Raw genomic sequence first — 288,358 nt, 5'->3', positions numbered from 1 at the left:
ACAAAATTTAGATTTGATCAGTGTAAGCCATAATACAACTGTTACTTGTTTGTAGAAACCATTGAAAAGCTACCGGACAGAAAAAGGCCATTCAGCCTATCGTGTCTGCACTGGCTGAAAAAACTAGCTGCCCATTCTAATCCCATTTTCCAACACCTGGTCTGTAGTCTTGCAGGTTACAGCACTTCAGGTGCAGATCCAGGTACCTTTTAAGTGATTTCAGGGCAGCGAATTCCAAACACCTACCAGCTGTGGGTGAAAAATATCCCCTCTAATCTTCTACCAATCATCTTAAATCTGTGCCCCCTGGTAATTGATCTCTCCGCTAGTGGAAAAATGTCTTTCCTGTCTACTCTGTCTAGGCTCCTCATAATTTTGTACACCTCAATCAAGCCATCCCTCAACCTCCCTCCTCTGTTCTAAGGAAAACAACTTCAGCCTACCCAATCTTTCCTCATAGCTGCAATTTTCAAGCTCTGGCAACATTTTTGTAAATCTCCTCTGTACCCTCTCCAGAACAATTATATCATTCCTGTAACGTGATGACCAGAACTGTATGCAAAATTCCAGCTGTGGCCTAACCAGCATTTTATACAGTTCCAGTATTACATCCCTGCTTTTGTATTCTATACCACGTGCTATAAAAAGAAAGCATTCCATTTGCCTTCTTTACCACCTTATCCACCTGTCCTGCCTGGGACTTATGGACATAAACTCCAAGGTCTCTCATTTCCTCTACACCTCCCAATATCCTCCCATTTATTGTGTATTCTTCTGCTTTGTTTGCCCTCCCCAAATGCATTACAGGCTGAATTCCATTTGCCACTTTTCCACCCATTCCATTGATATCATTCTGGAGCTCTCCTCTTCACTATCAACTACACAGCCAATTTTTGTGTCATGTGCAAATTTCCCAGTCACGCCTCTCACATTTAAGTCCAAATCATTAATTTATTCATTATTCTGCACCATATGACAATACTTCATGATGCTACTGTCGACTTATCCAATGGCAACATTGACAGATGGACAATGCAGATGGATAACTGAGGGGGCATTCAACAACAAGATCAGGTGGCCACAAGGGAACTTCCTAATGCCATCAGCTATAATCATTTCATGCAAAAGGGATTGAGCAACACCACTGCACACTTATCACCTTGTAAAATCAAGACTGGTCACAGGGCAGAGGAAACAAATTCACATTTAACACGGAAACGGCATTGAAAAATGGCAACAACCATCAAAATCAAGGAAAAATTCAGATCTTTTTAAAGAAATGAAAATAATTTGCAATTATAAAATGTTCTGCTTGCACAGGTTCAAGGGGCTGAATGGTCTACTCCCGTTTCTATTTCTCACACTGCCCCATTTCGACTGGCAGTCCAGCCAAAGGGGAGACAAAAAGGATAATTTCTGATTATTTTTGTGGGCCCATGAGGAACAGAAGTGCTCCGCTGTGCTCCACAAAAATATGAGCCCCTGCCACACCCATTTTCCCCACTTTGGCAAACATATCTTCACCCCCACCCACCTGCTTTTATGCTTGCCCCTGGCTGCTCAACATTGCACAAGCCTGGAGCTGGCCAGGAGCAGTGAGGTGCTGATTTGTCGCCTGCAGCTTGCTGACTGTGGGTGGAATTTTCACAAGTGTGGTAGCGAGCGAAACAATGTTCTACTCGTCAGCCGCGATGGTGGGTTTTCATGCCGTATTGTCCTGACCCCGCCGCATTATTTACACACTCCCAGGAAACATGCCGTTTCCATGGCTCTCGTTCGCCCGCCCGCCATCACCACGCCGCTGCATCACACCGGGCGCCATGTTTAAAGTCCAGCCACAAGCACACATCTCAGTGCTTCCAGCTCACCCCTGCTGCATGGAAGACATGGCCCTGAAACTGAAGAAGACTGCAGTTCCCAGGTTTAATGACAAGTCTATCAAGTGACTTTTGAATGCCGTGGAGGCCCGCTGGGATGCCCTATGCTCCTGCTCTGGCCGCAGGATGGCAGCAACATGACCGATCTGGCTTGGGAGACAGTGGCAACAGTGGTCAGCACCAACACCCTTCAGAAGAAGACAGCCACCCAGTGCCACAAGAGGATGAATGATCTCCTTCATTCTGCCAGGAGTAAGTCACTCTTTTCACCACTCTCAACTCACACACTCACAAACCCAGCAAATATGCACAGGGACCTCACTCACCGACAGTTCAAAGGACATCACCATTCAATCTCTCACACGCACCTTCATTGTCCTCATCCCATCCATAGGACCACTCACTACACAGACATGCCAGGCATACTTATCATCTGGCCTGGCAGGCGTCCTGCTTACACTCTCTCCATCTCTATCCATGCAGGACAAGCTGGCACACAACAAGAGAGAAAGGTCACAGACCTGTGGCGGAATGCCCAAAATCAAGGTCCTCACGGACTTTGAAAACAGCCATCCACTTGGCCGGCGAGGATCTGGACTGTTCCTGTGCTGACGGTGAGGTCAGCGGTGCTCTACCAAGTGAGGATCCAGCAGTGCAACATACATCAGACAATCATGCTGTGAGTGATGTGTCCTGTTTCACAGGCCACTGCCATGCACTAATTATCTCCCCTTGCTTTCGCAGGCACATCTGCCAAACAGCCAACAGGGCCTGACCCAGGGCCTCCAATCAAGCCCCGAAGAAACCTCTGAAGAGGAATCTAGAGGCACCCTCCCTGAAGTCCCGTCAGGGTGCTCACCCACACCCTCCACCAGTGCGGAGACACACACCTCAGTGAGACCTAGTTTTAGAGTTGTCTCAGGATCACAATCTGGTGAGCACATTGCATTGTCTGATCCACTGCAGGTGGCGGCAGGGACTTCCCAGGTATCCGGCATTCAGAGGGCTACTGGAGGCCAGAAAGTTGCTGAGTCCGAGTCAGATGACGAGCCTCTGGACTCATGTCTCAGTTGCTGGAATTGCAAAGGCAAGCTCAGGAACATCTGGAAGGGATGTCCACTGCAATTCTCTCTGAGAATGATGGAGGAGTCCGTCTGCCTTCTCTCTGAGGTGATAGCGCCAGCATGTCAACACACCGAGGTCAATACTGGTAGGATGCTGTGGAGACCTTGGTCCAGGACATCAGTCCTGCATTGCTGTGCTGGCTCAACTCCATCGTTAATGCCATATTTGGCCTCCAGCAATTTGTACACGAGAGGGGTGCCGGGCAGCTCAATCTCACTCTAGCTACCCCTGCTCCTCAAGGAGTCAGCCTGAGGCCCCCGGGCACCCATACAGAGAAGGATCACACTCCAGGCCCATCCATCCAGGTGATTCCGAGACTGCCCGGCCCATCCTGTGACCTCTGCAGCGCCAGCTCCACAGGCTGAGGAGGGTGCCACTGCCACACAGTAAGACCCTGAAAGCAGGCCGGGGCCCTCCAAGTCTCTGTCCTCTAGAGGGTGCCCACCAAAGTCATCACAGACAGGGCGTAGCAGTCAGGAGGCTGCCTCCACCTCCACTTTGGATGTCCAGGGAGCACCAAGACGTAGCAGCAGGGTTAAGATGGACAAGGAGAATTAGTTGCACAGTCTGGGCACGGGTGTTAATCATTTGTACATACTGTTCACTATTGTCAATAAACTCACAAGAATGTCTCCCTGCTTATGGCTCCTTGTTCTGTTGAGCAGTGTTTGTGTAACTCAGATGTAAAACCTTTCTACACAAGATAAAGGCAGGCGTATCAGTCCAGGGCCTCTTTCCTGTGCTTTCTGCTGTCTTCAGACCAAAGTAATGGTCCGGCCTCCGGCCCTGGAAACATTGCTGATGCCTGCACCTCGGCGGTGCTTGTCTTTGCTGCCAGAATATAGTGGCCACAGGCACCACAGAGTTCTCTCATTCTCTCGATGTGCTTTCAGCACCTTTACGGAGGGGCTGGCCCCCATAATACCAACATCTGCGACCACTGATGCTGTGCTCCAGCTTCTAAAGGGCTGACGTGCTGAAGGCGGACAAAACATCAGATACTTCTAAAGTTTCATGGCTGCGTCTCTATGATATGACCCAGATCACGGAGCGCAAGCAAGCTGCCCTTGGCCAGACAGGAGTCAGACATTCTCAGAGGCTGTGTGAAGATTTACAGCATTTCCTCAATGCCTGTTGTCATCATCCTCCTGCAATCGAGCGACTATTAGGGCCTCCACCGCCTTTCCATGTCAGAAGCATCCTACAGAGGGTATTCGCGCTGCCATAAGCCAGACTGAAGTCAAATACTCACAAATGTGATGTGAGGATCTATGGGGTCACCTCACTGCCTGTCGTCATCATCGTCCATAAATCTAGCAGCTATGAGGGCCTCCCAAGCATGCCTGCCTCATTTAGCCAGTGTGAGATCCTCATCCCCATCATCGTCGCCTCCAAGGACCTGCTCAACCTCAACCTGTTGGCGTCTTCCTCACTGGAGGAAACATGCAGCTCCTCCATCTCCTCCTCAGCCAGCTCGTCTCCCCATTGGAGCGCCAGATTATAAAGGGTGCAGCGGATGACGATGATGCGTGACACCCTCTGCGGACTATATTGCAGGGGTCCACCCGACTGGTCCAGGCACTGGAACCTCATCTTCAGCATCCCGATGGTCTGCTTCACCAAGTTGCGAGCTGCAGCATGAGCCTCATTATACTGTCATTCTGCTGCAGTCTGAGGTCACCGCACAGGGTAGCCCTTGTCCCCGAGAAACCATCCCTGCAGCTTCTGTGGGCCCTGGAAGACTTCAGGAATCTGTGACTGACTGAGGATGTAGGCGTCGTGCACACTCTCTGGAAACCGTGCGCAGACCTGCAGGATGCGTTTCTGGTGGTTACATATCAGCTGCACATTCAGTGAGTGGAAATCCTTGTGGTTGATGTAGTCCACCATGTGTTGCGACGGAGACCTGAGCGCCACACGAGTGCAGTCAATTGCACCCTGCACCTGTGGGAATCCCGAGATCTGGGAGAATCCAATCGCTCTTGCATCCTGGCTGTCCGAGTCCCGGGTGAAATGCACAAAGTTGTTGCCCTTGTGAAGATGGCATCTGTGACGTCATGGATGCATTTGTGAGTGGAGGCTTGTGAGATCCCACAGAGGTCACCTGTGGAGCCCCGAAAGAAGCCACGGGCATAGAAATGGAGCGCCACAGTCACATTCACAGCCACTGGCAGTGGATGTCCTCCATGTCTCCGTGGTGCCAAATCCTGCAGTAAACAGCAGATGTGAGCGACTAGTTCCCTAGACATGCGCAGTCTTCGGCGACACTGGTTCTCGGTCATCTGCAGGAATGAAAGGTAGTGTCTAAAGACCCTGGATGTCACTAGGCACCGAACAGTGGCGGCTCTTGGGTGGAGTGTGCGGGAGCCCCAGCTGCCCCTTCTTCTTCCTGAGGTTGTTGCTCCTGCCTCTGCACAGCCAGGAGCCTCAGTCACTCTCTCCTCCATCTTCTTCGTGCTCTGTAGGCCATCAGGCTTACAGCAAGTTCACCAGGCTCCAGGATCCTGCTGTACTCCTCCTGCAGGACGAAAGAGAGAGATATGTTGTTAGCATGGGTGTATTAAGAACCTGTCCTGGTTAAGTGTGACGGCCCCTTAACGCTTCCCAGAGAGTACTGGCCACCACTTGGATGGCCAGATATTAGTGTGCTGTATGGCTGCCCTGTTAGCTTGAACCATGGGGGAGACTGGTCCAAACCAGGATGCTGACATTGCAAGAGGCTGTGAGTGCTTCCAGCAGTGACTGTTACATGGCCAGCTTTAGCGAGGAGATTGTACAACATGCGCAGTCCAACTGCTCTGCAGTCCACTAAAGTGCTCATGAATTTGCAGTCAAATTCCTGGCAGGGGGGAGCTCTGCAGAACTTGGGACTGTCTCAGTTGCAGAGGAGCCTACCCCCTCCCACCCCGAATGCTTGTGCGCTATATTCAACAGCAGGACTGCCCTTGCCCACCACCCCCCACCTCGGCACCACCAGTCACCTCAGAGGCAGGGCTGCACTCACCCCCCCCATCACAAGTCACCTCAACAGCAAGGCTGCACTTGTCCACCAACATGCCCCCTCCACCCCTGCTCCCCCTCAGCCTCAAAAGTCACCTCAGAGGAAGGGCTGCACTTGCCCCCTGATCTCCCCACCCACCACCACCAGTCGGGTAGGGCAGCACAACCCCACCCCCCCCCCCCCCAACCAACCAACCCTCACCCCCCGGCACCCCTGAAGCCTGCAAAGCAACTGGCGACCCTAGCAAACTCTGCAGAATGTTGCTGTGTCCTCATCTCCAGTTCACCCAAAGTGCAGGGCGCCAAGTGCACGTTGCCTCTGCGCTGTTGTGAAACACGTCAGCGTGCTTTCCTGCCGATGTGGATGGACGATCCAGCGGGGGTGTAAGAGCCTGGCGGGATGGCCTGATAATGATATGCTGATGTATATTCCTGATAATCGATGGCAGGAAACGCAGCCCACCGTCGGCGGGCTGAGTGGACAATCGTGACCTGCCTTCCCGCCGTCGTGAAAATGATCGCGCCGTATTGTCCGCCCACGCCACCTATCACACCCGCTGCAGCGAAGCCTAGACCTCAAAATAGACCAGGGACCAGGTGGGCACAATCAGGGCACTGGGTGGTGCCCTGTGGAACTGTGAAGAAAGAAAACACTTACTGATAAGGCTGAGATTCAAGTACTTCACACACTTAGTTTCAAAAACAGCACATCAATTTCATTCTGGATTCCATTACAGAGAAAGAGCAGCATCACTAATTTTCATGTTGTCTGATCCCTCTAAGTGAAGCAATACCTTTTGCAATTTTAAGAGATAGGAAAACAATATTTCGGACATTTTCAGGTTATCAAAACACCAAAATCAATGACATTTGACAGAATAGAAAATCATCTTGAAGTATAAATTTCAGACCCTTATCCTCCAATCTATGGTGAAGTCAAGGACTGAGGTAGGATTTTGTATCTTGACCTGCGGGCAGAGGTATTAAAATCTCACATTCACTGGGTTTCGGGGTGAAAACAATTTCAAAAAGGAGGATGGCACATGACTCAGCATAGTGAGTGGTGGCTTCAGGACATTGCTTCAACTTAGCTTTATAGCCATACAAACAAACACAGACTGAAAGTACATGGAATGTACCAAGTCCAGGGGGTTTTAACTGTTACAAATTATTAGAATATTGTGGAGATTTATATATATTTAACAGATTTTTATGGACAGTTTCTTACTGTAGGCTTCTCAGATATTTTTCAGCAAAAATGCAGCATTTTTCAGTCTTTCAGAGTTACACTACTCTGCATTGGGTGGGACATGCTGCCAGAGGACTGGGGAATTGCAAACGTTACACCCTTGTTCAAATAAGTGTATAAAGATAAGCCCATCAACTACAGGCCAGTCAGTTTAACTTGGGTGATGGTGAAGCTTCTAGAAACAATGATTCAGGATGAAATAAATAGTCACTTGGGAAGATGTGGGTTAATTAGAGAGTCAACAAATCAAAGGGCAAATCATGTTTAACTAACTTGCTGGAGTTTTTCGAAGAGGTAACAGGAAAATTGATAAGTGCAATGCTGTTGATGTGGTGTACATGGACTTCCAAAAGGCATTTGATGTGGTGCCCACAACAGACTTGTGAGCAAAGTTATAGCTCATGCAATAAAAGGGACAGTAGTAACGTGGATACAAAATTGGCTGAGTGACAGGAAACAAATAATAGTAGTTAATGGATGTGTTTTGAGCTAGAGGAAGGTTTGTAGTAGAGTTCCCCAGGGGTCGGTATCATGAAGTTATTAATGTATATAATGTTATTGGAAATTATTTTTTTTAATAGAGGCTTAGTCTGTATGTGTGTTAATTGGATTAAAACCAGCTAATCTGGGTGCTTTGATGTATAGTAGTTTTGTGATGTAAACAGAGGTAAAGGTATATTTGCATTTTGTTGAATAGAGCATTCAAGAGTGGGGGTGAAATCTTGCACTAGCTAGGAGATACCGAGCAATATTTATATTACTAATAAAATTGGTACTTTCAGTACCAAATTCTCCACTTCAGTTTTTAAAATGTCCAATTTTCTTTTAAGCTTCAAATTCTTGATACCGCTTCTGCGAATAGATTTTCTCTTCCAGCAATATGTATAATCCATAGATTAAATGGTTGTAATAATAGACTCTACCTGAAAAGTCTTGCACTTTATGTCTCGAAATTTGTCCAGAAACTTTAAAGGATTATGCTCTGTATAAACAATTATTTCTGATGAATTGTAAACAACATAAATTTCAAAATGCTGCAATGCTAACATCAAACCCAAAGTCTCTTTTTTGATCATTGAATATCTCCTCTGTTGTACGTTCAGCTTCTGTGAAAAATTCCTTATTGGTTTTTCAATTCCAGTGTCATCTTCTTATAACAGTACAGCCCCAATGCCTATATCACTTGCACCAACAGCCAATTTGAATTGCCTGGCATAATTGGGTACTGCCAAAACTGGTGTCGTAGTTAATACAGTTTTCAAACTATCAAATGACTTCTGATACTCCTGTGTCCATTGAAACTTCTTGTCCTTTTTTAATAGTTCAGTCAGTGGAGCAACCACACAGCTAAAATTTGGTACAAATTTCCGGTAAAACCCACTGATGCCCAGAAATCTCAAAACTTCTCGTTTTGTTGTAGGCACTGGGATATCCACGATAGCCTTGACTTTCGCATCTCTCAGAGCCACATCACCATGTCCAATGCTATAGCCTAGATACCTAACTTGCGCTTTTACAAATTCACTTTTAACCAAGTTCATCACCAAATTAGCTTCTTGTAGTCAAGTAAGTAATTCTTCCAGATGCTGTGAATGCACCTCCCACCCCTGACTGAAAATGATTAGATCATCAATATAAACAGCACAATTGCTTAGACCTGCAATTACTTTGTTTATCGGTCTTTGAAATGTCGCAGGTGCATTTTTCATATCAAATGGCATGACTTTAAACTGATATAATCCACTTGGCATTACAAAAGCTGATATCTCCTTTGCTCTCTCCGACAATGGAATTTGCAAATATCCTTTTAGCAAGTCAATCTTTATGATAAATTTCGATTGGCCCACTTTCTCAATGCAATCTTTCAACCATAGTATAGGATATGAAATCGTTCTTGTCACTGCATTCACTTTTCGATAGTCCACACACATACTTTGTGTTCCATCCGGTTTCGGTATCAGTACAATAGGCGAACTCCAGTTACTGCAACTAGGCTCAATGATATCATTTTGAAGCATGAAATCAATTTCTTTTTGTACTTGTGCTAACTTTGCTGGATTTAATCCATAAGGATGTTGCCTTATTGAAGATAAAACTTCTATACATACATCATGTATGGCTAAATTTGTCTTCCCCAACTTATTTTCACATATAGGTGACTGCAACAGTTTTTCCAAATCACTTTGACAATTGCTTGGAAGGTAACTCAATATTTCATTTAAATTTTCAAGCACGCACCCCTCCTCACCTCATTATCCAATTTGATTAGAGGAAAATCAATTTCCAGAGTCCTGAACTTCTAACTCTTTCTCATCATCCACCATCACCAATACCGCTTTTTGTTCCTCTTCCCTGTCAAAGTACTTTTTAAGCATATTTACATCACACAACCTCTGCTTCTTTCTTCTATCTAGAGTATTTATTAAATAATTTACTTCACTTAATTTATTTTCAATCCTGTAAGGCCCACTAAATCTTGCATTTAATGAATCCCCTAGTACTGGTAACAAAACTAATACTTTCTCTCTAGAAATAAAACTGCGAGTTTTAGCTGTCTTATCTACCTTCACTTTCATCAGTTGCTGTGATATCTTTAAATGTTCCCTAGCCAACTCACATGCTCTGTTCAATCTTTCCTTGAAATTTGATACATAACCCAGGAGAATAGTTTCTGAATTTTGACCCACCAATTTCTCATGAATCAATTTCAGTGGTCCCCTTACCTCATGACCATAAACTAGTTCAAAGGGGCTAAAACCAGTCAATGCATTAGGAGTGTCTCTCATAGCAAATAACAAAAATGGAATTTCTGTATCCCAATCCTGTGCATACTTCTGACAGTATGCTCTTATAGTTTTTAAAGTTTGATGCCACCTTTCCAAAGCTCCTTGTGACTCTGCATGATAAGCTGTTGACTTAAACTGTTTTATCCCCAAACTGTTCATTACTTTCTTAAACAGCTGTGACATGAAATTTGACCCCTGATCTGATTGTATTTCTTTGTGTAAACCATATATTGTAAAAAATTTAATTAACTCCTCCACAATCTTCTTAGTTGTAATATTTCTTAAAGGTATCACTTCAGGAAACCTGGTAGACACATCCATTATTGTCAGTAAATACTGATTTCCACTTTTAATCTTAGGGAGGGGTCCTACACAATCAATCATGACCCTAGTAAAAGGTTCTTCAAATGTTGGTATTGGGATTTAAGGCAGCAGCTTAATCACTGCTTGTGCTTTTCCTGTTATTTGACATGTATGACAGATTCTACAGAATTTGACTACATCCCTATGCAATCCTGGCCAAAAAAAAACCTCTGTATCTTTTCTTGTGTTTTCCTAATTCTTAAATGTCCCCACTTTGGAAGTTCATGAGCAATTCTCAGAATCTCATTTCTATACACCAATGGGATAACAATCTGATGCACCTTCATCCAGCTTTCATTTGCTGAGACATGATCTTTCTTTGTCATTAAAATATCTCCCTGAAGGTAATAACATACTGGAATACATTTTGCTTCTGTTTCTGAATAAGCTTTCTGATATAACTGCTTTGGTTGCAAATCATTTTTCTGTAACTCCACTAACTTCCTTGAGTTAAACACTTCAGCTGAATTGTCCTGTTTTCTTTCCTCCTGAACAATGTTATCAAACACAGTGCCAGATAATTGGATTTTGACACCTTCTTCTTGCCTTTGAATTGCCTGCCTTTCTTATTGTTCTTGTTCTTCCCTATGAGCCTTTGATCTTGTTACAACACAATCAGGAAACAATCCACAATGTTCCTTCTATAACACCCACATTGAAAACACTTCCAAAGGCTGCTCAGCTACCATACAATCACTCACATTTGTGATCCAGCTATATAATTACCCAGAATAATTGAAACCCTGCAATGGGCAATTTTTCCACTGCTCCAATATAATGTTACCTGTCTTCCATTTGCTCTTTAAATTTACTTTCCACAATGGAATAGATTTAGCATCTCCATGAACCCCACTTATTATTACCTGCTCCTGCAATACTCCCTTTGAACAACAAATATCACTATCCCACAACATTAAGGATTGACTAGCCCCTGTGTCGCTTAACATTTTAACATATTTACCTACTCCACCCTGTACACATGGAAAAACTTTGCTTTCATACACAAAGTCTTTAAACATTTCTGCAGCCTGCTCCTCAGAATTCTCTTGAGTAAACTGTGAACACATTCCCACTTCTTCACCTATCACTGCTAGTTCCTGTTTCACCTGTAAACAAATCACTGGTTTTTCCTGTGCCTGAACCTCAGGACCCACAGTACTTATACTTTCAGAGTGTTTCTGTACCCCAACCATTCCAACAGATTTTTCCTGCAATTTCCAACACACTGACTTTGTGTGCCCCACTTTGTTACAATGAAAACACCTCAATTTTCGAATGTCACTTCTACCTTCAGCACCTCCCTTTTTATTCTGAGAAAAAACTTCCTGGGAACTTCCAGCTACTCCTTCTCTTCCATGACTACTTATCTTCTCTTTACCTTTTCACTTTTTATCCTTTTCCAATTTGAAAGGTTTAGCTCTATGAACTAACTCATAATCATCAGCTATCTCTGCTGCTTGTCTTACAGAATCAACCCTCTGTTTCTCCACATGAGTTCTCACTACCAAAGGGATTGAATCTTTAAATTCTTCCAAAATAATTACTTCCCTAAGAGCTGCATATGCTGTCTCTATTTTTAACGCCCATATCCACTGGTCAAAATTACTTTGTTTTACTCTTTCAAACTCAATATAAGTTTGTCCAGGCTGTTTTCTCATATTCCTAAACTTATGCCCTGTATGCTTCAGGAACCAACTCATATGCACTCAAAATAGCCTTTTTTTTACCACATCATAATTCACCGACATTTCTTTTGCTAGTGAGGCATATACCTCATGTGCTCTACCCTCTAATTTAGACTGTAGTAATAACATCCAGTTTTCCTGTGGTCATTTCATCTGTTTAGCTAGCTTCTCAAATGAAATGAATAATGTTTCAATATCTTTTTCCTCAAATTTTGGAAGAGCTTGTACAAATTTAAACATTTCCCCATTGGGTTCTACTCTGGAGATAAGTCCTTCCTCACCTCCTGGCGTCTCTTTTTTAACTGCCAATATTTTCAGTGGGAATTCTCTCTCTCTCCTTTTCTCTTTCCTCCCTCTCTATCTTCACAATTTCTAATTCCCTTTCCTGTTTCCTTTCTCTCTCCTGCATTTCTGCCTGTTCCCTTTTAAAAGCCACTTCTCTGTCCTTTGCTTCTAATTCAAGCTTTTTCAGTTCCTTTGCTTATTCAAATTCAAGTGTCTTCATTTGTAACTGAAGTCTCACTAGCTCCAGCTGTGACTCACTAGTGTCAGGTTTCACTTCCAACTGTAGATGCTGTGCTATACTTTTAATTAGATCTGATTTCCTAGCCCCCTCAGATAACCCCAATTTTAAGTTATCTGCCAACTCTGTTAACTTACTCTTGGGGGAGAATTCTCCCCCCGTCAGGGGGGTTGTGAGGGAGTGGGCAGGAGCGGGCGCAAACCCGATCAGCGCCGCCATTTTACGTGGGTGGGCCAATTAAGGCCCATGCAGCATGACACGCACCTGGAAGCGCTGAGCGTTCTCTATGCGGGGGGTGGAGGGAGGAATTCCCTGAGTCAGGGCCTCTATGCCTCAGGGAGATTAGTTTAAGTTTTAAACATCTAAATAAAGAAATTAAAACTTTTAAAACATGTCCCCGCATGTGACAGTGTCACATGAGTTGGGACATGTCAATAAATTTTTTAAAAAATTTTATTGAATTTTTAAACACTTCATGAAACCCCATCCCACCTGTGGATGAGGTTCCATGAAAAATGTAAAGGCCACCTGGGCTCTTCGCCTGCCCGCCAACCTTAAGGTTGGACGGGCAGCTCATTTTATTAGTTCAATTAGATTTTAACAGGCCTCAATAGGCCTTTGACAGTTCAGTGGGTGCGCAGTTGAGTCAGCCACGCGCATGCCGAACTGAAAATCTAATTGACGCGCGGTGACGTCGGGACGCCTGCCCGACATCACCATGTGTCATTTTATGCATCAGCAAGCAGGCCACGCCTCCGCTCGCCGACCCGAAAATTCTTCCCTTGGTTATTTTGTCCAACCCAATCAAGAGCTACATCTTCTACTTCCAGACAAGTCTTAGTAACTGCCAAAGTCATCTTGCAGTCTCACCACTTCTAAAATACCTCACCAACTCCTGAATTCAAAGTGCTTCTCATACTCGTAACCTTAAGATTCACCAATTCCAAACCAATCAAGAAATTATAATTTTTATCCCGCAAGAGCCCCCAGTTGTTGTGACACAGCAGTTGGTAAAGGCTGTTATTTAAAATCCCAGAGGGAAACTCTAAACAACTGTCATAACCTATATTTTCAGTTGGTATGTTTGAGATGCAGCTCTAAATTCAGGAATAAGACCACCAGTTCTCAACAGGTTTTTATATCAAACTAAATGAGACATTTATTAAGTTACAACAAGGTATTAAATACATACACATGGTTACAATTTACTGCTATCATAACTTTTTAACAAATTCCCAAATTAATCTCCACTAAGGCAACAGCAACCCAAAGACTTTAAGCAGACACCAGGCAAAGCATTTTCACCTTACAAATTCAAAATGAGGTTCCCTTCAATTTGATTTCTTTGCAGACAGTTGTAGGCTTACAGGCTCTTACATGTCTCTGCCTTTCACACACAAACTCCTCTCAGGTTATACCCAGCATTTCTCTTTGGATGTAAGTTTTCATTGCATCACCAGGCCCTTTGAACTCCACCTCTTCTAACAGTAAAACCCCTTTCATAGTACCAATTTTATTAGTAATATAAACACATTGCTAGGTGCAAGATTTCACTCCTGCTCTTGAATGCTCTATTCAACAAAATGCAAATGTACCTCTACCTCTGTTTACATCTCAAAACTACGATACATCAAAACACCCAGACTAGCTGGCTTTAATCCAATTAACACACACACAGACTAACAGTCGGTGTTGGGACCTTTGCTTTTCCTGATTATATGTTAATGAGCTAGACCTTGGTGTACAGGGCACAATTTCAAAGTTTGCAGATGAAACAAAACTTGGAAGCATTGTGAACTGTGAGGAGGACAGTGTAAAACTTCAAAAGGACATAGACAGGTTGGTGGAATGGGCAGACAAGTGGCAGATGAAATTCAATGCAGAGAGTGTGAAGTGATTCATTTTGGTAGAAAGAATGCAGACAGATATTATAAAACAAAGGGCACAATTCCGAAGTGGGCGCAGGAGCAAAGAGACGTTGCTGTATATGTACATAAGTCATTGAAGCTGGCGGGAAGCAGGACAGACTGATAGAGTGGTTAATAGAGGCATTCAGTACATGAGCAAGGAGGTTATGCTAGACTTGTATAAAACACTAGTGAGTCCTCAACTCGAGTATTGCGCCCAGTTCTGGGCACCAAACTTTTGGAAAGGAGAGAAGATATTAGAAAGAGTGGAGAACAGATTCATGAGAATGGTTCCAGAGTTGAACTTCAGTTACAAAGATAGATTGGAACATTTGGAACTATTTTCCTTGGAGAAGAGAAGGTTGACAGTTGATTTGATAGGGGTATTCAAAATTATGAGGGGTCTGGACAAAGTAGACATGGGAAGAACTGTTCCCACTCGTGGAAGAATCGAAAACAAAAGGGGACAGAGGTAAGGTAATCGGCAAAGAAGCAATGGAGGCATAAAGAAAAACTTTTTTCATGCAGCAAGTGGTTACAATGTGGAATGCGTTGCTTGAGAATGTGGTGGAGGCTGGGTCAATCGAGGCATTGAAGGGGGAATTGGCTTATTATCTGAAAAGGAGGAGTGTGCAAGGTTACAGGCTGAAGGCAGGGAGATGGCACTAGGTGAATTGCTGACTCAGAGAGCCAGCGCAGACACAACAGGCTGAATAGCTCCTACTGTGCTGTGAGTCTGTGACATGTGGTTTGTATGCCTGACACCAGACTCCTGAAGAAGCCGCTCTACTTGGAACTCAGTCGTGGCAGGAAACTCCCAGGAGGGCAGTGTCCTCAAAACATCCCTGAAGAGGTCAAACATACCCATCGACTCATTGGAGACCCTGGGTTGTGACTGACCAAAATGGAGAAGGCTCATTCGGGAAGGCACTGAATACATCGAGAGACTTCATTGGGAATGTGCAAAGGCAAAACCAAGGCATCAGAGGGAGCACACAAACCTCCAAACAGCCCATCTACCCAGTCCTTCAAACACTTCCTGCCTTGCAAGTGGCAGGGACCGCAGATCGCACATTGGACTATCAGCAATTTCAGAACCCATCAAACTAGAGTGGAAACGAGTCACCCTCAATCCCGAGGGACAGCTTAAGAAGAATATTGCAATCTAACTTTGGTTAGTGCCCCATGGGTGCCATTATGCATATTTATGCAGGCAAATCATCGCATTCGGCAGCCTTTAAAGTTTTAACACTGCAATATAACAAGGTCATAATCATTATTTATTCAGGTCTCCCACATTTAAAAAGTCAAATAGGAGCGGATTCACAATGATTCATCTTTATACTATTCAGCATCAAAAAGCAAAAGTGTGAACAGCACAGATGACTAAGGCGTCACTCTTAGCTTTTATTCTTTCTCTCCAGGGACAACAATTTGTATTCAGCTCAGAGATTAGAAACAAAGGTCTGATTGGTTAAAAGCCGTCTTTTCTAAAGCAAAGGGGGCGTAATTTATGGCATGGGGAGCATGCATTGAGTTCTGATGACATCAATATCCTATATTTGAAAAAAAAATATATGCCCCCACAGAGAGCTGCTAGCTTCTGATTGTCCGGCAGCTTTTAGCAGCCAGGACATATGTACCCGGGGTTCTTGATCCACCGCTGACCTGTTAAGTGCCTGAGTGGAACAAGATGAAGTAGGCCTTCCCAAGATGAGGAAACGCGGGCCTCTCACTGGCTCTCCAGCCAAAGGCCGAGAACCCATTGCCTCCGCAAGATGCCCCCCTAATGTTTAATAACTAAATCTCAGATAGTTGACAAGATGATTCCAGTTGATTTTAGTCCTGCCTAATAGTTTTCCATTTAGGGAATCAGGCTACGGCACCATCTGATTCTTCTGTGTTCATAACTGTTCGAGTGTGTCAAAAGATCAGATATACTTTTCTTATCATTCTCAAAGAAATTTGGACATTTTGATGTGGATTTTCATTGAGATGGGTTGACTTGGGAGCCCTTTAAAAATGGCAGGCCTGTCCCGATTCTGGGATCTCCAGACCCATTCCTGAGTTGTCTAATTTTCAGGAGTGCCTTTAAAGGATGTGGGCTAGTTCCTGGTAAAAGCCGGCATCTGGCATTCCTGCCCTGGCTGGCTCCATTGCGGAGATAGGCATGTCCTACATCTCCGCAATTTTCACGTCGCAGGTGTTTCCTTATTGTAATAGCTGTCTGGGCTCTCAGCCAAGCCTCATTATGTATGTCTGTCCAGCCTAGATTTTATGATTGACAGCTCAGGCTCTCTGAACTCTGCAGTCAAATTCACAATTTTTGTTGACACAAGTGGATTCAAGGGTTTTGTGGTTTGTGGTTTTGAAACTTCAAAGGTCCTGGATGATTAACACTTTTAGTAGCTTGCAGTCCAGACTTTTTTTCAAGTATTAGGGAGAAAGTTATCAATGGATTACATTTGTTCAAAGCTTTTTTGTTACACAACCACTGTGCACTGTGGTGTTCATTGGTTCTAGGAAGTGTACAGTGGGTCAGTGGACATGGAAGTGCCAGAGCTTGGCATGGGGGTATGAGGGGCCTGAGGGATGGTTGGAAAGGTGGAGCTTGGCACAGGAGGCATAAGGGGACATAGGGATAGGTGGGTGGCTTGAGATGCCGTGGATGGGGTATGGGGAGCATTTGGAGTGTGAAGGGGGTGTGAGGGGCAAGGGCTGGAGGGCCTTTGTGTTTTTTTTCACTGGGACAAAGTCCCACAGCGCCAAGGTGGGCCTTTTAAACAGCCCAACTTGGCACCCGGCAACTCCTGTGGCTGACTCCGACCTCTTTCCTGGGTCGACTGGCCCTACTCCAGCCCACACCCAGCCCCCAGCAATGAAGATCCCGCCTTTGCGGGCACTTTCTTCCGAGGAGGGCGGGCCAAGCCAGGAATTTTACCAACTCCTCCTACCCACCTCGAGAATGAAAATCCAGGCCTTTGATTCAACAGTAAAACTTTTCACTTGTCATTCAATTCTCTATTGTTCAGTCTGATTCTTGATGGTGTACAGAGAAGGACTTTGGGTTTGTGAAAATAGAAAGAAATAAAGGCTTGCATTTATATAGAACCTTTCAAGACCACTGAATGTCTCAAAGTTCTTTACTGCCAAGGAGCTACTTTTCAAGTGTAACCATTGTTGTCATATAGGAAACATGACAGTCAATTTGTTCACAGCAAGCTATCACAAACTGTAATCTGATATTGCCCAGATAATCTGTTTTTGCGATGTGGATTAAGATAAATATTGGCCAGGGCACCAGGGAGAACTCCACTGTTCTTCAAAATAGTGCCATGGGATCTTTTACATCCGCCTGAGAAGGGCCTTGGTTTTAACATTTCATCTGAAAGACAGCATCTCCAACAGTGCAGCACTTTCTCAGTACTACACTGAAGTGTTAGCCTAGATTTTTGTGCATGAGTCCTGGGGCGGAATCGTCCCAGATTTGCACTAAGTGTGGTAGCGGGTGGGTAAAACGGTAAAACGTACCCACCGACCCTGATGGCGGGTTTTCACACCGTATTGTTCCAAACCCGCCGCATAACTTATGCATTTCCGGAAAACATGCCATTTCCATGGCACGCAGGTTCTCATTTGCCTGCCATGCTATCACCTCACTGCTTCATCACGCCAGGTGCCATATTTAAAGTCCAGCCACGTGACTACTGCAGGGAAGATGTCCACAAAAGGCAAAAAGACTGCAGCCCCTAGGTTTAGTGGCACGTCACTGGAACGCCTTTTGGACGCCATGGAGGCCCGCCGTGAAGTCCTCTACCCCTGCTTTGGCCGAAGGACAGGCAGTGGCATCACCAATCCAGTGTGGCAGGTGGTGGCAGCGGTGGTCAGTGCCAATGTTGCACAGAAGAGGTTGGCCATCCAATGCAGATAGAGGATGAATTATCTCATCTGTGTAGCCAGGATATGGCAAGCATCTCAGCATTCTAAACTCACAGACTCAAGCCCGTCACACATTCACTGGCATCTCACTCACTGCCAGCTCAAGGGAAACCACCACTCACTCTCTCACACACATACCCTCACATGTCCATCTGGACTCATCTCCTCTGGAGACTGCATCCTCAGCCCTCACCTTTTTGAGGCCACTTGCACAGATCAACATGTCCCCCCACACACACCCTGGGATACCCTCTTTCTCCAGTACAGCTCTTGTCCTGCAGTCTCTTCGCTTGCCTGAGGCCACTTCTCCCCCTTCCCCAAGCAAAACCTTGCCCTGCAGCCATTGAAAAGCCACCCACATATGGCTGATCTGGTAAGTAGAGACCTACCCGTGAGCCCTCCTAAAAGTGATGTGGTGCTGTCTGTGAAGCCTGGCTCTGATGACTGTGAGTGCTGACCGAAGTAAGGTAGGCAAACAAACCTTGAAGCCCCGAGCAAAATGCAATCTGGCAGGTGCACGTCGCTTATGGGCTGTTGTGAAACACGTCGGCGTGTTTTCCCACCGATGTGGGTGGACAATCCAGCAGGGGGATGAGTCCGGCGGGCTGGCCTAATAATGATATGCTAATGTATTACAATGAGGTTCTCGACATCTGATAGCAGGAAACGCGGCCCGCCATTGGTGTGCAGAGCGTACGATCGCAAACTGGTTTCACGCCGTCATGAAACCGATCGCGCCATATTGTCCCTCACGCCACCGAACACGCCCGACGTCGGAAAACATGGAAAATCCCGGCCCTGGGGTGAGACTTGAACCCACGCAACTCAGAGGTGAGGGTGTGACCAACTGAATCATAACTGACACAAAAGGTGTGCTGTCTGGAGACTCTGAAAGATTTACTGATTTGTGCTGAAGGCAGTTTATAAAGTAAAGGTGACTTCATTTGAGTTTTAGCAAGTTGTGAATATTTCAGCTCTTACCCAATCACTTTAACAACATGTGCAAAATATGACAAGAAAGGTAGGGACAGAGAGTGAAACTTCACAGCAGTAAAATTAAAAATATTACATGTGTGAAAATATCAATGAGAGAGTGACTAACAGACTAGCAACAAGAGAAACTTGATTGCAAGAAATAAGGTCTTTCAATTTTTGTAAAACAGAAGGGATTCTTGTAAATGTAATCAAGGATCTAGATTTTGAGTTTTTTCCCTCTGTAAAAGAGACTATGGCTACAAGAATTCCTGACTTGCAATCCCTGCCTCTAGTCCATATAAGCCCCTCCACCAGCATTTTTAAGTTGTGCATGGGGATATTACCAGCAATACTAATAGTGTGCTCCCCAGCTTTCCGTTGGTATTACCTGCATATATGCCATAAGACAGCACTACATTTTTTCTAGCAGAATTATTAGATTCTTGAAAAATTATTCATTGCATGTCAATAAATTCTACAAGGGCCTTCAACATCAGACCTTTAACACATCTATTTTTCATAATCTCATTTATAAAAAGTTGAACAAGGTCTTTGGATGAATGCAGATGATTACTTCTCATCTTGCTTCGTTTATTGGTTTCAGAAGATGTCTTGTGTGAGGTTCTCACCTGCTCCCGTGTAATTTTCCAGTAAGGAGGAAGTTCTAGACTAAATTACAATTCCTACATTACTACAGTGATGACACTTTCTTCATTATCTGTAAAGCGCTTTGAGATATCCAATGGCCGCTAAAAACCTGTATATAAATACAGATCTTCCTTTTTACGTGCCATAATTATTCAAGTAATTTTCCTGGAATTTACTGAAAATCTTTGGGATACACCATATTGAAAATCCAATGAAAATATGGTGTAAATGAAAAAGCAAAATACTGTGGATGCTGTAAATCTGAAATAAAAACTGAAAGTAGTCAACAGATTAGACAGTATCCATGGAGAAAGAAAGAAAGCCAATGGTTCAGGTCAATAACCTTTCAAGTCATCAACCTGAAACGTTAACCAAAATTGGAATTACACAGCTTGGATTCTGAAGGTGAAAAAGAAGTTGATTTCAGCCAGATTCACTTAGGAGACAGACCATGAGAAGTGAAATTGACCAGACACAAGGATCTGCAACAGTAATGAGCAGCCTTGATTAAACAAAATGGGGCCATGAGTATAAAAAAGAGAAACCAAACCCCATTTATAATCTACTCAGGTAAAGATGTAAAGATGTTTTTAAATGTGAAAATGCAAAGCCTGCACAAATTATTCAGCCCTTTTATTTTTATTCAAGTGTTAACTAACTTATTCCATTCTATATTCAGCCCCAGCAACTTCAATGTAGATTAGACATTGGCCATGCCACTTTTAACTCAACCTATGGTCGCTGAGGTGTATTCCAATCAGTTCCCCAACAACTTTTAGCACAAATTCGCAACTGAAGAATTGTTCCATACAATGTAACATATGTTTTTGAAAACTTCATCTATGTCTTCGTTATCTCTAGACAACTTTTGCAACCTTCTCCTGGCTTAGCCTCTACCTTGCACCCTCTGTAAACTTCAAATTATCCAAAACTCTGCTGTCCGTATCCTAATGTGTACAAAGTCCCATTTTCCCATCATTCCTGCGCTCGCTGACCTACATTGGCCCCAAGTCCAGCAACATCTCAATTTTAAAATTCTCTTCCTTGTTTTCAAACTCTGCATGACGTACTCTTTCCTATCTCTGTAATGTTCTCCAGCCCTAGAATCCTCCAAGATCTCTATGCTCCTCCATTTCTGGTCTCTTGCTCCTTTCCAATTTTTATCACTCCACCATCGGCAGCCATGCCTTCAACTGCCTGGGCCGTAAGTTTTGGAAATCCCTCCTCAAACCTCTTCACCTCTGTACTTCTCTCTCCTCCATTAAGACACTTATTAAAACCTAACTCTTTGATCAAGTTTTTGGTCACCTATCCTAATATGTTTGGTGTCATTATCTTGTAAAGTACCTTAGAACAGTGGAATTACATTAATGATGCGATATAAGATGCTATATAAGAGCAGCAGAGGCATGGTAACACCACAACCTTGCAAGTTCCCCTTCAAGCTACACACAATCCTGACTTGGAACTATATCACTGTTCCTTCACTGTCGCTGGGTAAAAATCCTGGAACTCCCTTCCTAACAGCACTGTGGGTGCACCATGGACAGCAGTTCAAGAAAGTGACTCACCACCGCCTTCTGATGCGAAACTAGGGATGGGCAACAAATGCTGGCCTAACCAGCGAAGCCCACATCCCGCGAACGAATAAATGTTAAAAAGTGCAAGTTGTTATTTGGGGCCAGATGTACCATTCCAGGAAATTCCAGTCCAGTATTTTATTCAATAGTCACATGTGGCTTTGCACATTATCACTGGTCAAATGTAGTCTGATGTTCACCTACCTATTTGATTTTGTTTTCTAGAGGTGATTCAAGAAGGGTCATCTTGCCAGGAATTTGCATATTTAAGTTGTTAATCAAGGCGACCAATTCTGTGTGTAGTTCTAAACCTCCATGGTTGTTTTCATTTAATTTATTGTGCATTATTAAACAGTTTGTCAGCTGCTTTATTTTTGTCTATTCTTAAGATTTAATACTTTTCTAATGGATGCTTTGGATTACACATAAGGTAAATTTACATTGTTTCATTTAAATAAATGATCCATAGACACAATGGAGTGACAAAGTGACGACACTGATTGCAGTTAGATTATTTGAATACAATCATACTCCATCCTGAATAGTGGTCCTAAAAAGCATTAATTTTTCATTGTATGTGTATAATACATGGAGGGAAAAGGGTTGGTAGGATCAATGTACTATAACTAATTTATAAATTCATCCAGAACATGAGAGGAATTTTTAGGTTGTTGATCATTTTACGACACACTTAACACCTTTCAGAAAATAATACTTGTGTTATTTCATGTATTATTGTTAGTCCATTTCTTTGTGATGGTGTTTAATACTGTGGTAAATGATGGCTCTGAACATGAAAAAATGCCAATTAGACCTGTCATTTAAGAAGTTGAATGGCATTAACTGTCATTTTCCATGTTCTAGCGTTTGAAGCCTGTTATGTACCAGTGCCATAGTTTCGCTCTAACCAGGCTTATTAATGTCCACAGTTTTAAGACATTTGCATTCCATTATGATTTTATACTGTAAATTGTCAGAATCTTAATTTAAATTTCAAATTTTAATGATGAGATGCAAATAAAGTTAATGCCGTGTAACAATTCACAAGCATTATGTTACCGAATCATATTGCAGGAATGCTTAGAAAATATTTTGAGTTGTATATATTTACAGAGAAAAGTTATTTCAGGTGGAATGGGACAAAGTACTCTTGAGATGAATATATTAATGAAAGCAGGATAAAAACAGCACCACGTGACAGAGCATTCCAGGAACTGTGAGAGCCTTAACAAGAAAGGTGAGCTGGCAACACACAGCAGATCCTTTCATTGCAAATGAAATGTTAATGGACATTCAGAATGGAGGAGATAGAGGAGCAGTTCCTCTTTAGTTTCTCTTCTAGTTTAGTTCAGTCACAACCTAATATTTCACAGATAATTACTTTGCAAAGTATGGTAATTCATTTCACAATTCTACAGAGTAAAATGAATCCAAGATGCCAGAGATTCTTTTTTTATAAACTCAATTGAACAAAACAATTGTTATCCACATTATTGAGATGAATATGCACGGAACTAAAACAATAAAGGCTGTTTATAACAAACCAAATAAATATTTAAAAAATAACATTCTTTCTAAAATTATAGAGATATGTTCAACATATAGATCTTATAAGGAACTGTTTGTTGAATTTTGGGAAGACCCTTTACTGAAACTCTACACCAAGTTACATCTTGGGATCATTATACCCTTGGAACAGCACATAGGGTTGCTTTCCTCTCTCACTGTGTATCTCTTTCAGGAAATTGAGTGTGTTGCCTGGTGTCCTTGTTAGGACAAAGTGATACATAGTCTGTGGAGGTGACTGGCTCAAAAAGCCGAAGGCCTTTTCTTGCTCCATATTTTATGTATTACCATTGTCCGGTAGGCACTATAATTAAAAAGACACGAATAGGGCCAGAAAGACACATTATTAATAGAATAATTTTTGTGTTATTTCCACAACAGAAAATGCAGAACACAGTCCAGCAACTGCAAGAATGGCAACAAGAAATGTGAGTAATTCCTTTCTTGTACAGCTTTCATGTTCATTTTTAAATTCTGATATATGTGCAGAAAACTTGCTCTAATTGATGTGTAAAGCACAAGGTTCCTCAGTTAATTCAACTTTAACGTGTTATCAGAAACAAGACATAACCCACTGTTAACAAGGGCAAACACTTTTAGTTGGTGTTAGAGCATGAATACCAGTACCACACCATTCCATTCTTTATTTTTTAATTCATGCATGAGATGTGGGCATCACTGGCAAGGACAGCATTTGTTGCCCATCCCTAATTGCCCTTGAACTGAGTGGCTTGCCACACCATTGCAGAGGGCAGTTAAGAGTCAACCACATTCCTGTGGACCTGGAGTCACATGTAGGCTAGGCCAAATAAGGATGACAGATTTCATTCCCTAAAGAACATTAGTGAATCAGATGAGTTTTTATGACAATTGACAGTGGCTTCATGGTCACCATTACTGAGACTAGCTTTCAATTTCAGATTATTACTTAAATTCAAATTCTACAAGCTACCACGAACATCCACTGAATGTGCAGCTGGTGTGCAACCACCACAAATGTATCCTGCAGGTCTGCGCATGGTTTCCAGGGAGCGTCCACAACTATTACATGCTCAGTCAGTCACAGATCCCTGAAGTCTTCCAGGGTCCACAGAGGCTGCAGGGATGCTCCTTGGGGACAAGGACTACTTGCAGAGGTCATAGCTGATGACACCCGTATGGCAGCCTCAGACTGCAGCACAGTGACAGTATAACGAGGCTCATGCAGCAGATCGCAACTTGGTGGAGAAAACCATCGGGATGCTGAAGATGAGGTTCCGGTGCCTGGACCGGTCTGATGGAGCCCTGCAATATAGTCCACAGAGGGTGTCATGCATCGTCCTTGTCTGCTGCGCTCTTTACAACCTGGCGCTCCAACGGGGAGAGCAGCTGGCTGAGGGAGAGATAGAGAAGCTAAAGGTCTCCTCTGATGAGGAGGACGCCAACAGGAATGGGGGTAAGGAGGTCCTTGAAGGCAATGATGATGGGGATGAGGCTCTTGCACTGGCCAGACATGGCAGGTGTGTTCGGGAGGCCCTCATAGCTGCTAGATTTGTGGAGGATGATGACGACATGCAGTGAGGAGACACCATAGATCCTCACATTGCATCTATGAACCATTAACTCCAGTCTGGCTTATGGCACATACCCTTTGTGAGAATGATCCTGTCACGGAAATGCAGTGGGTGCCCTAATAGTCACTCGATTGCAGGAGGATGATGATGACATAGGACACTCCATAGATCTTCACATAGCCTCTGAGAATGTCTGACTCCTGTCTGACCAAGGGCAGCTCGCTTGTGCTCTGTGATCAAGGTCATATCATAGAGACGCAGCCATGAAACTTTAAAAACATCTGATCCTTTGTCCGCCTTCAGCATCTGAGCCCTTCAGGAGCACAGTGTCACTGGTCACTGATGTTGAAGAGATGGGGACCAGCCCCACCTTAAAGATGCTGAGAGTACACAGAGAGAATGATGGAACTCTGTGATGCCTGTCCACGACATTCTGGCAGTAATGACAAACACCAGCGAGGTGCAAGCATCACTAATGTATCCAGGAAGTGTGAGGCTGGACCATCACTTTAGTCTGAAGGCTGCACAAAGCACAGGGAAGAGGCCCTGGACTGAGACACCTGCCTTTATCTTGTGCAGAAAGGTTTCACCTTTTAGTGACACAAATACTGCTCATCAGAAAAAGAAGCCATAGGCATGGAGACATTCTTGGCAGTTTATTGACAATAGTGAACTATCTATACAAGTGATTAACACCGATGCCCAGGCTGTGCAACTACAGTTTCTTAACCGTCCTAACCCTGCCTACGTCTTGGTAACATCCACAGCGGGGGTGGAGGCAGCCTGCTGACTGCTACACCCTGTCTGTGATGACCTTGGCGGGCGTCCTCTGGAGGGCTGAGACCTGGGGGACCTCGGCCTGCTTTCAGGGTCCTGCTGTGTGGCAGTGGCACCATCCTCGGTCTGTGGAGCTGGAGCTGCTGAGGCCAAAGGAAGAAGGGATTTGGATTAGCCGGACACTCTTGGAGTCACCTGGATGGGTGGCCCCAGGGGGTACACCTGCTGATCCTCCTCCCTATGGGTGCCCAAGGGCCCCTGGCTGACTCCTTGAGGAGAAGGGGCAGCTAGAGTGAGATCGAGCTGGCCCTCATCCCTCTCGCGTAAGCACTGTTGGAGTCCAACTATGGTGTCTGCAATGGAGTTGAGCCCCTCCAGCAGTGCAGGAGCGACGTCCTAGACAAAGGTCTCTATGGCGGCTGCCATCCTACCAGGGTTGACCTTAGTGCATTGGCATGCCAATGCTATTATCTCAGCCTGAAGATGGACGGACTCCTCCTTGCAACCTGAGGAGTGCAGCGGACATCCCTTCCTGGTGTTCCTGAACTTGCCTTTGCATCTCCATCCACTGTGACTTGACCGAGTCCAGAGGCTCTTCATTTGAATCGGACTCAGCAAATTTCTGGCCTCCAGCAGTCCTCTGAGCCCCGGACACCAAGGGAGTCCCTGCCTCCGCCTGCTGCGGATCAGATAGTGCGATGTGCTCACCAGATTGTGATCCCAAGACTACTGTAAAGCTAGGTCCCACTGAGGTGTGTGTCTCTGCGCTGGTGGATGGTGTGGGTAAGCGCTGTGATGGGACTTCAAGGAGGGTGCCTCCAGATTCCTCTTCGGAGGTTTCTTCTGGGCTTGATTGGAGGCCCTGGGTCGAGGACTCCCTCGGCTGTTTGGCAAATGTGCCTGTGAAAGCAAGGAGAGATAATTAGTGCATGGCAGTGGCTTGTGAAACAGGACACATCACTCACAGCATGGTTATCTAATAGATGTAGAGCTGCTGGAACCTCACTTGGTAGAACATCGCCAACCTCAACATCAGCACAGGACCGGTCCAGATCCTCACCAGCCAGTCTGTGAGGACCTTGATTTCAGGCATTCCTCTACCAGTCTGTGACCTCTCCCTCTTGTTGTGCGCCAGCTTGTCCTGCATGAATAGAGGTGGAGAGAGTGTAAGCAGGATGCCTGCCAGGTCAGATGATAAGAATGCCTGGCATATGTGGGTGGTGAGTGGTCCCATGGATGGGATGAGGGCAACGAAGGTGTGTGTGAGAGAGTGAATGATGATGTCCTTTGAACCGGCAGTGAGTGAGGGCCCTGTGGATGTGTGATAGGTTTGTGAGTTAAAAGTGATGAGAAGAGTGACTTACCCTGGTGGAACGGAGGAGATCATTCATCCTCTTGTGGCTGTCCTCTTTTGAGCCTGGTTGGTCATGCCGCTGCCCATCCCGCGGCCAGAGTGGGAGTAGAGGACATCGTGGAGGCCCACCATGGCGTCCAAAAGGCATTCCAGTGACGTGTCATTAAACCTGGGGCTGTAGTCTCTCTGCCTTTCGTGGACATTTTCCCTGCAGTAGTCCTAGGCTGGAAGCACTGAGAGGTGTGCGCGCAGCTGGACTTTAAATATGGCACCCAGTGTGATTAAGCGGCGAGCTGATGGTGTGGCAGGCAAATAAGAGCCCGCCCACCATGGAAATGGCGTGTTTCCTGGGAATGCATAATTAATGCGGCAGGTTTGGGACAATATGGCGTGAAAAGCCGCCATTGCATCTGGCAGGTAAGACGTTGTTTTACCCGCCCGCTACCACACTTAGTGCAAATCTGGGACAATTCCCACCATGGCGTCAGCAGTGTGCAGCTGAAATTGAATGGATTTTGATTGCTTTAAGAGAGCCAGCCCTTGTAATAAACGGCAGAGAATAATTAAAACTTCAGTCTGCAACTTTGTGCAGGACATTGACTGCTGGGTCAGTCAATGTGGCTTTGAATATTCCAGTACCTGCTCCTGTAGAGATGAAGGGAGATTTGAAAATGAATTTGAAATTCTTCTAGTCTCAATGGCAGAAAATTGAAATTGCTGCACAGTTAAACAAGAAACCTGAACAAATAACAGGAGCAACTGTCTTATCAGTGCTGAGGAAAGAGTGCTACAAGCTGTACTGCACACTAGGCCTAATTGAGGGGCAGAAAAGCCAGTCTTGTGAAATTTTGGAGGCCTTGAAGACCCACTTTGAACCCTCTACTAATGTTATTCATGAATGCTATGTTTTTAACAACAATGTTCAGGAGGAGGGGAGAACATTGATCAGTATGTGACTGTACTGAGTCGCCGAGCTGAATCTTGTGAGTTTGGGCAACTGAAGGATGATTTGATCAGAGATAGGGTTGTCTTAGGAAGAGATCCTGCCGTGAGAGCACATCTGCTGAGAGAAGAGAAACTTACTCTACAGAAAGCCAATTACTGTGCAGAAGCTCTGAAGTGATTAATCATCAGCTGAAGAGTATTGATGGGAGAACTGATAAGATTTTGCAGAGAGGCACATCAGGCCTTCCAAGCACAAGACAATGGAGACAAGGAAGAACTATTTACAGAAAGGCCAGAAGAAAGATCAAGGCCAGAGTACTGGATGTAAATATTTCAGAGGAAACCACACAAAAGAAAAGGAAACATATTCAATCATGGGGAAAGCAGTGCTCAAACTGTGAGAAGCTGAATCACTTTGCACGTAAGTGTTTTGCTGGAAAGAAGAAAAGCAAGCCTATAAAGATGGTTGCTAGAGAGATGTCAAGCGATTATTCTGACAAATCACTCTACACCCTAGAACAGGTTGGCACTGTCAAGTCTCAAGGTAAAAAATGATTTGTGACTATTGGAATGATGACTGCAGAAAGAGTGCATCAAGTTAATGTGAAGTGTAGATAGACCGGTGCTACGTGCACTATCGAGCTTCACAGACCTGTGTGAAGTTGCTCAAGATGGTGACCTGAAAATGAAGCCTGAGATATAGTTGAGGAAATGTGATGGGACAATGATCACCCGAAGAGGACAAACTAAGCTGAGGGCCCAATGCAATGGGAAGAAAGCAGATCTGCAGTTCCAAGATAGTAGACACTAAGCAAAATTCCCTCAACTCAACTGAAACAAGTCAAAGGTTTGGACTGGTAACCCTCCATGTACCAGAAGAGGTTTGCAGTGTTTCGCAAGGCAACAAACCATTGGCTGCAGAACAGATAAAAGCAAAATACTGAAGATGCTGGAAATCAGAAATAAAAGCAGAAAATGCTGGAAATATCCACCAGGTCTGTCGGCTTTGGAGACAGAAACAGAGTTAACATTTCGAGTCCGTATGACTCTTCTTCAGACTTCTGAAGAAGACTTGAAACTTTAACTCTGTTTCTCTCTCCACAGGCTGCTGTACAGATCCTGACAAATTACAAAGATGTTTTCACAGGTCTTGGATGTCTTCCTGGTGAACTTCATCTTGAAGTAGATGTGAGTCCGAGGCCAACTCTTCCAGCCTGAAAGACAAGTTAGGGGAGTTTGAAATGATGGGAGTAATCAAGAAAGTGAAAACTCCAACAGGCTGGATTATTCAGCATGGGAACAGTGTAAAAACCTGGAAAGCTGAGAGTGTGCATAGATCCAAAGGACCTCAATAAAGCTTTGAAGAGATCTCACAACCCCATGCCAACCACTGAAGCCATTTTGCTGACATTTGCCAAGTCTTTACCACCCTGGATACAAATGATGGATACTGGCAAGTGAAACTGGATGAAAGCAGCAGATTTCTCACTACGTCCTGGATACCATTTGGGAGTTACAGATGGTCGCACATGCTGTTTGGCATTTTCACTGCTCCAGAAGAGTATCAACACAGACAGTATGAGATAGTCAGTAATCTTCCAGGACTGGAGGCAATCGTGGGTGACCTGCTAGTCTGTGGATATGGAGACACGATGGAAAAAGCCATAGCTGACCATGATCAGAATCTAGTAAGACTGCTGGAGAGAGCTCACCAGATGAACCTGAAGCTGAACAAGAAAAAGCTGCAACTGAAGATGACTAAATTCAAATACATAGGTCACATACTGAGAGCGAAAGGACCTCGCCCTGTTTTTGTAAGGTACAAGCTGCAACCAGATGTGAAGGCAGTGCAAAGATTTTTAGGATTTGTGAACAACCAGGCAAGTTCTTTCCCAATTTGCTATCAGAGTGTGAACCTCTAATCAAGCTCACTGCAAAAGATGTTCAGTGGTATTGGGTCACAGAACAAGCAGCTTTCACTCGCATCAAACAACAATTGATGACAACGCCAGTGCTGAGGTACAATGATGTCAACAACAAAGTCACCCTGCAGTGTGATGTCAGCAAAACAGGACTTGGAGCAACGCTCATGCAGCAAGGACAACCAGTTATGTTTGCATGAGCGTATGCCTGGCTATTGTCTTTGCTTGTGAGCATTTTAATCAGTACCTGCTTGGAGAGAGAAAGTGACGGCAGAGTCTGACCACAAACCACTTTAAAGCATCTTTCTCAAACCACTTCTAGCTGTTCTGAAGTATCTGTAAAGGATGTTATTTCATTTGCAGAGATATCATTTGGAAATGAAGTACGTGAGGGAAGCAGATATACATTGCTGACATGCTGTCGAGTGCCACACTCCCTTTGAAGGAAGTTGCTGATGATGCGAGTACAGAGTGTGAAATCTTCCAGATTCAATGAGAAGCCACAGCACGACATGCTCTGGAAGTCATCAGCCCAGCAGACACATTGAATCTGACAGAAAAGTGTCAAAAGTGCAATGAGATGCAACTCTCCAAGTGCTGTAGGAAATAGTGATGAAAGGAAGGCCAGAAAGCATCAAGGACACACGTGTTGCTATGAAAGAGAATTGGGCATCCAAAGATGAAGTGATTTCCCAATATGGCATCTTTACAAAGGAACTAGAGTCATCATCCCTAAGGAGATAAGAAAAGAGTTGCTGAAGCACATCCATACAAGCCATTAAGGAATTGAGTCTGGACTGAGGAAGGCAAAAGTAATGCTCTACTGGCCAAATATGAGCAATGAGATTAAGGACTATGTCAGCCAGTGCAGTGTTTGTAATGAACATCAAGCAACCCTAAAGATCTGCTCGTGATTCATGATATCCCGGACAGACCTGGACAAAGCTTGGCGTAGAGCTCTTAACTCTCACTGGAATTGACAATCTCGTCACCATTGACTACTATTCAGAATAGTGGGAGTTAGACAAACTGACATCAACAACCACCAGTGAGAGCGTAGAATGTCTGAAAGCATACTTCAGTCATCATGACATTCCAGACATTGTGATGAGTAACAATGACCCTCAGTTCATGAGTGAAGAATTCAGGCACTTCATAAATGGAAAATTCAGCACTACACATCATCTCCACTCTACCCCAGTCAAATGGAAAGACTGATGCAGCGGTGAAAACTGCCAATGGGATAATCAAAAAATCAAGTAGATCCAGCTCAGTTGTGTACAAGGTGATCCTAGAGTGAAGAAACACCCTACTGAAAGCATGGAAAGCAGTCCAGTCCAGCGACTAATGTCACACTACACCCAAACTACTCTTTCAATAGTTAAAACACTACTGAAGCCAGAATTAGTAACTGGAGTGAGTGAAAAAATCAAAGTGAAGTGACAGAAAACCAAATTTTATTTTGATCAAGCTGCCAGGTTATTACCAGGGTTGAGAGTTGGAGAGCCAGTTAGGGCGCAAACATTCAACGCACTCAACAAAAATCAGCAGCAACACTCACCACGGCAATGACATTCCCCAGAGAGGCAAAGTTACCCCAGGAACCAGCAGGCACCAGACAAACGCCAACAACCACCCGCACCCATACCATTATAACACCTGAAAGCTTTAAAGGTTACACATACAATGCATGTGTAAAGAAAGACAAAAGTGAGGCAGACTAGAATGAACAGTTTTCTGTTCGTGTGTGATGACTTTCTTTATACACCATTTATATGGGTAACTTGAAATTGCTAATGATAGTACATGCAATGTGTGTTTTTTCCTTTTATGAAAAGGGGGGTGTTTTGAGAAATAAATTTGTGCATTGCTGCCTCGTGTGTAGTGTGGCTTGCCATAGTCATGTGACTTCTGGACAGAAGCCATTTTAACACCCCATCTGGAACACTACCCAAGTTACCCCCATTTCCTATAGCTATTGTACCTGATTTCAGGGAGGATCATGGAAGAGGATGCAACTTATCCTTTTTGTAAATAAAGTCAGGAGTAATACTTACAGGTTCTTACATTGAAGAAAATTTGGACAAACTTGTAGTGAGGCCTACTGCTGCTTCATCATGCACTTCCATTACCATCCACTCTGTCTGCCAGGTCCATTGCATGCAGCTCGACAAAGACCTTTTAGATAATATACCAATTTTGTTGAACTGGTCTGTCATGTGTACATAATGCTTTATAAAATCGGTTCCATTTATCTTATATGGGCAATAAAAATGATGGATGAAATTGACTGAAAAGGAAAGAACTGAGTGATTTCAGTAATTCCAATAACTTGAATGAATTCCTCACATTGAAAATATTTTAAAGTGTTCTTTTAATTCCACCAGTACATCAGATCCTGAGGCTTTACCTACCTGGCTGTAACAATACAAATACTATTCTGAAAGCTGAAACAGATGAAAACATGAGACAGCACAAAATACTCAGTGGGTCAATGATCTCTTTCCCACTAATTATTGAACATGGATGAATTAAACCAATGGACAGTAGGAACTGATCCAGTTGCCATGTTTAACAACATTGGAAATGGGGTTTTGAAGATTTTCTATGATTGCAACTATTGGTAACATTGTAAATATGCTTTAGAACATTGCTCTACATATCACATGGAATATATCTACCTCAGTCTGTGTTGAGTAATTCTGTCCTCAAATAACTACCTCTAGGTTCAAAAGTTATTAGTTTGCCTCAATCAGGTGAATATTGTCAACTTTTAAGATCACAATATACAGGGTTAATTTTTATGCATTAATTCTACCAACAGAGAGTGTTGGCCACACGTTTCAGGAAAGTGTGGGTGTGCTACCAATAGTTTACTGTTGGTGTTGCTGCTGGGCAGAGCTTCTACTCTCCAATCAGCCATAAAATACCATGCATTTATTTGCAGCGAGATGATAAACTGACATTGTCTGGCTCGCTACATTTCAATGATGCCATGGAGCAACACTGATCCCGTGCGCCATGGTCAGAACTTTTCGTGACCTGTGCAGGCACCCAGCAGTCCCAATGTGGTGTTAAAATGTGTGTGATGATGTCAGGATGGGTTCCCGACGTCATCGTCGCGCTGCATTGCGAGATTACGCTGAGCGGTGTGCACAAATGTCGGAGGTGCGCCCGCCGTCAATTAAAGTGTCTATTAAGACAATTAAGGGCTAATTGACAACAATTTTGAGAGCCCCGTGCACTTTTACACTTGGCGCACAGGCGAAACGGGCAGGCGGGAATCGCATATGATCAACTTTCTGTATCCCAGGTGGGATATAAGGGCCAGAAGGAATGGAGAAGTAAGCAGGTAGGGGTTTAAAATTGAGTTGTGAATCTGTGCATTACTGATTATTTAGTGAAGCCTACTGTTCATTGACATTAGCTTAGGAGACTTAAATCAATTCAGAGGCTTTTTACAGACAGGCCTCATCATAATTAATGTCAAACCTCTGCCAAGCAGAAGGTTTGAGATGGGCATTGTTTATTCAACTGGAGGCACTTCCTCAGATGAGGAGGAGAGGGCAAGAAGGGAGAGGAGGCCAGTTGGCCGCAGATAGCATAATAGTGTCTGCCCTTAAGACCGAGAGGCACAACCTGAAGGGGTCGAAGGCCAGCAAGTGTTGCAATGGAGAAGGAGCAGGAGAAGGCGCCAATGCTCTGCTGGAAGAGTCTACAGGCTGAGATCCAGCTACCTTCAGATGACCAAGGTCCAGTGCCAAAAAGGCTCCGCCTCTCAAGGGATACAGTGACCTCACTATGTGACATGATAGGCCCCGAAATAGCTTCCGACTGTATAGGTGGACACCCAATGCCAGTGGTGCTGAAGGTCATAGTTGCCCTTTTGATGTCTCGGGTCTGTTCCAGGGGTCTGTGGGAAATCTTAGTGGAGTTTTACAATCCACAGCACACAGCTGCATAACGCATGTGACGGATGCACTGTTCAGAGGGGTCAACACCTTTATACATAGGAGGATAGCCAGGCAGAGCGCTCCAGAGGATCACGGCTATTGCAGGCTCTCCAAGGATTTGTGGAGCCATTGACTGTACACATGTGTCCATCAAGGCACCTGCTGGAGAGCTGGGGGCCCAGGAAGATGTGCCAACTTAAGCTCACAGCTTTACATCTGAGCGCCCCAGCGAGTGTACGCCCACACATACACATTTACTCAAGGTTACATGAGGCCTTAATACTCACCCATGCAGAGTGGAGGTCATTGACCTCCTTATGGCACTGCATCCAGGTCCTTAGGATGACCCCACCACCTCACCCCCCCCAACCCCCCCGACTGCTGACTAGAGATGCCACCTCTGACCAAGCCCCCTCTTTGTTAGGTGTGGAGGCCTCCACTTGCCGTCTTACATTTCCCATCGATCACTGACAGCGTTTATTACAACCCACAGGCAGTCATCAGAGAAGTGGGGGGCTGATTGGCTTTGGCCATTTCCACTCCGTTTGCAATGGCTTTCAGCTCCTGGGGACATTGCTGTCTTCCGGAGACACTTTCCTCCTCACTTTCAGACTTCAGTTTTCAATGTCACTTTAAAGTTGCAAAAAACTCTCTCCCACAGTTCTTCCTCAGATACGTGCCTTCATGCACCTGCTTTTAAACCTCCCACCCACAACTGAACAGATTCAGGTGCCTGTCCTCTTCCCACTCCCCTCCCTGGCAGTGCTAGCCCTCTCTCAGTGTGAGTTTCGCGCTGGCCAGCTGCTAATTGGCCAGCCAGTGTGTGATTGCTCTCTGGTGCTGATCATGGGCAGGAGTGGATTTCACACCCATTTCCATTCCTGCTGATTGCACTCGCCCAGCAAGCTGAAAATTCAGGCCTATGTCTATGACTTACAATGTCCTGTTTTAGCAAGCATTTGGAAATGGTTAGGTGAGGTCACTAATTGGACTATGTCACCAGTAAAACAAATAACAGCACACTTCTGACTCAAATGATTTCTTCCTAAAATTTCTTCTTAAAATATCTGGATTGCGGTGAGCATTTTAAAAGTTTCCCTGAATCCTATTCTTTACTACCCAGGCTGTAGATTGCTTAAGGGTCCCAGGAGTTGGCAGACTGAATCTAGGTAACTAAGGATTGGTCATCTGAGGATTCTAAACCTACCTTTTCTACCTTTCCCATCTCAGTTTTTTTCTTTCACTTTCTTCTTCTATCTTTTGTCTCCTCTTCACCAGGGACGTCCAATCTCTCTACACCTCCATCCCCCACCAGAATGGTCTGAAAGCTCTTTGCTTCTTCCATGAACCAGTCTCCATCCATCACTGCCCTCCACCACATGGCTGAGTTGTTCTCACATTGAACAACTTTCTCTTTAACTCCTCTCACTTGCTCCAAATAAAAGGTGTTTGCTATGGGTCCTGTTACAAATCCCTGTAGAGACCACTAATGTTTAAAGAGAAATTCAAACACCCAGTGATCAACTGAAAAAAATTGTGCCACAAGATTCCATGGTTTAAAAGAAATGAATTTGACTATACAAGAAACAAGTAAAGCAAACACTACTAAATAAACATTGTCTTGGATAAATACTTATACTTTACATCAAAAAGCATCATAAAATATAATCATATATATGTTAGACTAAAATTCTCAAGCGAACCTCCTTTTATTCCTTATGACATCCCCACCTCCCGACTCCCACCGCCCAAGAAAAAAATCAGGTTATTGAAGATTATCCATTTTCCTGGGATCACAGCTCTCAGGGATTCTCGGCGTTCCCACTATCCTCCAACATATGAGCTTTCTTGGGGTCCTTCTACTAGCCTCCAGCTAAATGATCATCCACCGGTCCTTAAGCACCTCACAATAATGAACACTCCAGCTCAAGCATGAGCTTCACTGCACTCTTGCTTAGTGTCTCCACTTCAGAAATGTCCCTGATTTCTAATACCCCTTCTACAGTTATTTTTCAGCTCTTAGCAGACTCTTTGTTTCTTTGCCTGCTTAACTCAGGGCTTACACCCACCAACTTGGGTGTTTTCAGCTCCAACCCCAAAGATCTTCTGGAACAAGACAACTTCCCAGAATTCCAACCAAGGCTCCATCCTGAATCACTCATCTGTTTGACAACAGAGGTCAGTTGAGATATCCAATAGATACTTACATTAATTAATTTTTTAGCTTCAAAACCAAACTTTTTGACCCTGAGGTCTGCAGGAATAATTTAAATTTCTAATTAAGTAAGGGAAATTCTCCTCAGACTTACTGTCTGCAGTTCCCAGCTGCACCTGCCATTTTAATGGCTTTCGCCCTCCTAACTCCTAAGCCCAGTATTTTAATTACCTTACCTGTATAAATTTAATCTTCCCTAAACTAAAAGTTACCTCTAAAATATCAAATAAGCCATGAACTAGATGATTAAGATAGTTCCCACATGTGTCCTAGCTAAGCCTGTCTTTTTGGGGATATGTGGAATATTCCTGGTCCCAATTGTACTTGAGCCACTCCTTCACCTCTTTTTTCTCTTTTTTTCTGGTGCATTGATGACTGCAATGGTGCCATTTCCTGCTTTCAACCTGAATTGAAACAATTCATTAACTTTGCTTCCAATTTCCATCTTATTGAAACCTTCAAATGGTCCATCTCCAACTCTTCCCTTCCATGTCTTCTCTGTCTCCGTTTCTGGGGACGTGCATATTCACTATAAGCCCACTGACTCCCAAAGCTAGCTCAACTACACTTCCTCAAATCCTGCTACCTGTAAGAACTCCATTCCATTCTCCAAGTTTCTCCATCTCCATAGCATCTGTTTTGATGATGTAACCAGCATTTTTGATATGACTTTCCTGCCACCGTGGTTGATAGGGCCCTCAACAATGTCCATCCCATTTTCTGCACTTCTGCTCTCACCCCTTCCCCTCCTTCCCAGAACCATGATAGGGATCCACCCCACCAATTCAATAGATCATCCTCCACCATTTCTAACACTTGCAACATGATTCCACCATCAAGCACGTCTTCACCTGCACCTCCCCTTTCAGCATTCTGAAGGGACCATTCCCTTGTGACACCCTGGCCCATTCCTCAATCATTCCCAACACCCCCTTCCCTTCCCTTGGCACCATTCCAGACCATTCCAGGAAAACATAGGAGATGCAACACCTGTCCTTTTAGCCCTTCCATTCCCACCTTCCAAGACCCCAAACACCTTTTGGGCAAAACAGCAATTTACGTGTCCTTCTTTCAACTCAGTATACTGCCTTCACCGTTCACAATGCGGTCTACTCTACACTGGGGAGACCAATTACAGATGGGGTGACCACATCGCGGAACACTTCCATTCAGTTCACAAGCATGACCCCGAACTTCCAGTTACCTGGCCTTTTAATTCTCCACCTTGCTCTCATGCTGATCTCTCTGTTTATGGCCCCCTGCAGTGTTCCAATGAAACTCAACACAAGCTTGAGGAACATCATCTCATCTTTCGACTGAGCACTTTACAGCCTTCCAGACGCAACATTGAACTCAACAATTTCAGACTGTAAACTTTTCCCCTGTTTTGTTTCCTTTTTCTTTACAGGTTTTTGTTTCACTCTCATTTTTCTCTTGTTTTTGCTTTTCGACAGTAGCTGTTCATGATTCTGTCATTCACACGTCCTCTAAACACATATTTTCTTTCGTTACTTGTGCCGTTACCATTCCCTTTTGCCTTGCACCACCAACTCTTTTGTTGTTTAGCCTCTCCTGCCTTTCACTCAATCACAGATCTTCCTTTTTTCTCTTTTTCCCACCCTCCCCTTTCACTTGCTCAAAACTTATTACATTTCTAACTTTTCCTAGTTCTGATGAAAAGTAATTGACCTGAAATATTAACTCTGTTTCTCTTTCCACAGAAGCTACCTGACCTGCTGAGTGTTTCCATTATTTTCTGCTTTTATGACTAAAACTGCTCCCTTGACTATTGCAGATATTCAGTGGATTTTTTTTAAAAAAATGAAATGGCAGATTAAGTATAATGTGGGAAAATGTGAACTTGTCCAATTTGGCAGTAAGAATAGAAAAGCTGTATACTTTTTGAAAGGAGAGAGACTGCAGAAGTCTGTGGTACAGAGGGATCTGGGTGTCCTGGTACAAGAATCACAAAATTTGATATGCAGGTACAGCAAGTGATTAGGAAGGTAAATGAAGACAATTCTTTCTCTCAGAGGGTTGCCAGACTGTGGAACTCTCTCTACCAGAGAGCAGTGGAGGCTGGGAGGCTATAATTCAAGGCTGAATTATATAGATTTTTGATCGACAAGGGAGTCAAGGGTCATGGGGGGGGCAGGCAGGAAAGTGGAGCTGAGGTCACAATCTGATCAGCTGTGATCTTAATGAATGGTGGGAAGGTTCAAGGGGCTGATTGGCCGACCCCTGCTCCTAATTCTTGCATTCGTGTGAAATAGACAAAGCCTGAAAAATTGTAGTTCAGGAAAACACGAAGGAAATAAGAATGGCTGTTGCTAAAAGCTAGATAATACTATCTTAAGATCTATTGCATGAGAAATTCTGCAAACTCATCTTGGGTCATATAGAGATTTGCTAAATGATCATATGTAGATCACTCTGAATTACGTTTCAATCTCCACTAGTCTTCAAAACTTATGCTAATATCCTATTCCATTCTTGGTACCTTTAGCTCAGTCCTGCTAAAGAGTCTTGAGCTGATCATTTCAGACCTATTGTGTATTTTCAACATTTTTTTGTTGAATTTGCAGTGCCTGCAATTTTTCAACTTTTAATCACACCAATGAGTGGTTTTTTTCACTCTCACTCTCCTCCAACAGAGTCAGACTGCTTATGACCTGTTGTTAACTGTCACTGCCCTAAATTTCTAAGCCAACCTGCTCCCACAAACAAAATTGAACCCATTTTCAGCCATGCAGCATTAATATAAGGGACAAAACTTCTTCAAAAACAGCTTTAAAAATCTAAATTTGAAACCTGATTTGGGTATGTAGGTTCATTTCCTCTAATAAAGGAGTTCAGATCACATGTGGCTGCTTATTTTAGCAGATATTGGCACGAATAAATCTGGCTGTTCCACTGTTGAGAATAAGGTGGCTGCAACAATTGATTGCAGCTGCAGGAGAAGGCATGGAGAATGTTATGGATGTGTTTCTACAAAATTCTTGTTGTTGTCATTACAAGTAATAAATTTTCTGGGAATCCAGACAGACTGGAATAATTGAAGTAAATGGAAATTAAAATCAGGCGAAGGTGTATAATGGACAGCTAATTCGATATCGCCCAAAGTCAAAATTACCCCCCCACTGAGTTTCTTTCTGCTTTAGTCAGGCTGCCATGGGAACACTGAGTAAAAAGCTTCTTCAGTGCAAGGTGAGGATCAATGGATGCATCAGCCTTGTGCTTCTTTTTGAGAGAGGTTAGGGAGCCTGGTCAGACAAATCGTATATGGCAACAGCTAGACTTGAAGAAAGAAAGGAAAATCAGTAAGATTAATTTAACTCGTGTGATGTAGCTCACAGGCAATCTGGAATCCAGGAGAGCATTGTGATGTCCAGCTGTTAACTGGGCCTGTTCCAGTTTAAAACGCTGTTTATGTATTCCTTGTGAGAATCCAGATAGTGAAATTCCATTTCAACTGGTCCAGCCAATCAGCCATCAGTACGTTTCAGGTTCCAAAAATAATGAAAGGCTTGTTTTCTCTATTTTGTTTTTCTTTAAAAAGATTGTTTTGAATCTGTAACAAAATCTGACATCTGGAGTGTAGTACTTTATACACAGAAAATAGATTTAGTATTCAGCTAGTGGTAAAAATTTCACATCATAGTTCTGAGTAAAATGTTTTCTGATATTTTACAATTATGGGTTGAATTGTTGGGCGGAATCTTCCGGTCCTGCCAGCAGCAGGAAGCATGGCGCGCGGGGAAATTAATTTGGCGAGGCCAAAAATCAGGGTCCCAACGTTGGGAATGAATTCTGTTCTTGGGACTTTAAATGCAGGTCAAGCTTCCCAACAAACAATGTCAGGAAACCCTTTTGCATGTATTAACGTGTCATGCATGCTCATTAAAAGACTACCTTGCCAGAATTAAATTCCTCTCTAAATTAAGTTCCATGCCAGCGAGAAATTAGAAACGGCCACATTTAAGACTATACATACGTGGCGTGCACCTGGTGAACTTGACTTCTTCTACAGCTTTGAGGTGAGTAGATGCTGCTTTCACCTTCTTGGAGATCACTCACAACTTGACTCATATCGGGTGCCGGTAGCACGAGCTGTGCCAAGGCTGGACACAGGAGGCAGGCGAAGGAGGGGCAGGTGTGGTAGGGTGGGTAGAGGCTGGAAACAGGGGGCAGGCGAAGAGGGGAAAGGGAGGAGGCTGGGAGGGTACCTTTTAAATATGGCACCCGAACTTTCGATCGGCGAGAGTCGCCACGAAATTCGCTGTGCTGTGCAAGGATATATGAGTAATGAGCTGAACAGTGCAAGATCACAAGTGGTCAGCCATCCTGCCACCAGCGGAAAACACTCCAACTTCCACTTCCGCCACCGAACTTAGACTTGTGAACGGAATATTCCACCTGTTATCTGTATTGATGAACAGATCAATGCCAATAGCTATAATACATTCTTAAAGCTCATTCTGCCCATTGATTGGATGAGATGAAGCAATAATAATTAAAACTCCGTATAACAAACCACCTGCTAGGGATATCAGGTTAGTATAATAGAGAGGATTAGAAAAAGGTTCAGTATTGGTGATGGTGTGTCCTGCACCCAATGTAACAGTGGAGATGTTTTATTTGTTGTGGACAGCAGGGCAGTGAATCTTGAGTTCCTTCTAGGTTAGGTGCAGTGTAAGTCAACGCTAAAGCTGATCTTGACATCCTTTGCTTATACCCTCATAGCAGGTGCAAAATATTCCTGCTCTTACAGAAGCAGTTTACTTAGGTGTGCAAAATGCAGCAATTTCTTTATGACAGAATCAGATGGAACCAAGGAAAACTGGCACCAAGTGGCTCACATGGGATTCCCCACAAAAAGATTAAATTTCATTTACCTTCCATAAGGGAATTTGAACCCAGGTCTGCACATCAATGGCACTACAGAATCCCACATATTATAGGCAGTAATAATAGGATTAGAAGGATCTGATTTCGAATAAATTTTGCAGAGGCTAGTTTGCACTGTAAGGCTTTCAATATTTGGTCGTATCTAGTATAACCATAGTGGGTATATTACTGTATTACTGATCCAAAGGTCTGGACTAATGATCCGGAGACACAAATTCTAATGCCATCACAGCAGCTCAGGTGGGGGCAGATTAAATTAGATAATTAACTAAACATGGAATAGAAAGTTAGTATCACCGTGTTGTGTGGCACTACCACTGTACTAAACGGGATAGATTTAGATCAGATCTAAGACCATAAGACCATAAAACATAGGAGCAGAAGTAGGCCATTCGGCCCATCGAGTTTGCTCCACCATTCAGTGAGATCATGGCTGATCTGATAATCCTCAACTCCACTGTCCTGCCTTTTACCCATAACCCTTGATTCCCTTACTGATTAAAAATCTGTCTATCTCAGCCTTGAATATACTTAACGACCCAGCCTCTACAGCCCTCTGTGGTAAAGAATTCAACAGATTCACTACCCTCTGAGAGAAGAAATTCCTCCTCACCTCTGTCTTAAATGGGCAACCCCTTACTCTGAGATTATGCCCTCTAGTCCTAGACTCTCCTACAAGGGGAAACAGCCTCTCAGCATCTCCCCTGTCAAGCCCCCTAAGAATCTTATATGTTTCAATAAGGTCGCCTCTCATTCTTTGAAACTCCAATGAGTACAGGTCCAACCTACTCAACCGCTCCTCAGAAGAAAATCCTTCCATACCCGGGATCAAACTAGTGAACCTTCTCTGGACTGCCTCCAATGCCAGTATATCTCCCCTTAGATAAGGGCAACAAAACTGTTCACAGTATTCTAGGTGTGGTCTAACTAGTGCCTTGTATAAGTTTTAACAAGACTTCCCTATTTTTAAACTCCATTCCCACTGAAATAAAGGCCAACATTCCATTTGCCTTCCCTATTACCTGAACTTGTATGCTAGCTTTTGTGATTCATGCATGAGGACCCCCAAATCCTTCTGTGCTGCAGCTGTCTGCAGTCTTTCTCTATTTAAATAATATTCAGCTCCCCTATTCTTCCTGTCAAAGTGCATAACCTCACATTTTCCCACATTATATTCCATTTGCCAAGTTATTGCCCACTTAACTTGTCTATATCCCTCTGTGGACTCATTGTGTCATCCTCACCACTTGCCTTCCCATCTATTTTTGTGTCTTACACAAACTTGGTCATAGTACATTCACTCTCCTCATCCAAGTCATCAATATATATTGTAAATAATTGTGGCCCCAGCACTGATCCCTGTGGCACTCCACTAAATACAATAATATCTCTACCAAAATATCTCTACCAATACTGGACAAAAAGTACTAGGGAAACTAATGGGGCAGTTACAGGTTGTCATCCTGAAAATGCCACCCCTTATCCCAGCTCTCTGTCTTCTATTAGTTAGCCAAACCTCTATCCATGCTAATATACTACCCTCAACACCATGGGCTCTTATCTTATTAGGTAGCCTTATGTGCGGTACCTTATTGAACGCCTTTTGGAAATCCAAATATTTTACATCTACTGGGTCCCCTTTATCAATCCTGTTTACTGCCTCCTCAAATAATTCTAATAAATTTGTCAGGCATGATTTCCCCTTCATGAAGCCATGCTGCCTCTGCTTGATTATATTATGTATTTCTAAATGCTCTGCTATTAAATCCTTTATAATAGACTCTAAAGTTTTCCCAATGACAGATTTTAAGCTAACTGGCCTATAGTTACCTGTTTTTGTCTCCCTCCTTTTTTGAATAAGAGTATTACATTGGTAGTATTCCAATCCTCTGGGACTTTCCAGAATCTAAGGATTCTTGGAAGATTACTCCCAGTGCATCCGCTATCTCTGTAGCTACTTCCTTTAATATCTTAGGATACAACCTATCAGGTCCAGGGGACTTATCAGGCTTTAGCCCCATTAGTTTCCCTAGTACTTTTTGTCCAGTATTGGTAGAGATATTTTGGTAGAGATATTATTGTATTTATTTCCTCCCCTGCCACCTTTTTCCCCTTGATTATTTAGTATTTTTGAAATGCTATTAGTGTCTTCTACCATGAAGACTGATGCAAAGTATTTATTCAACTCCTCTGCTAATTCCTGGTTCCACATTATTATTTCCCCAGCTTCATTCTCTAAGGGGCCTATGTTCAATTTTTGCCTCTCTCTTCCTTTTTATATATTTAAAAGAAGCTCTTGTCAATTTTTATATTACTTGCTAGTTTACTCTCAAAGTTTATTTTCTCCCTCGTTATTATTTTATTGATCATCTTTTGTTGGTTTTTAAAACTTTCCCAATCCTCTGGCTTACCATTAATCTTTGTCACGCTATGTTTTTTTCTATCAATTTGATACTATCCTTAACTTCCTTGGTTAGCCATGGTTGGTTTATCCCCTTCTTGGAATCCTTTATCCTTACTGGGATATATCTTTGTTGTGAGTCATGAACTATTTATCCTTTTTCCTTACTGGGATATATCTTTGTTGTGAGTCATGAACTATTTATCCTTTTTCCTTACTGGGATATATCTTTGTTGTGAGTCATGAACTATTTATCCTTTTTCCTGACTGGGATATATCTTTGTTGTGAGTCATGAACTATTTTCTTAAATGTCTGCCATTGTTCATCAAACATCTTTTCTGCTAAACTCCTTTCCCAGTCCACTCCTGCCAACTCTACCCTCATTCCTTTGTAATTATCCTTATTTAAATTTAACACAGTTGTTTCTGACCCAGGTTTCTCTCACTTAAACTGAATTCTAAATTCTACCACGTTATGGTCACTGTTTCCTAGGAGATCTTTTACTCTGAGATCATTGATTAAACCTGCCTCATTACACATTACCAGATCCAAAATAGCCTGATCCCTGGTTGGATCCATAACATTTTGTTCTAGGAAACTGTCCCGAATACATTCTATAAATTCTTCAGGGAGGAGGGCAGCGAACAGATGGTAAGTTGAAAGAATTAGTAAGGTATTAAGAGTTAGTAAGAGTATTTTTGGGCCAGTAAATTCCACTGATCTAGTCATTCTGCTGCAGCTCATTTTGTAGAATTATTGAAGGAAAATTGATCCCAAAGACATTCAACACTTTAAAAACACAAGGGCCATTCTATGGAGTTTGAGAGAAGTTTTGGATTTCTAGCCCGGATCTCCAAATAATAATGCCAAGTTTCTTGTGAGATTATCTCATTGAACATTATAAACTGTGCACACTTCCACTTATTACCTCTCTCCAATTCACTTCCCTATGCATTGTGGGAGACAGTTTACTTTAAAAATGGTGAACAGGTTTATTAATTCACAATTCATAGATTTTGATCTAAACAAAAAACTGAAGGTGGAATAAATGCCACCACATTCCCAAAAACTACCGCAACACTCATTCCCCCTCCTGGGATTTCCATTCTCTCTTCATCACAATTCTTTTTTCCCAAGCTCCTGGATGTAGTTTCCCCTTTCAATATTCACTTAATTTACAGGGATACTGGGGGGAGGGCCGAATCATCCTCTGGGCTCAGGAAATCCTTACCTATACACTTTCGCAGCTCACAAACTGCACACTTGATCCATGTGTGACTTTATGCGCCATTTTTGTCTTTTCACACTAGTGTCAGGTTCACAGTGTGGTTTGCGAGCTGCGCTGGAGTATGTGAGAAGTGTGGGGGCAGGCCCACCTTGGTTCATCAATACAGTGTCCCAGCTTCCAACAGTGTTAAAGGCCCCATAAATCTCATCCCTCACCCTCCACCCACCCCTCTGGCCAGCCCATGGCCCCTCAGATCACCCATGTCACCTCTATGCCTCCAAGTATACCACTCACCTGGTATGCACAATGTACAGTCCTCAGCTTCCATGCATTATCAATGGGAAATATTTTACATTCCTTAGGGGAAAAAAGCTCTCACCATCTAATTAAAGTCTTCCTATCATTGAAAAAATGCATTCTCGCATATGATAAAAACCTTGCAATATTTGTAATGCTTTGAGGTTGTGTCAACAAACCAGAAACCACATCAAAGGGACAATCTGTAATTATAAATTCTTGATACTGTCATTCATTCTCAGACAAATGGAACATCTACTGTACTGAAACCCATTAGCACGTGAAACTCAGCCAAGCATTGATGATAGCCACAACTGTCCAGGCATAGACTGGGAAAGAAAGAACAGAAGGTGTTCATTTCAGTTTCAAAGCAGAATGCCTGTCAATCAATGTAAGAAATAGATATTTTTCAAGTTTCAAAACCAGAATGAAATGGAGTAGGTGTTTTTTTTGTCTGCGTTTGCCAATGCCGTGCATGCTCAGTTGTATGTGTGCTGCCACCTTTATAGGGGGCAATGTGCGGCATGAACCCAGTTTATTTACTTCCAAGAGCTATGTACTATGCATCAAAATAAAGTAGCTGTCAGCACTTTGCAAAGTCATATTTAGTTCTGCAAAACTATTAATTCATTGATCATTCTTAAACCGAAAAGATTTGGGAACGTGACAGAATATATGGACGTTTTAAGGCAGGATTCTGCCCCTTCGCTAAACCGCTAGAATTAGCGAGCTCAGTACAACATTGCAACAGTTTTCTTTCCTATCTTGTCTGAATCTTTCATATCGCTGAATATTTAACAACATATGTTCACCATGCTTATAAATTGCGAGACGACAGAAACCATTAAAGCGAGTTGAAGCATCAGCATTCAATAAGGATTCTGGATTGTCCCTGCTACTCCTCGTAAAATACTGTTACACTTTCTCCCAAGTGTCAATAAAATGCTTGTGAGCTAGATATTCCAAGCAACCTGCCGACTAACTGATGTGTGGGATCCATGGAATCCACAAACAAAGAGCCTTTTGTAATAATCAAGTAAGGAAGCAAAATGAGTTGGTGGTGTGCTGGGTAAACTGATGTGTGCACATCATTGGATTTCTGCACATGCACAGACCAGTGCGCACAGGCAGAAAGATATCGGCAGCCATCTTGCACAGCCATATTGCGTTGGCATGAGATGCAGTGCATTTGTTTTTTAAGTGTCAAACCAGTTTTTTTTAAATTAGCCAGAGCCATTTAAATCACAGTATAAAAGATGACAGCACAGGCTGGCAGGACATTTTTCATTGCAATATGATGCTTTCTCCATTAAAAAGCATCATAATGCATGTGAACAAATGCACAAGGCTAGTCAATGTAAGGGTCAACTTATCTTTAAAGGACAGATCCCTATGATAACTCACTGCATCAAAAACACATCAATATAGCACTTAATATTGACATTTGAAGATGTGAAAACATTTTACACTTGCCTCTCAAAGTTCCAGACTCCTCAACTTTCCATTTGCTCACGAACTCTCAAACATGGCATCCTTTTAATGTGCTTCCAAAACCCTGCACCACACAAAAATGGTGCATGGAAGGTAATCCGAATTTCAGCCCCCATTTAAAATGTGGACTGGATGTGCGCTTTGCACATTAGGCATTCCCAACCCAGGAAAAGGCCAGAGGAAAATTGCGCAGGACTAGGAATGCAGAGGAAAATCAGGCTTACTCCAAAAAAACAAAGGGCAGAATTTGCCCAACCCGATCGGACACGGAATTGCGCAAGATGATGTCAGGTGAGCATCCCAACATCATCCTAAGCTTGCGTGATATTTCAGTCAGCAGGCACGCACGCATGTCGGAAGTGCACCCGCCGACAATTAAGAAGACAATTAAAGTTGTTAAAGCTCCAATTGTCCCTGATTTTTCATGGTCCATCCCATCTTATGGTTGGCGGACGGGCAAATCTGCCGGGCGGACTTTGCATTTTTGATGAAACCTCATCCAATGGCAGGAATGAGGTTTCCGTTATTAAATTTATAAAAATAAAAATGAATGGAGAGAATTTTCATCATGTATATGTTCAGGTGGCTAACTGATTGTGATGCGTGGACATATTTTTCTGGATTTTAAAATCTATGGGCAGAATTTTGACATCAGCGTGCGGGGGCGGGCAGGTTAAGAGGGGTGAGTGGGCTCGCGAATGCGAGTTGTTAGTCATTTACTTTAGAAACTTACTGCTACTTGCTTGTGTGAAGAGGAGAACTTCAAATCTCTTCAGAGCTGTTTTTACAGGAATAACAAGCTTCAGGTCAGGATTCTGGAGGAAACATAATTCTTGGCGTCTTGCAGGTTTCAGGCAGCCTTCCCTTAGCCTGGGAATGGAGGTGGCGCTCTCCACTGGAGGCACCTCCTCTGAGGAGGAAGGGAGGGCCAGAAGGGGGAGGAGGCCAGGAGTGCACATTCAGCCTCCAGGGGAGCCACCTTTGAGAGGACAGGCGCAGGCACAAAGGGTGCAGGGCCAGCAGGAAGTGCATGGCGGAATGGGCAGCAGAAGACGCCACTATCCTGCTTCCAGGGTTTACAGGCGGCGATGCAGCTACCTCAACAAGTCTGAGGTGCAATGCCGAAAGAGGCTCCGTCTCTCAAGGGAGACAATGACCTCCATCCGTCAGATGATTGGCCTCGAGATCAGCTCCAACTGTGTGGGTGGGCACCCCATGCCAGTGGCATTGAAGGTCACGGCTGCCCTCAACTTCTATGCCTCTGGCTCTTTCCAGGGGTCGGTGGGTGATCTTTGTGGAGTCTCCCAGTCAGCTGTGCACTGTTGTGTCAAGCTGGTGACAGGTGCTCTGTTCAGGTGTGCATTAACTTTCATCCATTACCGCTAGGATGAGGCCAGCCAGGCGGAGCGAGCCAGAGGCTTCGCGGCCATTGCTGGCTTCCCCCGTGTCCAGGGTGCTATAGACTGTACACATGTGGCCATCAAGGCGCCAGCAGGTGAGCCCGGTGCCTTCGTCAACAGGAAGGGCTTCCACTCCATGAATGTGCAGATAGTGTGTGATCACAGGATGCTGATTCTACAAGTCTGTGTAAGGTACCCAGGCAGCTCCCACGATGCTTACATCCTGAGACACTCCCAGGTGCCGAGGGTCTTCAGTGCTCCAGCCCGGATTGATGGATGGCTACTGGGTGACAAGGTCTATCCCTCAAAATGTGGCTCATGACGCCTCTCCGCCATCCAAGAACAGAGGCTAAGCAGCGGCACAACGGGAGCCATGCCCCCACAAAGGCCATGGTAGAGAGAACCATAGGTCTTCGCAAGATGCGCTTCTGATGCTTGGACCATTCAGGGAGCGCACTGCAATACCCCCCAGATCGTGTGTCACTGATAGTGGGTGTATGCTGCACTCTCCACAATCTGGGGCTGGAAAATGGGGATGCAGTGGAGGAAGAAGATGTAGATGCAGATGCTCTGGCTGCACACAATGAGTCCAGCAGTGAGTCTGAGGACAAGCACGCTCAGGAGAACGCTGAGGGGATAGACGCTGACCTGGGCAACCTCCAGAGAGGCAGGGACACCCGGGAGGCTTTGATCCAACAATCCTTTAGCTAGCCCACCATAGATGGACCTCCAACACATGCCAGGGCTGCAGGCTCGATACTCGATACCTGAGAGCAACATCTGCCTGGTTAGGAACTTTAACTATGTGCCTTGTCAATAAAGCTCAATGACATACAAGTCACTCATAACATCATGGGTTCCTGTACACCTGGGGGAGAATTTTCTCTCCGTCGGGAGGGTTGGACCAGAACAGGCGTGGGTGGGCGCGGAGCTGATCGCCACCCGCAATTGGCTGTGCGCTGCCATTTTACGTGGGTGGGCCAATTAAGGCCCCGACCAGCTTGACGTGCACCCAAAAGCACTGAGCACTCCTTGTGTGGGCGGGGGGAGTAGACTGAGTCGGGGCCTGCGCTCAGTCTCCCTGAGGCACAGAGCTGTCTTAGGGAAATTACTTTGATTCTTAAAAATGTTAATAAAGAAAAAGAAATTTTTAAGACATGTCCCCTCATGTGAGGGTGTCACATGAGCTGGGGCATGTCAATGAATTTTATTAAAAATTTTTATTAAACTTTAAAAACCTTCATGAAACCTTATCCCGCCCATGGTCGCCTGGGCTCTTCGCCAGCTCCATTAATTATTTTAATTGGACCTTAAATGGCATTAATAGGCCTTTGACAGTTCGGCGGGCGCACAGCCGACTCCACTGCGCGCCTGCCGAACTGAGGATCTGAATGATGCGTGGTGGCATCGGGATGCACGCCCAACGTCACCGCGCGTTATTTTATGCGTCGGCAAGCGAGGCCCATCCCTGCTCACTGACCCAAAGATTCTGGCCCTGCAGAAGTAATGAAGCACCCTGAGCCTTGTTCAGAACTAAAACATTTAATGATTTCATACAACAAAACAGAAATGAAAGTGCATGCAGAGGTGTTGAGCTGCACACCGACTAATAAGCAACTAATACGGGGGCAACAGAAAACCACCAGTGATAAGCCCCTGGTGTGCTTCAGGTGCCTTACGCTTAAGTTTTCGGGTGCTACGTCTAGATGCTCCCACCTCGTTGGCACTGGCATTGGAGACAGCCTGCTCACTCTGCTGTCCTGTTGGCCTTGATGACCTTGGCGGGCATCCTCTGGCCCATGGAGCCTGTGATGGCCCCGCCTGGGAGGGAGTAGCCAGTTCCACAGCTGGCATGTCTCCAGTCGCTGCAGCCTCATCGGTTGCCATGGTCACTGGCAGAGGGGTGGAGGAGCTGCTGCCCTCATCCGGTGTGCCCTGAGAGGAGCCTGCAGAGATGACAGGCAGCTCGTGCGCCAACATGAGGTCACTTTGGACCTCCCTGCTCACATTTGATGGGCACCGAGCTGGCACACTGGGTGCCCAATCCATCTCCCACGCTGACACTAACCAGCTGAGGTCAATGCCGCTGTGAGGGCTTGCTGGTCCGAGTGCATCCCCAGGAAGCCCTGATTGTTCTCCTGGAGCAGCCTCTCCATGAGAGTCGCCGCTCTCTCCATGGAGGAAGCATTGCACTTGGCCATGAGGGTCAATGCATTGCTGATGCTCCACATGGACTCCTCCATCACAGAGACCATGCCACGCATTGCCTCATGTATCTCCACCAGATCCTCCCGTGGACCCTGCTGGACCTCCAGTATCTGCTGCCTCAGGGACAACTGCAGAGGCCCATCATCAGCCACCGACTGAGCATGTTCCTGGTCCCCAGCAGTCCTCCAACTGCTGGCGCCATGGGCACTCTCTGTCTCCGCCTGCACCTCAAACGAGTGCGAAGTGCCCTCACCGCTGCGCCCGGGACACTAGCCGATGATCTTATCCCCACCGAGGTGCTGGTACCTGCCTGGCTGAGATGGTGTGATGCTGGTGCATGTATATCTCCAGGGCCCTCAGGGGTACACTGCCTCCTGAGTCTGGGCGTGCTCCAGTGAGGCTGAAAGGAAGAACAAGGACATTTGATTAGTTGAAGTTGTAACTCTGTTAATGTGCATGCCTGGCCCCTCGATCAGGGTGCGCTCCTCCTTCCAGAATCAATGGGAAACCCATGTTGGATACTGAATTCAATAAACAGTCAACAGTGGAATATTTGCACTGACAGACATTGTGACCTCAGTGCACGGCACTCTTACCTCCCACTGACACCCCAACCTCACCGCTGCCAGTAGACCTGAGCACATGGCGCCTCTCTAGCTTGAGAGCCTCCTGCTCATATCTGGTCAGTATAAGTAGGTGGGGCTGCCCTCTGCCAGTCTGCATCTGTTCGGCATTATTGTGTGCGGTCTTCCCCTGAAAGGAGAGAGGAACATTGATTAGCCCACCCTCTACCTGGATTTCCATTGCAGCCCTTCCACCCTCACCTGAGTGAAACATTGCAGGGCTCATCCAATTCGTGACCCTGGAGCCATCGTACACTCACTCCAAGCAGCTGGGCTGACCCCCTTGCCCAGATACTGCCTCCATCACATTTGCCACTCACACTTCATGACCTTCCAAAGCAAGGAAGCACTACCACCTAGAAGGAGAAGGGCAGCAGATGGATGGCTGCCCTGCAACCTGAAATTTCTCCTCCAAGTCACTCAGCATCCTGACGTTGAAATGTTTCAGCGTTCCAGCACTGTGCCTAAGTACAGATCCTGGAGGTCGCCCTCAAAACAGTGCTGTGGGTGTTAAGTGTACCACATGCAGCAGATACAGAAGGCAGCTCAGCACCACCCTCTCAGGGCAACTAGGCATGGGCAATAAATGCTGGCCCACCCAGCGAAGGCCACATGCCGTGAATGATTCAATGCAATAACTAAATTACGAGTTTGGGGTGGGGGATGGCCAACCTGATTGCTGTGCTAAGTGACCCATGCCAACACGGTACGCGCCCTTCCCGACTGCAAGGGGTTGTTGAACCATTTGCGGCACTGAACCCAGGTGCATCGCACCACATCGTGGGAGCTGACCCCGTCTGCCACCTCCTCCCAGGCATGTTTCGTCATGTCGGGCGGCCTCCTCCTCCTGTTCCTTGGCATTATGACTTCATGCTGTGCTGCCACCTCCTTAAGGAGGGCAGCGAGGCACTCATCCGAAAATCTCAGGGCACACTGCCCCGCCGACCTGCCCTCCTGCCTGGCCTGCTCTCTGAGAGCATTCTCGGGCACCCTTCTGTGCGCCATCGTTGGCAGCCTTTGGAAGGCTGCCTGTGCCGTTTTTAAACAGGCTGCCAGGTCACCATTGGACCCAGTGGTCATTGGACTCCCGCTGCCGCCCACCCCTTCCCCCACTGTTCTCGGGAGCCGCGATTCACGGTGGGCGGGCTTAATTGGCCCGCCCATGCAAAATGGCAGCATGGAGCCGATTGCCACCCGCGATCGGCTCTGCACCCACCCACGCCCACTCCCGCACAGCCCGCCCAACATGCTGAAAATTCTCCCCTTTATTTAATTGTTTTGAAGTCTTCATCTCCCTGAGGCAGCTCTCTGCCTTCAGGGAGCTTTCATTCTTCACTCCTCCACGCCCGCGCTTATACCAGCGCTCGCCCTCCTCCTGCCCCCACCCTGGCAGCGCTGAGCATTTTGGCACTCGCTTCACACTGGCTGGCCGTTAATTGGCTAGCCTGCGTGAAATTGCAGTCGGGGGGCTGATCTCGGGTGGCATTCCGTTCCCCGGCTGCTCCCGGGCCCGCTGATTGTGCCCGCACGCCGACCTAAAAATCCTGCCCCAAGTGTGGCCATTTGCACACCAAAACGCACCTCTGTACCCAGACAAAAACTCGGCCCCATGTCTCTTTACACTGCACCCTCCAGTTCACAAGAACCAACCTCTCTCCAAATTTAGTTTGTGTGTGTGTGTGTGTGCGCACGCACATGATTGGGAGAGAGTGGAGTAGTGCACGCGCAAGTGGAGGGTGGGAGTGGGAGTGTGTGGGAGTGGAGTGTGTGTGTGGAGTGTGAGTCCGAGTCTGCCTTACTCCTAGTGTCAGGTTTCTCACTCACTCTCACCACCGCATACCCGTGCATACTCATGCCCACTCACCCAGTGGGTGAGGTGAGTGACTGAGCACCCTGAGACTGGGAGTGAACCAGACACACACTCTGACCCTCTCATACTCCAGTAATTTTCATTAATTACTCTTTTTTTAAAAATTACTTATTGCTTTCACATTGCTTTATTTTTGTTCAGCAAGTTGTTTCTTTTAATACCACAACTTTGTTTTTTGAAATTCTGTTTAATGTTGTGCCAACCCTTATCTTTCTAAAATTTGTTCATTGACCCCTTGAGTGAGAAAAAAATGGAAATGTAGCCACCCCACCACATCCCGCAATGCAAAAAGCTTTAACAAGCCTGAGATACAGGATGCACTGCAGCAACTCACCAAAGCTCCTTCAGCAGCATCTTCCAAACACGCAACCTCTACCCACCTAGAAAAATAAGGGCCATAGATGCATGGGAACTCCACCAACTGCAAGTTCCCCTCCAAGCCTCACACCATCCTGATTTGGAACTACATTTCCATTGCTTCATTACTGCTGGGTCAAAATCCTGGAACTCCCTTCCTAACAGGGCTGCAGGTGTACCGACACCACATGGAATGCCACGGTTCAAGAAGGTGGCTCACCACCACCTTCTCCAGGGCAATTAGGGATCGGCAATAAATGCTGGCCTAGCCAGTGACACAAACATCCATTGAAAGAAGAAATAAAAAAATAATCAGCAATGGTGACCATAAAACTACCAGATTGTCATTAAAACTTATCTGGTTCACTTAAGTTCTTGGAAGGAAATCTGCCACCTTTATCTGGGCTGGTCCATATGTGACTCCATATGTATTTGGTTCTTACCTGCCTTACGAAATGACCCAGCAAGCCAGTCAGTTGTTAATAAGGCATTTCACCACCACCCTCTCAAGGGCAATTAAGGATGGGTAACAAATTCTGGCCTTGCCAGATTCCATGAATGAATTAAAAAATATTTGATCACATATCATTTGATTTGTGATCATGTTTATTATATTTGCTACAATTGGAACCAAAATGTATTATTATGGAAGGCGGAAATATTGGAGGCGGTGACAAATCTTCCTCCCCAATGGTTAGCTCAGAGCAGCATTGGAAGAGTCATTAGGAGCAGCAAAGTAGCTTTGGGTGTAGCTCACCTATCTGCTCTCTGATAGATGCACCAGAGAGCCAGGTAAAAAGATCTACTTAAAGGAGAGGATTTGAGGAACAATGAACTATTATCCTTTATGAAGTCGAGAGAATACTACCTTTCAATTTGGAGCCAAGCATGAAGTATTGACACCCAAAGGGAGTGCCAAAGCTCCTTAAACTCTTTACAAAATGATTTTTTTCAGTTTATTATGCCAATTTCCTATTTCCAACCTTCTTGTATGGATCTAAATTGCATCTTATAAAAATTCCCCAAGTGTATAAGAGGAGCTGTAACGTAAACAAACATGACAGATAGAGAAATAAGAAGGAAAATGTCAGCAGCGTTGCATTCTAATCTAATTCACAGCTGCTGAACAGTGACGAGCCAAGTCCCAGCACAAAGTGAAAGCTTTACAGAACAGATAACTGACACTCATGAAGGAACAGCTGTACTACAGCTTCACTGGATCACTGTAACAAATAGGCATTTCACTGCAATGATTACCGTGAACATACTGAAATCCTTAACGTGCAGTAAATGCTGCAACACAAATACATCCAACATTTGACATGAGAAAATAAAGCATCAAAACTGCAACCTCCACAAATTGTGCTTTGAGAGCAGGAACATATGAAAAGGGGCAGGAGTAGGCCATTAAGCCCCTCAAGCCTGCTCCGCAATTTAATAAGATCATGGCTGATCTAATAGTAACCTGAAATCTGCATCCCACCTACCGCCAATAACCTATCACCCTCTTGCTTACCAAGAATCTATCCATCTCTACTGTAGGATCGGAATCCCCTCCAACTGGGAAATTTATGGAATATAATTTCAATTCCACAGGTATATTTTGACCTCATGATTGGAACTATAAATTTCAAAAAGATAAGCTGTAATCAGCAGTACAGTGCTGTGCAGCAAGGGGTTAATTCAGACATTTAGCAAAAACACAATGACTCATCAAAGGGGTTTGGACATTGACTAACGCGATCAAAAAGTCTGATTACCCAATACAATGCACAAAGGACATATCATCAATACAATACACTCAAGGAATTCTTCAACCACCACAGACAAAAGTACTGGAAATAGAGTCATTCAAACCCTCATTAACTTTGGAGCCAGATGCTGTTACTGTGCTGCTACTGTGTCACCTCAGATAGCAGGAGAATTGCTCCTACAATGAAAACTGATAATATTCATCTGGATACATCTTCCATGGAAAACCCTGTATTATTTCAACCAGCAGGAGCTGATGACATTTGTCTGGACTTTGCGTGGAATCAACTAAATGGACATTGGAACAACAGGAAGTATGTTTTGACATGAATGAGTTAAATTGTTTTAAAAGAAGAGCACATCTGAGTATCTGGGCTACAGTTGGAAGAAGGGTCAAGTCTGGTCACCTTGACTCAGGCCTACAGTCAACACCAGACAGACTAGCCGTGTTGGGGATTTTAAGTGTTTCAGCCATATCGTGGTGATACTGGCCTGAAGGTTTGGGGCTGTAGTCGAAAGGAGGGTTGATTTTGGTCACCTTGACTCAGGCCTACAGTCAGCGTCTGATGGACCAGCCATGTTGGGGATTGTAAGTTTTAACCAAATCATAGTGATATTGGTCTGAGGGTTTTGTGAAGGTTTGGGGCGAAAACTTGGTGTTTTTGCCAATACCTTGTAACCTGTTTCAGCCATATCTTGGTGATATTGGTTTGAGGGTCTTTTTCTTAAGGTTTCAGGACAGGACGTGGCGTTTTGCCTGTGTTTTTGTAAGTTTTAACCGAGTCGTGGTGACTTTGTGTCAGGTACTGGGAATTGGTTGTTTTAAATTTTGGGATTTGTACTGTGGGGTTGTGGGTGATTCAATAAAGCAATTATAAATCATCAGCACTGGCCATTCTGTTCAAGCCATACACTTGTGAATCTGGTGTCACGAACTTGAGTGTGGGGAGGGTCTCTGAGGGAAAAGGGGAACACTACATTGCCTTAAAAATATTCAAAGACTCTGCTTCCACCATCTTTTCAGGAAGAGAGTTCCAAAGACTCTCAGTCCTCTGAGTGAAAAAAATTCACCTCATCTCTGTTTTAAATGGGCAACCTCTTATTTTTAAACAGTGACCCCTAGTTCTAGATTCTTCCACAAGAGTAAACATCCTCTCCACATCCATCCTGTCAAGACCGCTCAGGATCTTATGTGACAGCCACAATATATTTAACAGCTCGATTTTATGAAAAACTCCAAAGACAAATATTTTTTCCGAGCCCTATTCGTGTAAAACCGTAAGATGTATTTAATGCCAAAATAAATGACTAGATAGTTCGCATATGCTGAAATATTTCCTAACAACAATAATTCTTTAATTAACTTTACCTCTTAGTCTACAATTCCCAAGAGTAATAAGTTAATTATGTGACAATCAACAGGCCAATCCATTTATTTGTAATAAGCATTGTGTTTCTTTTTAAAAGATTTTTTTTAAACATCTTGTAGGGGAGAATATCTGAAAATATCCCAGTCAACAATACTTGTCGTGGATGAGCATGGAAAGCAAACAAGTAGGGATAAGTTAGGAGAAGAGCTCAAGTTAGTGGGACTGTTTCCACTAGCCAAGGCAAGGAGCACAAGAAGAGAATTAATGGGCATCAGAATGGTGTGTTGGAATGGCAAACGACAGGAAGACCTGGGTTATGCTTGCGGACCAAGCAAAGGTGTTCCGCAAAGCGGCCATCCAGCCTACGTTTAGTCTCCTCAATGTAGAGGAGACCGCATTGGGAGCAGCGTATACCATAGATAAAATTGAAGGAGGTGCAAGCGAAGTGCTGCTTCACCTGAAGGGAGTGTTTGGTGCCTTGGACGGTGAGGAGGGAGGAGGTAAAGGGGCAGATGTTACACCTTCTGTGATTGCATGGATAGTGTGTTGAAATGGCAAGCAACAGGAAGAGAATTAATAGAGGTTTTTAAAATTATGTAGGGTTTTGAAAAAGTGTTTGGGGAGTCTGTGATGAGGGGTCATTAATTAAAATTGCTTAGTTAAAAACAGGGTTAAAGAGAAGTATGCATTGAGTTGTTAGATCATGGGTTGTTTTGCCACAGGGAGTAATTGAAGCAGGGGCTATTGCCTCTTTTAAGAGAACAGTGGCTAGTCACTTGAATCAGTGAAAGATACAAGGCTGTAGGGAGAGTGGAGGAGAATGGTATGAGTTTTGATGTGCTCTAGTGAAGAGCCAGCATAAACACAATAGATTGGATATCTTCCTTCTGTGTTATAAACCTTGTTACGATCGTGATAGAAAACAGTAACTTTTAAAAGGAAATTTGAATTCCCAGTTATTAACAAAGTACACCACATGTTTTCACATTTTAAACAAAAACTTTTACTATACAAGAGTTAAGCAAAACAAAGTACCACTAAACACTAAATTTCGTAAACATTTATACTTAAAACCTGAAAATCTCAACAGAACATTCTCCATTCTACTTTTATTTCCACCCAAGATCCACTTTACAGGATCTTGAGGATGCCTTCACTTCTCCTGGAACCAAATCAACAGGTGACACAGCTTTCAAGCGTTCACTTTGATTCTGCTCAGTGTTCTCGCTATTCTCTGAGGTATTAGATTTCTTGGGGTCCTTTCACTGGCATCCAGCTAGGTGAAGCCTCCAACTCTCCTTCAACAATTGTGTACTCGTCAGCTTTGGGTCATCACTGCATTCTTGTTTAGTGACTTTAAATCAGAAGCACCCCTGATTTCTAATAGCCCTCGACTACTGGTTCCAGATGTCTTACAGCTCCTGACCCAGTCATCAACTGCCTGTCTCAAAGCTGCTCCCAGGCTGACTGCCCGTTTCTGTGAGAAATCACACAGTTAAAAACCCAAAACCAAACAAAACCTCCCTGAAATCTATTCCTACGGCAACTTTGCACACCTGGGATGTCTCAGATAAAGATTTAAACTAATTGTCTCCAATCTCCAAATCTTCCCTTTGTTCTGGGAAACCATATGAATAATTTAAACCCTTTATTGAGACAACTGTAGACATCCTGTCTCCACCAAAAAATTCAGAGGGTGTTCACCCATTATTGATGGTTTTCCCACTTTCAACTCTGATCATATTAAACAAACATAGGCTAACCTTTAATATGCAATTACTTGAGGTTTGTTTACTATCTTCTCAAATCGGGTGTTTTAATTTGTCTTACAAGTAAAAAATTCAATTCCAAAACAAAAAGCAATAAACTTAGATATTTGCAACAGCCTCTATACTTCCGTGGAATAGTAAGGCCAAGTTTGGATTTGTGGCACAACCATGTAGCTGATCATCTCATTGGAATGGCCAGGACCAGGGAGTGGAACAAAAGGGATCAAATAATGTGGCTTCCTCTCAAAATGGCTCAAATTCCTCCCACTCCAATCAGACCCCTCAAAAACATGAGAAAATGCCAGAAAGTAGGAAGGCACTGTGAGTCACTGCATGGATCCAGTGGTTGCAGGGACATCTCCTGACTTTGCATTCAGAGGAATAAGGTCATGACCATCCTAACAGGACTAACATTCAATATTGGGTATCAAGCTTCTGCCATATTTGCTCCCCCCTGTTTCATGTTCATGAAACATTTACACAAAGCCCAAACTCACAAAGTAGGACATGCACACCGTATAGGATCACCAAGGTGAGGCACAAATGGATGGCCTACAGCATATGCGCAGTATAAACAGTAATGAATCCTGATCATTTTACTTATCCTTAATATGGACACTGTTGGGTAGAGTCTTAGAAAGTTTATGATGCTGGGAGGGGGCTAAAAAGGAGAGAACTTTAGCTTGAGGAATGAGATACTCTTAGGACCTATGCCATTTGTTATCTGATTTTGTTACCTGTAACACTATTGATTTCAGCTACCCCAATTTGCCAAGATTTTGTAAGTAACTTAATAAATTTACTTTTGTTCATACAAGACTTAACCAATTAAGGCAAAACAGGACTCTCTGGGTAGTAAATTATAGAGTTTATTAAGGGAAAAAGATATACTTAACTCACGACAATGACTTTTACAACTTTATCCAGGTGATCATTCCACTGAAGCATAACCTTCTCAAGACTGCGTCTTGGATATGATCACACTCACAGAAATGGACATACGGGTCTTGCCTCAAGAGTCTTCGCTACTCGGCTAGCAATGAAGTGTTACCGAACCCTGGCTTTTAACCCCGAATGGCTGTCACCCTACATCAAAGTTAGGCTTTTCCTAATTTAATAATTGGCTCTTGTTGCTAGGTTAATTTGATTGACTGTTAATCACATTAGCCATCTGGCCTTAATACCTCAAACAAGAATATGATGGAGTTGTTTCACACTGTTTTAAATCTGATTTTAAACAATTTCCGTATTTACTGGGCCAAACTCTACAAGGTCATGATGAGCCTTTATCAGGGATTCAAAAGGCTTCATTGCTAGAATAGTTAATCTGAAACTGCACTTTCTCACACAAAGAGACTTACAATAATTGAACTTTACAAACTTTAAATGAAAACCCAGTCTTTTTAATGTGATTATTGATTCATTAATTATAACTCAATCAACGGTCAATACTGTACAATCATCTGTTTCATGACTGATTACTACCTTAATACAGTAATTTGATAAATACATGTGGTTAATGCAGAATATAAAATGGCTTCTTTAGCCATGTGTTAGTATCCAAATGGCTTCCTTGACCTTGTTAATTAGTTATTACAGCAGATACAACATAAAAATGGTCAAGTTAAACTAAAATCTACTTACATATTGCAACTTCATAGGAGAAACAAAGTTGGTGAGTGGTAGGATCTCATACAAACCTCCCTTCCCATGCATACATCTGTCTCCATGTCATTTACCTCCTCCTCCTCTCGGCTTCCCTCTTCATGTACCTCCCCATCCCCTTGCTGCATACTTGCTTGTATTTGGATGATTATTATGCAGTGGACAGAAATTACTACACTGTAGACAAAAACCCCTGCCTGAAGAGGTCTGAGTAGCAAAATTGTTGTGACAGCATCTCTGTAGTGCGCTTGGCAATAACTTGGCTGCTTGCATAGGCTACATTTTTATGCCCACTCTGCTGCAGTGTGGGGCTTTCTATTTGGGGTAATTTTCCATGCTTACAAAGGGTAGCCCACATCTCAAAGTAACCATCTACTCAATTTTTTGGAACCCTTAACTTAATATAGGAGTTGTACACTATGCTATGACTGCTCCCTGGATGACAGGCATTAGCATGCAAGGTAAAGAACTCTGAGAGTTTCGTGAGCTAACCATTTTTATTTGTTTTCCATTCACACACATTGGCTGGAATTTTACCAACCCTTTGGGGATGGGCTAGGAGACAGGAAGGTTGGCAAAATGTTGCGGGATAGTGTCAAGGGTTGCCCGATGTTCTTCTGCCACCATGCCACTTTACTACTGGTGGGAAGGCTGGCAGATTGGCTGCCTGCCGGGAACCTTACTGAACCGCTTAAGTGTCCAATGAATTAAGGGCCACCGCCTGCCTCTGCAGGCATTTTGCCCACATAAGGGAGACCGGTCGCCAGATAGGGAGAGCACCCAGTGAAACCAGGCGCTCTCCCTGAGGGCTCCCAGCGGCAGGGGAACCTCTTTTTTGGACATCTCTTATTTGGACAACCCATGGCCCAGAGAGAGGTCCCCTGATTGTGATAGCAGCCCCCAGACCACTGACACTGCCTGTGCACCACACCCCATCCCCCCCCAACCCCCTGCCTGCCCCAGATTGCTGGGACCAGCCTGCATCCCTCAACCCCATTTAGCTCTCTTCAAGGGCGCCTGACCAGTGAGGTGCTCTCTCCCTGCAGCTGTGGCCTCAGCAGTGGTCCCCACTCATGGTGCCGCTGTTGAGGCTGCCAAGTTGCCGGCCCTCTGATTGGACCAGCAGCTCTTGGAAGCAGTCTGCTATCCTTAATTAGGATGGCAGCCCCTTAATTGGCCATTGTTTTGTCTTGAGTTTAGGGTCCAGATGGCATTTCTTTAGGGTTTGCCTGTTTCCCTAAGAATGCTATTTTAGTCTGTAATTTGTAAAAATAATTCTTGCGTATTTACAGGTCTATGTACATCTCAGTACTAAACACAAGCTAGATTTCTGCTTCCCTCCAGATCTCGGTTACTTAATCATGTGACATTGCATCATAGTTACATCAGTAGTTACATCAGAAACTGACCAGAAACTGAACTGGACTAACCATGTAAATACTGTGGCTACAACAGCAGGTCAGAGGCTAGGAAATCATGCAGCCAGTAACTCACCTTCTGACTCCCCAAAGCCTGTCCACCATCTACAATGCATAAGTCAGGAGTGTGATGGAATGCTCTCCACTTGCCTGGATGATGCAGTTCCAACAACACTCAAAAGGTTTGGCAGCATCGAGGACAAAGCAGCCCACTTGATTGGCACCCCTTCGACAAACGTTCACTCCCTCCACCACCAACGAACAGTGGCAGCAGTGTGTACCATCTACAAGATGCACTGCAAAAACTCACAAGGCTCCTTAGACAGCACCTTCCAAACCCAATACTGCTACCATCTAGAAGGACAAGGGCAGTAGATACATCGAACACCACCACCTGGAAGTTCCCCTCCAAGCCACTCACCATCCCAACTTGGAAATATATCGTCATTCCTTCACTGTTGCTAAGTCAAAATCCTGGAACTCCCTAACAGCACTGTGGATGTACCTACGCCAAAGTAACTGCAGCAGTTCAAGAAGGCAGCTCATAACCATCTTCTCAAGGGCAATTAGGGCCGGGCAATAAATGCTGACCTAGGCAGCGACGCCCACATCCCGTAAATGTATTTTAAAAGTAGTTACATCAGTATGAGGTGTTCCTGATGTTAACCCTGTACTCTACAGCCATCACCTGGAATATGCTTTCCTGGGTCCCGTCACCCACTGAAGCGAGGTTGCCTCCAACTTTCAGCCCCGGTGGCAGGTCTTCAGCTGTTGTGGAAAAATTCAGCCCTTAGATAAAACTGGCACTGTTGCAGTAATAAAGCTACTCAAACATCAAACACCCAATATTTTAATGCTAATATTTACATGCATAATATTATTTTGACTAACAATCAAAAAATAGCTCACGTTGCTCCCCATCACCTGCAGTTGTCCCTGCATTCTGTCATTGCCCACTCATTACCTTTATTGTTTGGTCCTCTCTCCCACTATCTGTTTTGAAGATCTGTGCAAGTTTGGAGAAATTGGCTTTTCATTGGTTGGCAAATAACTCCAAACGCTTCTTTCTGTTTAGATTATTGATATGCTTGTACCATAAATATGACCAGAACAACCTTTGATTTATTTTTAAGAAGGCTTTTTGAGTAAGTGCACTCAGTACTAGTCCCTGGAGCTTGCTGCAGTGCTTGGGTGCAGCACTTATAGTGTTAAATGCCTGACATTGACTGCGTTGAGCTGAATAGTTGAAGAAATTTGTATCAATGGCTTCAAAACATCCATTAAACCCAATAATTATAAGTTAGCACAAATCACATGGTTCAAGATTAAGTCTCAAGAATTTCAAACAATTGATCCCATTCAAAATCAGGCATAAAAATAAGAAATTTTATGCTAGACCTTCTGACTCCTGCTGCTTAAAAGTACAAACAGCTTTAATTTAGTAACATATTGCCATGGCAACAGGCACAACCCCGTTTCCAAACTTGTGTATAAAAAGCTCAGTATAATTCAATAAGACTTTAGTGTGATTTGCCTGACCAATGAAGGAGCCTTTCAACTAATGGCAGCTACATCATATGTGACCCTGCTCAGATCCTGCTGATAGGGGGGACATTTCAGAGGCAAACATTATATCATCTGGATGTTGAAAGCTTTTATAGACCAAATGGTTTCAGTACCATATCAACAGAGAGCTTCCAGTAGAGAAATATAATCTTTAATAAAGACAATTTATAATTTAATTATAATTTTAAACACTTCCACATCATGCATGATATCCATAGTATGCAAGTAATAAACATATGTGTTTATATATATTTTTAATCATTGTAGATAATACATTTAAAGGCTCATTGTACATTATGGTGAACAGTATCACCTGGTTCTATGGTTTATTTGGGCACTTTTTAATCCTTACATCTGACTGATCATTGCATGTGAATTTCCATGTACTGAGGTAATGAGACAGTCAAATAAAACTGATTTTTATTTTCAGAAAAACATTACAATGCTAAGAACAGCAGCAACATAACTGCTTTAGTCAGAAGTGCCTAAAGCATCAGCAGTGCAGAAAATATCGAACTTCCCTTTGTTCCAGAGACAACCAGGAATTCTCGCAAATCAGCACCAGGAGTTTCTTCTTCCTTCATTTAAAAGATTCAGTGTTGATTTAATGAGCACGTCTCCATTTCTTGCCATGTTTGCATGACAAGTGTTTCCTCTTCATTACCCCATCAGTTTCATTGCTTTTACTCCATTATGTTTTTAAATTATTTCACTTATAGTTCCTGATCCATGACTGCTCCGCACATCCCGGCCTGAATTCTACCCTTGGCCGGCGGGTGTGATCAGCAGGCCCGTGACTGGTCTGGAAACGGGGTTGGCCCCTGGCTGCGATTTCACGCAGGCCAGCCAGTTAAGGCCCCCCCACCACCCAGCATGAAACACGTCCTCCCAATGGTCGGGAAGGGCTGGGCAGGGGTGAGGGCCCGTCTGCTGTTGGTCCAATGGCGACCGGTTTAAAAACAGCACAGGCAGCTCCTTGAAGGCTGCCAGGGAAGAACATATTTGCAACGTTCTGAACACCTAAGTTTTGGCCTGCAGACGCCAGGTGGGAGGGCAGATCGGGTGGGCACTTGGCCCCCCACCCCCCGGTTTCTGGATGAGTGCCTCGTGGTCCTCCTGGAGGAGGTGGCTGTCAGGAGGTACACCCTTGTCCCCAGAAATGGAAGGAGGAGGCCATCGCACCTAACAAAACGAGCTTGGGAGGAGGTGGCAGTGCAGGTCAGCAGCCATGACGTTGTGTGGCGCACATGGGTGCAGTGCCGCAAAAATTTTAACAACCTGCTGCGCTCAGGAAGGGTGAGTACCATGTTGGCATGGATCAGTGAGTTGAAGTGTTAAGGTCTGGCCGTTCCCCTGTGGAGCTCAGGGGTGTTAGAATCTGAGTGTCAATGACACTGGAGCTGGCCAAGGGGGTGAGCCCTGGCTGCTTGGCCACAGTGCCTTGTGGTTCGAAGGCCACGACTCACATGTGCCCAGCAAGGTGCTCCTCAGGTGGTGTTGGCCAGGCTGCAATGACGCTGCAGGTAGAGGGTGGACTAACCCATGCTCCTCTGTCCTTTCAGGAGAAGACGACCCATAACAACATTGAAGGTCGTGGACAGGTGGAGGCCCCCCAAACCTCCTAATCCTAACCAGGTATGAGCAGGAAGCCTTGGGGCCAGAGAGGCACCACACACCTCGGTCAAACGGCTGTGGAGAGGCTGGGGTATCAGACGAAGCTAAGGGTGCAGTGCATCGAGGTGAGAGTTTCGGACGGTGCAAACATTCTTGTGTAGTCCCTTCATCGATGGGAGCCTCAAACTAGAGTCCCCATTGATCATTGAAAGACAATGGCACCATGATGCAGATCTCCATTGTCTCACCAGGGTGCCAGACATGCACAGTGACAGTGTAATGACTTAAACTAATGACATGTTGTTCTCTCTTGGATTCGCCAGCATGCACTCGAACACAGGATCCCGAAGAGCCACCCCTGATGCCAGAGGAACGCCTGCTTCACGGGTCACACTCGGTCTCTGAACCAGGTACCAGTGCAGATACCAGCACCTCGGTGGGCGTTAGATCCTTGGCTAGAATGTCGGTGCACAGCAGTGTGGGCACCACACTCGCTTGAAGAGCAGGCAAAGGCAGAGTGTGCCGAGGGGGCCGGCAGTCAGGGGACTGCTGGAGACCAGGACAATGCTCAGTCGAAGGCAGATGATGAGCCTCTGGAGCCGTCCATTAGACGGCAGATACTGGATGTCCAGTGGGATGTGTGGGAGGATCTGACGGAGATCCATGACGATCTGCATGCCATGATCTCTGTTGTGGAGGAGCATGGGCACTGTGTTGACCCTCATGGTCGAGTGCACTGCCCCCTCCAATGAGAGAGTGGCAACTTTCATGGAGAGGCAGCTCCAGGGATCAGAATCAGACTGCCTCCAATGCCGCTGCCGGGTGGGGTGAGGGGGTCAGAGGCCCAAGATGTAGCACTGGCAAACATAAGTTTAATGCACCATGAACACAAGAGGGACTGTTCACGGATGATCTTCTATTGCATAATGTTTTGTTTATGTTTTCTGGTTTGGGAATGAAGACCAGAGAAGTTGATGTTAATTTTTTTGGATTGTCAAAATGAGATCAATTTTGTTTTTATCGTAATGGCCTGCGTATGCTTCACCTTTTTGTTTTTCTGGTACAGGGTATGCCAAAATGTAATGCTGGACATGAGTGGCCCTAAACTTTATTGAACAGGCACTGAGTGGACTTTGGGTTCAAATGAAAGGGACATTTCAGACATCCGGGATGGAGGCAGCAGCCCTGGCATGAGGTGGAAGCAAATCTTTGGCAGCCTAGCTGAAGGAGCGTTGGATCAAGGTGACCCTGGTGTCCTGCCTCCCTGGAGGATACAGAGGTCTGCCTCCACAACCTGAGCATTCTCCTCACCATCCTCCTCTTCTGACTCACCACTGGATTCATCACCTGTGAAGCTGCGACAAGATCCTCTTCCTCCAGTGGGTCCCCCATTGCCTGTGCTAGATTGTGGAGAGCGCAGCATGCAACCACTATCAGTGACACCCACTCTGGAGGGTATTGCAGTGCGCCCCCTGAATGGTCCAGGCATCGGAAGCTCATCTTCAGAAGACCTATGGTCCTCTCTATCATCGCCCTTATGGAGGCATGACTCCTTTTGTAACGCTGCTCTGCCCATTCTTGGGTGACGGAGGGACGTCATAAGCCACTTTTCAGGGGATAGCCCTTGTCACCCAGCAGCCATCCATCAGTCGGGCTGGAGCACTGAAGAGCCTCAGCACCTGGGAGTGTCTCAGGATGTAAGCGTCATGGGCGCTGCCTGAGTATCTTGCACAGACTTGCAGAATCTGCATCCTGTGGTCATACACTATCTCCACATTCATGGAGTGGAATCTCCTTCTGTTGACGAAGGTATGTGTGCCGTTGATTGTACCCTGGATGCGAGGGAAGTCAGCAATCACTGCAAAGCCTCTTGCTCGCTCAGCCTGGCTGGCCTCGTCCATGCAGTGAAGAATAAAGGTCAATACTCACCTGAACCGAGCTTCTGTCACCAGCTTGACACAGCTGTGGGCAGCTGATTGGGAGACTCCACAAAGATGCTCCACTGACCCATGGAAAGAGCCAGAAACATAGAAGTTGAGGGCCAATGGCATGGGTTTCCACCCACACAGTTGGAGGTGATCTCAGTCCTAGTCATCTGACAAATGCAGGTCATGGTCTCCCTGGAGAGGCAGAGTCCCCTTCAGCATTGCATCCCGGACATATTGAGGTGAGTGCATTGCTGCCTGTAAACTCTGGCAGCAGAATAGTGGCATCTTCTGTGGCCCCTTCTGCCTTGGACTACCTGCTGGCCCTGCCCCCTTGTGCCTGCGCCTCTCCGCACTCAGGTCGGTCCCCTGGAAGCTGCATTGAGACACCTGGCGTCCTCTCCCTTCTGCCCCTCTCTTCCTCCTCAGAGGAGGTGCCTGCAGTGGAGACCACAATCCCCAGGGTAACAGAAGGCTGTCTGATAACTGGAAGGGCCCACACGGTCAAACTCATCCAGGGACCTTGGAGACACCAATGAGTCCTGAAATTAAGCCTGGAAATGCTAAGAATGAAACTCAGACTGAGGTGAAGCTGCCAAGTACCAATAAGCAGCCAGCAGCAAACTATCTCCTAAACTCCTCACTTCTCACATTGGCAATGCTGCTGACCCTTTTTATACCCCCTCGGATGAGGTTTTGCAAAATGTGGGCTGCCCGCCTGCCCGTTTTGCCTGTGCAATGAGCGCAAAATCGCACGGGCAATGTAAAATCAGGTTCAGATGGACTTTTAATGGCCTTAAGTGGTCTCTTAATTGATGGTGGGCGCGGCTCCGACACCTGCACGTACCTGCTGACCTGAAGATTGTGCGCGTGCAGGATAACATCGGGACGCTCGGCTGGCGTCTTCTCACGCTATTTTACGCCCGATCGGGTCGGGTGTGCGCCTGCCCGCGAGGCATAAAATTCTGTCCCCCAGCATATTCTGCATTTTGCAGGGTGTTAAATCAGCAAGGATTATACCAGTTAGATAGTAGAATATTATCCTCCAGCAGCGATGTAGAAACAAAGGACGGAATTTAATCTAAGCAATGGAGTTCTTGCCCATTGGCTGGAGAGCTGGTGGAAGCCCCATGTACCTTTGGGGAAGGCCCACCATAGTGAGGGCCAATGAGGCACTTAATCCCTCCCCCAGAGAAATGCCGGTCAATCAGAGGCTGGCAGCTATCCATTCAGGCAACACCATGAGGAGCAGTGTCAATGCACCCACCAGTGGCCCAGGATCTGCAATGGACCCAGGCCTCGGCTGAGTGAAGGTGGGATCGAGGTCGAGGGGAGGCTGGCTTGGGGTGTGAGGGGTTCGGAAGAAAGGACAGGGGGCGGCTCTCAGCGGCAGAGGCAGGAAAATGGCAGGGACCCTGTCAGCACCCTCCCACTTGATTAAATGCCCCACCACCTTCAAACTCACCTCGGGGGGAGGGCATTAATTCCCGCCCTTTCCACGCAGCAAGGAGAGAGCCATGTGACCTTTCACCTCCATCTGAGAAATTCCTTTCTCCCAATGCAACATCTAAAAAAATAACCTCAACCTAGACTGGCATCACTCTGGGGGTGGGATTTCCACCCCCGGGGTCCTTGATCCCAGGAAAGGCCCTACATTGGCCACTTAAGTGCCTCACTGACACTCAATATGGATATTTATACAATATGGCAGTTGGCAATCATACAACACAAATACAACACGCCAAGCTTTCAACTCACTGACTAGAAATTGCCTAGGGATCCAATTACAATTTCCAGATATTCCTACCAATATTATAGCACTAATCAGAGAGCTTTATGCCCACACAAGTAGTGGCTGTGTATTGATAGAAAGCTTTCTGAGCTTTTCAACTTTGATATTGGAGTATGTCAGGGCTGTGTTCTCGTCCCCACCTGATTCCTGTCAGGTATTGCATTTATCATGAAGACAGCAACATAAAATTATGGATGTGGGACCAGCCTAGGCAATGATAATATGCAGATAAATTTGAATTTTACAAATGACTTAGTGAACTTGACTGAAACTGTGGACAGCCTCACCAAAGCTCTACGAATTTATGACCAACGTGCATCTAGACTTCAACTTCAGGTCAGCTGGAATAAGACTAAACTAATTGCTAGGAGGCAATATAGTCCTAATTTCCTTCAAAATGGATGACGATCTGCCTAAGGCAGTGAAATTAATGAGACAGTACACATAGGTAGCATGATTTCCTCTAAAGCTGATGGGTCTCCTGAGCTGAAGGTGCATTGTTTTTGTGAGCTCTACAATGAACACTTTATCACATATATGGAGACTGAACAAAAGTCGCACTCTCAAAGTATGGCTCTACAATATATTATGAATGCGAGATTTTATCGGATGGTTAAGCTTTAAGCGGTCTCTTTGAATTTGAGGTAAATTGGAGTAATGAAGAGCGACATGTGATCTGTTACAAGTTCTGCCCAAAAACCGGCCTGTGTGGCCTGGTTACCATGGGGATCGGGGCCTCGGTCAATTGCTATTGAAATGCACGTACCAGGTTTAACATCTGAACACAAAAGGAAAGGCAAATGCTTTTGTTACTGCAGACTTACTGTCTTGAGACTTTGAACAGAGATAGAGAGAGAGAGAAAGAGATAGAGGAGGAATAGAGGGAAGTAGCAGCCCTTGCAAGCAACAGGGAAAAAGCTTTTTTCTGCTAGCTACTAGGCAGAATGCTAGTGAAAGCTTATCCTCTGAGTGAAGAAAAGGAACCTGCAGAGATTTAAGGTCACTGAAAGACCCTGGCAAGGCTGGGAGAAGGAATCACTAGAGTGAATCTTGTTGCTAAAAGATGGTTTGGGAATTCCCAGAAATGGGGGACAGGACCTTTGATGGTCACTGTATGTTATGATTGAGTGAAATAGGGAGATGTGAACCCATTTGGAAGTTGTCAGTGGCTTTGGGTTGTTTCCTGCAAAGAGTGCAGTTCAGCAGAGAGCGTGCTCGAAGGTATATATGCGCCATGGGGCTTTAGGTCGTGTTAAGACAATACAGTAAAATCTTTGTTATAACAGTATGCGCAGGAAATTGGTGGTGCCAGTTATTTAAAAATGCAGTTAACAGGGAGTAACATTACTCCGTACACAAGACAAGTGTGGTATATCTTTGTTCAGGCGCAATAACCAAAACTGACCCAATAAAGTAATAATTTCAATGTTAAATCTAAGAACAATTTCGCAAATTTACAATCTATTATTATTATTAGTTTTTTTTTTTAAATACATTATCTGAACACTAAAAGTGTTTTAATAAGGGTTTTAAAAAATATTGAGCTGTCAGAAATTCCGGTTACAGGAGAATTTGGGTTGGTAGAGCGCCCAATAGCATAATACCAAACAACAAGTTTGCTGTAATAAGCATTATCTGTTCTGTAGTTTACAGTATTAGTTGCCTACATGTGACTCCAGACCCACAGAATGTGGTTGACTCTTAACTGATCCCTGAAATGGCCTAACAAGCCACTCAGTTGTATCAAACCATAAAAGTCAAAAAGGAATAAAACTGGACGGGCCACCAGGCATTGACCTAGGCACCAGAAGCGACAACAACACACCCACCAGCCCCGTTGACCCTATACAGTCCTCCTTACTAACACCTGGGGGCTTGTGGCAAAATTGGGAGAGCTGTCCCACAGACTAGTCAAGCAACAGCCTGACATAGGCAGCCTCATGGAGTCATACCTTACAGGCAATATCCTAGACATGACCATCCACAAATATGTCCTGTCCCACCAGCAGGACAGTCCTAGCAGAGGTGGTGGCACAGCTGTATACAGTCAGGAGGGAGTTGCCATGGGAGTCTTAACAGTATCGGTAGGAGTGATCACCGCACAGTCCTTGTGGAGACAAATTCCCATCTTCACATTGAGGATACCCTCCATCATGTTGAGTGGCACTAACACCGTACTAAATGGGATAGATTTTTAACAGATGTAGCAACACAAGATTAGGTATCCATGAGGCGCTGTGGGCCATCAGCAGCAGCAGAATTGTACTCAACCACAATCTGTAACCTCATGGCCCGGCATATTCCCCACTCTACCATTACCACCAAGCCAAGGGATCAACCCTGGTTCAATGAAGATTGCAGGAGGACATGCCAGGAGTAGCACCAGGCATACCTAAAAATGAGGTGTCAACACGGTGAAGCTACAACACCAGACTACTTGCGTGTCAAACAATGAAAGCAGCAAATGATAGACAGAGCTAAGAGATCCCACAACCAACGGATCAGATCTAAGCTCTGCAGTCCTGCCACAGCCAGTTATGAATGGTGGTGGACAATTAAACAACTCGCTGGGCGAGGAGACTCCACAAATGTCCCCATCCTCAATGATGGGGGAGCCCAGCACATCAGTGCAAAAGACAAGGCCGAAACATTTGCAACTATCTTCAGCCAGAAGTGCTGAGTGGATGATCCATCTTGGCTTCCTCTTAAGGTCCCCAGCATCACAGGTGCCAGTCTTCAGCTAACTCAATTCACTCAACGTGATATCAAGAAACGGCTGAAGGCACTGGATGCTGCAAAGGCTATGGGCCCTGCCAACATTCCAGCAATAGTACTGAAGGCTTGTGCTCCAGAACTTGCCGCGCCCCTAGCCACGCTGTTCCAGTACAGTTACAACACTGGCATCTAGCCACCTTGTGGAAAATTGTCCAGGTATGCCCAGTCCACAAAAAGCAGGACAAACCAACCAAATCCAATTACCGCCCCATCAGTCTACTCTCGATCAGCAAAGTGGTGGAAGGCGTTGTCGACAGTGCCAGCAAGTGACACTTGCTCAGCAATAACCTGCTCACTGACGTCCTGTTTGGGTTCCGCCAGGGCCACTCAGCTCCTGACCTCGTTGCAGCCTTGGTCCAAACACAGACAAAAGAGCTGAACTCCAGAGGTGAGGTGAGAATGACTGCCCTTGACATCAAGGCAGCATTTAACCGAGTGTAGCATCAAGGAGCCCTAGCAAAACTGGAGTCAATGGGAATCAGGGGGGAAGATCTCCACTGGTTGGAGTCATACAGAGCAGGAAGATGGTGTGGTTGTTTGAGGTCAATCATCTCAGTCCCAAGACATCGCTGCAGGAGTTCCTCAGGATAGTGTCCTAGGCCCAACCACCTTCAGCTACTTCATCAATAACCTTCCCTCCATCATAAGGTCAGAAGTGGGGATGTCCACAGATGATTGCACAATGTTCAGTACCATTTGCGACTCCTCAAGTACTGAAGCAGTGTGTGCTAATATGCAGCAAGACTGGACAACATTGAGGCTTGGGTTGATAAGTGTCAAGTTACATTCGCGCCACGCAAGTGCCAGGCAATGTCCATCTCGAACAAGAGAGAATCTAACCATCACCCCTTGTCGTTCAATGGCATTCCCATCGCTGAGTACCACATCATCAACATCCTGTGGGTTACCAATGACCAGAAACTGAACTGGACTAGCCACATAAATACTTTGGCTATAAGAGCAGGTCAGAGGCTGGGAATTCTGCGGAGAGTAACTCCCCTCATGACTCCCCAAAGCCTGTCCACCATTTACAAGGCACAAGTCAGGAGTGTGATGGAATACTCCCCACTTGCCTGGATGAGTGCAGCTCCAATAACACTCAAGAAGCTTGACACCGTCCAGGACGAACCTGCACACTTGATTGGCACCACATTCAACATGTTCAGCATTCACTCCCTCCACCTACGCACAGTGGCAGCAGTATGTACTATCTACAAGACGCACTGCAGCAACTCACCAAGTTTCCTTCAGCAGCACCTTCCAAACCTGCGACCTCTACCACCTAGAAGGGCAAGGGCAGCAGATGCGTTGGAACACCACCACCTGCAAGTTCCCCTCCAAGCCACTCACCATCCTGACTTGGAAATATATTGCATTCCTTCACTGTCGCTGGGTCAAAATCCTGGACCTCCTTTCCTACAGCACTGCGGGTGTTCCCACACCACATGGACCACAGCGGTGCAAGAAGGTGGCTCACCACCACCTTCTCAAGGGCATTTAAGAATGGGCAATAAGTGCTGGCCCAGCCAGCAATGCCCACATTCTGTGAAAGAATGAATTAAAAATAAATTACTGCTGTTTGGTACCAACTCCCCTAATATGGATATCTCAGGCGCCATTGAGTTCAACCCAGCCTTCATCACCAACATGGTAACAGTCATGCCCAGAACAGGGCGGGCTGATAACACTGAAATGCTTGTTAAGAGCATGGACTTTACTGCCCAAGAGGCACAAGTAAGAACCCAGAACTGTAATTGGTAGCTTAATGATAACAACAGCTTGCAATTTATATAGTGTTTTTAACATAGTGAGAATTCCCAAAATACTTCACAGGAGCATTTGCGAACAAAATTTGACACCAATTCACATAAGAAGAAGTGACAAAAAAATTGGTGAATGGGGCAGGTTTTACGAAACATCTTAAAGGAGAAAAGAAACAGGGAGGTTTCGGGAGGGAATTCCAGTGCTTAGTTAGGGCCTAGACATCCTGCCAAAGGTGAAGCGATTAAAATTGGGGATGCAAAAGAGGCCAGAATTAGAAGAGTGCAGATATCTCAAAAGGTTGTGAGACTGGAGGAAATCACTGAGATAAGTGGTGGGGGGGGTTTAAAAATAAGGATCAGGATTTGAAAATCATGGGATTGTCAAGCCAGGAGTCAATGTAGATCAACGAGCACAGGGTGAAGGGTGAACGGGAATTTGTGCGAGTTAGGATACTCACAACAACCTTTTGGATGAGCTCAAACTGCGGGAGGGTGGAAGATGGAAGGTCGGTCAGGATAGCATTGGAATAGTCAAGTGCAGAGGTAACAAAGTGTTTGGACAAGGGCTTCAGTCGATGAGCTGAGGCAGGGATGGAGGCTGGCGAAGTTGTGGGCCCCTAGATCGTTACTTTGTTTTGTGCCTTTCCTGACCATGTACTCTGACCATGTCAGTGGTGTCTCTATTTCCTCTCTTGGTCCTGACCACTGAAGTCAATGGAAAAGAGTTATCAGGAGAGGCTTGTATCAAGCAGACAATCCAATATCATCCATGTTATACTATCACCAGAGGTTAAGTTTACCACCATTGAGTGCCATGAGCACTCGGAAAGCTGCTCTAGCTGCTCATTTCCCGTTTTAAAATCAGGCAACAGGCCTGGTGCCACAAGAAGGATGTAGCAGGGCTCAGCCTAGCAGCTGCAGCTGGAGTTAACAGAGCCAGTCACAGTGAGGAAGGTGAGGCAGCAGGCTCTCATACCACGAATGGCTCAGAGGCAACAGGAAGCTCCCACAGTAGATTGCTGGAAGTGCCAGTGTGGCTAAAAAAGTGGGCTCAGAAAAGACAAATAAGGCAGGCCCATTAAAGATGAGCAGGTGGAATAGTGGCAAGTAAACATTAGTAAGGAGCCAAATAAAAGTTAAATGGAGAAGCAATATAAAATAAAACTTACCTGCAGAGAACATGGTGCAGGAAAGAAAAAAGTAAATATAAAAACAAACAAAACTTATATGCTGCACTATCTGAAGGAACAGACTGAAGAGAGTTTGGAGGAGCAGCAGCGCCACCTCGTGTTGAGAAGATTGCACTGTATTTTGAGAATGCAGTAACTGAAGGTACAGATAGCTAGCTTCTCCTGCTGTCTATCAGGGGTCACGTGATATTCGCAAATCTTCAGATACAGGCAAATTTGACCATCCTTGCAAAACAAAGTCACTGACTTTCAACAATATTGGATCTCTATTCATCCAATTTCTAATTTGTTTCACGCATACAGGCAAAGAATCCAAGAAATTCAATAATAACACAACTTCTTGTGGAACAGGAGCGTGCACAATGCTATCTGGTAATGGGAGACGACTGAGTGCATCTGCACTTGCAATGTGTAAACCAGGATGGTACATAAAGATAATATCAGAGCCCAACGTTGTATTCTTGATGATGCTATTGGCAGGATGGCCTTATCCTCACTGAATAAAGCCATTAATGGTTTATGGTCCAACACGATGATGAAATGTTGTCAATGTAGGTACTAGTGGAATATCTTCGCTCCGAAATACTACTGATTAAGCCTTCCTTTTCCAGCTGGGAATAAGCCTTCTCGTCTGTGGAGAGGGTTCTCGAGACTTAGTCAATGGGCCTTTCTGATCCATTTTCCATTCTATGTGTTAACATAAGGAGACACATCACATGTTAATACCAACCCTTTCGATGAGTCATAGTGTACCAATAAACACGACAAGTGTAACAGTTTCTTTACTTTCACAAAGGTTTCTTCCTGTTGTGAATTCCACGACCAACGGTGATTCCTTTTTAACAACAAGTGTAATGGTGCCAACACAGTTGATAAGTTAGGCAAGAAGTGGCTATAGTAGTTGATCCTACCCAGGAAGGATTTGCGTTCAGTTACATTGGACAGAGAGGGTGCATCTTTTATTGCCTGAATTTTCTCTTCTACCAGATGCAAACCCATGGCGTCCACCCTGTGACCCAGGTAAGTAACTCCTAGCACTTGAAATGTGCATTTTTCCTTCTTTAACCATACACCAGCTTCCATGAACCTTCTTAGCACCTTCTCCAGGTTGGCCAAGTGTTCAGTCTCGGTTGACCCTGTGATCAGAACATCATCTTGGTAAACTATCATTTCAGGAAGTCCTTGCAAAAGACTCATTGTTCTCTGGAAGATAGCGCATGCAGATGATACTCCAAAGGGTAGGCGAGAGTACTGATAAAGACCCTTGTGTGTGTTAATAGTCACGTATTTTCTTGATGTGCTATCCAGTTCTAATTGTTGCTAGGCATGGCTCATATCCAATTTTGTACAGGACTTGCCTCCAGCCAGTTTTGCATATAAGTTGTCTATCCTTGGAATGGAGTACTTATCTAGTTTTGCTGCCTTATTTACAGTCAATTTATAGTCCCCACAGATGCGTATGGTTTGGTCAGGTTTAACCACTAGAACAATGGGTGCTGCCCATTCCGACAATTGGACAGGTTGGATGATGCCCAGCTTTTCCTACTGGCACAGCTCTGCATCCACCTTCTCCTTCAGTGTATAAGGCACAGGTTTGTCCTTAAAGAAATGTGGTATCACCTGAGGATCCACATATATCTAGGCCTGCACTCCTTTTAACTTTCCAACTTCATCCTGAAATACCCTGTCATATTTCCTTAGCAGTTCAGGAACTCCTCCTGTTTTCAGGTGAAATATCTCAGATCAGTCAAGCTTTATTTCCTGTAACCAGCCTCAGCCTAGAAGGCTGGGTCCTCCTCCTTTCATTATTATCACAGGCAGCTGGGCTGTCTGTTGCCAATGAGACACTGGCACTGTGGTGAAGCCCTTTACCTGAATAGATTCTCCAGTGTATGTCTTTAATTTAGCAGCTGTCTGGTCCAGGTTTATTGGCCGTCTACCTTCATTAAGGTATTTGAAAGGGTGCTCTCCCACCAGTACGGTTGAGTGTCCTGTGTCTACCTCCATTATTAGTGGCTTCTCATTAACTTGACTGGGACAGTGATAGTTTCGGTTTTTACAGTGGTGATGTTTTACAGTGAATAAATGTCGGTATCAGAAGCTTCAGGTTCTGCTGTATTTTTTAATTCAAACAGGTCAGAAACAGAGTTAAGCTGTCACAATGGAATTTTGTTGTGGGGATCAAGAGTTGTCGTCCCATCACAAGGAAGAGGACCACTCTTGACAGAGCTTCACAATGCGCATCCAGGCATATCAAAGATGAAAATGCTTGTGCGCAGCTATGTCTGGTGGCCAGGCATTGACAGTGACATTGAAAGCATGGTCAAGCACTGTCTCCATTGTCAGCAACAACAGAAGTTGCCTGTTTCAGCTCCTCTGCATCTGTGGTAGTGGCTTGGTCAACCCTGGGTTAGACTACATATCAATTATGTAGGACCATTCTGAGGTACCATATTTTTGTTGACTGTAGATGCACATGCTAAATGGATTGATGTATAAGAAGTCAAATCGTCAACATTGAGCGCAACTATCGAGAAGCTGCAACACTGTTTTAGCATACATGGCCTAACTGAAACCATCATTTCTTATAACAGTACAGCCTTTACCAGCACAGGGTTTCAGAAATTCATGAATCTCAATGGAATCAGACATATGAAAACAACCCTTTGCCATGCCTCATTGAATGGTTTAGCCAAGAGAACTGTACAAACTTTCAAGTCAGGTATGAAAAGGTTATCAGGAGCTACTCGAGAATCTCAGCTTTCCCACTTCTCAGTTATCGTACAACTCCACATTCAACTATGGGTCCATCACCGTCTGAATTATTGATGAAACACTGCCTACATACACGGTTAAGCCTGGTGTTTCCAAAATTAGAGGGGAAGATGGAGTATCAGAGTAATCAAAAATTGAACCATGATATACACAGCAAAGCTCGCACATTCAGTGTAGGTGACATGGTATTCGTGTGAAATTTCGGAAGTGGATCTTGTTGGGTTCCTGGAACCATTATCTCAGACTGGTCCCTTATCTTTCCAAGTACAAGTAGAAAATAGAATCGTTCTTAAGCATGTCGATCATATTTGTGCTAGAGAGACATTCCGATAACCAACTATTCTGCCTGTGATTAACATTGAACTGTCAATTCCTGAGGTGACAGATCAACCTAGAAGACAAGCCCGATGTCACTGTAGAGTTGCCAAACCCAGAACTGCCACTTTCTAATGATGTATCTCGTGCTGTAGTTCTAGGTCCTGTTGATCCTGTTGAGGAGCCTCAAGTGGTAGAACTACGCCTCTCTAGCCATATAAGGAGAGTGCCTCAAAGACTTGATCTTTAATCACTTGAAGTTGTATATACGTATATGTTATTGGATATTCAAATGTTGCCCTGTAAATAGAAATTGTAAAAAACTAAAGGGTGAAGAATGTAGTAACTGAAGGTATAGCCTCTCCTGCTGTCTATCGAGGTCACGGATGTTCTGGGAGGCTCCGACCAATGAGCCATAAGCGCAGGCAATCCGGGGGGTGGGGCTTCCTGATGAGAGTCCTGATCGAGCATGTAGCACCTGAAAAGCTCTCTGTAATAACGTTTATTTGTTTCTTGTTGAAACCTGTCTGCTCCGTCGAGTCATTACAGAGAAGTGTACTTACCTTACAGTATTATGCAGTATTACACCCAGGGCTGGCATGCAGGCATGACAGAAAACCACGACAACAGACTCTCAGAGAAAATCATTTTTTCCAGTGTGTACTGGGCAGCAAGAGTTTTAATGGCCTGGATTTTGTGGTAGTAATAACTGTGAAACTTTCAGCGTTTGCCATCATCACTTCTCTGAAACTGCCAGCAACTTCTGGAGTCCACACATGCACAGCTACATACAGGGGTAGCGGATAGAGGTTCTACACTTACCCAGGGGGTGTACTGTTGAGGTCCCCCAGAATGCAATTAGAAATCATTGAGCTGATGAGAACTACTACTCTTATGCTTTAAGCATGGTTGTTAAAAGCCCTTTAAAAAGTTACACCTGTCGAATGAGGTTTTGGCTGAGTTTTCACTGTCGTACTAAGTTTATAATTACTTCTAAAAATCCTCGCTGACATCGAAAGAGTAATTTTATATTTGTCGAATGTCAATTATATCCATTATTTTACTTTATTTTTAAAGTTTGTTTATTACATTTTAATTTCTACCTTATGTATGTCCCAATCATTAATTTCTCTATCTAATAAATTTAAAAATTAAAAGTGAAGGGGTTCGGTGGTTTTTAACTTCCTGGTACATCGGTGGGTGGTGGAGGGGAGTCAGATATTTGGGGGGGATGGGGTTGAGGGGGGTCGCACTTCAGGCTGGTGGGGGTCTGTTGGACATTGGGGGGGGGGGGGGGGGGGGGGGGTGTGGGGGTGTCAGCATCGGGAGTGGTGGGAAGGAGGGGTGTTGTTTGATACGATCAATCAGTACTTGGGACATACAGTCTAGGTACCTGGCATCACACTGGCACTGAAATTCATATACCAGATTACTCATTTGCATGATAGACAAAACATCTTTTTGATTTGATGGCAGTATCCTGTTAGTGGAGAATGCCACTCATGTTGCTATTGCATAGTAACAGCGTGCACCTGTTGCTCAAATTTTTCAGACACCTTACCCATCCAGGGTAATCTGAAGTAGTCTGGGCACTTTTCAGGAACAAAAGTGGTGGCCTTAGGCCCATTCATGAATTTGCACGATATTCAGCAAGTGATGATTTTATCAGGGTAGCCATTATCCTGCAGGATGGCTTTGATGCACACTATTTCAGCATTAAGCTTGCATGGTGAGCAAATGGCTTGGGCCCCATTTATATGAGGTTGCCAATCTTTTAATGTGTGGAACTGTAGGAATCCCAACATGTATATTGACTAGTGAAGGTAAGCTTGCAGTAAACAGTAGTAGAAAACCCATTGGCAGGCTGAATGAATGGGCCTAAGGCCGCCATTTTTGCCCAGTCTGCACCTCAGATTAGCCTGGAAGAGTAAGGTATCTCAAAATTTGTAACTTGAAAAAGTTACCTTGTTGAATGAGGTGTAACTGTTTTTAAACAGCACACTGACTTGATAATTACTGCTAAACACCCTCACTTGGGGTGGAATTTTGCACCAGCAGGATTTTACGGTTCCACCGAAGTCAATGGAGTTTAGAATGGCACACCATGTTTCACAGGCCCATACCCACCACGAGTGGGCCATAAAACTTCAGCCTTGCTCAAAAGCTAATTTATATTTGTGGAATGTCAGATTTCTCCATTTTGATAAAACCCGTAATTTCATAAATTGATTATATTTTACCTATCTTAATCCAATGGTAATTTATTGCGCTCTGAAAATTTAAATTAAAAGTGAAGTATAATCAATGCTTTTAACTTGCTGATTTGCTGTCTGTAAGAATATTTCCATGTGACTGGCTGCTTATCCTGCTTGTTGATAACACTTTCTGCATGGTAGGACATCCCCTTTGACTTATACTGCTGTTAAGAAAGAGGAAAACAATGTGTCAGAGGTCATGAGATCTTTTGTGGGCAGCTTTTTTGGACTCAACAGCTAGCGCCATCGCTTTCAGCGCTGTGAAATCCAGCCCAAAGCATCCCTGGAAAGGCATGTAGAGTTTCCAGGTGTACTAGTGAATACATATGAGTATAGTGCCTTCTTGATCAAGATAGTTATTCAGAGGGAAATTTATTTAATTGCTGAAGTCATCTTTTGTACAGAAGTATAAATCAAAACAGCATACAATTTTTAAAAAAGATTGTTTAAAGAGGTTTCTTATTTCCTGCTCAAGATAAATCTGGCCTCTTCAAGGAAAGGAAATAAGCAGCTGCCAGTTAAATGAAACATCCAAACAATAATAATAATTAAAATGTAATTAACCCAAGCCCCTATTTGGGCCACTTATTCACAAGGAGTACCTGAGCAGTGGCTTTAAAGGAATGGGCGAAGTTAGCAGCTATAGGTCACAACCATGCTTCAGGTTTTTGACCATCACTAAACAATGGCACAGGAATCCAGTTGGTGTGTAAAGTATTTACAACTTTGGGAGACAAGTTCCCAGTTCACTGTAAAACTGGAAGAAAAGGAAGATTGTGCACTGATGGAGGAAGTGCTTTTTAAAATGTAATTTGAGGAGGTAGAATAGTTTAAAATGTAAATATTGGTAAGTATTCAAAACAAGTTGTAGGAAGGAACATGTTAAATACTATTCACAGCTGTGTCAGAGAAACATTTAATATGTTCCATAGCTCTTTGAAGACAAATTGTCACTAGCAACTGTTAAAAGGTGAGTCAATGGATTCTAACAGTTGGTAAGGAAAATAATGGGCCCAGGCAGCTGTTGTCCTTTTGTTCGGAGAAAAGAAGTTTCTTTTCCATAAGATAGATGCCAACATTTGCCCCAAGTCAGTAATAATTTTTAACAATCTTGCTTCCCTGTCTTTTGTATTCTATTACTCTTATTTTACTTTCTTTATTCACTTTCTTTTCTCTATTCCTATCTCTATACCTGTACCCATACTCTCCACTGAATAATCAGCACTCTGATTTTAAAATTCTCATTTTCAATTCCCTCGATGCCTCATGCCATCCCTTTCCAATCTCCTGCAGCACCCCCACAACCTTCCAAGATACGCACTCCTCTGATTCTGGCCTGTTGAGCACCCCGATTTTAATTGCTCCAGCATTGGTGGCTAAGCCTTCAGCTGCCTGGGCCCCAAGTGCTAGAATTCTCTCCCTGTACCTCTGTTGCTATCTTTCTTTCCTCTAAGATGCTCCTCAAAACCTCTCTCTTTGATCAAGCTTTTGGTTGTCTATCCTAAAATCTCATATAGCTCAGCGTCTATGTTTTGCAATGCCCCATGAAGTGCCTTGGGGCATTTTATTACGTGAAAGGTGCTACATAAATACAAGTTGCTGTTATAGATTATGACAGCAGTTTGAACAGATGAATACTTGCTTTTATCTTAATGAAATGAGACATGTTCTGTATTTGAAAATGTAGGTTATCTATTTTCATTCAATAGTTGGATTTTTTTTAGTTTGATTTTCTTTACAACAATTGACTTTATAAAAAGGTAGCAAAAAGTTAAACTTTATTTGCACAATGACAACTTTCTCCAGCAACACTACATACAGCACAAGGACTTCCAGCAATTTGCTGAGCAGTAATCGAACCCAGAGACTTGAAGACTTGAGACTTCAGTCATTAGTGTAAAAGTTCTGAATGATAAAGATGTCAGTAATGCATATAATGATCTGACATTACAATATACAGCAAATATATTTGGTAGAGTTTATACAAATCGATCTATTGTCTAATTTTAAGTTATCTACAAAATTCATTACTTCATCTAATAAAAATTGATCTTAACATCAGTGTTAAATAAAATCAGTGAACTTGAAGAAATACACCCTCTAGTCTTTTGGAAATTTAAAGTTCAAAAGTTGCAAGTTCCTCAGAAAATTAAAGAATCCATATGAATCTCTAGGTAGAATACACCCTTCAAAATGCACACAAACATAGGTGTTCAGGCTTAGGTAAAAAGTTTAGAACGAATCTATTCATGTCATTTTACTCCAATCCTTACATTCAGAACATAAACATCCTTGAAGAGTCTCTTTCATTTTTGACTACATATCTCACTGTCAAAGATGAAAAAGCAGAGTTGTGAACTCTCCCACATTTGCTTGAATAGTTGCTTCGCCCCCCCCCCCCCCATTGCCAAAGATCAAAAGGCGTCCATGCCTTACTGGCATTAGGAAGCTTTCTGGTATTTTAGGGAAATTGAACAGCAACTCGAAGACCACAAATATATCCCATTGTCACTGCAACACTCACCAGTACATCTACAGCAGGTTGTCTAATATCGCTACTACGAAACTACTGAAGATTATTCTCTCATTGGACACATTGGCCTAGATTTAGCAGAATCGGAATTAAAATTCCAGGATTCCTGTTCTCATACGAGGCACCCCCAATTTTCAGCGGCACAGGATAAGGGTGCAGGTAGTGAGCCTGTACCTTTGACGAAGGTAGGCATATCCTGCACCCCCTGCAGTTTTTGTGGAGCTGGGTCAGCTTCTCCATGACTCATGGTTCACAGCCCTTCAGAGAATTTGTAAGCCTTGGTCTAGGGAATCTTTTAAAGGGCAAGTTCGAAAGGTCTTAGCCATTCCTCTTCCATACCCCCTCACTGCAAACTCATGGCCCCTGAGCCACTCCCCATGGCTCCTCATACTGCCCATACCAATTCATGCCCCTTCCATGCTCATTCACTCAGTATGCATTATGTACATACCAATGAGCCATATAATAACAATGGCAAATGTAAAACTGAGAGAAAAAACACCCATTCACATATTGTCTTTTGATAATAGATACTGCTGTTCCTACAACCCTAAGTGTCAAACAGGCCATTATATATCAATAACAGGTGTAAAAGCTCAGACCAATAAAAGCATTAGCTCAACTGGGGGCTCTATTTTGACAACTGAAATAAATTGTTGACTTAATTTGATTGACATCTTAAGTGGTTATAATAAGTTGTTCTTTGTGATTTCTTTCGTCAATGACTATTTGGACAAGGTTAAATGTGAAGTGCTTGAAGCCTCTTATTAATACTTTAATGGTCTGTCTGATTGACACCTTTATAGGATTGTAGGAATTTTTCCCCCCCAAAAGATGATTTGTGAATGGGTGTTTTCTCTTCTCAGCAATTCCACACTTGCCATTATCATATGGCTCATTGGTTATGTACACAGTACATTCTGGGTGAGTGGGCATAAGTTGGCGTGGACAGTATGAGGGGCCATGGGGAATGGCTGGGGTCATGAGTTGACACGAAAGGTGTATGGGGCCATGGGGAGGGGGGGGGGGGCGGGGTAGACAGTTGAAAGGGGTGGTCAGTGGGGGTGTGAGGACCAGAGGGCCTAAAATGTTGAAACTGGAATGAAGCCCCAGAGAACTGACGCAGACACTCTAACCAGCGCACCTCAGCCCTTGCCTACCCTCATGGCTGCCAAGGCCTGAATCCATGCCACAACTGCCACCACCCTTCTCCCCAAAGCAAAATTCTGTATTGAAGCATTTTTTACTGAGGCAGGTCCAGCGAGTTGGGAAATTTGACTCTAGCTACCTGCCTTGGTGGCCAAAATACAGCCCATTGTATCCCAACCTGAAATTAGTAAACACGCTACTATGGATTCACTGAGTTCTTTGGCTTGGGAGACGGACTGAAGACTTAAATGTCAAAGAATTGGCATAATCCCTTAAAATGCTATGCTATCTAAACCCATTAATGGGTAAACATTCAGTATAATGATCTTTCTCTAAGCCAATTTAAGGATATATTCAATAATGAAATCTCATTGATCCACATGAAATTAGCCAATTATTCTTTTTACACAGTCACTTACTCTAGTACTGCAAAAATCATTGTAAACCACTTCTTATAGCACGCTTAACAACATATGAAATAGCAGAGGTAAGGCCATTCAGCCCATTGAATGGTGGAGCAGGCTCAATAAGATCATGGCTAATCTGACTGTAGCCTTAATTCCATTTTCCTGCCTGGCCCCAAGTCGTTAGTCCAGTAATCAAACAGATTGAAGATTGGGGCTGGGGAAGGAGGAAGCAAAAAGACGATTCATTGTATACCTAGCCGAAAGTTATAGTTCATTATAACATTTAGAATTGGTGTTTTCATGAGGGGTCCTTTTTATCTCTAGTTTGTTGCGGAGTAAAGTGAATTGAGCCAATTCTGATTAATTGTGAAGGATTCTTTATCTTCAGTGTCAGTTTTGATATTCAGAGGCAAGTGTCCATAGGAGCAAGAGTATGCCATTCAGCCCATCCAGCCTGCTCTGCTATTTAATTGGATCATGGTTAACTATCTACCTCAATGCCACTTTCCTGCACTTTCTATCCCTTAATGTCGTTAGTATCCAGAAATCTATCAACTTTCCGTCTTGAACATGCTGAATGACTGAGTTTCCACGGGCCTCCGGGGTAGAGAATTCCAAAGGTTCACCATGCTCTAAAGAAATTCCTCCTCTTCTCAGTCCTAAATGGCCTGCCCCTTATTCTGAGACTGTGCCATCTGGTTCTAGATTCACCAGCTGGGGGAACATTTTATCTACCCGTCACACCCTATAGAATTTTGTAAGTTTCAATGAGATTACCTCTCATTCTTCGAAAGAATACAGGCCAAGCTTCCTCAATCTCCCCTCAAGACAATCCTGACATCCCAGGGATTAGTCCATTGAACCTCCATTGCAAGTATATCCTTCCTTAGATAAGGAGACCAAAACTGTACACAATACCCCTGGTGTAGTCTCACCAAGTCCCTACACAATTAGAGCAAGGCATCTTTACTCTTCTACTCAAATCTGCTTGCAATGAAGGCCAACATACCATTTACCTTCCTGATTACCTGCTGCACCTGCATGCTAGTTTTTAGTGACTTATGAACAAGGACACCCAAGTCCCTTTGCACATCAACGCTTCCCAACATCTCACGATTTAAGAAATATTCTGCCTCAGTTTTTTTTCTACAAGAGCAGATAACTTCACACTTATTCCCATTATATTCCATCTGCCATGTTCTTGTCCATTCATTTAGCCTGTCCAAGTCCCCTTGAAGCCTCCTTGCATCCTCAACTCTCACTCCCACCTGGTTTTGTCTCATCAGCAAATTTGGAAATACAATATTTGTTCCTCACGTCCAAAACAATTATATACATTGTGAACAGCTGTTGCCCCAGCACTGATCCTTTCAGTACCCCACTAGTCACAGCCTGCCATGACCCATTTACTCCTACTGTTTTCTGTCTGTAAATCTATTTCCTAAATCACTGCATCACTACACTTGGGGATTAAAAGCTCCTTTTACTTCTCTCATTTTCATAAGTTAACAAATCAGAAGACTTTGTTACATCAAAAGTGTTTTTTAAAATTTTACTTTACTGATTTATCTTATTTGCATATAACCTTGCAATAAATAATTTATGGCTTAGCCCGGAACATATTACTTGTTTTTCTGCCAGTCGGAAAGATCAAGAATATATGGAAGACATCAGGTATACATGTTATCCTATATTGCTAGTATAATTCAAAAAAAAAGGTACAGGTTTAATCCTGAGGCAAACAACAAAACACAAGTTGGTTTAAGTTCATAAAAAGACTGCTTATGGAACCTGCCCTTCAGCGTTCAGCAGTAATACTTAATTGCAGCAGAGGTGGAGAGGAGGAAGTAGGCCATTAAAGCAGGGGTAGAGGGTCAAGTTCAGCATTGTTAGCCATACATGTGAAAACTTGCTCGCTGCTTACGATTAGTGTTGCAGACAGGAAGTACAGGTGTGAATAGGACAACAACCATGGATGGAACCCCCAGGAGAAGCAGCCTTTCCAGGCGGTCCACTAGCTACTTTGAGACAGGCATGGATCCAAATCATGTTAGCATTATGTAAGTGAACAATAGGTATTGTATTCCTGATCACTATTTAGTTGTACAATAAGAGAGAGGTAGCAGTTTATTTCCACACCTGATTCAATGCCTTCTGGACCAAGCATCGAGTGAGAGCACACAATCCAGGCAACACAGAATAGCATTATTGCTCCTTATTCTCTCACTTCAGGGTCATCAACACTCCTTTCACTTCTGGATAGGAAAAACTTTTCACTCCTGTACAGATGCCAAGGTACACACCTTTAAATCTTGATCATGATTGGATCATGAATTAAAGCAAAGCAACATTTTTCCAAATTCTTGTTAGCTATAAGTTGCAATACATTTCATCCACATACCCATGCCTAAACCTCTATCTTTTGAAGTTATATTCTTGGATGCGCTCCATCAATTATCCAGAAAATGATTTCTCTATAAATGGGAAATTTTTTTTGTCACTGACCTCGCTCCATAAAGCCAGGCAAATCTCCTGCTCCTCCAAATGTTGGAGCTTGCAAATGCATTTAAATTTCCATTCTTACAGCTTCAATCTCCCATGTTACCCTTCAATAGACAGCTTTTTTGAAAACCATCTCTACATCCTCAAATTTTTGATTTAGTGTTAGAGCAGGCTAAAACTGATGAACTGTCAAATTAGGTGCGATGTCAAGAAACAAAGTGTGTATTGATATTAATGTAGTGGAGACCAGCAGCAGAGATTTATTCAAGAGCCAGTTGTGTAACATGGTGGAATCATGAAGCTTTTTTTTCACTGAATGAAAAAGATAGTATGAATAGTCTCCTTCCCTGTATTTGCCTTGCAAAACTAACCATGAATATCCTTTCGGTTGAGTTTCTTGCACCAAAATCTGGACAGCTATCCACAACTCCCAAACAATGGAGGGTGCTTTTTGTATTTTGGGATTTTTGCTCATTTTTCCACTGAAAAATGTTATGTTCAAGTATTTTGTTTTAAAAGTAAAAAGTAATTCATATAGGTTTAACTTTCAATTACAGTAACAGCTTAAATATCTGAATCTGGCCTCATCATGCTCAGGTAAAACTCAGTCCACCTGCTGAAAGAGGAAGCATAATTTGCAAGACAAGGTATCTAGTTCAAATCACATGGAGTACCTCTTGTGGTTCAGATTACATTATATGAATTAGATATTAGATAGCATTGGCAAAGACTTGGAACACAAATTGCAGAGGCTGCTTACAGGAGTGACAGGTGCCATCAAACCCAAGAGGCAAACCCAAAATGTGGAACAATAATCAACACCTAGGAGGAGGAAGAATGCCACTCCCATTTAGGTTTGTAAAAAATCAAAGATAGACTTACCCACATGAATCTCTCAAAGAGGGTCCTTTCTGCACTGGAGATCCAAAACATCAGATCTCAACAAAACATTTATGCCAGAGGAAGAGAAGACATTTTGAGCCAGGGAGGCACATTTTCTGCTACTTCAAGGATCAAAAGTATTTTCCCGAACCACTGTAGTACTTCCCTTCAAGTGTTTCTTTACCGTTTGCATATTTTTCCAATTTGTCGTTTCCTCCATTTCTTTAAATATTAACATTAATGCAATCTTAGGTTTCCTACTTAACCCATATATTACCATACAAAGCAACTATTTAGAATCTATAATGTTAGATAGCACTTGGTTTATCCTGACTGTAACGTTCCTTCAACTCTCAATCTTGTTCGAAAATGGAATTAAGCTAATGATGGAGTAGCAATTTGGTTCTTTTTTTAATAAAATGATCAGAATACATTGTCCATTGTTGCTTTGAAATGCTGGATACTGTTCCATCATACTGTACTCCAAAATATGTAGCTGTTGTAAAATGTAACATTTTCATCCATCCACACATCTCAGTACTGCTATTTACCCCTTCTCACCCCAGTCTTCCTCCAACCCAAAATCACTCTGGGCAGGTTAATTTTGGACACCATTGCTTCTAAACCCCAGTCTACCAAGTGGAAGAAATCCACAGCATCAACATTTGCTGAGATATTTTGGTAACGACAAATTTCTGAACCCTACTGAATTCCAGATTTCATGGTAAACTTCCTCACTACACTAAAGAACAAAGTGACCATTTCATAGAAAAACAAGATGCAAATGAGATTTTATTTTTTCCCCTCATTTTTACATAGGACTTATTTACAGTTCATAACTTTTTATTAAAATGGCAGCTCCTTAAATGTAAATAGTTTCAATTCTACTTTAAAGAAAACAGTAAAATATCAAAGCAGCATCAATTTGAACTGTTTACCCCTTTTTTCCCCCCCATAAACCATTTTTTTTAAACTAGCAGCTTGGGTATGTAGCCACAAATGCCTCCAATGCACCACAGGTCAACTGTATTTCAAGCCCACTGAACAGGAAAACGGTTTGTACCGTTAAGTCAGCAATAACTGAATATTCAACATTTATTGTAGAATGTTACTATTCAACCCTCAAAAAGGGACATGTATAGTAATCAACTGACATACTGCTGTCTACATTAACATTTCATCAGGCCACACAGCAGTAAAAACAGTAGTGCTTTACTGAATGAAGCTTCAGTCTTTTGGCTGAGAAACAAGCATCCCTTTATTCAGATTAACTCTTAGAAAATTCTTCAGATTTTCTATGTTAGCGACAATATGGAGTGTTTAATGCTGAAAATTAACAGATTACCCCAAAAATCTAATTTTAAACCCAAAAGTAAATGTGCCACTAGAATTATTTTTAGCTCCTGGTTCTGCCCAAATTATATTTGCTGGTAATCAACATTGGCATTTAGCAAAAAATTTAAATAATTTCTTTGCATTTAGGAATGTACAGACAGGATACCATGTTTTATAAAACTAAAAACTTTCAAGCCGCCTACAATATTTTTTGAATCAGTAGTTTAATCCAATATTTAAAAAAAAACACAAAAGTAAAGCTCTATTCAGTGTTTGACAATTAAGAAGGGCGAAAAACATAAATAAGGCTTAGATTTGGCAAATCAAGGTGCAAACCATAGCACCATCTTCAAACAGAAGCTCCTTCCTTCAGCACTTCAGTTACCTAAAAAGCAAATGAAAATAGGATCTTAGCAGTTACTTCTTAAAGTTTTACAGGACAATTTTACAGGACGCATGATATGCGAATAAAGCAGCAGACTCAACCCATGATTTCATAGAGGTGAAGTGTCAAAGCATTGATTTCACAATTATTACTGGGGACAGAGTGCAAAAACCCACCACCATATTTAAAATTTCTAAACAGATTCACTAGACAGGTTCATCCAATAAGGAGTGCATACTCCTGTCACATTGGAACTTGCCCCATTTATTCAAGTCCAGAGAACTTGGCACAAATGAGCTAGAAACAAGGCTTAGGAACAGGCTTAAGTGGAGATACTGTTAAAGACATTAGCTAGCAAAACCACAGTCTACCAGCACAGAGGACTGTTAAGTTTTCTGTCAGTTGACCAGCCAATTCACTTGTCGGATTACCTGGAGTTAGAAGGGTCTCAGCCCCACTGACAGTTTTATTACTCCAGATTCCATAGGTGAGCCAGGCTGCTGGTCAATTATCAAAGGACTCCAGGTCTCCCCATTTCAGGTATCAGATTACAGAGCTTGCCCCCAAGGATTAACTTTATTCCAAACATCCATCATCAACATGTCATCTTGGACTACTGCAACCCGAAAGAGACTTCTTTTCCTCTTCCCTCCCCACCAAACCATAGTCCCCGATTTGGTCATGAGGAACCAAAAGCATGGGTTTGAGCACTCATTAGGCATACAAGTATCAGCAGCTCACAAAGCAGTACAATTCACCATCTGACCCCAAAATAGAAAAATCTGTTCCATTTTATAAACAGAAAAGTAATTCCAGTCAAGATAAATTTCAATTACTCTCCAAAGGGAAGTTCTCCACGTAAAAAAGGTTTTGGTAATTAACACATGGTAGGCTCATGACTACAGCACGTTGAGTGCATGGCTCAAAGATTGGTGTGGGAAAAAAAATGGGGCACTGCTACCAGTACTGGGCAAAGCAGCAGCTGTTGGGAGGACCTTCACCAGAAACATGCTGGCAAATCATATAACCAGGGCTGTGGAGGGCACTTTAAAATAAATATGGTGGGTGGGGTTGGGGAGGTTTCACGTTAAAGGGAGATTTGGAAAATTAAAGAGAAAGGACAAAGCAATTGTGCAGGGTAGCGATGTGGGTAATAATAACCAGAAGTGACAGGAAGGACAGAACCTACAAAACAGAGTGCACCAGCAAATAAGGTAACTGTAGGGAAAAATGTAAAAAGACAAAAACTTTAAACAAACAATCACAATCACTAGAGAAGTGCAAGGAAAACTAAAAACACTAAAGGCTGAAAAGTCCCCTGAAGCTGATGGCCTGCATCTTAGAGTCTTAAAGGAAGTGACTGCAGACGTGGTGGGTTCATTGGCTGTATTCTACCAAATTTCCCTAGATTTTGGAAAGGTGCCAGCTATTTATCTGAACGTACGGAGCATTTGTAACAAGATGGATTAATTGATAGCACAAATAAGAAATAAATGAATATATATATGATAGCCAGAGGCATGGTTGCAAAATGACCACTACTGAAAATGACCACTTGAATATTCAAGGGTACCTGACATTTTGGAAGGACAGGAAGAAAGGAAAATGAGGTAAGATAGCTCTGTTCATCAAGGATGAGATTAGTACAATGGTGAGAAATGATCTTTATTCGGAGGCCCAAAATATAGAACCAGTTTGGGTGGAGACAATAGCACAGGGAAATAGGTCATTGGTGGGATGGTTTATAGGCCACCTAATGGTATCTACACTGTAGTAGAGTATTATTCAAGAAATAATGGGATCTTGTAAGCAAGGTATTGGGAGATTTTACAATCTACATTGAGATTGAACAACTCCTCCAGGCTACTTTTGCCAATTTGATTTGTCCAGAGTGTATCCAGGGCAATTTCTTAGAACTATATGTTCTGGAACCAACCAGGGAACAGGCTATTTTAGACCTGGTAACACCTAATGAGACAGGATTAATTAATGGCCTCATACTGGACCTTCTAGGTAAGAGTGATCATAAACTGAATGTGAAATTTGTCATGTTGAAGGTGAGAAATTTGGGTCTGAAACTAGTATCTTAAAGGTAATTACAAAGGTGTAAGATTGAGTTGGCTAAAATGGACTGGGTAAATAGGTTAGAAGTTAATGCAGTAGAGAAATAGTGACAGACAATGAATGAGTGTTTCATGACACTCAAATTCCATTAAGAAAGGATGCACCATCCATTGTTAACTAAGGAAGTTAAGGATAGTATCAAATTTAAAGAAAAGATGTCCAATGCTGCAAATACTGATAGCCCAGAAGATTAGGAAATATTTTTAGAAACCAGCAAAGGATGCCTCAATAAGAATAAAGGAGGGAGAAACTGGAGTATGAGAGAAAACTAGCAAGAAATATAAAAGACAGTAAAAGTTTCTACAAGTATATAAAAAGGAAGAAAATGGCAAAAATAGGAAATTAGTGAATGAGGCTATGGAATTAATAATGGGAAACAAGAAAAGGGCAGAAACTTTGAATAAGTATCTTGTATCCATCCTCACAGTATAAGACACAGAAAGCATCCCAAGAACAGTAGAAAATCAAGAATCAAAAGAATGGGAGGAACTTAAAACAATCACAAACATTTCAGAAAACATGCAAGGAAAACTAATGGGACTAAAGGTTGACAAGTCCTTGGGACCTGATGGCCTGCATCCTATGGTCTTAAAGCAAGTGATTGCAGAGATCATAGATGCATTGGTTGCAATCTTCCAAAATTGAGTGGATTATGGTCCCAGTGGATTGTAAAATTGCAAATTTAATACCACTATTCAAGGAGGGAGACAGACAAAGTAGGAAACTATAGACTGGCCTAACATGTGTCATTAGAAAAATACTTGAGATCCATTATTAAGAAAGGAATAGCAGGACATCGAGAACATCACAATAAAATCAAGCAGAGACAACATGGTTTTGTGAATGGGAAATTGTTTTTGACAAAATTTATTAGAGCTCGAGGATGTAACAGTCAGGGTGGATAAAGGGAAACCAGTAAATGTAATGTATTTACATTTCCAAAAGACATTCGATAAGGTGCCACATTAAAAGGTTACGGTGTTGGGGCAATATATTAGCATGAATAGAGAATTGGCTAACACAGGTAACAGTCGGCAGAAATGGGTCATTTTCAGGGTGACAAATTGACCAGTGGAGTGCCACAGGGGTCAGTGTTGGAGCCTCAATTATTTACTATCTATACTAATGACTTGGATAAGCCAACTGTATTCTAGCCAAAAGCAAAATATTGCGGATGCTGGAAATCTGAAACAAAACAGAAAATGCTAGAAGAACCCAGCAGGTCTGACAGCATCTGTGGAGACAGAAACAGAGTTGATGTTTCGAGTCCGTATGATCCTTCTTGAGAGCCTTCTGAAGGGGCATATAGAATCAAAACTTCAACTCTGTTTCTCTTTCCACAGATGCTGTCAGACCTGAGTTTTTCCAGCATTTTCTGTTTTTGTATTGTAGCCAAACTTGCTGACGATACAAAGATAAATAGGAAAGCAAGTTGAGAGGAGGATACAAAAAGCCTGCAAAGGAATATAGATAAGTTAACTGAGTGGGCAAAAAACTGGCAGATGAAGCATAATGTTGGAAAATGTGAGGTTCTTCACTTTGGCAGGAAGGAAAAAGCAGGTTATTTAGATGGAAAGACTGCAGAATGTTGCACTACAGAGGAATCTCTGCAGGGCGCACAAGGAGACAGGCGAGTGGGACAGAGAGTGGGTGAGTAGCGAATTCACGTAGGAATTCAGTGCACTGTGGAAAGAGAATAATTTCAATGTATACCACATCTAGGTTAATTGAGTAATTTAATTAAATTAATTAAATAACATAAGTAGCAATGGCAGGACAGGTGTTATGCTGAAGCTGTGGAATGTGGGGCCTTTTGGACACCAAGACAATCCAGGACAAACACATCTACAGAAAGTGTAAGCAGCCTGAGGAATTCAGGATCAGGATTACTGATCTGAAAGCCGAACTGCAGACACTGTACAACATAAGGGACGGGGAAAAATACTTGGGACACTTTGTTGCAGAAGATGGTCACACCTCTTAAAATATGGTCATCTGTTCTGGTCAGCAGTGAGGGACAGGAGGATGTGGCCGTGAGTGAGACAGGTAACGGAACCGAGCAGATAGTACAGGAGCCTCAGGGTTTGCAAATGTCAAACAAGTTTGAAGTGCTCACAAACTCTGTGGACAAAAGCAAGATCTGCAAGGTGGATGAGCAGGTTTGTCATTGCACCATGGTACAAAAAGCCATTCAAGTAGGGGAAGCAAACAAGAATGTAGTAGTAGGGGATGGTTTAGTGAGAGGGATTGACACTCTTCTCTGCAGCAAAGAGCGAGAGTTCAGAAGGCTGTGTTGCCTGCCTGCTGCCAGGGTTCAGGACATCTGCTCAGGACTGGAGAGGATTATAAGGATTGGGTACTGAACATTGAGGGGTATATGACATTCAAGAAGAATAGGAAGCTAGGTAAAAGGCGGAGGGGTAGCACTGTTCATCAACAATGGCATTTATGCAATAGTTATGCAAGATACCTTGGTTCAGGAGATCAGGATGTAGAATTGGTTTGGGTGGAGATAAGGAATAGTAGGGGAAAGAAGTCACTAGTGTGAGTGGTCTACAGGCCCCCTAACAGTAACCACAATTTAGGACAAAATGCACATAAAATATTGGGTGCTTGTGACAAAGGGATGGCAATAATCATGGATAACTTTAATCTAGATAAAAACTAGAAAAATCAGATTGGCAGTAGCTTGGATGAGGAGTTCATAGAATGTTTTTGAGGCTGTTTCTTAGAGCTGCACATTCTGGAACCAGAGGGCAGGTTATATTAGACTTGTGACTGAATTTTGCGCTTGTCAGACGGGAGCGATTGGCAGGCCTTGGAGCGGATGGGAAACGGGCCCCTGACTACGATCGATCCCTCGACCATGATTTCACGTTGGCTGGCCAATTAATAGCTAGCCAGCCAGCATGAAACGCGCCAAGGCAGGCTCAGCACTGCCGGTGGGGCGGGAAGAGGGCGGGCGCTGACCTCACCGCGGGTACTGGCGAGTGCTTTCACCGAGCTCCCTGAAGGCAGGCAGCTGCAGGCCTCCAAATAATAAAAGAAAGCACAAAAATGCTGCAAAAAAAAAATGTCCATGCAGCACAATCAAGCACCTGAAACCATACCTCAAAAATGCTGCTCCTAAGTATTTCCTTTTATTTTATATCCTAATGGAGATTTCATCCCGCCCTTGGATGAGGAAAGCATTAAAACGTGAATTCTGCCCACCTGTTTTGCCTGTGCGATGAGCCAAAAATCGCACGGGGATTGTAAAATTGCGGTCAATAGGTTTTTTAATGATCTTAATTGGCCCTTTAATTGTCGGCAGGCACTGCTCCAACTCCCAGGTGTGCCTACTGACATCAATATTGCACACGTGCGCGATGACGTCTGGACACACGCCTGACATCTTTTCATGCAATCTTACGTGCATTTGGGTCAGGCATGCAGCTGGCCTCAGGACACAAGATTCAGGCCTTGGTATTGTGTAATGTGAGAGTATTAATTAATGACCTCAGTGTAAAGGCACCCGCGACCACAATATGATTGAATTTTACATCCAGTTTGAAAGGGAGAAGAGTGGGTCTAAGACTAGTACTTTAAACTTAGTTGTCCTTATTTATGAAAACTGAGCTAGCTGAAGTGAACTGGGATGCTAGACTGGGGGAATAGATCGATGGAGAAGCAATTAAGGGGATATTTCCGAATACTCAAAATAAGTATACTACTGTAAAGAGAAAAATTCTAAAGGGAGGACTCACCATCCGTGGTTAACTAAAGTAGTTAAGGAAAGCACCAAACTTAGGGAAAAAGCATATAACTGCACATCAAAGGATATTGTAGAAAATAAATGCTCATGGTGTAGGAGTAACATATTAGCTGGCTGACAGAAAACAGTACATATATGGGTCTTTTTCTGATTGGCAGATGTAGCGCATGAAGTCCGCAGGGGTCTGTGCTGGGGCCTCAATTTTTCACAATTTACATCAATGACTTAGATAAGGGGAGTGAAGGCACGATAGCTAAATTTGCAGATGACACAAAGATAGGTAGGAAAGTATGTTGTGAAGAGGACATAAGGAGGTTGCAGACAGATATAGATAGGTTCAGTGACTGGGCAAAGATCTGGCAGATGGAGTATAACGTGGGAAAATGTGAAGTTGTTCACTTTGGCAGGAAGAATAAAAAAAGCAGAGTATTACTTAAACGGAGAACAGCTGTAGAATTCGAGTTGCAGATGGATCAGTATGCGAGTGCATGAGTCACAAAAGGTTAGTATGCAGGTACAGCCTGTAATCAAGGCGGCTAATGGAATGCTATCCTTTATTACAAGAGGTATTGAACATAAAAGTAAGGATAAAAACAAAAAGCTAAAAGCTAAAAGCTACTGCGGATGCTGGAAATCCAGTAAGGATGTTACGCTTGTTATACAGGGCATTGGTGAGGCCACATCTCAAACACTGCAGTTTTGGTCTCCTTATTTAAGGAAGGGTGTAAATGCGTTAGAGGCGGTTCAGGTGGTTTATTAGATTAATACCTGGAATGAGCGGGTTGTCTTATGAGGAAAGGTTAGACAGACTGGCTTGTTTCCACTAGAGTTTAGGGTGACTTGATTTTTTAAAAATGCATTCATGGGATGTGGGCTTCGCTGGCTGGGCCAGCATTTATTGCCCATCCCTAGTTGCCCTTGATAAGGTAGTGGTGAGCTGTCTTCTTGAACCGCTGCAGTCCATGTGATGTAGGTACACCCATAGTGTTGTTAGGAAGGAAATTCCAGGATTTTGACCTAGCAACAGTGAAGGAACAGCAATATATTTCCAAGTCAGGATGAGGAGTGACTTGAAGAACTTCTAGGTGGTCGTGTTCCCATCTATCTGCTGCCCTTGCCCTGATGGTAGTGGTCGTGGGTTTGGAAGGGGCTGTCGAAGGAGCCTGAATTCCTGCAGTGCATCTTGTAGATGGTACACATTGCTGCTACTGTGCATCAGTGGTGGAGGAAGTGAATATTTGTGGATGTGATGCCAATCAAGCGGGCTGCTTTGTCCTGGATTGTGTCAAGCTCCTTGAGTGTTGTGGGAGCTGCGCTCATCCAGGCAAATGGGGAGTATTCCATCACACTCCTGACTTGTGCCTTGTAGATGGTAGACAGGCTTTGGGGAGTCAGGTGGAGAGTTACTCGTCACATGATTCCTAGCCTCTGACCTGCTCTTATAGCCACAATATTTATATGGCTAGTCCAGTTCAGTTTCTGGTCAATGGTAACCCTCAGGGTGTTGATAGTGGGGAATTCAGTGATGGTAATGTCATTAAACATCAAGGGGCAATGGGTCGATTGTGTCTTGTTGGAGTTGGTCATTGCGTGACACTTGCATGGCGCGAATGTTACTTGCCACTGTCAGCCCAAGCCTGGATATTGTCCAGGTCTTGCTGCAATTGGACATGGACTGCTTCAGTATCTGAGGAGTTGCGAATGGTGCTGTACATTGTACAATCATCAGCAAACATCCCCACTTCTGACCTTTTGATGGAAGGAACATCATTGATGAAGCAGCTGAAGATGGTTGGGCCGAGGGCACTACCCTGAGGAACTCCTGCAGTGATGTCCTGGAGCTGAGATGATTGACCTCCAACAACCACAACCATCTTCCTTTGTGCTAGGTATGACTCCAACCAGCAGAGAGTTTTCCCCCTGATTTCCATAGACTCCAGTTTTTCTAGGAGGGCTCCTTGATGCCACACTCTGTCAAATGCTGCTTTGATGTCAAGGGCAATCACTCTCACCTTAAGTATAAGGTCACTTTAAGTATGAGGTTTAGAAGATCCTGAACAGTACTGAAAGTATAAAAAGGACATTTCCTTTTGTGGGTGAGTCCAGAACTAGGGGGCACTGTTTTAAATTTAGGGCTTGCCCTTATAGGACAGGTGGAGAAATTTCTGAAGGTTGTGCAACTTTGTAACACTCTGCCTCAGATGGTAGTGGAGGCAGGGTCATTGAATATTTTTAAGGCAGAGGTGGATAGTTAGGCAAGGGAATCAAAGGTCTTTGGGGGTAAATGGGAATGTGGAATTCGAAACACAAACAGATCAGCCGTGATCTTAATGAATGGCAAAGCAGGCTCGAGGGGCTGAATGGCCTACTTCTAGTCCTATTTCATGTAAGTTAGCATGGAGGTACAGCAGGTAATTAAAATGATAAATGGAATATTAGCCTTTATTGCAAGGAAGATGGAGTATAAAAGTAGAGAAGTCTTGCTACATCTGTATCGGGGCATTGGCAAGACTGAACTTGGAGTACTGTGCACAGTTGTGGTCTCCTTACTTCAGGATGGATCTATTTATATTGGAGGCAGTTCAGAGAAGGTTCACTAGGCTAATTCCTGGGATGAAGGGGTTGCCCTTTGAGGAAAGGTTTAACAGGATGGCCCTATGTTCATTGAATTTTAAAAAAAATGAGGGGTGGTCTTATTGAAACATACAAGATCCTGAGGGGTCTTGACAGGGTAGATGCTGGGAGGGTGTTTCCTCTCATGGGGGAATCTACAACGAGGGGGACACAACTTAAAAATAAGTCACCTATTTAAGATGGAAATGAAGAGGAATTTCTTCTCTCAAATGGTCCTTATTTCTTCGCCAAAGAGCAGTGGAGACTGGATCATTCAATATATTCAAAGCTGAGTTAGACAGATTTTTGATCTACAAGGGAGTCAGGGGTTATGGGAGCAGGCAGGAAAACAGAGTTAAGGCCACAATCAGATCAGTCATGACCTTACTGAATATCAGGGCAGGCTCGATTGGCCATATGGCCTGGTCCTGCTCTTATTTCTTATGAAATTATGAGTCAGCAGCTGGATAGCAAATTTGGCAAAACAAAAAATGAAGCAGAAAAAAAAAGAGTAGTTAATCAGATTGGAGAAATATAGTTGTGGAACAGCACTTTCTATCAGAACTGGGAAAACTGTTATTCATAATTTACATCAATGATTTGGATTTGGGAATTATTAAACTGGAGGGTATAGCTAAAACAGATGAAGAATGCAACATAATCCAAGACAACATTAGAAAAATTGCAGACTGGGCAGTTAAATAGCAAAATGAACTTTAATAGCTACATTTGAGATGATGCATTTTGGCAGAACAGACATCACAAACAGGAAATTTAAAAAATGAGTGGGGTGGAAAAGCAAAAAGATCTGAGAAATGGTTGAACAAATCATCAAAAACAACTTTGCAGTGCAGCAAAACAATTAAAATGTGAACAAAACTAGAATTTATTTCTATGGGCATTAAATTTAAAAGTAGCAGAGTTTTGGTCAATTTGTATGGGACCCTGGTCAGGCTATAATTACAGAGTACAGAGTAGAGTTCTGGTCTCCACAGCATAAGCAAGACAGAATTGCTGGAAAAAATGCAGAAAGATTTACAAGGATAGTATCAGAAATGAGAGATTAAAGCTGTTGGAAAAGCTTGAACAGTTTGGGGCTTTTTTACTTTAGAAAAGGAACGACCCAATAGAGGGCTTTAAAATTATCAATGGGTTGGATTAGATGTGAAGAGAATATTTTCATTCGTGGGGGAAGCCAAAACTAGGGCCATAGATACAAGATAGTTATTAATAAACTCAATACAGAAATAAGGAAGAACGTCTTTACTGGGTGAAACTCACCAACACAAGCGGTTGAAGAAACAGCATAGATGCTTTCAAATAGAAACTAAACATGTTCGTGAGCAAAAGGAAATAGAAAGACATGCTGAAAAACTGAGGGGGGAATAAGAGGTTTGCATGGATTATAAATACCAGCACAGACTAGTCAGGCGGAATGGTCTTTTGCTGTGCTGTTTAATCTATGCAATAAATTAAGAGAATTTTTTAAAGCAACTTTCATAAGTTTCCACGACTATGTTCAGGCATCTTAATCACATTATCTGGTTTATTTTCTTCTAGCAGAGCTGATCACTAACACAAAAGGATCATGTATTTCAGCAAAAGGTAAAACATTTGCATAATTCTATAGCTAAATAGAAAATCGACAATTGAGCGCCCAATGATATCCAAAGCAATAGAAGGTGAAACAGCACTGGGAAAATTAAGCTGTAACACTAAGATTAGTTGCAGTGTATAGTATATGAACTCAAGCACTATACCAGGATTGCTAAAACTTGCAACAATAGCACCCACTTCTTACCCAGTGCTCCCGATTAAACCAATTCCTAAAATAGAAATAAATGCGCTCTTAAGGGGCTGTCCATTGAAGCAGAGTAGCTTACATTAGATTGCAAAAATTGCCACATAGGCATGACGTTTAAGTACTTTCTAACAGAGGCTGCCAAAAGCACCCAATGCAATGGATCTGGCAGTACTTGATTAAATAAAAAAAGGTCCTAAATCAAAGAAACAGCTTCAAAAGGGAAGTTAATTTGCTGTTTTATAATGTTGTTGCCGTAAGCTCAGTTGCTAAGTGCCAGAACACAGAAATTTTTTGACAAGGTTATCTTCAATCGTGTTTGAAGAGGTGAATAATTTTGTTTAATTTCCATGAGACCATGAAAATATGAATTGAAACATGAAGTCACATTCTTTATTTAGTAAAAGTGATGCTCAAGAGTCCAGCACGAGAACAGATGTTATATTTCAAATAAAGCAACAGAAATAAAATTGAAGAAAACACAACAGCCATAATTCTCTTTTTGCTGTGGGAAGGGGAAATGAAAGAGGATACAGTGATGATTAGGTATCCTTAAAAAGGTACTGTTCAAATCTGAAACAATTAGTTGGCTGCATTTGATAGACATGGTTGGAATCATAAAAAAGGAAAGAACAAGTTTTATTCAGGGTGCAAATATAAGCTTGGAAAAACACTGGTTAGGCCTCACTGGCATACTGTGCCCAGTTCTGGGTGCCAGATTAATCTCTAATACCTTCACATTTTTCCTAGAATTTAGAAAATATCCACAAGAATGGTTCTGGGGATGGGGAACTTCAGTTTCGAAGACAGATTGGAAAAGCTGGGACTGTTTTCCTTGAAGAGAAGACTGGGAGGTGATTTGATAAAGGTTATTCAAACTCATGAGGTGTGTGGACAGAGTAGATAGAGAAAAGCTGTTCCCATTGGTAGTAGGGTCATGAACAAGAGGACAAAGATATAAGGTAATTGGCAAAAGCAATGGACACATAAGGAGAAACTTTCATGTAGCAGGTGGTTAAGATCTGGATTGAACTGTCTGAAGTGTGGAGACTGGTTCAATTGAAGCATTCAATAGGGAATTGGATTATCATTTGAAAAGCAAGAATGTGCAGGGTTACAGGGAGAAGGCAGGGAAATGGCATTAGGTGAATTCCTCATTTGAAGAGCTGGTACAAATACAATGAGCCGAATGGCCTCCTTCTGTGCTGTAGGCATCATGATTCCATGAAGCAAAGTTTGAAATAGTATACAACAGACTAAAGGCAGCACAAAGGAGGAGCTAAAAAATGTAGGCCACCTGAACCTCGAGCATTCTACATAATCATAGCTGATCATCTAATTGAACTCAGCTTTTCTATACCAACCCCATATTTCGTTATTCCCTTAAGTCCAAAAATCTACTGCTTTCAGTCTTGAATAGAGTCAATGACTATGCATCCTCAGACTCTGTGATTAGGGCTTTCCAAAGATTCACAACACTTAAGTGAAGAAATGTCATCTTGGTCTTAAATAATTGACGCCTTATCCTGAGACTATGAGCCCTAGGTCGAGATTCTCCAGTCAAAGGAAACAAAGTCTCATCATCTACCCTATCAAGCCCAACAATTCTATATGTTTCAACTTGATCACCTCTCTTTTCTTCTAAGCACAAGAAAATATACAACCTCTCCTCACAGGACTACCCTCGAATCCCAGGAATCAATCTCGTGAATCTTTGTTGCGACCCCTCTAAAGGCAAGTGTAGCCCTCTTTACGTAAAAAAACCAAACTGTACACACTATTTCTGTTGTCTCGCCAAAGCACTACATAATGGCAGCAAGATTTCCTTAGTCTTACACTTCAGCCCCCTTGCAATAAAGGCTAACATTCTATTTGCCTTGCTAATTGCTTGCTTTGTGTGCATGTTGTGTTTGTATAAAGGAGCCCAGAAACCCTCTGAATATCAAACTTACTAACCTAACATTTTTTTTAAAAATCTGCTTTGCCATTTATCCTATCAAAGTGGATAATTTCACATTTCCCTGCAATAGACTCCATCTGTCACTTTCTCGCCCACTCAAAGTTGTCTATATCCCTTTGCAGCCCTCATTGCTGCTTATTTTCCCACCTAGCTTTGTATCGTCAGAAAAATTGGAGATGTTACACTCGGTCCCTTCATTTAACATACTGATGTAGATTGTGTGAAGATGGATGTTATTATGTTAATATTTTTTGGGAATATGGCAGTGTTCTGCAAAGGAAGCAGTGTGTGTCCATAATTAAGCAAACTGGGGCAGGGGGGTGGCCGGGGTGGGGTGTTGGTTAGTAAAGACAGTTTGTCTGTGGGAACTGAGAGATGAAAGGTAAAGGTGCTTGATGCATGCTTTTGTAATGAGAAGCTATGGTGAAGTTGGGCTTTCAAGTGACTTGGTTGGGTTTTAAACATTTGCATTAAGTGATGGGTAGGCACTTGGCTTTTCAGCTATTAAATTTCAAAAGGGAGTTTAGAAGTGACAAGAGGCTTCCACAACTTACAAAGATTACATAATTAGACAAAGGAAGGTTGTTAAATGTTATATGACCCAAAAGTAGAGGCAATAGGAAAACATGAAAGATTTTTATATTCGGAATAGTTGAGTTAAAAGAGGTGTTTGAGAACAATGGAATCTAAGATGAAAGGGGAAAAGATATTTAAGAAAAGGTGCTTAGTTGAGTTGGGTTGGCTGTGTGGGGGGAGATGTCCTGAGACCAGCTCTGTGCTGAGGAAAAGGTGTGAAATCAGAAGCAACCATCCAGTTTTAAGCCAGAAAAGTCTGTTTCAGAAAGCAGGTTGTTTGAATTTTTTTGAATTTCCACAGCAGACTGGAAGAGTATGAGAAGTCATGTGGTATACCTTTTGCTAGAGTGACATCAGTTTTTGCCTTGAGTAATATTACTGGATTTTTTATGGTTAAAAATCTAAGGGAGCTGTTGCTAAGTAGTTTACTTGTGTGTTTCTGGGAATGTTTTGAAATAAGGTTTTAACTGTAACTTTAATCTTGTGTGGTTAAACTTTTTTTTTTCTTCTTGTTAATAAACCTTATAATTTTAAAAACCTAAAACTGCTCCTGGGATTCTGTGCTTCTAGATCAGTAGTTCTTTCCCTCATTTTCAAAATCCAAAAAAAAGTCATGATCACTAAGACAAGTTTCCCTCTGGGATTTGGCTTGCTCAGCAAACAACAGTGGCTATGGTTGTAACAATTATAGCTGAGGCCCAAGAACTGACATCATAGCACCCCAACTAATTACAACCTGTCAACCCAAAAATGACCGATTTACTCTTAATCCATGTTCAGTCCTAACTAATCCATTGCCCATTTCATGAACCTAATCCTGTGCAACAACTTTGTGTGGCACCTTACTGAATGCCTTTTGCAAATTCAAATATACTCCATCCAGCCAGTCTTCCTAATCTACCCTGCTAATTACAAACTCAAAAACTCGAATTATGACACACTGCTTCCCTTTCATAGAACTGTTGACTCTGCCTAATCATATGATTTTCTAAGTGCTTTATTAGCATGCACCTTTTAACAGATTGCACCATTATCCCTACAATTGATGTCAAGCTGACTGGCCTATAAATTCCCTGTTTGACTAGCAGGATTATGTTTGCTACTTTCATATCCATTGGGACCACAATTGAATCTATAGAATCCTGGAAAATCAAAATCATATCCACTAACTCTGTCACCACCTCTTAAAATCCTCAGATGCAGGTCATCAGGTCCAGGAATTCTGTTTTTATAACAAAGTGCTGGAAAGATTCAGCAGATCTGGCAGCACCTGTGGAGAAAGAAACATGGCTAAATTTTCAAGTCCGATATGACTCTTCTTTGGAAGATTTCCAGTTCCAAAGAGGAGTTATATTAATTTTGAAACCTTAACTCTGTTTCTCTCTCCACAGATGCTGCCAGACCTGCTGAATCTTTCCAGCACTTTGTTTTTATTTCAGATCTCCAGTATCCACAGTATTTTGCTTTTATTCCAAGGAATTGGTGGCTTTTAAGCCTATTAACTTGTTTTTTTTTACTCTATTAATGTAGTTCCTTACTCAATAGATCCTTAATTCTCCACTATTTCTGTTATGGTTTTTGTTTTTTCTACCGTGACGACAGATAAAATATTTAACATCTCTGCCATTTCCTTATCACCCATTATAATTTCTTCTGTGTCTGCCTCTAACTGATCCACATTTACTTTTGTTAATCACTCCATTTTTACATTTTGTAGAAGCTCTTACAACTTTAAAAAATTATTTCTTGCTAATTTACTCATGGTTTTCCTGCTCTTATTAGGAAATATAGATAGTTTAAGTTATATTGGTATTTGTGGGTGCTAAACATTAAAGCTAAAACTCATTCCTAAGTTTGATTTTATTTGTATTTCTGCATCTGTGTGTTAAGAAAGGTCAAATGGAATACTAGTTCCACTTTAAAAGGTACCTGCATTTCTAATGAGAGTTTACAACTGTAAGAGAAGTTAAGCAAACACAATAGTTGAAAAACTGGGCTAGCATTAGGGGCCCAGAGCAGCAAGTTCCTCCCACAGACAAAAAGAAACAGCAGTTTGATTTGAAAGCTTTTGAGTTCAGTTGGTTTTGAAGGCAGATGCAGCCTAGAAGGCTCAGATAACCAGTTCCAAGCTAAGGTTGACTGAAAGGAGCTGCCAGGAAGAAACTAAGCAAAGGGGACAGTTAGCCAATCCCAAGCTAAAGAAGAAAGTTCCCAAAAATCCAGGAGAGTGGAACAGGAGAAAGTCCCAAGACAACCTTCTAGTCAAAGCAAGACAAGAACCTGGAAAAGGTCCTGTTATGTGGAAGTGAAAGTAAGGAGCAGAGAGAAAGGGTCCAAGCTTCAACCTTAAAAACAAATAAAAGCTTGTGAAAAGTCAGAAGGTCCAAAGAGACAACTGAAGGCCTGTAACTTTTTGCTATGGGCGTGTGAAGCAGTGGTGTCCTGTTGGCAGCCGAGTCAGTGAAAGAGAGTGCGTGGAAGAAAGTTTGAATGCATGTGGTGACCCAGGGGAGGAGAACACCAGAAGGAGAGTTCAAAAACCCTGGAGCTGAACCCTTGCAGAAGGTGTCTGAGAGAAAGCATTGGTTTGGGAGAAGATTCCAAAGCAAGTTCTTGGTGTGAAAGACAGAGTTCAGTGAGGCTGGTTGGCTCACGGTGGGACAAGCATCTGGAGCTGGGTGGAGGATGGAGTTTAGGAGTGATACATAACATCTAACTGGGGTGGCATCTCACTTGGTTTCAGAGTGTGGTGTGCCTGACCACAACACACTAGTGGTTTACATGGACTTTGTACTTACTGTGGGCATTAGTGTATAAGATAGCTTTTGTAACTTGTGTTATCCTTACAAATCTGTATTTATCAGTAAAGGTATAGTTGTGGGTGAAGGAGTATTCTAACATAGTTCATCATTTTGTGTTTAATAAATGTTTTTTGTTAAAACCTCATTAGCTGACTCCAGTGACTCTGTTCAGCAGCCACTCTCCATGTAGCCAAACAATCAAACAAAAATTTTAAAACGTTAGAATATATCAAGCTGGGTTCCACCCTGGGATCAGGCTTGTCCAGTGGAAGCCTCAGCTAGGGATCATAACACTATCAATATCTTATAATTTCTAAACCCTTGTAATCTTGAAGCTTACTACTCTTCTTTGGCTATACTGGAGGCATCTTCTTTTAATCAAATGCTATCCTTAATTTCTCCAATTAGCCATTGTTGGACCACTTTTCCCATGGAGTATTTATTCCTCAAAAGATTACAAGTCTATTGAGAATTATTTCTTTAATTTTTCACCATTGTTTATCTACCATCATGTCTTTTAATCTAATTTATCGATCTACCTTGGCCAACTTGCCCCTTATTTACATAATTTGCTTTGTTAAAACTAAGACCCTAGTTTTGGACTAGCAACACTTTCAAACTTGATATGAAATACTGTATAATGACGCTTGCCCAGAAGATTGTTTGTGATAAAAAGGTAATTATTTAACCCTGTTTTATTACACAATACTAGATCTCAAAATAACCTGCCCCCCTAGTAGTTTGTAAATCAATATGTTGAGAAACTATCTTGCATTGCATGAACCTGTCTGCCAAACTACTTATGCCAATTTGGTTTGTCCAGTTTATAGTACTTGATCTTTCTGTTCAATTAAACCATCTTTAGTCAAATGTAAATGTGTTTTCTGACTATTCAATTATAAATGTTGACTGAGTGAATTTATACATGTTGAGCCCTTTGAAGCAATGTTAGAAGATACCTGAACAAAATTTTACTGTATAGCTACACAAATTAATTTAAGCTCACATTATTGACTCAGAGAAGAAGAAAATAAGATAGGTGGTCATTCGGCCCTTCAAGCCTGCTCCACCATTCAATACTGATCCTCCACTCAACGCCATACTCCCGCTCTTTCCCCATCCCCTTGACTCCTTTAGTGTCTAGAAATCTATTTCCTTTTTCAATATATTCAGTGACTTGGCCTCCATAACCTTCTGTGGTAGAGAATTCCACAGGTTCACCACCCTCCGAGGGAAGAAGTTTCTCCTCATCTCAGTCTTAAATGGCTTACCCCATATCCTGAGATTGTGACCCCTTGTTCTAGAATCCCAGCCAGAGAAAACATCATGTCTGCATCCAATCTGTCCGGCCCTGTCAGAATTTTATACGTTTCAATGAGACCCCCTCTCATTCTTCTAAACTCCAGTGAATACAGGCCTAGTTAATCCAATCTCTCTTCATACAATAATCCTGCCATGCCAGGAACCTTTGTTGCACTCCCTCTATGGCAATCCTTTCTTAAGTAAGAGGCCAAAATTGCACACAATACTACAGGTGTAGTTTCAACAAGGCCCTGTACAACTGCGGTAAGACATCCTTGCCTGTGCTCAAATCCTCTTGCAATGAAGCCAACATACCATTTGCCTTCCTAATTGCTTGCAGCATCTGCATGCTTGTTTTCAGTGACTGGCGTACAAGGATACCGAGGTCTCTTTGTATATCAACATTTCCCAAAATCTCACCATTTAAATAAAACTCTACCATTCTGTTTTTCCTACCCAATAACTTCACACTTATTCACATTATACTGTGTCTGCCATGTATTTGCTCGCTCACTCAACTTGTCTAAATCATCTTGAAGTCTCTTAACATCCTCGTCACCACTCACATACCCACTACGTTTCATGTCGTCAGCAAACTTCCAAATGTTACATTTGGTTCCCTCATCCAAATCATTGATATATATTGTGAACATCTGGGGCCCAAACATAATCCCTGTGGCACCCCACTGGTCATCACCTGCCACACTAAAAAAGGCCCATTTATTTCTACTTTATGTCTGGTCTGTTAGCCAATTCTCAATCCATGCCAATTTATCACCCTAGTCCCATGTGCTTTAATTTTGCACACTAACCTCGTGTGGGTCTTTATCAAAAGCTTTCTGAAAAACCAAACACACCATATCCACGGGTTCTCCCTTATCTATTCTGCTAGTTATGTCCTCAAAAAACTTCAGTAGGTTTGTCAAACATGATTTCCCTTTCATAAATCCATGTTGACTTGGTCTAATCCCGTTGATATTTTCTAAGTGTCCTGTTATCTTATCCTTTATAATACTCTAGCATTTTCCCTACAACTGATGTTAGGCTAACCAATCTGTAATTCACTGATTTCTCTCTCCCTCCTTTTTTAAATAGAGAGGTTACATTTGCCACCCTCCAACCTGCCAGGACTGTTCCAGAAAGTATAGCATTTTGGAAGATGACAACACATCCACTATTTCCACGGCCACTCCTTTTATGCCCTGGGATGTAGGCCATCAAGCTTTAATTTCTCCAGCACTACTTTTTTTTTAGTAATATTAGTTTCCTTCAATTCCTTCTTCTCACTAGACCTTTGGCTCCCTAGCATATCTGGGAAGTTATTTGTTTCTTTCTCTGAAAGCACAGAACTAAAGTAGCTGTTTAATTGCTCTGTCATTTCCTTGTTCTCCATTCTCAATTCTCCCATTTCAGACTGTAAGGGATCTACATTTGTCTTCACTAATCTTATTCTTTTTACATACTTATCGAAGCTTTTACGTTCCTTGCAAGTTACTCTCATACTCTATCTTCCCCTCTTAATCAATCTCTTGATCCTCCTTTGCTGAATTCTAAACTGCTCCCAATCCTCAAGTGTGCTACTTTTTCTAGCAACTTTATATGACTCCTCTTTGGATCTAATGCTATCCTGAATTTCTTTTGTTAGCCATGGTTGGGCTGCTTTTCCTGTTGTATTTTTGCGCCAAATAGGAATGTATAACTGTTGCAATGCATGCATTCGTTCTTTAAACATTAACCATTGCCTATCCACCGTCATGCTTTTTAATGAAGGTCCCCAATCTATCTTAGCCAACTCACTCCTCATACCTTCGTAGTTTCCTTTGTTTAGATTTAGGACCCTAGCTTCAGATTGGACTACTTTACATTCCATCCTAAAGAAGAATTCTATCATATTATGGTCACTGTTCCCTAAAGGACCTGCACAACAAGATTAACTAACCCCATCTCATTGCACAATACCAAATCTAGGATAGCCTGTGGCCTAGTTGGTTCCTCGACATACTGGTCTAAAAAAAAATAATCTCGTACGCACTTCAGGGATTCATCTGCTACAGTATTGCTACTAATTTGGTTTGCCCTGTCTATATTAAAGTCACCCATAAAAACAAAAAAACTGCGGATGCTGGAAATCTAAAAACAAAAAACTGCGGATGCTGGAAATCTTGCCATTTTAACACTCCACCCTGCTCTCTTGCCCACATGTCTGTCCTTGGCTTGCTGCATTGTTCCAGTGAAGCCCAACGCAAACTGGAGGAACAGCACCTCATCTTCCGACTAGGCACTTTACAGCCTTCCGGACTGAATATTGAATTCAACAACTTTAGATCTTGAACTCCCTCCTCCATCCCCACCCCCTTTCCGTTTCTTCCCCCTTCATTTTGTTTTTTCCAATAATTTATATAGATTTTTCTTTTCCCATCTATTTCCATTATTTTTAAATCTATATCTTTTATGCCCTGTTAGTCTTTCCACCCCATCCCCACTAGAGCTGTACCTTGAGTGTCCTGCCATCCATTCTTAATTAGCACATTCGTTTAGATAGCATCACCACCTTCAACACCTCTTCGTTCTTTTGTCCGTGACATCTTTTGATTATCTGCTCCTATCACTGCTTGCTTGTCCCTACAACCACACTACACCCCCCACCACCCCCCACCCACCCCACCTTAAACCAGCTTATATTTCACCCCTCTCCTAATATTACTCAGTTCTGTTGAAGGGTCATGAGGACTCGAAACGTCAACTTTTTTCTTCTCCGCCGATGCTGCCAGACCTGCTGAGTTTTTCCAGGTTAATTCTGTTTTTGTGTTAAAGTCACCCATGATTACTGTAGCACCCTTGTTACATGCATCTCTAATTTCCTGTTTAATGCCATCCCCTATCTTTGGAGGCCTAAAGACAACTCCCACTAATGTTTTATGCCCCTTGCTGTCTCTTAGCTGTACACAGACTAATTCTACATCTAGATTTTGAGCCAATATCCTTTCTCACTAATGCACTGATTTCATTCTTAACTGAAACGCCAACCCACCTCCTTTTCCTTTTTTTCTGCCCTTCCTAAATATCGAATACCCTTGGATATGGAGTTCCCAGCCTCGGTCACCCTGCAGTCATGTCTCCGTAATCACAATCATATCGTACTCATTTACATTTGTGTATACCTTATTGCGAATGCTCTGTGCATTCCGCTGCAGTGCCTTTAGGCTTGTATTTTTAGTGTTTTTACACATTTTTTGTACTATAGCCCTATTTGTTGCAATCCTTTGTTTCCTCTGCCTTCCACTTTTGCTTTCTGCTTTTCTGTCTTTCATTTCTATCTTTGGTTCCCTATCATGTCTCCCCACTCAGGTTCCAATCACTCTGCCACTCTAGTTTAAATCCTCCCCGACAGTACTAGCAAATACCCCTGCGAGGATATTGGTCCTGATCCTGCTGGGGTGCAATCCGTCCAGCTCCAGTACAGGTCCCATCTTTCCCAGAATCAGTCCCAATGCCTCAGGAATCTAAATCACTCCATGCTAAACCATCTCTCCAGCTTTGCATTCATCTGCTGTATTCTCCTATTCCTGATCTCGCTAGCACGTGACACTGGAAGTAATCCTGAGATTACTACCTTTGAGGTCCTGCTTCTTAATTTATTTCCGAGCTCCCTATACTCTGCTTTCAGAGCCTCACCCTCTTTTACCTATGTCATTGGTACCATTACGGACACGTTCTTGGCTGTTCACCTTCTTCCTTCAGAATGTCCTGCAGCCACTCTGACATTCTTGACCCTAGCACCAGGGAGGCAACATATCATCCTGGTGTCACGTCTGCAGCCAAAGAAACGCCTCTGTTCACCTTACAATAGAATCACCCATTACAATTGCTCTCTCTCTCTTTTTTTCCTCTCCCTCCATGCAGCTGAGCCACTTCTGGTGCCACAGACTTGGCTCTTGCTGCATTCCCCTGAGAAACCTTAGACTTGACATTTCTTCAAGTACAGATGTATTGAATGTTTTTTCTGCCCTCTTATCCTCCATGTCATAGAGGCACCCAAAAATTAAACGAAACTATCTTGGCTCCTCTTTGGTATGCTAAAAAATAATAATTGAGGAGAAAAAAGGTCATCAAGTTGGGGGCGCTTAAAAACCAAGTCAGAAAATGGAAAGAATTCAATATTTATATTGTACCTGTTGCTCAAGCTGCAAAGTAACATGTTGAGAGTTTTCCCTTCCTTTTGAGAGCTGAAGAATCAGAGTTTTTAGTAGTTGCTGCAGTTGAATTATATTCTGATCTAGATCCACAGATGTTGTTTTCTTAGTATCTATCTGTTCCAGTAAAAAGTTATAATTAGCAAAGAGTTATTAAACTATGAATACACAATAGGTTCATTTCCAGTCAAATATTCCTGGTTATTTTGATATTCAAGATCTATAACAGTACAAAAGAAAGCCCACATTCTAGCAAGGTAACATGGGTTGGATACGAACATAATGAGTGAAACTCAGTTGTATAAACTCACAAGGTTAACTATTATTGTTACACAAAATTTATCACCATAGTTACTGTTAATTACAATCAGAAATTTTTCCTGCCCTTTTACCACCAAATGGCCTCCACCAAATGGACTGTAACAATTCTGGTTTTGTGATTACTATTAGGAAAAAAACCAAAATGTCCACTTACTTATAAAACACTTCTTATAAAGATCAGACCCAAATAAGCAGAAACAAATGATTGTTCAATTAACACCAACACTATGCTTTTTTGGTACAATATAATTGTTACAAATATATTTTCTGCATAGGATACTAAACAGATACTTTAAATGATCAATAGTTAATTTAGTTAACTCTGAATATGACTGCTTTCTAAGAATTAAACAACACTGATGTCAACTGAGAAATGAGGCCAGGGAAGTTACCCTGACAAACACAGCTTCGTTATCCATAAAAGCGAACAGTGAAATGCCTGCAGCAAAGATCAGACATAGGAAAATCTTGATATGAAGTATAAGCAACAAAACTTTCACAAGGCATGAGCTTAACTCGAATTCAATTCTGAGAAGGATCAACTTGGCTAGTCACCCATTAGCTTTACCAACGGTACTGACCTAAAAACAAAACTGCACCACTGTCTTTTATGCCATTCATCTGGTATGTTAAGCAAGTGTCATTTTGTTTTAATCATACATACCTTCACTTCTGAAATGTCACTATTATCTATGGCATTGCCATCTCTGCGGGTTCTTGCTATTTCTGCCTGAATAACTTTCAGTGATTCGTCAGCCTGTGAAATGGAACAATATTCTAAAACTTTAATAAAAGAAAGCTCTTAACATTTTTCATTTTTTTTACCAATGTTAAAAAGGAAGAGGTGTTATTACAGAATGTGAATAAGATTAGCCTGTTCAGTTACACATGTCATGCTTTCAGTCCACCAGAGTTCTGAAAGACTTGAATTGTGGGGAAAATTTCTGCTACAGCACATCTGCAGTGAGATCTAGAAAACAGAAGCGCTCTAATAAATCATCCCTCTTGCTTTTTCACTTCAAGTGGTGTTAATAAATGCCCTCTATGTAGAATTTATAGCAGAAACAGGTCATTTAGCCCAATTGGTCCGGCCAGTGTATATACCTCAGACAAGCCTGCTCCCACTCTATTTCATCCAACTCTTATCTGTATGTCCATCTATTCCTTTCTTCCTCGTGTACTTATTCAGGTGCCTCTTAAAGGAATCTATGCTATTTACCTCAACTACTCATATCCTGAGATCAAGTAACATTCTAATCCCAAGAGGTTTCACCTGAATTCTTTACTGGATTTACTATTTATAGCCCCTGGTTTTGGCTCTCCCACAAACCATCTTTACATCTACCTTGTAAAGCCCTTTCATAATTTTTAATGACATCAATTAGATCACCCATCTCTTGAGAAGAGCACAAAGCATGATCAGTCTTTTCTAATAGTTATCTCAGTTTTAGTACCATCCTCCTAAATCTGTTTTGCACCATCGCCAGTGTTTCTATGATTTTTTGTAATATGGAGACCAGAGCTAAACTCATTTGGCCTAACCAAGGTTTTACACAAGTTTAACAATTCCCCCATTTTTCCAATCTATCCCTCTAGAAACAAGGCATGGTGATGGTGCTTTGTTTGTATATTTTCTCTTATTTAAATGTTACTTCAGTTGCATCAAAGATTACAGTTTATGAACATATGATAAAACTGCAAACTAAATAGAAAAAAAATAAACATTTGGGTAGGCTCAACAAAAATGCTTATAATTTGATGTATACGGGAGGAGGTTTGTCTTAATTACATACATCAACATATTTGATGCAGCAAATACAGTATTTTACCTTAAACAGATTGGAAACCACATTCTGTGCCTCATTCTGTTCAGTCTTCAGTTTCACTAATGTTTCAGCTAACTGAGTTTTAAGCTGCAAATAAAAACAAGACAAATTTAATTTGGCTAATTTGTTTTATTTTCTGACAATTTTCTCCCTTCTCCTGCCTGAAGGCATTGACCCCTTGCTGAAGGAAGGTCTCTGGGTACCCAGCAACATTCAGTACTTGAAGTGACCATTCTTCTTATGTGACCCTAGACAGCAATTGCCAGTTTATTCAGGCTAGGGGAAACCATCAAAACAAACCTGGTTTGCTCCTCATGCTGTTCCACTTGTGTACTTCAAACAGAAGTTCCTAAAAAGCAGAAGTAATGGAAACCTTGTCTAATTTTCCCCACAGTAACTCAAGAAAAACTAAACGGATACACTATTATCCACACCCAATAGATTTGGAGATCAAAATCAGACAGACTCCCTTCCTAACACCACTGTTGGTGTATCTACACCACGGATTGCAGCAGCTCACTACTGCCTTTTCGTGGACAATCAGAGATGGGCCATAAATGCTGGCTTAGCCAGCAATGCCCACTTCCCATGAACGAATAAAAAATAGGCTAGTAAGATAATTGAAATTGGGGCCTTTCTGCTGTGTATGATTCCAACTACAGCTTTTAAAAAGCAAAGCCACAATGGGGAGCAAGCCTAAGGAGGCATCCAAGAGAAGCAATTATGTTATGCTTAATCAATTGCAGAAGCCTATTGAATTTATTAACGCCACATGTAGCAAAACTTTTTTTTTTAAAAAACAGCATTAACTAATGCTAATTGCGCAATTCTTAAATTCTAGTTATACTTTAGAATGAATTGTTGAACCCGAGAGCAATGCAACTTCATTTCTGTCCAGGCTTAATAATCCCTTAAATTGATTGCCAAATTCTACTTTACTTTGAAGTTCACTCAATTATCTTCTCCATACCAAAACAAAAACTTTAATTTTGATTAAACTGACGTTGCATTACATCTTGATTATATTAAATGCATTAATTTGAGAGAACGTTAGAGGTGTTAAGAGATGTGAAGCTTGCTTCCATTAAAAAAAAGTTTACACAGATGTCACAGGTTAATGTCTTGAAGCCTCATGAATTATAATACAAATTTATTCTAGAAGTTAGAAACGGCGAAAACACATTGGTCATTGGTGTATTAATTGAGGCAAGTTAGTACAGGACACACTGTGCACTATTGGCTGCTATAAAATTTAATAAACATCTTTTGGAAAAAGTACGAATAACAGTTGCAAGGAATTTCTTACCAAATTTAGTTCTTCATTCTGCTTTATTGCTTCAGCACAAGAATCATCAAGTTTTTTCTGTAATTCAGTCAACAGAACTTTAAGCTGAAATGAAGTTTAAAATCCAATTTAAACTGTCCTTGGTACTGTTACGCAAGTGTTTAAATTAGGCTAATAGATTGTTGAAGGCTTAAGACTTCCTGATTGTTGTGTGTTGGAAGTAACTTCTGAACAAAACCTTTTCTGAAAATCTAAGACCACCACTCATTCAGTTTGGTTTACTTTCCACAACTGCAACCCATAATTTTAAAGGATTGTTGCAAAGTTGTGAAAAATATCAGAACTCTAAGGTAGCCAATTAAAATAAGACATACCTCTCTGACTTCAGTTACACAAGTGGCTCTTTCCGATTCCACCTTTTCCAACTCAGATGCAAGATGATTGCTTCTTTTTCTAAGCTGCAAAAAGTAAATTAGATTGGTTTCAATAAGGGCAGCATGCATTTTAGGAATGTTTACTTACAGCAGGAGTGCAGAGTGGTCAATACCAAATAACTTTTGTGGCAGTTCAGTTCACTGCAAAATAGGTTTTTAATTACAAAAGGTGTAATTGTCTTGAAAACCATATGTTAAACAAAGAACTGAGAACTAATATTGAGGGCAAACTGCCTGGGCCCGACTGAGTCTAATGGGCAAGGAATCAAATTATTTCAGGTCATTGAAATCAGGAACCTTCAGATGATGATACATCTGAATAGCACAGGATGAGGCCTCAGTCCATCAAATTCATGTCAGCTCTCTGTTGGAGAATCCAGTCAGTCTCATTCCCCTGGTCTAGCCCTGTAGCTCAACTAAAATCCAAAAAAAAAAATACAGCAACCAGAATAGGAAATTTATCCCAATCCTTTTGTATTGATCATGAGTGCATTTATCTGCCTATCCATTTACATTCCTCAATCCTCCCTCAAACTCATTTAGGCTCAGCTTTACAAGAGCACAAATTCTTCATCAGGCTTGGCGTTTAAGTCAGCCTCAAATGTTGCACCAAACATTTCTGTGACAGAGATCAATATATACATCTCACCATACAATGCCATTTTGTTACCTAGTCCACTGGACACATGGTACAACTACGTTTTTAGTTGCTCTGCTCATCATTGCTTTGACTACAGGATTCTGGCAGAGTTTCAGAGTTTATTATTCAAACTCCAAGCACTCATTGTATTCTGCCAAGCTCTGCTTTAACCACTGCATAATTTCTAAATTAAAGAGCAACTCAATGTTTCTGCTACTCAGTTCATTTAATATAGACCCAATGAGTTCTACAAAAATTTCTATTTTGAAAGTACATTAGTCTCTTCCATCAACACACTCTCCACAATTTCCTCCGTCTTCCTTCTGAATCTCCATCTTTTTCTACCACCTTTTATTTCTCCCCTGATAAAATGCCCCAGTAGCTCTTTCCTCAATCTACTACTGTCTTTTTGTATTCTTACTCCCTCAATCTACTACTGTATTTTTGTATTCCTACTCTTCAGCCACTGTCCTAAGCTTAGGTCCACAATTCTAGGTTTGGATTCCCACTTCAGTAAAGTCACAACCATACTCTGTGCTCTTCCATCATTCACCAAAAGAAAAATCATCACTGCCTCCTTAAAAGTAGAAAACCCAACTGCCTTATCCTTCTTATTGACCTTCCCATCCAATATACCCATTGGGCTATACTTTGTACCAACTACCCAGCCCACGCCGCTGCAGTGACAGTGGGGCCATTACCAAACCATATCTTGGTCTCTTTCTTTATTGCTCTCTGACCTGCTCTGAGAGCACCTAACTTACCTCCACACCTCTTCTTTAAAATCCTCATTTCCTACCACCAACCTTCAAACCGTATTCTCAAATTTCCGATATCCTACTTCCTTTCCTGTGTCAGCAATGGGCAACTTCTACCTAGTGATGTCAGTTTCCAATTAAACTCACCGACTTCTCTCCTACAGATTTTACTGCCTTCTGCCCTCCCTCATCCTCTCCCTCCGTAAGGTTTCTTATCCAAATTCATGGCCATCCCTTTGACTTTGCCTTCTGACACTGCCTCGCTATGTCCATCCGATCCTAGAAAAAACTATTTGACCCCTACCTTGTATCCTTCATCTACATCCCTCTAACCCCAATTCTTTCTGAACCTGCCCCTAGAATAAATTCTCCTCAAAAATCATTGAGTTACATTTACAACTTCAACCGTCTGTCATATGTATGCGATTGACATACTTCTGCAGTCATCAATTTCCTCAACCACACCCTCACCTCAGTCTTTGATGACCTTGTCCCCTGTAAAACCCCGATTTTCTCTGTACAGTATAAAGCCCAGAAGATGATACCTCCACATACAAGAATTCAATGTGGACAACAGCTTTTGTTTCTTATGCATACAATAGCAATTCACCTACACTTTCAGCTTCTGTGCTTTCACGTTTCACCCTTTCCAATTCTTGTTCCAGCGTGCGAGCTGATGACTGCATCTGGAATGTAATATACAGAACATTAAAAACTATGAGGGGAAATGCATATTTCTAAAGAATTTGTTCAGTGCTCTTTTACTTGCATAATTGAAAGACAAATTTCGTGTACAGGTAAGTAAGAGCACAATGCTCAGCATTGTTTTGTTTTCCAGATTCTCTTGTGGGTTTCTGAAATCTATCCCAATGATTTTCCTTGAGTCCTAGTAAAAATTAAACAACTAGTATGTTTACAGCAAAATAACACTGGTCATTAGGTAATCTTATCCATTCTGGTCCTGCTTCCTGAACTGCTTGCATTGTTCTGGCAGAGATGCAGGGACATTTGCAGATCCACTTAGTCCTGTCAGGAAAAACTTACTTTCCTTCTAGTCTTCTCTTTCCCCTCCAAAAAAAAACAATCCCAGATTTTGAAACAAGGAATTAACATGTCCATATGCTATGTATTGGTAAAAGAAATATGGATGTTAAAATTTAAGTCAGGCTGCAGTACTTAAAAAGGCTTTCAACAATAGATGGAGAAAAGCACCAGACAAAGCTTTATTGAAAGGGACTTCTCTACTTAGATGAAATGGAGAAAATTACATGGTACAGCCTGACAATTTACATTCACTTTCTTGGCTATAGTACTTTCCTATTCCTATGAGCAGCACATGAAGACTGACCTACTATTAATTGTGTACTACAGGCTTAACCCAAGGATCAGTGTGTAAAGTAACTCAAAACATTTTAACCAATTTATTAATTCTTCTCTCCAGTGAGAGAATTGCATAAGCTGGCTACCTGCATCAATGCCTGCTGGGATTCTTCTAGTTTCAATTTCCATTTGCCTTCCTCCTCTTCAACACTGCTTTGCAATCTCTGCAAAATTCCTTCCTGTGGATAATACCATTAGGAATGTTATTTTTGGGGGAAAAAACATCCAGGACCAAACTCTGCTGGGGGAATAAAAAACGAAGTAAAACTTACTGTTTCGGCAAGTACTGTCTTGTACTTTTCACACTCTAACTGCAACATTGCATGCATTTCCTCACCATCTTTTTCTTTGTGTTCCATGACCTAGATTTTGAAGACAACCAAATAACAGCAATAACTTACACTTTACATACACCTTTAAACAGAAATATTTTAAGGTGCTTCAAATAGATGTGAGGAAAAACAGATACCAAGCCAGAGGAGGAGAAATTAGGGGGGGGGGGGGTGCAAAAGCTTGATCTAAAATGTGGGTTTTAAAAAGGGTGTTGAAAAGGTGAGCAGAGAGGGGCGTTTAGGGAGGAATTTCCCCAAGAGTGGACCTGAATAACTTTTACCTATACTTTCAACAGGTTAAAAAGTGAAAGGGGAAAGGCACAAGATGGCACACTTAGGGTTGTGGCGTTTTTAAATCAGTGCATGGAGTGCGGATCTAATGATGAAATATAATGGCTTCAGTCTTCCCAATTTTTAGCTGATGAAATTAAGACTCATCCAAGTTTGAATGTTGAACAAACAGACCATCAGCAGAAGGGTTAAGAAAGGAGTTGCCCAATGTCTGCAGGTGCCACCATGAAGCAACATAGAAAAGAGGAAGAGGGCAAGGATGGAGCACTGTAAGGCTCCAAAGGTAATGGTGGCAAATGGAAAGAGAAGCTATTGCTTACTTAATTCTCTAGCTACAGTTCAATAGTTAAGAGTGAAACCAAGCAAGGGAGTACCTGTCTTGTATCAAGGAGCTGGTTAATGAAGGGATGGCAGTGGAGAAGGATTGTGGGGTTAACTCCACCTAACATTGCAAAGGAGTCAAAACAGGGATAATACATCATGAAAATTTAACTAAATTCTGGCAGTAAATGTCATCAGACTTCCCAACACCACAGAGCACTATGGCAGATGAAATTTAATTTGTAACACTACCAATTTTCTCTATAAAACACACATTCTTCCTTATTTCTACCATCTTTTGTGATAAGGCTAGGGTGGAATACATCCTTCATTTTCACCTAGCAGAAATCAATAAAATAACATATGTAGCAACCCACTAGGCATTAAGCTAGTAGTTTGTGTTCACATACTTGAAAAGATGTCCACTTCAGCTTTAATTTTTTGTTGCACTCAAGGTAACTTTGTTATGCCAGAGCCAGCCACTGCCCGAAATGTGCCTTGGCTCTAACTTCAGTGCAATGCCCATTACAATACATCAGCTTGGCTCAATTGACAGCATTATGATCTGAGCCAAAAGATTTCACCACTCCAAGACTTGAGCCCACTCTAGGCTAAGACTTAAGGAACTGCACTGTCTCAGGTGCCAGTCTTTGAAAGAGTGTGTTCCAGTTTGCTTGTTCTGCTGGTTCAGGTGGCTGTCAAGATCTCATGGCATTATTCGAAAAAAGGCAGGTAATTTTCCCGTGTCTTGATAGCATGCCATTTGGCACATTTGGGTTGTTAAAGATATAAGGGAACTAAATAGTTCCTTATCACACCAGCAAATTTTCATTGTGTTATAGTGACTCAAATGAAGTCTCATTCTAGTTGAAAGATAAATAACCTCACTGAACTACTGATCAAGTTCCTTTCTGTTCATAGCTTTTATGAAATGTATAATCAGTCAGGGAGCTTCATAAAGGCGACTAGCATTTACTGGTTTGTCAGCTAGCACTTGCTGAATAGGAGAAGGGGCTATTCTCCACAAGCCTCATAACAGCTCCCCATTTCTACCAGATGTAACTTTGCTGCATCAGATCACTATATTGCTTACTTGAAAGATATTTGACAGTACTCCATAGAAGCAGTCAGGCTAACAATTTAAAAATGCTTGAGAAATTAAGTAATTCCAAATGCCAGTGAATGAATTTGCACAGTTCTCATATACCCCATTAACATATATCCAGGTAACACAATAGTTCCATCATTCAGGTTCATATTTTCTATACAAATTTTGCCATGACCTTTCCCACACAGTTCAAATTTCTAACTCAACTGTTGGCCAGAAAACTTGAGGGGTAATGTGTATAACATGAAGAGAGAAAATCAACCAAATTAATGAAAAGCATATTTTGCTATAATACAACAGCCTTTCCCAGAATAATTTTTTAAAATATACAAACCTTTGTTTGTTCTGCTAGCAATGAAGACAAAGTTTTTTGTGCTGCAATCTCAAACTCCTGCAACCACTCTGAATATTCCTATAAACATAAAGAACAGCTGCTTTTCATATTGGGGAGAAAGTAATTTTTCTGCTTCACAAAGCACAAGTCAGAATTCATGCTGAAGTTGAAGACACTTCAGTTTTTCTAATAACCTTTTATAAACTTTACTTCACAAGGCTGACTAGTTTTGAGTACGGTCTTGAATTCACCTTAACATAGAAACTTTTATTTAGTTGCATTCTAAATCAAGACAGGAAACAAATAATGGTGCTTAAAAATGACCAATATTTCAAGGCAAAACAGTATTTCTTTACAACTCATTGAAGAACATAAAGTACATATGTCAGAACCAAAATATCCTAAAGAAACTCAAAAGAGAAATACAAAACAAAAACAAAAAAAAGTCTCAAACCACCAAAATACTATTTAATTCAAATTATTCTTGCTCATTTGGCAAAGGCTGCGTTTGCTGTCTACATCATACATGAGCAGTTTGAGTGTGTTACACCATGAGGCCACTGCGAACAACATAGATGACAGCCGCCAGGACCAAAGATGGCGCTGCTCAAATCATCACACCTGTTTTAGGTGGCGGCATCCTTTATGACTCCATAAAGTTAACAACAATTCTAAATCCACTGGGCAAAGAAAATACCTAAAAAAATACTGTGAACATGCATTCAACCAATTTTTTAAAATCACAGCGCCACAGTTTTAATCCCCAGTGGGACAGAGGTGGATCAAATAGACTATCTGGAGAAAAGTCTCAGATTGTAACCTGTTTCATTAAATGTGCTATTTTTCCTGCATATGAACTTTCTCCAGTTTCAAAATGCAAGTGCTGTATTTATACAATAATATAGTTTCACTGTGCCTCTGAAGGCTATGCGTATGCGCAGAGGGGTACTGGCAGGCTGGGGCCGGGCACAGCGGAGTGACGTCATTAGTTTTTTGCACATGTGCGGACCAGTTGTCAGGAGACAGGCATTGACAAAAGCACAAGTAGTCTTATACAAGTTAGATAAAGAACAATTACCGAGGTAGAAGCCACCAGCACCCTGGGAAACAGTTTTTTCAGAACATCTCTGGTCAATGACTGTACAGCAACAACTTGTTGATCTTTCTCCTGTTCCAAAAGATAAATACATTTGGAAGTTACATAATAATTCATTAAATTTTGTGCCTTAAGTGGCTAGCAAGCAAGCAAGCAGTGGCACAGCACACCGGTATACCAATACACCATGCCACAATGACAGGGGTGCTATTTTCACCCTTGATCTTTTTTTCCTCAGCTGTACACTGGGGAGGTATTTTGGGGAGACGTTTTCCCAGTGAGAGGAAAGGGAACAAAAAGCACAGCAGTCTCCTTCAGACACCTCCAAGCAGCCAGTTACAGAGCAATATTGGCAGAGGCCTGGAAGCACGCTCGCTAGCTGACTGTCTTAGGATGATGGGGCAGCAGAAGGGGAGAATGAGGAAAAGAAAAAAGTAAGAATGAGCACAAGGAGGACAACAAATAAAAACTGGCAAGCAAACAGCATAAGATCCTATATGTTAAATTTAAAACTAGACCAACAAAACAGACATGCAGACATGAAATCAAAGGTCCAGGAAAGGAACAGAACAAGCAGAGTGTGGAATGGTTAGGTACAAGTGTCTTTAAATTTAAAGTTATTTTGATTTTCAGATTGCAGCAGAAATTATCTACTGTAAAAATTTTCACATTTATTACAACCTTGGCTGTCTTGTTCACTTTGTCCTGCAACATTTTTTCAGTTGATGTCAATGCTTCCATTGCTTTCCAGTTTTTCTCCCGAAGTTCCTAATTATTTTTAGAAAGAACTATTTCAGTTCAGCCAGGAAATTTTGAAATGATTAGACTTTTTAAAAAAGATCTGGGGATTAACAATTGCGAATTTATAATGTAAACTGCTAAATGCATATGAAGTACTTTGCACCATTCATCATAAAGACAAAGCTGGAAAAAAACACTTGATATCTACTCTTGAAAGATTGTTAAAAATGAAGGAAACAGATTTTCACAACATTACTTAAATGTTAGCTAAATCCAAGACAACAGGACTGCAGTACAGAACAGAATAGAAAAACAAAACTGCAAAAATGCTAGAATTACAAGCATCTGAAAAAGACATGTTAACACTTCATCTATCTTTCTCTTTCAGAAGCCAACCAACCTTTGCATTTCCAGCATTACAGTTTTATTTCAAGATGAAAATGGAATAAGTACAGTAATTAAGTTAGGAAAAAGTATCAAAAGATTACACAGTAGACCTGCGAAAGAATGCATAACTAGGGGGTCAGCCGAATGGTCCCCTGCAGCAAGGTGAAAGATTGGCAAAAGACTCATTCTGTGATCAAAGGTCATCCAAAGTGTTGCTGGAATGTTTATAAAACATTAAATGCAAACAAGTTTATTATGGCAACAGTTTAAGAAAACAAACCACTTCAATTTCCCCCCATCCTCCTGAAGGAATGTAGTCTTGTGGAGAAGACAATCAGCTCTTCAGTACCTCTCCAAAATGGCCATTATTTATGTGTAAACCACAATGGGAGGATAGACAACCTTGGTGAGGCAGATCCTGTGGCAGGAGTACACGGATAATGTTCAGAATTGAAACCCCAAGCAAATTTCTCCTTCCAAATCCTGGATGCCACTTCCAAATGTAGCCCTGGCTAAAATCAATACACAGAGATCGAGCCAAAAGTGTTCTTCAGCTACACAACTTGATTACACATGAAACCATCCATATAAGTAGAATTTACAAGATGGAAACTGAACATTTGGCCAAACCATCCATATCAGTACTTAACCTCCAATGGTCATATTCATATTTAATTGCTCTGTTCTTGAATCACATTATCCCTTTTAATTCATCCATCTATACAATCTAATCTCAAATGCTCTTAGTCCCTGTCTCAACAATTAAGTCAGGAAATGGGTTTCTCCTGCATGTCTTGCATTTAGTCTTATATCTACAGTTCCCCATTCTTGACCATGAAACTTTTGGAAGCTGTCTGCTTCACTTTACCAGTCTTACCTCTTCAATTTTAAACACTACCATCATAATGTTGGGTTTTTCTAACAAACAGACCCGACTTTCAAGTCTTTGTTCATTTGTTTTCCCACACCAGACAGCATCTTAGCGAATGGTTTTACAGAGGGTACAATGCAATGTTCTTCCTATAGTTTGAAATCAATATTGCACACAGTCCTCCAATTAAGGTCTAAAGCATTCTAGAGGTTCATTAACTCCTGGGTTTTACTCCATAGCTTGTGACGAAACCTAGAATTTCATTATTTTTTTCGGTTACAGCCTTACCAACTCAAGGCGTTGTCATGTCATGGAAACCTGTATTCCCAAACCCTTCAGCTCTTCGACAGCACTGCACCCACTTCCAGTTAAGAGTATGATTACCGCATCTTTTAAAAAGTCGCTATTACCTCTCACAGTGACAATGAATTCCACCTGCCATTTTCTAACCCATTCTAGTATCTAATCAACATCCCTTTGGTCTAATAAAGAATCAACCATATCTCCTACTTTGATATCATCTGCAAACTTTACATGTGCTTCCTGTAGGTCTATATCCAAAGCACTAATATGCACATTGAACTAAAGTGGCCCCAGAACTCAGTTCTGTGGCTTCCCACCACACAAAAAAACCCTCAATTCTTATTGTTTTCTGCCTTCCAACTCATTTTTAAACCCAGTTTTGTATCCTCCTCTTAATTACCTTAACTTCAACCATGGGTTCTACTGAATTTTTTTAAATTGTATTTAAAATCTTATTAAATTGTGGCCATCACACCCATATTTAGCTGGCCTATTTAATTTTGCATATCCAGCTTCATTACCTCCACCTCTCTAGGTCTACCAATATACTATGAATAAGCAGCCCTATGTATTTTTAATGAAATCTCTTCATTTACTCTCTGTCCCAATATATGGATAGTTAAAACTTCTGATTATTCCTACACATGTTTGACTGTAGATTTCCTTATCTAATTCCTTCCAGAAAGTACCAAGCCAGTTCTAATCTTTGTGCTCCATCCCTATTGATCTTTTGTAGCCCTTCCTTGTCTGTCTCAAACCCTCGCTGCTTCATGTAATCTCTTGTATCAATACTGCCACACCATCACCTAGTTTCATACAGGATATACTTACTTCCTAATTTTGACCAGCTTGCAGTAAGGTTCATGCTAGTCTAGGTCTCTCAAAGAATGGCTTCCAGTTTCTCTAGTTTATTCTGTATACTCTGCATACTGCAATAGCTGCATTTTAATCTTTGCTTTTTTTTTTATTCGAAGGGTAGTTTTTCTCCATTTGATTGCCTTTCATCTAAGCTATCATCCATTGCATCAGTTTTTGCTCCATTAAAACCCAGCCCATTTGACTGTGTTCCTCGACTTCATATCGCTCATGCTATATTTTTCTGCATCAATATTACCCTTTTCTAATTTTCCCTTCTGATCCAGTTGATCAAAAATTGGCTCCATTTTCCCCATCGTCCCCTTCCTTCCTAGTTTAAGAACCTTATCACCACCATATATTGATTTGTCCCATCCTCCTTATTTAGATGTAGATCATCCTTGCAGAAGTTTGTCAGTCCAAGAACTGGAGCTAATGCCCAAAATGCAGTTTCTTGTCCTTACTTAATATCTTTAGCCATGCATTGATTTCCCTCATCTTATCCTCCCTATTCTAATGCACACTGACAAAGTAATCTTGAGATTACCAACCATGAAGTACTGCTCCTTGAGAATTTTCCTAATCTCAAATTCATCTTACAAGAGTTCAGGTCTTAACTATGTTACTGGCTCCCACACTGACCACAATGACTGATTTTCCATTCCCTATAAGTTATTTTACATTATGCGAGATGACCCTTAACCTAGCACCTGGGAAGCAACAGAATACCTGGATCCGTCAGTCTGGTCTGCAAAAGATTGCATCAACCCCTTTAACAACGGAATTCCTAGTTATCTTTGATACATGCAGGTACAACAGCAGAGAAGGAAAGGAAAGAAAAGAAAGCAAATCCTGTAGTCCGGATCCCACTACCTCATCAGATGTCCTGCCTCACATGCCAAAAGATCTCAGGTCAAGAATCTGCCTGCTCAGTCACACGAAGATCCACGTCAGAAATCCTGAGTGGACGTCATCCTCTAATAAAGGCAGCCGACAATGACTCATTAAATATCAAAAGCCATTTGTTAGTTTCTGTTATTGTAAAACCTTACACTTCACGTTAAGTTTAACTTTTCAGGAAATGCCAAATTAATTAAAATTTACATATCTGCAAAACCAGAATATACTGTGTGTGGAAATGGCCATCTTTTCTAAATAAGGTGAAGTTATGAAACTTAATTCATTGAGGTGAGCAATTATTCCTCCAAGCCCAACAGTAGCATACCAAACTCCCACTTCTGTTTGTTAGAGGAAGGCACCATGTCTGCATTACTCCACGAAACGGGACACTCCCATAAACTTTCAGTGGGTGGTTACAACCAACATTATATTAGGTTGAACTTTCTCGTCCTACTATTGTACAGTCCAATCAATTTTAATGAAAAAATAAGAAATCACTTGAGGGGACAAGGTTTTCAAAGTAATTCTGAATACAAATTGCTCAGAACCAATTCAAGCCTTAAATACTTATCTGTACTCAGAAGTTTAGAGGATTGCGTTGTTATTTATGTCTTTTTGTTTCTTTCCTTTACATAAGGCTTTATAAAAATTAACTTGCTCAGAACTCATGACATCTCCCACTACACCATCCCCATAACCCCACCTGTATTCTCTGCACCATTTTTACAATAAGTCATTTTGAGGTAGGTTTTTTTGTCCTTCTCCTGCTATCTGGTTGATGGTTTAGTATCTTAAGATAAACTCCTCAATAAAAGTCATTTTTCCTCACCAAGAGTACTTCAGCTGGCTTAAGCTCTTCAACATCAAGGCAATGACACTGTGCTGATATTGGTTATACTCAAGGTAGCTTCAATGTTTACAATATATACCTCCATATGAAAAAGCTGAACTGCACTGAATACTTCTGAACTATAGAACATTGTCTCAGTGTTCAGAAAGTTGGCCTTCCACTGTCAATTGTCCAAATTGGTGGAGATATTGCTGGTTGACACTTTGGCCATACTGAATGCAGGGGTCCCGTCTCCTCTTCTGAGGATATGTCTTTTGAGTAAGTCACAGAACAAATGGGTCTGTTGAATTGAGCTCAATGTAAAATGCTCTGCTATTCATTTGGAGGGTGTGCAGTGTTTGTAATTGATAGAAGTGGGTAGGGAAAAAAAAAGATAATTGTTTAGCGGACATACATGAACTTGGGCATTATGAATTGTATCAGCAATTCCTGACCAGAAATGGTCATCTTTCTTTCACTTGCTCTATTTCTCCTCAATTCTATTCTGATGAACACAAGAAATATGGTCCATTTTATGCTCAATAACAAATATTATTTGCTTTTACAATGAACACATTCACCAATTCATGATCAAAGCACTTAATGCCTTCAACAGAAGTTGACAAAACATACAATATGATTATGTTAGCCAATACTGTTAATGGTGCTCTCGCTTCAGATGTTGCCCCTCTCTCCTTTAAATCTGCTATCACCCCACTCAAGAAACCAACACTTGACCCCACAGTACTTGCAAGCTACCACCCCATCCCCAACCTGCCCTTCTCTAAAAGGTGCTTATATGTTTTCACGTCCCAAATCTGTGCTCATCTTTCTTGGAACTCCATGTTTGAATCCCTCTGATAAGAACTGCTTTGGTACCGTGGCGTGGGGAAAACCTGATTAAAGTCACAAATTGTATCCTACGTGATTGCGACAGAGGTAAACTATTCCCCCTTGTCCTTCTTAACCAGTGTGGTCTTTTGGCACAGTTGGCCACATCATTTTCCTCCAACACCTCTCTGCTATCATCCAGCTGGGTAAGGCTGCTCTCAATTAGGTAAGAATGGACTAGGTATCAGGATATCACTTGCAATGGCTTCACATCCCATTCCCAGATCATAGCCCAAGGATGTTTCCTTGGCTCCCCCTCCTATTTCTCAACCATATACTACCCTTTGGCAACATCTGAAAGCACAAGCTGATGACACCCAGCTCTACCTTACACAAATACACAATTCAAGAGTAGGCCACTCAGCCCCTCGAGCCTGCTCTGCCATTCAATAAGATCATTACTGATCTGATTGCAATCTCCCAGCTACCCACAATAACCTTTTACCCCCTTGCTTATCAATAACCTACCCACCTCTGGCTTAAAAATATTCAAAGACTCTGCTTCCACTGCCTTTTGAGGAAGCACGTTTCAAAGACACGCGATCCTCAGAAAAAAAATTTATCCCCATCACAATTCTAAATGAGCGACCCCTTATGTTTAAACTTCTCCACCACCTCAACTCCCGTGTTGCTAAAATAAGTCTGCTTATCTAGCATCCAGTGCTGGATGAGCAGAAATTTTCAATTAAATAGTGGGAAGATTGAAACTATTGTTTTCAACCCCGACTCCAAACAGCATTATCTAGTGAGCAACTCCATCCCTCTCCCTGAAAATAGTCAGACTAAACCAGTCTGTTCACAAACCTGGTGTCATATTTGACCCCAATATGAGTTTCCAATAACATATGCACAACACTAAGACAACTTATTTCCACCTCCATGACACTGCAGCCTCACTTTGTCCCTATTTCAGCCCACGTGTTGCAGAAATCCTCATTGATGCCTTTGTGCCCTCTAGAGTCAACTATTTCAATGCACTCCTAGCTGGTCTCCCACATTCTAGCCTCTAAGTTTGAGGTCATTTAAAACTTTGCTGCCGGTGCCTTAACTCGCACCAAGTCCCGTTCTCCTGTCACCCGTGCTCGCTGACTTATATTGCAAGACGAGTCTTGATTTTAAAACTCTTTAAAACCTACCTCTCTGACCAAGCTTTTGACCACCTGACCTATCATCTTGTGGCTTGGTGTTATTTGGTTTTATTTTGCTTTAGAAGCACTTTGCGATGTTTATATTCAAGAACAGGCCAGTTAAAGAAAAAAGGGAATACTACTACTGAAGCTCCAATTTTCTGTCTTACGTTTGCTTGCTTTGCCAGCTTTTGTAGCTCTATTTGGTGGATGATCATTGGCATGTGCTCCAGAAAAAGAACAACTTGCAGCTATAAGCAGATTCTGAGCACCAATATTACTTTATTCTTAAAAAGGACAGCACTGTTTGGTTATTCATTCTAGAGGCTCATTCTGATGATTGGTATAGATGCCTCAATTCCAAGGACAAAAGCGAGAATGCAAGGACAGTTTGGTTTGAAAACAACCCAGTAGGCCCACTGCCTTCCTCTGCAAAGACTGCCACGCCAATGTGTTGAGAAGGTGCATGATTCGCTGGCCTAATTCTCTGGGCCCTCTTCTTGGCCACTTGAGCTTTTCGTTCTGCTCGCCTCTTCCAATGCTCTTCCCAACAGTCAACCTCCAATGATCATGGTAGTCAGCAACTGTCTCCCAGTTGTCAGTGCCAACATCCAACATCTTCATATCTCACTTGCAGGTGTCCTTGCAGCAAATGTACAGATGCCCAGGAGGTCGTAACCCTAAAGCCAGCTCACCATTCAGACTGCTGTCCATCCGAAGAACCTGGCCGAGCCAATGCTGATGTCGTTGACATAGCAATGAGTGTATGCTGATGGAATTATCCCACTACAGGACCTCAGAGTTGGTGACCTTGTCATGCCAAGAGATGCCGAGGACATGACTGGGACAGTGAAGGTATAAACTGTTCTCTTTTCCTCCTGCCTAAGATATGTTGTCCATGTCTCATGACTGTAGAGGAATGTGCTGAGGCTGCAATCAGGTTGCTGCTGTTCCACTCTTTCCCAGCTTGGACATACAGCTGCAGCTTTTGCAGCACGCACATTGATTTTAGCATCAAAGGTCAGATTACTGGTGATTGTGGAGCCTAAATATGTGAAACTATCAAAGCCTCCAGTTTCACATGGTCAATGCTGATAGGTGATGGCATGGCAACATCCTCAGCCATGACATTTGTCTTCCTGATATGGATAATCAAACCAAACTCTTTAGAGGCATGAGGGAGTCTATCCATTTGCTGCTCAAGGTGTTCATTGGTATGGAATGCTAGTGCATAGTCCGCACAGGGAGACCGAGTACTTGGTATACCTTTATCTTGAACCTCTGGTGAGCAAGGCTGAATAGCTTGTCAGTCAGTTCTAGTACGTAAGCAGACATCCTCCGTAGATGACCTAAAGACCTATATATTGATACATACCTATATACACAATGCTTGCAATAGATACAACTGTAACATGGTAAAACTGTTAAATTACAGGGAGGATAGATCATGAACAGCCATATGGCAAATTATGCCCAAAACAGAAAAATTAGGATGAAGGTGAACAAAATTTTTTTTTAAAATTCCACAAGTTTTACTCCTTTTTCAATGAACAATAATGCCTGCCGTTCACAGAATCAAATTGTGCCGCATGTATTGTAATTCATGTTTTTGGAAGGCAAAAACAATAGCTCCCAGTCAGGAATATTAGATCTGTCATACAAAGAACTATCACAAATTACTTAAAGTTACACTTACATTGTTTTTCTTCCTTTGCTGATTAACCGCTGCCTTTAGTGACTCCATTTCTCGATGCAAAGAATCAATCTCCTGGTCTTTTCCCGAAAGTCTAAAGATAATTACAATTAAAATGTTGGCATAAAATTCCATCCCTTCTCCAAATGATTATTCACATTCAGTACTGTAGAGTGTCATGTTTTTACATTTAACTTCAATGTAGTACCACCAGCTCCTTCAATTAACCTATTAAACACTGAAACAAGTGAAGAAAATATCTATTTGTGAAAAAAACCCTTCAACTGACAAGACTATGCAACCTAATTACACAAATGTAGTGTGCTATTAAGTTGTGCATTATTTAATTAGGACACATTCCGCCATCTGTTAGCATTTAGCACATGCATGGAAAAAACTAAGCTAGTGTCTGAAGAAAAAGTAAAAATACTAAGTGCCAGAAAAACTCTGGGTCTGGCAGAAAGAGAGTTATGAAGCATCATATTCTACTTAAAACAATAACTTTTTCTATCTCCACAGATGCTGCCAGATATGAATTTTCCCAGCATTGTTTTCTTACATCCAATTTCCAACATCTGCAATATTGTGCCTTCACTATATGAAAAGGTGGCTATTGAAAACTGATTATTAACTTATCAGCTTTCTTTATGCAAAATAAAAATTGATGAACAGGGAAAAAATAAAATTGCGCCTGATGGCTCACTTACACATTCAGCAATACTTCACTCTTGAGCAGTGCAGAGTCCTGTTTCAAGGCAATAAAAGTGGTTTAAAATAAAAATATTAACATATATGTACAAGGTACAACGTACCTCCACAATGCATCAGTAACTTTCATATCAGAACAAATATTATAAGATAAAAGCAACATAACCTGCATATAATTTGCTTGTGTTCATGCTCGAATAATATTTTTAAATAAACTTACATTTAAGTAAAATATAAATTTAGTCACTATACAATGCTATCAAATACATTTGCACTTTAGGCTATCAGCCCAGATATGTACAAGTTGGAGCAGCATGCCATTTTTTTGGGGTATGTGTGGAATGGAGCACTTCAGAAAGGACAAACATTCTTCTTTGGGCATGGGATTGTGATACCGTAAGCATTAAGGATTAATGGTTTATCAATTTGATCAGAAATTATAGCCAAGTAGGAAAATGGAAATATCAAGATTCTCAATACTTCAAACGCATTGTGCAAACATAAAATGATAAGATACACAAGGGAGACAAATAAAGCTTACTACCATCTTGTCTAAAACCTTACCTGTTCATTGGTTTTATCGTACAACTGTTGAATTTGAATTTTCAGTCCTGCGTTTTCATGCTGAAGATCCTTTTTTTTCAGAAAAGGGAAATTTAGTTAGAGAAATACAAACTTGTAAGTTCATATACTCTAAAATGCAGTCATTGAAAAGTGCTCCGATTACCTGCAATTTTGTAACAAAGATAGCAACTTCCTCTCTGCTGTTGCAAAGTGTAGCCTTCAAGTTATTAATTTCTTGTTCTTTACTTTCAATTCTGTAAGTAAAATCAAGGTCAGATAGCCTGTATATTACTTGTGAAAAATTAACAATTTTGAAATATACTTACATAATTTGAGATTCCTTTATCAGATTTGTTTTAGTGGAAACCTAAAGATGCAAAAATTCACAAAATACATGTTGAAATATCACTAATATGGACAATCTTCCTAGGTCAGAAAATAACAATTACCCTCGGAAGGTTTTACAAACTAAAATAAGGGAGCGACATTCAAAGATCAAAATACATTTGCCTGGCCTCCAAAGATTTCCATCAAGAATTTAAACAGTATTAATCTGCATGACATGCAACACCATATCACAAATTGTTTAAAAACATTTGCTATCCCTATTTATTTTTACTACAACGTATATGAAACAGACCTCAGATTTCTAAAAATTCAGTAACAAATACAAATGAATAAAACAATGAAAAATTTTACTTGTCTTAAATTTGGGCAGAAACAAATTGATGAAACATATTCAGAAATAATTAAATCTTAATTATTAAAGAATGGTCCAGATTTAGTTGGAATATGTCCCCTTAGACTTGCTAATGTTTTTTGCCCACAAAGTTGCTGCAAGTGCGAACCGACAGTGAGGGCAATAGTGCATCTGGGACCTTCGTGAACACTGGGACAGACAACCTATCTCCTTAACCTATGTGAAATAAACAGGAGGATTGGGATGCAAAGAATTAGAGTAAGTGAATCCAATGTCAAATCAGCAACAAAAAAGAAAGAAGGAAGAAGATAGATTATATTGAGACACAGAAGCAGAAGAGTGTAAAAATGTATATTTGGAACTTGACATTGTTAAAATCTAAAATAATTCGCTACCTGAAAAGAATCAAACTCCACACTTTCATTGCCCACTTCTTTAATAAGGCTGATTGGCAAATAAACACGTCAAGAAAAGAATACTTGCGCTGTTAACTACTAGACCCAATTGCCCCTCAAGTGTGCGACAAAGTTAACATGTAAATGCAGCAACTTCATGAAAGTCACACGGAGGTCAAGGGTGTGATGCTGTTCCTGCAAAACTAACAAAGGGGCACAAATCAGCCAGCAACTTGTAGCAAGGAAGAGACTCCATGACACGTGAATTGCTTCCTCTCTACAAGTTGCTGGCCGAATTGCACATTAATCAGTGTGTGTGTTGCTCACACGCAGTTATTCTTCTAGCAAATTCTGGGCCAGTATTTCTAGTTGACACCCATTAACCTTTGTACACATGCCCTCATATTAGCAATACTTTTTTAAAAAACCATCAAAAATAAAATAAGTTAATTTCTGGAATAGGGCCCCAAAGTAAATAAGGAACTAGAATAACACAAATGGCTTGAAGAAAAATGATTATCCTGATTCCAAATAAGTTTTTTTTTAAAGATGCGAAGATTTTATTAAATAGACCAGTAATCATTTTCCTAGATAATAAAGCCCATCTAGATATGCAGTATCCAGGGTATAACTATAAGAGAATAAGTGCATCATGTTCTATGTCAGTTTCTTCAAAAAGGACAATTTAAACAGATCTTTCATTCCACTGGATGCTGACCCAGTAACAGCAGTCTAAACTTGTGTAGAATTCGAAAACAGCAAAACATCCCCAAGGCCCTTCACTAGGCTGTGGAATGAACACAGCAATTATAGAACATGACTGCAAATCAAAGTGACTGATAGCCAAAGGTAAGCCTCAAGGTGATTTTTGATGATAGGGAGTGATGTAGCCAGCTGAAACTATCCAGAGAGCATTGCAAAATTCAGGGGTTTGACAACTAGAAGTTCACCACTGATGGTAAAACAGAGGCAGGAGACAGACAGAGTCACAAGGATAGAATGTGCAATCTGAGAGTGTAGGTTTGGTCTTCTAGTGCTATTATAAAGCCTCAAAGCTCTGCTAAATATAAACATCAAGAAAGCAAATTTCATTTTTATAATAGGCTAATTACCTGCTCCGCTGTTTGAAGCTGGACATTTTCTACTTGCTTCTTGAGCAAGTTGTGATCTTCTTGCAAATCCTTTACATAATGACAAATGGTAGTAATGAACCACAGTAAAACATAAAAGACCTAAATAACACATCACTTGAAGGCACAAATACAGCACTACACGTTTAAAAATAATGCAACATGACATACGCAAGTCAATGAGAAAAATTCATATACCTGAAATTTTTGCTCATTACTTTCTAACTTAAGCAGCTCCTTTTCCAACTGGTCTTCAACTTTTTTGATCTCTCTAGCCTTGTCAGCAAGTCTGTAGAAATAGAAATTGCTGTTAGTAATCATGTTTTTTTTTTAAAAAGACTTCCTCAAATTATTCTAATATAGGACTTACGCTTTCTGGAGTTCTGCCACCATGGATTCAGAATCAGCCTAAGCAAACAAAAAACAAATAAAACCAATTATCTCAAAATTGGATACTACAGTAATATTCTTCATATTATAAAAGACAAGAAATTTAGGACATAAGGTGCAATGATCAATTCAGCAAATGAAAAATATTTACTTACACATATAGCAAAATGTAATATTCAGGGTGAGGGTTAGAAACAGCATTTTCTAAGGCATCAAAATAGGTCAATTTTGGAAAAGTCTCCAGCCTACAGTTTATGCTCTTGATCATTTAGTGATTTCTGTTGAAATCTGTACATGTGGGCTGGGGGAGGGGGTGGGGGGTGGAAATCAAGGGGAGAAAGGATCGTGTTTCTCTGGGAGAACGCCCACTGTGAATAACTGCAAACACATGCTGCCACGGCTCATATTAACAATGGTTACTTGGACAAGGTATTAACATGCATTATACCCAAGGAGTCAACACCTTAAGGAATAAAGGAAATTGGCACACAAAACAAAGTGTAAGAACCTAAAAAAAACTCGCACCATTTTTTCAGACATACCATTCTGCTGAAATCATGAAATGTAATTTGCAGAAAATTGGAGTCTATTTTATTATTGTGGGATGATTATTAATTTCCACATTTAGGCCAGGCAATTCTCCCTAAGTACTAAATATTGAAGATACAATTCTCAATTGCGATCAGCTGTAAAATATGTTGACCCATACTCAAGTAGCGATATGTGGATTTATCCACATGGTTAGTGTTCAGAGAAGCAGTTCACAGCTATATCTGATACTTCAGTTCAGACACACAAGTGGAGTCCTACTGTTTATTCCTGTTTGTGCCTATCCAACAGACCAGGGCATTAGAACTTTTTCAACATTAAAGTTTAGTTTAGCTTCTTCACTATTGAATGGGGAAGCTGAAAATTTCCCACTAGATTTATTTTCCCAAGAAATGAGACCGATAACTTCGAAACTTTTACCCTTTGGATTCAGTGTTTCCTTTCGTTCTTCTTTAAAACCAGGTCTTACATTGTTATCAGGGTGTTGACTTTTTAAACTCAGTCTTTGGATCATCTTCTTCAAATTTGACCTTTAGATCTCCATTCACTTTCAGAGCTGTATGTTTTTTAATGTTCAAATTTGAAAAAAAGTCTCAGCTAGCCAACCACCCAAGTTGTCTTTCTCCTGTTTAAACGTAGGATTAAGTTTCACCTGCTTTTAAGAATCTCATTCAGGTTTCATCGATGTTTTGATTTTTTAAAATTATTTTTTAAAAAACATTTTAAATTTTTGTCTTCCCACTCAGCACAAGCTCTGTCCAATTCCTTTTCTTCATTTTGAAGTTTTATTTTCCACTGTAGGATTCTAATCCGTCCTTGTAGTTCCATTGTAACAGCAGCAGTTAGAGCCAAGTCATTTTCGTTTAAAGCACCATCTCTCTTTCATTTGCCTATTAGCCTAGAATTCTGCTGCTATATTCTATTTTGACAACTGTGACTAAGGTTCTTCAGGTAAGTTTAATTGAGACAGATCCAACTTCCAGCTTGTTTCAACACTTTGCTGTCAGTCTGAGGCTTCAGAACCTTTTTGATTTCAGAGCTTTGAGCTTTTGACTCTTCAGGCACCCCTCGAGTAAAATCATTGGTCTTTTGGAACAGATTTACAGGCAAGTATGTTTTTCAAAGCCCACTGATCTGGCTGATACATCCTTATCTTAGCGCACTTCAACGGATTTTGTGGACACAGGGCAAGGTCTCCAGCAAGATCGTTCCCCAAGATGAGATTATTAATAGGTCTTTTGGACTCCACTCCCACACTGACAGACCCACTGGCTGAAGCACGGTTTAAATTCATTCCACACAATGAAACACGCAAACAATTTCCATCAATGCCCTGAATATACTTTTATTTAATTAACTCTCTGGAGGGAAATTCACGTCTTTTGCTAACATCAAGCTTTGAGCCAACCCCATATCCATCACCATAGCTCCTTTATCAGACAAAAATATGTCACCCTCAAATATAAAACTCCCATAATCGATGTTCCTATTTAAAACTACTGTAAATATGTCAGATGCTTTCAGTTTGTCACAAGCTTCACTCATTGGTACAGCAGTTTCTGAAAAAAACACTAGACACTCCAACAAAAGCTACGGTCTTAATTTGCAACTTCCAGCAGTCTGCCTTCACATGCCCTGTCTTGTGGGCAATTGTAACATGTTGATCTCCTTGAATCAGATTCATCTCCCCCATTGTCTCTTTCACTGCCTGGAGAAGCAACTTTCATTTCTACTCTCCCCTTCATTGTAATTAAGAGTTCTGTTCACTATTACTTCTCTTACCTCTCCAGTTTGCAAACATTTGTCTGCAAACGCACACAATGCATTTGTGGGATAATTCATAACCATCAGCAAAACACAGCTGCCTCCCCTGTTTTACAAACTTTACAGTCTTCTAGGTGGGACTTGATTCCTAAAGGAACACTTTTTAAATTCCTCCATTAACAGCGCTTCTCTAAGTTTTTCAAAATCTTGATCCAGCTTCATAGCACTATACCACTAATCAAACCATTTATTTTTTTCTAACAAATTCCACAAAAGTCAGATTCTCTTTCAGATTTCTAAATTTTTGTCTATAAGCTTCTGGAATTAACTCATATGCCTTAAGCACAGCAGTTTTAACTGTATCAAAGTCTACAGACAGTTCATCAGAGAGAGTAAATTTCAAGCGCTTTCCCTACCAAAACACGAATAAAATTGCCCAACTTTTTTCTAGGTTATTACAAATTTGTAGCAATTTTCCCCAAGAGACAAAATACATTTTAACTCCCTCCTCACTGGATTTAGCCACTATGCGAATATCCCTTGCCAAAACAATACCAAGAGTTAAATCTCATCCATCGCCAGAGAGGTGGGAGGGGGAAGTGGACAAAAAGTTAATTCAAAATTAGTTAACTATTAAGGGATTTGGGGACAGGGGTAAAACAAGCTTAGGTTTCTATGCAACGTTGAGCCAAAACCCCTCCATATACACTAATCTTTGAGGTTCATCACCGAACGCATCAGAATTCCAGAAGGTACTGATAAAATACTTACTTGCTTATTGATTTCTGAATGTAACTGGTGTACCAGCAATTTCAATTCATCATTTTCTTGCAAGATATCCTATTAAAACCAAAAATAAAATTTAAAACCAAAAGCAATAAAAATTCCTGGCAAAATGCACACAAACTTCATGAACTAACAAGGACCACTACACTATTTTGAAGTCAAGTTCTTGAAGCAAGCAGGATAGAATTCATATGCATAGTGACAACATAATTTGGGTTGTAAACCTAAAGTTAGAAGAATTAATAAATGATCATTTGTTTCCAGGTATACAGGAGCGACCAATACAACTTCCCCAAAAGCGGTCTTCCCTCCTACTGAGGGATGGGCAAATAAAACCAAATGAGAAGTATGAGGCCTGAATTATTAAGGGCATAAATATTTAAATGTCAATGAACAAAATAAATTGAGTTAAGTTCATACAATAATTAATATTTACAACCTTCAAAACAATTTTTATGTAGTATGAAACATTTTGAAAGACACTAACTTGACAGCATATCAAAACTTTAATAATTTTTTTTTAAATCAAGCTTGCAATAAATAAAATATTGAATGTAAAATACCCAGTTAAGAATATATAAACAATCCACTTAACAACGTATAAACAAGTTTATATGGTTTCTATATTGTCCATTGAAAGAATCCAGGCAGAGAAAATTTTAACTTTTCTTCAAAAAAAAGAGGAAAGACTGAGGTCAATGTGGTGAGGTGCGACACTGAAGAACCAGTATGCTGCATTAGAGGTTTGCACTGAAACTTTCTGCTTATAAAGTTCCTAACCTCTGAATAATATTTGGATTCTCCCTAAAGGAAGCACGGGTATGATGAAGTCATATTATTGAATGCAAGTTAAAAGGCCAATGTCACAGACACCAGATTACTTCTCTCAGTTCTGATGAGAACAGGGAAGAACAAATGAAGATATCTGTTCTGTCCTGCTTTCTAGTTTCTTTTTTAAAAATAAAAACATAGAAGGTAGAAATCAGATGGTCACTGGTTCTGTCATAATGAATTCAGGTTACCTGAATTTCAGACATCTTCTTAGCAGCTGCTTCTCTACTGTCTACCAATGCAGCTTTCAAAGAGTCAACTTCTTGTTCTTGCATTCTAATTCTTTAAGCAAAAGAAAACTCAAGTCAGAGAACCTATATTATTTATCAATTAATGCTTCAACATACTGAAAAAAAAACTTACGTTTCCTCAAGATTTTCCAGTTTTGCTGCAGTAGAAACCTATGGATTCAGAATGAAGTTACATCAAAATTCAATGTCACAATCTTGGAAAGGTTTTTCTTAAATACAAATTCACATCACTGCAATCTTCCCAAACAAAATGCAAATTCACATCATTGCAATCTTCCTAAACAAGAAAATAAGAAAATATTTAACTGGAGGCAACGCCACTAAATGCAGCTTAAATTGCCACATTTTTAAGTACATTACTGGACGCAAAGACAGAGCATTTATGCAAGACTCTGGTATATCATGGCTCCTTTAATAGCCATCTTATTGGAAATCTGCAACAAAATATGACCAAAGCATAGAACATTGAGGGAATTCATTACCTGTTGAGCATTTTTTGCTTGCTCTGTGAGCACATCATTGTCATTTTTTAAAGCCTTTGAAGACAAAAACATTTTTTATTTAATCAATAGTACTACATAAACAGCATGTGAAAACTTGGAAAAACAATTACATCACTGTACAGGGAAATTACAAGAACATTTGGAATGCATTATGGCTGACGTCAGTGGTGGCAGAAATTTAGAGATGGAAATTAAGCAACAGATTAGCTCAGATTGGAGTAATTGGAATAAGAAGTGCAGTGCAGCATTATCTGATAGAAAAGTATCATTGAAACTGAAAGGAAGAATCCACAAGGCAGATGTGAGACCGGCCTTGTTATATAACGATGAAACTTGGGCAACATCAAGAAGAAAGTAACAACGACTGGATAATAATGAGATGCGGATAATGAGATGGATGGGTGGAGTAACGAGAAAGGACAAAATCAGGAACCAGCACATCAGGGGGATCAGTGAAGATCAAGAGCATATCAAAGAAAGTACCTGAAAAGAGATTGCAATAGTATGGCCATCTGTTGCAGAAAGAAAAAGGGGAAATGTGGTGAGGAGAGGAATGGAGATGGAATTGCCAGGAAGGAGGAGAAGGCAGCAACCTAAGACCAGATGGAAAGATGCGAGAGATTTAAACACAGCGAGCCTGGAAGAGGAATGGGTAACTGACAGGAGGCAGAGAAGAAATTAATTGATACAAAACACTTTTCAAATAAGTTAAAAGATAGAGTACCTGCATTGTTTTCTCATTATTTTCTATTGCACACAACTGTGACTGCAACACACTTTCAATAGAGTCAATTTTTTCATTCTTCTCATGAATTCTATAGTTGAAGAAATAGGAATGAGCATGTTTAAAAAAAAACAGCCCTGAAGTATATTGTGACTGCTCAATAACATAGTACTTACGTTTTCTGAAGTTCTGCCACCATGGATGCAGAAGCAACCTGAAAAGTTCAAGGTAGCAAAACAAATGCTGCATTATTTCACAGTAAAATCGAACCAATTACAAATACCCCTAGTCAACATCTTGGGCAAAAAGATATATTGCTCAAATAAATTCATCTAAAGACGGGGCAAATAAAAAACTCAAAGGTGGGGGAAAATCCTCATGCAGAAGCTTTAGAAAGCTAACTGACTTCTCCATCATGGATCTAGGTAATTTTACTACTTAAACAATATTTGCTTGATATAATCTGGGAACACCGCAAGGAACACAATCTCTGCATTTAAAAAAAACTTTAATTCCAGCAATCACTTGAAGAGTCCCTAAATTGTTTCAGCATCCCTGAAAACAATGGGAAAAACATTTAAAGCAGTTAAGTGTATTTAACTACCACAAAAGACTGTTTCCAACCAGTACTGGAACACTGCTTTTCTTTCTGCTGAGGCAGGGTTCCCAAAAGGGTCCCATGACAGATGAGGAATATCCTATTAGAGTTCAGGGCACCAGCTGTGGAAGTTGATGGTACAGGGAGTCAGATGAGGCAAGAGACCAAGTGGTCTTTAGGTGGTGAACAAAGCACCAGATAAATTGGATAGGAGGGTAAAAAGGTAAACAAAGATAGGTATATTCCTGATAAGACAAGGAAAGACAAAAATGGTTCCAGAAAAAATAATTAAAGATGATTAAAATGGAAGTGCAACCATGAGATTTTTTTTTGTATATCCTTTGTCAAAGAAGCCCGCTTTGTGGCATTGCCTACAAAAAGATGTCAATGCAGTTTGCCTGCCAACCAACCAGTCAGTAACTCACTCACTGCTATTGCATAGCAAATTTAAAGCAACATAACTTACAATGAACTAAAATAATATTGCATACCTTACTAGCATTGAAAAATAGCTTGATATATAAATAACCAGTTTTTTTTTTAACAGAGCTTTAACATCAAGTTACAAGCAACTATGCTCATCACTTAAAAACCTCAGTATATATTTGTATTGTGTGGGATGAACTTATTGGAAACGTTTTGATCAAGAAATGGTCATTACAAATTCAATTATATAATTGTGTTCTCCAATGAAATTTCAGTGCATACTTGCCAGAGTAAAAAAAAATTCACAGCTCAAAGTAGCACAAGTGATTTGATTGCTGTGTGGTAGCTTTTGGTTCAATTGAAAAAAATAAATGAGAGATTACACAAATAGCTGGTTCACAATTAGTAGTTTTTATTGTGTGTATATTAACTCATGATTGGCAACTTATCCGGTTTGCCTACAAGTGAAACAGTATGAATAACAATGGTTATTTGAGTTATTGTGACCGACACCTACCTAATATGTTTTAACAGTGCTATATTTGAAATTGCCAAGAAAATAAATTACACTTCACCTGTTCAGCATTTGTCATTTGAAGCTCTTGAATCTTTTGGTTTAAAGTTTTATTTTCTTCCCTCAAGTCCTTGAAAACGGAGTGTAAAATACAAAATATAAAGAATTTAGTCAGTTCATGTGTCCAGTTCAGAATTACAACAATCAGAAATTTCTGGGTTCAAGCAATACATATCAATTACCTATTGAAATAATTTCCACAATGAAGGTATACTCTCAAGAGTGGTGCACTCAACCCATTTATCCCACAAAGATTCAACAAAAGTGCATCAATTTCATCATATATTGCCAGTAAAATCAAATGAGGTTATCACTGCAATAAAGAAATGCAGTATCCTTGGGCCACTTCATTTCACAATAATGCCAAAAAATAAAAGTTTTTGTTTCAACCTTTGATAGTTTGGGCCACGAATAGTTGAGCCAAGTCTCTAGAACAATCTAGATTCTATGCCGAATTAGCTGATCAGACAGAAGAGAAAGCAGAGATGACCATGCAGTCATCTACGGCTAGCAAATAATGTATTTTAAATTATCAGCCTTGTATAAATTAATGCTTTCCAGTGACCCTGCAAGGAATATGGGGCAAGGATAGGAAGCATTTTATTTGCCTGGGAATTGTCAGAATCTAGATTCAAGAGTAGGCCATTTAGCTCCTTGAGCCTGTTTGCCAGTGAGATCATGGCTGAGCTGTAGCTGAACTCCATCTACCTGCATTTGTCCTATATCCTTAATAACTTTGGACAACAAAAATCTGTTAAATCAATTAGAATTTTAAAATTAACAATTGACCTATCAATTGTCAAAGAGTCCTAAACTTCTATCACCCTTCATGAAGTGTTTCTTAATTTCACTCCTAAAAGATCTATCCACTCATATCTTCAATATCTTGTTAATCTTCAATAAAATCATCCCTTAACCTACTAAATTCTGAATTATAGTTCGTGTAATCGAGCCTTGTAATTTATCCCTTAGAGCGCAGACATCATTCTGGTAAATGCTAACGCATGAAAATGCTCAAAATGGGTACAACTAATTTTGCAAAGCAGATGGAGAAGGCGGATGAAAATTGGCAAAGGAAAAAATAAAACATTGACTATAGCAGCTTTTGTTGTTAGCTTTTAATTCAGTATAAAATGACTTCTCAATGAACAGATGGGTGCTTACACAAAAGTTTGACAAATTTATTCTTTCTTCACTTCCACAATTTCACACAGGCATAAGTAGTGTGTGTCATCGAACTAATCTGCATAGTTAGCTCCACAACAAAAAAGGACATGTATTAATACTAAAGGTGCCTTTTCCCACTCAAGGACCTTCATTAGCTGGAACTTTGTAATGTAGGAAACAGGGCAGCCAATTAGCACACAGCAAGGTTGCACGAATAGCAATGACCAGTATTTGTGACACTGGGCAAGGGATAAACATTGGCCTGGGCACCAGACCTCCTCTGCCCATCTTTGAATAATGCCACGGGAACTTTTAATTCCATTTGAGAGGGTAGACAAGGCCCCTGTTTAATGTTTCATCTGAAAGGAGGTACCTTAGACGATTCAACACTCCAACAGGACAAACGTCAACCTGCAATGGATTATGTGCATAAAGCCCTGGAATGGGACTTGAATCAAGGTCAGGATGCCACTACTGAGCCAAGGCTAATGCCATTAAGTAAGTTAATGCACTTCATTGTGTTTTTGGTTAAGAAATTGTTTCTCTGTTCAGGTCAGGGAATGGTTGAGAACTTCATAACAATTGTTGTTTATTTTGAATGGGAGAGAGAGCTCAACACAGCAGGATACAAATGTACTGATTACTCCTAGAATGACAAAGCACATTTCTACTATGATTAACTTACTAGGCATGGGCAGATACTAACAGATACCACTTGCTCCTTTTATTGCTGGTTTAAGAGTATCACAGAAGTTGAAATTAACTCTTATAGTAATTGTATTGGTCAGAAAACATCTTTTCTCCTCTTGGTTCTCTCTCCTCTGCCTCTACCATGTCGCCACCCTGTACACTAATTATATTTATAACTTGAGACCAAACCACAAGGTGTCTCAAGTTTTAGTAGTTACATGTTACTTCTACCATCCAAGCAACCAAGGCTAATTGGGTTATATTCTCATGTCTGAAATTAAAGGGTGCTTAAATCCTAAATAAGATTGTAAAAGGGATCATATTCAAGATACAACAAAAGGTGCAGATTAAAGCATACAAGGTGAACTCTCAAAGCTGGCATGCAAGTAACAATAGGACCATAATTGATATTTGACTGATCACTCATTAACTTCACAAAGAAAAATTCAACAAAGAAACCAGACTTCTTAAATTACAGCTGAAGTGTTGTTCTCTGTCATGGGTAATTTGAAATACTTGACCTACCTCAATTTCTTCCCTTTTGTTTGCCACTTGAATAAGTCCAGTTTCTAATAGCTCTTCAACTGTTTTTATTTTTTCATCCCGTTCTTGAAGACTGGTTAAAAAGACATATCAAACTGATGCAACTGTAACAAAACGATGCTGGTTTAAACTAAATGACAAACATGACTCACCCTTTTTGCATCTGTTCCAACACGCATAAAGCTGAAGCCTGCATACGAAAAAAATATAATATGAATTGGCGTTTAAGAAAAATCTCCAAAACATGCAAAAGTGAGTAATTACATTGATTGGCATCTATATTAATAGTGGAAAATTTTTCAATATACTTGCTTCTTCAAACTAATATGCTTAATTCCACATGCTGCATTTTAGATAAGTTTTCTTTTAAGGAGTTGTTTTTCTGAATGTAAAGTAAGTCTATCAACACCATTTGTATATTTTGCTGTTATGGAATAAAATATATAATATAGGCAATTCTGAACTATAATTCCAGAATTTTGTTCATTGGTCTGAGACACCACTCCAGCAATAGGAAAATATGAACACAGGAATTAACACAAAAACCCCACACCCTCCAGTGACAAACAAAGAATCTAAAATGGGGCACTTAAGATGTGAGTAATGGCAATCATTTGTTTATTACTCATTGCTTGATCCCAAGAATATCAGCAATAAACCACAAGAGACTGTATTGATATTGTTACCCAGGTTGGGAAGGGGTGACAGATTCCCTTCCTTGAACCATGGGTTATTCGTTCAATCTGACAGCTTTAATAGATATTTTCCCAGGTTTACTTATTATCTGAACTCTCAAACTCTAGGTGCCAGTCCATTACCATAACAATTATACTACCATACTACTCCAAAATCAGGTTAGTTAAACTAATTCAAATAAAATTTGGAGAAACTCCAGATTTTAGAACTCAAGTTAAAATATATCTTACCTGTTCAGATGTCTGAACCTGCAACTTTTGCACTTCAGCTGTTAAAGTCTTTTTCTCTTTCTGCAAACTCTAAGTATTAAAGAAAACAAAAACATAGTATATTATTAGTTTATGAACATTCCTTTCCCCATCCTGTGTAAAGGTAAGTGAAAAAGATGGAATATTTATTTTCAAATGTGACAGGTGAATGTTGGGAAAATACGCTATTCCACTGATAATACCCAAAATTACATAATATGTAAGCAAGGTCCACCTGCTCGCCCTCAATGCGTCCTACCATCAAGAGCGTCAATTCCACAAGGAGTCAAATTAACAGTTTGAAACTAATTTTCCTCAGGTCCTTTTTATCATTATAGTCAGGCAAGTTTTCTAATTTGGGATCTAGAAACATAAGAGAACTCATAGACATGGTCTCACCAACACCCTATACAGCTGTAGCAAAACATCTCTACTTTTATATTCCATTTGCCTTGCAATAAACAACATTCCTTTTGCCTTCCTAATCACTTGCAGTACCTGCATACTAGCTTTTGTGATTCATGGACAGCCAGATCCCTCTGTACTGCAGAGTTCTGAAATCCCTCGCTATTAAAATAATATACTGCTTTTTGATTCTTCCTGCCAAAGTGGACAAGTTCACATTTTCCCACATAAGACTGCATCTGCCAAATTTTTGCCCACTCACTTAGCTTAGCTATATCCCTTTCCAAACTTATGTCCACTTCACAACTTACATTCCAACCACTTTATGGGTCATCAGAAAATTTAGCAACCATACATTCAGTCCTGTCATCCACATCATTGATATAGATTGTAAATAGTTGAGACCCAGGATGATGCTCTGGGCACACCGGTTTGGGTGCTAACACAGCAGATGGAGGAGTTTGAATTCAATAGAAAATCTGGAATTAGAAAAAGGGGTCTGATGATGACCATAAAACCATTGTTGGTTGTTGTGGGGGCCCATCTGGTTCGCTGGTTTCCTTGAGGAAGAAATTCTGCTGTCCTCGCCTGGTCTGGACTACTTGTGGTTCTGGACCCGCGGCGGTGTGGTTGGCTCTTGGATGCCCTCTGGGGCAGCCTGGCAAGCCATTCAGTTCTTGGGGACAATTGGGGATGGGCAGTGGATGCTGGCCTGGCCAACAGATGCTGGCCTGGCCAGTGACACCCCCATCCCACATACGAATAAAAAAGATTTTGTTTCTGTCTTCACTACAGGTGTTACAAAAGGCATTCCAGGAATACCTGTCAATCAGGGGGTGGAAAGGAGGGTAATTTTGTGAAATTACAATCACTAGGGAAGCAGTCCTCAACAAACTGATGGAGCTGCAGGCTGAAAAGTCTCCCGGTCCGGAAGGACTTCATCCAAGGGTCTTAAAAGAGGTGACTAATGATAGTAGATGCGTTGGTGTTAATTTTCCCAAATTCACTAGATTCTAGGAAGGTTCCATCAGATTGGAAAGTAGTAAATATAACCCCTCTATTCAAGAGGGATGGGAGACAGAAAACAGGAAACCATAGGCCAGTTAGCTTGACATCTGTCACAGGAAAGGCATTAGAATCGACTCAAGAGGTTATAGCAGGGCACTTAGAAAAATTCAAGGCAATAGAGAAGAGTCAGCATGATGATTTTGTGAAAGGGAAATCATGTTTACCCAATTTATTAGAGTTCTTTGAAGTAGTAACATGTGCAGTGGATAAAGGGCAGCCTTTTGTACTGTACTATTGTATATACTGTATTTATGTTTTCCAGAAGGCATTTGTTAAGGTGCCACATCAAAGGTTATTGCAGAAAATAAAAGCTCATGGTATTGGGGGTAACATAATAATATGGACAGAAGATTGACTGGCTGGCAGAAAGCAGAGAGTTTGCATAAATGGGTCTTTATCTGATTGGCAGGAAGAGAGGAGTGGAGTCCCACAGGGGTCTGTGCTGGGGCCTCACCTTTTTACAACTTACATCAATGACTTAGATAAGGGTAGCAAGGCACGGTAGATAAATTTGCAGACGACACAAAGATAGGTAGGAAAGTGTGTGAGAAGACAACAAAGAGTTTGCAGATGGATTTAGATAGAGTGAGTGGGCAAAAATCCAGTAGATGGAGTATAATGTTGGAAAATGTGAAGTTGTTCACTTTGGCAGGAAGAATAAAAAAGCAGAGTAGTACTTAAACAGAGAACGACTGCAGAATTCTGAGGTGTAGAGGGATCTAGGTGTTCTAGTACATGAGTCACAAAAAGTTAGTAAGCAGATACAGCACATAACCAAGACAGCTAATGGAATGCTATCCTTTATTACAAGGGGAATTGAACATAAAAGTAAGGAAGTTATGTTTCAGTTATACAGGGGATTGGTGGGACCATATCTTGAATAGTGTGCGCAGTTTTGGTCTCATTTCAGAAAGGATGCAAATGCATTGGGGGAAATTCAGGAGGTTTACTATATTGATACCTGGAATAAGCGGATTGTCTTATGAGGATAGGTTGGACAGGCTAAGCTTGTTTCCATTGGAGTTTAGGAGAGTGAGGGGTGACTTGATTGAAGTATAAGATCCTTAATGATCTTGACAAGGTGGACGCAGAAAGGATGTTTCCTCATGTGGCTAAATCTAGAACTGGGGGCAGTGTTTTAAAATTAGAGGTCGCCCCTATAGGGCAAAGATGAGGAGAATTTTTTTTTCTGAGGGTTGAGACACTTTGGAACTCTGCCTCAGAAGGCAGTGGAAGCAGGGTCATTGAGTTTTTTTTAGGCAGAGGTAGATAAATTAGGCCAGGGTTATCAGGGGTTAATGGGAATGTGGAATTCGAAACACAAACTTATCAGCCATGATGTTATTGAATGGTGGAGCAGGCTCAAGGGGCCAAATGGCCTACTTCAGCTCCTATTTTGATGTATTCAGGCCTCAGCAATGATCCCTGTGGCACTCCAGTCATTACATCTTGCCAACTCGAAAATGACCTATTTTCCTGTTAGCTAACCAATCCTCTCCCCATGCTAATGTGTTACCCCCTACAGCACGAGCTCTTATTTTGTGCAATAACCTTTGATGTGGCACCCTGTAAAATGCCTTCTGGAAATCTAAATACACAACATCCACAGGTTCCCCTTTATCCACAATGCTTGTTACTTCCTCAAAGTCTAATAAATTAACCAAACATCACTTCCCTTTCACAAAACCACGTTGATTCTGCCTGATCACATTGAGATTTAAGTGCCCTGCTACAACCTCATTAAAAACAGATGGCAGCATTTTCCCTATGACAGGTATTAAGCTATATGGCCTGTAATTTCATGCTTACTGTCTCCCTACTATCTTTAATAGAGGAGTTACATTCACTATTCTCCAATCTAATGGGACCTTTTCAGAATCTAAGGAATTTTGGAAAACTAAAACCAATGCATCCACTTCTTTTAAAACTTTAGGATGAAGTCCATCAGGACCTGGAGACTTGCCAGCTTTTAGCCTTAATAATTTTCAGTGCTCTTTCCCTGGTGACTGTAATTATTTTAAGTTTCTCCCTGCCTTTCACCTTTTGATACATATTTATTTCTGGGATGTTATTTGTATCCTCTACTGTGAACACAGATGCGAAATAACTGTTCAATTCATGCACCATTTCCTTATTTTCCATGATTAATTCCTCAGTCTCTCTCTCTAGAGGGCCAACGTTCACTTTACTTACTCTTTTCCTTTTTAAATTCCTGTCTGTTTTCATTTTTCTAGCTAGCTTTCTCTTGTACTCTAATTTCTCCCTTATTATTTTTAGCCACTCTTTGCTTTTTAAAAAAAGCAAATTCGGTCCAACTACTGACCTACCGATAATCTTCACGGAATTGTACACTTTTTCTTTCAATTTGATACTATCTTTAACTTCCTTAGTTAGCCACAGAAGCAAAGTTCTTCCCCTAGAATCTCTCACTGGAAGGCATCTTTGCTGAGTGTTATGAAATATCTCCTTAAATATCTGCTACTACATCTCTGCTGACTTATCCCTTAACCTAATTTCCCAGTTCACTTGAGCCAGTGTTGACTTCATACCCTCATAATTGCCCTCAAGTTCAAAACACATGTCTTAAACCCACTTTTCTCTCTCTCTCGCAAACTGAATGTGAAATTCAATCATGTTATGATCACTGCTACCTAGGAACACCTTTACGGAGGTCATTACTTAATCCCATCTCTTTGCACATTAGAATAACCTGCTCTCTGGTTGACTCTCGCACGTGCTGCTCTAAGAAATTGTCCCAAAAACACACTATGAACTCATCTTTCAGGCTGCCTTTGCCAAACTGATTCACTCAATCTATACATAAATAAATAGCCCATGATTATCACTGTACCTTTCTCGTAAGTTCCCATTATTTCTTCCTGTATACTCTGTCCTACAGCATGGTTACTGTTAGGGAGCCTATAAACTACTCCCACAAATGCCTAACTTTACTATTTCTTATCTCTACACAAACTGATTCTACATCTTGTTCTTTAGAACTAAGGTCATCTTTCTCTATCGTAACATCATTCTTAATTAACAGAGCAAACCCTCCATCTATTCCTAGCTCTCTGACCTTCCAAATGTCGTGTACTCTTGAATATTCAGGTCCCAGCCTGAGTTATCTTGCAGCCACGTCTCTGTAATGACTCATCAGTTTTGTTACAATGCTATGTGAATTAAAATAGAGAGCCTAGAGTTATATTTTCACCAATCACTGGCACACAAGTTTGTATGTTCTATCCCTTCCTGCCGCACTCTGATTATCACTCCTCTTATTGTTACCTTGCTCTTTTGCCTGGTCTTTTCTATTTATTACCTCTTCCCACACTTGATTCCCTGCTTCAGTTGCATCCAAAACTGAAAATTTAGCTAACTGTAAAATTTCTCTTTCCTTTTTCATCTCAACCTTTCTGCAGCATACACCTTATTATGCAAGCTGCTAAATATTTTCCTTCAATCTTTGTTCCTGTTACAACTATTCAGGCCTCTGTTAAAATGGAGCAATCAGGGATGTAGTCCACTTACTCAAATGACTGACTACAGGAGCAGCCACACAGGGGGACAAAAACCCCCAAAGTGGTTCATCTGTATTTGGGGCCAAACATGAAGTTCAACTTTTGTTTAAAAAAAAGATTTCTGTAATGACCTACAGGAACATGAAATCAGTGTTCCAATATTTATTACCTGATGCTAGTGGAACAGTAATTTTACCAGAAGATGCCCCCCAGGCATTTTCCTTACTCTTCAATTTGATCAGTAGGCTTCAAATTAATGAAACATAGGAATGATGCCTTGAAAAGAAAACCTAGTTGCACATGACCAAAGAAATGCTGCAGTCATTGAGCATTAGGGGACCAGAGAAGAGAGAGTACCTCCTTCTGGCTGATCTGACCAAGGTCATTTGAGGTCACTATTCATTTCCTTCTGGATATTAATTTCTTAGATCAACTTCTTTCACAGATCATGATACTGATGGTATTTGATCTTTGCTGGCTAATTGAAAAGAAATAGAATTTTACATATACATTCTAACTTTAAGAAAGCACCAGCTTTTAGCAACTTAAAAATAACATGTAAACTGTACAAGCACTATTTCTGCGTAAAAATTCTGACAAAATATCAAAAACATTCCCAAACTGATCAGATTTTATAACATACAGGTAGGCAATAAATGTTCTGACAAGTCCAATCAGAAATATCAATGGAGCTTTTAGGCAGAAAAGTCACAGATTTCTTAAAGCACAAGCATTAATACTTTCCCAATTTTTTCCCTATTGGCTGAAAGGTCCGTACTTCTCTTAGTTGATAAATAGATTTCATGCCTCTATTATTTTCAGATTACAATAAGGCCACAAAAAGGTACCAACAGCGAGAAACAAATCTAATGGAAGCCATTTTGTTTATTTGTTCATCAGATAACTATAATCATTGTTCTAAAAACTCCAGCTCCCAGGTCAAATCTCTACCAAGGTGACCTACCCTTTTCAAATATTACTGCAGAACACAATGTCACTTGACTCATTGCATCCTTGAATTTTTCTTCACAAAAGGAATGTAAAGATGAAGGGCTAAAGAGACAAGATAGATGCAAAATTTCATGATTTAAAGAGATCATTTTTATTTATGTAAGAGGGACAGACCGCTGAACTGATCAGACAAACCTACACAATAATGCACACTGAGGAACTAGTTTTTTTTTAAAAAATAAAATATTTACTTGTATATCTTGTTCTTTGCTTGTAACATGAAGATGTCTGTCTTCTAACGATTCCTCCATCATCTTTATTTGTTTTTCTTTCTCTGCGATCCTTTAAATTGAAAAATTACATTAATGATTCATTAATTATACATGAAGTGACAAATTAACCTCTCAGGTTCTCACTGGCATTGATCGCTGCAGCAACAGCAGCCAAATCTGTGAACTTGAATTACCTTACTGGCTTTGCATTCAGTAAACCAAAGCAGCCAGAATAAGGAAAGGCTGATCAAGTTAGAACAATGAGCACAACCAGGTTAATCTTTTTCTTCCCCCAAGGCACTGACACTTGACTCTATGGGACCAATAAGTTAACCCTCCAGTACCTCAAACCAGTTACCATTCTCCATTTAATGAACCCTGCAACAGGACCCCAAACAAGCCCATCCTGCCCCTCAACAAATATCCATCCCAGTTAAGATTGATTAACAAGCACACAGAGACTGAACCTGGAATTTTCCTGGTCTGTATGGTTTAGTATCATAACATACTCACTTACAGCATCAGGCTTGCTTACACTGAAATTTTAATGCCCAATCACAGTACTAGCTGAAAGTCAGGTTTTGAATCTGGTGGTTCTAGCTTTCAAATAAATAGCAGGCCAGTACAGGCAAACAACCACAAGTATCAAAACCAAAAGGAAAAGTAAATATCGATTAGAAATGCATATTAAACTTAAAAATGACAGGAAAAAAATTGAGCACTGCTGAGTAGAACAGATTTACATTTAATACTTCTTTTAAAATGTACACGTACCCAAGGTTCCCAGGATAAAAGTGTTTGGGAGAGGAATTTAAGTCAAATGATCGAGGCAGTGTGTTATGTTTTAGTCTCTAGGGATCAGTTAAACCTGGAAATATGTTACACGCAACCCTGCTTGCCAATGGTCATGTTAAATTGCTGCCCTTCGTGATTCCTAGCTGAATTGCTATGCTAGGGGAGGGGGAGGTTTGTGCTGAGTGAGCCTTCAAGGAAGAAGCCTCACACAAGAAATGTTATTTCTCCAGTTCCACCAAAATCCAAACACCACTCTTGGATCAGGATATGTCCCACATGTTTGTGGAGAGAACTGCACTTGGCCGCAGAAGGGGATGTATCTTCCGACGGACTCCCCAGTCATCTGGTGGCCATGTCTAACAAGCAAAAGCAGGGTCCTCTGTAATTGAAAAAGTCAGTTGTGTATGCTATTTTTAAATAAGTATGAGACTAACAATAAAGAGTTAACTAGACTTACGTTTTCTGCAACTCGTCCACTACACATACTGCAGAAGCCTACATATTAAAACAAGATGATGATATATAATTTGGCAGATTGCATTTTTGATCACAACCTGAATAATTGAGCACACAATAAATTTGAAATTCATTCTGAATATTGATTTTCTACAGAGAGCAAGACAAAAACATGAATAAATGCAAAAGTTGCATTATTATGTATACACTGAAATTGCTATGTAAATGGCTTAAAATATTTTTTAGAAAAGTTCTTTTACTCAAAAGTACTTTGCAGACGAAAGTTAGAAGTTTGTAACATACAAGCAATGCAAGCACTCCTAATTAAAGAAATATGAATTACAAAGATGTAAAATTACCACAGGAACAAAGTGGATTTTTTCCATTAGAAGTGAAAGTTCAGATTTAATATTTTCATCTCGAAATTTAGGACACAACAGTTTTTTCTTAAATAGTGAGAGTGGATAATCATAAAACTAACTTAATACGTACAACAGCATTTCTACTGGCAAAATGAACATCCATTGAATGTTACTATTAAGAAACAGATCCATAACCATGGAATGTCTGCCCCGAATCTTGGTTGATCACATACTTTTTCCATAAACTTAACGTCCCTCTGTAGGATAGTGTCAAAGTTTTGCAGGTGAATGTCAGCTAACATCCATAATGTGCGTAAGATGCTTGGGCAGCATATCTCCCCCACCATCAACTCCTCCCCCCAACACCCCCAGAATTTTCTCTCCCTCTCCTGAAGGCAACAGGTCATGTTCCAGAAAGCTGTCAAAAGCTTTCAAGTACCTTATCCAAGAGGAGACAAGATTTTAGGCAGTCAATATCAGTATACAACTATGGAAGCATCACAGCCTAACTAACCTCATTACCCTCCAACATCCAAGTGTACACACTTTTCAGGCATAATCGACAGATTCAGCACACACGATAGGCCAAATGGCCAACTTCTGTGCTGTACGATTCCTTAGACGTGACCAGAAATAAGAATTCTGGTCAACTTCACTCAGCAAAGCAACTTCATTGGATCATAAAAGCCCTAGTTTGCTGACTATTAACTACTGTAACGTAACAAAGGTTAACTGCAAATGTTTGGAATTTAGCATAGGTTATTTAACCAAGTCTGATACTTTTTTAAACTTTTAAAGCTTCAAAGACAATTCATTTTTAGATCTTGATAAACTGAAATTCAAAAAGATCACTATACCTGTGATGCCATTTGGGCATGAAGATTTTGTATCTGAGCTGTCATGGCTTGTTTCTGTTCCAAAAGATCCTATTATTTTAAATTAAGTGCAGCAGAGAGAAAAATAAGTGAAAAAGTAATGACAAAAGAAAAATGCAAAACTTCATGAAAATAATTAAATATATAACCAGTTTTAATGCCCCCTCCTGAACATGTTGATTATGTTCATCCCTGCACTGAACATTATTTCCTAATTCTTATTCTATTTTCAGTAGGTGCAGGGCTCCTCCTGCACTTTCCCTGCCAATTTGCATCCAAAATCCTCAAAGCCATGAATTTTGGTTAGATTAGGCAAACACTTTTTTTCCAGGATGGGAAAAAGTGTCACACAAGGTATGGCATATTCATAATTTAAAATACAAACCTTATTGAATGTAGGCATTGATCAGAGAAGCTGTTCAAAATATTGGTTTAAAAGGTTATTGCTTCCACAAAATGGTCACTGAACATCAGGTGACATTGCTGTGTGGATTCCATTATCCAGTCAGGGAACTGGCTCTGTCTCACAAGGACAAAAAAATGCATTCCAGCCAAAAAGGCATTAATTGCACATAACCTGAAAAAATCATCGGAAGGCATTACTGAATTGGATGGGTCTTTTGAAAAAAAGTAATTGTTTTAACCCATCAAGGTAGACGTCTTAATCAATGGAACATTAATCCAGAAACAATAAAGCAGAATATGGCTCAGCCTAAGAACACCACCTTATCTAGTGAAGAAACCACAGCTGTGAGGAGTTACAAGGTGGAACAACCATGTTTGTCCTTTTGAATCTTAAAAGAAGAAATACTGTTTGCAGCAGAGAGAAACAAAAAAGGCAATAATACCTGGGGGTATCGACCATAGCCCCCAAGCCTGTGCTTTCTCCAGACTGTGCAACGGATCATTGCCTACCTGGACATCAACCAACACAAGGACTGTTCATCAATTGAAGAAACAACCAGAAACCAACCTCATCCCTTTAGGAGAACTCCAGCAAACCTCTTCAAACCCCAATTGCTGAAATCCCTTAACTGACTTTTCAACTAAAGACAACCCCTCCTCAGGCCTGCAACCTTGATCTTCAAATTACATCAGACAAGTGGGAAATTAACATTTCCTTTTTTCCTTACAAGTTGGAACTTATTTTTAAACCCCTGTAACTTTTCCAGAGTGTGTATGAGAGTGTAAATGGGAGTGAGAGTGAAGTAGCATTCACTGTTGGATTAGTGTTTAAAAATAAACACGCTGAAAAAAATAAATTTCCAAAATTCTGCTGCTGTATAATTTCTTGACTACCCATTCAGGAGGTTAAAACAAATATATACACCATTCCTATTCTTTAAATTCACTGATCACAGGCAGTTTGAAATGGCGTTAGAGAATGTCAGCAGTTCCCTTTCAAACTGACCATGACACAGAAGGGTTGAGATCTAACAAGATCAATGAAGTATAGACAGAGCAGAAAAATGAGTTTGCAGTTTTCTTAATGCAGACAAAGTTGCTTTTCCACACACTATAAACCAAATTTCTGAATACAAAAGATACATCTTAGTTGCTAAGTGTTTTATAACAAGGTAAACACAGGTACACATGGAACACTATTCTTTCACAAGAGGAGGATAGTAGAAATCAGTTCTATTCTGGCTAGCTTTCGATTTTCCTCCCACGTAAAATTTATTTTAAAAATTCCTTCAGAATTGAAGCATAAAAGCACAGCTTGTGGAAATTAAAAACTGTTCAAAAATTTACTCCTTCCAGCAATTGCTCCAAATTGTATTATTTTTCTAAAAAAAAGTCAGGTGTTGGTGCTGCATGCACCTGGCAAAGGTTCCCTGCTCATCAGCAAAGTGCATTCAATTTATTTCTGACTAGATTTTTTTTTGGTTAAGAGATCTACTAGACTATAGAAGTTCTTCCAACTAAACAGCAATAACTTCCTATACAAATGCCAAGATGAACAGTTAAACATGAATGCATTACAATGTATAACATACATTTTACATTAAAAGTATTGTCTCTTCAGGATTCTGTTCATTTGCCAAAAAAGCTGTATAGTGACATTTATTTTACTTAATGGAAGTCAAGTTTTACATCAGTTAATAAAAACTAAATTGTCCCAAGTTATTTTAGAAAACCATGAAAGCTTGCTGGAAAATAAAAATTTGTTGTGTATAGGATGGGGGGGAAGCAGGGGATTACAAACCCGCAATGCGTCATTCCTGCCCAAAAAAGGTACCAAGTAATCATTTGGCCTCTGTCAATATTGTTCCCATTCTCAAATTTGAACCAAACTCCAATTCTTCTCTTACGCAACTTCAGGCAACTGGAACAGCACATCAAATATCATAGGAACAAGTTCTGAATTCTCCACATCATAAAAAACAGATGTTTTCATTATTTTTAATCTATATGGACTAGATAGGAAATCTCTGCTTTAAAAAAAACTCACTAAGAATTACTGTTCAAGTAGAGTTACAACAGCTTGAGAAAAATTTTCATGCTGAATTCTGTATTTGTTTTGTGGGTGGTGGGGGTACATGGGAAGCGTGGAGACAGAATGTGAAAACACAAATGGTCTCTGGAAGGAAAAGAAAATCTAAACAACCTCAAATATGGTTTTGCCACCTAGATCCAGGAGTGCCAATACCTGCACTTGCTTCTTCAAGGTCTCATCTGCAGTAGCTCGCTTTTGCTCTGCCGTTACCATCTGCATAATCTTTTGTTCGAGTTGTTGTCTGGATACCATGGTATCAGTGAGTTTGCTGTGCAAGCTCTGGACTTCTTTGGTTTTATTACCAATTTCATTTTCAGCAACCAGAAGTTTACTTTGCAAATCTATAAGAAAATATAACAATATAGCCACAATTAACAATTTAAGATACACTTTTGTTTGAGCTGGTACAAAGCACTAATTCAAAAGGCATTTTCTCATTACTTGCAGTAGCGCCAGACTGTTTCCTAGCTGCCTAGTTTAATATCTGCACAAAGTGCTAGCACACACTTCTTCAACTGAAATATATGGGTCACTAATTTAGCTATCTGCAAATTTATAGCAATGTTTACATCATAGAACTCCAGGCGTTATAACAAGCAATCGTTGTCTCCATTGCTAACTGATGTACAACTTAGCATTGTCAGGTGCACAAAGAATACAATGGCCCGCTTTTGCATGTGAAGATAATGGAGAGGCTATCAGCATCATAAAGTGACTGGGACAGTAACATGCACTGTCTGCGCACACATGGTTAAACGCAGAATTCAGGAACCTGCCGCTTGGTTTGTCCTGCACCTCCACAAACATAACACCAATATCTTGAAGAGATTTAGCATTCAAGCACACAAAGAATGAGGAGTCATGATATTTACCCACCAGATATCTAGTAAACATGCTAGAAAAAAGTTAGGCTTTGTCCATGTAAATGTAGGTGACTTTTAAATACTGTGATGAACTTTAAATTACTATCAAATATCCTCTCTGGCACAAAAATCTTTTTTTAGTGTGGAGTATCATTCTCAGATTTTAGTTATCATTAGATATATAAAGAAGTAAAAAATGAACTTGTCTCTTCTCTCAATCCCACTGTCACAGCCAGAATGTGTTCCTTTTTATTGCCTGCGATCAATTTGTCTGAATGCAAAAGATGTTTAAGATGTTTTCTTATACTCAGTTATCGTACCAATTTAAATAATCCCAGCCAAAAGCCTCAAGAGCTTTTTTAAAAAGGTTATTTATCACACGCTTGTTCCAGATGTTTAAAAAGTGATGTCTCACTCACATGACTCTCACAATATCACACAAAGATTAGATACAAATGAAGGTAAAACAATACAATTACAATTTATGATCTTCTCAGTCTCTTTTGTGACAGGCCTGTAGTTTTAGATGAGTTGATCCTTTAATTGAAGAGAAGGTCTTGTAAAGCAGAGAATTCTCAGTAAGCTATGATGCTTCCTGTATTCAAATTTCCAGGAAATTGGTTTTCAGGTGAACTCGAAGTTGGAATGGGCTGGGGGGGAGTGGGGGGGGGTTTGTGGGTGCAGGGCGAGTCCCTTTCCAAGTTATTGCTGTTTATCGCCTTGGCTACTGAAATTACTTGCAGCTGGTTGGATGGCTGATGGAGCTCTGCATCAGAATAGCTTCTTGCTGTTATTTTAAAAGCAGACAACAAAATGGGGTTTCCTCACCATGTGATTTGTACAAGTTCAAAGTCCTTTTTCCAAAAGTGGGCGAGTTGATTATGCATCATGTTGTCATTCAACACCTCGAAATTCACCCAGTCTAGTTTGGATAGGGACCATCATAACTCAATGGAAGATTGATGGGATCCATTCACATTTGTCTAACACATTGAGTTTCGATGTTTTTGTTCATGATGAAATAGAAAAACAAGCCAGCTGTTGGTCCATCCTTAAAGGGATATGCAAATTCCCCAGATGTCCATATTTAATTATGCATTTGCTTGAGACTCAGGACCTCTGGAGCTTGTAATGCCAAAGGTCAGATGATTTGCAGTGGCCATTTTTAATTGTTTGTGGTCAACATTTTAAAACATTGGCTGAAAATTCACAATATGCTAGAACATGACAGCATCTTGCCCTCTCTCTTTCTGTACATGATTTTACATTGAATTAAACAGTCTAACTTACTACATTCCTGGTTCAGACTCTTCAACCAATCAGATTGAACAATCTTTACTGAAGCATGAAGTGGCACACTGTTGCTTGATCTGTTTACACAGGTCCCAGATTCCCTGCATAGAGGGAGCTGTGCTGTATCGTCACACAAAAGCCCACTAAAACTCCACAGAAGCTACAAGTGTAATACACAGCAAATGTTGTTCATTCACAATTGACCACAAAATCCAGACCATTGTGTTGAATCTAGAGTTAACAATATAGATTAAAATCTGCATGAATTTTAAGAAGAAGATACATAAAACTTGGTTTGGGCTGAGAAATACAGAAACAACAACACCCTTAATGGAATGGGGATCACAAACTGATTGATTGTTCCTGACCCCTCCCTTACCCAACCTAACATGACTTACAAACGAGTCAATGAGTTGACTGGACTGTATTGTTTCTTAAACAGTTGGAGTGTGGGTGCAGTACTATGCAACAGTGACAATATAATCAATGAAGAAGGCGATGATAACAAACACTGTCTGAAAGAATGGTGGAAGCAGACTCAATACTAACTTTCAAAATTGGATAAATATTGAAGGGGGAAAATTTTGCAAGGCTGAGAGTCTAATCAGATAGCTCTTTCAAAGAGCCAGCACAAGCACAAAGGGCCAACTGGCATCCTCCTATGCTCTATAACCCTGACACTTCAAAAGTATCTCAGCAGCTGTTAAATAATTCCCTAACATTTTTGAAAAGAATAGATGAAAAAGGAACGCACTTTCTTGAATATACTGACCAAAGAAAATTAGAAGCGTGGGAATTTCTGAAAGTGTGCAATTTGATTCTCCTGCAGTAGTTGATGTCTAGACTGCTGGATTTGGAGAAAAAAAATTGTGACTCGATGAAGTGGTTTTTCGAAAAGCCCATATTTCGGATTGGTTAGGAAACCTCACTCTACTTGGTTAAATGGTAGACCGGATACTAAAGTACAACACATGCTAATTTTATATGAAACAGGGAAGATGCAGTTTATTCAAATGTTAAAAAAAAGTACAAATCCCAAAAAGGTATATAAGCGACCTGTAGAATCCATCAGCCAATGGACAGAAGTTCATAATCACCAACTGCTGGAAACAGCGTGGTCAGCTTAACTGGGTGAAAGGATCAAAAGGTGACTCTACATGCATTAAAAAAATCAATTGTAAAATAATAGGATGTAGAAATATAACAGAAAAAGAATCTGGTACAGGGTATGGAGAAAAATACATTATTGGACACATAAGGGTACCACAGCAAAAAGTGGAGCCACCCCAGATTACCAATCACCCAATTTCTGCCTTCTCCAAGGTACCCAGGTAAGGAACAGCACCTCAGTCCTTCCCAAGAAACTAACCCAAAGCATCAAGTAGAACAAACAGCAAGCTTCACAGTTCCAGGTGAAATTCAAACAAAGCAACACCCAAAATAATCTCCCTAAACCTAAAAGGGGCTCAGCCACCCAATATTGACATGCCTCAAAGAACAAGCAGACATAACATTTCTTCTGCAGCCGATTCTCTGTAACCCACTTAATCCCTGCAAAATACGCGAAGCTCATAGGAGTCGAGTGGTACAGACCCCAGTTGCCATGTGAGGGGGAATAGGAAGGTGACTGGCTACCAACATGAACAGATCCATTTCCTTCACCTGACAGACTGGCCACCCCCATAATGGGCTGCACAGCAAGGGAATAGATTACAATAGTAAATGCCTACAGCCTGAATACAGACATTTCTGCAGCAGCTACTTTCCTGACGCACATCCCCATGTCCCACACGGATGTAAGTGTACCATCATCAGATGCTGTTCCACACCTGTTGTACAGCTTTGCTGTACACCCTAAAGATAAATCGTTAAAATACCTATTCACGTGTATACCTTGATGGACTGATATGGTACTGGATAGTGACCAGCAACCAGGGAACTGTACTGCTGCAGAGTTGCCTCTCAAGGAGAACAGAGAAAATTTAGAGAAGGCATGAAAGGGATCAAATGATACTCCCAGAGTATCAAATAAGTGTTTCAGACAATTACCTTGTTTTGCACCCTGAACTTCTGTTAGCCTTTTCTCGTGCTCTGTTGTTATGTTCCTGAGAAATTTCTGCATATCCTCTTGTCTCCTTTCAACTTCCTCCTGCAGCTGAGTCTGTGAATAAAAGCAGAAACTGTCAATGTAGCTTTTATCTCTTATAAAAAATATAAATAGAGAAATTAGACAAAAAATATTTTTTTAAAGAGGCTTTTGATATGATAAACACATTACACGACATAGTACATTATAAATCAGCAGAAAGGATTGATGGATATCAAAGTCACATTTAATCTGCCAAGTCAAATGTGAATGATCAAACTCAACAGTGGATGCATTTGCCCCATTGCTTACCACAATGCAGTACTCCACTTTTCTGTAGAACAAGAATGAGGGGCACAGGATGTCTTGCCCCGGAACTTGAAATACATCTCATTTTCTTATGCCACATTTGATTGTATTTACTTTGATACTTTCACAAATTAGTTTGTAAAGAGAAAATTTTGGAATGTTCATTGGGTAGATAAAAGGGCAGATGTTAAAAATACAGGGTTTCCTTTTGAGGGGAAAAAGAACACATGCACAAAAGTATTGCTGCAACAGAAATTTTGTCGAAGCTTTTTGTCTTGCACTCATCAGGACAATCGTAAGAATATGAATGTCAGGGGAAGCAACAACTTTATACTTTATATGAGGAGTGGGTGCTGATTGGTCAGCAAGTGGACTTGACAACATTTGCTAAATAATCCTCAGTATGCTAAAAATTAGGCTGACAACCAATTTGAGATAGTCAGTCGGGCTCACTGTGGTGCATCTGCGTATACTGGAAGTTACAAATATTAATACACAGGGCCCTGTTCTTTGCAGGCAGAAAGAACATGTACACACATTGCACCTGTTTCAGTAGTGATAACCATTCACTGGTTCATTCCTCAGGGCAATGCCTTGACCAGAATCAAGCTGCTTGATTTAAAATTTCAAACGATGCTTGGCAGTTAACTGTCAGTCACCATTAACTGATGCATTCTCCATGGCAACACCTCTACCAGAGGAGTCCACTTGCCAACCAATCAGCACCCCTCTCACACAGTATAAAGTTGTTGTTTTCCCTGACATTGGTAGTCTTGCAGTTGTCCTGATGACTACAAAACGAAAAGCTTCAACAAAATGTCTTTTTTTAGCAATACTCAAGTTTTGTACTATCAAACAAATACATATATATAAAATTTAAAAACTGCTTTTCAAAGTAAGGGACAGAAAATACTTTAGCAGTTCAGGAACACAACTGAGAACAAGTTGATAAAGCTTTAAAAATGCATATTTACATTCTTTGCTTTAATACTGAGTGACCTAAATTATAAAGCTAAGAGAATGTTAAATACATGGAAATAATTGGCTAGGTTTCCACTCAATGATTGCATCTCGTTTTGGACATTCTACTTGAGGAAGGACGACAAGGTTATGGAGAAGAGTGTCACTAATTAATGCAAGCAATGTGACACTTATTGATTAGGAGAAATGAGAGAAACCGAGTCAATATTCAACAGAGTAGGGGGTCAAGAGGAGACCAATGGTGTTTAAAATTACAAGGGATTTCGATGAAAAGGTTAATCCAACTCCACCATGATGCCACCACCGAACACATCTTCCCCTCACCACCCCACCCCTGTCAGCATTCCGTAGGGACCGCTCCCTCTGACACCTTGGTCCACTCCTCCATCAGCCCCAACTCCTCATACCCTCCCCATGCAATCGCAGAAGGAGCAACACCTGTCCCTTTACCTCCTGCCTCCTCACTGTTCAAGGCCCCAAACACACTTTTCAGGTGAAGCAGCACTTCACTTGCACCTCCTTCAATTTGGTCTACTGTATTCCCTGCTGCCAATGTGGTTTCCTCTACACTGGGGAGATTAAATGCAGGCTGGGTGACTACTTTGCGGAACACCTTCGCTCAGTCCGCAAGCATGACCCATACTTTCCTGTTGCTTCCCATTTCAACTCACCATCTTGCTCTCATGCCCACATGTCCATCCTTGGCCTGCTGCAATGTTCCAGTGAAGCCCAACACAAACTGGAGGAACAGTACCTCATCATCCGATTGGGCACTTCACAGCCTTTCGGACTTAACATCGATTTCAAAAACTTTTGACTCTCTCCATCATGACCCCTTTTTTGATCCAATTTTTATTTTTGTTTTACTCTTATTTATTTGTTTTTAATATCCTTGTTCCCTAGCACTCCTCCTCCATAGGGCCATCTGTCACTTGTTTCTATATTGTACTTTCAGAAAGCACCGATCCTTGTTCTGCTATTAACACCCTCTGCTATATTACCTTTATGCCACTATCAGCACCTCCTTTACTCTTTATCACCATCAACACTCCCTTTGTCTCATGTCCATGACATTTTTGTCAATCTCTCCTTAACTATCACCTTTCCCTTACCTTCTATCTTGCTCCACCCCCTAAACAGTATAAAAATCCATCATATTTCTATTTCCCTTTAGCTCTGAAGACTCATACAGACTCGAAAGGTTAACTGCTTCTCTCTCCACAGATGCTGCCAGGCCTGCTGAGTTTTACCAGCATTTTCTGTTCTTATTTCAGATTTTCAGCATTCCCAGTATTTTGCTTTTATATATGATGAATTATTCCTACTGATCAGTGAGTCAGATATGAAAGGGCATGAACTTAATGACGAAAAAAGCAATTGGAGAGCTTAGGAGATATACTTTATGCAGCAACCTATTGCGGGATGGAATTTCCCAGCAATCACAATGGAAGCAAAAATCATTTTTAAAAACTTTAAATGTGAAAGGGATAAATATTTGAAGAAAAAGGAAACTTCACAGGGCAAATGGGACTAAGTGGATGGCTCTTTCAATAAGTCAGTACAGACACAAATGGGTTGAATGACTTCCTGTAAAAGAGGAGTTAGGCAACCTTTACTGCTAGGTTACAATGGGTTTGATAATAGCAAGTCAACATAAGATAATAACAATTTATATAGCACCTTTATAACTGAATAAAACATCCCAAGGAGCTTTTCAGGAGAACATAATAGGACACTAAGCCAGATAATGAGATTAGGTCAAATGACCAAAAGCTTAGTCAAAGAGGTAAGTTTTTTTTAAAAGGAGTGTCTTAAAGGCGAAAACCGAGGTAGAGACATTAGGGCTGAGGCAACTGAAGGTGTGGCTTCCACCAGTGGAGTAGTTAAAAAAAATCAGGGATGCTCAAGAAGCCAGAATTAGAGGTGTGCAGATATCCGTGAGACTGGAAGAGATTAGGGGGATAGGAAGTGGCACGATCATGAAGGGATTTGTAAACGAGGATGAAATTTTTTGTTTTTAAAAAAAGTCAAGGCATTGAGTCCTATTCAAGCAATGTAGGTCATCGAGCACAAAGGTGATAGGGGATAAGAACCTGCTGCGATTTAAGACATGGGTAGAGTTTTATATGACCTCAGTGCGGAGTGTAGAAGGTGGGAGATCAGCCAGGAGTATGTTGGAAGAATCAAGTTTAGAGGTAGCAAAGATACAAATGAAGGCTGCAGCAGCAGGAGTGGGGAAAGGGGTAAAGTCAGGTGATGTTACGGAGGTGAAAATAGGTGGTCTTACTGAAGGCACAAGTAAGTTGCTGGAAGCTCATCATTAAGTGTGACACGAACGTTGCAAACATACTGCTTCAGTTTCAGACCATCGCCATGGAGGGGGGTGGAGCTGGTAGCTGGAGAAAAGTGCTTGGAGCAGGGACTGAAACATTGGGAAAACTGAAGCCATTGTTTTAATTGGATGAAATTTCCACTCATCCAGGACTGGATGTCAAATAAACAGTCTGATAATTTGGCAAGTGGAGGAGTCAACAGAGATGGCAGTGAGGTAGAGCTGTCATGCATGCAGATACATGTGAAAACTAATACTATGTTTTTGAATGATGTTGCTAAGGAGGGGCACATAGATGAGAAATAGGAGGCGGGGGTAAGGATGGATCCTTGGGGGACACCGGAGGTAATGGTACGGGAATAGAAAGAGAAGTCATTCTAAGTGACATTCTGGATACAATTAGATAGCCAAGAACGGTGCCAACATAGATGGCCACCAGTACAGAGGTATTAGATGAGGATGGTGTGGACAACTGTGTCAGAGGCTACAGACAGGTCGAGAAGGGACATGGAGGGAAACTTTACCTTTGTCACAGTCACATAGGATGTCATTTGTGACTTTGATAAGGATTGTTTTTACTGTAGCAAGGGTGGAAGCCTGATTTGAGGATTTCAATGGCAAAGATGGCAGGCATTCAAGGACCTGAGAGGAACAGAAGGTTGGAAATGAGACGGCAGTTTGCAAGGATAGTGCGGCCAAGCATAGTTTTTTTGAAGAGAGGGTGATGACAGCAGATTTAAAGTGTAGGGAGACAACACCTGAAGAGAGAACTGTGAACAATATCGGCTGCCATGGAGACCAGGAGGGAGAGTTGGGTGCTCAGCAGTTTAATGGATATAGGGTCAGGGAGAATGAGGGGGGTCTCAGACAAAAGTAGTGGGGCAGAGTATGAAGAGAAACAAGATTTCTACATAAATTGCACAGGAGGCATAAGACAGCAACTGAAAAATTTCTGGTATAAGCTATAAAAGACAAGCTTCAGCAATGTTTGAAGTTATCATAACCACCAACATAGAATCGGTTTTTCCTTCCCACCTGAAGTTTAACCCAAAAAAAAGCAAAAGTACAAGGAACAAAACTGATTTACCAAATTCTTCATAATCCAGATCTCAATAAAGAGAATATTATTCAGGAAAAACTCCCTACATGAGTTAATACATTATAAAGTTAATAATTCACAAGCTTAGGAAATAATTCAAGTTAACTCTCTCTCCCTCCACAGATGTTTCCTGACCTGCAGAGTATTCCAGGCATTTTGTTTTTATTACAGAAAACAATCAACTTATAAAATACGTGTAATAGCATTAGGTTCAAAACTAGCACACCAAATAACCACATTCTGCAGCAGTTTCTTGGTTCATATTGTGAAAGTATACAATGTTAAATATACAAAATGCCTGTCTGAGCATTTAAGTATGTTTCTTCGAGATTACCATTTATCAGGCAGGAAGGAAGCAAGTTCATACCATTAAATTTTTACTCGTTTATTTTCAATTTTTACTTTGGCAAAACTGAAATTCCCTCCAATAATCTCTACAACCACTGATTTAATCCATCAAACGACACATCTCAAATTCCTGTTTGCATGAAATAAAGTCTGTTTTTATACCTTAAGTTGTTGAACAGTCTGTTCACAAGAAACCTCCAAGTTCTTTTTCTGTGCCTCTTCCTGTTGAAGGCGATTTGTTTTCTCTGTAAGTTCATTCATTAATCTGGCATAGTCCTGACGCAGCTTGTTCAGTTCTGTTGACTGTCTGCATTCAAATTTATAAACCAATTAACGGCTTTATAGTTTTAAATAATATATCGTGTAGTTTTAAATACTTTTTTTTTTCATTTCTTAACACATTCTAGAGAACATGTGCAAACTTCATACACTATTGTGTTAGCAGTTTCGCATTTCACAATGCAATTCAAATGTCTGAGTTTCCACACATTGGTTCAATTCACTTCAAACTTTAATACAGAATGAAAATACATTAGGGTGAAGGCACTTCATCAATGACAGCAGATTGGGAGTACGGTGACAATCACCAAGTTTGTCCAAGGAGAATTTTGATGGAAAGAAAAATTCTCTCTCTCATAATTAGGCCTACTTATTTCACAGTCTCCTTTTGGCTATTTATCTTCTGGAGGCAGCACCAAGATGTGTCAGGGTGGGGTTTGCGTTTGAGAGTGTGAATGCGGACAGAAACCCAGGTTACTCCGGAAGCTAAATCATAAAAACACTTCTGGAATATCTCCAGCCAATTCCGGAATGTGGTAGTAAGATGCATATGGGTGGGTGGAAAGTAGCTCAGGCCAGTCTGGAAGGCGGCGGCAGTAAGGAGCACTTGGATCTGGTATGTACTGATGAAGCAAGAGCAAATGGGAGAATTTTGCTACATTTTTTTTTTTAAAAAGTGATCCGGTGAGAGCAAATAGAACAAAAACGAACAAAGTTGTCTGGGCTAGACCAAATTGTTAAGACCAAAAGTGTTCACTTATAAACTAAAGGTGCAGAGCAGACTGCAAGTCAGTAGAATAATAGGTGTGAACAATTAGAAGGTCTGCTCACATTTCTGAAACAAATCCTCTGGAATCTAAGGTAAAAGGACACTTTGGCTCAATACGACAAAATATTCTTTTCAAACAAAAGGCATCTTTGAGGAACGAGACATTTAAATTACACAGATAAATATAGCCAGACACACAACGTTATTCTAATTATAAGCATAGTTTCTGTGACGTTAAACTAATTTGCTAGCACCAGGAGAATTTAACAAAAACTGTAGTGATTGTCAAACTTCTTTGGTTGAAAAACTCCTTTTCAAATTGATTAATAATTGCAAACCCACCCCCATCTAAATTATAATACATGTAACGCTTTCATATTAAGGGTAAAAGTGAGTTTAAATAATGTTTTTAAGCAAACAAATATTTACATACAGATATCAGTGAGGCGAGTGTACCCACTTCTCACTGCAGAGCAGAATCTATGCTTAGTGTGATGTTTGATAATGACTTATGTAAACTGCCAGTATTTGTCAAAACAATCATTTTCTGTTGTGGGAGCAATGTTGGGAAGGGTAGCAATACTTTTGTGGCTTCTTTTAGCAATTCTAAGTATTCCACAGAAACGGACAGTAAAACTGGAAGGGTGTTTGTTCTTGAAACTTAATTCCCAGCAGTCATGGAACAATTCCACTGTTTTTCCACTTTTGCTATATCATCTTGATGCCTATGTTGAAAATGGATTCCAAACCCAACTGTTATCTGCGTATATATTATCAAACTAAACAAAGTACTCTGCCAATGTTGCAAGATGAACAATGGTCCTTTCTTTCACACAACTGTCAGTGTTTGCATTCAGAAACTCAAGTCAGTAGTGGGGACATATCTGAAACTCCATTGCCCAGTCTAGCTTTCTAAATCTCAATTTGAACCAAACACACCTATTTTGTCACTAACTTGAGCATGGTTGTAGTTGTTATTAATAGATTCAATAAATTTAACAGATTAAAAACGTCAGCAAGATTTACAAGTTTGATCAATAATTGGTCAGAAGTTTTCTGCTAATACAGGTTTGTGCATGGAAAGAAAACCCAGCAGTTCTATATGAAACTCAAAGTCTCTTTCAAGGACTCTGTGGCAAGATAACCAAAGTACTAAGTGAGAGTCAAAATTTTCATATCCTGCACCCATTTCGAAATACTAATTTGCATTCACATGAATTTACGAGTCTGGACTTCACAAAATTCACACAGCATATAATTCAGATTCCATTCTTTTTGAAGGGCTTGACAATGCAACATATGTACCACAATTATCTGTGGGTTTATGGCTCCTTTTCATGCAACATGGCCACTCCTATTGCCTGTCGTAGCAGCATCATCATCTGTGCAAACAGCACAATTTTCCCACTCGAGTAATTCCGATTTCCTTAAATTATCCCATAACTTCAATATTTCTCACTTGTTGCCTCTTCTAGTAATGCCTGACAAAAGATGCAAGATTCCACCCAGCCAAACAGAAATAAATAATTGTGCTAGACTGCCTATGTCAGTTGTCTTATCAAACTGAATTGCAAACTGTTCTCTATTCATGAAGCCTGTCCATTTACACTTCACATCTCTTTAAAGCTCCTCAATTCTTATACTGCCATTAGAAAATGGTATGGTCCTCAACTTTTGGGCTGCATCTTCACTCACCATCACTTTGCACATTTCTACAGCAGCTGGAAGAATCATTCCTCTCAGAAAACATGCATTTGCTTATAGCAATCAAAAATGCCGTTAAGGAGGATACTTTCTGGAACTCATGCTATGTTTATTCTTGGAGATTTGACAACTGTATTGGTCTTCTCATTCAAAGTCTTTCAATTTATTTTTACATTCCTGGTGCCTTACTTTGAAGTATCGCTTCAGTTTGCAGGTTTCATTGCTTCCCATGATAAAATTTGTAAGCATCTGTCCATCACTGAGCTCCATAAAACCAGAGTACTTTGTTTAGTTTGATAATATATACACAGATAACAGTCGGGTTTGGAATCTATTTTCAAAGTGATATAGCAAAAGTGGAAAAACAATGGAACTGTTCTGAGACTGCTTGCTGGGAATTAAGTTTCTATACAACCTCTCGTATTTTCAGTTTGTTTTTTTGTTTCTTGATACTGGATTCAAAACTGCCCATGGCTTCATCTGAACTTGCAACAGCAGTATGAGGTTGCTTCTAGTTTAAAGTAATTTACTGTCATAATTCAAAGTTACCAAGTACCGTGAAATCTTGGCCAACAGCAGATGATCAGGCAGCCAGCAGCAACTTGCTTCCTTTCATAGTAGAGTACCCAGAGCAAGACAACAAGTTAAACTCTCAGCATGTGTTATAACTGACAGACTAGTCCAAAGACCTAGGTTAAAATTTAGTGTTCTGCCATGAAGCAGATACTCCTTATCAGCTTCTGCAGCCAAACCTTTATTTTCTTTTGTCACCCCTTATGCCCACAGCAAAGGGTATAGAGCAGCGTTCAAACTGGCCACATCTGACCATTGCCGAGACATTGTACGGTGGCTTGGTAAGAATCGCTTTATGTCGGATAAGCACCGTCATATAAATTTGAACTATTCCCACTTAAACGGGGTGATGGTTGCGGGTGAGGATGCATTCTTGGAAGCAATGAGCAGTTACTGCCATAACTGTTTCAACCAGAGACTTTCAAATACTGCCAATGACTGTGCTTACTTCGTGGACTTCTTGGAAAGGCTCTACAGACCCTAGTTTAAAAACCACTGTTGTAGAGTTTACCTTCTGCTTATGAAAGGAGCATTTATATACTAGCACTTGAATCTTCAAAGTATGCTATGTTTCACATAAACTCCCCATCTTAGTCAACCGGGAGAAAAACAACTAGGGAAGTTTAATTAGCCCAAGCCACTCTGACTAACCTTCCAGTATCTTGCCCCGAAACACTGGAAGCATACAATCCACCCTTGCTCTAAGAATAGGGTATTCACAGAGAGACACACAAGAATAGCCTAATTTGGAACTGAAATAACAAATCCTTTCCTCTCCGGTTCTCTTTGGACAGGACCAACTTATCTGTATACAGTCAAGAAAAATATGGCTCCTTTAATGATCTAGAAATCAAATTTGCTTCAACTTTCTCTTCTCTCTCACTTCACTCCCTACCTACAAAAGAAGTCTGTTTCCTCAGTGCAAGCAGCTAGCTAAATGGGTTGTCCTTATGAAACCAGTCAGTCAAAGCAGGGATTCAATCCTGACACCAGTCAGTAGTGAATCATGTAGAAATGATTAGCAATAAATCAGTAATCAAAATTACTAATTTGCACTTAACATTTTAGCTCTTAGGTTCAGGACAACTCACTTGCTCTCCATTTGAGTGGGGGCCTTGCTCACAGCATCTCTCAGGATCCTGTTTTCTTGTTTCAATGCTTCTGTTTGATCTTGAAGCTGGCGAAACTGAAGGAAATATTTTTCAGTAACTAAATTATAGAAGTTATGTTCAGTTTATCTTTGCAGTAGAAAGCTATAGTCAAAAAGGTCAACTTGAGATTATACAACAAAATTGAAAGCAACAACCTTTAGCCTTTTCACATGGCTTGCTATCTAACAAAATTTCACATTGCAAACCAGGAGGGTTCTGACAGGGCCATTCAGCTACAGACTTAATTAAAGGCTTGGCCCAAACATGGTCAAAATAAAAGCTGAGTTCCAGAGGTGAGATGAGAGTGACTGTCCTTGTCATCAAGGCAGCATTCGACCAGGTGTGGCATCAAGGAGCCTTAGCAAAATTAGTGAATAGGAATTGGGGGGGGAAAAAAAAACCATCTCCACTGGTTGGAGTCATATCTAGTGGAAAGGAAGATGGTTGCGGTTGTTGGAGGCCAACAATCTCAGTTCCAGGACATCACTGCAGGAGTTCCTCAGGGTGATGTCCTAGACCCAACCATTTTCAGCTGCTTCAATGACCTTCCCTCCGCCATAAGGCCATAAGTGGGGCAGTGTACTGATGATCATAGTGTTCCATTTCATTCAAAATTCTGCAGATACTGAAGCAGTCCGTGTCCATATGCAGCAAGACCCGGGCAACATTCAGTCTTAGGCTAATAAGTGGCAAGTAACATTCACGCCGCACATGTGCCAGGCAATGACCATCTCCAACAAGAGAATCTAACAATCTGCTCTTAACATTCAGCAGCATTACCATCGCTGAATCCCCAACCAATATCCTGAGGGGGTTACCATTAACCAGAAACTTTAATGGACCAGCCATGAGAGCAGGTCAGAGCATGGGAATTTTGCAGCAAGTAACATCTCCTGACTCTGCAAAGTCTGTCGACCATCTACAAGGCATAAGTCAGGAATATGGTGTATTACTTTCCACTCACCTGAATGTGTGCAGCTCCAACAAGTCAAGAAGCTAGGCACCATCCAGAACAAAGCAGCCTGCTTGATCAGTGCCCCATCCAACATCTTAAAATTCACTCCCTCCACCAGTGCAGTGTTGTACCATCTACATAATGCACTGCAGCAACCCACCAAGGCTCCTATGACAGCACACTCCAAACCAGTGACCTCTCCCAGCCTATAAGAACAAGGGCAGCAGATACATGGCAACATCACCATCTGCAGGATCCCCTCCAGTAGCACACCATTCTGACTTGGAACTAGATCATCATTCCTTTACCGTCATTGGGTCAAAATCCTGGAATTCCCTCCCTGACAGCACTGGTGTACCTACACCACATGGATGACAGTGGTTCAAGAAGGCAGCCCGCCATCATCTTCAAGAACAGTTAGGGATACGTAACAAATGCTGGCCTTGCCAGTAATGCTCATATCCCATGAACATATTTAGAAATGCACTCTCAAATGACTAATAAAGAATTGATATGCAGGATCTCTCCCAGCTGTAATAAATTATAGTTGACACTAGTTTGATATTAAAATATGATACAAAAGATTAGGTATAGGTATGGTGCACCTATTTTGTGTAGGTAGTGTATAATGCCAAAAATGCATCTCTTAACATATCTGGAGATTACAGTTCTGCATTATAGTCTAAAATTATTTTTATTCAACGCCAACTGGTACAAGCTCAATATTTTTCTATTACCTCAGTTAGTGAAGTATTCAAAAATGTTAATCTCACTGCACTGTTTAATTATAGCTCATGTTAAAATGGTAGCATTTGTAGCACTGCGAATATCAAACATTTACTATGCCATATGAAAAATATCCCCTAGGGGACTGTGCAATGCAAGGCTTAGCACTTTTTTCCTTCACCTCTGGGACCAAAGTCTGAAACCAGACCAGAATGAAAAAATCTGTACATAATCTCACATATAAATTTCAAGCCCCGTTGAATGCTGAAGATGCGCTAGAATAAAGCCATCAAGAAAAAAACGATTCTTATTCCAAGACGATTGGTCAATCATTGGTCTTGAGATTAAACCTTGATAATCACAATCTATATTTTTAAATTAGCCTGCAACTATAATATTCTCCAAAAGACACAAGCATTTATTGGTAATTACTTGTTGCAGTTAAAAAGGTACTTCACAATGACTGAAATATTTAATCATAGTTTATAGCAGTTTACCATTGATGGCATAGGAACTACATCTCCATGAATACTGCTGGTCATCCTTATAAGTAATTATATTCATGAGGACAAAGCAAAATAGTTCAAATATAAATTAGCAAAAAATGCTACCTTTTTAAACACTGAACAGTAAAGATATATACAATTCATTTGCTGAAACATGATCTGCTAAGAGGAGGAAAAATTGGTTTTTGACCACCTTTGCCATAACATTCTATTAGAGACACAGTTCAACATACTTCTCACTAGAAAAATCTAATAGCCACTTTAAATATACTGCACAAGACTGCATAAACAGTTCCTTATCTTTACTCTTGGAAACTATTATGTTCCTAATTTCAAGTTAAGGGTGAAATAAATAAAATCTCATTACTGAAGTATATTTTGGTTTAAAATCTCAAGTGAATGTCTTACAAACCAAACATTAGATACATGTACACATACAAAGGATTTTTGCCTTTATTTCTGCCACGTCATCTCAGGGCAATAATTTAAATTTATGCTGCAAAACCATTCTAAAAGCAACATAGTGAAGGTGGTGAATTGTGAGCTTTTTAACCAAGAAATCACTTTTTTCATAAACTCCAGCATAATAGGAGAATCAACTGAAGTTTACTGTTGCCAATTTGTGCTATTTTACAGTAAAAACAAATAATCGAGTAATTAATTGAATTGTAATTCTGCTTGGGATAAAAGAGATTACAAATTTGTTGCACCACCTGCAAAAACCCTCTCCTATAGATTTTGTCCCGTGTTGTGCCTCCCACCCAGAAAAAATGCTGGCATCTGTACAGCACAGTAGTAATAACAAATAAACAGAACATAATTTTTTACAATGTAACAAATTTAAATTCACTACTTGCCAGGTCAATTGGTTAGAGATTATAATTAGAAACAGTAGGTTCTTTTGACTTACCTGCATCTGAGTTTCATTCATATGATCCTGGTAGCTAACTTGCAACTTGTTCTGCAAAGCTCCTAGTTCTTTTTCAAGGGCAGTGCGTTGTTCCCTTAGTTTGGTCTCAACTACATTGGCTTTCTGCTTTTCAGTCACTAACTCCTACCGAAATTTAAGAAATTATGACAGCCACAGCTTAAAACAACATGCTCTAGTTAAACCACCAAGCCAAAATTGGGCTCAATCAATCCTCATTATTTTCATTTATGGAGGACAAGAGAAATGAGAAATGAAGTAATGCTTGCAATCTTTAAACACAGATCTTTCCTACCACTTGGAAAGTCACGGTTGCAAAATTATCCCACAGTTTCTAGTGCACATGACACATTATCTTATAAAATGCTGCCAAGGTAAATGCTCAAACACAAATAGAATAACACTAATAAAATAAGACCTTGCGAGTGAAAGATATCCAGAGTTACAGAAGGTAGATGGGTCAATGGAGCCTCGAGATTTGCCATTCTGGTCTGCAGGAGCTTGCTCAATTTTCATCAGACATTGAAGAGAAACTTCCAAGATATTTTTTTCCTACATTGGCCAGAAGGTTTTTTGACTCCCAAGAATGCTGCATGTCTGGTGGGGGGTGGGGAACTGTGGATTTTTCTGATATTGTATTTGTTGCATCATGCCAAGATAGGATTGGATTAGTCCTTTCTTGGGCTAATTATCTTAATGTTTTCACAATAATTTGACAGCAATGAGTTAACAGTTTGGATTTAATGGCAATAATACTAAATACAGTAAATCTGAAATTTTTGAAGTATTGATTTTGACTGGTGCCATTCCAAGGCACATTATGTAAATACATGGTTAAATGATTCATGCAATTTTGACATTGCAATGAACTCTATAAATAATGGTCACAGGTATTTTATAAAGTGTATTACCTGGTTCAACTGTTTGCACTTATCATTTGAGAGAGTAACATCATCTTGTAAAGCTTGAAGCAACTTTTCTTTATCTTGTAACTGCTGCTGTAATCCAGGTACTGGATCACATTTTACTCCAGGCTGGAAGAGATCAAGAATATCTCAGTCCTCTTAAATACATATCCCATACCATAACTTACAATGCAAACAATGCTTTTGCACTGAGACCAGGACTCGATAAACTAAATAAAATGCTCAAAACAGACCAAGAATATTGTAACCAAAACACTGGAAATACTCAGGTCAGGCAGCATCATTTGAGCTAGGTTAATGCTTCAAGTCAATAGCCTTTTAGGAGAATAAATCTATCCAAACCATTAACTGTTCCTCACTCAACAGATGCTGAGCATATATAGCATTATATGCTTTTACTTCAAATCTTTAGCATCCCACAGTATCTTGCTTTTGTAATATCTTTCAAATGCTCGATAGATCCACTGCCTTGACTCATACTGGTTTTCCCAAGATTTTTGTCTTGAATGCAAGTACAGCAGATTCATGAATTTCTAATTTTCTAATCTGTCACATTGCTTGTGTAGATGCCTTCACTTCACAAGAAGTGGTTTCAACAAGAATTTCCTCCAAATTAAAATGGCTAAAATAATTCCACTACTAAACAGCAATATGAAACAATGATTGGAGAACTGAAAATCTAGTTTTATAGTTGCTTTCAACTTCAAATCAACTAAGTCCCTTCTCCAAGCTCATCTACAACCAGGATAGTAGAATACATGTTGGTCAAACTTAATATTGGTGTTCGGTGTTGGTCAATACCCTTCAAAAAAATACATTGCAAAGAGTTTGGTGACCAGCAACAAGATTAATTCCAACTGCAAGAGGATTTTTAAGGAGGAAAGATTACAAAATCCTGTTCTTTAACTGCACTGCTCCTAGATGTGTAAGGCATTTAGGAAGAAACAAAATATAAATTAGTTAAGTTCAAATAATTAGGTAGGCTGTAAAAGTGGGACCAAAGTACTCAAAAAATATAAATAATTTTACTCAGAAGAAATATTTGTAATGTTCAGGCAGGAGCATACAGGCAAAATTATTGGGACTGTCCAAGTGATGTTTGGGTGCTGTGATGCAGGAGTTAGAGAGCTCAAAGAATAGGTTTGAAAAAAAGATTCAAAACAGCCATTTCACATAATATCAAGCAGCATTTCAAACCAAACCAGTTAAACTAGTTCAGTGTCTCCACCTTCAGCAAACATTAAAAGTGTACAAGTCATTCTGCCATAAATATGTAAGTATCATCTGAATTCTAATTTAATGCCTATGGCAAAGGAAAAAAGGAAGAAAAAAAAAACAAAGCAGAAATAATTGGAAACACTTCCACCATAAAGTGGATCTATATATGAGAGATGGGCTGCGCTTTTACAAACAAAAGGTTAAAAAAAGGCAGCAATCCAGAGTCATCCAGAATAGACAGGAGGGGCAGATGGTAGAAAGAGAAGACATTGCAAGCACAAGAAATAGAAGCAGGAGTAGGCCATTTAGCCCTTTGAGCTTACTCTGCCATTCATTGCTGATCAACTCCACATTTCTGCAATATTTCCATAGCCCATTGTAGTCAAAAAAAATCTATTGACCTCCGTCTTGAATATCATGAACTGAGCAGACACAGTTTCCCCAAGGTAGAAAAATCCAAATATTCAGTACCCATCTCTTATTCAATGTGGCGGCAGGTTCTGGATTCCCCAGCCAGGGGAAATCATTTTTTCAGCAGCTACCCTTTCAAGCCCCTTAATAAAAATTAAATTCAGTTAGTTAGTTGAATTTTTAAGTTCCCCAGCTGTCCTAGTGGGATTTGAACTTATCTCTAGCACCTCGACAATACTAGTCCAGTAAAATAACCACAATGCTATCGTACCCGAAGGCAGCAGGGAGGAATCAGGATTCCAGATGAGAGATTGTGTAAGGTAGAAAGAGAAAGATAGTCAACAAGTGGATATAGATGCAGATACCACCAGAGTCTCGAAAATTGCGCACTAAGGAGGACCTGAATAAAAGCAAATCTGTAAGACACACACACACACAAAAAATCCCCAATAAAACACTGAGCATTCAAAGTAACATATTAGGTATCTAGAGTGTTCAGAAGAGACAAAAAAAAGTAGGTATTTCCCACCATGTGAACACTCAATGTTAGAGAAGGTGAAAGCACTAACCATTCAAGGGGGGGAATCTTAGATACATTAGACAAACTGTAAGATATTGTTGGACGGATGACTTAAGATTGGCCTCCCTCATCTGTAATAATTTTAACTGACTAAGAAAATGAGTATACCACTTACTTTCTGCCAAATATCTTGAAGCACAATAGCCTTCTCTTTCAGAATATCGGCAACATAGATAGCCTCTTCCTCAGTGAATGTCATAGTTTTCAAAGAAGAGAGAAAATCCTTAAATTTGATATCTGCATTTTCTGAAAAGTATAATCAGCACCACAGTTAAAAGTTTGTTTAGTATCTCAGGAGGCACACAATCTACTAAAGGAACTTTTGAAAGATTCTATGAAATTACATTTATTCAACATTTAATACTCACATTGAACACCATAACTGCTACAAACTAATCAGGTTAGTATGTAATACAATCGACTTTTTTGTGCAGCGGGCACTGGGTTAAACTTCTGTAACTAATCAGTGCAAAAATATGTCAGCACATTTGTACTGGGAAATTGAACATTTTGTTGACTGGGCTCTTAGTACTGAAAGAGAAGACAAAGCACAAGCCAGGTGAAAAAGGTACTATTGCCTGTGCTCTGCTCAATACCCTTGAAGAAAAGAAATTCATGAGAGCACACCAACTCTGCTCCAACATTTAGTGTTAATTAACTTAACTGTTGGAACAATTGGAGCTTGGAATCCAATGTGTACTGATTTCCAATTTGCCAGAATAAGTTGTCAGCTGTGGCTCAGTTCATAGCACCCTCGCCTTTGAATCAGAGGGTTGTGGGTTCATGTCCCACTCCCGGAAACCAAGAACTGTGATTGTACTCGAAAGAGTTGCAATCTGTGACTGTTGATAACTCGAAAGAGTTTCCATTAGTTTAGTGGAACCATAAGAGAGTTCGACATAGCCAAGCAAAGCTGGCAGCACATACCTATTGCCAGTTTCCTCATATGGAAGATAAAATAGATACATGTCCACACATGTAGTGGCACAGGTACCAATGGAAACTGGGAGATCACTGTGGGTTGCAGCTGAGCTGATGCACTGCAGCATTGTTAACTTGCAACAGCTGATGAGTAATAAGGGCATCAGTGAAGCAGAAAATCTATAAGTTTTCATTTACTAATAATAATCAGATGATGCTATTGCATTGGAATAATCTTTATTTTGACAAAGCTTGATTTTAAGCACCAATGGCCTGAAAAAGAAATTAAGATAATGCTACAAGTACCTTTTTATGGCAGAATAAGCTTACAATGGGATGTCAAGTTTGGCTGTCGATTTGATGACCTCCTGAGATGCAAAGTAGAGAACTGAAGTGCCTCCCACAATAGATCTTAATTGGGAGGTTAATGCAATGTGTCCCATGGTCTAGGATTCTTGGCCATAGTAACACTTCTGGTTATCCCTCATCTTGAGCTTGTGAAACAGGTGGCTACATCAATGCCCTGTGCAGAATCAAGTGAGTACTGTCCACTTTAAGCAAGCTCCAAGCCAGGGACCTCAGCTGTTGGGTCAGTGATGTGTTAGTTCTTTATGCTGTATATGAATGATAATTTTTTAATTAAAGAACAGTGAATACTACATCTTTGAGGTGATGGCAACTCTAGACATAGTGTCCCATATCTGGACGGAAATATACTGGCAGTTCTTTACTCAGACAAGTACAATCAACAACCTCTTCAGTGACACAATGCTTATGGATGGGCTGATTAAAAACAAATAAAAAAGGTAGGTATTCAACCCTATGAATATAAATGTGCAAAGTATGTGGGAACATTATATGAAAATTAAAGATTTTAAGGAATGAAATTAATGGACAATTAATGAATGAAATTATGGACACCTCCTCAGGGCTGGAGAGGAAGTTGAATGGGAGGGGAGGGATCCAGTTATCATCGTCCACACTGGTACCAACTACATTGATAGGACAAGAAAGGAGGTTCTGCTGAAAGAATTTGAACAGTTAGGAGCTAAATTAAAAAGCAGAACCTCCAAGGTAAATGACCTCGGGATTACGATCTGAACCACGGGCAAACTGGCATAGGGTAAAGAAGGTCAAGGAGTTAAATGCGTGGCTCAAAGATTGGTGTGGGAGAAATGTGTTTCAGTTTGTGGGGCACTGGCACCAGCACTGGGGTAGAAGGGAGCTGTTCCAGTGGGACAGGCTTCACTCGAACCATGATGGGGCCAGTGCCCTGGCAAATCGAATAACTAGGACTGTAGCGAGGGCATTAAACTAAATGTGGGGGGCGGGGGGGAATGTTCTGGAAGGGTATGCGTAGGCTTACAAACCAAGCGGAAATGGCAGCATTGCAGGGCAGCTATTTAGGTAACGATACATATGGAGAGTGACAGGAAGGGACAGTGTACAAAAAAAACCAGCAGCAAATAGGGTCAAAAGGGCAAAAAATAGTAAAAAGGCGAACTTAATGACTCTTTACTTGAATGCACATGGTATTCGGAACAAAATAAATGAATCAACGGCACAAAGGGAGGTTATTGGGTATGATCTTCTAGCCATTACAGAGACATGGTTACAAGGAGATCAAAGCTGGGAATTAAATATTCAGGGTATGTGACTTTTCGAAAGGACAGGCAGGAAGGAAAGGGTGGTGAGGTAGCTTTGTTAGTACGAGATGGAATAAGTACAATAGCAAGAAATGATCTTGGATCGCAAGATGTAGAATCCATATGGGTGGAGGGAAGACGACACTGGTAGAAGTAGTCTATAAGCCCCTTAACAATAGCTGTACTGTAGGACAGAATAAATAAGGAGATAATGAGGGCATGTAAAAAAAAAGGCAGTACATTAATCATGGTTGACATCAATCTTCATGTAGATTGGTAAAATCAAATTGGCAGAGGTAGTCACAAGCAAGGATTCATAGAGTGTATTCAAGACAGTTTCTGAAAACTTTATGTTGTGGATCCAACTTGGGATCAGGCTATTTTGGATCTGGTAACATGTAATGAGGCAGGTTTAATAAATGATCTCAGGGTAAAAGATCCCCTAAGAAACAGTGACCATAACATGGAAGAATTTAGCGCTCAGTTTGAGAATAAGAAACTTGGGTTAGAAACAACTGTGCTAAACTTAAATAAAGCTAATTACAAAGGAATGAGGGCAGAGTTAGCTGGAGTGGACTGGGGAAGGAGCTTAGCAGAGAAGGCGGTTGATGAACAATGGCAGACGTTTAGCAAAATAGTTCATGACTCGTAACAAATATATCCCAGTGAGGAACGAGGATTCTAGGAAGAGGATAAACCAACCATGGTTAACCAAGCTAAGGATGGTATCAAATTGAAAGAAGAATCATTAAATTTGGCAAAGATTAGTGGTAAACCAGAGGATTGGGAAAGTTTTAAAAACCAACAAAAGATGACCAAAAAATAATAAAGAGGGAGAAAATAAACTCTGAGGGTAAACTAGCAAGTAATATAAAAACAGACAGGGAGAACTTCCTTAAATATATAAAAAAAAAGGAAGAGGCGCCAAAGTGATCATAGGTCCCTTCAAAAGGCAAAAGGTGGTGGGGGTGGGGGGGGGAGAGAATAAATACAATAACTATCACTAGAGAAAAAGTCCTCGAGAAACTAATGGGCTAAAGGCCGATAAGTCCCCAGATATTAAAGGAAGGAGCTACAGAGATAGTGGATTCACCGGGAGTAATCTTCCAGGAATCCTTAGATTCTGGAAAAGTCCCAAAGGATTGGAAAACCGCCAATGTAACATCCCTAATCAAAAAGGGAGGAAGACAAAAACAGCTAAATATAGGCCAGTTAGCTTAACATCCGTCATTGGGAAAATGTTAGAGTCTATTATAAAGGATGTAATAGTATAGCATAAAAAATACATAATATAATCAAGCAGAGTCAGCATGGCTTCATGAAGGGGAAATCATGCCTGACAAGTTCATTAGAATTCTTTGAGGAAGTAACAAGCAGGATAGATAAATTGGGACCAGTAGATGCAATATATTTGGATTTCCAAAAGGCATTCGATAAGGTACCGCATATAAGGCTACTTAAGATAAGAGCCCATGGTGTTGGGGGTAGTATATTAGCATGGCAGGGAATTGGCTAACTAATAGAAGACAGAGTTGGGATGAGGGGGGCATTTTCAGGATGGCAACCTATAACTAGTGGAGTGCCACAGGGATCAGTGCTGGGGTCACAATTATTTATAATATATAATAATGACTTGGATGAGGGAAGTGAGCATATTATCGGCAAGTTTGCAGATGACACAAAAATAGGTGGGAAGGCAAGTGGTGAGGATGACACAGAGTCCACAGAGGGATATAGACAGGTTAAGTGAGTGGGCAATAACTTGGCAGATGGAATGTATTGTGGGAAAATGTGAGGTTATGCACTTTGACAAGAAAAATAGGAGGAGCTAAATATTATTTAAATAGAGAAAGACTGCAGAAAGCTGCAGCAGAGAGGGATTTGGGGTTCCTCGTGCTTGAATTACAAAAAGCTAGCATACAAGTTCAGCAGGTAATAGGGAAGGCAAATGGAATGTTGGTTCTTATTTCAAAGGGAATGGATTAAAAAATAGGGAAGTCTTGCTAAAACTATACAAGGCACTAGTTAAACCACACCTAGAATGCTGTGAACATTTTGGTCCCCTTATCTAAGGGGAGATATACTGGCATTGGAGATAGTCCAGAGAAGGTTCACTTGGTTGATTCCAGGTATGCAGGGATTTTCTTATCAGAAGAGGTTGAGTAGGTTGGGCCTGTACTCATTGGAGTTTAGTAGAATGAGGCATGACATTATTGATTCTTCAGGGGCTGGACAGGGTAGACGCTGAGAGGTTGTTTCCCCTTGTGGGAGTCTAGGACCAGGGGACATCTCAGAATAAGGGGTCGCCCATTTAAGACAGAGATGAGGAGGAATTTCTTTTCTCAGAGGGTAGTGAATCTGTGTAATTCTTTACCGCAGAGCGCTGTAGAGGCTGGGTCATTAAGTATATTCAAGGCTGAGATAGACAGATTTTTAATCAGTAAGGGAATCAAGGATTATGCTGAAAAGGCAGGAAAGTGGAGTTGAGGGTTATCAGATCAGCCATGATCTCTTTGAATGGCAGAGCAGACTCGATGGGCCGAATGACCTACTTCTGCTCCTATGTCTTATGGTCTCAAGAAAATCTGTTCAGGTTCTAAAAGGTGCATAATTTTGACATCATAACCTCCTCAAAAAGAAGTGAAAAAGATCATCTGTACGCATTAGGCTCAGGGATACGAAGATTCACAGAGCATAAAAAATACATGGTGTTCTGCAGTAAACTTGATTTATTTAAGCTATGAAAGCAAACACCTTTAGGCCACACAAGGGGTCAAGAAGGAACATGCACAAATTCATTAAAAGCAAAAGTCTGAAATGGCAAACCAATTTCTTCCACCCCTGTCCATAGGATGGTTCCATTACCTCTTTGCCTTTGAAAGATAGATAGCAGGTTGAAGTAACACAGAAAACCAACTGAGCAAAGAAGTGTAATTCAAAATAGTTGAGATACTAGAATTGAGAGAGTGATTATGTTGACACAAGAAAATTGTTTCACTTTTCAAAATGACAGATGAAATGCGAAAGTATTTACTAATGATCTATTTCTCTGAATGTATCATGTCATTGAAGGCTCAGTGTAACAACCAGAACTGACTTGTCAGAGACAGCATTTCTGACAAGGTGAGGCAGCACTGAAGGTTACTCAACACTCATTTCCAGCAGTTCAAAAGGCATGCAGCCCACTGAAACTGCTTCATCATCTCTAACCTTTAATCCTAAAACTCCATCTATCATGTATTAAGAACAATGAATGGATCACATCAAACCTTCCCAGAATGTTCAAAAACCTTAAATTTCAGGCTTTGTCAATGGGAAATCAATTTTAAATGTGTCAACATTTATTTGACTACCACTATACTTTGGTGTAATTGGTATTTTACAACATTAAATTCCTGTTAGGTGATCTTCGGTGCAAGTCCATCAGTAGAAAGTTAGCCTGCAATTCCAGTACAAAGCCACTGGGTGTCAGCATAAAAGGGTCCTTAGCACAAGCCAGCAACATACAGAGATAAAAACAAAAAGCTAAAAGCCAGTTTAAGGATCTCTGGGGCCCTGGGCACAAACAACATTATGAACTGCTCTGCCTGCACAACACTGCCCCCAATTATAAAGGGAAAATGAAAAATTCATGAATAATTACACCCACAGAGTGTTTTGCACCACAATAATGAAGCATATCATGTCCTAATATGCTACACTTAAATTGAATAGCTTAATTTCTGTATTGTAATGATTCTGTCGAGTCTGCCAACTTCTTTGACAGTAAACCCTAAAATATTTTGATCCAGTTGAGTGTTTAGATTCATTCCTGTACAAGGGGAAGATGTGCACATATTTTTAATATATCAATACATTAAATGTTAAAAACCTACAGCTTGCTGCACAGAAAAAGTATTCAAATCAACATTTCCAGCAAATATTAAGTGCATAAAGAGCAGGGCTGAATTTGGTCCATCTCCTCAGCACAGAGAAAGACTGACTTATCACTACTATATATAAGTCTTTCAATATGCTGTAACCCTTTCCCAAAAATAAATCTATTCATAAAAGCAAATTGATCAAGGTCAACATACAGGTCTTTAGGTGACCACATTTAGCAATTGAAAGCATTCAACAGGTCATAATAAAACATTAGGCCAAACTATGATCACATTTTTGTAGAACTTCAACAGTTAAAATATTGAAAAGTTTGGCCAAACTAATCAAAATTAACTTAATTTCATTTTCTCATCCAATATGCTCTAAGTACTAATAAAGATAGTTACAAAGAGATTTACAAGGTTCTGTTACAGACAACTCATCTGATGACAATAACTGATCCAGAGGGTATAGCAAGTCATTTCCAGTTGGTTTAATGATATGGATTAATCAAGTTACAAATATAACAATGCTATAGAACAAATATCAAACATAAAAAGCCAATCAACACTTCTCTCGGATGATTGCAGATTAACAGCCTACACAATTACCATTTTAATGCAAGAGAGGAACGCTCCCTTAAGGCCAGCACATTTGCAACATTTAAGAGCCTAAACTTCATTCGTAAAAATACTGTGCTACCCTCTAATGTAAACTTATGAATTGTTGCAACTTCTACAACTAGATAAAGCAGATACAGCATTCAGCAAAACACCCAAAGACCAGCTGAATCCAAAATGTTTTACTTTACGTGTTTCTGTCCTAGGATATAAAGTATTCAATATAGAATAGTATTTTGGGTATATGAAGTATTGAAACTGTTGCAATTTCTGCCAATAGATAGGAATGAATAGCAGATTACCTTTATCATATTCATTTCTCTGTTTCTTGGCAGCAGGTTTTTGCACTGCACTGCTGATCACTTGGCTTTTGTCATCAACCACAGCATCCCTCTTTTCAGCATGACCACCACCCTCAGCATTATCCAAAGCGATGTAGACTGTGGACTTCAATGGGAGATTCTCCACTGAAGCTGAAACTAAAACAGAAGCTTCAATTTGATGTATACTCCACTAAAAAAAAACAGCAGATTTTTGAAAAGTGAATATTCAATACAAGAATACTGACCTGATTCTATTCTTTGTTTTTTAGGTGCAGTTTTTCTTTTCCCAAGTCCACTTTCATGTGGTTTAGTTTCCACTGAGAGAAGCATTGGTTCTTGCTTTTTGATAACGGCTTGAACAGATTCAGTGTGTTCTTTGATATTACGAATATCCTGAGCTGGTTCATCTGCAAAATTCCAATTAAAAAGCAAAACTTAAAATATAAAAGTAGGATAAGGGTAACACAAAGAACTGTTCACCAGAATCTCAATGTCAATTATATACTGAACATAAAAGTCTAAAATATCAAATTATTTCTCAAAGTTATATGCTTTGTCACAAATGGTGACAAATATTCACTGCTAAAAATGGGGAACACATGTGGATGCACAGTAAGGGCCAATATCATACATTAAATAATCACAAACTTGAAAGTTCATTATATTGTGCAGTTCGTCAACTCCTGTAGATTGTATCTTCAATGCAATATTTTCAAAACTAAACACATTCAGACTTACTCCAAAATATATTACTGTTTGCTACAACTGGAAAAATGCTCTGCACCAACAAAATGGCTCACCCAATTTCTCAGAGTAGGAACTAAGTTCAAATTACTGATCTGTACTAAGTTAGCTACTCTCAGGACAAGAGAAAAATAAAGATGTCTGTCTAAGTCTTGATCACATGATTCAAAATATGTGAACGAAACTTCACTGAGCATCAGATCGATCTCAATTGCTACTCCCTCATCCCTCACCATGTCTAAGCAGCCTGCCAACACTGATACTCAAAAAAATCACATGGGCAAGGGAGTTGGGATTGGTCAGAAACTACACCTAAAAACCACACCCCAGACTGAATCACCCTTTTGAACAGGAGAAAAATTGGTAAAAAGCTGCATCAGAATATCACTTGTCCATACATGCCCATCTAGAAAAACTGAAGGATTAAAATTTTGCATTTTTGACATCAAGGAGGAAAATGGTGTTCTCTATTTTATTCTGGATTACAAACTTAATCAAGACTTGGTTAATAACAAACCCTTGCCCTGTGTCTGAACGCCAAGAGAAATATGATAATCCCACCTCTGACAACTGACTGGAGTGATGTGCAGAACAGCTTTTTTATTTTATTTTTTTTTAAAACAGACACCCAACAGAACAGCTTTTTCTTTTTCTTTTTGCGGACATACAAATAGGAAATCACTCTTCTCAAACAAGATCTAGAGGTCAAGTACTTAAGACTAAAAGTTATCTTAAAAAGTTACAAATTAGTTGGTCATCCCATCAACAAACAGTAAATAAATGGCTTCTTACCTCATGTTATTGATCTAGCTTCTTCAGAATGAAGACAAAATGCAAGTGAGATTATGGCTGATGAAATGTAATGTAAGCAGGTGTAAAGTATTGCACATAGGATGTAAAAATAAGCTGCTGGCATACTGCTGAAATGGTACCAAAATAGCCACGGATGAAGTTGAAAGTGTCCAACGAGTTTCAGTGGACTCGACTGTCAACTGTTCGGCATTGGTTGGATATGTTAACAGAGGAGAGAATGTCCAATCACAAAACCAAAAAAAAGTTACAGGAAATTATGTTCAAACCATATGGTGCTCCAGTATGCATCGAGTTCTGTCTAATTCTCTTGGCAGAGATATGAAAGAGATTCAAGTATTGAAGGTGTACAGAGAACAGTCATTGGCTGCATCTTAGTGTTTGAGGAAAGGCTAGGGAACCTTAAGCTTTTCAGCCAGGATAGGCGCTGCCAGAGAAGTAATCATCGAGATGCACATAATAATATAAGAAATCAGAAAAGTAAATCCAGAATACAATGTTAAGAGAGTGGGACAAAGGAACACAAGACTCAAACCAGCAAAAGGAAAATTTACAACTCAAGAGGAATTCCTTCTTTACATAAAAATGATGGAGCATTTGGAATGGATTTCCAGAGTCACAGAGCCAAACACTAAAATAATTTAAGAAATAATTGTTTGTCATAAAAGAAAGGGGAGAGAGAATTGTAAATTATTTTCAGAGAGAAAATAAAAATGAGCCCAATGACCTTCCTCATCCATCAAAATCTTGTAATATTATACAGAAGTCAATGTGACTAAGTCACTATACTTGAAACTGCAGCACTACAGATACTGGCAACTTAATTACATCTACATATAAAAAAGAACCATGTAGAAGGCTTACATAAAGGTTTCAAATTTAGATTTGAATCAAAGGCCTATTTCTGTCACCATTACCAGGATGCATTCCTTGAATATAAATACATCAACGATGAAGTATATTTATTTTAATCAGATCATTTCTGAAAACCAAATAGAAATTGTGGACTGATTGGCTAACATGATCAATTGGAATAGTAACACCAAGATTACATCAATGTTGCATGGTGACTATCATTCCAATTTTTCTTTCCGGCTTAAGAGAGGAAAGTATCAAGTTTCCATGAGGTGCTTTCCACCCAAAGTAAAGAGTACTGAAAGGCCCATTGTGCTTCTACAGGGAATCCCACTTTTGAAGGGATTTACATATGGAAAAACTTGCAGATAAAAATTAATGTAAAAAATAGTTCAAATAGGTCAATTTTTAAATAATAAATGTACACTCAAAACATATCAAGTTGTCATTGTGAAGCAAAGGCCTCCAATGGATGAAATGAAATCATTTTAAAAATGATTCTAACCAGTTAATTGACACAAATACATATTTAGCAACTAATGTTACATGTAACAACTAAACAAAGGGTAATGGCATTTTAATTTTCATTAGATTAAACGGTGCTTTAAAATCTGCAAAGTTTACACTTCTAACGGACACATATGAAATCTTAAGATAGCATCCTGGCTCCAAAAAACTTACTGTCCTGTCTCCATAAAGAGGATACATCCCCTCTCAGCTCTGCAAAATGTGCAGTAGTTTCCAATCTGTCTGGATAAATCTGGTAGCTATCAAACTGCTCAGAGACAGTAGCAGCTAAAAATAAAGCAAAAATCCTTTTTTAACAACTCAACTTGCTAAGCTAGCAATTCAGTTAATTCGCTCAAATAGTGGTGCAGCTAAAATAGTACAATGCAAACTGTTCAATCTCTACAACAACTGTGAAGTTTAGAAAGGTTCTTGTTCAGGTGAGAGTTTTTATTTGGGGTAGGGATGCACTGGGAGGCAGGGTCAACAAGAAGCAAGACCACATCCTCATCTGATGCTGCACTTACACAACCATCGGTGGGCTATTCTTGTCTGCTCACCATCCTTAATTAGAAACTGTATGGACAAATTTAAACTGCTGATCCAATCAATGCTGAAAATATTTCAGTACCATGCTTCATACTTCAGGACAGAATATTCAAAATAGGTTTCTGGCAAGGGCTCCCCATGTTTCTGATGTCCACAGCATTTAGTGAAAACGTTTCAGGATTAGTCCCACTCTAGGGATAATACGATGAGTAATCGTTCTTTCAATAGTCAATCAAGACTTCAATAAGCTTCATCAAAAGCTCTAGTGATGATACAAGAGTTTCTGCTGAAAACACACTTGACCCTTGTCATTGGGCATTTGGGCTGGAAATGGGGAAAGTGTTGATCAGTTTACATTGCAAGTGTTAAGTGATTTACAGGAAATCTGAAGAATGCTGCTTCTCAAAACTGCTAGTTCAAGAAACTATAAAAATATAGTAGGCCTGTAATAAAATATACCCCAGCTTAATTGTTATTTTTTCCTTCCATTCCATAGGTACTAGAAGGTTTTTAAAGTTGCCTTTTTCTTTCACAGGATTTAGATGCTGCTGGTTGGGCCAGTATTTGTTCCCAATCTCTAACTGCCTGAGAGAAGGTGGTGGTGAGCCACCTTCTTGAACCACTACAGTCTACGTGGTGTAAGTAAGTACACCTACAGTGCTGTTAGGAAGCAACAGGGAAGAAAGGGCAATGTATTTCCAAGCCTTCCTTGCTTTTGTTACCCATCAAGAGCAGACCTCAATACAAAACCAAATACCAGGATTTCTTAAAACAGATGTCTGGGAAGTCTCAGGTTTTAGCAAATTACAGCACTTTGATTTTGTGTTTGCAGATAGCTGCTCCAAATTCATGCATCAGAATTATTACTTTGGGTAGTCCTATTGACTCAACAAAAATCACAGGGCATAACACGAATTTGTCAAATACTACAGAAAAATTTAGTATTCTTTACTTTATTCTGTTCCAACAAGTTCACTCCCTTAGATTTCTGTAAATATCAATTCAAACGCATGGAGGAAGTAACATCATACATGTAATACAAAGAAACAATTGAAAACTATGTTTTACCCTTTCTTCTAGATTCAGATAAGCAGGCTGAGGTACAAATGAAATTCACCCTTGACACTTATGCCCAAGTGCATTTACAGTCAAAACAATTATTTCAGGCAGGTACGAGAACCATAGCAGTGATTGGTACCACTGACCTTTGTTTTTCTGGAAGTGGCAAAAAGTTTTGCCTTAATGGTCAAGTGAACTAGGTCAGCCAATGGTATCAGAATAGAAAGCTTAACCTAATTCATAGTCCACTGAGCATATCAAAATTAATAGTTTTGGGTCTAAGAATGGGTTGGCTATTCAAGTTGTTACATCCTCCTGCAAGGTAAGATTGGGTGTTAATGTTGAGGAAAATAACACAAATGAAAAATTATACTTTTGCTGTGCCTCAATTAGGAATATCTCCAGTTAGTCCCCTTGTTTCCAATAATGCAACTAATCAGCTCCTTGAACCAAAGATACCCTTTAAGCCCTTTTGTTTGAGAAAAGATACCATACTCTCCTGTCTTTCATCCAAAACCTTGTGATGCTCCTGACACAAACACCTACCAATAACTGAAATTAACCAACATTTTGGGTCAGATTAGTTTTGCAGCACATAAGTGCATATAAAGTCAAGTCTTGTTTAAATAAAGTCTTAGGTGCAAAGGAACAGAAGCAGGGCATTCAGTTCCTCGAACCTGTTCTGCCATTCTGTCAGGTCACAGCTGATCGGTAACCTCAACTCAAATTTATCCTCTCTATATTACTTACTAATAAAAAACTCCATCTATCTCAGGCGACCCAGTAGCCATAGTCACTTGGAAAACGAGTGTTCCAGATTTTCACTGCCTTGTGTGGAAAAAGTGATTCCTGATTTCACTCCTAAATGGCCTAGCTGCAATTTTAAAATGTGCTCCCTTGTTCTTTATTCTCATACTAGAGGAAGCAGTTTCACTGCATCTACTCACTAAAATCTGCTATCGTTTTAAAGACCTCAATCAGATCACCCCTTGGTCTTCTAAACACAAAGGAATACTAATTAAATTTATGTAAATTAACCTCAATTTAACACTTTAAGCCCTCGTATCATTCTGGTGAAACTATGTTATACTCCTTCCAAAGCCGATGTCCTACAGTTCACAGGTCAAAACTGAATCCAGTGCTATAGATGATATCTGACCTAGGCTCTGTACAAATGAAACATTAATTCCTCACTTCCATATCCCAATACCCTTGAGATAAAGCTAAGCATCCCATTAGTCTTATTTTTCACTTTTTGTACCTGTGCGCTAGCTTTTAGTGATCTATCCAGTCAGTCAATCCAATTGGCTGCTCAGCCTGCTTGATTACCTCCCTGTTCCTGGATGCTAGAGATCCCCTACAGATGATGCCAAAATGACACAGACATCAAGATGGGGAATTTGATACCATAGAACAAAGCCCCCATGAAGATTTAATGGGCTCTAAGTCAGCAGAGTACTATCCTTTGTTGCTGATCACAAAATTTGGGTCAACATGTTTTTATAAGTCTTTGCCCTTTATCCCAAAGCAAATCAATAAAAAAGCAAATTTAAAAAGTTCAGATAGCTAAGTACCCAAGTATATGCTTTGCTGTCTTTTTAAGTGTGCAAATCCAGTCTATAATTTGCTACATCTTGCTATATCACATTAATGTACATCAATTTGACAAAGCCTACATTCAAAGCAAGATATTTTTGTACATAAAGTTTCAAAAGCTGCAAATTTCACTTGTGAAAATTGAAGGCCAACAATGCACATTTGTTTTTACCTGTGCCATTCTTATGCTTCTTGTGTCCAGTCTTTCTTTTAGAACTTGACATTTCTGGAGGAGTAGGCTGCTTGGTAACTGGGGGGGGTTCATTTTTCTTTGCTGCAGGTTTTGATCCTTCAAAATCCCTCCCCAAAGGTTCTTCTTGCATAGGTCTCGATGTTTTCTTATCTTTCTTCTTCCTCTCTTTTAATCCAGCTGAAACTTCGACTATAGGCGACACAATATGAATGGGTGGCTCATCCTCAGGTGTCAATGTATCCATCAATTCAAAGTCTCGCACTGCACTCTCTGAATCAGATTCATGCAAGTTACCATTTGGGTTCTCTTTCTTCTTATTCTTTTTCTTCTCGTTTTTCTTCTTGTCAACTTTTGCTGGGACAAGTTTTACATCTCGTTTTTGTTTAGCAAGTATTTCATCATATGAAGTTTCCTTCATAAACAGCCAGAAGAACAGAAAAATTACAGCAATCACCACTGCTGGGATGATGATGAGGAGATACTGAGATTCATAAAATTCCATGGTTGCTGGCTATGTCTCCTGCAATATCTAAAAGAAAAGAAATAGTTTCATTAAAAAAAAATCACAATTCCCCAGGATTTACATGTAGTTCTGAGGAACTAAGATGGAGTAAACCTTTGTTGATTTATCCAGAAGATGTAGCTTGACATGACCTCAAAAGTATACTTGTACTGCATGGAAGTAGCATTTGAGAACAGGTATTGAAAGTTAACAGGTTTCTTATTCACATACAATATTAAATAAGCAGTTAAAAAAATTTCTTCAAAATGTTGCTTTCCAAAAAGTCAAATTAGTTTCTAAATTTTTGCTCATGATATAAAATGTGAAGATTTTCATCATCCTACTGCTTAAGCATCACACTTGCTGATAACAGATCAGCAAATTGCAGGAAAACTGCACATCTGTCCAAGTTTAAAGTTCCTTTACACAGGTGGTGTTATGAAACCGTAAACTCAAATTTTTTTTTTCACGTGACTTGGGTGTCGTTGGCTAGGCCAGCAAAGCCCGTCCCAAATTGCCTTAGAGAAGCTGCCTTCTTGAACTACTGCAGTCCATGCGGTACAGGCACGCCCACAGTGCTGTTAGGAAGGGAATTCCAGGATTCCGACCCTGAGACAGTGAAGGGATGGTCATATAGTTCCAAGACAGGATGCCGTGTGGCTTAGGGGGGAATTTGCAGCTAGTGTTGTTCCTATGCATTTGCTGTCCTTGTCCTTCGAGGTGATAAAGGTCGTAGGTTTGGATGGTTCGGTCAAAAGAGCCTGGGTGAGTTGCTGCAGTGCATCTTATATGTGGTACACACTGCTGCCACTGTGCTTGGTGCGTGGTGGAGAGTGTGAATGTTTAAGGTGGTGAATAAGTTGCGAGCCAAACAGGCTAGTTTGTCCTGGATGGTTGAGCTGCACTTAAAAAAAGTACATTTATAACTCTGCTTTATATGACATACAGAATAAATCCTGCCCTATATCTTGATCTTCAGCACAAAACCATTATAATATGCATTCGTTACTAGAACCTCAACCGCAGTGGTGAGGAAGCGGACAGAGGAAAGGGTTTCTTTCCTAATGGAGGAGTTATGCTGAAACTTGTGTTGATCAAAAGCATTTTCATTTTTAATTAAGTCTAAATGTGAATCTCCTTAGAGAGAAACGCTTACACAATTTATGGATACATTTACCTGAAATTCTTATGTTAAAATTAATTGATCAGACTCTCAGAAGTAATGATTTTTCCTGTTAAGAGGTATTTAAATGGGAAGTATTTGCTTTAGATTTTCTAGTATCAGTCTGTGATTGAAATTGTACACTATGTATAATCCAACAATTAGCTCAGCAGCGTAAACTAGGATGAATTTAAAACAGAAGTTCATGCTTTGGCACTTGTTAAGTTAGGAAAAGAGCGACAAACCAGGAAAACATTAGAGACATACACAGAAAATATAAATAGACTGCAGGCAATTCCCAATGAGGGAAGACTGAACTTGGATCAAGGTTTGCTGGACTACCTAGAAATAAAAAACATTATCGCAAGGCCACATAGCCCTTCAAGTCTGCTCTGCCATTCAATATCATGGATCCTCTACTACAACTAGAACATGGAACATGTATGCTTTTAAATGTAGTTAAAAAAAATGTTCAGTACTTCACAGGAGTTAAAAAAATTGAATACAAAGACATCACTTCCACTTTTCTGCCCTATCTTTCAATTCCTTTCCCTGCCACCAACACCACCTACAACGCCCCCCACCCCGTGTCCAAAAATATTGATTCAGTCTCAGTTTTGAATATTGAGTTTTGAAAAACAAAGCAAACAGGCCTCTGGGGTAGAGAATGACAAAAATTCACAACCCTCTTCCTCATCTCAATATTACATAGCTGGCTCTTAACCTAGTTCTGAACTTTCCAGGCCAGTCAAACACAGTGAGAACCTGCCCTGTCAAACACTCTAAAAAGAATTGAGGTTTCAATAAGATTACCATTCATTCTTCTAAACTCAAGTATACAGCCTCATTCTGTGTAATCTCTAAAGACAACCCTTTCATGCCAGGAAGCAAACAAGTGAACCATCTAGTGTGTTAAGGTTGTTTTCTAAATTGCAGAAGGCTAACTTTGCCAATCTTCAATATACTTCAACATTTCCAAAGATGAATGCATAGTCATGCCATGTTAAATTAAACCCAATTAAAGGCCTAAACTGAAGTATTGTATTGACAGCCCAGCTAAATGCTATGCTATTGTAATTCAGGGAACCAATTGCATAGGGCCTGATCACTGTGTTGACAGTTATGTAGTCTGTGCAAATCTAGCAAAAAGAAAAAAAATCGGTGTCAAAAATTATTTCTTCAATTCCTGAATGTATGAGCTAACGTAAATTTTAAATCAACAATACACTAATTAAATCAGCTGGCATACAAGATTGAGCTGAAGTTTCACAGGCAGGCATCACAACAAAAGTAGCACAGAATCTGACCCTGGACCATTCCCCTCATGAAAAAAAACTATATATGTTTCTAGCTACAAACCTCAAAGTATTCAACATGGTATGACAAAGCTTACCTTGACCTAAAAAATTTCAAATCCCAATATTTTTAAAGAGTACTCATCCAAATTAACAGCTCTAGCATTTACAGTACCTTTAAACTTGGCAAACTATTCCAAGGTGCTTCACAGTGTGGGTTTTCGGGCACACATGACTAGGAGGCATTGATGACCAAAGCATTAAAGTAGTATGTTTTGAGGAAGATAGAGTTTTTGAGCAAGATAGTTGAAAGTTCAGCCACCAATGGTATTGTGCAAGAAGGACATAGTACAAAGTTGGAAGAATGGGGAATGAGAGCACAGGCAAGGTATGGTGCAGTTAGGCCAGGATTGAAGGGGTTGTAGCAAGAAGAATTTTATAGTCAATGCACAGGGATGAGGAGTCAAAGTCAACACAAGTCTTCATTTGACATTATGTTGGGTGATTACAAGAGGGTGACAGAGGTGAGAAAGCCTACAAAATACCCAAGGGTAATGGTATCAAAATAAAAAATGAACATGGCTTTGTAAAATGGTCATGTTTAACCTACAGTAAACAAGGGAAAGCTAGTGGATGAGATATATGGGCTTTCAGAAGGCCTGTGATAAGATGCCACAAAAGATTCATGACATTAACAGCGGAAAAATCCAAGTGACAGCATAATCAACAGATTGAATGAACTTCCAGGTCTGGATGCTACAATTTTGACGGGGTAGGTGAAAAAGAGAACTGTAGGTTTTTGGATGAGGATGGACTAGCTTTGCTCACCAATTCTTAACATTTTGTTGAGCACAAATTTCAGTGCAAGGAATTTCTCAACTTTTATTCTTACAGAATTATTTCTGACAAATAGTTAAAACATACCACTGTTTGAAGAATTTGCAGCCATTTCACTGGAAATCATGGCACACCTCATTTTCTTACAAAACAGTTTAACCACACAGTCATTCTCTACAATTGCTACAAGTTGCATGCATGTTTTGAACACACAATAGTGGATGGCAACATGTTTAAGGTGATTCATTAGATTGGAGTTTCATACATAAAACCAACTACACAGAGCCAAACAAATAGGTGTGAAGGCTTCAAGCACTAGAAAGCTCACTGAAGTCCAATGCTTCTTTTCAGCAATTGCACATGCATCATTACCCCAATATTCCAAAAATAAAAAAACTGGCCATCTTGCTTTATTTCAATTCAATTGGTTTTGATAGCTGTCACCTTCATGAGATTATCCAAGTCTTTATCATGCAAAGTGATTGAACAACCCTCTATGCGAACCTCTAGCACTTAACATCCAGTAAGAAATAAGCCGGCATACCTAGTCAAACACTTTAAAAAGAACAAGCGGAAAACATAATATACACTACAAGGAAAAGTTCTAAAAAAAGTTAGATACAAATACAGTAATCAGAGCATTGAATCAACCCGCCAAGTCAATACCTCTCATTCTGAGCAAAGGGGTCAATCAGTAGCTCAAATGACATTGTCTAAAAAGTGAGTGATATTTCATTAATACATCCTTGAACATGAAGAAAATTGTACAATGACAAATTTCAAACAAATCATCAGATTCATCACCATCAAAACTCAAAAATCTGCTATCCTAGAGAAATTCATGTACATATTATAACCTCAATATTTACAGTACTGTAAATATGCAAAAATAAGCCTCAGCAAATTTTTAATCAATAAAACACCAGAAAAAGCACAAAGGAAAGCAACAGATAAAAACTGGCTTCATCAGTTTTGAAGGCCTAGCTTGCAGCATTTCTCCTTCTAACAAATTTAAGCAGGATGCTTTTAAATGCAATACAACAGCAGTGACACAACTGGAACAATTTAACAGCTGGATGTTGCAACTTTGACATTGTGGAAAGAGAAGCGAGATCTACAGGTTCTTCCTGGGTCAGCTTTTTCCTGGGTCAGCTTTGCTCATCGTATCCATCAAGTAGAACAGTTTGTCATAGTGATGTTAAGTTTCAAAATTCTTTAAATCAAATGAAGCCACATTTAAAACATCTGCAAGCCTACCTTTAAATATAACTTGTCAGTATAATGTTTTAAATTTTTGAGCTTTCAAGGGTTAGCCAACTGGAATAGAGATACTTTTAAAATCCAGGTTTGCTGGCTCAAGCAATTAATTTGCGCAATTTATTTAAACATGCCATCTTAGATAAAACAAAAGACTGGCAAGTTGTATGGATTTCTGAAACCAAGCAAAACACTCCAAGAGGATTACTTGCAAAAGGTAAAGCTGCTTCAATATCTTAGCTCTATTCACCGAGCACATAAGCCTCAAGGTCAAGTACAACCAGCTTTAAGAACTCGGAGGTGAACTATATACCAATTTGGGATTTAAAGTCTCCCTAGATCTGCTCTAAACTGGTTCGAAAAAGCACCTCAATATGGATATTGAATGAATGTGTGTTGCATCTATTTGCATGGCAGAACATAACTGCACCCATGATTATTCACAATCATGCATTTGATTTGACCATGAGAAATACTAAGAAAATAAATTTGCGTGGAGCTTGGTGGTGTAGAATAGGAGAGACGAGAGAAAAGAGAAGAAATCAATGGCAGTGCTAAAGATGGTCTAGGTCAGTGAGGAGAAACAAAAAGTTGCCCAATCGACATATGAACATTCTTTTCCTCTTCCCAATGTACTTTGCACTAAAAGGGGAAAAAGTATGACTAACATTCAACGAGGTCACCTATTCTCACCCCATCTCAAACTCCCCATGTGCTGCGGCACTAACACAACAAGAAGAGTTGGAAAGGTCAGAAACTTGAGCAGCAGGACCCAGAAGAATTGAGAAGGTGCCAAATATGTGGTATATGCTTCAACTGACCTGGAGACAAATTGTAAATTCAAGCCAAAGCACCGGGTTTATCCCTCCCATGAGGGTGAACTGGTTGTCCATGTGGTGTTGTACACTTTCTTCAGAATATCTCTGACTGCTTGCTTACCACACTGTCGTTTATGCTGGCTTATGCTTAAACATGTTCAACAGTCACAACACTGCATGCAACCAAAGGAATCACAACACAGTATGGCAAGACCTAGAAGTCCCAGGTGAATCCTCTAGCATTGCATGACAGCATTCTGAGCCATAAAGTTCAGGAAGGACCCTAGGCTGTGCAAACAAGTTTCTGTCAGGGAAGTTGTGGTGATGCAACAATTTTCCTTCATGCCTGTGTTCTTGTAGTGGAAAAGGAGATGAGCGAATAAAATACAATAGACTGTAGGAAAATAGTAAACCAAGCTTCCCACTCACAGTGAGGGCCCAGCAATTCTTGCTGAAAGAGTTAATGGGAAATAAACATTAGTCAGCTATAACTTGAACGTCATCAAGTATCATCTAGCTCATGTTTGTTCCTGTAAGCCAATGTTAAACCATTTTGATGGTCAAAGACCCAGTTGAACACTCCCTAACTTGGTTACTTTAACCCTTCTCATGATTTATTTCACTGGTGCAATATGATCTGTCTCTATTAGCAGGATAATCACATTCTACATCTAACTCATTATCACCACATTCTCATCAATTTATTACCAATGCAAAGGCTACCTAACCCGGATTTAAAATCACCATGGACAATTTATGAATCAATGTCCATTTACAAATCTGCTTAAAAGAAATTAACGGAACACTGTTCCAAGAACTCACTGCTGTCTGTGCCCCGATGGTTGCACAACCATCTTCAACATCAACTGTGAATCTCAGAAACACTTAATGCCTTGTGGTCTGATGTGATCCCATACTTCTCTACATCAGTGAAGCTTCTTCATTTGTGTCATTTAGAAACTTCCTATAGTCCTGACAAACGTTTCATGATGCCTTGGTACAATGCTGAAGTTTAAGTTGCAAGAGCTGATGAAGAATTTTCAGACACTAATCCAACGTTTACGTACAACCCAACCACTGGTGCATGCAACATCCATCAGTGCCAGTCCTGAGCCCAGATTAGCAGCAGTAGGGGCAACCAGCTGTAAAACCATTCAAATCCAAAATGGTTGACATGAAGGTGTGATCAACCAGCATTGTGGTAACCAGCTCACATAACATGGGAAAAGCCAAAAGAGAAAGGAAGGCAGCGGTCCAAGGTTTAAGTGCTGTTTCCAAATGACAAATCGAAATAGGAAATCTGTGCTTCAGGGGAACCATTTTTCTGCTGAACTTCTTGAACATCTTCCCTTTTTTTGTTTCTCTTTAAAAATGACTACCATATCACTAGAATTTTGTCACTTTTTTTGGTAGTGGCAAGGATTCTTGTAGTTTCCAAAAGGCATTTCTTCTTTCCTCCCGAGGTATTAAAAATAACCAAAATCTTTCTAGCTTCTGCGATATGCAGGAAAATTTGAATCTAACAGCAAATATGGTATGAAGCTTAAATCTTTTATGTTTGATCAAGTCTTGCAAGCAGCAAAAACAGAAATAAACAATTTACCCCATTTTCCACCTGCATGGAGATAACCTTCATCAAGCTTTTCATTCCCATCTCTCTACGAATCAAGGGAAACTCGAGATCTTTTTAGGACTCTAGTCACACACACTATTTTGGATGATGCATTGTGTCCTGAAAGGTTACTGTGAACAACCCCAGAAATGAAGCAATTCCTCCAAAACACCAAATGCTAACTGCTTTACCATCAAGCCTGTAACTAATCCTGAGTTTAAATTGTCCCATTTCCTTATCAACATTATGTTGTTTCCCAATATATTGACAAAGTTCAGTTAAACAGACACAAATCACATATCCTACATATCAGTCGGCGAGCTAAATTGCACCTAGACACATCCAAAAAGGTTAAGCCGTTTCAATATTTTGATCACTGAGATGAAACTCAATCCTAATCTTACATATATATGTAATCACGACTAGGGTATCTTCGGCAAGTTTTATTTAAGTGTCCAATAACAACTTGCATTTATATCATCTTTTAACAGAAAAAACTCCTGAGGGTTTTAAAGGAGAAATGGCAAAAAGCTTTGGTCAATTAGCTTTTTTTTTAAAAAAGCTCTTTAAAGGACGGAGGGAGATGCAGGTGTTTAAAAAGGAAAAAAACTCAATTGTGAAACCTAGGCACGATGAAGTGAAGGGAACTGCACAAAAAGGCAGATGATATGAAGGTATGGAGTGGGATAGTTAGAACAAATTACATAGATAGGGAAAGGCAAAGCCATGGAGGAATTTAAACATTTCCAATTTGAGGCACTGGCAAGTGATGATGACTGAATGCGAATTAATGTGAGATAATGGGGGGAACCAAGATATTAGTGGATTGTAGTCACTTACTATTGGTAGCAAATTCTCCTTTCCTTCAGTCCTCTGTTCCATCTGTATTCTTCCAACTCACCATAATAACCATAAACTTCTATGACTCCAATTGCTGCAAGCTTTGATCCTGTTTGTCTGCTGAAGGGTTTGCACTGGAGTCATTGTTCAACCCAACAGGTATTTCCAAAACACTTTCAAGTCGTAGGTCAGAGCTCCGTTGGTGATTTTTACAACATTTCCTCAGATATTGAAACTCAACTTGTGCGTGCGCGCACATGTGTCCATCTATATTAGAACTGTCCCATAAGTATTCGGCTGTAGACTCCACATCCACATGTTCAACAATAAACATGATCTGCTTATCAACTTAATCAAGGCTTTGTTGGTGATGGGCTTTTCCCAATTCTTCAAAACACTGTTGTGCACTATTTCTCTGTCACTTCCCCTAAGTAACTATAGGACTCAAGAAAAATCATTACTATTAAAATACTATAGTTGAAAACAAAAAGAGTGCATCACTAACAAATTCTGAATTTGTACACATTTATAGTGAGTGAGCATGGGCCTAACTGTAAACTCACAATAAAGAAATTCTCACCACATCCAGTGTAGTTTGCATTTAACGAAACCGAAAGCATCATTAAGAACTATCGCGCTTGAAAAATATGTACTGCAGATTCACCTGTCCTGCCTGATTTGACTGTCAATTTGTAATGCATCTGCCCCAAGAGTTAAGCATAGCACTTATCAAAAGATTCTCAAACTTATGACCATCTGTTGAACAGTATAAGCAATTTTGATTGTTTAGATACCACACAAAGGCAGCAAGGTAGTACAGCCACCCAAAACATTTTATAATGGAGCCTTCAAAGCCTACTTCCACTTTCATTTGACAACTCTAATTTCAAGCAAGTATCTCAATGACGATGATACCTCACACCTGCTTAAAATAATTTACATAATCTTGCACAAAGAAAATCTGATTTACAAATATGATTCAAACATTTCCTGACCTCCATATGTTCATTCAAATTCCAACCACAGCCCAATTTATTGCCATGGGCTTAGTATATAAAACTGCAGGTCAGTTTTATCATGCTACAGCAATGTGGTATTTAATTTATTAAAATGCATTAAATGCTGACAGTACATTCCTGGTAGAAACACATGACAGAAAAAACACTGACATAACTTACTGTGGTTAATGTCCAATAGGTACAAAATGATTGCAAAATAAATCCATGCATCAAGATAGATGACTGGGCTACCCAGTGGACACTGCCACGAAATAGTGCAAATCCTTATGTCAAATTGTCAGCTCTTGGACTCCTCAGTTAAACATCAACCAGCTATTTTTGTACTAAAGTGCTTCAAGTATGAGTTTTCATTCAATCAATAACAAAATACTGTATTCTATCCGGTTACTGTATTAATAGCTAGCACTCCCTGGCTCAAAGAAATGCTTCAAGAATAGCAGATTAATGAATGGTTTGAACTATAAGCACAAACAGCAGTGCCACAAATAAGATCGATTTTGAAAGCAGAAATTCACTTTCAGTACTCAAAATCCCTGTTCAAAAAAGACAATGGAGATAAACCTCCATCAGCAAGGCTGTGGCAGGGGGACAGTGGGAAAGGGAAGGACAACACTGTTCATAAGCTTAAGCGTTCTCGGCCCAAAGACAAGCCCTTTGCAATGGTTCGGTGAATAATTGCCAAGTGCCATAATCTTTTACTGTGGATGGAGCAAAAAAGCCCGAAACTCCCCATTCTGGCTGAGACACTGAACCCACGTGGTTGGTGTTCATCTGAAACACATGCTAGCCGCCTAGCCAACTGAGCAAACCAGCATAAGCCACAGAGCCATAATTCAGATTCAACATTTAAAATCAGAGTTTCCCATTTCACAAGTCAGTGTTTGTCTACTGTGCACCCAAATCAAAGCAAAGACAAGCACAGTGCTAACACACATATTTTCTCTCTCTTCCCATCACTGACCTTTCCAAAAACACTTTGCTAATGTGACAAAATGGGACTGATCATGGTAACTTACAGGGAGGCAAACTGGTCACAAGAGAATAGTATGGAGTTTGAATTATGCTTACCTGTTATGTTTATAGTGGCAAATTACTTGATCAATGTAGAGAGATGTGATGCAAGGTAGATCTTATTGGCCAAGGTGATAAAGCAGTCAACCAAATAATCTGTAGTACCAACAAAAAGAAATTTGGATTTCTGAACTTGTATCGCCTTAAAATAAATTTTACAAAAATCCAGACCAGCATTCACCTTGGTTTAAGTGCCCATGACAAGAAAATTTTTCAAGTAAAGAGGAGGAAAATAAAGATCAAGGAACAATCATCTCTACTTAAAAATGCACCTGTATAAAAGTTAACACAGCTCCATTTTAATTCCCCACCCCTCTAGTCAGCTCATAGCATTCACAAACAAGTGTGCAACTTCCAAGGTCTCCATTAACATCGCTGGATCCTGCCTACAAGAGTGCACAGAAGCAACCTAGTTTGGTCTCCCACATGAAATGGCAGAAACTGAATTTTTAAATCATGAGTATGGAGCTCAATCATGTTATGGTTTATGCTGAAGGGATAAGGATGTTCAAGTCGTGGTGCTACTTTTGGCAGGTAAATGTATCAAGGGCTCAATTACAGAGTTAGGTGTAGTGTGGAATTGAGGGAGGGAATCAAAGCAAGATGTCTTTCTAAAAAAAATTCTTGTAATGTCGACATCACTGGTAAGACTGGCATTCAATGCCCATCCCTCATTGGTTTGAGATTGCATAGGCGGACTACCTTCTTGAACTGCAGCAAATGGTTGGTCAATTCAGAAGTCAATTAGAGTCAACCACATAAAGGCCAGGTATGGACAATAGATTTCTTTCCCCAGAAGACAAATGTTATCAAAACCAATTATTTTATTCCCAGATTGCTTAAACAAATTTCAAATTCTGAAACTGGCAAGGTGGGATTCTAACCGTCATTCTCTAGACTACTTTACATCAGCATTGACTTCATTGCTCCACTATCATTCACCTCATCCTTAACTTTACATCTACTGCTTATGCAAGTGGGGTGAAGCCAAAGGTCTTCACGCACTTAACCACTCCTTCCTTCTTGTCCCTCAAGGAATTGTGAAACAAACAAAACCTCAACTTGGAAAAAAATAGCAAAATCAGAAGACAAAACTGGGTATCTGCCTTTGTGTGTCAAAATGCATCAGTCAGGGTGAGAAAGCAAAATCAGTCTCAGCTTTAAGTGATGCAAAGACCAGCATTAATCAAAAGGTGCTAATTACTTGGTTTCAAAATGTAACCAATTATTTTTAATTTGGTTTAAAGAACAATGTAGATATGCATTTTTCTTCAATTGAATACATTTGATAATATTTATAGAACATATTACAGGCATAAACTGTAATATGGAGTTATTTGATTCCCTTTCACCCATACAGCATTGTGTGTTCAAATCCCACCATAGCAAGTTGTGAGACAGAATCCAATAACTGTGGTCAATTGTGGGTTGGTTTCAAGATAAAAATGAATGTGAAAGCTGCCAGACAGCCATTAAAAACTCAACTGGTTCACTAATAATACCCTGCAGGAAAGGGAGGCTGCTATTTTCACCTTGTCAGGTCAGTCCCACACTACAAGATAGACTCAGTGCCTCCAAGTAACTAGTAACATTATTTGTCCATTCCCTTTGTGGTGTCAGCTGCAGCCAAGAACAAATACATATAAAAAACAAAAATAACCTCTTCATGGGCTATTCAACCCACTCCCATGCAGCCAAATGCAGAATCCCTAAGTTTCTGTCCTTGGTCTTTTCCTTTTCCTCACAAACATGCCCCACAGTAACATAAGGCACAGGTTCAACTTCAAAACATATGGTGACAACAGCTCTCAACAAAATGTTCACTTCCATGCAGTTAATTGTGAAATCAAGTCACGGAGTAAACATTTTCCTCCAATTTACCAGGAAGACCTAAGCCATTATTTTAACCCCTACAACAAATTGTACTCGCTTGCTGATATTGAATTGGACAGTTCAACCAGGGGTGGAGCTTTAAAATCCCACATCTCATCCAGATCAAGACTACCTATTTCCACTTCTGCAACAATGGTCCCCTCCAAGCCTGAAATGTTTAGCTCTTTTTCACCTTTCTGGCTCCATTCTCCATCTTGCCTAAACTCCAACTTATCAAAATGCATCCTGTCCTAAACCAAGTCTCGCTCGTCTGATCAGCTCCGTTCTCATTGATTCACACTTGCACTCGATAACAACATATTCCAACACTTCCTGTTCATCTTCAATTCCTTCCAAAGCCTTTAACTGTCCTAAAACAAACATTTTTCAGTCCTTCCAACTCTAACCTTGTGTCTCTCACCGTCCCTTCACCCCAACATTGCAAATAAATCCTTCAGATACCTTGTTAGCACTCTTGCAAATTGTCTGTCTGAATACCACCAGTTGTTCATTTCTTTACAAGCTTTCTCAAAACCTATCTTTTTGCTGAGACTAGCAGTCACTCCAATCTCTCTCCATAACTCAATGTCTGTTTTCATACCTACTTTCATATGCAAAGCACCTTTGGGCAATTTTATATGTTAAATACAACACAAAATGCAAATTATTATTACACCCAAGAATTATCCTGATATCAAGCTGTCAAACAAGTCAGCGCTAACCAGAGATTTTAAGTTTTGGCTTTGAAACGGACAGAATAGATCTGTGCCGGGAAAGCCACAGTAACCAAATCAGAAGCAACAAGCAACTAAAGATGGTAAATTCCAAGGAACACACCAGATAAGGCCACATTTGTGTGTAAACAAACAATAGAACATGGGGTCCCCAAATGGCTAAGTTTATTCAACAGTGAGTGAATCATCCAGACATGGAAGATCCCAGGTTTAATCAACAGTAACCTTTACTTCACCACTCTGTCCTGTCTTCAATTTGTCTGAAAAGCTTTGTAACATCTTGTTGCTATGCAACTAGCCTCTCCCCACCCCCTTCAACCTGTATGCAAGGTCTTCAAATCTAATTTCCATCCCATCTACTGGATGAAATAAAAACCTTGGAAGATTATGACCAAAGCCTCCTGTGCCCCCTCAACATCTTGCTACACTCAACATTCCTTCTCAACCAAGGTGTAAGTGAGAATCCAACATCCCTACAGCAAGGGCAAGAAAATTGGACAGTTTTCACATCTGATCACTATCTATCAACCAGCCCTTGAAGTGCATATGCTGACAACAGATGACAAGATCACGAAGAGGAGGAGTCTGAAGAGAAGACATACGGACTCGAAACGTTAACTCTGTATTTCTCTCCACAGATGCTGTCAGACCTGCTGAGTTTTCCCAGCGTTTTTTGTTTTTGTTTCAGATTTCCAGCATCCGCGGTATTTTGCCTTTAGCTTAAGACAAGATCATGCTCGTTTATAATGCAACACATTAAGCAACCGGTTTCCAACAGTCCAACCAGAATCACAAAAATGACTACCATTTGACGAGAGGTGCTAAAGGACATCCATTAACAGTGTGGTATAAAGGAAATGATTGAGTACTGCAAAAGAACAGAAATTTTTAAACAGTTTTAACACTTTCACTTTACTGCAAAAATCCAACTTATTCCTCATGTTCACCAACACTGTAATAGCATATAGCAGGATGCCCAAAACAAGGAACTGCGTAGTTCTCTAAATCAGTGCTGTAGCAAAAAAATATTGCGCGAGTGCACTGTATATAGCCGAGATAGACGAGGAAGAAGAGCAAAGATAAACACTGCCAAATCATGCAATATTACAGGGCGGGGCTCGAGATAGAAGGGAGCCTGACTTCTGGGGAAGTGAACCAGAAAGACATGCAGTCTCTTTCAATTGGAGGAGACACGAGGGGAGGGTGGGGAAGCCCGCGGTCCACCAAGGCGGATCCCTTCAGACCCTCGAGCGGCCCAAACACTTCAGCCACCGTTCTCGCAGAACAAACCGCGGCGATCCCCTTCCCCGCAAACCTCGAAGCTAACTCCCACACGAATGAAACCGTCCGGACAGGCGGAGTCAATCCGAGTTAGATCCGACTACAGCTCCGAGCCTGGGCCTGGTGGGTGACCGATTCTAGTCCCACATGAAATCACAGCCACTCCCGACCGCAGCCCGGACCCGAAGCCAGAGCCGGGCCTAAACCCACTCAATCCAACTCTACTACCCCAAGGAGGGGTCTGTCCGACTCGCTTCCCTCCACCGCCCCGCCCCCGCTTAGCCTCCTCACTCACCGCGCAACCAGTGAGACCGGCTTCCAGCCGCTGTCACTCTCCCCCCTAGTCAGCGAAAGGCGAAGACACTAGGCGCAGTCGCCCCGTTGACGTTCACTTTATTGCAGAGGCGGTCGCTCGTGCAGCTTCCACCCCGCACCCAATGGTAGCGCAGCTTCCACCCCTCACCCAATGGCAGCGCAGCTTCCACCCCTCACCCAATGGCAGCTCAGCTTCCACCACGCACCCAATGGCAGCGCAGCTTCCACCCCGCACCCAATGACAGCGCAGATTCCACACTGCACCCAATGACAGCGCAGATTCCACCCCGCACCCAATGGTAGCGCAGCTTTCACCCCGCACCCAATGGCAGCGCAGCCCACGTGCTTCAGCTCCATCTCTTAAAAAGGAACTGTACAGTTAAATAGAAACTGCATTGAATCTCATTTCCACCAATTGTAATAAGTAACGTTTTTGGAGAAAAATGTTTTTCACATTACTTCTAGAGCAATTTGTGAGCTCTACTAAAAAAAATGTTTATTTTCTTGCTCCCCGTTTCAAAATAGTTGGATTACCCTAAAACCAAGTTAGTCTTTTCCCCAAAATGGAATGATTAAAGTTGAAAGACCTTAGTATGTGATCAATTACAATATACAAGCAAATTCTTCATGGCACGGTCGGATTGCAGCGACTTGGTTCAAGGTGTCTTAAATCAAAAATAAAAACTACAAATACTGCAGATGTTAAGTTTAAACTTTAAATACATGTTGATATAGGTAAAGGCTATAAGAATATAAACATTATTTAAGCAAAGAAAAGTTACGATAGGTTTACTTGAATATGTTGTATATTAACAAACATACAAAGGTGGTGAAATTTAATGTTTTCAAATGAAAAATAAGATGACAAATTAAGTAAGCTTAATTATTAAAACCTAGTTTCACTAACACAAACAGTAATTCTATTATTAAAAATTTCCCCCATGTTGCATAATTAATGTAGTCACATTTGCTTGCAGTAAAGTTAAATGAATGTCCCGTACTATTATAGGCAGCCTGCATGTACAACGAAATACAAGTCCCGAAAACACCCAGCAAGTTTTTTCTTCAATATTTCCACTTTTTAAAAGAAAACCCGTTTGCTAGTCTTGTCTATCTAAAAAGAATTGTACCATGGATGAATCTTTTCGGCAGCCGTTTCAAAATATTGGCCTAAAAAGTACAAATAGGAATTTCTGATTTAATAGACTAAGTACAAAGTTAGTCATACGGCCCATTTAAAGACCACCTGCGACCCCGGGACAAGACTTTTACACTTCTTATTCCTTCTTGGGATGTGGGCGTCGCTGGCCAGACCAGCATTTATTACCCATCCCTAATTGCCCTTGAGAGGTGGTGAGGAGTCATCATTTTATAACCTTGGGGAAAGCACAGGGGAAGGAAACTGGTATAAAGGCAGTAAATATTATCGAGATAAAGACCTGCCTAAAATGATTTAATCCGAGAGAAAACATTCCTGTTTGAATACAAAAATTATTTCAGTTTTCTTTCCACATTGGTAAATTTGTCGCCCTGTGGATAAGTTGGTCATTTCTTTATTCAATAGCATGTGCGATTCGTGTAGGACAGATCAGAACCGTTGAAGTCGGATTTTGTTGAAGGTGTCTGATTCTATTTTCAAGGGGCGAAAATCAGGTGAAAACATTGAGTAAATTAAGAAAAAAATTAAAAATCGCTATTTATTTGGAACATATCTAAAAACTCAAGTAAACAAGCTGAGAAACGTTGCCTTACGGATGAAAATTTGTATTGTAATCCGTAGGACGATTGTATTCGATATATCCTCGAATAATCTATAATCAATCATTTGAACAACTGCGGTATAATAAGATCCCAATCACTATCATGCTGACCCATAATGCTGGTTTGAGCCCTTAATTTGATATTTAATAAAACGTATTTAGTTTATTCTGTACTGATCTCATACTAATTAAGTTTTCTTTTAATATTATTTTAAAATGAAATAAGTTATTCAAATTAACAATGGAATAGATGCTCAACGGAAAGTTTCCCACCAAAATGCGGATTCAGTCCTCAAAGAAAAATAACTTGCATTCCTATGGCGCATTTTAGATCTCAGGATATCCCAAATCATGTTACAGCCAATGAAGTACGTTTGAAGTATCGTCACTATTGCAAACATAGGAAAGGCACAAAACAAAAACAGAATTACCTGGAAAAACTCAGCAGGTCTGGCAGCATAGGTGGAGAAGAAAAGGGTCGACGTTTGGAGTCCACATGACCCTTCAACAGAACTGAGTATAGTTAGGAGAGGGGTGAAATATAAGCTGGTTTAAGGTGGGGGGCCGGGGGAGAGAAGTTGAGGGTGGGGTGGTTGTAGGGACAAGCAAGCAGTGATAGGAGCAGATAATCAAAAGATGTCACAGACAAAAGGATCAAAGAGGTGTTGAAGGTGGTGATATTATCTAAGAAAAGTGCTAATTAAGAATGGATGGCAGGACACTCAAGGTACAGCTCTAGTGGGGGTGGGGTGGAAAGACCCACCCCCACTAGAGCTGTACCTTGAGTGTCCTGCCATCCATTCTTAATTAGCACATTCTCTTAGATAATATCACCACCTTTTACACGTCTTTGTTCCTTTGTCTGTGACATCTTTTGATTATCTGCTCCTATCACTGCTTGCTTGTCCCTACAACCACCCCACCCTCAACTTCTCTCCCCCCGCCCCCCCACCTTAAACCAGCTTATATTTCACCCCTCTCCTAACTATACTCAGTTCTGTTGAAGGGTCATGTGGACTCCAAACGTCGACTCTTTTCTTCTCCACCGATGCTGCCAGACCTGCTGAGTTTTTCCAGGTAATTCTGTTTTTGTTTTGGATTTCCAGCATCCGCAGTAGTTATTTGTTTTTATACATATATATAGGAAAGGCACAGCCAACTGAGCACTGCAAAGTTCTAATGTCATAATGAGCAAATAACCTCTTTTAATGATGTTGGTAGGGGGATAAATTTGGGGCACGACATCATTATAAAAGGTACATTATAAATGGCTAAAATAAAAGCAAAATACTGCAGATGCTGGAAATCTGAAACAAAAACAAAAACAAAAACTGCTGTAAAAACTCAGCAGGTCTGACAGCACCTGTGCAGAGAAAGACAGAGTTAACTTTTCAAGTCCATATGACTTGAAGAAGAGTCCTGAAGAAGAGTCATACAGACTCAAAATGTTAACTCTGTCTTTCTCTACACAGATGCTCTCAGACCTGCTGAGTTTTTCCAGCAATTTTTGTTTTTGTTTCACGTTATAAATGGCATTGTGTATAGTGCCAAATATCAAGTTCTACCTCAAAAGACATTAAATGTATGGTGCAAGACAGCATCTCTCTCATTGTAGCACAGAAAGAGGAAGGTGAAATCCATATAGCAAGCATTTCAGTTGATGTCTGGGCGAGTCCACCCACTGAATTCTTAGCTGGAATATAGTTAGTTCTCATTAAACAGTCTTCACGCTAATCTAAAAGAAACTGGGTTAAATTTTACATTATATTAGTGGAAATAAACTGTACTAGCTGAGGAAATAACAATCCTATTTTAAAAGTCCAGGAAAATCTTTGTAAGCAGCCTTCTTGTTCTCTCTGCAAAATAGCTTTGGATATCATCTTTAATGATATCATACTGTCACAAGAAAGCTATTCAGGAAAATATTTTGGTCTGGGTATTGGACCATATTTCTGAAAGACAAGTATGTACAGCATTCCATTTAACATGTATCTGCATGTGTTGGTATGTAAACTGTACATTTCATGTGGTCATTAAAATGAACTACACAGAGTTGAAACACAAAACAAGATATGTTCAAATTAAAGTACAACTTGACTTTTGCAGCTCAAAATTAATCATGGAAAATTTGTTTGACTTGTTGTTAATGTACATTTTAGTTTTTCTGAGGTAAGCAAATTAATTTCAAAGAGATAATGTTGGTTTTAGAGGATTAACAAGGATTCCCCAACTCAGCAAAATATAATCCCTGCAGCTAGCCCCTTCACAGTTCAGGTGAAGCAAAATATAAAGCTTATGTCACAATAACAAAGCTTCTCTTCTTTCTTGTGAATCAACAGGAAAGTATTGGAGTACAGTACTGTGATCACATGTTGCATTTAGACATCATTCACTGTGTTTACATGGCTTGGAAGCTATAGGAAATATCATGAAGTCAGAATGATAATAGTGATTTCAGCTCTTTTGGGGCCAAATCTGTATCCTACCTAGCTCCAATGCTTCTGCTCATGTACTACAGCTTGGTCCTTGGTAACATTGGCACAAGAAGTTAATGTGGAATAGGAGAAACAAATTTCTGAGTTCACACTAATGTTTCACATCTGAGTGCTAGAGGTTAGAATCAACCCCTGAATGCTAGGACGAAGTCCATCATGCTCCAGAAATATATCTGTGCAGCGCCTAAGTCTCCAATGCATATTGAGTTTGAGCAGCTTTTACCAACTCCTTGTCAATTTTCATCATCACAGCACAAAATAGATCAACATAGGCAATCACTCTCAGCAAGGTTACAAGGATGGCTAGTGTATGAAAAAAATTGCTACAATGGTGCCTTGAAGTGCATTCTTCTGAGGTTAGGGATATTGAGCAGAGCAGAAGAAGCCTCTGCAATAATGCTTTGGTACAATAATTCTCATTTCAAGTAAAGCTAGTGATTTTCCTAACTGTCCCACCAGACTGGCATCTGTCAATATCAGATACTGCTAAGACCAGCAGTATGCAGGGTTAAAATTTGAAACACTGTTAATAATAACCTATGATTTTGGCATATTGAAAATAATATCATACACTGTGCAACAACTTGATCAGCAAACCGCAGCTACAAAAATATTGGCTGTAAATTACAGACTTTTTTTGAGTGCAAGCCAGAAAGAAACAGTGGTACATATATTGTAGAATATAAAATTCATCTTGCATTGATCAAAAATACATTTTAGATCACTGTCTCTTTCTGTGTTATTTAAATACCCATCACTCATTGTCGCTACTATTTATAATAGACTTACATTTTCATTCTCAGAGGTTTGGAAAACATCATTTATTACTCTCCGCTTGGACCATTTTGGCTAGTGTGCAATTTAGCTTTAAAAACTTCTAAGATTCATTACCGCAACATCATACATTATCATAGACATTAGTGTCAGTTTCTTGAATGAATAATGTCGAAAAATATCTAATTTTCACAAATCTTTTGTTTCATAAGACGACGGATGTAGTAAGAGAAATGTGTTATTTGCATTGCTCCTCACAGCAAATTCAACTCGCCTTAAAACTCTGCATTCATCTTCTTCACATACTTGTTTTACTATATAATGCAAATTGTTTTCTAAACATAATGTGTAGAATGGAAATATTTTTGTAAACAAGAGAAATTGGGTATTCATTTATTAGGACAGGTACAGACTTGATACTGATTAGATATAGTAAGTCATTTTACCTGTTATTGTTATTTTGTCATCTAATTGAGTCAATAATCATATGATTTCATAATATAATTTACAATAAAAAGTATTGCAAAATGATGGTGTCTGATCTAAATGCATGTGATTGAAGGAAGTTTCACCAGAGTACTCAAAAAGCCTAATATAGTCAGCAAATATTTTTTATTGCTTAGTCAAATAAACATTCTTTGTGATAAAAGCAAAATACTGCGGATGCTGGAAATCTAGAACAAAAACAAAAATACCTGGAAAAACTCAGCAGGTCTGACAGCATCTGCGGAGAGAGATACAGCTGACGTTTCGAGTCCACATGACCCTTCATCAGAACTAAGACATATAGAAATTAGATGAAATATAAGCTGGTAGAGGGAGGTGGGACAAGTAGAGCTCGATAGGGGGCCAGTGATAGGTGGAGGCCAAGAAACATTCTTTGTGATTTGCCACAACAACAGGATTTCATTCATTCATGGGATATGGGCACTGCAGGCAATGCCAGCATTTATTACCCACCCCTATACAACTGGGTGGCTTGCTAGGTCCTTTCAGAGGGCACTTAAAAGGCAACCAGATTGCTGTGGTTCTGGATTCACATAGGACTGGATTCATAGACTGTGTAAGAATGACTGATTTCCTTCCCTGGAAGACTTCATGAACCAGATAGGTTTTTATGATTATCTGGTGGTTTCATGGTCACCATTACTGATGCCATAGCCCAGTGTAGAAAATGGCAAGAGAATTTGGAATGTTGGCCTTCCTCAAATTATGCAGGCCTAGAGTTAGTGAAGGTCACTGCTACTGTCATCTCCTGCAATACAGAAATGTCAGGCTCTAGGCACAGTAGTATAAATAGAATTGATGAAAGGGCATTATATAATTTCTCAACACACTCCTGCATGGCACCACTCTGTTGTGGCTTTTGTACATTGCCCTCAATATATAAAAAACAGATTTATTTTGTCGCTGCGACCTCCTGAATGTCCACTTTTCAATTTTTTACCTGATCTGACTGGATACTTGTTCTACAAGGAACATTTACTACAATAAATATGTAAGTGAAATACAATTAAAATATCAACAAGAATGTGCAAGCCACTTTTAGACACGAGAATGATGTAATAGCTGTCTGTGGGATGAGATATTTCTATCAGCACACTTGTGCTGTGCAGTTTTTGTTCCTCATTAATGATAGCATGAGGGTCCAAGTCATGATTTCATACAAGTTTCCAAACCCTGGAACAAATGTGAGTCAGAATCATAATATTGTATACATTTAGGATTTTGAAATGTGTTTTCATTATCAGATTAAATTTAGGTATTGGTTCACAAGACTGTCCTAAAGGTAAAATAGCAAAAAATCTGTTGCTGCATATCACAGTAACACTATAGAGTATTTAAGACTTATCAGCATCATAGATTGGCTACAACACAGAAGGGGGCCATTTAGCTCATCACATATATGCTGGCTCTCTGCATCAACAAATCTCGAGTTCCATTCTTCTGCTCTTTCCTCGTAGCCCAGCCCAGCACTTTTTTTCTCTTCAGGTATTTGTCCAATTCCTTTTCTGAAAACCACAATTGAATTTGCCACTGCCGCACCCTCAAAAAGTGCATTCCAGATCCTAACCATTCACTGTGTTAAACTAGTTTTTCTTCATATCATCATAGCTTCTTTTGCCAGTCACCTTAAATTGGTGTCCTCTGGTTCTCGATCTATCCACCAATGGGAACACTTTCTCTCCAACTACTCTGTAGAGACACTCATGATTTTGAACATCTCTATCGAATCTCTTCTCAACTTTCTCTTCTCCAAGCAAACAACATCAGCTTCTCTAGCCTATCCACACAATTAAAGTCTCGTATTCCTAGAACCATTCTTGCAAACCTTTTCTGCGTCTTCTGTAAAGCCTTCATATCCTTCCTAAAGTGAGGTGGAACCATTATTTCATAAATGTTTATCTAACATCCTTGCTTTTGAACACTCCACCTCCACTAATAAAGTCCAGGATCCTGTATACCATTTTAATTACTTTCTCATCTTGCCCTGCTACCTTCAATTATTTGTGCATACATACCCCAGGTCTCTCTGTTCTTGCACCCCTTTTAGAATTTTACCCTTCAGATTACATTTCCTCTCCTTGTTTTTCCTAACAAAACATATCACTTTACACATCGCTGCATTAAATTTCATCTTCCATGTTTCTGACCATTCCATCAACCATTCCATGTCCTCGAGCTTATCACTATCCTGCTCACAGTTCACAATGTTTCCAAGGGCAGAATCTTTGGGTTGGCAAATGGGGGTGGGGCCTGCTCACCGACGTGTAAAATGAGGCGTAGTGATTCAGACCATGAGTTTGGCAGGCGCGCACCGGAGTCAGCTGCACGCCCGCTGTGCTGTCAATGGCCATTTAAATATCAATTGGAATAATTAACTGAGCTGCCCATCCAACCTTAAGGCTGGCCGGCAGGCGAAGAGCCCAAGCGGCCTTCGCATTTATCATGAAGCCTCATCCATGGGTGGGATGAGGTTTCATGAGGATTTTTAAAACTTTAATAAAATTTTTCCAAAAAATTCATAGATATGTCCCAGCTCATGTGACACTGTCGCATGAGGGGACATGTCTTAAATTTTTTTTTCCCATTATTTACATTTTTACATATCAAACTGATCTCCCTGAGGCAGCTCTGTGCCTCAGGGAGATTTCTGCGCTCTTTCGCACGCATGCACGAAAGAGCGCAGGCCCCGACTCAGCCTACTCCCCCTGCCCGCACAGAGAGCGCTCAGTGCTTCTGGTTGTGCGTCACACTGGGCAGGCCTTAATTGGCCCACCCACATAAAATGGCGGTGGGCAGCCGATCACAGGCGGCGATCGGCTGCGTGCCCACCCATGCCTGCTCCTGCACAACCTCCCCCCTGTGGGGAGAAAATTCTCCCCCAAGTTTTGTGTCATCTGCGAATTTTGAAATTGTGCCCCGCACTAACAAATTTGTGTTGTTTTTCCTTAATTAAACCACACTTGAAGTGATTGTTGATAATCTAGGACAAAATTGTTTCTAAAAGCTTTTCAACCACCAAGGTTAAACTGACTGGCCAGTAGTTGCTGGGTTTATCCATACACCCTTTTTTTGAACAAGGATGCAACATTTGCAACTCTCCAGTCCTTTGGCACAAACTCCATCTCTAGGGAGGATTGGAAGATTATGACCTGTACCTCTGCAATTTCAACCATCGCTTCCCCCAGCATCCTATGATGCATCTCATCTGGTCCTGCTGACATCAACTTTAAATATTCCCATCCTCAATGATTCTGGTGTCTAGCATATCAGTGCAAAAGGCAAGGCTGAAGCCTTTGCAACCATATTCCGCCATAAGTGCTGAGTGGATGATCCATTTCAACCTCCTCCCAAGGTTCCCTACATCACAGATACCAATCTTCAGCCAATTTGATTCACTCCACATGAAATCAAGAAATGGCTGAAGGCACTGAACACTGTAAAGGTTATGGGCCCTGACAACATCCTGGCAATAGTATCACAGAATCACAGAATCTTAATGGCACAGAAGGAGGCCATTTGGCCCATCATGTCTGCACTGGCTCTCCAAATAACTGAAGGCTTGTGCTCCAGAACTTGCCGTGCCCCGAGCCTAGCTGTTCCAGTACAGCTACAACATTGGCATCCATCTGACAATGATGAAAATTGCCCAAGTATGTCCTGTCCACAAAAAGCAGGACAAATCCAACCTGGCCAATTACCACCCCATCAGTTTACTCTCAATCATCAGTGAAGTGATGGGAGATGTCATCAACAGTGCTATCAAGCAGCACTTACTCAGCAATAACCTGCTCACTGATGCTCAGTTTAGGATCCACCAGGGCCACTCAGCTCCTGACCTCATTACACCCTTTGTCCAAACATGGGCAAAAGAGCTGAACTCGAGGTGAGGGGAGAGTGACTGCCCTTGACATCAAGGCAGCATTTGACTGAGTGTGGCATCAAGGAACCTTCGCAAAATGGGAATCAATGAGAATCAGCAGGAAAACTCTCTATCGGTTGGAGTCATACCTAGCACAAAAGAAGATGGTTGTTGTTGTTGCAGACCAATCATCTCATGGTTCAAGGCGGCAGCTCACCACTGCCTTCTCAAGGGCAATTAAGGATGAGCAACAAACGCTGGCTTTGTCAGTGACACACAGATCCCTGTGAAAAAAGAAAAAGCCAGCCTTTTTAATGCCTCCACTTCATCAATTGTTAGGCCATCTAATATCTCAACTACTTCCACTTTTACTATGACTTCTGCAGTATCTTCCTCCTTGTTAAAGACTTATACAAAGTGCTCATTTAGTGCCTTAGCCTCCATGCATATGCCCCTTTCTGTTCCCTAATTGGCTCCTCCTACTACCTTTTTTATTATTTGTATGCCTATAAAAGGCTTTTGGACTCCCTTTTATGTCAGCTGCCAGTGTCTTCTGATATTCCCTCTTTGCCTCTCAGTTTCTTTTTCACTTCCCCTCATTATGAAGTGGGAATTTACCTTAGTCCGGGTGGAAGTCGAGAACTCAATTTCCTGGCAGGCCCAAGAATTCTGAACATGCACAGAGCGGGGCAGGGTGACAGGTTGCACATTCTCCGCTTTTAGTTTGGTTTTTTTTGTAAAACGGCTCAGCCGTCCGGGACATTGGGAGTGAGCCTGCAGAGCTTGAGAACTAGAATCATGAGACCCAAGTTTTGGGCATCATAACGAGGGCAGCCTGAGAGGGGGGAACCCAGGGAGATGGGGAGATTTCCAGAGAGAGAAAACCTCCAGGGAAGGAGCCACCAGAAGGAAGTGACCAACCAGGGAGTGAGAACACTGGGGAGAGGAGGAAGGAAAGATGCTATGTGCAGCAAAATTACAGCAGTTGGCAGGCTCCAAGTAGTGAGGGCTTGGGAGAAGCCCTGGAGAGCTGAAAAGGCAACGTAAGGTTGGTGACTCCGTGCTGCAGGCCATTAGGGCAAAGGTAATCCTTTGGGGCAGTGGTGTTCAGCTTGGCATGGCAAGAGTTGGAGTTGTGCCCATGAATCATTGCTGGAGTGCAGCCTTGAGAAGCCAATGGAAGTAGTCGCAGGAGAAGAGATTAAACCATCAGGAGATGTGCAGTCATTGAGGCAGTCCAAGTCAGAGCGACATTTGGAAGGAATTCAGAGGCTAGATCTTCGAAAGTGAAGACTAGAAATCCTTCGTGAGGGAGACAGAGATATCACAAGATTGGATAATTCACAGTGAACACTGACATCCTGGTGGGTTGTGGGGAAATTCATGGGATCTGTCTTGGTCGCATCTGCCATTTATTGTGCAGTGTAGCTTGTTCGATCACAATTTGCCTGTTAATTCACATGTACCACATGTTGATTTTGAATGTTAGAGTATAAGATACATAATGTAAATTGTTTCACTTTTTTGTCTTCATATAGTAAAGTTTATTTTGTTTGTTCAAAAAATGTGAAATCTTGTGGCTTTAATATCTTAGTAAGTACCTTTGATCTCAAACTTTGTCTACTTTAAACAAAAGGTTATTGGTCCCTAACCAGATCACACCAAAATTTGGGGGTCTGATAGAGGAGCATAACACTCTGCACTTTCTATTTTCAGCCGATATGTTCTATGATTTGCATTATCAACCTAACATCTGTCATATCCCTCTTTTTCTGCTTCATCTTATTCTCCAAGATCATCCAGGAAGTTCTGGGTTTGTTTGCCTTACCTTTCCCCCTAATGGCAATGTACCTTGACTGTACCTGAACCATCTCCTCTTTAAAGGCAGCTTATTGTTCCGAAATCTACACTGGGCAGAAATAGGCAACTCAAGGGAAATACTATGCATCTTTGTACTTTAAATTAAATTCAAATCCGAAGCAAGAACATGACCCACTGAGCCACGGCCGGCATAGGATAGTAATTTTCATCAGGTTTGTCAGTCAAAATTTCCACCTTGCCACATCCAGTGCATTTTAAACAGGGAAGGATGATAACTCAGTGTAAGCACAAACTGAAGAACTGTGCTGCGGCTGAGAAACAAAATTCATCCATGCCAACAAATCCCTTTGACAAACTCTTACAAGAATGACTAACAAGTAACACGCTTTTAAAGCTAAGCACAAAGAAACAAAACTTAGTAACATTCTAAATAAAAGGCACAAAACAACCAGCCACTTAATGGCACCAATTATGTAAATACTTTAGCATTAATTTTTCAAAAAATATTCTACAATCCAATAATATTAACAAATATTTGTTAAGCACAGCAGAAAACCCATAAAAAGACAACATAAATGGAAGGACTCCATGTAAACTTAGAGCATTTAACAATACAAAATTAAGTTATCCTACACAATAACAACTGAAAACTAGAATCAGGTCAGTTGGCTTCTGTAAAATGAAAACAAGCTACAATGAAGGGTACATCCCTAATATGTTATACCTTTCTTTTTACAGATCCGGACAGTCTTCCAGCATTTTCTATTTATATTTCTGATTTCCTTTATGAGCAGCTCTGCCTTCCTATTGTGTTACCTCAGCGTTTGAAAATGAACTACAAAAATTGTACAAAACTTTCTTTCAGTTTAGCCATTCCTGCCTCCTCACCTCACTCCATGCTTGGGGAGTGGTGCCCCTCAAGCTATAAAACCAATTGTCTCCCTAATGGAGTGAGATGCCTATGGTCCTTTGTGGGCTATGACTAATTAACTTACTTGTCACCCTCTGAACAATCATCCTCCAAAAAAGATAGCACATATCAAATAGTCAAAAGGCTTAGTTCTTCAGTTGGTTTGTCAAAGACAGGTATGAGAGAAAGGCACGCATTTATGTAGCCATTCATGACCATCAGTAGAATTAAGAAATAAGATACAGTCAAAGAGAGAAAGAATAGTTACTTCTAACATAGGAAACAAATATTTAGGAAATACAGTTCAACGTTACCCTGGCTTACTAATGCCTTGGGGAGCCTGGCTCAGTGGTAATGCTCCCCATTGAGTCTGAGGTCGCAGATTGAAGCTCCCACTGCAGAATCTGAGTATATAATTTAGGATGGCATTTTCATACGCTACATAGAGAGTGCTCCATTTTTGGAAATTTCATATTTCAAATGAAACATTAAACTGAATTCCCATCGGTCTGGTCACATGGATGCAAGAGATCCTGTGGCACAATTCAAGGAGAGCAGAAGTTTTTTGGTACAAGAGCAAAATATTGCAGATGCTGAAAAACTGAAATAAAAACAGAAAATACTGGAAATACTCAGTAAGTCTGGCACCTTTCCTCAGAACTGGTCATCGACCTAAAACGTTAATTCTGTTTCTCTCTCTACAGACGCTGCCAGATCTGCTGAGTGCTTCCAGCATTTTCTATTTTTAATCCGAGTTTTCTGGTGATCAAGCCAGCATTCATCTTTGACCAGCACCACCAAAAATAGATTACTTTGTAATTTATTTCATTACTGTTTGTAGGACTGCACTTCAAAAGTATTTCATTGGATGTGAAGCACCTTTGAGACTTAGAGGATATGAATGGTGCTATATAAATACATCTTTCTTATGCTCTGCAACATACAAACTTCTTTGTAATCAAATTAAGTGAAACAAAGGCTAGTGAGCCTAAGTGCTGTTGAACTTTATTTCCCAAATATTCTCAATTAGTCTTTCCTTCAATTCCTTTCTTAATACTACCATGCCCCTTTCTGACAGCTCTCTTGGACCTAGTCTTTCAGTTACCTGACCCATGCTATCTTTTTAGAGGTCAAGATGGAAGGATATCTGAACAACAATGCTTGTGGCTATACTTGGATTGAATCTGCTGTTTAGGTGAAAAGTACATCCTAAAGTACATCCCAGGGGAATCATCCAGCACATATATGATACTTAAACTAAAAATAGAACCAGCACCTTTATAATATTATAATTCTATTCTGCAGTTAGGAAATAAGTGTTACGATCCTGTCAGGGACCATAAATGTTTAAAAAAGAAATCCAAACACCCAGTAATTAACTGATAGAACTTGGCCACAAGATTACACATTTTTAAACAAAAACAAACTTTATTGTATACAGATAGAAATTAAACAAAGCAAGCACCACTGACTTAACCCAAAGCTTATTAAAAACTTATGCTATTAACTCAGTCCTACTTTTTACTTCATCCCAAGAGTTCCCTTATCTTAAGAAAAATTAAGGTTCATTCACTTTTCTTGGGACCAACCCAAAACGTATACCACAATCTTCCAGAATTTACTTTAATTCTCCTTAGCTATTCCTCCAAAGGTAAAATTCCATGGGGTTCCTTCCATTAGCTTTTTGGCTATGCGACCCTCCACCTTTCACTTTACCGAACTCATGACTGTGGTTGCCTCAGCTCCTTGCTCAGGTTGCTGGCTGATACATCTGCTTTCCCACAGCTTCCCAATCTAACTCTGCTGACTGCCTTCTGCTACAAGGCTTGGTAAAGATCACTGTAGATTTCTTCCACTAGCTGCAAGCAACAGCAAATCTTCCAGTTGCTTTTCCCTCATGAAATCCAAACTGACAGAACTCCAACTGCATTCCATGCAGTGAAAGATGAAATTAGCATTTTCTCTGCTTGAAATACAGGTCTAACTGATTATCACTGTCTGTTGGCTCTCTTAATCTGGTGAGATGCAGTCTTCACCAAAGCAAAGCTACAGCTGCCACATACAGATAAATTAAACAAAAGAACCTTCTAGCAAGGATCCACCCTGAATCATTATCTTCATGACAATCTAACACAAATGGTTGTTCTCAGGTAGAAATGCAAATTAACTACCTTTCAGTTCCAAAGTTTTCCTTGATTCTGGGAAACCATATGGATAATTTCTATCTCTAATGGAGTTTTATGACCATTTTTCTCAGAACTTCTAGCTTTTAGTTTCTTTTACAGGAGATAACAGTAGATTCTGGCTCTACCAAGGGGTCCAGAAATCGGTCATTCATTGTTCAAATGTTTACACCTCCCCCTCTGACCTTATAAGATAAACTTTTACCGGTAATTCATTCTCAGCCTGTTTGAATTAAATTCACTTCAGGATTATTACCAGTTTCGCAATCAGAATTTTCTGTTTATCTTACATTTAACACTTTAACCTCCTAAAACTAAAACTTATATTCTAAAACATATGATTTATGAACTAGATATTAACAAAAGACTGTTGTTAATTAAAAATCAATCAGCTGAAATATAGCAGAATATTAATTGCATTTTGAAATAAACTGATTTCCCAAATTTTCTACTTGCTTGCCCGAGTGCAGGTCCAGCAACATGCAAGGAGCTCAGCACCCCATCCACCATCTGAAGCATTCACTCCTTCCGCCACCAATGCAGAGTGGTGACAGTGCATTCCATCTACAAGATGAACTGCAACAACTCGCCAAACCTCCTTTGACAGTACCTTCCAAACCCATGGCCTCTACCACTCAGAATGGGAGCAGATGCATGGGAACACCACCACCTGCAATTTCCCTTCCAAGTCTCACACCATCCCGACTTGGATCTATATCATCATTCCTTCACTGTCGCTGGATCAAAAGCCTAGAACTCCCTTTCTAATAGCACTGTGGTGTACCTACACTACATAGACTGCAAGAAGGTGGCTCCCCATCACCTTCACCAAGGCAATTAGGGATGGGCAAAAAAATGCTGGCCTTGCCAGTAAAACTCACACCCAATGAAGAATGAATTTTTAAAAAATCTTGATTTTGAATATTGCTGAAAAGAGAGGCATGTTGCCAAAGCTTTAAGTCTTGCGCTCATCAGGACAAATGCAAGAATGTCAAATTTCAAATTATCGCAACAATTTATACTGCAGGAGAAAAGGGTGCTGATTTGTTGGCAAATTGACTCTGATTGGCTGAGGCATTGCCATGGAGAAATCATCAAGGAAATAAAGGCTCCCCAAGCTCCCAGGTAATTCAAAAAATGTGCAAAACTTGAACATATTTCTTTTGTTTGCAGAGGCCAGGTCCCTATGAATGTATGTCGCATCTAGCAAGCATAAATGAACCACATTATTAGCTCAACTGATTATCTAATGCACTCACTATTGTTCAGCAAGTGCTGCCCAATCACCGAATCACATCTAACAGAAGATGTTTTGTTTTGGGTTTTGCAAACATGGACTAGTTGAGTACGGTCTGTATTCTGTCTAGTACAAACAGCCAAAGGAACATGCTGTTTGATTCAATCAGTCAATCATTGGGACATAGGGCCTATGAACCTGGCATCATACCAGCACTGAAATTTATTCTCAGCTGATCAATTGTGTGATAGGTAGAACATCTTTTTGGGTTGATGGCAGCATTCTGTTAGTGCAAAATAACACTCATGTAGCCACTGAATTTTGTTCAAATTTAAAAGAACACTCACTTAACCTATCTATATCTCTTTTCAGCCTCTTTGTGTCCTCTTCCAGCTTACATTTCCACCTAGCTTTGTATCATCAGCAAACTTTGATGCATTACTCTCTGTCTCTTCGTCCAAGTTATTAGTGTAGATTTAATTAGTTGAGACTCCAGCACTTATTCTCACGGCACTCCAGTAGTCATGCCCTGCTAATTTAAAAATGTCCCATTTATCCCTAATCTCTGCTTCTTGTCTGTCAACCAATCCTCTATCCATGCTAATATATCACCCAAACTCCGTGAGCCTTTATCTTGTGTGTTAACCTTTTGTGTGGCACTTTATCAAATGTCATTTGGAATTTCAATACGCCTGGTTCCCCCTTATCTACCCTCAAAAACTCTAATAGATTTGTCAAACAGGATTACCCTTTCATAAAACCATATTGAATTTGTCGATTCATGCTGTGCTTTTCTAAGTATATTGTTAAAACTTCCTTAATAATATATTCCAGCACTTCCTGAAGACTGATGTCAAACTAACTGCCCTGTAGTTCCCCATTTTCTCTCGCTCTCCTTTCTTGAATAGAAGTCTTACAATTGCTAACTTCCAATCTGCTGGGACTGTTCCAGAATCTAGGGAATTTTGGAAAATCATAGTCAGCTTAACCACTATCTCTGCAGCCACCTCTTTTAAAACCCTAGAATGTAGACCATCAAGCCCTGGGGATTTGTTGGATTTTAGTCCCTCGAGTTTCTCCGATACTTTTTCTTTGCTGAAATTAATTATCTTAACTTCCTCATGCTTATTAGCCCCAAGGTTACCCTCTGTTTTTAGTATATAACTTGCACTTCCTACTGTGAAGACAGACATAAAATATTTGTACAATATCTCTGCCATTCCCTCATTCCCTGTGATAATTTCTCCTGTCTCTGCTTCTAAGGGACCAATGTTTACTTTAGCTACTCTCTTCCTTTTTACATATCCGTAAAAGCTCTTCCAATCTGTTTTTATATTCCTGGCTATTTTGCCCTCATACTTAGTTTACTTTTTTAAAAACTTTTTGGTAGGTCTTTCCAAATATGGTAAAGTGGAGTGCTATGTAGTTGGACGATGTACTAAGAGAATGTAGTTAGTTGACCATGTGACTGCATTGACCAATTGCTACACAGCGCAGGCTTCTTGGGTAACTAAGTCTTGGGTTGGAGGTGATTGAAGAAGCACACATGGTGTTAGTGCTCTGTTCCTGGTTCCAATAAACTACCAGTGTTTGTTCAGTTAATCGGTCTCTCTACCTCTATTGTTTCAAGCACCAGCCAATGTGTTAATATCAAGGGCACAGCTAGCATTGACCGAACAAAGTGAACTTGATAAACAAAAACATAAAACCGGCGACAAGGATAAACCGGATCCATTGACAGCAATCAAGAAAGCCGCGGTAAGCCAGCTACTTTACTTCGCCACTTCCTTGAAAGCTGTTTGAAAGCTCAGTCTCCCTAGTCATCGAGTATGCCACAGTTTGGGCATCTCGAACCTTGTGACCCCGTTTCTGATGACTGGTCTCATTATGTCAAACACCTAGCATTCTTCTTTATTGCTAACAACATCGCAGGGGAGGAGAAGAAGAGGACAATTCTTTTGTCCACATGCGGGGAGCAAAACATAAAGGCTGATCCACAGCCTCACGTCACCCAATACCCCCGATACAAAGACTTTCAGCGAGTTAGTAATGATCACTATTTCCCAGTGGATCTTTTATTATGACATTACTAATTAACCCTGACTCATTCCACAATACTAGATCTAAAATAGCTGTATCCCTCATTGGTTGCACAACATATTACTCCAGGAAACTGTCACAATAGCATTCTACAAGCCCATCTTCCAGATCACCTTTACCAATTTGATTTTTAGCGCCAAGGTCCTTTCTTGCTAATATTCTTATGTCATGCTTTATTATGAGGGCTATCCCTCCACTTTTTCCTTTCTGCCCATCTTTTTGAAACATTGTGTACCCTTGAATATTTATTTCCCAACCTTGGTCACCTTGTAACCATGTTTCTGGAATGGCAATTAGATCTGAACCATTTATCTCTATTTATGCCATTAGTTTATCTATCTTATTGAGGATGCTTTGTGCATTCTGATAAAGTGACTTCAATTCTTTTTTTACTACTATTCCCTGCATGGACCTTCATCTCTGATGCAATGATCACCATTCAACTTTCTGTTCCTTCCTGTCCCACTAAGCTTGTCTTTACCCACATACTTTCCTTTTGCCTTTATCTTGGGATTTTTAATTCTTCCTTCACCCAAACCTTTCTGTCCCCTCTGTTAGTTTAAATCCAATTTTTCCTACTCTAACCATATTTACTGGTGCACTCTTACCTTTGTATGCTTTGTCCCTTCCTGTCACATTTGCATCGTGACCCTGCACTATTGCTTTGTTCTTTCTCTTTAATTTTCCAAATCTCCCCTTACATGAACTCTCCTCCCCACTTTTTAATTTAAAGCCCTGTCTGCAGCCCTAGTTATACGATTTGCCAGGCCACTGGTCCCAGTGCGGTTCAGGTGAAGACGATCCTAAGGATAAGGCTCCCTCTTTCCCCGGTAATGGTACCAGTGCCTCATGAATCAAAACCCATTTCTCCCACACCAATCTTTGAGCCTTGCATTCAACTCTGATCCTATTTACAATATGCCAATTTGCTTATGGCTCAGGTTGTAATCCAGAGATTATTAACTTTGTGGTTCTGCTTTTTAATTTCATCCCTAGCTTCTCATACATTGTTAGCAGAATCTCTTTTAGTTCTACCTATGTTGTTGGTACCCATATGCATCACGAAACTGGATCCTTCCCCTCCCACTCCAAGTTCCTCTTCAGCATGGAGGAGATGTCCTTAACCCTAGCAGGCAACAAAGCCTTCAGGACTCATGGTTGCAGCTACAGAGAAATGTATCTCTCTATTTTTCCATCTATATTGCCGCCTATCACAACTACATTCCTTTTACTCCCCCTATTTGAATAGCTCCCTGCACAACGGTGCCATGGTCAGTTTGCTCATCCACCCTACAGTACCTGCTCTCAACCGCACAAGCTGCAAGAACTTTGAACCTGTTGGGCACTTGCAGGGACTAAGGCTCCTCCTTTGCTCTCTCCTGGGTCCCAATACCTGCCTCACTTGTAGTCACAACCTCCTGTCCCTGACCACAGATCAAATCATAAGTACCTAGCTAAAGGGTGTTACTGCCTCCTTAAACCTTCCCCCTTTCCTGATGCATCACAGCGTCCGAAGCTCAGACTCCAGCTCATCAACTCTGAGCCAAATTCCTCGAGCTGCAGACCAAAGTCACCAAATAGTGAAAAATAGGGGAGTAACTCTAAAGAGGCTGACAGAAGTAACAACTCTGTAATACTGGAAGATGTCCTATCCAGAAGTACCCAAGTACTTCTAACATAAACAATGGATCATAGAATTATAAAACAGTTATAGCATAAACAAAGGCCCTGCAGCCTATCAAGTCCATTGTGGGCAAAGTACAGAGAATTTACATTCAAGATTATTTTCTAAGCCAGTATGTTATCAGGCTACCTAGGAAAGCTCCAGTGTTAAATCCAGCTTTAGGTAATTACATGGGACAAGTAAACAGACTGAAGATAAGACAAAATTTATGGAATGGTCATTATAAAATGGTTAGATTTATGGTTAGAATGGAGAAGCTACACAACCAGGCATTTTCTGTTTTTATTTTCATAAAATTGTTCAATTTAAGTATTTCCGAAACTATCAAGAATACTCAACATTGAAGCAGGTGGTGCTGTCTTAAATTCTCAAAAACACAAAAGAAGATAATTTTGGAAGTAAATTAAACTAATTACATGGATATTTAATTTCTAGGGAAATGGTGATACAAACTCAAACTAACCGATCTTGAAATGATGGTGCAACTCTAACTACTGAAGAGGAAGGCAAAAGCTTTGAGCAAAAGTAGAAAAATTATTTTCATTCAAGTGGCACAGAGGAAGTAATTTCCTTTGAATATTACACCAGAGATACAACCAGCGATAGACTGGGTCCAATAGTTCAAGACAAACCTTATAATGTAAAAACATAATTGACTAACTCAAAGTTTCTTTTGAGTTATCGTTAAAGATCCAAAGTTCACAGTCACGTGGACCAAAAATCAACATGAATTCATTAGACTGTCTAATACTTGTATTATGCTCAGTTGGTATGCAGAGTAAGGAAACAAATAGAAGTTTTAAGACTGACAATACAACTTATGACAATATAACATGCAATTTATTTTGTATCCATTGAGTCAAAGCTCCTTAAAAAAGGCACAACAAGCCTGTCAATTTTTACCAGGCTCTTTTGCTACACTTAAATCACAACTAGATTTAGCCACTCCTTTGAAAAATTCTTATCTAAAGACCAGTTCCTAAGGAAGTTTCTCCTGGAATCAACCCACTTGAGTCATACATCCTGGCACAAGATTTACACCATTTATAAGAAGGTCTGTTGTCCATATTTGCACAGTTGAAGGACAGTGCATAAAATACAATGAAAATATTTGGGAGATAATACACTTAAAGCTGAAATTCAAACAGGTGTCTAGCTGCACATTGGATCCATTTGTAACATCTAGACATTTACCTCAAAAGAATCGAATCTAAGTTTGCTTGCTATCTCTCTGAACTCAGATAGTGTTTTCTGATCGAAAGAACAGAAGCACCCCCTGTAACTCAGAAGAAGCCAAGGTGCTAAAATAGAATGAAGGAACATCATGTGGTTCTTACACAGAAAATGCTTTAAAGAGAGCATTTCAGTATTGTTGTAGAACTTTACCTGGCATATATGATACTGCTTTAATTTTTCTCCTTTACTTCATGTGCCTAACTGAGTAGTGTCAGGTAACTTGCTGTTAGATCTCCAACAATAAGGCTGCTAAGTGCATAGAATTATAGAATGGTTACAGCACAAAAGGAGGCCATTCAGCCTATCATGCCCATGATGGGTCTTTGCAAGAACAACTCACCTTGTCCCACACTCCCACTTTTCCCTGTGGCCCTGCAATTTTTTTCTCTTCAGATAATTGTCCAATTCTCTTTTGAAAGCCACAATGGAATCTGCCTCCACCACAGTCTCAGGCAGCGCATTCCAAATTCTTATCACTCGCTGTGTAATTAAGGTTTTCTCATGTCGTCGGTGCTTCTTTGCCAATCACCTCAAATCAGAGTCCTCTGGTCCTCCCTCCTTCCACCACCAATGGGAACAGTTTCTCCCTTGCTACTTGTCTAGATCCCTCATGATTATGAATACCTCTTTCAAATCGCCTTTAAATCTTCTCTCCTCCAAGGAGAACACCCCCAGCTTATCTAATGTGCTCATGTACTGGTAACTGAAGTTCCTCGTCCCCAGAACCATTCTCGAGAACCCTTTCCTGCATCCTTCTAATGCCTTCACATCTTTCGTAAAGTTTGGTGCCCAGAAATTGACATAACACTGTAGTTGAGGCCAAACCAGTGTTTTATACAGATTTAACATAACTTCCTTGCTTTTGCACTCTTTGCCCTAATTGATAAAGCCCAAGATGCCGTGTGCTTTATTAACTGCTCACTCAACCTGCTCTGCCACTTTCAATGATATGTGCACATAAGCCCCCAGGTTCCTCTGCTCCTGCAACCCCATTTAGATATGTATCTTTTATTTCACATATTGCCTCTCCTCATTGTTCCTACCAAAATGAATCACTTCACACTTCTTTGCATTAAATATATCTGCCACTTGCCCAACCCTTCCACCAGCCTGTCTATGTCCTTTTGAAGTTTATCACTATCCCCCTCGCGGTTCTTAATAATTCCGGGTTTCTTGTCATTTGAAATTGTGTCCTCTACACCCAAGTGTAGGTCATTAATATATATCAGGAAAAGCCGTGGTCCGAACACAAATCTTGTAGAACCCCACTGTATAACTTCATCCAATCTGAAAAGCAACTGTTCACCACTACTATGTTCCCTGTCACTCAGCCAATTTTGTATCCATGCTACTACCATCCCTTTTATTCCATGGGCTCTAACTTTGCTGTCCAGCATGTTATGTGTCGCTTTATCAAATGTCCTTTTGAAGTCCATGTACACCACATCAACTGCATTAGCTTCATCAACCTCATCCAAACGTGCAACATCAGTTTTCATGTGTACACTTACAACACCAAGCTCTGCCTCACCACCACCTCTGTCACCTCCTCCACTGCTGCTAAATTATCAGACAGCTTATCTGACATCTAGCACTGGATGAGCAGAAATTTCCTCCAATTAAATATTGAGAAGACTGATATCACTGTTTTCAGTTCCTGCGCCAAACCCTAGTTACCAACTTCATCCCTCTCCCTGACAGCAGTCTGAAACAAAGAGCATTTGCAATATTGGTGTTGTATTTGATTCTGAGATGAGCTACTGACCACATGTCCACTTCATAAGCAAGACTGCCTGCTTCCATCACAGTAACTGCCTGGCTCTGCCCTTATCTTAGCTTATCTACTGCTGAAACACTCATCCTTGTTTTTGTTACCTCTATACTAGACTGCTCCAGTGCTCACCTAGCCATCCTCCCATCACCTACCCTCCAAAAACTTAATCTCATCCAAAACTAGGCTGCCTGGATCCTAACTAGCACAGAATCCTGTTTACCTATCACTCCTGGACGTGCTGACTGGCATTAGCTCCCTGTGCAGCAACACATCAATTTTAAAATTCTCATCCTGTTTTCAAATCCTTGCATGGCCTTTTTCCTCCCTATCTCTGTAACCTCCATTGGCCCGAGAACGTTCCAAGGTCTCTGCACTCCTTCAATTCTGACCTCTTATACATCTCTCATTTTAATCACTGCACCACTGGCAGCCGTGCTTTCAGCTGTCTAGGCTCTAAGCTCTGGAATTCCCACTTAAACTTCACAGCTGCTCCTTCTTTACAACAACAACAACTACTCCTTAAAACCTATCTCTCTGAACAAGCTTTTGATCATCTGTCCCAAGACCTCCTGTGTGGCTCAGTGTCTGTTTTTCTGACAATGCTTTGGGACATTTTACTGCATTAACTACATAACTACAAGTTGTTCTTGAGTCAAAGTATTTAATAAGAATATATATTTTAAAAATCACAGGACTTGTGAATTTTGGCAACTGCTTGCATTGCTCTCTATTGATATTCAACAAATTCCAATGCCTACGCCTAAAAAAGCAAACACCCATATGTAAAATAAAATCAAACTCTCATTCATAAAAATTGGCTGGCTGCCTGCCCCTTCCTTAGCTTTTTAGCTGTTTGGTGCTCTTCTTTCACCCTAATCTGTTTTCCATTGATGCTCTACACTTTCTGGCTAAAGAAATAAAAAACATGTGACAAATATCAGGCAGAACATTGGTAAATTAATCTCAGACTTCATAAGATAATTAAATAAGCTCCAGGAGAAAGTAATGCGTAACTAAACAAACTTTACTAACCTACACACCTCAGATAAACCCAATGTCTTTCTTCCTAAGGACTTTCTCAAAAAACGGTAAAACACTCATATGCTCCAGTTCCACACATAACCTGTTCCAGCAGACAAACAATCTAAGAGAAATAGACTCTTTGCTTATGTGTCATTCAATCCCATCACTATCCATGTACAAAGATCTTGTCAACTCACATTTATTCAATCTAAATACATATAAAAAAAGGCTAGCATATCCATCACACATTGAAGTAGCACACATACCAAATGCATATTATACTTCCACCTTGTAGACTCAATAATCACATTCAGAAAGTCACAATTAAACAGTCTTTTTAAAAAAGGTAGTTGTTTTCTGATTAACTTGGGGTGTCTGCAACGGGAGGGGTTAAGCTGGTGCCAATTTAAGAGCATCAAGAAGCCAGCACCCCTCTCCTCCTCAGGAAGCAGGATAGTATTGCTGCCAAAACAAGCTTCTGTCAACAATTTACTTAACCTCTAATTGATCACGGAATGTGCCTATTTGGACTCCAAATGCAATAGTTGAGAAGTAACATACTGATTCAGTATTAATTTATAATTTCAAAGAGGCAGGTAAGATTAAATTCCTCTCCATTTGCATGGAATTAAAATTGGTTGCTTGGTAGAGTATTTGACCCACTTTTATTTTTCCATGTTAAGGAGAACTCACAACTTCATCTGGCTAATTGTTTTTTCTTGTCAATATAGGGTACAGGGACATTATTATTATTTTTTTAAAAAGTCATTTGCATTAGACATGTATTACAACGTGCTCTCCTCCTTGCCAAAAATACTGAATTATTCACTCTAAAAATTCAATTTTCCTTACCATTTTGCATCCAGAATGAAACTCCATTTTTGTATTTTTTGAACTTTGCCAGAGATTGCAGTTCCTATTCCTCTACCTGAGGGAGTCGCTGCTCAATTTTTGTCTACATTTTCCCCCACATCTATTGATTTCTAATCACCCATTGCATAAAGCAAACAGACTAGAGGACCTGCTGTTGGGTTTAAGATGGAATATGACTAGAAAGGGGGCCCCCTAACTCTTGCACACATTCGGTTAGCTAGTTTATATCAGAGTGACTGCGAAGTACAACGACACAACGCCCAATGGTCTGACTTTCTGCCATACTACATTTTGAAATTATCATTTAAGTGATAGCCATTTAAATGCCAGGCACACAAGTGTAATTTGAACAGACCGTCCTTGTCCAGAAGAACGGGATAATGTCCCTCACATTATTGGACTGAACTTGGCCAAACCAGTACTTGTAATTATGTAATCAATCCTTGGCATCGGAAAAATATATTTCGACCCACACCAAAGCCATAGGAAACAAGATGAAACTTCGAAGGTTAAAGAAAGACATGGACCGCATGTTATTACAAGAAAGAAAATGAATGGTGCCCAGATTTGATTATAACGATGTTTAATTGCCAATTACTAGTTTGTGAAGGAAGAAATGTCACATTTCAGCTTTGATTGTGTTGTATTCAATGGATACTTATTAACTTTGAAATCGATTTGATAGAAACAATATAAATGCCAAGTCGTTGTGACTCAAAAGTTAACCTTTATGGACTAATATAACATATGAAATACAAAATTCTGTAAACTGCAATTTACATGTTTTACGTGCAGCCAAGGGCCACGTGGGGATTGGGATGAACAGCTCTCGGGAACGAGTTCAGCAGCGAACTAAAATAGAAACATTGCTTCTTACCTACCGTACTGAAATATTAGCAACTTCTTTCAACATCATTATGGAATCATCCTTAGAAAGTTATTTTGACCAGTCCATCGAAAACGTAAGTGCATTTTTTCTTTAGTAATAAGAATGGCTGTAAGAAAGGGTGTCGAGAGAGGAAGGAATTTCAGTAAGTTAATTGTTACCGTTCTGAAACTTTTCTTGACGGTATAACATTAGTGAAACTGCACCGTGTTGCTTTTCAAAGCCAATCGTTAGATTGAATAATATAGTTGCATTTTGTTCAAAGGGGAGGGATTAAAATAAGATATTTATCTTTGTATTTTTTTGGTTAGTGAAGGGGTTTGAGTACTTTACCATATGTAAAATGGGATTTATTTTTAAATTTAGGCTATGGCCTTGCTACATACATTTTTAAAAGACACATTAAACTATACAGTTCAATCATATGAGCATTGGCAAAAAAAATCTAATCATGTATTCCTGCTTAATTCTGCCTTATTTGTTTGTTTACAAAGTAACTGCAATTACAACTTAAAAGGTGGCAACTGTAGCAAGCTCCTGGATCAAATGCAGCAATATAACATGAGAAGAATTTTGCGGTTTCCGTCATCACATAATTCGCTACTAATTCAATCATATTTCCAAGTTCCTGGAATGCTTAATTTTCCCATTTTGCTGTTAATTACTTCTTAAGATGCATTGAGCACGCTAAGTCCAAGCTGGAACACAAACAGAAAATGCTGGAAATGCTCAATAGGCCAGGCAACATTTGTGGAGAGAGAAACAGAGTTAATATTTCAGGTTTGTGACTATTCATCAGAACTGAGGAAAGATAGAAATTTAATAGGTTTTCAGCAAGTGGGGAGGTGTGGGGGAGGAAGAACAAAAGGGAAGGTCTGTGATGGGGTGGAGGACAGGAAAAATTGAATAACAGAAGGTTTCATGGTGCAATAGCTAAAGGGAGTGGTAACGTGTAAGGAGTGTCTAATAATAGTGTCTAGGTGAGGTGTAAATGGCTGGATAGCAGCAGAATGCAGAATGCAAAGTCAAGGAATTAAGAGGAAAGAAACCAAACCAAAAAGACATGAAACAGAATGGAGGTAGAAGTTATGATACAAAATTATTGAACTGAGTGTTGAGTCCAATAGTTTGAAGAGTGTTGAGTCAAAAGGTGATGTGCTTTTCCTCAAGCTTCATTGGAACACTGTAATAGGCTAAGAACAGAAAGATCAGAGTGGTGGCAAAATGACATGCAAAAGGAAACTCCAAATCATAGTTGTGGACTGAATGGAGGTGTTCGGCAAAGCGGTCACCCAGTCTGTATCTGCTCTCCCCAATGTAGAGGAGACCAGACTGGTCACCCAGTCTGTATCTGCTCTCCCCAATGTAGAGGAGACCAGACTGGTCACCCAGTCTGTATCTGCTCTCCCCAATGTAGAGGAGACCAGACTGGTCACCCAGTCTGTATCTGCTCTCCCCAATGTAGAGGAGACCAGACTGGTCACCCAGTCTGTATCTGCTCTCCCCAATGTAGAGGAGACCAGACTGGTCACCCAGTCTGTATCTGCTCTCCCCAATGTAGAGGAGACCAGACTGGTCACCCAGTCTGTATCTGCTCTCCCCAATGTAGAGGAGACCAGACTGGTCACCCAGTCTGTATCTGCTCTCCCCAATGTAGAGGAGACCAGACTGGTCACCCAGTCTGTATCTGCTCTCCCCAATGTAGAGGAGACCAGACTGGTCACCCAGTCTGTATCTGCTCTCCCCAATGTAGAGGAGACCAGACTGGTCACCCAGTCTGTATCTGCTCTCCCCAATGTAGAGGAGACCAGACTGGTCACCCAGTCTGTATCTGCTCTCCCCAATGTAGAGGAGACCAGACTGGTCACCCAGTCTGTATCTGCTCTCCCCAATGTAGAGGAGACCAGACTGGTCACCCAGTCTGTATCTGCTCTCCCCAATGTAGAGGAGACCAGACTGGTCACCCAGTCTGTATCTGCTCTCCCCAATGTAGAGGAGACCAGACTGGTCACCCAGTCTGTATCTGCTCTCCCCAATGTAGAGGAGACCACACCATGAGCAGTGACTACATTAAATGAAGTACAAACACAAATCATTGTTTCACTTGGAAGGAGTGTTTGGGGCCTTGAATGGTGAGAAGGAAGGAGGTAAAAGGGTAGGTGTTGCATCTACTGTGCTTGCGTGGATCAATCTCATAGGAAAGGGAGGAGGTGTTGGGGTGGCTGAGGAGTGGACTAGGCTGCCACGGAGGGAATGGTCCATTCAGAATGCTGAAAGGGGACAGCAGATGTTTGATGGCATCATACTGGAGGTGGCAGATGGTCTGTGAGGTGTAAGGTGAGGACAGGAGGAATCCTATCATGGTTCTGGGATGGAGGGGATGAGTGAAAGAGTTTGTGAAGTAAATTAGACATGGTGGAGGACCCTTCGACCATGTTGAGTGGGGGTGGGGTGCTGAGAGAGAAATCCTCAGTTGAGGACAAAGGAAGACATCTGGGAAACGCTAGTATAGAAGGTTGCATTGTTTGAATGTGTGACTGAGAAAACAGGAGAGTAGAATACAGTCCTTAAAGGAAGTTTGGGTGTGAGGAAGTGTAGTTCAGGTAGCTGTGGGAGTCCATGGGCTTGTAATGAATATTAGTAGAAAGCCTATCCCCAGAAATGGAGACTGAGAAGCCAAGGAAGGGAAGAGTTATAGATGAATCAGGTGAAGGTGAGAAAAGAACGGAAATTGGAAGTGCGAAGTCAATGAAATTTTCCAGTTCAAGGCTGGATTGTTGTTGTGCTCAAAATAGCTTATAAGGTGGTCCTTTGCAATAGCTGTACCTCCCTAGTTGGTAGGGGAGTGGGAGGAGGGCGGTGCTGGGAGCATTAGGCTAGATACTTAGATCTGCTCATGATTGGTTTGATTGAGTAGATTTTAATGTAGGTGAAATCCTGCATAATGTAATGAAATCACAGGCTGTCTTCAACTGGAACAAACTGTTTTTTGTCAGGAAGGATTCATTTATTTTAAAAAAATTTTTTACTCAATTCAGTGCCTACTGGGAAACTGCCAACAGGTTTTAAATGTTTTAATGCAAAAGGATGTTCTTATCTGGAAGATTATTCCCCATGTCTATCATATCTTTTAATAAGATTGGTTCTAGCGTTAGGAAGTAATGCTTCAGCCAGAAGTAGACATGAAGATATCTGGTATGGCAGTGGTAGTATGTGCTGGGGTCCTTCAAGATTGGACAGTCTGAGTGTCCCTCAAGTTCAATGTGTTTCAAAGAGTAAACATCACTCAGTACTGGAACTCATGAAGACTTTGTGCCCACTGACTACAGAAAGGCTTACCAGTAATTGTATTGAAAGACTCAGCTGAGTGATTAATAAAACAAACACAGATTACTTTTATTATACTCAACATACCTGTCAAGCCCATTCTTTGATCTTATAAACTTACAACGAAGAACTTTTTTTCATCCACTGAAATAATTAGAACTTGCAACATAGAAAGTGTTTTCTCTCCATTATAAGAAAACAGTTTTAATCACATTTACTCACTGTTCCTACATTGCTTCTATTCATTATTCATCCAATTTAATCTTGAAGATTGACATTGAAGTGCAGTAGCGAGTGGGGAAAAAGGACATTTTACCCACTGGCTGCAGTGTCAAGTTATCGTGCCGTATTGTCCCAATCCCATCTCATTAATCATGCATTGCTGGGAAACGCGCCGTTTTGCTGGTGAGCAACCTCTGGTTCACCCGCCTCGCCGCTTCCTCACGGCGGCCGCCATATTTAAAGTGCGGCTGTGCATGCAGCTCTGTGCTTCCAGCACAGGACTGCTGCACAGAAGACATGGTCCCAAAAAGCAAGATGACTACAGCTCCCTGATTCAGTGACGCATCACTGGAATGACCTTTGGACACCATTGGAGCCCGCCATGATGTCTTCTACCCCTGCTGTGGCCGCAGGAGGCCCATCAGTCTTGCCACTCCAGCTTGGGAGGTAGTGGCAGTGGTGGTCAGTGCCAACACTGCACAGAACAGGTTGGCCATCCAATGCAGGTGGAGGATGAATGATCTCATCCATGCTGCCAGGGTAAGGCAACCATCTCATCTCTCTAAACTCGCACTCTCAAGCCCATCACACATCCACCGGCATCTCACTCACTGCCAGCTCAAGGGACATCACCACCCATTCTCTCACATACCCTCACATCCCCATCTGGCCTCATTTTCCTCTGGAGATAGCCTCTTCACCCTCTTGAGGCCACTTGCACAGATCAACATGTGTCCCCACACACACTCTGGGAAACTCCCCTTCCCCAGTAATGCCCTAGTTCTGCAGCCTCTTCCCTTGCCTGAGGCCACTTCTCCCCTTTCCGCAGGAAAAGCTATAGCCCTGCAGCCATTGAAAAGCCACATTTGCCTTACAGCTAGTCTCGTAAGTAGAGACCTGCCCGTGAGCCCCACTAAAAGTGACGTGGTGCTGCCTGCAAAGCCTGGTGCTGATGACTGCGAGTGCTGCCTGAAGCAAAATCGGCAAACAAACCTCCGTTCCAAGTGAAGTGCAGCTTGCCAGGTGCACGTCACTTATGTTCAGTTGTGAAACACGTTGGCGTGCAATGTGCCCGAATGATCCAGCGTGGGGGGATGATTCTGGCGAGCAGGCTTATAATGTGTAGATGTATTACAATGAAGTTTCTGGTGGTGGGAAAGGCGAAGCGGACGATCACAAACTGGTTTCACGACTTCGTGGAACCAATCTTTTTTTTTGGCCTCCCCACCATATTTTCTGCTCACGTCTGCCATGATGTCCAATGCCAACGGGCACGGAAAATTCCGCCCATTGTTTCTGTTCCAATCTCAAACCCTGAAAGTGAATTCCACAGCAACACCTTTTTGTAAGAAGTTACTACTGCTTTCTGTTCTAAGTCGCTTATGTTTATTTAAAAAAAACTATGGTCCCTTGTGTTTGCTGAACTATCAAAAACAGTCTACTTTTTAATCTACCCTGCCCCATCTTTTCACAATTTAAACACTTTCATCATGTTGTGTTGCTCTTATGGGACAAGGTGCATCTTTGAAGTTTTTTTTTTTGTCTTGTGATCAGTATTTGTCTTCACACTGACCTGATTCAGGAAATCTGGAAAATTGAAGCTGACAATCTTTGGGATGCCATGTCTATTTTGGAACAGGTATCTCAGTACCAAAATTTTGAAACTATTTCACACTCTTGATAATCCTCAGTTACCACTTGACCAGCCTACTGGAGTGTCACATTCCGCAGGTATCTGGGCACAATCATAGATTCTTTGATGGATCCATCCAAATGCTGTTATCTTCTTCGCTGAGCCCTGCCTTTTTCACAGTCAAGGTGCATCCTATGTTTCTTTCATGGGATGTAAGCATTGCTGGCAATGCCCAGTTTTTTTTATACCCATCCATAATTGCCCTTGGAAAAAGTGGTGGTGAGGCACCTTCTCGAACTGCTGCAGTCCATCTTCAAGTTGGGAGCGATTTTTTCATTTTAGGGATGGCAAATGGGAGCTGGGACTTTTCTCGGAACTCAAATCCACTCATGGGGGAAATAGTCACTGAGCAGGGATTTTCACAGAGGTGCCCCTTAATTAGCATGGAGGTTGACTTTTGAACTAAGGGTGGCAGGCGAGCGCTGTAAGCTGGAGGGCCAATCAGAAACCCTCAAGCTTGAGCAGGGCAGCAGGTAAAGGGTAAGTAACTGACAGGTGCTTCAACTCACCAAAATGCAGCCAGGCCACCACTGTGGAGGGCTGGAATGAGTAGGGTGGGAATCCTTCATACAGGTAGCCTTTGGCTACACCTACACAGGCAGGCAGGGAGGGCCAAAAGGCCTTATGGCTAGCACCCCAGCCTGCCACTGGATGTCCACTGCCAGGCAGTTAAACTGCCCACCCCCACCCCAATCACACTGGGAAATTGGAGGCTGACCGGAAAACCCTAGTTGGCCTCTTTTAAACATTCTTAATGAGACTAATTGGCTGCCCACCTCGTAGGGGTGGATTGTCCTGGCAGGCATCAATTTTTTTTTCCATTCATGGGACGTGGGCTTCACTGGCTGGGCCAGCATTTACTGCCCATCCCTAGTTGCTGTTAAGAAGGTGGTGGTGAGCTGCCTCCTTGAACCACTGAAGTCCATGTGGTGTGGGTATACCCACAGTGCTGTTAGGGAGGGAGTTCCAGAATTTTGACCCAGTGACGGTGAAGGAACGGCAATATATTTCCAAGTCAGAAGGCTATGTGACTTGGAGGGGAACTTCCAGGTGGTGGTGTTCCCATTTATCTGCTGCCCTTGTCCTTCTAGGTGGTAGTGGTCGTGGGTTTGGAAGGCATAAATGGCCAGGAATGGGGTTGGGAAACTGACACCAGCTGGCACCGATGTTTTCAGACCCTAGCCACCCCTGTTCCTGGCATTGGTGGGGGCCATAAAATTCTGCCCTTGGTCTTTGAATTTCGTCTTTTTTGAACAGAAAAAGATCTTGTTTACTATCTCACTCTTTGGACGTAGGTGATATTCCCATTATGTAAATGCAAAATGTGTTTTAACTTTCTGTCCAGTTCAGGAGCCTTTTTCTTGTACAAAGCCCAAAGGTTACTGGAATGAATTTTTGCCTACATGTTTTCACACCGCTGTATCTTTGTTAAAGGCATTTATCAATGATAAAGATGCAAGCCTGAATGCTGTGGGTACAAACACCACTTCAGGATTTAAGCATATAATCCAGCATGATAGTTTAGTGTTGTAGATGAGAGTGCTGCTTTGTGGAAGTGTAATCCTTCAGTCAAAATGTTAAATCAAGGCTTTCAATCATATTGCAGATAGTGATGAAGTTCCCTTGCACTATTTGAAGAATAATACTAAGCTCTCCTACTCTGGCCAATGTTCTTCCCTCAACTCAACATCAGCAAAAACAGTCTTTCATCTCATTGCTGGTTATTGGAATCTGCTCTGTGAAATGTCTTGTTTATCCCCTTAATATCTGTACTGATAAAATAATACAAAAGATGCGTATTTTGTTTTCCCTGCCAACTTCCCACAACCTAAGGATGTTGATTCCTTCACTGGTACAAGAGTAAAGTGATTCAGATGCTGGAATTGTGAAATAAAACCAGGAAATACTCAACAGGTCTGGCAACATCTGTGGAGAAAGAAACAGTTAATATTTCAGGTCAATCATCTTTCATCAGGACACAATGCTGATTCCTTGTTGGGATGTTGGTTGCCTTCTGGTACTTCAATCGAGTATCTATTTGCAAACTTTCTCAGTGAGTCTTGGAAGATTATTTAACTGCAGAAGATACAGAACATAAGCCCAATCCTGTCCTTACCACTAGCCACACCACAAACGTTTTGCAGGGATAACTAAACAGTGTTGAGTCAGAACCATTGTGAATTTATCCCTCTGAGTCTTGGGTGACGAGCACAATTCTAGTGCACCTACCACCATCCCAGTTGAGATCAGCAAGCTCACTGCAAACTAGGAAATCAAATCTGGGATACGCTTGATCAGCCTTATGCAGCAACACTCTCTTTTAACCAGCTCAGTGATCAGGGGAGTTACAGGCAAGCACTTGTACTTTAGTGGAAAGGGATGAACTTTAAGAAATGTTCCAATGCCTTTGGCCATTGGTTCATAATCGAAATGTTATGGAGAGGATGTGGTACTTTATCAACTTTTGAAAATTGTTTGCGACTGTGTGAATTATGACTTAAATATCCTTTTTTATTTTCAGGATGATCACCCAACAAATCATTCCCATGTCTTCAATCCTATGATTGCTTATGACTCGGACTTAATAATTGAGGACTCTTGTTACACACCTCAACTTCTTCAACCTCAAGAACCTACTACAGAGCTTACATCAGCAGATCTTAGTTTTCTCAGTGACCAAGAGGATAATGATACAAAAGAATATACAAGTCAAGAGGCAAAGGTAGAGCAGAGTCAACTGCTGTCAGAAATCCAGAGTAACAATGGTGTTGGTACACCTGGACCTGAAAATGCTACTCAGTTATCGTACCAGTCAACAAATGGTACAGTTTCCACCCCAATTAACAATGAATCACTTTCAATTTTCCCAATACCAATGACGCCTATGACTCCGGTAACACCAATGACCCCTGTAGAAAGTTCTGGAATATGTCCCCAGTTACAGTAAGTACTTTTGTTGCCACGGTTAACTCCTTTCAAAGATTATATTCTTTTACATAATGCATTAAACATTTTGAATAATGTGTATTTCCTGGATCACACTTTTTGTGACATGATTTTCTGCAACATTATTTTGTCATGCTGCTGCCAGTATGCTTTTCTGTCATGCTTGAATCTTCCTCTTGATTTTTCTTACCTTGCCTGAGTCACCCAGCTTTGTTTCCAAGGTAGATAATTCAGTTGTCCTAACCCATATCTCCAAGCTGCATGATGCTGTGGGGGTGTGGCTGGTTCCATTTTTAGAGCCTTGATCCCTATCTTGCTGTTGCCGTCAGCAGGACCTGGGTACAAATTCAAGTAACTTGGATCATAAAGCATTTTAAATTGGTGATTAACTTTTAATATCATAAGTTCCTGCTGTCACTGGGTTTGTGAGTGAAGTGGCGGGATTCCTTATTGCAGGTTTCTCATGGTATTGTGAAAGTACCATTACTTTGCAGAAACCTACATCTTCATTGATCTAAGTCCAGATTTGTGTATCCCATGACATTAAAACATGGTCCTGTTTACAATTTGTTACTTAAGCACTTTGTGTGTTTTTAAAGCACTTCACCACATTAAAAGGTTATTATTCACAGCGGGGATCTGTTTTAGTACTACAGATATTCCGCATATGAAGTCATGGGGTGTTTTAAACAGCAGTGTTTTGCTGTTTAAATAAGATAGAACTTACAGATTTTAAATTTTTTAACAATAGGCTTGAAGGAGTTCTCTTTTTCCCCCTCCCCCTGCCTCCTCCGTTCTAAACCCACAACTACAAAATCTTGCTGTTCCCACCCCAAACACGAGTATCTTCTGCGCCCCTCCTGTCCAGTTTTACTTACTAAAGCCTACCCGACCAAGCACCCACACATTTCATTCAATGCCAATGGTCCTTGGCCAAAGCCCCAGTGGAGTTTTGCTTTCCTTTCTCAGGATTCTCCAGCATTTCTTCCTCCTGTAGGACAATACCTGCAGGCACTTAAAAAAAAAAACTGCTCGAGAGAAGAGTTGTGACCAGATCATCTGACCAAACCTAATACTACAACTGTCCATGGTCCCTCTTCCTGATGTACTCTGATTCCAATCTCCCCTGTTCTCTAAGCTGAATATCACCTTCAAGACAGCATGTTTGTACTGTATTGCACGACTCTCAGACCTTAAACATTTTTTGCACCCCACTCAGCTCAACTTGGTCCCCTTGCTCCTCTGGATTCCATTCCTTATCAAACAACATCATGTTAGGAACATAAAATCATAGTATTTTAAGGCATAAATTCTAATGTTCCCAGAATACCCTTAAATTGTGAAACAGTATTTTTATTGTGAATTAGAAAGCACCCCTTAATCATATTGATCCAGATTTTCCTAGAGCAGGGCATCTCAGAGTGCCCTGTTAATTAGACGACTTCTTACATGATAAGATTTAAATGTTTTTTTGCCCACAGGTTACTGGAAATGTGAACTGATAACAGCATAGTGACAGAAACAGGGCATCTGGGACTGTGGTGAACAATAAAACAGTGTATCTCCATAACTAATGAGATTTAAGGATTGAGAGAGCTCCAGGATTGTATTGCAGGAATTCCTCGGAGCAGTGTCCTAGGCCCAACCATCTTCAATTGCATCAATGATCTTGCTTCCATTATAATGTCAGAAATGGAGATGTTTCATGATCGAGCAGCGTTTACTCCATTTGCTACTCTTCTGACAATGAAGTAGTTCACCTTGTGGTCAACAAAACCTGGACAACATTCAAGTTTGGGCTGATAAGTGATCATACAAGTGACATGCAATGACCACCTTCAACTCCTCCCTTGATGTTCAATATCCTAGCAGTGTTGCCATTGATCAAAAATGTAACTGGACCAGCCATGTAAATATTGTGGCTACAAAAGTAGGTAAGATGCTGGGTATTCTGACTCCCCAAAGACAGTCTTTGTCAAGGCAAAGTCAGGAGTGTAAAGGAAAACCCTCCACTTGCCTAGATGAGTGCAACTCCAACAACATTCAAAGCTCCACACCACCCAGTACAAAGCAGCCTACTTGATCAGTACCCCACCTACCACCTTAAATATTCACTACCTCCACTGCTGGCACACAGTGGCTGCAAGTCTGTATTGTTTACAAGATGCACCATAGCAACTCCCAAACCTGCAACAACTTCTACTTAAAAACTTGCACTGCAAGTTGCCCTCCAAGTCACACACCATCTCGACTTGGAAATATTACACCATTCTGTCGTCGTTGGGTCAAAGTCCTGAAACTCTCTACCTAGCAGCACTGGGACTACCTGTGCCACATAGACTGCAGTAGTCCAAGATGGGCCAAAATGCTGGCCAGTGATACCCACATCCCATGAATGATTTTTTTAAAAAAGGAAGGACTGAGGAGGAAGATGGATGAGGGTTGGTAACGTGATGTCAAATCACATATTAAGAGAGAAATAATGAAAAGGAAACAGGTTGGATTGAGAGAGAAGCCACAAAGGAATCTAAAATTAAAATTAAAACTTGGCATTTTTAAATACCTAAAAATTCACAACTTTAAGGAATGGGACTCTGCACTCATTTATAATTGTTACTTTTTGGGCAAGAGAGCTGATGGTTGTCATTGACAATTATCATGTAGTTACAAGGATGCTTAGGCTTTGAGTTATATCGTTTAACTTCCAATCTGTGGGGACTGTTCTAGAATCTAGGGAATTTTGGAAGACCTAAACCAATGCACCAATATTTCTGTCATATTTTAAAACCCTAAGAAAAGGCCAAGCAAAAAGTGCCATTCAGTTGTAGAGCAAAGGGTTCACTCTAATCATAGTTCCTTACGCTCATGCTCAGTATCTATGTCACAGTGATGTCACTCACTGAGAGATGAGATGAGTCTGAAGCATATCGGAGTAGCTCCAGCTATGTGTTGGTCTTATTTAACCTTCAAAAACATTTCTTTATATGATAAATTCTTTAAACAAAAGACCATTGCCTCCAGCAAGATAGATTAAGAAGCCAACGAATTACAAGAGTAACCCACAATAACAGATGGTGGCAGCAGTGACTACGCCCACCAAGGAACAATAGAAACAGGGGGAAAAGTGTCAAATGAAGCCCATCAACAGTGCAGAGCTGCGGGTGAAGGACTTTGAGGCCAACTCAGCAATCACACAGGAGACAGCGAAATAACTAGGGGCAGCCAAGTGACTGCAAGACGAACAGTGTGGGAAAAGACGACCTCGAAGCAGGATGAAAAATGGCTACTACTTTGCCACTACCAGAATCCTTTCAAAATATAGACAGCCTCAGACAGGCTGAGCAATGGCAAAACTGGCTAAGACATTTACCTGCTACCCTAATGCCAGTGACCAAATTGAAGTTTGAGCTTTTAAAATGTTGCTTCCAATTTTTAAGTATTTATAAACACAACAAACCAGTTATCAGGAATGTTTGGAGTGCCATTTTGATCACTATTCACTGTGAGGCTGTGTAGCATTCTTTGAATGCTTTCCTCCTAGTGACTGGGAGAAAGTTGTGTTATTTAAAATAGATATTACTGAGTTGTATTCTAAATAGAAGTTTCCACTTCTCAGAAGCAGTGAATGCTTTGTCGCTCATATGCTTAGGAATCCTGTGTTATTTGAAATAGATAAAAACAAAAAGCTAAAAGCTACTGCGGATGCTGGAAATCCAAAACAAAACAAAAACAGAATTACCTGGAAAAACTCAGCAAGTCTGGCAGCGTCGGCGGAGAAGAAATCAGTCAACGTTTCGAGCCTCCATGGCCCTTCGGCAGAACTGCAGCATAGTTTCAACAAGGGAGAAATATAAATTGGTTTAAGGTGGGTGGGGGGCGGGGGGGGAAGAGACACATTGAGGGTGCCACACCCTCAATGTGTCTCTTCCCCCCCGCCCCCCACCCACCTTAAACCAATTTATATTTCTCCCTTGTTGAAACTATGCTGCAGTTCTGCCGAAGGGCCATGGAGGCTCGAAACGTTGACTGATTTCTTCTCCGCCGATGCTGCCAGACTTGCTGAGTTTTTCCAGGTAATTCTGTTTTTGTTTTATTTGAAATAGACATTGCTAAGTCACTGCTGAGGAAACATTTTTCTGCATCGTGGGAGGGTGAAGGAAATTGATTCTCCTTCAAACCCCTTGAATACCTGTGCTTCTGTCCTGTGGGCTCTCTTTCTACCTCCTTGCTACTCTGCTCTGCAATGTTTATCCCTCATTTATTACCTTCTGATAAAATTCCACCCTGCCCCCCACATTGTCCATGTTCTCTGACTCCAAGACGCCTTTCCCATTTCTACCTCGTGTCCAACCACCATGCTCCTGTACCCAGATTTGTCCTTCTCAGTCCAACCATACCCTCATAATTCTTTCATTCCTGGCACCGCAAACAGCAAATCCATCTCTTCCAGTGCTGCCATGTATGTCCCACACTCTTGAAGCTCCCAGAACCACCCTCTCAACACAATCAACACACCGTTTCCATCAGTGATACAGAAATTTCCTATGAATTCTGAGTTTTTATTTAAAAAGAGTTAAATAAGCTACATAATTAAAAGAATATTTAATAGACAAGACCACTTATTTCCAATTATATTACTATGATCCTATAGAGACCGATTAATTTGTGAAAAGATATCTGAATTCCCAGGGACGGACTGACAGGTTCACACAAAAATATTAAGTCTTAAGACTTTTTACTGTAATAAACTAAAAGCAACATTGACAAACACTGTTTATGTAGGCAACTTATGAGGGTTTTGTAGTTTAAAGTATGAGATGTTTAACACATCTGACAACCCCATGCCACAGTTATACACACATGGAATGCTTCTATGGGGAAGGGGGAGGTTTGAACTTGCAGATGGTGGTGTTCCCATGCATTTGCTGTCCTTGTCCTTCTTGATGGTAGAGGTCGTGGGTTTGGAAGATGCTGTCAAAGCAGCCTTGGTGGGTTGCTGCAATGCATCTGGATGGTGTCGAGTTTCTTGAGTGTTGGAGCTGCACTCATTCAGGCAAGTGGGGCATGTTCCATCACGCTCCTGACTTGTGCCTTGTAGATGGTGGACAGGCTTTGGAAAGCCAAATGATGAGTTACCCATCACAATTCCCAGCATCTGACCTGCTCTTGTAGCCACAGTATTTATATGACTGGTCCTATTCAGTCTCTGGTCAATGGTAAACCCCAGGATGTTGATGGTGGGGGATTCAGCGAATGCCATTGAGCCATCAGGGAGGATGGATAGATTGTCTTTTATTGGAAATGGTCATTGCCTGCCACTAGTGTGTCACAAATATTACTTGCCAGTTATCAACCCAATGTTGGGTTGTTATCAACCCAATGTTGTCCAGGTCTTGCTGCATATGGACACAGACTGCTTCAGTATATGAGGACATGTGAATGGTGCTGAACATTGTGTAATCATCAACAAACATCCCCACTTCTGACCTTTATGGTGGAGGGAAGGTGATTGAAGAAGCAGCTAAAGATGGCTGGACCTAGGACACTACCCTGAGGAACTTCTGCAGTGATATCCCAGAAATAAGATGGTTGACCTCCAACAACCACAACCATCTTGTCCATTCTTGCAGACTCCCCTTGTCTGAGTTTGTGATGTCTGAGGAAAAACCTTAGAACTCTATGGACTCTTTCTCTCAAAGCTCATATCCATGGTAGCTAACTTAGTGCACACAGTACAAGTAATACTCTCTCTCTTGTCACATTTCACCATTACAAACCCATATCACACTTAACACAGATTAACTTGTTACCACGAATTGCCGGTGACATTTAAGATTTAAAGTCAACTTGAATGCGTCTTCTCTCAAATGAGAATTTGCTTCACTTTTTGATGCATCACAGAATATCATCCTTCTCACTTTGCACAGCTTTCCATTGTCCTTAAAAGAAGGCATAATTGGTATAGTCTCAGTAACTTTGTCAAACAACACGTCACTTGCTGACAATCCCTATGTTTTTCAAATTCCTTTAGGTAAACTGATACAAAATCCTCTGTCAAATCAGTATGTCCCTTTTGCTCTTCTTTAGAATTGGACACTACATTGTGCTTAAAGTCAACCCCAGTTGACAACCTATGAACCATTTTGTTTAGATTTTAACTCCAGATCTCCATTCCCTTTCATGGTGGTAGGTTTTATCCAGGTTGGTAAAGAAAGTCCCTGCCAGCAAACAAATGAATTGTTCTCCTCTTGTTTAAATGCAGGATTATGGTTCTCCTTTGCGGCGTTAAGAATCTCCTTAAGGTCATATTGATGATCGTCAAAAAGTCCTGATGCTCTTTTATAGCCAATTCAGGAATTATTTTAAAGTATTTTGCCCACTCAGCATGAACTTTGCTGAACTCCTCTCGCAAAACCAACAGCTTCATCATTCTAAACTTTTAATTTGCATTCCAGAACCGGCATTCTTCCTCAATAGTTTCTCAATATCAGCATTAGTTACAGTCAAATCATTTTGTTTTAAAGCAGTGTTCCTTTGTTTCTCCATCACCTGAGAGTGCTGCTGGTGTATTCTGCTTTGGGTTTTGCCAGCAGGTTTAATTCAGACAACTTCAATTCCTTTCCAGTTGTTTTTAACTCTTGTCAATCTGAGGTTTCAATGTTCTTTTTAACTTCAGTCTGAGCTTCTGACTCTTTGGACACCTCTTGAGTCACACCATTGTTCTTTCCAACAGATTTCAAGATGAGCATATGTTTTTCCAAGTCCTTTGACCTTGTTGATAAATCCTTATTTTTAACAACTTCAGTGGATTTTGAAAAATGCTTGGAGGCAGTACATCGTCTCAAGTTAAGATTGCTCCCTAAGAAAAGGTCAGTATCAGAATTTGGACACCACTCCACAACAACTGAACTACTGACTAAAGCACACTCTAAATTCACTCTACACAATGGAGCAAGTAAACCATTTCCATCAATGCCCTGCATCTGTACACTTATATTTAGCAAACCTTCTGGAGAAAAATTCATGTCTTTTGCTAACATCAGGAATTGAGCCAACCCCATTTTTCTAAGATTAACAATCATTTTGGCCCCTTTGACAAAAATGGAGTTACTTCACCCTTGAATATAAAACTCCCATAATCTTTCATGTTCAAATTTACACCCACTGTAAATACATAGAATGGTATCACTTTGTCACAAGCTTCATTCACTGGTACAGCATTTTCTGGAGAACATACGAAAAGGAGTAGGCCACTCAGCCCCTTGGTCATGCTCCACCATCCAATAAGATCATGGTTGCTCTGAATGTAACCTCAACCCCACATTCCTTCCTACCCCCGATAACCTGTCATCCCCTTATTAATCAAGAATCTATCTAGTTCTGCCTTAAATATTCATAGACTCTGCTTTCACCTCCTTTTGACAAAGAGAGTTTCAAAGACACTCAACCCTTGGGGGAAAAAAAAAATTCTCATCTCCAAAACCAATAGACTTGCCTACAAGCACCAGTTAGCTTTTAATTTCCAGCAATCTACTTTTACATGCCCTGTTTTGTTGTGAAAGTACCATGTTGGTCCCCTTGAACCATACTTATCTCCCACACTGTCCTTTTTTTTTACTACTCTTGAGCATCTATCTTCCCATTTCAGCTATCTCCTTGTGTAACTAGTACAGTGTTCGTTATCACTTCTTTTATCTCTCCAGTTTCTGTACATGGGTTTTCAAACAAAGGCTTGCTGCCACTTATATGTTTGTGGGATAGTTCTTAGCCATCTGCCATAACAACAGCTTCTCTTATTTTAGAAACTTGACGGCCTTCCAGGTGGAGCCTTGTTCCTAAAGGAATGCTGTTTTTAAATTCTTACATAAACAACACCTCTCTAAGGTTTTCAAAATCTTGTTCAAGCTTCATAGCTTTATACCATCTATCAAATACCATTTCCTTTTCCTGAGCAAATCTCAAGTCTGATTTCAAAACTTTTGTGTTTGTTTCGGGAACAAACTTGTATGCATAAGTACAGCAGATTTAACCTTACCATAATCTGCAGACTGTTCATCTGAAAGGGACAAATATACCTCCAATGCTTTCCCTACCAAAAGACTTTGTAATGCAACTGTCCAAATTTCTTGTGACCATTCTCACTTTCTAGTAATTGTCTTAAATGAGACAAAATACATTTCAACTCTTTCCTCACTATTCACTAAGTGAATACTTGCCAAATGAAAATGAGGAGTTAAAGCATCGTCAAGTCTCCCTACTGTTCCCTGTTTATGTAATTGAAGCCTTTCTCCGTCCATTCAAATTTTCTGGCTTCCCTCTGTTTACAATTCAAGGTTTCCCTTTTATTTTACTCTTGCAACAATGTCTTTTCCTTTCTCTTTCCTTTGGAATTATAATTCAACTTTTCACATTTCCCTTGCTTTCTCTTTCTTTCTTGAACACAATATTTTGCTTTTCTCTATCTCTTTCCAATTCAAGATGCTTCACTAACTTTTAACTGTTGCAAGGCACTCACAGGCAGGTCTTCTCTCTTGAGGAACATTTCAACAATAGACATAGCCATGTTAACCTTTCAATGAATACAGCAAAAACCACTGAAACCTTGTACATTTAAACCCTGGCAAATCCCAGTGCACTCGTCTCAGCTTGTAGATTTGAAATCTCGCAAGAGTCCCCAATTTGCTGTGGTTCCTGTAGAGACTAATAACTTTTGAAAAGATATTTGAACTTCCAGGGACTGACTCCAGGATCACATGACCAGGTTCAAGTTTTAAGACTTCAATTGTAATAAACAAACTAAAAGCAACATTGACTGACACTTTTTGTAGGTAACTTATGCTTTAAACTTCAGTAAAGATACTCCACGTGACTTGTAACACAACTGACAATCCCATGCTTTACTCTGTCCCTTAAGTGGACACTCTATTCTCCCAGAACCAGTTATAAGCTATTCTCTGCTCCTGACTGCCTGCTTCCTATTTCCTTTTCTAGCGGGTAACTTCTAATCCCCAAACTGGCTTTCACAAGCGAAGGTTACCCTGGAGATTCCTCTGTCTAGCCAAAGCAAGGTGAATCTTCCAGCCTTGTTTAAATCCTCTAAAACTTGGTCTCTTCAATCTGAACATGAGCTCCCACCGCCTTCTATGTAATAAATATTAGAGATAGCATTTTCCTGCTTCAGGTGCAGCACTGACTGCCTCTATCTCCCTTTTCACAGATTCCCATTGTCACTATGAATTTCAGGGACATCTTAAATTCCTGTAACCTGATACTACAAGGGCTTGCTATGGGATGCTCTTCTCTCAAAGCCCATCTCCATGGAAATGTAAATCACATAGGCCTTGTATCCAGGTAGAAATGGTAATTAGCTATCCTCTCGACCCCCAAATTCTATTCTAGCTTGGGATTAAATAGATAGGTTTTATAAAAGGTTATACTTTGAACTGACATTCCTGACACCTCCCTGTAAGACTTGTAGACTAACAGTCTACCCACAGTCAACACAGGTGCTCTTGCCATTGTTTACTGGTATGAACATATTACAACTTCTTGCCAATAAAACAACCTGGGCCCCACTTTAACCATAGACAACCAAGCTACCCAAACGTGTTCTTGGGCAGGATTCTGTGCAGCCCTTGTAGTATCAGGTTACAGGAATTTTCTAAGATATCCCTGACATTCACAGGGCCAAAGGAAGTCTGTGAAAAGAGAGGGAGAGGTAGCCAGTGCTCTACCTGAAGCAGGAAAATGCTATCTTTACTATTTCTTACATAGAAGGCGGTGGGAGCTCACACTTGGATTGAAGAGACCGAGTTTGTGAGGATTTAAACGAGGCTGGAAGATTCACCTTGCTTTTTACCTTTAAATTGGAGACAGTCCCAAAACACAACTATCTTATAAACTTTGTATTTGTAACAACTTGCACTCTCTCAACTTTGCAACCAAAATGCAATTAGATTTGTTGAATTACTGTATATTAGTGTTCCTGATCTATTGTACATAACATGGGATGAAACGGCACGTTCTCTAAAACATCACAGAACATCTGGTAATATATTTGCTCAGGTTTTGCTGGAGCGGGCATCTCGCAGCATGCACTATTAGTTTGACTTTTCCCTCACCCATCAGCTCAAATTGTTTCCCATGAAAACTGCTGGACACGAACTAATAATGGTATGGAAAGTCAGTGGGAGATCTTGATAAATAATGGGATGAATGGTCTATATCTTTAATTAGATTTAAGGTTTGAAAATTAAACAAAGGAAGGACAGATCAAGAAATGGGATGAATTAGTCCAAATAGATATGAAAAGAGAAATGGAGACAGAAAGGAAAATCGGACAGGGGAGGGAGGGAGGGGAGAAAGATGAAATTTAACTTTTTCAAATCTCTAACAACCTGTAGAAATGAGAGTTTACTTTCAATAACTCACTTTCCGGACAGGAGGATTGAGTCTCATTGCAGGAATATAAAGCACATCATTAAAAAATACTGTACTTAGACTATTAAGTAGCAGCCTTAAATTTCTATAGAGTTATACAGCACAGAAATAGGCCCTTCAGCCCATTTTGTTCTTGCTGGCCATCAAGCAGCTGTCTATTCTAATCTCATTTTCCAGCACTTGGCCCGTAGCCAAATGTTGAGCTTAATGGGCAACTAACGTGCAAATGCAGTATTTTCATGAAACTCTTGGAGGTTGAGGACGAGTGCTGTTCTCATGAGGATAATACGACTCCTCTAATCAAACTCAGGTGATAAAGCCCCTGGTCCGGATGGACTGCATCCATAAGTTTTACAAGCATCTAGAGAAGAGATACGAGAGGCATTACTACATATATTTAAGTTGTTAGGAAAAGGTGCAGTGCCAGAGGACAGGCAAAAGAAAATGTAGTTGAAAACCAAGCTGAATATCGAAAGTTCAGAGAAGTGAAGAAGCAAATAAGAGAAGCAAAGAGGGAGTATGAAGAGGGACCGGAAACTTGCATAAAAGGGAATCCCAAATTCTTCTGTAGGCATATAAATAGTGAAGGGGTGATAAAAGGAGGAGTAAGGCTGATAAGGGACCAAAAAGGGATTTTACACAGAGGCAGAGGGCATAGCTGAGGTACCAAATGAATACTTTGCATCTGTCTTTACGAAGGAAGATGATGCAACTCACATCATGGTAAAACAGGGGGTAATTCAGACACTGGGTTTCAAATTGAAAAGGGGGAGATATTGGACAACTATGCACTCAAAATTGATAAGGCACCAGGACCAGATGAGATGCATCCAAGGATACTGAAGGAAGTGAGAGTGGAAATTATGGACGCCCTGGCCATAATTTTTGAGTATTCCTTGGACTCAGCAGTGGCCCCAAAGCTAAACAATTAGAATCAATAATTTGGGACAAAATGAATAGTCACCTGGACAAATGTGGGTTAATTAAGGAAAGCCAACATGGATTTCTTCAGGGAAAATCATGCTTGACTAACTTGCTGGAGTTTTTTGAAGAGGTAGCAGAGTATTGATGAGGGCAATGCTGTTGACGTGGTGTCTATGGAATTCCAAAAGGCATATGATACAGTGTCACACAACAGACTTGAGTATAGCTCATAAAAGGGACAGTGGTAACATGGATACAAAATTGGCTAAAGGACAGGAAATGGAGGGAAGTGGTTAATGGCTGTTTTTTGAGCTGGAGGAAGGTTTGTAGTGGAGTTCCCGAGGCATCACTGTTATATATAATAATGACCTAGACCTTCATGTACAATTTCAAAGTTTGCAGAGGATACAAAACTTGGAAAAATTGAGGAGGATAGTGCAGAACTTCAAAGGGACATAGAAAAGTTGGTGGAATGGGCAGCCAAGTGGTAAATTAAGTTCAATGCAGAGAAGTGTGAGGTGATTCAACTTTGTAGGAAAAATATGGAAAGAGCATTTACAATTCGGGGTACAGCTCTAAAGGGGATGGAGGAGCAGAGGGACCTGGGTGTATATGTACATAAATCATTGAAGGTGGCAGGACAGGTGGAGAGAGCAGTTAATAAAGCATACAGGATCCTGGGCTTTAGTGATAGGGGCATAGAGTACAAGAGCAAGGAGGTAATGTTGAATTTGTATAAGTCACTAGTTTGACCTCAGTTGGAGTATCACGTCCAGTTCTGAGTACCACACTTCAGGAAGGATAAGAAGGCATTGGAGTCTGTGCAGAAGAAGTTCACAGGAATGAGCAAGGATGAGGAACTTCAATTATGAGATAGATTGGAGAAGTTAGGACTCTTTTCCTTAACGAAAATAAGGCTGAGAGGAGGTTTGATAGAGGTATTCAAAATCATGAGGGGTCTGCACAGAATGGATATGGAGAATTGTTCCTGCTCGTGAAAGGATCAAAAATAATGGCACAAATTTAAAGTAATTAGCAAAGGAAGCAAAAGTGACATGAGGAGAAACTTTTTTTACGCAGTGAGTGGTTAGGGTTGGGAATGCACTGCCTGAGTGTGTGATGGAGGCAGGTTTAATTGAAGCATTCAAAAGGGAAGAATGTGCAGGGTTAGGGAAAGAAGGTGGGGGGGAGAGGTACCAGGTGAGTTGCTCATTCGGAGAGCTGGTACAGACATAATGGGCCAAGTGGCCGCCTGTAACAATTCTATGGCGTCTAGCTAACACCATTCCTATATTTAAAAAGGTGGACAGAACATGCCCAAGCGATTATAGACCAGTCAGCTTAACATTAGTGGTAGGAAAAATAATGGAATCCTTACTAAAGGAAAGAATAGAATAATATCTAGAAAAAAAATACAATGAATAGTCAGCCAGCATAGATTTCACAAGGGAAAAATTTGCTTGACAATTTTATTGAATTTTTTGCAGAGGTAGCAGAGTTGACATGGTAATGTGATTTAAAATTCTGATAAATCATATCTAAGGGTCTTCAATAAGGTGCCCCATTATATACTAATGAATAAGGTCTGAGAATGATGAACTAGGGAACAAGTGGGTGAACAGATTTCTTCTTGCCATCAGGTCAGAAAGCTGAGAATGGGAGTGAAGGGTAGTTATTCAAAATGGCAGGAGGTGGGAAGTTGTGTTCCACAAGGAACGGTGTTTGGATGTTCACAATTTACATTAACGATTTGGATTTAAAAAACATTTTCTAAATTTTCTGATGCCAAATTGGGGAGGGAGGGATAGTCCCTAAGGAGGACTGAAATAAATTACAGGAGGAGATTGATCATCTTGCCGCATGGGAAAATGAAGTTCAACAGAAATGTACAGTGGTATATTTTGGTAGGAAGAATAGGGAGGTCACTTATTATTTGGAAAGCGCAAGTATAAGTTGGGTAGAGGAACAATGGGATCTTGAAGTACAAATGCACCAGTTACTAAAAGTTGTGCCACACCTTAGCAAGGCCATAAAAAAACAAACCAGGTTTCGCTGGCTGGGCCAGCATTATTGTCCATCCCTAATTGCCCTTGAAGATGGCGGTGAGCTGCCTCCTTGAACCATATGAATAATTTATCTCCCTAATGGATATAAATGCCCTCTCTCCAGACTCCCTGGTTCCACTAAGAGGTCCAGAGATGGGTCACCCATTGTTTACTTTTTTCCCCCACTTTCAACCCTGACCTTGTAAGATGAACACAGGTTACCTTTTAACCTAGGCTTGTTTGATTTGCCTTTGGTGGTGGTGAGCTACCTCCTTGAACCACTGCAGCGTAGGTACACCCACAGTGCTGTTAGGAAGGGAGTTCCAGGATTTTGACCCAGAAACAGTGAAGGAATGGTGAAATATTTCCAGGTCAGTATGGTGAGTGACTTGGAGGGGAACTTCCAGGTGGTGGTGTTCCCATCTATCTGCTGCCCTTGTGGCAGTGGTAGTGGTTGTGGGTATGGAAGGTGCTGTCTAAGGAGCATTGGTGAAGTCTGTAGTGATTCTTGTAGATGGTACACACTGCTGCTACTAAGAGGTCCAGAGATGGGTCACCCATTGTTTATTTTTATTTTCCACTTCCAACCCTGACCTTGTAAGATAAACACAGGTTACCTTTTAACCTAGGCTTGTTTGATTTGCCTTTATATTAGATGCAAACTAGTTTCTTAACCAAGTAGTTACACTTATCTTACAGTTGACCATTTAATTCCTAAAACTAAAAGTTATATTCTAAAATATAGGAATTGTAAACTAGTTATTCACAACACTGCAGTAATTATAGTTTTGGGAAATGTAGGACTGTAGTTCTAAGAATAATCCTGTGTTGCAAGATCACATCCTCTGTAAACCAATGTGTTAACAGTGCAGGGAGCCTCTACAGGGAGAGTTCTTCTTCAGTTATGGAGTTTGATGCACACATGTAGTTGCTGCTGCTGTCTTGTAAATAAAGTTACATGTTGGTGGTGGAGGGAGTGAATGTTTGTGGATGTGGTGCCAATCAAGTGGGCTGCTTTGTCCTGGATGGTGTCAAGCTTCTTGAGTGTTGTGGGAGCTGCACGCATCCAGGCAAGTGGGGAATATTCCATCACACTCCTGGGTGACCTTTAGATAGTGGACAGGCTTTGGGGAGTCAAGAGGTGAGTTACTCGCCGCAGGATTCCTAGCCTCCACAGTATTTATATGGCTAGTCCAGTTCAGTTTATGGTCAATGGTAACCCCTAGGATCATGAGGGATTCAGTGATGGTAATGCCATTCAACGTCAAGGGGTGACGGTGATGATCTAACCATCATTGCCTGGTACTTGTGTGACACAAATGTTACTTGCCACTTGTCAGCCCAAGCCTAGATATTGTCCAGGTCTTGCTGCATTTGGACATGGACTGCTTCAGTATCTGAGGAGTTACGAATGGTGCTGAACATTGTGCAATCATCAACGAACATCCCCACTTCTGACCTTATGGTGGAAGGAAGGACATTGATGTAGCAGCTGAACATGGTTGGGCTGAGGACATTACCCTGAGGAGCACCTGGAGCTGAGATGATTGACCTCCAACAATCACAACCATCCTCCTTTTGTGCTAGGTATGACTCCAACTTGTGGAGAGTTTTCCCCCTGATTCCCATTGACTTCAGTTTTGCTAGGGCTCCTTGATGCCACACTTGGTCAAATGCTGCCTGGATGTCAAGGGCAGTCACTCTCCCCATATGAATTAGCTTTCATTCTGCAAACTAGTTCACAAATTAATTACTTTGCATTCTGTTTAAACATCCAAAAGCATATCATTTTGTCATGGATATCAGCTGTCAACATTAGAAGGTTTGTTTTGTTTAATTCAGGGGGTTTTCTTACAGAAGGCAGTTGCAAATTTAGTCTTGTGCAGGCTGCATCCCACTGAGTGAAGAGAGCAAAAGGAGATAAATGTTAGTCCAGCCTGCATTTTAAGCAGAGAAAATACTAACTTTATAGTTCATCATGTGGAATGCTGGTATGAGCTCGAGCTCTGTTTGGAATTTGAGGGGAAAAAATTTGGAAGATTCCTCTAGATTGAAGCTGGAGGAAGAAATTTACGGTGATCCTCACGGAGCTCTGTGGCAGAAAACAGTCAGCAGAGTTAGTTTTAAAGGCTGTGAAAAGGCAATTGGTTATCGGCTGCTAGCTTGGACATGGTGCTGAGGAGCCCACAGTTGTGAGGCCTTTAAGGAAAAGTTGGAGAGTCACTTATTCATAAGATAATGGAAGGGTCCCCATAAACTCTTGTACTTTGGAGAAAGTTGGAATACTGAGGAGAATTGAAGTAAATTTCTGAGGGCTGTAGCATACAGTTGGGTTAGTCCCTAAAGAATTGAATGAACCTTCAAGATGTTTGCGACGTATAAGGGAGCACTTAGTGGAAGATTAGAGAGTAGAACTGAGTTATAGCATAAGTAGTTAAACACTATACCATTGTTTAAAGTTAATAATGCTTGCTTTGCTTAACTCTCTCTGTACAATAAAGTTTGTTTTTATACAAAAATATGAAATATTGTGGTGTAGTGCTGTCAGTTAATTACTGGGTGTTTGGATTTCTCTTTTTAATGTTAATGGTCTCTAATAGGATCGTAACAATGGTTGGATTAAAATGGGTCAAATGGCTGCCTTTGTACTTAGTTGTGATTCCATTCTTCTGGCTCTTTATGAAGCTGTGATGCTACCTACACACAGTCATTATCTGAGGGCTATAAAAACTCGCTGTCTTTTCCAGCGCAGTTCCTTCCAAAAGACTGGTGTAACACCCTTCGCACCCCAAGTGCCAGTGTATATAGTTGACACATTAATCAAAGCACAAGTATTTTTAAAATTCCTTAAAGCAAGTTCGCAGCTGATTTTTGGGGGGTAGGAGAAGTGAAGGTCAGCATCTCAAACATAGTTGGTAGGAGGCCATTTTTTCCTTACCTACCCCACAATGCAACATAAGCCGTTAACACTTTACATAGCGTGGCTCCCTTCGTTAATCATTAAGAAAACTAAGGGGAGGTAGACCCCTTTTCCCCCAGTCCAGATTATAGGACCAGCTCCTCCTTTAGCAACCATACCACAAGGCACTCCTTCTGGAGCCTCCCTGCCTTGTTGCTTCTCTTACCCCCATCCCCACTGCTTCCACACCTACTGATCTCCTCTCAGACACCAATATAATCCCAATGCTTGCAAACTCTGACACCCACTTCCCCAGTAATCCCAAGAGGTTGGGAACTTGATCCCAGTTCTTTTCACATTGCTCAACATTCAGGTAAACATGTGGCCCATTCTGCCTGTTAGCAACACATTGTGCTGAGTTCAGCACATGACGAGTGAAGCACAAGGGCATTCAAAAATTAGAAACGGGTCCTGCAAGACCCCAATACCTAAACTTATTACTCTATACTTCATGTTCTGCACATTTCTTGCCTGCCATATTGGAGGCTTTGTTGGCCATTCAGTGCCGGAATTTCTAAGCCTCAACCTCCTTACTCAAAACGAGCATTAATGCTGAGCCAAGTTGAGACTTGCATTTCAAGATTACTAATTTGATACAAATTTGGTCATATGAGGCTAATGTTTGCATCCTGCTCTTCGTGTGTGTGCACGCACACATGTGTGCAAGTGATAGAGATTGAAGTACACTAAAAACCAATAACCTTCAAATGAGTGGTCTGAACTATCGAGCACACCTATTAAAACTGTCAGTGTACATTTTATTCGATGAAGCACATGACTTTTGCTTCCAATTTTTTCACAGAAATATTGTTTCCACTGTTAATTTGGCCTGCAAATTGGACCTGAAGAGAATAGCTCTATGTGCAAGAAATGCAGAATATAATCCAAAGGTAATTCTTTCAAACAAGATATGCATCTATTATTTTATAAAGGATTTGATTTTTCTATTGCCGCAGTTTCAGTCTTGCACCCATTTTACTCTGGTAATAAGTGAAATTTTCATGTAAAAGGTTTATTTTTCTGGTCCACTGCACTATGTACTATAAGTTTTTCTCTCTCAGCAATTTACTACATATACAGCATTTTATATCAGAATTAATAAGTCACTCTTGATTCCAGAAATCAATTTTTAATGTATGCAAATAGTTGTATTCCAGGACAAGTAAATTTGAGTTTTTTCCCAATAGACCAAAGGAGGTTATTAGAAAGCTTCTAGGTGTGTAGTTGTAAATGTCTGATTTTGCAAGTCTTGGCTGGGTCATTGAAGATATGGCTTCTCTGCCTGGGGAATACTGCTTCCTTTTGGTGGCCATCTTAGATCCATTGACAGGAATTTAGGACCATGCTTCTGTTCATCTCTTGAGGAAGAAATGGATATATTACAAGAAATAACAGACATTTGTGAAATAAAGTTCTTTTTTTAAAAGTGAGAATATTTAAATATTATGTATCAAATTAAGGTTGCACTGAAAGTAGGCTAATGCGCTTAAACATCCTAGTTGTTCTTCCATGATGTTGCACACGGAGTCAAGATCCAGTGTAGTTAGAGGACAAAGAATAATTGAGACCAGGATGGGCAGATATTATTTGCCCTTATGTTTATTTCAATTTGAAATTTCTATGTCTATATTTAGAATGAAACTGTCTATGGAATTGCACTCTACTTCTAGTACTGGCATTGCTGTGCCTCCACTACAGAGAAGAGTATAATTAGTGTGATTAGTTTCCATGAGAAATTTCCATGGAATTGACAGAAAGTGTGTATGGGCATAGTTCTTATGTAATTTGTTTTTTTTTACTGGAACTTAAGATGACGGATTTATTTTTCTACCAAATTGACTTGTAAAGGCTCAGTAAAATTTCTCTCCTTGGAGGCATATGGAAGAGAAAAGTCCCAGATCATGTCTCCAATCTGCACCGATACTTAATCCTAACCAGGAATGGGTAGAATATCACAGGAACTCCCCTACCTCCAGAAGCTAGGAAAGGGAAATATCAGCTAGAGTTCCCACCCCAATCATCGTAAACAGCCTTATTGTAAATGAGAAAATACAGACTTATTTGAGGTAGGATTGCACTGATGCCCTCCACAGTTAAATAGCCTGGCAGGTCTAGCAGTCAGGACTCTCCCCCAAATAATGGCAAGTTGGATGAACTGTGAAATGGCAAGTGTTGCCTGTGGAACTGTGCCCCAGTGAATAAATTTGAGCATGGAGGGGAAATAAATGAACACAGATTTGGATTTTTTCCCCAGAGTAAATTGGTGCCATTAGAGGAGTATTATAGTTTTGCAGGGCACCACAATGATGTTGAGCCTAAATGGGGCTTTCGTCAGTATTTTTTTTTAAAAAGAGGCTCCTCTAACTTGCATGTTGCTTTTAAAAAGCTATTAAAATTGGACCTTCTATTTACATCAGGACCCCTTTCAAAAATGTTTGGAATTTCTCACCTGTAACTTTCAATTTTGTTCCGGAAGCTCACTGTGATGTTATAACTTACAATATTTTGTCCGTTTTTCATGGGTTTTGGTCAAAGTACTTTTTTCTGCAGCACTTGCCATTCACTTTACAATATATTGCTATTGAAGAAGTAGACTTTTATGACTTTGACTTAAGTTTGTTCTGGCTTATGCTTAATAGCGGTTTGCTGCAGTGATAATGCGAATAAGAGAACCCAGAACTACAGCACTAATCTTCAGTTCAGGCAAGATGGTTTGCACTGGAGCTAAAAGGTATAATATCCTGTTTCTATTTTGAAATCATTAAAAATATAATGTAATTTGTGCAAGGTTACTCATGATACATATATAGGATTTTAATTAACGTGGAATCTTTTTTTTTTTCTTCAACCTAACAGTGAGGAACAGTCTCGATTAGCAGCTAGGAAATATGCACGTGTTGTTCAGAAACTTGGATTTCCAGCAAAGTTTCTTGATTTTAAAATCCAGAACATGGTTGGAAGTTGTGATGTGAAATTTCCCATCAGATTAGAGGGTTTGGTTCTTACGCACCAACAGTTCAGCAGGTACAGAATACACCGGGACTGGCTTTCTCTTAAATCACCTCAGGCCTAAATGGATTAGTTTCACATCATTTTAAATTATTGATTTTATATTTTGAATGAAGTTGTGATGATGGATGTGTGGCTGTTGTAATATTCGTAAAAATTGATATGGCCAAAGAATGTATCAATTTGGAATAGTAGGCTACAGACTTCTGTTGGGTGATTCTGGCATGTTTTAAATTTGGAAATTACAACTCGCATTTATAGTGCTCATTTATTGCAATAAAATGTCCTAGAGTGCTTCTTCAGGGGGTGATGGGAGGACACTAGACATGAAGCAAACAAGGGGGAGGGTAGATTTTGGGAAGATTGTAAGCACAATCAAAGGTAAGTTTTGAAGGAGAGAGATAGCAAAGCTGAAGAGAGAGTTCCAGTGTATGGGGTTATGTTGGCTCCTGAAGGCTGTGATACAAACTGTGTTGAGTTTTTGAAGAATGCAAAGAGGGCCAGAGTCAGAGGAGTGAAGGGGGTGGGAGGTGGTTTTAGAAATGGGAGGAAGACGCCTTAAATCATGACACAAATTTTGATGGACGGGGAAATAGGACCAATGAAGGTTGGCGAAGAGAGAAGGGATAGCAGAATAGGGTTTATTCAGAACTTAGACATTTCATGCATTCTCAGTGTAGCTAGATTTCATAAATCTCATCTATGCACTTTTTAAAATAAATCATGCATAAATGTTCAAACCAGCTGGATTGATCCAAAACAACTTCATTAAATTATTACCATTAGTGAGACAGTTGATAGGGAAAGTAATTGACAAATTAAAAACCCATGTGTATTATTTGCCTTTTTTTTGCTCTTCTCACTTTCGCAAATGCATTGTCCTAAATTTATTTAAGCTATGCAATTTTTGTTTATTTTGCAGTGGAGAGATTGCATGTTCTATAGAGCTCCAACCTTGTCATTACGAGCAACTAATTGTTCTCTGTTTTGGAGAGTGGGAAAAAAGATCTATTCAAGATTGTAACAGTATTAATTTCTGTGCCAAATTATTTCTGCTCAAAAATAAGTTGATTAAAGGTTACCTGGCTATTCTTCAAAAATATTAGGCTTTAGATTGGTATTTGAAATTAACTTGATTTTTCTATATAATTTCCAAGCAGCAAGCTCACCAGCTGGATAATGGAAAGAAATCCGAAATTGCTATCTGCATTCCCATACCACTCAAGTATTATTTGGGCATATCAAAGAAAGGAATCTTGAAGCTCCTTTTTATGCCCCATCCTGTGTGTAAATATTGTTGCCTCTTTGCCTTTTTGTGAAGCATAGGTTTCTGGAGTAAATGGATCCCAAAATCTTCAGATTTCTGTGTTTTTTCTATTTTGATAGCCTTGTTATGTTTCTGTGCTAATGCAAAATAGATTTCTGCAATTAATAGCTCTTTTCTTTTGGATTGTTCAGTGTCTTTCTGTAGTTAGAACAGTTTGTATAATTAAAGCATTCCTAGTTAGTGAATCAATATTGGAAGACCTTCCCTGATCCCACAAACCCTATTTAAGATGATTTATACACACTTGTGGTTCACCTTGAAGTGTGATGCTGGGTATGTAATGTTTTGGAAGAATAGATGCTACATCTTCTGACTCTCCCTTAATTTCTGAATGATCTCCGCCTTTAGCCTTGGTAGAACTGAAAATATTGCCATCACAACATAAGGCTCCCCATTAAATTCAATGCATGTCATGAAATTGCTTAATTTATAAAGTTAAATGGCAGTGAGATTAATTTGCTCCAAGAACAAAAGGAAAACAAACAGAGGAGGCCCTTTGAGCCTGCCCCACCATTCAATGAGACCGCAGCTTCCATGTAAACTACACCCTCCCGCACTATCCCCATATTCCTTGATTCCCTTAATAACCAAAAATCTACTGACTTCTGTCTTGAAGTATATGTGACACCTGAATATCCACAGCCCTCTCGGGTGGAGAATTCCAAAGATTCACAACCTTTTGCCTAAAGAAATTTCTCCTCCATCTCAGTCCTAAATGGCCAACCCCTTATCTTCTGATCCCTAGTTCTAACTCACCAGGTAGAGAAACAGCCTCCTAGCATTTATTCTGTCAAGCCCCTTAAGAATTTTAAATGTTTCAATGAGATAACCTCTTGTCCTACCAAACTTTGGGAAATATAGGTCTAGTCTACTCTCTCGCTCCTCGTACGACGATCCCTTCACACCAGGAATCAGTCTAGTGAACCATTGTTGTACTCCCAAGGCAAGTATATCTTTCCTCAGGTAGGGAAATTAAAACTGTACAAAATATTCCAGATACGGACTCCTCATGGCCTATATTATTACATAAGATTGTTTTACTCTTGATACTACAATCCTTTTGGAATAAAGACTAATGTACCATTTGCTTTCCTAATTGCTTGCTGTACCTGCATGTCAACTTTCTGTGATTCATGTAGAAGGATACCTGGATCCCTCTGAATACCAACACTTTGTGGCCTCTCATTATGTAAAATGTATTCTTCTTTTCTGTTTTCCTTTCCAAACTGGATAATTTCATACTTCTCCATATTATATTTCATGTTTCTGCCCACTCACTTAACCTATCAACATCCTTTTGCCTCTTTGAATCCTGCTCACAGCTTACTTTCCTACCTAACTGTGTATCATTGGCCAACTTATACATCGTCCCTCATCTAAGTCATTGATATATTCATATCTTGAAAATACCTGAAACCTTGCACCAGTCCTTGTGGCATTCTGCCACTTTATAAATGACCCATCTATCCGTACTCTCTGAATTCTGTCTGTAACCAATCGTCATTCCATGCTAATATATCACCTCCAATCCCATCATCCTTCATTTTCTTTAATAACCTCTTGTGTGGCACCTTATTGAAGGCCTTTTGAAAATCCAATGGCACAGCATCCACTGACTGCCCCTCTGCTACTTACAGCCTCAAGTAGCTCTCACAGATTTGTCGAGCATGATTTCCACTTCATAAACCCATACTGACTCTGCCCGATCATTCTTTTTGACTGTTCTGCTGTCATGTTCATCATAATAGACCCTAGTAGTTCCTCTGCTTTTGATGTCAGGCTACCTGACCTATAGTTTCATGTTTCTCCCCCTCCTTTATTGAATACCAGAGTTATAGTTTCTACAATCCACGAGGGCCATTCTAAAATCTCAGGAAATCCAGAAGATCAAGGTCACTATACACTATCTTTAACCACTTCTTTTAAAACCCTAAGATGTAGGTCGTCAACTTTCAGGGAATTTGTCAGCTTTTGTCCCATAATTTCTCTAGATTTCAAGCGATGGGGCTATGACTATTTCCTTTCGCAGCTTGTTCCATATTAGGATTGTCCTTGGGAAGAAAGATTGTTGATATGCTGCCTTGCAAACAAATGGTCTTTGTAGCTTGTGTGGATGACGACTTTGTGTTTTGTCATTACCAGAGGGCACCAAGTACTTGTTTCTGTCAACTCCCACCAGCCCATTCCATTATTTTATAGAACATGGTCAGTTTTTTCCAGGGTAATTTGAGGTAAACCGGGCACCTTTCAGGTCCAAAATGGCCTATGTCCCGTTTGCGTGAAACACAGTGAACAATAATATGATCAGGATAGCCATTGTCCTGCAGGGTAGCTTTGATGCACTCTTATTTCTCTGTCAAGCTTGCAATTTGAGCAAATAGCTAGGGCCCTGTTTATAAGATTGCGAATAAGGCATATCTTATAGCACATGGAGCTGTACAAATTCCAACACACACATATTGGCTGATGATGGTAGGCTTGTGGGAGACAGGAGTGGAGAAACCATTATCGGATTTCTCAACTAGCACGTCGAGCAAAGGAAGCATGTTAGACTGCTCCATCTCAAAGGTGAATTTCAGCGTGGATGGAGCGCATTCAGGTGTGTAAGGAAATCTTTATGGCTACAGATTCAAAGATCGCAAACATATCATCCATATATCAGAAATATGCATAGGGTAGGAGGTTAAGGTTCCTTCCATCAAAAACATGTTTCTCGTGGGAACAGACAAAAATGTTAATGACCGCTTCACCAAAAGGGAATCCCTTGGGTACATTATCTTTTGAATACCTGGAAGCATGAGGAGCCAATTGTTCCCCAAAGCTTTCTCCATGGCAATGCCTCAGCCAGAGTGGACTTGCCAACCAAACAGCATCCTTTTGTCCTGTAGTATAAATTGTTGTAAGCGTTTAAAATTTGGCATTCTTGCATTTGCCCTGTTGAGTGCAAGACAAAAAGCTTGAGCAATATATCTCTTTTCAGCAATATTCAAGGTAGTAAATTATTCCTGGAGGTTTTAAAATGTTGTTGTTTTGGCCATTTTTTTGTGCCAGTTGTGCCATCCACAGTCACATCATAATGCATAATGTCATAATTAAAATTAGATAAACATCTTTCAGAAAATAACATTTTGGGATACAGTGCGTAATTTGAGTCATGACATGGTAAGTGAAGCATAGGAGGAAAAAGATAACTTTGGACCTACGGTTCTCAAAACTCTGCTTCATAGGTTTTCCTCACCTCATCTCTGGGTTTGTTGTAGTATAATTGACAATTAACTGCCATGATTAATTAGCTCCATTATCATTCGACCATGCATCTATCAGGATGGTAGAAGGTGAACTAGATGGACCGTAGGAATTTCTAGAGTTAAAAAGAAAACCATCTTCCTACGAAAGTCGGTCCACCATCTTGCTGGCCCCATACTTCATGGGTGAAGAATGTTTGCACACCTATTGGTCATTAACTTCTCAAGAACCAATGCAACAATTCCTAAACACAAAGGGGTCACAATGTTATCTTTTTTATATTTTTCTTTTCCTTTTTCAGAGTCTTTTTTTTTCTCCCCTTAATCCATTCTGTTTCTGATTTGACTCTAATCCACTTATTTCTATCTCTATCATTTGCTCTGTTTCTTTATCCTTTTCTTTCATTGGTTAAGGAATAGAAGGTTGGGCATGATGTTTGAGATCTGAAATGTGACATTTGTATCACTGTGCTTGCTGTTTCAACAATTTGTATATAAATATAGTACAATTTGAACTTTGAGGCAAAATCCAACTAACACTGCTCATCGCGCAACGCACCATTGTAACAATTTCTGGCCTATCAATACACTCTCAAATAAATTATCAAAGCTGATACCTCAGCTAAACCGACTGCCCAGCTTGAGTGATCATTGTTCCCTTCTTGAGGTGGCTAAATGTTACAAAAGTATAATAATTTTCATACTATTTTTCTGGCTTATTATAAAGTAGGTTTATGGGTGTGAGTGTAGATGGTTCTGTCTGTGTGACTCAATTGCATTTAGAGTCAGGTAGAATGCAAATTTGAAATTAGCAAAAGAAGCTAGGTGTAGAAATGTACTTAAAATGCTAATGAGTAAACATGGATGCTGTCTTAGCATGTAAGGTGTGAAGGGAATTTGCATTTTTTAGATAAGTGAGGGATTGTTTGGATTTGAAAGGGATGTTAATCTGTTTACAACTAGCCAGATAAGCACGGTTAAAGAGTGTGTTTATTTTGATCAAAAGTTACTGGTGTTATGGCACAGCAGATGGTAAATACTGAGCTACTCAAAATTAAACATTTATTAACAAAATAAAAGATTTTAAGCACATACATAGGTCTACAGATTACTACTATAGTAACTCCTAAAACCCTTAATTAATCTGACTCCAAGTTACACTCCTGTTAAGGCAAAAGTAAAAACAAATAGATTTAAACAGACCCAGGCAAAGCACACAATACCCTGGACTGTGATATTCAAAGTGCGTTTTCTTAGCTTCGGTTCCTGTAGACAGCAACTTGATGCACTGAGGCTGAAGGCTTGACACACTTGTGATAGATCTTAGAATGCCTTCTCCCTTACTCACAACTCTATACATGTTTCTTCCTTTTAATGCAAATTCCATTGTTGCCACATGTTTTTGCAACTTTACTTTCCTCATAATATAAATCCTTTCATCGTACTAATTCTATCAGTAACCTTTGGGAAAAAATAAACACACTGTTTGGCTTAGCTTCTTCTGGCTAAGTGTAAAGTCTTACCATCTCTTTGAAATCAAAACTACTCTGGTTTATTTAAAAATGCAATTTTCCCTTACACCTCATATTCCAAAATTTCAGCCATGTTTACGTATTTAGCATTTCAAACCTAGCTTCCCTTTCGATAACTCAAAGCCTCCAGACCAACAGTCTCCAATACAATTAAATCCCACCCACCCACACTCTCCAAACCCCACTATTAACCTACCTTTACAATAAATCACAATATTATGAAAATTGTTATCTTCATGACCTCCCCCACCCCCCCACCCCCCCCCCCTCCCCGCCCCGACCTTACTGTAAATGAACTGTCAAAATTTAAAAAGACGGCTTTATTTTCTTAGCCCTTCTCACAACAGAAATCATTCCAGTCAAGTGTCCGGGTTTTTAAATGTCCAATTTTCCCTTTTAGCTTCAAATTGTTGACAATGTATATGCAATTAGATTTTCTCATCCAGCCACATGTATAATCTGTAGATTAAATGGTCGCAGTCATGAACTCCATCTAAATAGCCTTTCACTTCTGTTTTGAAATTTGTCCAGAAACTTTAAAGGATTGTGGTCTGTATAAACAATTGTTTCTGACAAATTGTTTGCAACGTAAATCCCAAAATGCTGCAATGCGCTAACACCAAACCCAGAGTGTCCTTTTCGATCATTGAATATCTTCTCTGTTATATATTCAACACCTGTGAAAAATACCCTATCGGTTTCTCAATTCCAGTTTCATCATCTTGTAATAGTACGACCCCAATGCCTATATCACTTGCGTCAATGGCCAACTTAAATTATTTGGCATAATTGGGTACTGCCAAAACTGGTGGTATAGTCAATGCAGTTTTCAAACTGTCAAATACCTTCTGACACTCCTGTGTCCATTGAAACTTCTTGTTCTTTTTTAATAGTTCAGTCAATGGAGCAATCACACTGCTAAAATTTGGTACAAATTTCCAGCAAAACCCACTCCTGCCCAGAAATCTCTCAACTTCTCATTTTGTTGTAGGCATGGGGAAATCCATGATGGCCTTAATTTTCACATCTCTTGGAGCCACCTTACTATGTCCAATGGTATGGCATAGATATGTAACTTGTGCTTTTGCAAATTCACTTTTAGCCAAGTTCATTACCAAATTAGCTCCTAATCGACAAAGCAATTCTTCCAGATGTTGTAAATGCTCCTCCCACATTTGACTGAACACTATCAAGTCATCAATACAAACAGCACAATTGCTCAGTTTGACACTTACTTTGTCAGTCTTTGAAATGCTGCAGGTGCATTTTTCAGACCAAATGGCATGAATGTAAACTGATATAGTCCATCTGGCATTATAAAAGCCGATACCTCCTTTGCTCTCTCCGATAATGGTACTTGCCAATATCCTCTTAGCAAGCCAATCTTTGTGATAAATTTTGATTGTCCCACTTTCTCAATGCAATCTTTCAACCATAGTATAGATATGAATCCATTTTTGTCACTGCATTCACCTTTTAATAGTCCACAGACACTCTGTGTTCCAACTGGTTTTGGTACCAGCACAATAGGCGAACTCCAGTTACTGCAACTAGACTCAATTATATCATTTTGAAGCATGAAGTTAATTTATTTCTGTACTTGTGATAACTTTGCTGGATTTAATCTATAAGGATGTTGCCTTATCAAAGATGAAACTTCTACACAACATCATGTATAGTTAAATTTGTCCTCTGCAACTTATTCCCACAAAAAGCTTTGTGTGACTGTAATAGCTTCGCTAAATTACTTTGACTCTTGTCTGGGAGGTAACTCAATATTACATTTAAATTTTCAAGTACCCCCTCATTATCAAATTTGATTAGAGGAAGATCAATTTCAGAATCCTTCATTTCTATCTCTTTCTCCTTATCTACCACCACTAATAATTCCTTTTGGTCCTCTTCCCTGTCAAAGTACTTTTTAAGCATATTTACATGACACCCCCTCTGCTTCTTCCTTCTATGTGGAGTATTTATTAAATTATTTACCTCACTCAGTCTCTTTTCAATCCTGTAAGGCCCAATAAAGCTTGCCTTTAATGAGGCACCCAGTACAGGTAACAGAACTAGCACTATTCCCCCAGCAACAAAACTGAGCTTGTTGCTTTCCTGTGTGCCTTCACTTTCATCACTTGCTGTGATATCTTTAAATGTTCCCTAGCCAACTCATGTGCTCTGTCCAATCTTTCTCTGATGTTCCGTACATAGTCCAGGAAAGTAGTTTCTGAATTTTGACCCATAAATTTCTCCTGAGTCAATTTCAGTGATCCCCTTACCTCATGACCATAGGCTAGTTCAAAAGGACTAAATTCAGTCAGTGCATTAGGAGCATCCCTAATAGCAAATAACAAGAATAGAATTCCCCTTTCCCAATCCTGGGGATAGCCCTGACCATATGCCCTCATCAGTTTTTAAAGTTTGATGCCATCTTTCCTTGTGACTCAGAGTGGTAAGCTGTTGACCTAAACTGTTTTAACCCCAAACTGCTCATTACTTCCTTAAACAGCTGTGACATGAAATTTGAACACTGATCTGATTGTATTTCTTTAGGTAAACCATATCTTGTAAAAAAAAAAATTTAGTCAACTCTTCCACAATTTTATTTGTAATATTTCTCAAAGGTATCACTTTAGGAAACCTTGTAGACACATCCATTATTGTCAGTAAGTAGTGATTCCCACTTTTAATCTTGGGGTGGAGTCCCACAGAATCAATAATGACCCTAGTAAAAGGTTCTTCAAATGCTGGAATTTGAATTAAAGGTGCTGGCTTAATCACTGATTGTGGTTTCCCTATCACCTGGCACGTGTGAATTTGACTACATTATATCATTTTGAAGCATGAAGTTAATTTATTTCTGTACTTGTGATAACTTTGCTGGATTTAATCTATAAGGATGTTGCCTTATCAAAGATGAAACTTCTACACAACATCATGTATAGTTAAATTTGTCCTCCGCAACTTATTCCCACAAAAAGCTTTGTGTGACTGTAATAGCTTCACTAAACTTCGCTGAAACAGAATTTGACTACATCTCTATGCAATCCAGGCCAGTGAAAATGTTTCTGTATTTTTGCCTGTGTCTTTCTAATTCCTAAATGTGCCCCCATTGGAATTTCATGAGCTATTCTCAGGATCTCATTTCTAAATCCAAATGGTATAAAAATCTGATGCACGCACTTCCAGCTTTCATTTGCTGAAACATGATACGGCCTCCATTTTCTCATTAAAACAATACCCTTATGGTAATAACATTCTGGAATACATTCCGCCTCTGTTTCCGAGTAAGCTGTCTGATATAAATGTCTTATTTGCATATCCTTTTTCTGTAACTCTACCCACTGCTTTGAGCTAAATACCTCCACTGCATTATCTTCCATTCTTTCTTCCTGAACAATGTTAACAAAAACAGTGTCAGCTAATTGGACTTCCACACATTCTCCCTGGTTTTTAAAACTTCCTGTTCTTCCTGTTTCAACCTGTGAGCCTGTGATCTTGTTATCACACAATTTGGAAACAATCCAGGATGCTCTTTCTACAACACTTCTGTTGAAAACACCTCCATAGACTGCTCAACTACCAATGGCATCACCCACATCTGGGACCCAGCTAAATCATTACCCAATATAAATTGAATCCCTGCAATGGGCAATTTTCCACTCCTCCAACAATCACTTCACCAGTTTTCCACTTACTTTAAATTTACCTTCCACAATGGAATAGGTTTATCATCTCCATGAACCCCACTTATTATCACCTGTTCCTGCAATACTCCCTCTGAACAACAAATATCACTATCCCACAACATTAAGGATTGACTAGCCCCTGTGTGTCTCAAAATTTTAACACCTTTACCTACTCCACCCTGTACACATGGAAAGACTTCCCCTTTACATACAAAACCTTTAAACATTTCTGCAACCTGCTCCTCAGAACTTCCTTCGGTAAATTGTGAACACATCTCACTTCTTTATCAATGATTCTTCCTGTTTTATCTGTACACAAACCAATGACTTTCCCTGTGCCTGAACCTCAGTACCCACAGTACTTTTACTTCCAGAACTTTTCTGTACCCCAATAATCCCAACAGGTTTTCCCTGTAATATGCAACACACTGACTTCATGTGCCCAACTTTATTACAATGAAAACACCTCAATTTTCAAATGTCACTTCTAACCTCAGCACCTTCCTTTTTATTCGGAGAAAAAACTTCCTGGGAATTTCCACCTACTCCTTCTCTTCCATGACTACCTACCTTCCTTTCACCTTCGCATTTCCTATCTTTCTCTGTTTTAAAAGGGTGATGAGAAAAAGGTTTAGATCTATGAACTAACTCATAATCATCAGCTATCTCTGCTGCTTGTCTTGTCATTTCAAACCTCTGTTCCTCCACATGCATTCTCACTACCAAAGGAATTGAATCTTTAAATTCTTCCAAAAGAATTACTTCTCTAAGAGCTGCATATGTTGTCTCTATCTTTAATGCCTATATCCACCGGTCAAAATTACTTTGTTGTACTCTCTCAAACTCAATATAAGTTTGCCAAGGCTGTTCCTCATATTCCTAAATTTCTGCTTGTATGCCTCAGGAACCAACTCATGCACTCAAAATAGCCTTTTTTTTACAACATCATAGTTCACCGACATTTCTTCTGACAGTGAAGCACAAACTTTGCGTGCTCTACCCACCAACCTAGATTGTAACAACAATGTCCAGTTTTCCTGTGGCCATTTCATCTGTTTAGCTATCTCTCAACTGAAATAAAGAATCCTTCAACATATCTTTCCTCAAACTTTGGAAGAGCTTGTACAAATTTAAACATCTCCCCACTGGGTTCTGATCCGGAAATGGGTCCTTCCACTTCTTCTGGTTTCTCTTTTTTTAACTGCCAGCATTTTAAGCTGGAATTCTGTCTTTTTTTCTCTTTCCTCATTTTCTAACCTTGCCATTTCTAATTCCCTTTTCTGTTTTATTTTTCTCTCCTGCCTTTCTGTTGTTCCCTTTGAAATGTTTGTTCCATTTCCTTTTCCTCCAATTCAATCTTTTTCATTTGCAACTGAATTTGAGCCCATTCCAATGACCCACCCCTTGGAGAACTTGGTCTCTCGGGAATTCATTCCAATTTCAAATGCTTTGCTAAACTTTCAATTATGTCTGATTTCTTTATCCATGCAGGTTATCCTAATTGTAATTCATCTGCCAATTCCATTAACTTACTTTTTGTAAACCAACCAAAGCTAACTAAAGTTTAAACTTCAACTCACAGACAAATCTTAGCAACTGCCAAAGCCTTATTGCAGTCTCACTACTTTTTTTTAAAAAAAACTCATACCAACTCCTGAATTTAAAGTGCTTCTCATACTTTTAAGATTCACCAACTCTAAACCAATCAAATAATTTCAAATATATCCGCAAAGAGCCCCCAATTTTATTATGGCACAGTAGATGGTAAATGCTGAGCTGCTCAAATCCCAGAGGGAAACTTGAAACAGCTGCCACAACTGTTTTGCAATTTGTATTTTTATTTTGAGCTGCATGTCCTGAATTCAGAAGTAACAAGACTACCACAACTTTGGAGGTTTTAGAAAACTAAATTAAACATTTATTAACAAAAGAAAAGCTTTTAAGCACATACTATAATAACTCCTAAAACCCCTAACTAATCTGACTCCAAGTTACACCTCTGTTAAGGCAAATGTAAAAACAAATAGATTTAAACAGACCCGGGCAAAGCACACAACACCATGGACTGTGATATTCAAAGTGAGTTTTCTTAGTTTCGGTTCCTGTAGACAGCAACTTGATGCACTGAGGCTGGAGGCTTTACACACTTGCGATAGATCTTAGAATGCCTTCTCCCTTACACACAACTTTATACATGTTTCTCCCTTTTAATGCAATTTCCATTGTTCCTATATGTTTTTGCAACTTTACTTTTCTCATAGTACTAATTCTATGAAAGAATTATCAGTAACCTTTGGGGAAAAATAAATACACTTAGCCAGAAGAAGCTAAGCCAGTGTAACATCTTACCATTTCTCTGAAATTCAAACTACTCTGGTTTATCTAGAAATGCAATTTTCCTTATAGCTCACATTCCAAAACTTCAGCCATGTTTACATATTTAGCATTTCAAACCCAGCTTCCCTTTGGATAACTCAAAGCCTCCAGACCAGCTGTCTCCAATTCAATTAAATCGCACGTGTGCACCCCTCTCACAGTCTATCCAAGCCCTATTATTAACCTACCTTTACAATAAATCACAATATTATGAAAAATATTATATTGTCATGACACTGACAATATTGGCTACATTAAATTTTTTATATTATGGGAAAGGTACAGTTCCAAAGACATATGGAAAAATGGAATTTACATATTAAAGAGAGAAGCATATATAAAGGAGAAGGAAAGGCTATGTCATGGCCATGTAAGATCTAACAGGAGTGTGTGAAACAGCCTTGAAGAAGTCTCCAGCCATTTGTGCGTAAGTCTGTTGTGTCCAGTGACTAAAGTTGGAGAAAGCCATCTGGAATTCCACTGTCAAGTGGATACTGTGTTAAATTGCTGGTTTCTTTTAAATCTAAAATATATTTTGGACGGTTGCCTAAATTGGGGGTGTGTAACTGGGAGTCAGGTTAATTAGGAATTTTAGGATTTGTTATTGTAGTAAGTAACTGTAGTCTTATGTAAGTGCTTGAAATATTTTATTAATATTTTAAAGGTCTTGGTGGACTCATTACTTCTGAATTCAGTGCACACATCTCACAATAAATACAAATTGCAAAACCGTTGTGATAGCATGGCCAAATTTCCCTTGTGGATTTGGTCTGCCTGGCACACATCATCTGCCACGTCATAACACCAAATGATTTGGCTGTTTTTTTGTTGTTACTATCCATGGTTTATTTATTTTAAAATCAGCTTCTGTTGCTGCCAAGGGCTGCATTGAGGCAAGTTTTACACTCAATTATTCCAAGTAAAATATAACATACAAAAATATATATTTGCTAATTGTTTTGTATGAATCAGTGACAACTTTTAACTGTATTTGAAATAGATGAAGAATTTATGAACTTTTTAAAGCTTGTAGGTTGTTAGGGGATTCTTGTTTTTATTTGCGTAGGCCCAATTCAGATACCAAAGAATAACTTCCATTTTGATCCTGACGCAGGAGCTTCCCTTCGACTTCCATAACAGGGTTTTCTCCATTGTGTCTCAATATACTTTTGTAACAGATTTGTTTCCCTAATGTTTGATTACATTTAGTGAGTTATCTTATTAATGTATTCCTTGAAACATGACTTGTGTATATATAGTGCATTTATCACAAAATATCCTAAGGCACTTTACAAAGCATAATTAGACAATCGACACCAACTCGATGGAAGGGACATTAGGAAGGATGACTAAAAGCTTGGTCAATTGTTGGGTTTTATGGAGGGAAGTGAAGGGAGAGAGCCTGTGTTGTACCAGCAATGTTTAGCACAGATGGTTGACTTAGCTCCAATTTTTCATCTCACAGGTATCTCATTTGAACAACCTCAACCTCACAAAAGCCCCTCTTACTTCCCCCTGTGGACGAGATGTGTCTGCCGCAAGGCTGACTCCTAGTCCAGGGTGCTGAGTGACAGATTGGTGTAGGCTGGAAGCCATCATCCCACACTCTGTATTCAATTTCTATAATGATGAGCTTACTTTAGATATGAAATTGAAGCTATGGTTGATGAACTTGACATGAGTGTTAATTATTGGAGATTATCTCAATTTGTTATAAGGTAAATAATGTAAAATTGCATTATGACATTATCAGAGTTCTTTGCCTGTATAATTTTAACAAGCCTGAACTTGGTCAACTGTTTTGAATATAATTATATCATTTATCTTTCATTTTATCTCTGATTGCAAATATAGGCGAAACTTAATATTAGAGATCTTGCTGATTTTACATGAGGATGCTAGGTGTTAACTTTTTGTCCCACATAAACACAGGATAAAGTTTATTTTTAATAATGTGCCCGCATGTTTGCACTTTACTTCCCTAAACATATTTACATGTTTGTCTTATACCTCTCCCCCAACAAGCAACAATCTGCTTTAACAGCTTAACAGAAACAGCCACTTTCTTATAATAATTGAGGTCTCATTCATCTTTTATTTACATCATCCAGGGTTCTGTTCTTTTTGAAAGTCTTTCTGAGCTGCTTACTTGCGCAATCTAGATCTGCATAAAGCAAACTGCAATTAAATGCTCCTTTGTCTTTTTAAGAACCTCCAGAACAAAACCAGTTTGTCTAGATCCCCAGCTCAATTCCACATTCATCTGTATGCAATATATTGTACATTGCTATCAGCAATACATTTTTATCAATGATTTGTACACAACTACATTACAATCAATTACTTGCTTATTCGGCTAGAAGATTATGATGATGATGATAAAAATAATTTGAGAGATCAACACGTGCCATCACTAATGTGCAAACCAGACAGCAATTTCAGGGGGTTAAGATATATGCCCTGTTTTACTCCAGAACATGCTGGTTGATTTATGCCACTCTTAGATTTTGCTTCACACAAATAGCATGTTGCCCTTAGCCTTCCTGCATTTTTTAAGAACTGATTAATAGGCAAATAACGTGCAAATTCAAAGTCTTAGCACTGTTTAAGTTTAGTAATTTAAAGTATTTTTGATAATGTGATAATTGATCATGGTTATCGATCAACCTGTCTGGTCTAGAACAATTTAAATTGCAGAGTTTCATTTCTTCAGATAGTGACTTGTTGGAAATCTTAAAATTGTCAAATTTTCAAGGTTTACATTTTTAGTTGTCTTTTTTCTCTCTCAACCCAATCTTTCTTTCCCCCTCTATCTATCTTTTTGTCCATGATTTAGCTCTAATGACTGAGAAAGGTGGTGAATTACTCTGTTTATTTGTCCTTTAAATCTCATTGGTTAAGGAGATGCATTACTGATCTCACCATTCACCATGATGGTTCCACATGTCCTGTTACCCTTGCCATGCCATTATCTGCTTACACTTCAGCAAGTTCGGGAACAAACACTTTTTGAGAGGAAAGAAAACGTGTAACTCACAACGCACAGGATATGTACTGCTCCAGCAAGTTCTGGTCCAAATATTTCAGACCACAGGGGCATAAATTACACCTTTTTAATTCAGCGAGTCTGAAGTTTCTCTTATATGAAATAATGAATTCATTAGACTTCTGATTAATACCAATCAAATCAAATCAACTGCTTATTAGAAAACTCAAGGATGACAAAAGGCCCAAGGTGCACATGATGTTTCAAAGCTCTCTTGACTAGTAACAGCTGATTTTACATTAGCCTTACAAGGACTTTTGCTTGTTGTTTCCCAACACTGGATTCTTTCACTCAGTAACATCCCCAATGTAAACTTGCTGAATTTGTCAAGCCTGGCCATCAGGAATAGCGAGGTTTTATTTTTTAAAAATGCTCTAAAAGTGCTTCAACATTCAAGTGGTGGGACTGGCATTGGAGAGAAGAGAGATTTTGAAGGGTTATTTAATAAGTCATGAGAACTGCATTTGGCCTGTAGGCCATATATTGAGTATTGCTGTTTTAAACTTCCACAACATCAATGTGTTCTTATTTTGTTGTTGAAGTCTACATTGTTTTTCTGAACATAAATACAAACTAAATGTAATGTCATTTAAATGCCTGTAATCAGTACTCTATATCACCAACTTTGTTACTTTGAATTTGTTACTGATTATCTAGCTATTGGAGGTGAATCTTACCACAATAATAAGGATGGAAGGAGTGAGAAATGAACCTGTCTTTTGTATATCTATAAACAAGACTCAGTGGGAATGTTTTTTACCTCTTGCATTGCTGTCAATTCAATACAGTACCTGTATCCTTCTACTTGTTGAATATTTTGAAACCATCAGGCAAATTTAATCATTCCACTAGATGGCAGTCTAATTTGTATGTAACAACTAAGCCAAAAAAGTCATGCTACGTTTAGTTGAGTTTTCTTTTGCTTCATGAAATCATAAAATCATAAAAGGGTGTAAAGATAAGCCCATCAATTACAGGCTAGTCGGTTTAATCTCAGTGATGGTGAAATTTCTAGAAAAAATAATTCAGGACAAAATCAATAGTTGCTTGGGCAAATGCAGATTAATTAAGGAAAGCCAGCATAGATTTGCTAAGGGCAAATTGTGTTTAACTGACAAGCTGGAGTTTTTAAATGAAGTGAGAGCTTTGATGGGGGTTATGTTATGTTATTGATGTGATGTACATGTACTTCCAAAAGGCATTTAATAAAGCGCCACACAACAGACTTGTCAGCAAAGTTATAACTCATGGAATAAAAGGGACATTAGTGACATGGATACAAAATTGGCTGAGTGACAGGAAATATATGGTTAATGTATGCTTTTCAGGCTGAAGGAAGGTTTGTAGTGGAGTTCCCCAGGTGGTATTAGGAATTTTGCTCTTTCTGCTATACATTAATGACCTAGACATTATACAGGGCGCAACTTCAAAATTAACATGATACAAGATTTGGAAACATTGCAAACAGTGAGGAGGATAGTGTAGAACTTCAAAAGAACATAGATAATTTGGTGGAATAGGTCAATAAGTAGCAGATGAAATTTAATGCAGAGAAGTGTGAAATGGTTCATTTTGGTAAGAAGAACGCAGAGAGAAGATATAAAATAAAGAGTACAATTCTAAAAGAGCAGAGGAACCTGGGTAATTATTTGTGTAAACGCCATTGAAGGTGGCAGGGCAGGTTGAGAAAGCAGTTCAATTCATAAAGCATACAGCATCCTAGGCTTTATTAATCACAGAATTGTTATAGGGGCTTAGTGTACAAAAGCAAGAAGGTGTTAGGTTAAACTTGTATCGAACACTGGTTTGGCCTCAACTGGAGTATTGTGTACAGTTCTGGGTGCCACATTTCAGGAAAGATATGAAGGCATTAGAGAGAATGTTTCCACAGATGAGGAGCTTCAGTTACAAAGGTTGGAAAGCTTAGGCAGTTTTCCTTGGCGAAGTGAAGGTTGAGAGATTTGATAGAGATCTACAAAATTATGAGGGGTCTGGATAGGGAAAAATTGTTCCCACTGGTGGAAGGATCAAAAACAAGAGGGCACAGATTTAAGATAATTGGCAAAAGAAACAATGGAAACATAAGCTTTTTCACGCAGTTGGGATCTGGGATGCACTGCCTAAGAGTATGGTGGAGGCAGATTCAATCGAGGCATTTAAGAGGGAATTGGATTACTATCTGCAAAGGAAGAATGAGCAGGATTATGGAGCGAAGGCCAGGGAGTGGCACAAGGTACATTGCTCCCTTGGAGAGTGAGTGCAGATACGACAGGCCGAATGGCCTCTTGTACTATAACTGCTCTGTGATGTTACCTGACATCTGTATTTAACACAGAACTTCTTCATACACACTCCATTGTTCGCCACTAATTTTAAAAGCTTGAGTTGTATCATCTTCATGTGTAAGCAGGTTTTGCTTCTTTAGCCTTTCTTCATAAATTGTTGATAAATTCATTATTTTTCAATCAGTAAAGTTCTTATCATTTGAATTAAGTAACAAATAATATAACACAGTGGGAATTTAGTACTCTCAATTTGTGATTAATAACTAATTTGCAGTAGCAACTTTGAATAAAGAATGGGCTGTATGAGAGATCTGATGTCATTCTTGTTATGCTTAAGCAGTTTCCCTCTTTTTCTAATTAGTTACCAGGAAAGCCAGCATGGATTTATTGAAGACAAATAGTGTTTAACTAATATGCTGGAGTGTTTTGATAAGATAATAGAGGGTCGATGAGAGTAATGCTGTTGATGTGGTGTACATGGACTTCCAAAAGACATTTGATAATGTACTGCACAATAGACTTGAGCAAAGTTAGAACTCATCAATAAAAGGGGCAGCAGTAACATGGATACAAAATTGCCTGAGTGACAGAAAACAGTGGTGGTTAATGGATGTTTTTCACACTGGAGGCAGGTTTGTAGTGGAGTTCCCCAGAATCGCACAGAGTGCATCAAAGTGTAATCTCATGAATCTTATTTAGAATGTTACCTCCTTGGATCTATTGCTGGACTTATGGATCTACTTATGCACTTGAACTCTTTGCTTTGTCAACTGATGCCATATGATGCAATTACACTCGATGTTTGAATTTGCACAGGCAAGGTACCTCTCTGCTTTAATCATCCTTAATATACAATTGTTTTGTAATTACTGTATTTTTAGTACTAATGTCCATTACTATGGATTTCTCTATCAACGCAGCGTTTGTAAGTCAGGGAGGTGGTGGCGTAGTGGTAATGTCACCAGAGGCCCAGCTAATGCTCTGGGAACATGGGTTCAAATCCCATCACTGGTGGAATTCAAATTCAGTTAATAAATCCTGGAATTAAAAAGCTAGTCTCAGTAATAGTGACCATGAAACCTGTCAATTGTCGTAAAAACCCATCTGGTTCACTAATGTCCTTGAAAGAATGAAATCTGCTGTCCTTACCTGGTCAGCTGACATTCCATGGTTCATTGGCAAAGAAGTTATTATGTTCTATAGTGTATTCAAACTTTGTAACCCATTCTTAACCAAGTATTTTGGCACTGTTTCAGTCCTCTTGAAAACAAAAAGATAGTGTTAATTGATTTTTACTAGGGTTGTTTTCCTTAGAGCAGAGAAGGCTGAGGGGGTACCTGATAGAGGTATACAAAATTATGAGGGGCATAGATAAGGTAGATAGGAAGAAACTTTTCCCCTTAGCGGAGGTGTCAATAACCAGGGGCATAGGTTTAAGGTAAGGGGCAGGAGGTTTAGAGGAGATTTGAGGAAAGATTTTTTCACCGAGAGGGTGGTTGGAATCTGGAACACGCTGCCTGAGGGGGTGATAGAGGCAGAAACCCTCACAACATTTAAGAATTATTTAGATGAGCATTTGAAATGCCATAGCATACAGGATAATGGGCCAAGTGCTGGAAAATGGGATAGGTGCTTGATGGCCGTCACAGACACGATGGGCCGAAGGGCCTGTTTCTGTGTTGTGTAACTCTATGTGACTCCAGACCCACAGTAAGTCACTCAATTGTATTAAAACCACTACACAGCCTGAAAAAACGATCATCTGACATCGACCTAGGCACTGGACAATGGCAAACCCAGCCCTGTTTACCGTGTAAAGTTCTCCTCTGGGGCCTTGTCTCACACTGCTTGGAGAAAGCACTGAGAGTGATAAGGGCACAGAACATATTCTGAGGGGGTGGGGGGGGAACTTCAATGTCCATCACCAAGAGTGGTTCGGTAGCACCACTGCTGATCGAGCTGGCTGAGTCTGAAAGGACATAGCTTCTAGACTGGGTCTGCGGCAAGTGATGAGGTAACCAAAAAGAGGGACTACTACTTGATCTCGACCTCGCAAATCTACCTGTCACAGATGCATCTGTCCATGACAGTATTTGTAGGAGTCACCACTGCACAGTCCTTGTGTGGAGACGAATTCCCGACTTCACATTGAGTCATGTTGTGTGGCACTACCGCTGTGCTAAATGAGATAGATTTCGAACAGATCTGGCAACTCAAAACAAGGCATCCAGGAGGCACTGTGGGCCATCAGCAGCAGCAGAATTGTAGACAGATTTGTATTCCGAGCAGAGCTGGGAGTTAAAAGAATGTGAGAAGGAGCAAGGCTGAGAGCGGAGCCAGAGAGTTAAGAGTGCGAGAAGGGACGAGACTGAGATAAACACAGTAAATTATAGTATATATAAGAATTATTCTAAATTAAAATAATAATTAAAATAAATTATTAAATACTGTAGTAAATGCTTTATATAAAGTATAAGGTACGTCAGTGCAGCTCGGCCATGTGGAATGTGCATCTTGCGGGATGTAGGCAGTCATGCAGGCACAAAGTGCCCTCGATGACTACATCTACAGGAAGAGTCACCAGCTGCAGAAAATTGAGCTCAGAGTTGCGGATTTTGAGCGGCGGCTGGAGTCACTGGTGCATCTGCAAGGCTGAGGATTACATGGATAGCACGTTTAGAGAGGTGGTCACACCACAGCTAAGAAGTACACAGGCAGAGAGGGAATGGGTGACTGCCAGAGTATCTAAGAGAAACAGGCTGGTAATGCAGGAATCCCCGTCTAACCGCTTTTCCATTTTGGATATTGGTGAGCGCGATGGTTCCTCAGAGGACTGTAGCAAGAGCCATGTCAATGGCACCACAGGTGGCTCAGCTGCACAGGAGGGGAGGAGGAAGAGTGCAAGTGCTATAGTAGTAGGGGATTCCATAGTTCAGGGAGCAGACAGGCGTTTCTGTGGCCGCAGGCATGACTCCAGGATGTATGTTGCCTCCCTGGTGCCAGGGTCAAGGATGTCACAGAGCAGCTGCAGGAATTCTTTTAGGGGAGGGGTGAACAGCCAGAGGTCGTGGTCCATGCTGGGACCAATGACATAGGTAGAAAAGGGATGAGGCCCTCAAAGCAGATTTTAGGAAGTTAAGGGAATTAAAAAGCGGGACCTCCAGAGCAGTAATCTCAGGATTACTCCCAGTGCCACGTGCTAGTGAGCATAAAAATAGGAAGACTGAGCAATTCAACACGTGGCTGGAGAAATGGAGTGGGAGGGAGTTACAATGTACAGCACCATTCACGATTGCACAGATACTGAAGCTGTCTGTTCCCATATTCAGAAAGACCTGGACAATATCCAGGCTTGGGCTGACACATGGCAAGTAACATTCACACCACACAAGTGTCAGGCAATGACCTTCTCCAACAAGACAGAATCCAACCATCTCTCCTTGATGCTCAATGGCATTACCATCACTGAATCCCCCACCATCGATATCCTGGGGGTTACCATTAACCAGAAACTGAAATGGATTAGCCATATAAATACTGTCAGAGGCTGGGAATTTTGCAGAGAGTAACTGATCTCCCCCAGAGCCTGTCCACCACCTACAAAGCATATGTCAGGAGGGGTGATGGAATTCCCTTCAATTGCCTGGATGAGTACAACTCCAAAAGCATGCAAGAAGCTCAACACCATCCAGGGCAAAGCAGCCCACTTGATCAGCAACCTATCTGTCTCTTCAAAATCCACTCCCTGCACCATTGACGCACAGTAGCGGTAGTGGGTACCATCTACAAGATGCATTGCAGCAACTGGCCAAGGCTCCTTAGACAGCACCTTCCAAACTCATGACCTCTGCCACATAGAAGGACAAGGGCAGCAGATGTATGGGAACACCACCGCCTACAAGTTCCCCTCCAAGCCACTCTCCATCCTGACTTGGAAATATATCACCGTTCCTTCCGTGTCGCTGGGTCAAGATCCTGGAACTCCCTCCCTAATAGCACTGAGTAGACCCACACCACATGGACTGCAGCGGTTCAAGAAGTCAGCTCACCACCACCTTCTCAAGAGCAATTAGGGATGGGCAATAAATGCTGGCCTAGCCAGCAATGTCCATATCCCATGAAAGAATTTTTCAAAACCCATCCCGTTGGTAAGTATTTGTAGATGTATTGGGGGACTTTATCCTAGTAGATACTTGTATAATTAATATTTGTGAAGGAAAAGGAGGGGGTGGATTTGTGGAATGTATTCAGGAGAACTTCCTTGATCATTATGTTCTTGGTCCAACCAGGAAGAAGGCATTGCTGGATCTGGTGCTGGGGAATGAGGTGGGCCAAGTGGCTGTGGGGAACACTTGGTAAGACAGATCATTGTACCATTACGTTTAGATTAGTATTGGAAAAGAGCAAGGAATAGTCTGAGGTAGAACTTCTAAATTGAAAGAGGGCTAACCACAATGGCTTGAGAGAGGATCCAGCCATAGTAAAATGGGACCAAAGATTTTTCCGTTACAGTTTTTTTTCCTGTCAATGGGTCATGAAGAGGAGATATTTTGGGTGCAGTCTAGGTACATTCCAACAAGGGTGAAAGGTGGGGGAGCTAAAGCCATAGCTCCTTGGATGATGATGGAGATAAAGAATTTGATGAAACAAAGGGTGTAGGATGTATATCAAGTGAATTCTTCAAGCGAGAACCAGGCTAAATATAATTGGTTGAGAGGGTAAGCGTTGGGGAAAAATAAGACTAGCAAAGAGCGAATATGAGAATAGAATGGCAGTTGACATAACAGGGGACCCAAAGATATTCTGCCAGCCTCTATGGTAAACAAGTAGTAAGAGGTAGGGTGGGTCCTTTTAGGGACCAAGAGGATGAATGTACTTAGAAGTCCAAGGCTAGGATACTTAATGGAGATTTTGTATCGGTGTTTACTTTGTATTGATGCTTACTAAGGAAGAGGACGCCAGAAAAACATCAGAAACAAAGATGGTGGCAATAATGAATGGGGTGGGAATTGATGGGCAGGATGCTCTGAAAAGGCTGGCTATTGTGGATAAGCTGCCTGGTCAGGATGGCTTGCACCCCAGGTTGCTAAAAGAAGTGGGGATGGAAGTGGCGGAAGGGCTTGCTGTAATCTTCCAGTCTTCCCTAGGTACAGATGAGGCGCCAGAAGATTGGACAATGGCAAATGATAACACCTTTATTTATGAATGGGTACAGTAATGTTCCGAGTAACTACAGGCCTGCCACTTTAACATCAGTGTTTCTAAAACCTTACCTACCAATCAGGGAAAATATCAACAGGCACTTTGAGGAGTTTGAATTAATTAAGGAAAGCCAGCATTAATTTGTAAAAGGCAGATGGTGCTTGACTAATCTAAGTTAATTTTTGATGAAGTAATACAGGAGTGATGAAGGGAATGCAATGGATGTTGTCTATATGGATTTTATAAAAGCATTTGACAAAGTATCACATAAAAGGCTTGGTTTGAGGCTGTTAGAATAGGAGGGTCAGTGTCCGCTGAGATAAAAAATTGGCTTAAGGACGGAGAACAGTAAGTTTTGGTAAATGATTGATTTCAGATTGGAGGTTGGTAGACCACTGTGCTTCCCAAGGACCAGTGCTATGATCGCTGTGTTTGTTTTTGCTTATAAATTACTTGTCTATATGAATACAGAGTAAAATCTCCAACATTTGCTGATGATACCAAACTGGAAGGTGTGGCAAACAGTGAGGATGATGCCAACCAACTGCAACAGGACAGACTACCAGAATGGGCAGATGAGTGGTAGATAGATTTTAATGCAGAGAAGTGTGAGGTGATGCATTTTGGAAGGAAGGATAGGGAGAGGCAGTTCAGATGTAATGGCACTGTTCTAAGGAGTGTGCATGGACAGAAGGATCTTGAGGCTTAGTTGCATAGATATTTGAGGGTGGTGGGACATATTGAGAGAGTAGTTAGCAAAGCATATGCAATCTTGGATTTCAAGGAAGTATTGAGTATAACGGCAAGGAACTTATGCTGAACCTTTATAAAGCTCTAGTTATGCCACAACTAGAATGTTGCGCCCAGTGCTGGTCACCACACTTTAGGAAGGATGAGAGGGCCCTTGAGAGGATGAAGACGAGATTTACCAGAATGGTTCCCGGGATGAGGGAACTTAGCTACAAGTTAAGTTGGAAAAGCTGGAGTTGTTTTCCTTGGAGCAAAGGAAATTGAGGGGAAATTTGATAGAGGAGTTAATGATTATGACAGGTTTTGATAAGGTCGACAAAGAAAAGCTGTTCCCATTTGCTTAACATACAAGGGCTAGCTGGATTGCTCAACAGAGAGCCAACATGGACTCAGTGGATTGAATGGCTGCATTCTGTGCTGTAATGACTAACGTGTCCTGTTTTTGCACCTAACTTTGTATTAATATATTTACAATTTTAGCAGTGACATTGTTGGTTAAATGGGATCTCCATTGCTAAAAATAATTTTACGTGATGAGCTAGAATTTTTAAAAATATTGTTTAGGCATATTTTAACAAGCAAGAGGATCTGTAAATAGTCTAATGCTAAGTATCAATCAAGACATTTAAGATATTAAATCAATTTTTTGGTGGTCTTTGGTTGAATTAAACATCCAGGTTTAAAACAAATTACGTAAGCACTTTATTTTTGCTTGCACTAATGCATAAAATTTCAACAGGTGAGATTCTGGATTTATTGAATTCTGTGATCACCTTGGCTCAGTAATGGTGCTGTTACTATTGAGTCACAAGGTTGTGGATTCAAATTCCATGCAAGAAACTTAAGCGCATAACCTAAGTTGGTACGTATTTCTGTTTCGTTCTAAGAGAGTGATGCGCTCAAGTCTGCTCAGGTAAATGTAAAATATCCCAGGGTGCTAACTGAAGATCAGGTGTGTTCTCCCTGTCTCTGCTCAACATTTGTCCCACAAACAGCACTACCAAAATGATGTAACTTGTCATTTATTTAATTGCTCTTTGTGGGCAATGTTTCTGCACTTCAAATTAACGATTGATTTTGAAGCATTTTGGGGTATCCTAAGGATGTTTAAGGCATATACCAATGCAAGCTTGTTCCTTACCAACACTCACTGTCTATGTCACATACAAATAATGGGCATTTGAATGAAATACCAGAGGATGGCAAGTCCCAATGTAACAGTGCAAATTCATGCTGCATCATTATCAAGTGAGATGGGAAGTAAAAGTGTGTCATTTTAGGAAGTATTTTTAAATAGATTCTTTCTCCAGTTGTATTTAATTCTCCATTAGATACCTAAACATTTCTCAATGTAATTATTGCATATGCATAATATTTAATCAATGCTGGGCTTTTGCGTTCTCATGTTGTGCTTGGATTGGCTTGGCCTTAATAATTTCTAAATTGTTTAATGTCCCTGAGCTTTATTCAGGGCAGAGCCAAGTAACATCATACCCATTGGCTAAGTAGCAATATGCAGTTTTGGCACTCATGCTGGCCTGGACAGAAATTGCATGGATGAATACAAATGTATGTCAGATATGTGTTTTTACAAAGCATTTTGAATGACAGTTCTGGCAATGGGTATATGCGAACTTGTATGTTCGAAGTGTTGGTGATTGCAATCTTACATGGAGTATTCTGGTCACTTAATGGGCTGTGGTTACTTTATTTAATCCACTTTTATACTGTTAGATCAGTGGTTTCTGCTCCTTTTTATTTTTGCCAAATACTTTCTTCCCATTGGCCATCCGTTGTTTACATTGCACAACTATTGGGACATGGGTTACATATAGCTGTTGAAATGACCTTTTCAGGTAAAGTCTGTCCAACATCGTTTACAGCTAGAGGTTTTCTCACACATCTGTTTACACCCATGCATATTTATCGAATTTTCTCATCCCAATTTTAAATTAATTATCTTTCGCTTGTTCAGTAGCAATATATTATTATTCACTATTTGCCAACTGAATGAACACAGTGATGAGCTCAAGGACTCTGCCATCATGATCATCAAGCATTGTATAAAAGTGACAGAGACTTGTCCTTCAATTTTTTGATTTTAGAAGTCACAATGCATTGGCTGTTCTCCACATCAGGACATAGATCTTTCTGGTGTTTCCAGAGCACTGAGCATTGATGGGATGTGAAGGCAAGGTGAAACAAAATATTTGCATGTTACAGCATGGCAAATTTGAAAATGCTGTAACTATGGTGGTGATCTATGGTCAGCCACTGAGGTGACTTCAGAAAAGCATTTTACTTTTAAGACAAAGTTCATATTTTTTATTACCAATGTATTTGAGAATAAAGCCATTGTCAGATAATCCAGTTAACATGTATCAATGCAGGAATGTTCAAACTATTATCAACTTGTTGCTAAATAGATGGGTCTCAGTTTAGACCCAAGGAGTGTTAAAAATTTAAGATCTCCCCATATTTACACTTTTTAATGCAGCTATTTTTCACTTCCAGTTACGAACCAGAACTGTTCCCAGGTCTTATTTACAGAATGGTCAAACCAAGAATTGTTCTGCTTATATTTGTTTCCGGCAAGGTTGTTTTGACAGGTAAAACAAATCTGGTTCATGTATGTTTTATATTGGTCTATTGCATTTTTGGGAGCATCACGGATCAGTATCTAATTTGAATTGTGTACTTTCAGTGAAGCTTATATGAATTGTCCAAATTGTACTATTCACCAGAAGAAAGTATTTTTGTTCAAACTCATTTGCTCTTTGTCATTTGGAGGGGAGGCAATAAATAGCTGTAACTAAATGATATAAGTACCTTTTACAGCCTTGTACCTGCAAAAAATAATCAATGAAATTTTCTCATTGATCCATTTCAATAATATATTAATCAGCTTCATTTTTAAAACTTTTCTGTAATCTAATTACTCACGGTTCCTTTCTGATTCAATCCAAGTGTATAGAAATCAGTTTTTAGATGAATTTGTATTTATGCAATTGAGCTATAATAGGTATATATTTTTGGTGTTCTAAATTCTGTATAATGGGTATTGACAAAGAAAATACAAGACTAATTTAGGATTATAGATCATTCATTTTACACAGATATAGTGAATTATGCAGTTATGAAATGACTATATATTCCAACAGCACAAATCCTTTCAGTAATTGATGCAGACATGCTCTCCCCAAATTTTTATATAAGTAACTGTTTAGGCAAAATAGCCGCACCATATCTAATTTAAGCTCTGTATGGATGTTTAATTCCTAAGACTGCTTCAATGAACTGAAATATTATTTTAAAAGTAATAGTGAGAGAACCAAATCATGCTTAGAATGGAAATTAGCTTTTTTAATATATATATTATAGGATGTGTGTGTATGAATATATATGTATTTTGTTTGACTCAAAATTTTCACGTTCCTTCCCCTCTTTTGCTTGTCATTTATGATGAGCTCCTAAGTTTTTGTTTGTAATAAAACACTTACTTTCACTGCTAATAACACTATCACTGCACGTTTGCACAAAAGATGCATGCTCTGAAGGATCAGATTTTGGCACCAGCACAGAAATTAGCAAAATCTTACCTGAAAGGATGGTATTTTACTGTCATGGATTCTGTTCAAGTTGTTTTAATATCTGACACCTCAACAGAAACACCACGTAGCACTCAGGACAAAAAATTTAAAATGTTTGTTTATTCTGTAGGTGCCAAAGTACGTTCGGAGATCTATGAAGCATTTGAGAACATCTATCCCATTTTAAAGGGCTTTAAGAAGGCATAGTGGCAAAACCAGAATCCTTTCATAGACATTCTTATACCTCTACACAAGAACTGATATCAATGTTGATGAGCGCATATGAAAGGAATCACTTCCCTGGGACCACACCTGATGCTGCAATTCACCAAATCATAAAATAACTATTGAAGAAGATAGGTTTTATGGATCACTTTAATTCATCCAACCAAAAGACTCTGCAGTTCTCCCCATCCTAAGTAATTCCAATCATTCCTTATTGGAAGAACTGGTGTCAGTCCTAAATTTTCTTTTTGGTAGTTTGAACCTGCCAACTATCCTACTCTTGCAGTTTAATTTGAATTTACTTTATATTTATATTAATTTCTATCCTGTAAACCTGCTATAAAGATCAGCACGCAGTTGCCCCCTTTCAAGGCTGAAAAGCCTCAAGTTTCTGCTCTTTTTTTCCTCACCATATTACATTATTTTACCTACTGATATTTATCTAGGTCTTATTTTATTTCTGAGTTGCCCTTCTTAAGGTGAGATCTTCAAATGTAAGCAATTAGCAGTGAGTTTCTATTTCAAAATGATATAAATTAGAAACAGTAGTAATCCCAATGTCATACTCTGAAGCAGCACATTCAACACTCTCTGTTTAAGCTGTTTAAATGTTCTTTTGTAGATTAAAAGATCTAATTATGAAACAATGCATTTTTTGGCTGATTTCAGTATGTTTGGGGGGATATTTAATGTTTTGAATGTGTATTGAACTGTATTTGTATGGCTTTGAGAATTAAGGATAGTGATTAGATGAAATTTGTAATTTGAAGGAATCTGTTGCAGAAAAGAAATTAGTAAGTATTCTAGAATTGCATCTTGTTTCAAATTGTTCTTTAATCAACTTAACTTATTTTGTGTTGTTGCAATATTTCGTAGGCCAAATGTCAAAATGCTGGCAAAGTAAGACTTATCTATTGATTTAATTGGAAATTTCAAACAAGTTGAAATTCCTTTAATCTGCCTTTCCTTACCTGGCCACCCAGTTTGCTCCTGTCCAGGCAAATCATACTTGCAGCCTAATCATACTTTTAGTCAATACCTCTGTCCATCATGCACCACTTTATGCAGAGCATGTTTCTGTAAATGGCCAGTCTCATGACATCAGAAAAGTCTTCTAAAGAGGCTCCCTGACCACTTTACCTTCACAATGAATAGTTGAAGCGTACAAACTAGGAAGGTCCCAAATTCAATCCCCAGTCCAGGTTGAGTTAACTGTCCAAACCAGACTTGTAAGGGTATTACAACAGGCTACAATACCTTTGGATTTGTTGTAGTTCTGTGTGTGAAAATTGATTTAATGCATCACTACCGTCATTGGGGCATCGTAATGACTCGACAGAGCAGACAGGTTTCAACAAAAAACAGATAAATTTTATTACAGAGAACTTTCCAGGTGCTTCATGCTCAATCAGGATTCTTGTCAGGAAGCCCTGACCCCCGCATTGCCCGTGCTTAGGGGACATTGGCGGGAGCCTCCCAGAACATCACGTGACCTCTGATAGACAGCAGGAGAGGCTATACCTTCACTTACTACATTTCCTCCTCCTTTAGTTTTTTTATAATTTCTATTTACAGGGAAACATTTGAATATCCAACAACATATAAATATTTACAACTTCATGTGATTAAAGATCAAGTCTCTGAGGTGCTCTCCTTGTACGGCTAGAGTGGTATAGCTCTACCACTTGAGGTTCCTCAACAGGATCGATGGAATGTGGAACTGCAGCATGAGACACATCATTAGAAAGTGGCAGTTCTGGGCTTGGCAACTCTACAGAGACATCAGGCATGTCTATCCTAGGTCAATCTGTCACCTTAGAAATTGACGGTTCGACATTAATCGCAGGCGGGATAGTTGATTTTTGGACTGTCTGTCGAGCACAGATATGATCTACAAACGTTTCTATCTTCCACTTGTACTTGTAAAGATCATGGACCAGTCTGAGATAATGGTTCCAGGAGCCCAACAAGGTTCACTTCCGAAATTTTGCATGAATACCATGTCACCTACACTGCGAGTTTTGCTGTGTATATTGTGGTTCAATTTTTGATTACTCTGAATCTGCTCTACCTTCCCCTCTAATTTTGGAAACACTGGGCTTAGCCGTGTACATGGCTTCGTTTCATCAATAATTCAGACGGTGATGAATCTGTGGTTGAATGTGGAAACATATGATAACTGAGAAGAAAGCGGGAAATCCAGATTCTAAAGTACCTTCTGATAACCTTTTCATACCTGACTTGAAAGTTCTATGGCTCTTCAATGAGGGATGATAAGGGGTTGTTTTAACACGTCTGATTCCATTGAGATTCATGAATTTCTGAAATCCTGTGCTGGTAAAGGCTGTACCATTATCAGAAATGACCGTTTCAGTTAGGCCATGTATGCTAAAACAGTGACGCTGCTTGATGATGACGATTTGACTTTGCATACATCCATCCATTTAGTATGTGCATCTACAATCAACAAAAACATGGTACCTAAGAATGGTCCTACACAATTGATATGTAGTCTAACCCAGGGTCGACCAGGCCACTCCCACAGATGCAGAGGAGCTGAAACAGGCAACTTCTGTTGTTGCTGACAATGGAGACGGTGCTTGACCACGCTTTCAATGTAACTGTCAATGCCTGGCTGCCAGACATAGCTTTGCGCAAGCATTTTCATATTGATATGCTTGGATGTGTACTGTGAAGCTCTGTCAAGAGTGGTTCTCTACCTTGTGATGGGATGACAACTCTTGATCTCCACAACAAAATTCCATCGTGACAGCTTAACTGTATTTCTAGCGTGGAATGATCTCAAATCTTCTATAGGTGAATTTGACCACCCTTGCAAAACAGAGTCTGACTTTTGACAAAATTAGATCTCTGTTTGTCCAACTTCTAAATTGCTTCGCGCACACAGGTGAAGAATCCAAGAAATTCAGTAAAAACACAACTTCTTGTGGAACAGGAGCATGTACAATGCTATCTGGTAATGGGAGATGGCTGAATGCGTCCGCATTTGCAATGTGTAAGCCTGACGGTGCATGAAGGGTATACTCATACGCAGATAGTATCAGAGCCCAACGTTGTATTCTTGATGATGCTATTAGTGGAATGGCCTTATCCTCACTGAATAAACCCATTAATGGTTTATGGTCCAGCACAATGGTGAAATGTAGGTACTGGTGGGATTTCTTCACTCCGAAAAACTACCGATTAAACCTTTTTCTAGCTGGGATGAACCCTTCTTGGATGTGGAGAGGGTTCTCAAGACTGCCAATGGACCTTTCTGATCCATTTTCCATTCTGTGATAACATGGCTCCTACACCATAAAGAGAGGCATTACATGTTAATACCAACTCGATGGGTTGTAGTGCACCAATAAACACAATGAATACAACAGTTCCTTTACTTTCACAAAGGCTTCATCCTGTTGTGAATTCCACGACCAATGGTGATTTTTTTTTAACAAGTGTAATGGTACCAACACAATTGATAAGTTAGGCAAGAAAAAGCAAGTTGATCATACACAGGTAGGATTTGAGTTTGGTTACATTGGATGGTGAGTGTGTATCGTTTATTGCCCAAACTTTCTCTTCTACCAGATCAAAACCCATGGCGTCCACCCTGAGACCCAGGTAAGTAACTTCTGGCGCTTTAAATGTGCATTTTTCTTCTTTAACCATGTGCCGGCTTCCGTGATCCTTCTTAGCACCTCCTCCAGGTTGGCCAAGTGTTCAGTCTCAGTTGAGGTAGCATCTAGGTATACTACCACTCGCGGAAGTCCTTGCATAAGATTCTCCATTGTTCCCTGGAAGATGGTGCATGCAGACACTACTCCAAAGGGTAGGCGAGTGTACTGATAAAGACCCTTGTATGTGTTAATAGTCACCTATTCTCTTGATGTGCTATCCAGTTCTAATTGTTGGTAGGCATGCCTTATATCCGATTTTGTTTAGGACTTGTCTTTAGCCAGCTTTGCATATGTCATCTATCCTTGTAATGAGATATTTGTCTAGTTTTGTTGCCTTATTTATAGTCCACACATTTGTGTATAGTTTGGTCAGGGCCAACCACTGGAACTATGAGTGCTGCCCATTCCGACAATTGGACAGGTTGGATGATGCCCAGTTTTTCTAACTGGCACAGTTCTGCATCCTTCAACGCATAAGGCACAGGGCTGGCCTTCAAGAAATGTGGTGTCACCTGAGGATCCACATATATGTTGGCCTGCACGCCTTTTAACTTCCCAACTTCATCCTGAAATACCATGTCGTATTTTCTTAGCAGTTCAGGAACTCCTCCTGTTTTCAGGTGAAATATCTCAGACCAGTCAAGCTTGATCTTCTGTAACCAGTCTCGGCCTAAAAGACTGGGTCCTCCTCCTTTCACTATTATCCTAGGCAGCTGGGCTGTCTGTTGCCTATAAGACACTGGTACTGTGGCGATGCCCTTTCCCTGAATAGATTCTCCAGCGTATGTCTTTGATTTAGCGGTTGTCCTCTCCAGGTTTATTGGCCGTCTACCTTCATTAAGTTATTTGACAGTGTGCTCTCCCACCACTGTAGTTGAGGCACCTGTATCCATCTCCATTATTAATGGCTTCTCGTTAACTTGGATTGTGAGTGATAGGTTTGGTTTTTACAGCGGTTACGATATACATTGAATAAATGCTGGTGTCGGTAGCTTCAGGTTCTGCTGTATTTTTAAAAATTCAATCATGTTGGGTTTGCTGCTTAATTTGATGCGCACACTGTAACAAGGTGAGGTGCAGCATTGGAGCTATTTTATCCTTGTTGCTAAATGTAATGACTCAACGGAGCGGTCAGCTTTCAACGAGAAACAGATAAACTTTATGCCAGAGGACTTTTCTGCTGCTACATGCTCGATCAGGGCTCTTGTTAGAAGGCCCCATCCACTGATTGCCTGCACTTAGGGCTTATTTGTCAGAGCCTCCCAGAACATCACGTGACCCCTGATAGACAGCAGGAGAGGCTGTACCTTCAGTTACTGCAAGCATCCTGTTCACATGTGCTGACTATGGCCACTCTAACAAGGGCAAGGCCTTCAAATTAAGTCAACGTGAGAAAATCGGCAATGAAAGAAATATTTTGTTGTATGTAATGATCAACTGTCTGTTAAAGATGTAAATGCTGTTGATGTAAATTGTATTTAGTAGGTCAAGTGCCTAGTTTAACTTTGAGATTTGCTATAAACCCTATGTTATAGACAGGACAAAACGTTACCTCCAATGTATATTAAAGTATGCTCTCTTATTGGAACTAATATCCAAGCAATCATGGTTACAATATGTAATAAGTAATGCTTATGATTGGTATAAGTGACCAGCTAGCTTCGCCCGTCATTTGTACGCTTTTCATTGAGAACTGTCGGCGTGACACTAGTCGTCTCAATTTCTCTGCTCCTCTCACCCACTCTAACCTGTGTCTCTCTGAACTTGCTGCACTCCGTTCTCTCAGGTCCAACCCTGACACTGTCATCAAACCCGCTGACATTGGGTGGTGCTGTTGTTGTCTGGCACTCTGACCTCAACCTCGCAGAGGCTGAGCGTCAACTCGCAGACACTTCCTCCTACCTCCCCCTGGACCATGACCCCACCACTGAACATCAAGCCATTGTTTCCAGGACTGTTACTGACCTCATCTCCTCTGGAGATCTTCCTTCCACATCTTCCAACCTGATAGTCTCCCAACCTCGGATGGCCAACTTCTACTTCCTACCCAAAATCCACAAACAGGACTGTCCCAGCAGACCGATCGTGTCAGCCTGTTCCTGCCCCACGGAACTCATTTCTTGCTATCTTGACTCCATTCTCGCTCCCCTTGTCCAGTCCCTTTCCACCTTCATCCGTGATTCCTCTGACACCCTACATCATATCAACAATTTCCAGTTCCCTGGCCCCAACCGCCTCCTCTTCACCATGGACGTCCAATCCCTCTAAACCTCCATCCCCCACCGGGATGGTCTGATGGCTCTCCGCTTCTTCCTCGAACAGAGGCCCGAACAATCCCCATCCACCACTACTCTCTCCGTCTGGCTGAACTTGTTCTCACACTGAACAATTTCTCCTTAAACTCCTTTCACTTCCTCCAAATAAAAAGTGTGGCTATGGGTACCCACATGGGCCCCAACTATGCCTGTCTCTTTATGGGGTATGTGGAACATTCCTTGTTCCAGTCCTACTCCGGCCCCCTCCTACAACTCTTTCTCCGGTACATCGATGATTACTTCAGTGCTGCTTCATGCTCTTGTCTGGACCTGGAAAAATTTATTAATTTTGCTTCCAATTTCCATCCCTCCATCATTTTCACATGGTCCATCTTTGACACTTCCCTTCCCTTCCTTGACCTCCCTGTCTCAATTTCTGGTGATAGACTGTCCACCAATATCCATTACAAGCCTACCGACTCCTACAGCTACCTCGACTACAGCTCCTCACACCCCGCTTCCTGTAAGGACTCCATCCCATTCTCTCAGTTCCTTCGCCTCCGTCGCATCTGTTCTGATGATGCCACTTTCAAAAACAGTTCCTCTGACATGTCTTCCTTCTTCCTTAACCGATATTTTCCACTCACGGTGGTTGACAGGGCCCTCAACCGTGTCCGGCCCATCTCCCGCGCATCCGCCCTCACACCTTCCTCTCCCTCCCAGAAACATGATAGGGACCCCCTTGTCCTCACTTATCACCCCACCAGCCTCCGCATTCAAAGGATCATCCTCCGCCATTTCCGTCAACTCCAGCATGATGCCACCACCAAACACATCTTCCCTTCACCCTCCCTGGCGGCATTCCGTAGGGATCGTTCCCTCCGGTAACCCTGGTCCACTCCTCCATCACCCCTTACACCTCAACCCCCACCTATGGCACCTCCCCATGCCCACGCAGAAGATGCAAAACCTGCCCCTTCACTTCCT

General features: G+C 40.7%; 2 protein-coding genes across 12 annotated transcripts; one reads left to right on the top strand and one right to left on the bottom strand.

Moving 5' to 3' along the window:
• Nucleotides 1-86,917: 86,917 nt before the first annotated feature.
• Nucleotides 86,918-201,603, bottom strand: ktn1 (kinectin 1). 11 transcript variants are annotated; one of them, XM_078562669.1, is made up of 46 exons: nucleotides 201,202-201,337; nucleotides 200,692-200,754; nucleotides 191,108-191,218; nucleotides 186,847-187,396; nucleotides 180,800-180,961; nucleotides 180,534-180,710; nucleotides 173,299-173,429; nucleotides 170,960-171,082; nucleotides 170,031-170,174; nucleotides 166,874-166,968; nucleotides 162,620-162,764; nucleotides 157,352-157,463; nucleotides 153,300-153,487; nucleotides 150,632-150,700; nucleotides 149,414-149,451; nucleotides 148,141-148,231; nucleotides 141,930-141,998; nucleotides 141,156-141,193; nucleotides 140,986-141,076; nucleotides 138,605-138,673; nucleotides 137,182-137,219; nucleotides 137,006-137,096; nucleotides 136,261-136,314; nucleotides 135,891-135,928; nucleotides 135,719-135,809; nucleotides 134,682-134,750; nucleotides 131,578-131,615; nucleotides 131,406-131,496; nucleotides 131,190-131,258; nucleotides 129,309-129,349; nucleotides 129,146-129,236; nucleotides 128,983-129,051; nucleotides 128,418-128,455; nucleotides 127,714-127,804; nucleotides 119,795-119,881; nucleotides 119,096-119,185; nucleotides 118,018-118,095; nucleotides 115,904-115,993; nucleotides 115,718-115,810; nucleotides 114,866-114,937; nucleotides 112,794-112,877; nucleotides 112,441-112,524; nucleotides 111,138-111,221; nucleotides 109,973-110,065; nucleotides 108,967-109,104; nucleotides 86,918-87,863 (listed from the first exon to the last, which is right to left on the bottom strand). In XM_078562669.1, exons 4-46 carry the CDS (start codon nucleotides 187,367-187,369, stop codon nucleotides 87,828-87,830), a joined length of 4,203 nt encoding a protein of 1,400 aa, XP_078418795.1. In that variant the 5' UTR covers nucleotides 187,370-187,396; nucleotides 191,108-191,218; nucleotides 200,692-200,754; nucleotides 201,202-201,337; the 3' UTR covers nucleotides 86,918-87,827. The 11 variants fall into 11 exon arrangements, with proteins under 11 accessions (XP_078418795.1, XP_078418801.1, XP_078418802.1 ...); XM_078562675.1 differs by having other exon boundaries at nucleotides 112,441-112,497; XM_078562676.1 differs by lacking the exon at nucleotides 112,441-112,524.
• Nucleotides 201,604-226,536: 24,933 nt separating this feature from the next.
• On the top strand, nucleotides 226,537-281,449 carry LOC144693572 (TATA box-binding protein-like 2). Its single transcript, XM_078563414.1, has 7 exons — nucleotides 226,537-226,680; nucleotides 234,368-234,789; nucleotides 251,963-252,050; nucleotides 253,800-253,891; nucleotides 254,017-254,184; nucleotides 280,133-280,227; nucleotides 281,339-281,449. The coding sequence occupies exons 1-7, from the start codon at nucleotides 226,537-226,539 to the stop codon at nucleotides 281,413-281,415; spliced, it is 1,086 nt and encodes a 361-aa protein (XP_078419540.1). The 3' UTR covers nucleotides 281,416-281,449.
• Nucleotides 281,450-288,358: the final 6,909 nt, after the last annotated feature.

Source organism: Cetorhinus maximus, chromosome 18 (genome assembly GCF_964194155.1).
Source record: "Cetorhinus maximus chromosome 18, sCetMax3.hap1.1, whole genome shotgun sequence".
Taxonomy (NCBI): domain Eukaryota; kingdom Metazoa; phylum Chordata; class Chondrichthyes; order Lamniformes; family Cetorhinidae; genus Cetorhinus; species Cetorhinus maximus.
Note: the sequence above shows the minus strand (reverse complement) of the source record. Positions and strands in the feature narration are given on the sequence as shown.

Coding starts and splice junctions, on each gene's coding strand:
- ktn1 (XM_078562671.1), bottom strand. CDS start 187,369: ATGGAATTTTATGAATCTCAGTATCTCCTCATCATCATCCCAGCAGTG. Junction 157,464..162,619: donor AGACTGTTCAACAACTTAAG/GTATAAAAACAG, acceptor TTTTATTCACAG/ACTCAGCTGCAGGAGGAAGT. Junction 134,751..135,718: donor AGAAGATGTCTGAAATTCAG/GTAACCTGAATT, acceptor TGGTTTTAATAG/GATATCTTGCAAGAAAATGA.
- LOC144693572 (XM_078563414.1), top strand. CDS start 226,537: ATGAACAGCTCTCGGGAACGAGTTCAGCAGCGAACTAAAATAGAAACA. Junction 226,681..234,367: donor TTGACCAGTCCATCGAAAAC/GTAAGTGCATTT, acceptor TTTTATTTTCAG/GATGATCACCCAACAAATCA. Junction 280,228..281,338: donor CGGCAAGGTTGTTTTGACAG/GTAAAACAAATC, acceptor TTTATTCTGTAG/GTGCCAAAGTACGTTCGGAG.